Source organism: Colius striatus, chromosome 9 (assembly GCF_028858725.1).
Source record: "Colius striatus isolate bColStr4 chromosome 9, bColStr4.1.hap1, whole genome shotgun sequence".
Lineage (NCBI taxonomy): Eukaryota > Metazoa > Chordata > Aves > Coliiformes > Coliidae > Colius > Colius striatus.
The window spans coordinates 1601463-1886739 of NC_084767.1; the positions used below are offsets into that span (position 1 = coordinate 1601463).

Genomic DNA, 285277 nt, shown 5'->3' on the forward strand with positions numbered 1-285277 from the left:
TGTTTACACAGACTGTGCATTTTTTAGATATGTGCATTGCGTGAGGCAAACTGGTTTGTCAAAGAATTGGGAAATTTGGCCCAAGTTTTGATCCTAGTCTACAAAGAGATATGAAATCCCCTTTGGCAGCAGTGATGATTTTTCAGGAGGTCACAGACTGTTGTCATCTTTCTTGTTCAACCACAAGGGTTCCTTGGAACTCAGTCACTCTGCCAAGAAACGAAACGTAGCTTTGCTAGACTTGCACATGATGAATATTTTGATACAAGCTACATCTCCTCTTTCACAAGACCACCATACAGATATATATATGTATGTCTAGAGATAAACTGCACGACAGCTTCTGTTTGTTCTTGTTTCTGTTACATCATACTGTGTTGCCTTTAGCAAATTCTCTTACAGATCTGCACAGCAAGTGCTGTCTTTAAATTCTATTTTTCTGGCAAATGCAGGTTCTCAGTTAGCATTGAACAAAACTGGTAGGGAACATTTGATGATCCCTGGAATGTACTGCCTAGACAATATAACATAAGTCATCAAGGAAGGGATATGCCACCTCTTTTTTGGGGGAAAGGATAACCATTACATTCCAGTGAGAAATAGGCTTCCCAAGTCTGTCTAAGAACTATCATATAAAATCCAAGTCTTCATTTAAACAGTTTGCAGTCCTGATACTTGTTCAGATTGTTTTTTTCTCATGAACTGAATTTAAACAATGAAGTATCTTCTTGGGAGCTTGCAAACAGCTATAAAAATACAATGGTAATAGGGAGCTAACTCTTTATACCCTAATGCTTTGCTAAGCTAAAGCCCAAAGTCAGCAGTGGCAAATCATCCCCAGAACATCAGTACTGGAAGTACTTTCAGAAATACCAAAGTAATGAAAATATTTACCTTGCAGTTTCCCCACATTCCACCCAACACTATTTCTCCAATCCCCATTAGTATCAGCAACACAATTATAGATCACCGATTAAAAAATACACAAAATATTAAATATGAAAGAGCAGAGAAAAATGAATCGTGTTTGTTCTAAAATGTAGGAGTGCTGTTGTACTGGCTGAAGGAAGTTTTTTGGGGTGTTTTTTTCATAATTCTATATTTGGCCTGGTACTAACTGACCCAAATGGTGCCCTGAAGTCCCGAGGAAACCAGATGCACTTGGTCTGACAAATGTGCTCACTTCACTGTTGATTATGCTGGTCTTGATTGCATCCACAGAGGGCACGTTGCGCCTCTGCCTCCTCCAGCATTCAGCCACAGACTGATTAGACTGCACCTGAACCAGTCAGTAATCAGTACATAGTAACCAAAGATAATTAATTAGTTGTCAGTTACTGTAACCATTTGTTTTCAGTTTAAATATCTAATAGCTGCAAATATTCATGGTTCCTGCCTCTGCAGGGAGGTTGGACTAGATAATCTCTAAAGGTCCCTTCCAATCCTTCCATTCTATGATTCCTTTTAGAAGTATATCCTGAATATAATTTTCTTTGCTTATATAGTAGGAGCTTTCATGTTATGTGGAAAACTGCCTTGAAATAAGTTGTATGAAATCTCTGAGACACTCAGTCAACAGTTAAATTCTCTGAATGGGAAGGCACCATGCCTTAGAAAAAGAAGTATTGATGCATGACCTACTTCTAGTTGACAGGAGAGACATCCTATATATCCAAGTTCAGTGTGTGCATTTATAACTGTATTTACTAAATGGCTGAGTAGGAGACAGGTGCTTCATCGTGCCCCACCCCTTTTTAATTAATCCTTAATCATTGACTCACATCTACTGAATGTCCCTCAAGTGGAGGTTTTTTCCATAACATTTACCTTAGCATGTATTTCAACATGTGCTGTTCGTTTTATGACTTCAGGGAGGATGTGGTTACGGTTTGACAGAAAGCAAGCTTTGCTGTAGATGGGAAGATAAAGCTCAAAGCACCTACGCTGCCTTTTGAATGCTTTCTTTTTTTACTTAACTGTCTTCATTCTTGTTTCTGTTTCTTGGACGGGCCCTCAGAGCACAGGGCAGGCATCCCATGTCCTGGGAGAAGACTGTGTTTGGCTCAGCCATGAATAACTGTGTGCTCCTGGAGGAACTGCTGATCAAAAAATCCCAGCAGAAGAGAAGGACTTCACCCTCCAACTTTAAAGTGCGCTTCTTTGTCTTAACCAAATCCAAGTTGGCTTACTATGAACATCGCCATGGGGTATGTCAGCCATTTTCTTATTCATAATAGAGTAGTGGAGGGAGGGATTAAATTTGTTAAAGGAAGGGAAGGATGCTAATGCAGGGAATCTGAACTTTGTTAAATCTTATTAACACTCCTGGTCCTTACCACAGCACCACTCCCTGAAAATTGTGGAATCGTCAAATGGGTTGTTTAGAGCTTCAGGTCAGTGGGCATTTGGTGTGCACAGAGGAGCAAGACTACCTTGCTATTTTAGAGGAATGGTCTAGTTTTGTTGTAGGAATTTAGCATGGGCTGTTATAACCGGGGTGTGTAACAGCTGTGTGAGCGTGTGCCTGGCAGTTCACATGAGTCCAGGGATGGAGTGGTGTATTGCAAAGATCCCAAGTGTACCCTAACTACATCTGCAGAAAAACAAAAGGCATCCCCAGGTCTTCACTCTCTCAGTCTTTTCCTCAGGGCAGCAGACTAATGGCTGGTAGGAGACCAGTCTTGCATTTTAAGTAAATTCAGCTGCATTGTGTAAAAACTCTAGTCTGTGTAGGGGATGTAATGGTGAGACCTGTGCTCAGACTAGACATTGTTTCCCCAAACTTACATTTCCCTGATATGCTAAATATGAATAAAATTAGAAGACAATCTGTGCATCCCATTGTGCTAAGTGTTCTGGTGAAGTGAGAATTATTTCCCTCTTCTGTTTAGCTGGATGTTTGCTGAGCCTCATTACATTTGTAAATAATATTGCTTGTTTTACAACAGTTGCTGAACATGCTGTTAATCCATTATGTTTAGGCACTGTTACTGTATGCAGAGCAGAATTGGGGATTGTGCTGCCTTGCTATCCAGTAGTAGCAACTTCAGACCATCTGATCTTGCAGAAAATTAGGTTAAAACTGAACCCAACAAGAAACACAAAGTATGATGTGTGTTTTGTATTTTATGATCACCTAGTTGAGGTTGGATGCCAGCTTTAAGAGTTAACAGTCATTTTTACTTGCTAGTTATTTCTCTCAAATATGCTTTTGTTTCATAGTCCATGTTCATCTTACCTCCATATTTAAATAGGATCATATTTACTACTGAGTACTATATTTGAGACTCTCTGTCTGCTTTCCAAACTATATTTCAAATGCCATTATTTAAAGACTTTAAATTCCATTAAAACTATTCCACTTAATTTTTCTGGGTTACATTTTCAAAAGCATCTGAATGGTTCTTCTGTAGGTATCTAGAGAAATCTTCACAACTAGTTTTCTTTGTTGCTTTCAGAGTCTTGGTGGACTTGAGGTGAATTCAACATATACTTTGCCTAAATATTTTTGCAGAGTTTCAGTAGGGCTCTGTCAGCATCTTTAGACACCAAAATCGTTTGGAAAGTCTGACTCCGTGACTTTCAGTGGGGCATAGATTTCATACACTCTGTGAGTGTCTCTGGAAATTTTTGCCCCTAGTCTTTCTAAAGGTCAATGAGAGGATGAGAATTTGGTTTATTATCTGCTCTAAGTTCTACATGATGTATTTTAAAAGTGCACATATATGTGTAGTCATGGATATGTAAACAGAAACATAACTTTAGGTGCTTATGCACATTTGAGATACAGTGGGTGTATTTGTAAGTACATGGCTGATTTTCCATTAAATGCTGGGGTTTTTTTCCAACACAAACAGTCAAAATCAGGTTGTTACATGAGTAAAATAACTTGGTAAAAGATTGAGAGAAAAGGTACGGAGTGAAATAATCTCAGAACTGATCCTCATCCTCTTTGGTGATCTTCCCCAAAATAAGACCATCCCGATGAGACCTCTGTGTGGTCATGTCATTGCTCTTCTGGAGAGAAAAGCTTAGGGCAGCCATGACATGCAATTGAGTTTACAGTTAGTGAAGGCAAAATTATGGTACTGGCCCAACAGATGGGCTATACCCATCCCTATGACTGACCTGGGATCAAGGAGCATGAGCAGGCATTAAAATCTGGGATCTATAGTGTTCATTGTCTTAGTGCAGACTCTGGCACAGTTTTGTCTCTACCAAAACACAGCATAGGCTGTCATCATTGCCATCAGGCAGTTTGCATGTGGTTTTCCTGCTCTGGAGGTTTAGGGTAAGGTGATAAGGATATTGCTGTTCTCTGGCAGCTGGCTGCAGTGATGGGAAGTCTCCCTAGGCACGCACACTGCACTGCACAGATGGGGCCAGCAACTGTCTTTTGAATGCTATATTTTTCAAGAGAGATTTCTGTGAATGTTTGCTATAAGAGTTTTCAATTAATTTCTTTAGGAGCTCTTTACCAACCTGTCCAGTGGCTCACTCTGCAGAGAGGGACCAGGGAGTTCTGGTGGTCAGCAAATGAAACATGAGCCAGCAATGTGCCCTCATGGCCAAGAAGGCCAGTGACATCCTGAGGGGCACTAAAAATGTGGTCAGCAGATTGAGGGAAGTTTTCCTCCCTCTCTGCCCTGATAAAGCCACAGCTGGGGTACTGCATCCAGTTCTGGACTCCCTAGTTTGAGAGAGAGAGAGAACTTCTGGAGAAAGTCCAGCAGAGGGCTACCATGATGAGGACGGGACTGGTACATCTCTATTACGGGGAAAGGCTGCGGGACCTGGGACTGTTTAGCCTGGAGAATGAGACAGGACCTATCAATGCTTATAAATACCTAAAGGGTGGGTGTTGAGAGGATAGGATCTGGAGCTGTTTCTTTTGGTAGTGCCCTGTGACAGGACAAGGAGTAAGAGGAACAAGCTGGAACACAGGAAGTTCCACTCAAACACAAGGACAAACTTCTTTGCTGTGAGGGTGAGGGAGCCCAGGAGTCTTCTCTGGAGGTTTGCAAACCCTCTTGGACATGTTCCTGTGTGACCCATTGAGGGGAACCTGCTTTAGCAGGGAGGTTGGACTGGCTGATCTCTAGAGCTCCCTTCCAACCCCGACCATTCTGTGATTCCATGAGGCTGTTATGTTTCGCCTGTGTTTAACGGAGCTTGGCGCCCAGTCCCTTTCTCTGCCTTTTCACACTGTGGGTATAAAGAGATATTTAAAGGTTTATTGTAGCAGTCCAAAGCAAGGAAATAAAGCGGTCAAAGAGATATAGGGATAGTTCTGTAAATGATACCAAAAGTTGTCCAGATGACTGACATCATGAAGGCAAATTTTTGTAATAACTATGATAGCATTTTCAGCCTAATGGCCACAGCTAGACAGAGAGCACTGTTCTCCCCAGGGGCCAAGCACACAATCACGTTAATGTTAATGAATGATATTTACATGTCTCATTAGGAGAATGAGCCCCCAATAACTGAATACAATAAGAAGCTGTGTTTTCTGGAATTCATTACACACTGCACAATGCACAACTGTTTTAACATAAAGCAAAGCCCTGATAACAGACACGTGTATTCAGCCCCCATCTCTACTAAAATACATCAGAAGTACCTTTATTGTAACACTAAATCAATTCCGTGGGCAAAAATTCTTCATTTCCAGAGTCTGATTTTATAGTTACTGTACATGTGAGTAAATGAGTACATGGGAGCAATCGTTTGAACTATTTCAATTAGTTTGATCCTCGCTAGAATGATGGATAATGCCAACACTATGTGATACTCCCGGGGTACCAGTACACCTGCAGTACTGCAAAAAGCACAGACAAGTCAATCCCTTTGCTGAGATATCTAGGAGAGGGTTTCAAATGTCCACACTTAGACACAGCAAAACCACTTAAACTGCTGAGTTACCTATATCCCATTCACCTAACAGCTTCCAGTGTTTGGTAAATCCTTCAGCTTAGCAGATAGGAGAGTGAGGGGAGGTGCTTTAGTATTTCAGACACTAAGTAGAGGTTCTTGCATAGTTGTCGACGTGTCACATTCTTATCTGCTTTTCTGGGAAAGCCAGAAACAAACCTCTTTCTGTGGATTTCTAAAGTGGCACAGATGTCTGAGGCTGATGCCACACGTAGTGAATAGGCTTCTGTCTTCTGGGCTAGTACCGTGCCGATGTAGTACCATTACTATTGCATATTCTCTGTTCATCTTGACACGGCTCAGACCTGTAGTGAGTGTTTGCGTCTGTCTCTATCGACCACGGAGAAGTGCTCCATGTCCCTACACCACAGTTTTTTCTCTTCAAAATTAGATGTCTTGCCCTATACAGGCGTTCTGGGAAGTATTTCAAGTCCAGGAAAGTTGCACCAAACCCCTGGGAAGTTCAGGCACATAAATGCTTTTAAATTTTACATCTTCATGCACTCACGGGCTATTATTAGTCCAGCTTTTAGAGGCAGCAATGAAAAGCATATATGGAAAAGGACAGAGTTATCTTTTCATCTACGTCAGCACTATTCTTCCTACATTGGTCAGATGGTCAGGAGGTCACACAGCATGAGTCAGCCTTGTCCTGAACTCTTTCATTCATATGTTTGATACGCAGACATAAAGATGGAACCATAATGTGTTTTAAGATTGTTTTCAGACTCTTGTTCTAGGAGAAGAAAGGAAAAAAGATTGACTGAAAAGACTTTTATCAGCATCCTAAAAATTATTCAGCTGCTTCTGTTGTCTTACCTACACATTGAGCTACTCACAACAATCCAACTACCCATGGTAACAGTAGCAGCACTTTGTTCCTTGGCCCAGCAGTCCATTTTACTTGATTATTCTAAACAGAGTCTGACTTGTTCATCCTGCCCTGGAAAGGCTTGAGTTTTTCTCCCAAGACTCTAATGTAAACAGATTATTCTAAAGATCTCTGGTTTGTTGTGTCTGTTAATTAGAGTGACCATTTTTACCATTTCTCATTGCTTTGTGTATTATGAATAATTTTAATTATAGTTTTTAATTCTACCTTCCAGATAAATACATGTCTGGGTAGATATGTCATTCTTCATAACTTGTCATGTATTTATTAACAAGTTCTCTTTGCTTGCCAGAATTTGCAATACCATCTGTCTCCTGATGCATATCTCCAACTAGTTTATTAATAATACATGGATTACCCACAAAGAAGTTAGGCTTGACATCTGTGTAAATCATACGTGTTTCAATGAATGTTTATGTAATAAAATCAGTTCAAGCTTAAATAAGGAGACAAGCCTGTGCCTAATGTTAAATGAATCCTTTAGTAAATAAAAACCTCTGGAAATTTAAAATAGGGGTGTTTTAATTATCTGAATTGTACTATCAGAATTGAGGGAGTGTTAAGTTCATATTCTTTGCCAAAATTAGCCTAATTTCTAAGGCGAAATCACAGAATCATGGTAATGAAAAGTTCCACTTAAATATAAGACAAAACTCTTTCACTGTTGAGGTGAGGGAGCCCTGGCACAGGCTGCCCAGGGAGGGTGTGGAGTCTCCTTCCTTAGAGGGCTTCAAGACCCGCCTGGACATGTTCCTTTGTGACCTGATCTAGGTGACCCTGCTTGAGCAGGGGGGTTGGACTAGATGATCTCTAAGGGTCCCTTCCAACCCCTACCATTCTATGGTTCTATGAAGGGCACATCTAGTCAAACTTTGTACACAGGGCCAGCATTAGATCAAGCAGGACTATTAGTCAGAGCGGGACTATCGCCAACACTAGAGCAAGTTGGCCGTCGCATTGACTAGCCACTGCTTGAATGCCAAGGACTTTTCATGTCTTTGGGCAACCTGTTCCAATGCATCTTCACAAATGTTTTTTCTAGATATTTACCATTCCTATCTTGTTCCTGACATCCATGGCATGATTCAGGGTGGGGATACCATGTAGACGAGATTGTTTTAAGCAAAATGTGGTTTGTTCCATGTCTGGTGTCTATGGCCTTTCTATCTCTACAAATTTGTGGTAGCTCTGTTTTGCTGGAAAAAAATAATTTTATCTTCCAGAATTTCAAGATATTAATTTTCTTACTGCATTTTCTGTGCATGCTCATATTAGATTTTTGCTTAGTAATTATTGTTCTGGAATCTTTCAAGGATTCTTTAAAGCTACTTCTGAGCAATGTCCTCCCAGCAAATGTCACCTACTTCCATTTTCCTTAAAGCTCAAATCTTTCTTCCATTGGATGTGGCAACATCTTCAACCCATGTTTTCTTTTGTCTCTTTAAGAGGGAAAGAATTCCTCCTAATGTGAACTTACTACAATAAGTATGAGATTTATTAATAGTTACCTTTTATTAGACTTTTCGACTGTGGCCGGTTTTGCTTCCAGTGTGTGCATTTGCTTTGTATGGCAGTCAGCATTGTAACTGATATTGTCATTTGGTCAGTTTAATTCAGCTTGTCTTCTTTTGGTGAACACTCACTACAACCCACTCCTCCCAGTCTTGGCTAGATTCAAAAATAGCTTTGAAGAAATTAATATGGTATTCAGTAGCTGTTCCATATGCTTTTATGTAACATAAAAGACTTACTTCTGTCATATTAGAAAGCTCATTTCAAAGCTAGGAATCTTCCTTTTTTTCATCTAGTTCTTGAAGGTGACATTGGTTTTCTTGTCAAACCACTTGTGCTGATAATAGGGATCCACACCTTGATAATCACCTCAGACTGGACAATGTGAATAGTGGAATTAGCTTTGTCTGATTTAGGTTTCAAGTTTAATTTTTAAATTGTTTAAATTATTTCACATAAAACTTCAAACTGTCAGCATTCCTAATGAGAAAACTCCCAAAATACTGAACGACCCAGCTGGATGAGTTCCTGTGTGACCTACTCTAGGTGGTCCTGCTCTGGCAGGGGGTTTGGACTAGATGATCTTTTAAAGTCCCTTCCAACCCTTAAGATGCTGGGATTCTGGGACTGAGGCAAAGTTTCTATATAAACCCAGCAATTAACAGTTCTTGATATCCTACTCCTAATGATAAAACCAGCACATACCACGGTGTATAGGTACTCCTCAACACCATAGGCATAAGCAGAATTTCAGCAGCTCAGCAAAGCAAGAATTTCCTTTCCAAGTAACTTCAGAAGCTCAGCAAGGCCTGAAGAAAATCATACCTGGAAGGCAGCAACATGCCACTAATTTAAAATATGAAGTTCACCAAGCCCATTGAGCTCTCTGCCATTGGCAAGCGTTACACCTTGCACAACAGTTCTGCTTCCCACTGACATTCATCTGTCTGCAGAGAGACAGGTCTGCTGAAACAACCTGGTTTTTAATCCATCTATTTCCTACCAGTGGTCAGTCCTGTAATAGTGGGTCTTGCCCTTAAAGCCATACACTCATGTCATCCATAAAATGAGCTTTAACACCGTACAGCTGTGGTAAATATTCTCATACAGAGTCATATGGAGCAAAATCTGAGCCAGCAATCAATAGATGATCGTATAGTATTCCTAGAACCTAATCTAAGAGCACGAGAGTATAAAAGTTTCTGTCGGCAAAGTTCCATCTGCTGAGGATCTGCTGGGCCATGCACAGGCTGTGAGACACACCTCAATGTTGCACTGCAGCATGAGATTATGAGGAGCTTCCGTTGCTGACTTGTGTGATTAAAAGGAGCACAGTAGGTGATGAGAGGTGCAGGATGACTGCACAAAGCTCCTTAAGAAGGTTGGACCCTGTCTTTGAGCAGAGTCTAGAAAGGTATCAACAAAAACTTCAGTCTTCAGTGAAGAGCAGAGTGTATGACTGGCACAGCATTGCTTCCTAAAGCCTCAGAGGAGGAGTCCGTGTGGTTAAGCCCTGGGACTTCAAAGGAGTAAGATGAAGGAGAGTTCAATGCTAGCAAAATTGAAGCTTTTTATAGGGAATAAATGGCTTTGTGTCTCATCAAAAGGGTGGAAGTCCCAGGGGCACAACAAATGATAGAGGAGGTTATGGAGAAGAAACAGAGGAAGCCAAGTCTAGAAGAAGTAAGTGAATAGACAAGAATGAAAGAAAATAAATGATGAAAATGGAGTACAGTAAGACCTTCTAAGGCTTGGCAATACTCTTGGTAGTTAATTGCTATTTACATTTAGGGCTGCTTTACAGCCTTGGGTTTATTGATATTAAAAAATCCTACTGCACCTCACAGAGCTACATAAGCAGATGTTGTCTACAGGAGACAATCCTGGCAGTAAATCTGGAGGCACTGGTTAAACTGTGAGCAAATACAAAACCCAACCAAACACATCAGCAAAGTTCAACAAGAGCAATGTCAGACCAGACTGTAATAATTTCCACCTGTTTTCTCAAGTATATAAAGGCAAAATAGCCAGTTTTACAAGAATGGGGTTTGAGAAGCCTTAAGGTCTGTCTATTTTGAGGGTGTTTGACAGTACGTTGCAGCAAACCTCACCCCATCTCAGGTGATGTCAGCTGCTTCACCTGTTTGAGGATAAATTTAATTATGAAAGACAGCAACAGAGCAGCAGTGAGGGTTAGCCCAGTGGTGGGGACAGCCACAGGGTCATGGTGATGTAAGGAGCAAGGGGCAAGAGGGTGCTGGAGGGTGAAAGACACAAAGGGTTGTATTGGAGGTCTGAGGGAGGGTGAGAAGGTTGATGAAATCTTGTGGTGTCTGTGAGTGACAACCTGTGACAGGTACAATGCAGTCGCTGTAGTTCATGCTCTCTCCCATTGACAGTTGCCTGTGTTTGAAAAACAGAAGCTTTTGCAGTGTTTTTGGGGTTCTTCAATCTCACAGACTTCCGTCACACTGTCTAAAAGCTGAGCTGGGAGACAGCTATTGTTCAATCCCTACTGAAAACGAATCAAAACAGGAAGCCAGTTTGCTTCTGAAGAGCAAACATGTTTGTTGTGAATCCTTCAGAAGTGTGCACCAGACACCCAACCGTAGCTCAGCTCCCGCCTGCCCCGTGCCAGCATCTGCCTTGCCCTGCTCTTGCAAAAGCTGAGTGCCACTCACCCAGGAGCTATGGGGTGAGGAACCAGTAGGAAACAGAGTGTGCTGAGGTAGCTGGGATACTTGGGTGTCTGGTTTTGCTCACCCTTTACTAACCACCAATACTGTTATCTTGTTATCTGCTATATGATGAATATAACACAGCAGAGGCATCCAGAACAACAGCTTTGTTTGCAAGTTTTCAAGGATATTATTTCTTTCAAAATTTCCTGTTGTTTTTTGGTTTTTTTGCTTAGCCAAAAACCCAGACAGAACAAAACCAGAAAAGTGGTTTGTGTCTTGGAAAACAGACAGGGTAGAAATGTTACATTTTAGATAAAGTGCATTGATTTGAAATTCTCAGTACCCAAACATTTTTATACGATAATATTTATTGGTTTCTAGCTTTCCAGTATGAAACAATAGTGTTAGCAAGCTGAGCATTTCATGAGAATAGTTCTTTTTGGTTAAAAGAGCTTTTCATTTTATGGAAGGAAAAAAACCACCCTGAATTTCAACCAAAGGTTTTGACTAGTTCTTAAGAATCCATGTGCTGAGCTGAAATATAGGTATGTGTATGTGCCATCTATATAAGGGTACCATATACACTTCCCCTCTACTCTGCCCTCATGAGACATCTAGAATACCATGTCCAGTTTTGAGCCCCTCAATTCAAGGACAGGGAGCTGCTGGAGAGAGTTCAGCACAGGGCAACAAAGATGATTCAGGGAGTGGATGATTCATCTCCCTCATGATGAAAGGCTGAGAGAGCTGGGGCTCTTCAGCTTGGAGAAGAGGAGGCTGAGGGGTGATCTCATTAATGTTTACAAATATGCAAAGGATGGGTGTCAGGAGGATGGAGCCAGGCTGTTCTCAAGGGGCAACAGGTACAAGCTGGAGGTTTCAAAGAGGTTTCAAAGAAACACAAGGAAAAACTTCTTCACTGTGAGGGTGAGGAAGCACTGGAACAGGCTGCCCAGATGGGTTGTGGAGTCTCCTTCTCTAAGGACATTCAAAACCCACCTGGATGAGTTCCTGTGTGACCTGCTCTAGGTGGCCCTGCGCTGGCAGGGGGGTTGGACTGGATGATCTTTTGAGGTCCCTTCCAACCCTTAAGGGTCTGTGATTCTGTGATATATGAAAACAAATCTTTGTCCTTCTAAATATCTTGCATAATTAGTTAATTTGCTTCTGCTTCATTGAAATTAAATCTCCCGTGAACATGACAGCCTTGTCTAATTATTCACTTAACCCACAATCATCAGCATTAACCAAATGCTTTTCTGCGTCTTTCAGAAAAAAAGGACTTTGAAGGGTTCCGTGGAAGTTTCCAGGATTAAGTGTGTGGAAATTGTGAAAAGTGACATCATCATTCCCTGTCAGTATAAATATCCATTCCAGGTGAGTCTGTCTGCTGACTATGCTGGTAGAGATATCACTTCATTTTGTATTTCAATTAAATTCTCCCTCACTGTGCCGTCGTTAATGAACCCAAGACCAGGGAGAATAACAAAGGAAGAAAAAGCAGATTGAGGTTTGAAACAACCTGAGGAATCTGAGGTTGAGTATTATTACAAGATCCATAAACTCACACTCATTGGCCTTGAATTGGAAAGGATCATTAGATCATCTAATCCTATCCGATGTTTAACATAATATTCTGCTGTCCCACTAACTCATGCTCAGAGAAAGCCCAACTTTCACATGGGGACTCCACCCCGTGTTTTGGACAATTTACCTGTGTGATGCCAAAACAAAATGTATGAAGTGGCCTTTGCATCAGAAATTGATGAATGTCATGTGTTAGGGAGACTGCTCCAGACTGTTCTTATAGTGATCAGATGGCTTAATGACCAAGAGGCAGACAGTGTCAGCTCTAGGGTAAGGAACACATTGTCTAATGTTAACTAATATATACTGGATACATTTATAGTGCCATGTAAACAGAGATGCCACAGAATATGTACTCAATTATTGCAACACAAATTTCCAGCTTATTATGGTATCCCTTGTCCTGCCATTTCATGTCTACTGGTGACAGTATTTTTCTTCATAATGACTGTGTATGGGTTTCAGCAAACACAGGGCCACAGGTGGCTTTAAAAGGATGGGCTATCTGGACTCAGATTTTTAGATAGAAGATAATAGTTGTGACCCACATACACAATGAATGTCAAAAAAAAAAGGACACAACTTTATAAAAAGAAAAAAGGCAATCACAAAGCAAGATTATTTCTTCTTTTTTCCTTTTTTTTCCCATTCTTGTTAGCTCAGCATCAATTTGTAGGTTTGACTTGGTACTGCCATTCTAATAATATGGCAGTATTATTAGAATTAGCATGTAGAGTTTTTCTCTAAATCTTCTTTTGAAGAGTAAAAGTGCATATCCACCATGCTTTAGTCTGAGCTCTGGAGAAGGTTACCTTGCAGAGATATGGAAAGGGAGAGAAAATAATTTCTCAAACTGGGTTGGGTCAGGAAACTTTCCCTCCAGCTTGGGGTGGACCAGTAAAATGTTACTATGTGGGTGCATAATGAGCAGGGAAAAAAAACGTGATCAGTGTTACAGCCTTGTTTATGGGCCTTTGAGTGCAGCAGAAGATACTGTCACAGGCTGTGAACAGCTCTCGATGAGCAGCCTGACAGGAAAGCTCCTAACTGCGGCTGGGTAGGAGCTGCCTAGCTGCAGGAAAGCCTGATGGAGGAACCTCAACCTGAGTGAACGTGGACTAGAGAATGAACAAATGTTCATATCTGTTTGTTATCAATCTGAATTTGTAAATCAATGTCTCCAATGCTTGTAGGAACAGCAAAACAAAGCAAAGGTAGTGGACCAGTCATGGTGGACAATGCTCTGCTGAGGTCATGGTAATCACTCCTGCTTGTAGCACACCTGAACTTTGTCTCACAGGCAGTTTTGTGATAATTTGTAAATTTACATTGTCTGGATTTTTTAAAAAACATGTCAGCTGTACCCAGCTGTAAATCTTCTAAGGAAGCACCAATACCTTGTAAGTTTTGTGTGGCTTATCTGGCAAGGAAACTCCTTGCAGAGAGGCATGACATACATGATTCTGTGCAGTTGTGAAGGCTCATGGCTCTGTCTTTTGGAGATCTGCCTGCTGCACATTTTAAAATCTGCCTGAGATCATAAAAAAATCATACAGCCATAACAGTAGTATCAACAGGAATGACTTTAAATAAGTGGGAATTATTCCTCCCTTATTTCTGGTTTTTGTAAAAGATGTTGTAAACTATCCCTCCGTAGCATGCAAAGCAACTGAGTTACACAGCTTCAGGCCAAGAGATAGCAAATGTTTCCTGTTCTTTAAACAATAACCAACATTGCATCATCTACAGTCCCAGAGAAAAAAAATTAAAACTGCTACTGTCTTGTAGAAACCTCTGTTCAAAGACAATGGTTCAAGTTTTCCAAAGCATCTGTGTATCAAAGAGATCAAGACCCATCTGGAATTAAATTGTTGAGATAGATCTCGGATAAGAAATACAGATTCTGCATTACATCAAACTTTAGGGCAACATGTAGCTGTCTGATAAATGTCTGGGGCCTTTCAGTTTGTGTGAGGATTTTACTCTCTGGTCTGAAACTTCACAAAGAGTCTGTATTTCTATCCCTTCACTTGTTTGTCATTAAGGCCACATTGATGAAAACAGCATTTTGATTGCTCATTGTTCATCTGCTCCAGCGTCTTCTTTCCCCTCTGTAATCCTACTGAAAGCTACTAAAAACTTTGAAGAATAATAGTAATCCAAATAATCTCCAGGGAGCTGCTTGAGGTTTACACTGACACAAGAAAAGCTAAATCTGGCTCTTAGGTCTTAAATGAAGATGTCTTGCAAGAAACTGCTAAGAAGCAGCTGCCATTTCCCCAGAGATGCTTTAGAAGGATAAACTGCAGTCAGTGAGTAACAGGCTGAATCCTCTGCAGATTGAAGTTGCTATGTCTCCATTGATTTCACAGACACTACTTAACAGTATGAAATTGATCTGACACACTGCTTGTCTAGGATTCTTTCTTGATCAGTAGTTCTGCTCCATTTCAAAGAATCAAAAGTCAATGAGGTTGAGATGCTTCTGAACAGGCCCTGTTAGTCCACCTCCCCACGTCATCTTTTTGCATGTAACTCCTGGCATAAGGGCTGATGTCTCTTTCCTTCAGTGACTCCACTATGCCCAGAATATCCAGGAGTGCTTCTAATGGCTGGCTTCTTTACTCCCCTCTCCAGATCGTCCATGATAACTACATACTCTACGTGTTTGCACCCAATCGTGAAAGCCGTCAGAGATGGGTCTTTACACTGAAGGAAGGTAATAAAATCCCTGTGCCTACCTAAAGTTACTTATCCCAGACCAGATTTCTGACAAGCTGTAACACAGAGAAAACGTGCATGAGGAGTCAATGCCTTATATCTAAGCATGCCGAGCAGTAATGGAGAATGAGGTTCAAAATCAAACTGCTTGTAAATTTGGTAGGTGTGTTTTCAGCAGCAGTAGAAACTTTGGACGTGGAGTGGTTTATTTGCCTCTTTTTAGGATAAACTCTTAGAGTGTTACCACAACTTGAGGCTTCTTATTCAGGAAGAGATGAAGAGTTTTCTACAGCTAATTCTTATAATAAATTAATCTTTTCTGCAGAGATTTGTCAGCTCTTATTAACAGATGTTTTTGTTTAGATGGCAACCTTCTTAGAGAAGGTTTATGATGATTATTAAGAACATTTTTGCAGGTAGCTTTCATTTCCTGTTCCCCTCCTGGATTGTGCTGTGGTTCGCTGCAATGACTCTGAGGTGAGGGCACATGAACTAACCACTGCAGGCAGAAACCAAGCATAATACTTGACATAAGGAAGGTGCTACATAGTTACATTAAACTTGCACTTAGTTACATTAAAATTACACAAGGCTGACATCATAACTTTTTCCTGTTTGTAACACACCCTACTGTATTGCACACTCTGAAGATATTGTGACTGATGGAGATATTAGTAAGTTCAGGCATTTAGTCTTGCAACCAGTTACTCCTTTTCTGGAGTGCACCTGCTCCAAGCTTCTACTTTATCACTTCTTGTTCAGCATTTTGAGACTGTCCCCTCCCTTGGGCAAATTTGAATAGTCTCGTGAAACAGACCAACAGAAAATTGTTCTGTTAAAGAAAAGTGTTATTATTACAGATAGAGAATCTGAGCTTCAAAAAGAAGGATCTTTAATCACTCATGTAAACGTTCAAGACTGGTATTTACATGTGGAAAAATATTCTGTGCTGGCAAGTGCCAGTGTGTACAGCTCCTTCTGAACACCAAGCCAAGACAGCAAGTGTTCATGTCCTACATATATACACACTCCACAGTTGTAGTCTTTCATGGAAATCATCACTATAGGGTCTGCCAGGTTTTATTTCTTCCTTCCTTCTCTGGTTTTAGTATTTATCCATTTAAAGAGAGAGTCACTTTGTTAGGATGCTTCTGTCCCATAGCAGAGAGGTATGGTCTCCATCACCAGCAGGAAGCCTATTCCTCCACATCAATGCTGGCATTCACTCCTTTGGGGAGAAAGGAGAATGTTAACAAAGGAGGCTGATAACATTCACCAAAACTTGGTTTGACGAGAATAAGAAACTTCATTAAAGTACAGATTAGTCCCATTAAGTTCTAGATGTCTTTCAGAGCTGATGTGAATGCAAATAAACTCTTTTTCCCCCCTCCTTTTTCTTCCCTTAACATTTTCCAGAAACCATCAACAACAACAGCTTGGTTTCAAAGTGCCATCCAGACTTTTGGATAGATGGCAAGTGGAGATGCTGTGCTCAGACAGAGAAGATGGCAGCTGGCTGTGTGCAGTATGACCCCACCAAAAATGGTATGAGATTTGTTAACCCTGTCCTGACCTTGAAGATATTTACTCCTAGCAAAAGTAAGGGATCAAATTTGTCTTGTACAGAAGATATGAGGATATCACGTTACAGTTCCATCACAAGATGTGTTACTGGCTTCTTGAGATATTCTGGCTTATTTTTTTACTGTGTAGGGCATTCTTTATTTTGAATTAACATTTTCCTCTGTGTGATGCTTGGTGTTGTCTTTGGAATGAGATAGACAACTAAGAATTTGATCTGTTGTGGTCAATCAATAAGCCATAATAACATCTCTCTTAAAACATGCATTCAACCCCGTGTGTCCTGTTTTGTCTGTATTTCCTCTGTGATTCCAACGTCCAAGTGCAACCTTTTCTTTGTATCCTGAAAAAGCATAGAAGCAGACAATCATTTTTCACCTAAGACTCTTTTACTTTGTATCGGGGTGATTCCTTAAGTAATCTGTACACCAGTTTCAAGCCCATGCTGTGTGGCTAAGAGTCACTGTGTAGGTGCAGGCTATTGGCATGTCTTATCCTAAAAGACCAAGGCTTGCTATTCGCTGGGTTTGTATCACCTTTATCAATTCATTTCCTCAACAGTTTCTCCCCTGGTTTTGTGCAGATCTACTTCAAATTTTCCTTCTTGATTTCATTTCAGCCTCAAAGAAGCCTCTTCCTCCCACTCCTGAAGACAACTGGGTGAGTGTAGTGAGCTGTCCTTACCGTCCTGTGTGTTTAACTAGCAGTGCTGAATACACCCTCCTTAAAGTTTGCCATAGAATATCACCTGTGATAACATTCCCTGGGCTTTTCTCTTACCTTTTCTATACTTTCTCATAAGCTATAAATCAGCAGCATGCCACCAGAGTCAGGTTCAACACTGCAAAGACAGCTTGGTTTCACAAATAGCTTTTTAATGGTGAGCAAAGCTTCAACTGTATTTTTTTTCAAACCTATGGAAAGGGAAGCTGGGGAAGTAGAAGGGATGTGAGAAAAACTGCTGTGAAGAGGAACACAGAGGTGATTTTTTTCAAAGCCACTTGTGGATGGGACAAAATATCATTGGCTTTTTTAATAAGAAGGGAGAAGCAAGGTGGTCGTAAAGGCTGGGTGACTTACTGGAGAGCAGCAGGGCATTGGGAACGTCTCTCTGGGGATGCCATGGAGGTTTTATCACTGGCTTTTAAAAGGAATTAGGAAACATCTGTGAAGAACAGATCAGACAGAAGTAACCCTGCTCTAAGAAAGAGTAGATAACTCCTGTCAGAGGAACTGAAATTTCAATATGTAATTCATTGTTTGAAAGTGCTAAAAGTTCCCAGGCTGCCACCATACCCCTGGGTTCCCTTCCTAGCTTTGAGGCTTTTGAACCCAGAGGACACCAGTGCTGTCAGGGAAATATAACATTAGATAACGTGCCATTTGTGAATATGAATATGATGAGCCTTTCCCTACCTTCTTCAGCAGAAATTGTTGCTAGACCCAAAGGAAGCCTTAGTCATGGCCATATATGACTATGAAGCCCAGAATCCCCAAGAGCTGACGTTACAGTATAATGAGGAATACTACGTGATTGACAGCTCTGAGGAACATTGGTGGCTGATTCAAGATAAGAATGGGTAAGTCTCTTTTTAACAGCCAACATATAAAGCAATTCCAAATCCAGTTTGTTCTCCCATTAACATAAATGCAGGCCTCTTGTATAACTTTTTTGAAGCATCCTGATACACAGCAAACAAGTGATGGAAGGTTATTTGTGGTAGCTTTCTTCTGAAAGTTCTGAAAGGATCTGAAAGTTTATTAAAGAATCATAGAAGCATTTTAGTTGGAGAAGACCTTTAAGATCATCAAGTCCAACCACTGACCTCACACTGCCAAGCCCACCACTAACCCATGTCCCTCAGCACCTCAACTACACAGCTTTTCGATATCTCCAGGGATGGAGACTCCACCACCTCCCTGGGCAGCCTGGGACAGTGTTTAACAACTTTCATGGTGAAGAAGTTCTTCCCAGTGTCCAACCTAAACCTCCCGTGGTGCAACTTGAGCCCATTTCCTCCCGTCTTATTATTCATCACTTGGGAGAAGAAGCTCCAGTCTACTGGGACCTCCCCAGTTAGCAAAGACTGTTGGTAGATGATTAGTATATAGATGATAAATAAACAGTTCTTAGCTCAGGCTGATATTCACTATCATATACATGGCGGGGGGGGGGGGGGGGGATCGTGAAATTGCAAAACCCTCCAAGTTTAGAGGTGTTTCCTTCTCCAGTAACCCTACTAAATACATAACCAACATTTCAATCTTGTAAAGAGCAGGCAAATCTTTTGGGGCTGACCCTCACAGATGCAGAGAAAATCCTCTCTGACTAGCACACTCACATTGTGTTGTGTTCTAACAGGCACGAAGGCTACGTGCCAAGTAGCTACCTGGTGGAAAAATCACCCGAGAATCTGCAAGTATATGAGTAAGTTGTGCCTATGTTCTTCTTGTACCTCTAAGTACCCTGGATTTGTTTTAGAAGCTACAAGCCTCATATGTCCCTACCCCTCCCCATAACGTGTCATCATCAGTGCTGGGGACACTCAATTCAGCAGCTTTTAGTCAGAAATGCTGATTCAGAGTTTCTCGATGTTTTCAGGTGGTACAATAAGAACATCAGCAGAAGCAAAGCAGAAACACTCCTCAAGGATGAGGTAAACCAGTGTTATGTGTGGGATGCTTGGGCAATAATAATTAATTGATGGCAAATGAGGAGAAGCTTTTGAGGGCTGCTTCGTGTAAGACAGCTGAGCCCTGGGTTCCTGCTGTGTTGCTGTCCTTGGCTGCTCTTAGCATGCAACACAAGACAAAGGACCACTAACCCCCTCCTTACCTCCAGGGTAGCTGAAGGTGGGAAAAGAGCTGTGCCATCCTTCTTTGGTTAAACACACCCAACAACTGGGGGTGATGGAAAGCACTGTTTCAGAACACTGTGTCAACTGAAAACTATGATTTCAGCTCATCTATTCTATCCCTGCAGGGGGCCTGCAGATGCCAGTGGTTCTCTGAAAAATCTACCCAATCTCGTGGTGAAATGTTTTGGGTGAAAGCCAAAAGTAGGGCTTTGGGGTTTTTTTTAGTTTTGTGTGTGTGCGTATAAGCACACATCTTTAATTTTTCAGTTGAGCCAGAGTTTTCCAGTGAAGACTGTAGTGAAAATAAAAAGAATAAAGTTCTTGTTCAAATTTTCCACACAAACACAACCCTAGTTTGGAAATCAGCTCTTGCACTGACAGAAGATCTGAATGGAGTGTTGGTTTTTGGCAGGATAGTATTTTATGGAAATAAATGCATTTTTTGTACAGTTCTAAAAATTCTTGTAGTTCCTACCAACTCCTACAGGATGTGATCTTATTTTTCCTTTTGGTCCTACCAGTGCAAACGTTCTGCAGCAACTAACTCCGTGTGGTTGCAGAGCCTTTGGGCTCAAAACATCACAGTCCCCACAGCTACCCCCAGATATGTGGCCAAGCTCACAAGTGATCTTTGGGCAGGTTTGCTGTCAAGTGAGATGGAAGGGCAAGAACAGACCTCAAAGTAACTCAGGCAGAATGCTGTCTCCAATACTTGCCTACCTCTACCATACTGCCAGGGAAATGAGTTCTAAAGGCCACACTGTGCATGAAATAGATGCTTCTATGGCAGCATCTGGAGACTATTTGTAGAGCTTCCCTGTACTAGGTATTATAGATGTTGTGCAGACACACATTGAAGAGACAGCTCTGGAAGGTTTGTAGCTCAGTGGACTGGTCCTACCTGGGCAGAGCTGCACACTGAGGTCAGCAGCTTGTATGCAGGGTGTGCAGCAGCAGTCTCAGCCTCTGTGTTCACCAAGAGCTGAATCAGTCCATCAGGGGGGTGAGAAGGAGGCCGAGGCAGGGTGCACTTGCTGGATTAGGATTGCACCAAGTGCTGTGGGTGGACAGAAGACATGTAAAATGGAGTTGCCTCAGGCAGTTTGGATGCCTCATGAAAAGCATCTTTATCTACAAACAGAAGACAAATGTGGTTTTATTAACAATATGTAGGCCAGCACAGGTCCAAACTGTGTTAAATCTTTGCCTCCTGATCCATTAGTGTCTGGCTCTGCAGGATCATGGCCTATAATGCATTTCAGCATTCAGAGTAGAAAACATTTGTAGTGAAAAATTTAAAAGGAAAATTGGTTTGTGAGCTCCAGAGTGGAGGAAGTTTGCTCTCTTACATGTTTGTTGATATACTGGATGTCTGGGGTAGCTGTGAAAGGGCAAGATCTTGACCACGCTTTTCCCAGTTGTGGTACATCAGTAAATCTGCCATACACTCCAGTATGGAGTCTCTGGTCTTGAGTAAATTGTACTCTCGCTCTGTAGCTGCTCTTTCAACGGAGAACACTCAAAAGGGTTTGCCTTTCCAAAAGGGTTTGCCTTTCCAAAAGGGTTTGCCTTTCCAATTATCTGCCTGCTTCATTGAACTTATTGGAAATTCATATCACCCATATTCTGCCAGATAGGGTTGAGAGCGATCAGTGGGTTCAAAATTTCTAGAGGAGAGGCTTGGACAGACAAAGAGACACACACTCATGTGCCTACACCCACACGTAGTACAAGCACATAAGTCTCATTTCCTCAGGAAACTGAGCTAAAAATACGTAACACCCAAGAGAGAACAGCTGGGTGTACCTGCAGGCCTGGGGTGGCCATCAGAGCTGTACATGGAACAGACCACACTCTGTTAGTTGGATGATGGCTCTTTTTTTTTCCTACATGTTTAGCACATCTTCATCACAGAGCACAGAGGGGGCTGAAACAAGCAGAGCTTTGCCCCCAGCCTGCTTCTTTCTTCCATTATGTCTCTAACTCTTTTTCTCCTTTTCTCCTGTTACAGGGTAGGGAAGGTGCCTTCATGGTGAGAGACTCAAGGCAGCCTGGCATGTACACAGTCTCTGTTTTCACCAAAGCATTAAGGTACAGCTGAGCTCAGCAGCTTTTTGCATCAATTACATCAATGAAATGGCCTCTATGAGTGTGTAATCTCTGTCGTCGTTTTGGCATTGTAAAGTGACAGCAGAAGGCTCATGAAAATGACAGAGGAAAACACTTCCAAAAAAGGCAGAAGAGCTAGCTACCATTCTCAAATTGTATTAAAGGCTCCACTTCTCCCTGAATCTAAATATATCCCTATAAATAGGTCCTTAGACATCACGGGGGTTGTAATTTTCATGACATCTTCCCCCTGTCTGAGTGTCAGTAAGATCAACGTGGACTATACGCTGGACTCATCAGAAGTGGGTAGTACACAACTAGTGAAAGGGTTTCAATGAGGGGGCAGAGAGTTTTGTTTCAGAAAGAAGAGGCAGAGAAACAGTACTCAACTTGCCCTTATCAGGAAACCTCAGCCTTTCTAGAGATGAGACCACGTCTGAGTGAGAGGGAGAACATACAAGTACGCAGCTTCTGTTAGCAATTGCAGGTTACTCCTTCCTCCTCTCCCATTCATTTTGTGTAGGGAAGGTTCTCCCCTTTGCTCACTTGCTCCTCTTCCACTTATACTCCAAATTCCTGTCTTTCTGATGCAACCTAGCTTTCCTCAAAGAAAACCTCCTCTTTTTCAGCACAGACAACAATCCTGTTATAAAACATTATCACATCAATGAGACAACTGACTTTCCCAAGCGATATTACTTGGCAGAAAAACATGTGTTCAACTGCATCCCTGAACTCATCAACTACCACCAGCACAACGCAGGAGGTAAGTGAAAGCTGATGCTGAACAGGGAAGCTGCTGTGAATGAAGGAAAGCTCCCAAGCCTTTAACAATGAAATGTTAAAGGGCATCACCTCTTCTTCCACTTACCCTGGCACTTGGGTGACAGGAAGATGACCATCTCAGGCCAGCTTCCAGCATTACATCTCCATTCTGGTCATCCTTCTAAGGCTAAAACCAACACAGGTGTCTTAATGACCTACTATAGAAAGCCCTTTCATTCCTGGGAGCCTGTGGGGGTGAGTGCTGCCAGATCAAGCTACCTGTTTGAATTCTTGCCCAGGAAGTGATACATCTCTGGGCCTTCATTTGACACAAAGTTAGGGTCATGTGCAGGATCCAGAGCCAGACATGGGAGTCACCAAAGACTCCTATCCCTGCAGTCCAAGAGTGCCAAGGGAAATCTTGGGCTTCAAAAATATCGTACAAATGCAATGTGTAATTTGGAATTTCATCAGAGTTCATACAGACTCCCAGCTTACATTTGCTGACGGAGCAAGAATGGGAAACAAACTGAAAGTGCCCAGAATTGGCTTCCTTCTAGCAGGCAGGAAATGGCAGTCTGAGCAGAGGTTCAGCTGCCCTCAAGTGGAGCTGAGGACTCAGTGCAATAAATCTGCTTCCAGTGACCAGACTGCCTGCTGACGTAGTTGACAGCCACACTTCACATAATGATAACTTAAGGCCACTTTTTTCTCTGTTATTCAGGTCTTGTCACTCGTTTGAGGTATGCAGTCTCTTCTTGGAGAAAAAAGGCCCCCATCACTGCAGGGCTGAGCTACGGTATGGGACTTCCACAGCTACATGGGAATCACATTCCTCTCTGGTCAGCTAGGTGACACTGAATATCCTCAGGGATATTGATGAACATTCATGTGACTATTGCCACGATAAAATAGCTTTCTTCAGAACCTTCCACTGTACTGTTCACTAGATTATCACCTTTATCATTGCTGCTGCTAACTGAGCTGATCATGCAATGCCTTGAGGGAGGTGATGAGAACCCCAGAGTCTCAACAAAGTCAGTGTTAATTACTGAAATGAATGCTGAACAAAGGTGATGGTAGTAGGAACACAGCATAACTGATGAAAGCTATGTCTCCTGAAAAATGCCTCCATTTGTGTATTGTTGTGTACAGAACTTTGTTGATATCATCTTTGTTGTAACTTGGAGACATCAAAGAAAATCCAAACCAGGTTGTGCTCAGTAGTGTACATATGCATGGTAGAAACAATCCTCCCTGAAGAACTGGATAGACAAGACAAATGGGGAAAGAAAGGGGATGTTGTTGTCCCTACCCTTGAACATGACCTGCAGCATGCACTAGTCAAACGATCTACCAAAGGTCAGACAGATAATTCTAGGAAGAGCCAGAAATTCTCACTTTGAGTCCTGTCTCAGTGTTTAACCCACAAAATCTTTTTGTTTGACATTTTACTGCCAGATCCTTACCCTTTCTCCCTTTACAATCAACAGGACAACTGGTCATTAACCCCTCTGCGCTCACACGTGTACAGGAAATTGGCAGTGGGCAGTTTGGAGTGGTCTACCTTGGCTACTTGCTGGAGAAGACAAAAGTAGCCATAAAGACCATTCGTGAAGGAGCAATGTCTGAAGAGGATTTCATCGAGGAAGCCAAAGTCTTGATGTAAGTAGTAGATTCAAGAAGAAAGTCAGACCCAGTAAGGTTCATATGACTGACCCAAAGTGGTGTGATAATGTTCGGGATTATGAGTGGGGAATTAAACTTGATTTATCTACTGTGTATTTACCTGGTGCATACAGAGGCCAGTGAGCTCTGGGGGTTGCAAAAGAAGGCAATTTGAGGTGCAGATGAATTACTGTGCTTCTGTCAATACCCAGAATGGTTTTCCAGACGCCTGCTGTTCTTGTTCTTAACTGATGGTGTGTTTTGGAGAGCAAAGTACTTTTTATCAAAAAGAATTAGATGGAGAAGTCTCTTGGAAATGGAGTGAAATTTTGTTGACATCCTTACCTGCACAGTTCTTTCCTTTGCACAACTGAAAAGATTTCGTTTTGGTTTTGTCAGCACTGTATTTTTGACATGTTACTCCCTTCAAAGCAGACAGAAATTGACCCTGTTTTGTTTGTTTGGATGCTTCGCCACGCAGAAAAGTCTTTTGGTGACCATTACTATTAAAATGAGATGATACTTAGTGCTTGATGTTAGACTTGGTCTACACATTTTCTTCTTTCTGCTTTCATAGCTGGCCTTTGCAGAGAGAGGGGTGCAGAGAGCTGATGTAGGTGTCCATATATAACACACTTTCTGTAGGGACAGAAGGCATTGTGCCTATTTCAACCTCTTTTCCACCTTCCCTCCCTATCCCACAGGAAGCTGTCCCACCCCAAGCTAGTCCAGCTTTATGGTGTGTGCTTTGAGAACACTCCCATATGCCTGGTGTTTGAGTTCATGGAGAATGGCTGTTTGTCTGACTACCTCAGGAGCCAGCGAGGCAGTTTTTCAAAGGAAACCCTGCTGGGGATGTGCCAAGATGTGTGTGAAGGAATGGCTTACCTGGAACAGAACTCTGTCATCCACAGAGACCTGGTATGTAGGTCTCATATAGCCTCCATCTCTGCTCCAGCTGGGATTTTCCCTCTGCCTTTTTTCCTCCCCTGTTTTCAGCTTTCACACTCCTCCTGCCTATCTGTTGACAAGGAATCCAGTATCTCCCCTTCTTGCAGAAGCAACATCAACATTTTAGGGAAAAAACCCATCCCCTGGAAAGCTGATTCATCTATTTCCCTTAAACTGTGTTTGGGAGAGAAAAAGGAGGGCGTAAAGTTTGCCTCTCCTTCTGAGGCAACTCTTTTGCTTCCCAAGAGCCCCAGCTCCCACAGTCCCTGGGTATGACCACTCTTCATGTCTACAACCAGCCAAGATGCCAAAAAAATGTGTTCCAATGTGTATAAATATGCATTGCTGTTCTAACATGTATAAACATGCATTCCTGACAAAATGCTTTTAATGGCATGGTGTTCAACCAAGCTACATCAGTCACTGCTGCTGTTTTGGTGGGTTAGCAGGAACTGTGAGTAGCTGTGGATATTTTAGGGTCTTTCTCAGCCCTTTCTGGGCAACCAGGGCCTGCAAGTCAGACTGATGGCTGACTGGCTATTGTGGCATCAATAACATGATGGCCATAAAAAAAAGTTTCCACTCTCTTTCTGTGGCACAAGGTCACTTGGATTCTCCTTTATTTAAGCACTATCTGCTCTGCCAGGATAAAAGTGATTGAATGGCTGTGCATGGCTGTCTTTCAGCTGACTTTTTGCCTTTGCACCTTCTTTTCTTGCAGGCTGCTAGAAACTGCCTGGTGGGGGAATCCCACGTGGTCAAAGTGTCCGACTTCGGGATGTCAAGGTAACGCCGCGGAGGCTGCGCACGCTCCCCGCAGGGCTGCCACAGGTTGGAGGGTTACTCAGCACAATCTTTTCCTTCCCCAGGATTGTCCTTGATGATCAGTATACTAGCTCCACGGGTACCAAGTTTCCAGTCAAGTGGTCTGCTCCAGAGGTTTTCTCCTACAGCAACTATAGCACCAAATCTGACGTTTGGTCATTTGGTAAGAACCTCTTGTCAGAATGGAAAGAAGCCCAACAAATGCCAGCTCAGAAAACCCAGGGGCTCAGTCCTCAAGTAAAAACTCAAGTGAAAACTTCTGTTCTCCTACAAACAACATCCTCTGGGCTCCAAGGCTGTTTTGCCTGAATAATGGCTTAGGAAAGGAAGCCTAAATCATTTATATGTAAGAAAGGAAAGAATAGTAAACTGCTTATACTTGGGAACACTGCAGATACTGCTAATTTAAAGTATTATACCTGTGCAATGCTATGTAGTACCAAATAATGAACTCTGTTTCATGCTTACTTAGCAAGAGTATCCAAGAAAAGCTTGGAGAGTCACTGGCAAGATTATATAAGGGAAGGAAAAACATTTCAGTACTGTTTCTCTGCATGTCAGTCCCAAGCACTAGTGCTTCACTCAAACCCTCTGCCTTTCCAAGTTTGCTCTGCTGACTCCATTGGCTTTATGCTGCTCTGAAAATATTATTTCACTGCTCACATTTTCTCACCTCATTTCCTGCTCCCCAGTGCATTGTTTTATGATTTGCGTCTGTTCTTTGGTCTCCCTTCTGGACCCTCATAGATAAGAAAGTCATTGTGTATTTTTTTCCCCCAAGCCATCAGCACTGCAGATAACAAAGGCTATCCCCTGGCCTGTTGCTCTGGCACACTGAGGTATTGGCCTGTCTCCAGCCAGCATGCAAATCATGGCACTGCAGAGTGAATCAGAGCAGTGTGCTGTGCACAGTGCACAGCACGCAGTCAATGGGGTGCCACTCAGCTCCCAGCCTCAGCAGTAAATCATGCAGGATTATAACCTTTGCTGGGCTGCACTTGGGAATTCTGTGCTTGGCAATTCTGTGGTGGGTGACAAGCACAGTGGCAGCTGGGTGCTCAGACCCACGCATCCGCCTTCATTGAGACCAGCCCAGAGATGCCTCAGAGAGCACCATTCTCTTTCCATGACATGTCTTTCCTTTCCATGTCCCTTGGCATGTGGAGGAGGTTCTCAGCACCCACCACATCATAAAAAGGGACAACATTTGCCAGTGGAGCGCTCTCTGGTACCTCATAGCGAAGTGGCAGTGACATAGGGAGAGATGCTACTTTGGTAAGAATGTTCTTCTGCTTCGCAAATCAGACAGTGGCCTGTGCACTGAGACTCAGATGCTTCCAAAACAGGTGCTCAGTTTGATTTACAGTCAAGCCAAGCCTGGTGAGGTTGGCTCACTCCAGCTTCAGGGCTGAACAAAACACTGGTGAGCTTTGTTTGCACTGGTCAGTCCCTCTTTGTGACATGTGCAGACAGCAGTGTTGTATATCTGTCAAACTTGTTATCTCCCCATCCAGTGGGGTTTGCACAAGAGGATTCCTCTGTAGTGCCATGGTCTCATGACTGTGAGAGGCTTTCTGCTCCACCACTCTGCAGCCCATTGATCTCTTCTGCCAGGCCTGAAATCCTGCTGTGCCCAGGAGAACAAAATGGGTGTGAGAAATTCCCAGTTGAGGAACCTGCACACTGGGGGAGTACAACTGCTTCTCTTGTTCTTCAGTAGAGACGGTGCCATTGGTGAGGAGCTGCAGTCTCTATACATCTTCCTATTTGAAGAATTCAAAGCTGCAAAGCAGGCATTCCTTAGCAAAGTTTACTGGGAGTTACACAACTTTATTTCAGATCAATCCATGTGTCTGTTTCCCTTTTGTAATACAATGTGAGCATGGTTTACCCAGTCACATTACATGACCTAATAATAACACAGATGCCCTGTATTCACAGCATTTGCAGAGCCTCTCTGATCTGGTGGCCAACCACAATATATTCCACAATCTTTTTGCTTTTGCTTGTCTCTCTTCCACTAAACTAGAGAAGGATGAGTTTCTGTACTGCTCTGAGCAGTAATCACAGGAAAACATTTGGCTGTTTAGGAAAAGAGGAAAAACGGGCTGCAATCCTTTGAAATTCAACTGTCCTTGCATGTGGATTCATGCCAGTGAATCATACAACCCAGGACATTTCACAGGCAAGGAGTTCCCAGTACCAAGGCTAACCTGACTAACAGGAATGGTGCAGTCCATATTGCTTTCTTTCTCCCGAGTTTCACTAAAATACAAGCTGGTGTAGGATTACTGCAGCCAGGAGTATCAGTGACATGTCTCTTGTATGTAACTAACTGGAAGAAAAATAGATAAACCGAATCAGCGACAAAAAGTGAGTTCTCCTTCTGAGATTACACATATGGATGGAGTACACGCACAAGCACTCCCTCTTCGCAGGGCAGATACAACATTGCTCTGCTTTCTGACATGTAACACATTTAAACTCCACCTGATGGGGAAACACATCCTTTTTCTGCTAGACTGTCATGAAGTAGGATGCAGAAAAGTTAAACCTGCAGTGACCAAACTTGTACTTCCACACAGTCCAGTGCCTGGCACAGATCCTAGTTGGCATCTTCGAACTGTGCAGCTGTGTTAAGGACTGATTTGTCAGCTGTGTACTGAGAATCTCAGGGAAAATGCTTTTCCAAGTAACCAACATCAATGTTGAGCTGCAGAGAAGAGCAGGTGGAAGGTAGTCATGGGCCTCCTGAGGATTTTCTTTGCTGCTTTGTGATTTTTCTCGTTTGTTTGCTTTAGGAGTGCTGATGTGGGAGGTCTTCAGTGAGGGTAAAATCCCCTATGAGAATCGCACCAATGGAGAAGTGGTGGAAGAGATCAATGCAGGATTTCGGCTCTACAAACCCAAACTGGCCTCCAAGGCAATTTATGAGGTCATGAACCACTGCTGGAGGATGGTTAGTATTGTCATGGGAGAGAGCCCTAGTTCCCAAAGACAAGAGCTCTCTTCCCCATGGCTTTTAGGAAAGAGAGGCATACACTTCACATGCCTACAGAAGATAAAATCCTGGAGCCAAAGTGCTCTGGAGCTTTCATCTGTGCTAGCAGGCAAACTCTGGGCTCTTTGCCTTTCATTTAAGCTGCTGTTTCTATAGACTGTATTGACTTTGCTGCAAAGTCAATTAAGAAAGCTGAAGATCTGTAGGGCTGAGTTTTAACAGTGATAGTAAAAATGACAGCCAACAGGTATTTGATGTCCACTAGGCAAAATGCACTGCTAGTAGAAAAGAAACATTGCACAGAAGGAAGCTCATTCTTCTGTTGGCATTTTCTCCAAAACAATAGATTGCATTTTTGTTCATATTGAGTTTCTTCACAAAGTTTTCCTTCCTGACCTTGCCACTCCTCTCAAGCTGACAATGTTCTCCCTCTCTCTTCTCTCCCGTGCTCAGAGGAAAGATGACCGGCCATCCTTTTCTCTTCTACTGTATCAGCTGAGTGAAATCTCCGAGTTTGAGCTGTAATCGTGTCATCAGCCGCCAAGCAAAGCTAAGAGAGTCCTGAGAGGGCAGACGGTTGGATTTCCCCACACAAAGCATTAACAGGAATCTTCTCACCATAGACACTTGCCATATGCCTGGGGAGAAGGAGAGGGAAGAGGCTGGTACTTCCAGACAGACAAGATATCCCCAGGTCTTCCAAAGCCTAGACAGACACAGGCTTTGGTTTGGCCAAGAATGTGGTTTGCATCTTACAAGTGGAAGCAGCAATTGAGCAGAGGCCTGAAGCACACAATCTAACAAGTGTATTTTTCCAGAAGATACAGCCTCAAAACTGACATTGCTGTTCCAGTTCTGTGAACTCCCAAATGAAGGTCTTCCCTGGGGGGAAAAAAAAAACCCAAACAAAAACCAACTGAAGAGGACAGAGAAATGTTTAGACATTTCCATGGCTTTCAAATTCAGAGTGGGCTGGTTCTGAAAGCTCTGAAGAGGAATAAGCCTGGGACACAGAGGAACAGGCATGATTTAGTAACAGCATTTCTGATCCTGATATTTCAGTATGGTTTTGTTCTCCTTTTGCCTGATTTTCTCTGAAACTGTGGCATAACAGGAAGAGGATTCTGGCACCCAGTAAACTGAAGAGGTGTCTGCACGTGCCTGCAAGTTTGGAAGGAAGGAAGAGAAAAAGCAACATCTTGAAGAGTCTTGACATTGTCTCAAACTGTTGTAGAGTGAGTGGGAAAAAGGGACTCTGATATAAATGGAGACATTTGTAGAGGGGAGGAAGTCAAAGCTGAAAGTTTCCATTGTTTCTTTCCTTTAGTCTTTCTACAACAGAAGATAAATAAAAGATCCCCATCTGATTTCTCTGAATGGAGTAAGGAGGACTGAGCAGAGCAGAGTGCTGTGTGTTTCCAATCCAGGACACGACAGGATCCCAGGATCTGATTATCTGTGAAAGGTACAGGGACCTACCCCTGAACTAGTGCATTGGGAAGGAAGAAGACAGAGGGCACAGAAAGGTAGCCACGAGGAGAAAACGTGCGGAGTGTGTGCTCAGTGCACCAGTGATAATGCAAAAGAGGTTTCTCATACTTCAAAGAGCAACTGAAGAGCAACAAGTAATCTCTTCTGTGAACAAAGGGACTGATCAAAGAAAAAGTCCTTTGTGAATGGACTGCCTGGGTACCCAGTCCACAGGGAGTTCCACACTATGTGGTGACAGCAGAAGATATAAACAATAGCCATCTCCTTCTATTTCAATTCAGATCTGTATTTTCACCACAAGACGGTGACATTCTTTTGACGTAACAGACCTCAAAACCAAAAGTGTGGGTGTTGGTGTCCTGCAGGACTTGCAAATGAGATCAGGACTTTCTGCTAAGCATTAACAATAATTAGAGAAGTCAAGAGGACTCACAGGTGATATGTGCACAAATGCAGCATGTCTTTTTGATGCTTCTCTGTCTGGGCAGGTGAGAATGTGAGTAAACCTTGCGTGACGGGGGTTTACAAAAACTCCGAGGTGCAAACTTCTGGCAGCAATCTCTGCCATCATTACAGAAGTCAAGTTCAAATGTGTCTGCCAACAAAAATGGAACAAGGAAATAATGTAATCCCATGATCTCACATATCCTGTGTCAAACTATTTCTTCATAGAAGGAAGCCTAATTGTTGGTATTTCTCAGACCCATGGTTCTAGGTTAGCTTTTACGAGCCAAAATATCTTTTCAGGTATATGGATATGGGCAAGGGATTAGTTCCTGCTGAATATATCTTCCCACTTTGCTTCGATTCTGCATTATTGCCTTTGGTTTAGACCTACAAATACCATGCAGAACAACTCTCCCTGGCAAGAAGAATCCTGAGAATCCTAACATTCTGACCAGAGGTTGTCAATCCTAAATGCAGGATCACAGTGCTACCTTCAGATCAGGATTGCAGCCAAAATCTCCCGGTGGTCTGGACCAGTATGTGTGATATGAACACCTAGAAACAGATTTTGAACTTTTTTGCCTGAGATGAATTTAAGCAAAGTTTCTCTTTGTCCCCTTTGTCTTTACTCTGAGTTGGTCTGTTGTCATATTCTGGTGATGCTAAATTTAGCATTTAGCCAGTGAAGTTTTCAGTAGCCTTAACCACCTTAAACTGCACATCAGCTGCTTCATTTGTGGACAACTGGCCAGAGCCTTTTTTTTGTCCCCATCTTGACTGCACTTAGACAATCCATACAGCCACAAGTTACCCTGAAAGGATTCTTGCCTGAGCACAGGCACTCCGTGGCAGGGGTATCTGCAGGCTCACAAAGTTAAGCTTCTGGCTTGCTGCCCCCTCCATCCTTGGAGGAACCAGGGGTCTGTTGAGCTTGAAGAGGTTGCTATAAAGTAGCAGCAATCTTGCTCTGTTAGGCAATGTTTCCAAGATAATATTTATATTTGGATAAGTACAGTATTTATTAGCTAGAGAGTGTTGCACAAAATAACACTGTGATGTTTTATGTTCAGTTTTCTTTTGCAGTATTTCTATGTCCATGATACATATTTTTTTACCACCAATAAAATTGCTGAGTCCCAACTGTGGCTTTCCCCATATATTAGCAAAAATGCTAAAACCATCCCTATGTACTTACATTATAAAGCTTGGTCTTCCTCCAAACCCTCCCCACCCAGAAGCAAACAGGCTGCTTCTGGGTTTCTGAGATATCTCTGTTCCTCAGAACTATGTCTGTGTTCTGGGGTTAGGTATGTGCTGGGTTTACAGGAAGAGGAAGTATTCAGAACCCCTGCAGGTTTACTATATGGACACACAGATTTTTAAAGCTAAACATCTATTTTGGTGGCTTTTACATAAAATTAATACAGTAATAATTGAGTGCTCCCAAAAGGTGTTTCCCCACAGTTATTTACTAGGGACTTCCCCAGACTCAGAAGGCCAGTGCTGTACTGTAATAACCACATTATGGCACTAATACTCTGCAACACAGCATTCTCCCATCATAGCAATTTCTGGGGCAAGTTTAGGCCTGTGCCTTTCATGTAGCCTAACTTGACACGTTCCCCACAAAGCAGAGGGGAGAATATCAGTCTCGTGCCACAAAGGAAACAACCCTCCTCTGAATACTCCTTTCTTTTTTCCTTGGAAAGTATTTGCAATACGCTGAACATTTACACCATTGCCTCTTTGCCAGTCTGACCCTCTTTGCTATGTTTCAGAAAGACAGGAGGTTGTGCTTGTCCCTACTCCTGCCTGCTGCTTATCAGAGGCAGGGGTTGCACACTCTGCCTGCATTGAGCATTTGACAGGAGCAGAGGCCCAGAGCAGTGTCCCAGCATCGTCCCGACGTGACCCTGACCTGCTGCTGCCCTGGTCAGGCACTGACTCAGCCCAGCTGCTGCCCCAGCAAGGGAAAGGCAGTTAAGCACTAACCACATCTACAAACAGCAGCTGATGCTTCTCAGGAGAGACAGGGGCTGAAGTGCAGCAACATTAGCCATGAAAAGCTCTTTCCTGGGCTGGTTACCCCAGGGAAATGGGGGGTTTGGGTGCTTGTTCCAGTGGATAATTACCTTAAAATCAGGCCTGAACAAACAAATCTAGAATGTCCTGAAAGAAAATGTAATGAACATGTTTCTATCTGATGTTTGGCTTTGTCCTTTCTGAACGCTGCACCCATCAGCACGGCAGCATTCAGGTGGATGGCTCTGCTACATCTCACTTGGCAGCCACTTCAAATTCGGGTGTATTTTGTTTAGCTCAGCCCACCATCATGTTATCTCTCTCCTTCACACACAGCCAGATGATGCACACTCTCCTGTGTCTGGAGCTGCTAGGGGCCTGACCCTTGCTGCCATTCTTCCCAGCCTGCAGAGAGACATGCAGGACAGGTAGAGAGAAGCTCATTCTATTATCCTGTGATCTAAGACAACACAGAGTAGAAAATTAAAATAATACCACAGCATTCATTGAATTCCCACCCCCCTGAGCTGGATGATAATGGGAGCAGATTAAACTGTGCAAAGAAAAGAAAAGAAAACCAAACAGCAGTTTTTACTGCGAGTTTTCTTGAACTGACCTTGTTTTACCCACAGCCTCATAGCAATATCAGCTCTTACATCTTTTGGATCTGCAGTGAAAGTGCTCACTGAATGTTTCCGTCAAGTACTTAATAGCCAAAGGAGGAATGATGGCTACAAAATGTTCCAGTCAAAGAAGAAATGCTATGCAGGGGATGGAGTCTACTCCCAGAGATGCCATTAGTAGATTTTTTCAGGTGTGATCCTGTCCATTAAAACAAAGATGGTTCCTAAGACTATCTTGTTGCTTTTGCACCTTGCAGACCTCTGTGCCTTCAGCCCATGGTGTCCATTCTGTTTATTGTAGCAGAGCTACAGTGTAAACCTGGTATCCATGCTTCCCTGCAAAGCCAACACATACCCACGGGGAGCAAGCTCTGCCCCCCTTCAGCACAGACAACAGAGCAGCAGTCTCTAAGGAATCAGTGGTCTCTCTAACCCAGAAGGGACCAGATGGCAGTCCATTTTTAGTATAGCCTGATGCTCAGGAAAGGAACACTGCCAGGGGCAGCAAGGAAATATATGTAGAGCTATATCCAGACTTTCAACAGTCTTTGGGTGTCCACCAATTGTCTTTCAACAGAGACAGACAGATGCATCAGAAGCAGAGGGCTGCAGAAAAAGGAATGAAGGCCCCACACACAGTTTCTATCAATCACCATGAGATGTTTCTCTGGAAGATGTAGGAAGATCAGTTTGGACTTCGTGGTAGGTCTGAAGAGCTGTATTGGAGATTTAAAAACAAGCAGAAGGACTGGAAAGTTGCCCCTGAAGAAATGACAGATGCCAAAAATGCCAAGAGGAAGATCATTTGGGCATGGTGCTGTCTCAGAAGTGGCTTGGCGCTCTGAGCAAAGGCATTGGCTTTTGGTCCCTGACATGCTTAATGACCAAAGCTTTATATGTATTCCATAAATAGGGGTTTTGTTAAAAGGGTAGGTAAACCCTGAGGATGGTACAGGTCCCTTGAGAGACATTGTGGCCGAATACTTGAGACTCAGCAGGCTCAGCAGCGGGGAGCTGGGGAACCCCATCCGGATCCTGCTTTCCCAGCGACCCAAAGGCGCTCAGCCAGCGCCGGACCTCCGCGGGGCCGCGGCAGCCGCCCCCTGCCCTGCGCCCCCCGTGCACGGGGCGGGATGCGCTGAACCTTTCCCTTCCCCAACCTTCCCCAAGCTGCAGGAGGCCCCGCCGTGCCAGGGGGACGCTGCCCCCGGCCCCGCCGCGCATCCCCCGCGCATCCCCCGCGCATCCCCCGCGCTGCCCGGGGGAGGAGCCGCCTGCGCGGCTCCAGCCTCTTCCCGCGGCGGGGGCCGGGGCTCCCCCCGCTCGGTGCCGCGCCGTGCCGTGCCGTGCCGTGCGGAGGGGCCGGCGGAGAGCCGCGGAAGTGCACTTGCTGCAGCCATTTCCTCTCTTTGTGCGGGCGGCGCGGAGCATCCCGCAGCGCGCAGCATCCCGCGGCGCGGAGCATCGCACCCCGCGGAGCGTCAGGTGAGCGGGGCGCGGGGGCTGCGCGGCCTCACACCCTCCCTCCCCAGCTCCTTTCACCCACCCACCCTCCCTCCCCTCCGTCCCCCGGGCTGCGTGGGGCTGCGGCCGCTGCTGCCTGGCGCGCCCGGGCGCGGACGGCGGCGGGGCAGGTGCGGGGGCAGCGGGAGCGCAGGAGGCCCGGCCGGGCCGGGATGTGCGGGGATGTATCCCACAATGCTTAGAGCTACCTGCAGCACTCAGCCTCCCCGCAGCCGCAGCAAGCGCCGGGAGGGGGGATGGGGAAGAAAATACCGCAGATCCCCTTCTTTCCCCTTTCCATCTCGCATCCCGGCCCCGCACCTCCAGGACGGGGGAAGGGGCCGAGCCCCGGGCCGGCAGGCGTGGCGGCCCCACCGCGGGCAGCGGCTGCAGCGTTGAGCCGAGCCGGGGTCGCGGCGATGCGCGGCGCGGGGAGAAAGGGGGATGGAGGGGGATGGAGGGGGATGGGGGAGCGGCGGCGGGCAGCGCCGGGCTGGGGGCTGACGGTGGCCCCGGGGGCGCTCCCGACCAGCGCCCGGATCCCCCGTGGCGTGAAAATATGGTGTCGCTGGGGGAGGAGGGGGAGGGACGAAGCGTCGAGGTGTGAGCCAGGGTTGGGAGCGATGGGCCGGAGCTGCGGCCGCGGGTTCGTGCTTTGGCGTCGGTTGGAGCCGGCAGACCCTCTGCCGTGTAAACCCGCCGGGTGCCTGTGCGTGAGACCGCTCCGGAGCAAGGTGCGCCCCGGGCAGCGTTTCTTTGTACTGAATCCCCCAGCCGGGGCCGCTGGAAATGCGTGGTGCCAGCCGCATCCCACCTGGGGAGGAACGGCTGGATTCTGCCGTGGGGGTAGGACTGGGAAGGAATCGGGAGAAGAAAAAGGGACATACTAAAACCTCCTGCATGTTGAAGGTTGTTTTGGAGAAGGGGGGAGGGTGAGGTTGCGTGTGCTGTCCAGCGGACGCGGCCAGCAGCAGAGCTCGTCTCCCCCTTCACCATCTGCCACTTTCCACAGGGGGTTCCTGGCTGGGGGGGTTGGAATCACAAAGATCTCACAGAAGTAGGCTGAGTCGCTAAACCCTCTCCTCCCCTCCAGCCCTGCACGGGTATGGAAAGAAAAAGCACCCACATCTTTTGCATGATGACAGTTGTCTGGGGTTAGTCACCGAGGTGGGTGACTAGCCTGGTATTTTGGTGTCTGTCACAGCTGTGTAATTCCCTCCAAAGGATAATCCTTTTCTCTGTACAGTTAATTGTTAATAACAAAACCCAAGGAATATGGAAAAATCTTCCATGTTCTGACCAGGGTATTCTGGAGCAAAGCAGAGTGTGCTGTCATGATAATGATTTCATTAACGATTATCCTGTTTGCATGAAAACCAGAGAGATTGGTTTTGGAAGATCAACAATTGGCCAGCTATTAACAGTGCTGTCCTGTATGGTTTAATTCCCCAAGAAGCACTTTAACCGTCAGCAGCGGGGTTGCTGATAAACTTGCTCTACATTTCTCAACTGTATTGGAAATGCAGCTTCCTATACCTGCCTGCTTCCTTGACTGACTTGCTTTCACACTAGGAAGAAAAACACAACAAAGTTATTCTAATATAAATACATTCCAAAATCATTGTGTTGCTGAGAGGCAAGGGTGGCGTAAATGCCTGGAACTCAGCCCTAATGGAATGGCACAAAATGTAGAGTGGAGATACAGAGAAACTGTTTCAGTAGTTGTGCAGTTTGGCTTCCCTTTTTCATGGGAAGGGTAATTTCATGGTTATTAACATCTGTGTCTGTGTAGGGCAGGAGCCCTACACAGCTTCCCTTGTCCTGGCTGTGTTTATTTGCTTCTGCAAAGAACCTCCTGACCGTGGTGGTGGTTGCAATTACAAGTAATTTTTGCAGCATGAGAGAAGGGGTTGATGACATGGATGCTAAAGCACAGGGAACTTTAATCCCATGCGTTGTAGGCAGAGTCAAACTAAACTTTTGCACCCTGAAGTTGTTCTTCTTTGACTAAAAATATGTTTGTGGGCAGATGCCTCCTCTTAATATGAGGTGAGGGGTACCAGAAGCAGTCTGCTTTTATGCGCCTAAGACAACACTCTACTGAGGTACTTGTTGGGCCAGGATGGCTCCTGACAACTGGTTAGGTGCTATTTTGAGTAAGAGGGTAAAGCATTATCACAGGTGCAAAAGCAAAGTAAGGGACTTTCCCAGGTTACCCAGGGACTGTGTGTCAGAGCTGGAGAAGAATCCCAGATCCTCAGGAGATGACCACATGTTTGTCCTCCTCTGCACTGCCATCTTCCCAGCAAAAGTAATTTTGCTGCTTGTCTCACCCCAGGCTGTCAGGGTTTGGACTCCGTCTCACTGTCTGTCTCCTGGGTGATTCTCTGATTTTTTTCTTGCCTCCTTTCCTGCTCTTGGTATCTCCTGCAGCTCCAGCATGAATGTCTGCTGTAGGAGCAGGAGAGATGAATAAGCGAAACAGCCCATGCTACTTTCCCAGAGCTCTCAGCTGTGCAGCTTCGAAGCTGAACACATATGCATGCAACATATTCATTATGGCCCTGCTTTTAAAAGTCTTTCTTTGTTCCCCCAAGCTGCTCCAACAATAAAGTCACCTTTGTTCCTCTCACTGCAACGAAGATATTGCACCGATACTTCTGGGCAAGCATTTCGGTGGGGAAGGTAGGACCTGCCCTGAAAGCTCAGACATTTGGGATGTCCATCCACACTCCTTCTCAAAGCCTTCCTGTGCTGTCTGTTAAACCTGACCCCCAGGCTGCTGCCACAGAAGAGTCAATATGTCTGGAACTCTTAATTTCCATTTCAGGGTGGTGGGGCCATGGCTGGCTCCCCACACTCTCCAGACCTCCCAGTGCCTCAGCGTGGTCATTTGGCTTTAGAACGTGTCAGAGACAGCCACGGGGGTTGCAAATGAGATGTGGGATGGGGAGAGGAAGTTTCTGCACCAGAGGGACAGAAAGCATGGACAGCACTGCACTCATTAGCATCAATGCTCATTAGCAGAAGAGTTGGTGGCGGCGTCTCTCTCTGGGGTTTCACTGGGGTGAGGTTTGGCTTCTGACAGACCCAGGTTCAGTTTTGAGACTTTGATGTCTCTGGCCAGCAGTAGGATATGGAGAAGAAAGTAGTTTTGAGAGATGTCTCTCAGCAGCCTGTGTGGCTGTGTTTGAGTCCATGCAAGCAGGATATGCTTCCTGTGTGTGGGGGAAGGCTTCACCCCGTCATGCATGTGCTACAGCAGCAAAAACTCTCCTTGGCAGGCTGCTGTTCTGCTCCCTGGACAGCACGGCCCACAGCCCCATAGCCAAAGTGCCATCAGCAAAGCAGCAGCATGGGCTGACTCTCTTCCCAGCCTGGCCATCCTTGCCCTGAGGCCCAGAGAGTAGATGGTGGTTAAATCTTAATGAGGACTTTTTGATGAGTGCCACGGGGATCCCCGTCTCCCCTGGGCTGGAGCTGTTTGGTCACTGCTACGTTGCCTGACAGCTGCCCCCTCATTGCTGGACCGAGAGGATGATGCTGGATTCACCAAAGTGGTCCCAGCATGTTTGTGTTAGAAAGCTTTTGTCAGGAAGGTGAGGGAGGGCAGCACGGGTCTGAGGCACAGGGACTTCCTTGTGGCTTTCCCAGGCAGCCCCTGTGCTGGGGAGACTCCACACAGCACCCCATGGGCCAGGACAAGCAATTGCTGTTGCCTTCAGGACCTTTGTACCAGTGCACAAGCTCCCTGCTGCTAGATGGGCAGCGGACTCCAACCAAAAGCAGGGACCTCACCAGCCCTACAACCACCCCAAGGAGCAGGCGAGGGGCCGTGGCATGGGCAGAGGGGGAATCACTCGAGGCTGCTCCTCCATGGATGATCTGGGGTGAGGATCCAGGTCTGCCAGCCCCAGACCAGTGACCTCTCCATCACATGCTCCAGCTGCAAAGTTGATGTCTGTGGCACTGTGCTATGGGCATGAGACCCAGGGGAAGTCCTGACAGACCACACTTTTCCCCGTGGCCTCCATTGGGTTTGCTATTTGGCTTAAGAAAGCATAGAACTGAAATTGGGAGTTCCCATGAAGACTCATCTGTTAAAAACCACACAGTCTGTGTCGCTTTCCCATCGGCATCCAGATCCCTGCACCCCGCTCAGCTGTGGCAGAGCACAGGGTGGGCCAGTGGCTGGCGGCACTGCTCACTCTCTATGGCTTGACACTTCCTTTTGTGCTCGTGTGTTTCCACACACTGCCTCTCTTCCTCTGTTTGAGTGCAGGGACCGGCTTTGCCTTGCAGGTTTGTGCAGTGCCCAGCATAGCCAGACACTGATGCTGTATTTGGGACCATATGGTCTGGTGTGGCGCAAAGAACAGCGATAGTTTTGTCCCTTGAGCTGCTGAACTCTTTGTCACAGCATGACTGGGGAAGCCTCTTGCATTACAACAGCCTGCCAACACGTTGCACAAATGGCCACAGAGTTTGACAGAGTGTGGAAAAAATGAGCACAAATAAACAGCCATCATCCTCAGAGCTATAAAATGAAACGTTTTTGTCTTCCCAAGCCTGAAGTATGTAATGAAGTACCAGGGATGTTGTTCTGGGGGTCATGAGGTGCTGGAGGATGGTGGTGGAGAGCGGTGGGCAGCTGAAGAGGTCCATGGGCTGGGCGAGAGAAGCTGTTTGCCTGGGCACAGAGCAGCGCGGGTGCTCACGGGCAGGGAGGAAGCTGCTGCTGCCTGCAGCAAGCCAGGACCTAGTGTCTGGTTTTGACAGTTGCTTCAATTTGTAACAGGAAACCATTTTAGCAGAGAGAGGTGAAGAAGGAAACAGAAATTTGAGCATGTAGGGAAAGAGCTGCTTGAGATTGTTTTTTTCAGGCACTCATTTCGCTGCAGGTTTAACCAAGCTTGTTTCTCAGCTGCCTTGTACCTTTGGGAGGCATTTGTGGAGGTGGAATGGGTTTTACCAGGCTCATACATATTCTTGCAGCCCATGTATGCAGGCGGAAACCACGACAAGATGCTGAACAGCAGACTTGTCTCTCCCGTCTCTCAACACGAAGCCGCCCCAGGACTGCACATCCCCATGTACAGCACCCTCAGCCACGCTCCTCGCCGCGTGCATGTGTGTCTGTGGATGTCCTCAAGTCTTTGTCCTTCCATGCTCTGAGCTCTGGAAATGAAAAACCAACTTATATTCTTGGAAACAATGACTCAGTTGAAAAAAAATCGAGAAGGACCTAAAGGGGTTTGTAGCAGACAATTATGTGAATATGAGCACCTATAGAGATGTTGTGGGGGTGAAAGGAACTGATGTAAGCAAGGAGAGAGGTTACATTACTGTTGCATCTGGTGCTTGTGCAGGCACTGCCGGAGCCTTGGGTCCTGTTGCAGTGTCTGTACTTCAGAAAAAAAACAGTTGCAAGATTGGATCAAGCTTAGAGAAAAGCCAAAGAGATTATGAAAGGATTCAAATACACTCTGTAACAAGATAGGCAAAGAGCTCAGTCGCCCTTCCCGAGCCAAAGTGAAGGTTGCAGAGTGTTGTATTCAAATATGTGAGTATCTTGATGGGAAATTTGGTAACAGAGAGCTCTATTGTCTTGCAGATTACAGTGATAAAACACATTTGAAAGTGGACAGGATTTGAGCAGGGGGGGAAAAAAGCACTGGGAGGGGTGATCTGCTAATTGAACAACATGTCAATAAAGTGAAGTCTCCCTCTGCAAATGTTTAAATGCAGCGGGATGTTTTTCCAGGAGACACGTGCTTTGTAGGTCAGGCCAAAGCAGCTGCACATGGATTAGGCATTAACTGGGGAAGCCCTGTGGCTGTGATTATACGAGGCCTCAGCCTGGATGACAGCAGCCATGCCTCCATGCTTGTGCACTTACAGCAAGGGCAAATGGCAGAGGAGATAAGGGACATAGTCCTGAGCTCTCCCATTTGGGTAAGTGCCAGTGAGCTTTCAGAAAGGTTTCCTTTCTATTTCACATGCCACTGCACGGTTGGCAGCTGGGCAGGGGACACCACGTGTGTGGTAAAAACTGAGAGGGTTTTTTTAACAGCAACTTCTTTTTTTGGTGCTGCCTGCCTGCACAGCACTCCATCCTTTCTGGTTCACCTTCAAGAATGCAGTTTGTTGCTTACAGCTTCCAGCACCGTTCCTGTCTGTGAGGAGGAGAGCCTGTGAGTGTCAGCATCAGTCATTTCAGTCCTCGTTTTGCGATGGTGCCGCTTTGCATTTCGGAGCACCTGCTTTCACTTGGGGCTGCTGAAGCTGCACTGCAGCACCCAGCTGCTCTCCATCTTAAGCAGTTTTGCATAGAGTTAAGTAGAGAGGGGCATGAGTGAGTAGTTGTGTTCCTCTTACTCTGCATTCCTGCTCTGTTGTTGAATCAGAGAAGGAGAGATGACACAGAGATGTAGGTCAAATGCACGAGAAAAGGAAAACGAGACAAACCGGGATCGTGTCTCCTGCAGTTCCAGCCAGTCGTGCTTCCAGTTTTGTCTCTTGGTGCTTTCCCACTCAGTCTGTCTGTCTATCACCCTCTCTTTTCCTTTGGATTTAGCACGGAAACTGAACATCCAGAACCATGACCACTCACGTCACGCTAGAGGATGCCTTGTCCAACGTGGACTTACTGGAGGAGCTACCTCTTCCAGACCAGCAGCCATGCATCGAACCGCCTCCGTCCTCTATCATGTACCAGGTACCTTCAGCTCCCAGAGGTGGTGGGGCAGGGAGGGTTGTTCCAGTAGCTCATGCAAAGCCCGAGGGCGCATGATGTTGCTGAAAACATCCTGGGTTCACCATGTTTAAGGAGACGTTTAGAACAGATCTAGCCACAAATCTATTCTCAAAGGCTTTAAAAGGAGAGCTCTAGGGGTTGGTGAAAGGGATCTTTAGGCTGAGTAAGACATAGGGAAGCTAAAAAATGAGGACCAGAGTGCATGTAAGGGGTAGGAAGCAGGAGATAAGGTTTGTGATAACAGCAGAAAGTTCTCAGAGATGTTTAATTACTCACATATTTCTGTGTTGCCTTTTTATGGCAGTGCATGCGTCTAAGTAGGTCACAGTCAAAGTTCTGCCTGAATTTGGCTGGCCTGTGCTGCCAGCACAGCTGGAGCTGCCGGCCTGGGGAGCCGATGGCATGCAAGGGAGGGCAGGCACTGCAATCCCTTCTCTGCCTTCAACAGCCACAGATTTAGCTGCAGCTGCACTGGCTGAGCAAAGCTTGGCATGAGCCCAGGGCAAGGCTTTGGGATCCGCAGCAGGATGCCTCAGCTGCTTGGCCACCACACCACACCCTGCCCTACAGCACACGCCCAGGGTTAAATATAATATGGGGTTGCTTTCTTCATCCTGCCAGTCCTGAATTCATGGCTTGCCCAGGGCAGTGTATAAATACACCCATGCAGTGATTGCCGTGCCAAGTACGCGGGGGTCTGGAATGACAGTGCCTCTTTCAGCAGGTCAGGCTGCAGGCTTGTTCACTAGTATTACTATCTCTGCACTGTATCGGACCCAAAGGCAGCTCTGTGCTGCTCACATTTCAACTCTGGAAAATCCTCATAGCATTTTTGCTTATCTCAGGTCATTTTTACTGGCTCATGTCCTGCGAGAGGCTCAGAGTCCAGCCTTATGGCACAGCCTCCTTTCAGGGCCACAGGTGTGTGCATAGTGCTGGGCCTAAAAAAACCTCATCTCAGCTATATCTAGAGGTATTGGACAAGCCTGTTTCCTTGTCACACTGGGTTTGTAGGTAGCCCATTGCTAGCCAGAAGTGTTTATGCAGCCTCAGCTTTTCTTGTCACGTTATGTCCTGGAGGCACTAAGAGTAGCCCTGTTACCATGGGCCTCTTACTCAGGAAAACAGTTATAGAGGTGGACATGGTTGCTACACTGCCAGTGTCATTGCAAGGAGCAGATCTGGGTGCCTGAGACACAGCAAATACCATCAGTCATCCTTCATGGGGTAAATGACCCAAGCGCAGAGTGTGTGAGCAGGCACTCGGCACGGAGAGGCTGAGGGGCAGCTTTTTCATCCCCTGCCCCACTCTGCACTTTCTTGCTCCTCTGTCCTGACCCAAAGCAGTAGCTCAACTTCCAAAACAACTGTTCATCCCAAAGCATCTGCTTGGAAGAGCAATGCTAGCACTGATAATAGTGTCTGGATGAGTGCTGACTCTCATGTTTTCCAGGCATCTCATTCCTTGCCCTTTCTGTGTGTTTATTCTTTGACATTCCTGCTGACAGGATGTGGTCTTCCCGTAGCAGCCAGGGCACAAATAGAAATGAATGAGGCTGCATCTGTCCTTGAATTGCCAAGCTAAAAGCTTTAGAACTGCTGTAGGTTTGCTCTCTGGTGTGGCTGCAGTTTCATGTAGCTAGTCTTCACGTGGTTTGGCTTGATTTTACAAGGGTTTATCAGTCTTGAGTGCCATGTTTTTGCACATAGAATCTGCAGGGTTTCCTCTAAGAAACATGTGTGATTCAGACCTATTGCTGCAGCACCTCAGACTATTCCTAAGCCGCTCCCGTGCCCCTGATGCTCCCCAGGAGCCCTCTGATTCTGCTTTCTGACAACACGTCCCATACAGGACTGTATCAGGTGAGTAAACAACTTAGCTGTGTTTTAATCCCCATCTCTCCATTTTGCCCATAGGCTAATTTTGACACCAACTTTGAAGACAGAAATGCCTTTGTGACCGGCATTGCCAGGTACATCGAGCAGGCGACGGTGCACTCCAGCATGGTGAGTCCCCTGGGTGCTGTCCAAGCAGTGCTGAGCCTTTGGTGTGTGCCCTGCCTCAGCAACTCCTCTCTGTCTTTCAGAATGAAATGCTGGAAGAAGGCCATGAGTATGCAGTGATGCTGTACACATGGAGGAGCTGCTCACGAGCCATCCCCCAGGTACTCAAGCCCTTCCCAGTCAGGGCATGTTCCTGCTTGGTTTTGTGCTCAGCGTGGGTTGGTTTGGACTGGAGACAGAAGAACACAAGGCAGAAAAGGATGAAGTACATAGAGAGGTTGAAAATGGAGACCACTGATTCTTCAAATTGTCTTCTCCCCACCAAAGACTCAACCACTGATCTCAGCAGCTAGTAGCCATTTCAGAAGCAGATCTAGAGTGCTGCCCTAGTAAAGGGCACCTGCTGTGCACCCTCACGTGTATTAGCACCCCTCTTGCAGCATCTCTCAGCCCAGTCACATTCACTAGCAGCTGACTGCCTTATATACATTTCCTGGTTTCATGAGCCCCTCCACAGCTCCCCAGAACAGTCACAACCTGAAGTCATGTCATCCCCACAGGAGCAGCTTGTTTGTCCTACAGCTGGTAACAGGGCTCAGCTGAGCACAGCTCTGGTCCAGTACAGTACTTGGGATAGCATTGTTTTATGTCTTGGGTCTTTGCCCCTTTGCTATCTGGAGAATAGGTAGTCTTACTTAAAGTAGTGTGATTATTTCCTTCCCAATGCACCACTTGAATGATTTTCTCTCTCATGTTGTGAGAAGATGGAGTTTGCTTCAGGCAAAGGCAGTTTTTGGAAGGTGAGAGTAAAATTATCAGGTCTGTTTTATGTCACACTTTCTCTATACCATGGTATGGTATCACACCATTACGTGGTACCAGGAACTTCAGCTTCAGTTAAAAATTGCCCTAGTGCCAAGCTGTACTCCTGTATTGTGTGAAGAAGAGAGCCCAGGCAGCCTGGGATGAAAAGCTCTGGAGATTTGGACGACTCAGGCTTGCTCTGACTTCCACAGAGCAGATTAGGCAGCTGGGGCAGGTTTCAGTATCCCAGACTGCTGCCCAAACTCTGAGGTGCTCTCCCTGCCTCACAGGAGCCCCCAGAATTGTAGGTGTTGTGCAAGGGTGCATGAAGGAGCACTCTGATACGTCAGAAGCATTTCTCTGAATGCCCTGTCGTGCTGCTGATATACCTGAGCATCCTCATCTCCCCTCACATTTAATCATTCTCCTCCTCTGCTGCTAGTTCTGCTTCAACAGTTTTTAGTCTTTTCCTCTCCCCAGCCTGAATTTTGGTGGCTTCATCCTGCAAACACCTACAGACATGAGTAAGGTTGCTCACATGGCCCACTGATTATGATTCAGACTCCAGCTCAAAGCTTCAAAGTGAACACGTGCTGGATCCCTGCAAAACGCTGATGATGTCTTGGGACAGATGCAGTGCACTTCCATTAGCCCTACAGATAAAAGGGTTTGCAGTGCCTCCCAGGAGCCAGGGAAAAAATGTTTCCACATGGCTGGCAATGCCCATGTTGTTGATTCTCCAAAGGTCAAACCTCACTTTCCCTCAGGTTATTCTGTGCTGCTGGTCTCATGAGACCCGGCCATAGGGAGAGTTATGCAGCTGATGGGATATTTGCTCATCTCCCATTGATATTTGATGCTGTGCTGCTGTTGCCTCTCCTGGCTATGCTAATGGAAGGCAAGCTGTGGCTGAGCTGCTGGCAAGACAGTGATAAAAATGACCAACTTTGGCCTTTTGGTGTCCTCCCATCCCAGTCCACCCCCACAACGGTTGTGCCTCTCTGAGCACAGCCCTGCTCTCACCCTGTCCTTCCCTCAGGGGCTGCAGGCAGTGCTGCCTGTGACAGAGAAGCAGGTAATACCACATTAGAAACCTTTTATTTCTCTGAGTCAGGGTTGTGCCTGTTTAATTCATGGAGATAATTTCTCATGTGAGAAATATCGCCTTCTTCTGTCACCTATTGCCTTGAGGACAAGCTCCTCTCAGGTCCCTCAGATGGGAACAGGATTCACTGTGAAACAAGCAGAAGACGGTGGCTATTGCAGTCCACAGCTGTGTTACAAACTGATGCTGACACAGGTGATTTGTCTCTGCAATGCAGGTGAAATGTAATGAACAGCCAAACCGAGTGGAGATTTATGAGAAGACAGTGGAAGTCCTGGAGCCAGAAGTCACCAAGCTGATGAAGTTCATGTATTTTCAGGTAAATGATCAGAGAAAGGTAAAAATAGTTTCTTACTTTGGTGTTAACTTATCCTAAGCAGGGCTGTGCTATCCATTCCTGCCAAGCAAGCTCAGAGTGCTCCCCAATAGGTCTCTTCCTTGCAGCCACCGGCTGAGGTCTTGTCTGAAGCAAAATCTCTGTATCCCTCCCTTTGCCCCAAAGTCCTGTGTACAAGTTGGGAATAAGCACACCTCAGCCCTGAGGTTCATGGAGAGCCAGAGCCACGTGGAGCTAATGGACAGAACAGGCTCCTGTTTTTCTGGGGCATTGGCTGGCGATGCAAAGAGCTGTTTCTCCCCTGGCAGCGGCACAGCTCACTCTTTGCTCTCCTGAAGCAAAGCCAGGAAGAGCTGAAGGCTGGGGGTGCAGCTGGAGCCTGGGGATGGATGCAGCCATGCAGCTACAGACACTCTCCTGCTGTGCTAGCAGAAGCAGGGATGTGCTCAGATGAAGTCAGAGGTCAGCTGGCAACGAGCACCAAAGCTCAAATTTAGCAGTTGCTGCACTTGAGGCTCTTGACAAAATGATTCACTTGGGTCCCAACAGAGCAATGACCACATGTAAACACAGAGCTGCTGTGGGCTCCAAAGACCTCTCCCCATCACCACCTGTGTTTATAACTGGCTGCAGCTGGGTTTCACCATCATTTTTAGGTTTATGTCTTTATGCCCCACCTGAAAAACTGAAGCCTGATCTTGTGGAACACAACAAGTCTTCTGTGGAGTGGCTGAGGGAGCTGGGCTTGTTTAGCCTAGAGCAGAGGAGGCTGAGAGGAGATGTGATCACTCTCTACAACTGCCTGAAAGCAACTTGTAGTGAGGTGGAGGTTGATCTCTCTGGGACAAGAGATGATAGGACAAGAGGAAATGGGCTCATGTTGCATTAGGGACGGATTAGATTGGAGATTAGACTTTTTTTACCAAGAGGGTTACTCAGTGTTGGAACAGGCTGCCCAGGGAGGTGGTGGAGTCACCATCCCTAGAGGTATTTAAAAGATGCATAGATGTGCTGAGGGCTATGGTTTAGTTTAGTGATGGGCTTGGCAGTGTGAGTTTAGTGGGTGGACTCGATGATCTTAAAGGTCTTTTCCCACTGTTAGGATTCTATGAAATAGAGGGTCTGAGCCCCCTTCTCCCCTCAGCACTGAGGATGTTTGTCCTCAGTGGTTTTTAATGCTGCTTTGTTTCGTGGTGATAGTGGAGAGGGACCCTGGAGCCTCTATTCCCAGCAGTAAAATGCTTTTGTTAAAGGAAGGTGGGTAGCTGGAGGGGGACACTAACAACGGTGTGATGCCTGTGCATGAGGCACTGCTGGGGTGACTGTGTCCTGCTGCCTTCCAGCGCAAGGCTATCGAGCGGTTCTGCAGCGAGGTGAAGCGCTTGTGCCATGCTGAGCGCAGGAAGGACTTTGTCTCTGAGGCCTACCTCCTCACACTGGGCAAGTTCATTAACATGTTTGCTGTCCTGGATGAGCTGAAGAACATGAAGTGCAGCGTCAAAAATGACCATTCCGCCTACAAAAGGTGAGAGGGGGGGGGCGAAGCAGTGGGAGCGGGGACCAGACTGTGCCTGGTGTGCAAGGGAGTGCCTGGTCTGCCCAGCAGTGAGGTCAGGTGGGCTTCAGGAAGCTGGGGACTGGGTTTCTGTGCTGTCAGAGGCTCTCTGTGAGTTTAGGCAAATCTCTGAGCCCTGTTGTGTTTCAGTTCCCTCTTGGTAAGCTGCAGGGGAGTCCGAGGTGGCTGCATTGCAGCTGCAGGTCAGAGAAGATGGGTGGTGAGAGTCTCAGGCTGGGTGAGGGGTCCTTGGTGACGTTGGATTTGTCCCTTGCAGAGCTGCCCAGTTTCTGCGGAAGATGGCAGACCCCCAGTCCATCCAGGAGTCCCAGAACCTCTCCATGTTCCTGGCAAACCACAACCGCATCACACAGGCAGGTCCCTTTTCTCTGAACCACTTCACCTTGCTCTGAGTAGAAAGAGAGGCAATGATCTCACCAAGGCTGAGAGCACTTCAGGCCAGACTGTGGCAAGAGCTGATGCATCATTGCCACTAACTGATGGTCTTTTGGTCAGACTGTATCCTTCCAGCAATATCTCCTTCTTGTGGCTCATCCTGTGTGGCTTTGAAGGTCTCTGTGTCAAGACAAAGACCAAGGTCTAAAAGATGCAAGAAGAGCTCTTGGAAGGAGAGTTTCTGCCAGAACCTTTTTCCCCTGTTTTCCTCAGGAAATACACCTAGTCCATCTCTGCAACTGCATGGGGACTGTAGATCAGACCCCCTGACTCTCCACACTCCACAGGCTCTATAACTTCTGATAATTAGGTAATATATTGCTCAGGGACAGGAGAGAGTCAGAAAATCTGCTGCCAAGGTGCTTTTTTCACATCTCCCTGTCTGCTGCTTGGCTGTTGTGATGAATCCGAAGGGCAGAGCTGTCCTGCAGAGGGAAAGTTGTTACTTACAGGTGGTACCTCGAGGTTCTGCCAGTAACTTAAGAAAAGCACGTAGATGAGGTTTGAAGAAACCTCTTAGCACTCTACTCTTGATGTTTTAAATATGTTTCTCCCCTGGTTTCTACTGTTCCTCTGCCCATGTGGATCACGTGGCCGCTGTTGATGTTTCAGTGTCTGCACCAACAACTGGAAGTTATCCCTGGCTATGAGGAGCTCCTGGCAGATATTGTCAACATCTGTGTGGATTACTATGAAAACAAGATGTATCTCACTCCCAGTGAGAAACATATGCTCTTAAAGGTGAGATTCAGCCACACTTATGGGGTAGGGTGCTTGCCTAGTTTCACTTTTGTTCTGGTAAAATGAAGTTCCCTCCCAGGACAATGTTTCTCTTCATTTTTCTTTATATTTTGCTCCTTTGTCTTTTCCCCCAAGCCTTCCCAAGTTTGCCAGCAGCTCTGCCTGCCTGGGCTTAGGCACGTGCATGGTGGTGATCTCCAGCTGGTGACTGGGAGCACTGGTGGGTGCCCTGCACTCTCCAGAGCTGGAAGGGCCTTTTCTGTCATGCACGGATGTGTGAGATCACGGGCTTCACCTGGGTAACTCTATAGGACATGCTAAAATCACCACCGAGTTTTGCAACCCTGAATGAATTTTCTTCTCAATACCCATTCCCAGCAATAATCTCCTGAAGAAGGCAGACCTTCCCAAGTTTGGTTTCCTGACTCCAAACACCCCTCAAGATGAACGTGTGAAAGTATCTGCTTGTTTTGGATATTTGTCCTTACTGTCAGTGCATCATTACAGTGATTGTAATATTTCACTGTGAGGGTGCAATTTCACTGTTGAGGTGAGGGAGCCTTGGCACAGGCTGCCCAGGGGGGTTGTGGAGGCTCCTTCCTTGGAGGTCTTCAAGACCCACCTGGACATGTTCCTATGTGACCTGATCTAGGTGACCCTGCTTCTGCAGCGGGGTTGGACTGGATGATCTCTAAAAGTCCCTTCCAACCCCTACCATTCTATGATTGCAGTCACTATTACTGTGAGAACTTTGTTACCACACTATGAGCACTAGGAAGGTGCTTTGAAGGCTAGTGTGGGCAATTTGGATGTCTGTAATGATTCGTACTGAATTAAAGGGAGAAAATCAATCCAGGAGAAATGGGGGTGTTTTCAGTTCTCTGTGAGTAAATGTTTGCCTTTGGGTAGAGAAGACTTTTGGGTTGTTGTTACGTGGGAGAGAGGAGGAACAAATTGCCAAAGTGAACGTGGTGTTTTTGCTCAGAAAACAGAAGCGATCTGTCACGTGTCCTCTGTCTGCCGTGTACATCCTCGCAGGTGTGTACATCTTATACAGGCTTCTCGTGCACATCACATGGTACAGGAGCCTGAAATGGTCTTTCTTCAAGCTAAGTGACAGAGAGCTGTCTTTGAATTGTGCTGCTGACTTCACGTTAATGAAACCCAGCCTTTCCATCTTCTCCAGGTGATGGGGTTTGGCCTGTATCTCATGGATGGGAATGTCAGCAACATTTACAAGTTGGACGCCAAGAAGAGAATCAACCTCAGCAAAATAGACAAATTCTTCAAGGTCAGTGATGTGTTTGAATGAGGCTGGAGTTTATTGCAGACCAATGAATTAGCCACCTTACTATTGCACACGCTGCCAGCTAAAGGCAAATCATTTACAGGGTTGACAAATTGTCTGAGGGCCAAAGGATAAGGAATGGGGTTGCTGTGAATGTGCATGGGCACAGAGCTGCAGTGTGGGTGAGACAAGCCATGCTGGCCCTGGGCTTGTGGATGTGTGAGCAGTACCTGGGGCTACCTCTGCTCCCACGGTGGTGGAGCTGGTGGGAGCTGAGCACCCTGTGTGCCCTCGCTGGGCAGCTGGCTCTGCCTGCGTCCTTCTGAGGGGCAAAGGATGGGGACGGCACGTGAGATGTCTTGTGGACCAGGGAAGAGTGTGCCAGGCTGATGGCACTTCTATCTCTGCACATTTCTGAGGCAGACCTCCTTCTGAGGAGCACTGTGATTTCAGGCCCCTGTGAAACCTGGCTGGTTTGCTGAGGTCTGGACACAGAGGATGAGGATGGGCAGCCCAGGTGTGATCTGGCAGTGTCATTTTGTGTGTAAACTGTGCTCCCTGCAGGACAGAAAAAGCTTCTTGGGAGGGTTGTGTCAGCCAGGACTTGAAGGTGCCTGTTGAGTTCCTCAAAGGGCTCACCTGGTGGTTTGATGAACTATTTTTTGTCTCATGGATCCAGATTTTGGGGAAGGGCCTGTGAGAACTGGATACTCCCAGTGACAGGATGGGAAGCAACCATGCAGCCTCCCTCTGCCCATGCATATGGGAGCTGAGTCCAGCCACGGGTCCTTGGTCTGTGACTGGAGGCCAGGCTGCACTGCCCCGGGGCTACTCAGTAAGAAGAAGGTTTGGGATAGCCCTGCTGTGTCCTGAAAACCTGGTGTGTGTGTGTGTGAGCCACCAGTGGCAGGTGGAGAGGGGGATGAGAGCCAGCACAGCACCAGCTGCAGCATTCCCAGGGGGAAGTGGCAGCTCCTTTGCATTGCTGCCACACACAGGCTGGGTATAGGAGGCATTTCAAGTCTGGGGCAGGTCAGCTCAGGGTGTGAACACAAATGTGTTCACAGCAAGGAGTAACAGCAGAGCAGAAGGAAAGCAGAGTAATTTCCCAGATGGATGTTTTGTTTTAGACCTACTGAGCTTGAGCAGTCCTTCCAGAGTCCTTTTGCCTCCACTGTATTAATCTGTCTCCCAAGATGGGAAGATTGGTTTTTGTTACCAACATTTTCTCCACATAAGGGAAAATGAGGTGAGGATTTTGAGGTGGGCATAGAGCTCTTCTTCCTCATCAGTCTTTCAGCAGAGTGGATTCTCCCTGCTACTTTAGGGGGAGAGCTGCTGAGGAGCCTGAAAGAAGAGGTTGGTTGTGGTAACAGGGTATAGGAAGCCTCCCTGCCTACTGCCTCAGCTTGCAGTTGATAGATGGTGCTCTGGGTCTGTGCAAAGGCAGGGGATAGGTCAGCCCAGATAGCTGGTTTCATGAAAGGTTGGTTTACCAGCTGCTGCATTCTCACTCTGAGCAATTGAGACCCGTTTACCCCAGTTAGCATCATCTGGAGACAGCAGGGCTTAAATACCCACATACGAGACTATGGCCAGACATCAAAACCTCATGGAGGGGGCAATAATGAGGTGGCTGAATATCCTCCCATTACTGGGGAGACAGCTAAGGACTGCAGCTCTGCAAAAGTGATTTAGCATGCCATCCCTCTGAGTCTTCTGAGTGGTTCATCGTTGGTAATTCAACTGAATCTCAGTTTACATCAAGCCCTCAGTGTAATCTGTAGAGTCTGGTCATCTTGGTGCATTCAGACAGAATGTGGGCCATCAGAGAATCAGGTAAAATATCTTCCATTGCATGGAGTAACTTTCTCCTTTCCAGCTTTTTTTCCCATTCACACTTCAACATCTACTGTGGTCTGACCCAGTCAGTTAAGTACCACTCTAGACTATGAGATCTCAATAAGGAAAGGCCAGCTGCTCCTTTTACTACATCTGCTTATTGCCTTCTGATTAAATTTCTGGTGGGTTGACTGGGAATTTGAGTAGTGAAAATGAACTACCCCATCATTTAAACCCTTTATAAAGGCACTACAGGGAATCCCTGATGAGAGCTTTACACAGCCTCCACAGAAGTCAGATGGAGAAGCGTGTGATGATAGCGCGGGGAATTTACCACCATGTCCCCTGAATTTTGAGGCAAGATTACCTGGGTGAGGTAATCTTGAGGCTTTTTTACCTGGGTGAAGTTGAAGCTTGATGTTTTGTTGGAGAAACATTGATAGCTCTTGGTTGAATTTTGTTGAGCAGCTTAGTGAAGCAGGACCCTGTCTGAGCTCGAGGTACAGTCAGTGCACTTGAATTTATTTCCCATCCAAATCCTCCTGAGATGTGAAGGGCAAGCAAAGCCACGCCACATTGCTCACATCTTTCTCTTTGTGGAGAAGTTTTAAGACACATCACAAGCAGCTGCAGTGCCAGAGGACAGTCTGAGTCCCTGGGGAAAGATGGACATCCCTGAGAGTCCCAGCAGCAAAGCAGCCTACAGCTCCCCTCTGAAGGGAGCCACAGCAACCTGCTGCCAAAATACCAGTGCGCTGGCTTTTCATCTTTCTGTTCCCCTGGAGGATTGTGGTGGGAGGCAATAAGCCCTGCTCAGGAATACACTTCTGTTGTAAAAAGACCCTCTCCTCAGGCCAGTTGCGGCGCTGAGCCCTTCTGGCCATAACCAGCTCGGTATCGGTGAGTCTGGGGCCCCAGAGCACTTGCAGGGTTTGATTTTCCTTGCAAATAGAGCCTTGTGATCATTTTCAGTCACTCCCTAGGTGTGAAATAACCCTTGATCCAGGTTTGGACCTTGCTTTAAACAGCGTGCCACCTTTCCCTAGCTTCAGAGACACAGGATGCTGCTTTGCAGCCCGTGGTGTTGCGCTGAGGCCACAGGCTCGCTCTCTCCGCCGTGTTTCAACCATCTTTTGTTTTCTTTTCCAGCAGCTGCAGGTGGTCCCTTTATTCGGCGATATGCAGATAGAACTGGCCAGATACATTAAGACCAGTGCTCACTATGAGGAGAACAAATCCAAGTGAGTGCCTGCCATAATGTCTCTTGGCTTCTGTGTGTGTCCCGAAAACCGTGGGAGCCACAAACTCTCCGGCGTGCGTGAGGTCTGTGCACGGGTACCCGTGTGTGTCCCTGTGAGGCTGTGAGTCCCAACGTGCCAGCTCCGTGTGCACGTGTGTCCCTCCCTGTCCCTGCATGGGCAGACGTCCAGGGTGCTCCCTGAGCGCGTGTGTGTGCAGCCAGCTACGTGTGACCATACCCCTGTCTGTCTGCTGGGGATCGGGGCCGCCGCTGAGTGCCTGTGAGGTGTGCGAGTGCCAGCAGCGTGTCCCTGCTCTGGAGAGATTTTAATCCACGTTTTTCCTCTCAGGGACAAAATCCTCCAGAGTGGGAACACAGCAGTGGATCTCTTTGCAGTAGACAGGACATCTCTTTAGCTCAGGCAGTTTTTGTGGGCAGCGGGAACCAGAACTGAGCCAGAGACTCGGATGCCCCAGAAATGAATGAATATTGTGGGAGAAGGGCAGAAGTTGAGTCTTTATGAGAGAGCTCAGGAGTGGCATGGTGATGTAAAGCTTCCCAGCATGGGTTTGCAGGCAGTTTGCTTCTCTGTTCAGATGAGTTTGCAGATGTTTCAGATCATACTGGGCTGGTGCAAGACCTACTTGTCTTTGTAGTTTTGCATCAAACTCGGTTATTGCTAGAAAAATCAGTGTTAAGTTTGGATATCCTTGGAATGGCGTTTGCAACCACACATAAGCAAAGCCTCGAGTCTGAGCTGTGTCTGGATGTAGTGGCTGCTGGGAGCTGGCCTCTCACCAGTGATTATGGCCTTTCACCCGTGGGACCATACCATGTAGAGGTCAGATTTCTGCCTTGTCAGCAGGACAAGAGCTAACCTGCAGCCTCATCTCTCTGCTTCTGTTTGCTCGTGCCTTTTCACCCCGAGGGTCCAAGGGTCTCTGCTTTGCTGCCTACCACAGGGCTCACCCAGGAACAGCCCTTTCCTGCCCCCCCAAAGGCTGGTTGAAAAGTGCTGGAAAGTCTGTGAGAAATTATAAAATGTGGCAAAACTTCCCAAGCAAAAGGGTTTCAATTCAAGTTGCTCTTTAAAAAAGAAAAACAGAGACTACTGTTGGGAAAAAATGTCTGAAAAACTGTCTAAAAATCTGCACCTTTTTTATCCCAAATCGGAAAGCACATTTCAACAAGACACGTGTCAGCTGCATTCATTGTCTCATCTCAAAGCCGAGGTAGCTCACAGGCTGTTTACCTGTGCAGAAGTTTAATGTCTGTCCCGAAAGCTGTCTTCCCAGGTCTGTGTGCCGTACCTTACTAACCAACGTTTCTTCCTCACTCACTTGCTTTCCCAGCAAATTGCATGGGACTCCCAACACTTCACCTTGCCAAGGTGGTTCCATGTAATCCCCATTTCTTACTAATTACTGTTTTTGTCACTTTCTCTCCCTGTGTGTCTCCATGAAAGTGGAATTAATTGGTGTTTTTCCCGCATGGCGCTTTGTTTCTGCACTGTGGACTAGGTTGTGTGTGGCAGGGAGGGCTGGTGCAACCCTGGCCATTGCCACTCACCTGCCGATTGTCTGGTGGGGAGCACAGGACATTGGAACGGGTAAGAGGCGAGTGATGGGACTGTGGGAGGATGGATTTCGCAAGGGATGACGTGGTCCAGCGCTCCCGAGACCTTCTGCCACCACAAATACTGGCAACAGATACCTCATGGTTAACTGTAGGAGTGTCTTCATGTCTATGTCCGTGTCAGAGGCACATTTCTCACCTTCCTTTTGTACAGCCCATCTAGATGGGGGAATATGATTGTCTTTAAATGGACGTTTTTTGTAGGGGGAAAAAACCCAAGATCTGAACAGTTACATTGTGATGACAGAATAAGATCCCAGAGACTGACTTTTATTTGCACAAAGCATGTTTGTGGAGCTGTTCTGGTTCTGTGGCTGTGGCTAATAGAGAATGGGGACAAAGATATGAACTAGACCTAATTTGCACCATTTCTTCATATGACTGTGCCTTTGGAAAGGAAGTGCTGCCTTCTTTTAGGACGTGATTAAACTGTTACACAGTACATGTGACTCAGTGCAAATGAAAATCTGGTTCATTTAATCATATTCTACTGGTCATTTATACTCAAAGTTGTTCACTGAGCTGGTAGCAAGAGCCAGAACCAAAACCAAGAACTCTGCTGGCCTCTTGCAGAGTCTTTTTGCAGGAGAAGGCAGCATGACCCAGCTCTTTCATACCTGGAGGGATGACCTCTAAAGGGATGATTATCCTTAGATTTAGCAGAAAGGATGCAAATGATGCCAGGTGTTTGCAGCTCACCCTTCCCTGAAATCTTGTCCAACGATGAGCTGGGAAATAGCTGTCTCTGCCCGTGGGGGTAGGTGACCCCAATGTGGAGAGCAGCCTTCAGGGTGGATGTGACAGAGATGCTCAGGCTGAAAGGTGAGGCAAATGTCCCTGTCATGCTGTGTGAGACCACCTCTGGAAAATGCCCCACACCAGGGGACATGAGAGAGATGGTACAGGGTGACATTTGCCCTGAAGGTGGCATGTCTTGCACACACTGAAGAGAGGAGTTGAGCGCAAGGCCTTGAACCTGAGGTGTCTGAGTGGAGCCCTGTGTCCTATCTTTGAAACCCTTCCTTTTTTTGCCCAGGTGGACGTGCACTCAGAGCAGCATAAGCCCCCAGTACAACATCTGTGAGCAGATGGTCCAGATACGAGACGACCACATCCGCTTCATCTCGGAGCTCGCTCGCTACAGCAACAGCGAGGTAAGAGCAGCAGGGAACTGCCGTAATCAGGCTCCTCAGGTGGATGGGGCTGGCAGGGGACGAGTGTGGCAGGAAGATGGTCTGCCAACAACATACAGTGAGAGGGAAGAAGGACTGTGGTGGAACAAACCACTTCTCCATCCAGCAATGAAAACGCAGGTTATGAAAGGCCTCTGCAAGCACAAAATCATGTGCACCAGAAGACCTAGTGTAGCAGTTTCTGCTCTTGGGCCACAGCTTCATTGAAATAAGCAGCATAAAAAATTCTGCTCCTGAATATTATCAGCCAGGTGGCAGAACACCCATGACTTGCAGATGGGTCTTTACTCTTACACAGAGCCTCGAGGAGTGTTCCCGAGTTCATTTCTGTGCTTCGCATTACTGAGTGTCAGAGCCCTCGCTGATGCCATTGTGACTGCTTTTTGCAAGTGTGGGATCCTCATTCATCAGCGTTGGCTTGATGAATTGTCAGCATTCTCGGCCTCCTCAGCCCTTGTTGAGGGGCTTATTGGTGCTTATTTGATCTTTAAATCAGTAAAGGGCTCTAAAGGATTTTGGTAGTATTAGACCATCAGAAGGAAATGGGAAAGTGAAATGAAAACAGTTATTTGCTCTGAGGTGATAGGTCAGACTCGTTTTTTGGTAGGAAATAAATTGACTGACGGAGTAAAAACAGTCTTGCCAAGTTCTACCCCTTTTCCTGAGGGACAGTGTGTACACTGCTCAGTTTTAGCTCGATCGTAAGGCCGTGAGGAATTCGCTCCATCTGGGATTTCAGAGAGAGATCTGTGGCTGCTGTTTGGCTCAATGAAGCCTCTCCATCTATTTGATGAGTCTAGCCCTGACATGATGTGTTGTTCTGCAGGTGGTCACTGGCTCAGGACTAGACAGCCAGAAGTCAGATGAAGAGTACAGGGAGCTTTTTGATCTGGCTTTACGAGGACTGCAGCTGCTGTCCAAGTGGAGTGCCCACGTCATGGAAGTGGTAAGTGCATCCATGGAAGCAGTGGGTGCACAGTGATCTCCTCAGGTGGGCACGAACATTTTAACGTGGTATGTAACAAAGACTCTGGAAAGGTGAGCTTGCTTTCATGACACTTAACTTTAAGCCATTAATAAACACAGTAAGATGAGGCAGCTAATGGCCCTGAACACCCTCTGTACCAAATGGAGAAAGAGCTTCATTATCTCACCTTGGACTTAACCACACCTTCACAGCTGCTGGGGTGTCCCCACTGGTGTTAAAAGGGGAATGCATGGCTGTCCTCCTATCCTGAACACCTTAGTTAAGTACTGAAAGCTGTTTGGGTCTTGGACAACTAAAACTGTAGTTCAAATGGTGCTGGAAATTCTTAACTTGGAAAATTTCACCCACACCTCAACACAAGTCCACGTATGTCAGAAGTCCAATGTGACTGGCAACCTCCCAATTAAACAAAACCAACATTCAGTACAATGATAAAAAGCCAGGAAGAAGCACAAATTCTTCTCCCAAAGGAATGTCAGACAACTGTAGTAATGTCTAAAGAGCGTTTTCCTGGCATAAGACCCTCTTCCATCTTCCCAGACCAGTTTCTTACTCATTGCAATGTTGACAGTGTCTCTTTCTATCTTCTAGTACTCTTGGAAGCTGGTTCATCCCACAGATAAATTCTGTAACAAGGATTGCCCAGGAACAGCAGAAGAGTATGAGAGAGCCACCCGTTACAACTACACCAGTGAAGAGAAGTTTGCCTTTGTGGAGGTAAGTGCCAATTGCACAAGAGTAAGAACCAGCCAGGGCTGGTTTCCTGTCCATTTTCCTCAGGCCAGAGGAGCAGGGGAGAAAGGCATCTTGCCATACTCAATTCCTCATCCCAGTGGCCCACATTAAGGGATCAAGGGTTCCCTCATTCCCATAGCCCTTAATTTGCCCAGAACAAAGGGGTAAATTAAGTTCTCAGGAGCATCCTACTAGGATAGAAACACTTGCATGATGAGAGCAATTCTCTCTTTTCCTGATCCTGATCTTATGTTGTGTTTGTGTGCTGGAGAAAGACCAAAGTGAATGCCTGTGTTTCTTTAATATTTCTGTATTAAGCCTGAAAAGGAGGTTCAGGGCTCCTGAGGAAAAAAAAGGAGCAGCAAGATCAGGGGCTACATTCAGGTACTGTGCAAACACAGACATCCTCAGCCAGTCCCCGGGACTCATCAACTCTCGGTCTGGCTGGCTGTGGATGGTAGGAATAGTCCTTCGAACCTGGCTGTGGGAGGCCCTCACACCTTCATCTTGCTTTATACAATCCAAGATGGTTTGAATACTGCCTTAATTTGTGTGGTTCTCTCCCTCCTGGGGTTTGTCACTGTACTCTTGAATGAGGAAGGCTGTGTCCCAGTGCAGATGCAGGGCTGTGCAAGCCATGCAGCTGCACCCACACGTGCAGCACGTGCAGTTTCCTGAGATGATGTGTTGTCAAAGGTATTGAGAAATCAGGAGTGGAAACAGAGCCTGCAAAGGGACAAGGGCCACTTGCAATAAATGGCGGTGCAAATGCTTGCCTCAGCTCATTGTGGTCTGTAAAGCAGCTAACATCAAAAAATCAGCCACCTAATTACTGGACCTAAAGTTACTTGAGCAGAATTAACTTAGTCCCAAAATCTCTTAAGCTTGGATTGATGGACCTCTTCATACAGTGGAAAAAAAATACCAAATGCATCTGTTTTTCATTTTTGCTTCAGGTAATTGCCATGATCAAAGGCCTGCAAGTGCTGATGGGCCGCATGGAGAGTGTCTTTAACCAAGCCATCCGCAACACCATCTACGCCGCCCTGCAGGACTTTGCCCAGGTGACCCTGCGAGAGCCGCTCAGGCAGGCGGTCAGGAAGAAGAAGAACGTTCTCATCAGGTCAGAAGTAATGCAAAGTCACTGTATTTATTTGTGTAACATATTTGGACTATATGTGGCCCTGCATATACCCCTCAGGGTATACAACCAGCCATCACACCTTGGCCAGCAGCTCTTGCCAAAGTAACTTTTGGGCATGATTTCCCAAATAACAACAGTGTGTGTTCTCTCCATCAGATACTTTTCCTCCCATATGTGCACAGCAGTGCATATTTTCATCTTGAAGCAGAACGAAGCTTAAGCACTGCTTTCCCTCTCTCACCCACTCCAGTGTCCTCCAGGCAATCCGGAAGACAATCTGTGACTGGGAGGGAGGTCGAGAGCCTCCAAATGATCCTTGCCTGAGAGGTGAGAAGGATCCTAAAGGTGGATTTGATATTAAAGTCCCACGGCGAGCAGTAGGACCATCAAGTACACAGGTATGCAAATGTCCATCTCCTGTGTAGGGAATTAGTGGCCTTATAGCCGTGTAGGACTCTCCCACCCTGTGGATTAGCTGCTTTTTCTGTGGTTTATTCCACAAAGTCTTCACACCGTTTTGTTAAATGTTGCTTTGGTGCCTAATTTGTTGTATAGTTCCCAAAATCTCTTTTTCTAGGCCCGCAATTATTTCTGGCTCTGAAAGGTTGTGGCTTATGGATGTGTTGAGCAGTAGCCACCTGGGAGAAGTACTATTTTGTGTTGCAGAGGACCGTGACTGTGCATGGTGGTGTCTCATTGGAGAGTGCTGACTGCCTGTCAACTTTCTTCCAAAGCTTTACATGGTGAGGACCATGCTGGAGTCCCTCATAGCAGACAAGAGTGGATCAAAGAAGACTCTGAGGAGCAGCTTGGATGGGCCAATAGTCTTGGCCATTGAAGAGTTCCACAAGCAGTCCTTCTTCTTCACCCACCTGCTCAACATCAGTGGTGAGGTTATGGCAAGGGGAAGCTTGAAGCCAACTCTTGCATGCTTAGACTGGCAAAGGTAGATCAGCTTTGCTCCTGATTCACCTGTGCAGAAGATTTTCCTTGGTTTTTCCTAAATGTCCCGTTTCTGCCCGATTCAGGCATGTTTCTATGTAGTAATCATGAGTCAGCAAAAATGAGTCAGCAATAGCAACTGGCTCCGGGCAGGAGCTTTATTTTCTAGGACTGAAGTTCTCTTTCTGTCCCAGACAAACTTCTGAGCCACTGGGCACAGAAGAATCTTCCAGAGTAACCCTGAGCCATTGAAATGTCCTTCCTGGAGCTTTAGAGCGAAAAGAATGATCTCTTCTTTCTTCTCCCATTGCAAAGTGCACAGACAGCGTGGACATGCTCTTGGTTTAAAAAGAGAGGCATCCTAGAGTAATGTGCTGTGCCCAAAACCAGTCCAATACAAGGCTGCAGCAGCTGCCTCCTGCGCACTTCCCTCACTGTCATCCCCATGGGGGTAACGTGGGGATCTCCTCTGCCTTTCAGAAGCTCTGCAGCAGTGCTGTGACCTCTCTCAGCTCTGGTTCCGGGAGTTCTTCCTGGAGCTGACCATGGGCCGCCGCATCCAGTTCCCCATCGAAATGTCCATGCCCTGGATCCTCACAGACCATATTCTGGAAACCAAAGAACCCTCCATGATGGAGTAAGAGGCAGTGGGCTGTGTTGGGACTGTGCATGCACCGGGGCTTGGGATTTTGTTTTGCAGGAGGGCAGGCTGGTGGTGAATAGTGTTTTTGATGCAGGAGGGAAAACAGATGTTTCTTGACTCGCTGTCACAGGAATGTGTATTGTATGAGTACCCCGTTAGCAGATGCACACGGGTGGCTTACTGACACTGGTGTTTGTGCATCATAAACCAGCAGCTGGCAGCAGCTCTTTTCAGATGTGGGCACAACATGGGGGTACCATCATCTGCATCCAGCAATGAGGCAGCACGTGCAAGCAATGGGATGTAGGCCCTGGCTAAGGCACATGAATGCTTTTTTTTTCTTTAAATATATGTGATAAATGGTGGGAGGAACTGCTGATCTGCAGCTGTAATTATGTTCACAGTATCTTCTTCATTAGGAAAATTCAGTTTGCATTTTACAGCCAGTGTTAGAGCACTCTGTGGACACGGGGCAGGGTGAAAGCTTTTTTAAGGGCAAAAGGGCAAATGCTGATTGAACAAGTCACAGTTAGCTCAAATCCAGATCTGTTCTAGCTGCTTCCAGCAGAACACAAGGAGAGAGAGGGGATATTTGAGGGATTGGAGGGACTGGAAGTGATAGGAGTGAGGTCAGAGAAAAGCCATTTTTTGCACCAAGCAGGGCACATGTGTGGGCTGCTGTTCATGCTGGTGTGCTCTAAATTTAATTTAAGACATGATCTGTCTTCTTGCCCTCAGGTATGTACTGTACCCCTTGGACCTCTATAATGACAGCGCGTACTATGCCTTGACCAAGTTCAAAAAGCAGTTCCTATATGATGAAATTGAAGCTGAAGTAAGTTCTCTTCATCTTTATTGTGTGGGACAAGCTCGCTGGGGTCACATTGCCCTGTTAGACAGCCCCACACAGCAGTTCAGTGAATTCATTAGAGGCATCTCCTGAAAAAAATACCCCATCAGACTGAGAAGTTTTGTAAAGATCAGAATTTCCAGAGAGCTTACAGATTCTGCTGGTTAAGGGCTTCAGTTCAGCTGCAGCCGTGGGGAACCATGAAAGCCAAAGGCTGACAGACGCTGGGGGCATGGAAGAGTCTGTCTGATGGGCAGGGCACTGTGAGACACCAGAGCAAAATGAGAAACTGGAGGTCCTTGAGAAGGATAAATGGGGATGGGGGACCAGGCCCTGTAAGATCATGCAGAAACTAGAAGAGGGAAATGTAACTGCAATCCTCTGCATACTTCAGTGTGAGTGCTGCAGTGCAGGTTAGAGACAGCATGACATACATATCTTTATTAAATTAGAGCTCTGTATTGAGTTGTATTGATCTTGCTGGCGTAGGAAGGAGCTGCTCTGTGCTGGTGACACCCTCACAAAGTCTTGTTTTTTCTCCTCTAGGTGAATTTGTGCTTTGACCAATTTGTGTACAAGCTGGCAGATCAGATCTTTGCCTATTATAAAGCAATGGCTGGCAGGTAGGAGTGCTGCTGATGGCTGATGATACTACTGCATCCAAATTGCTGTTAACCAAAAGAATTCCCTCAGGGAACAGCCCCTGTTATTACACACAACAAAATAGATTGTTCCTGTCCCACAGAGCTGGCTGTCCATGTCACACCAGCGTAGATGGGGAAAAGGAATCTGTGGGGGCAAGGAGATGTGGTTAAAAATGAAAAAATAAGAATTGACATTGTAAGTAACTGTCTAGATACAGTTTGTGAGAGCAGCTGAAAAGCAAACAGAGCTCACTGAAGACATGTCCTTGTTTGGGTACCAGGCAGATGAGTGGAAGGCTCCCATCCCTACAGAACAGGAACGTGCATTTGTCCCTCACCCTAGTGAAACAGCAGGACTTGTAAAAGTGTTGTGGTTTAAGCCCATCCAGGGACAAAAGACCACAGTTAGACTTAAATACCACAGACCTTGGAACTCCCGAAGAACAGGGAGGGCTTAATTGCTGCTTATGGTCCCAGACAAAACAGACCAGGTTACTCAGCTTGGGAAAGAAAACCAAGTTTAATCCATCTCCAACTAAAACATAACAAACAGAAGTATCCAATGGAAAAATAATACAGAGTAGGGCAAATGATGGAGGTGCAACCAGCTCTTCCAGATCATCTTTCTCCCGCTCCTTCTGTCTTCTGAGCCCAGTATCATTACCTCTTTTCCCCCATGAGCAGTGCAGGGGGCAGGGAATGGGGGGTGCATTCAGTCCTTTCCTGATGTCTCTTGCTGCTTATGTCACTCCTGAGGAGAAGTGCTGCTTGCCAGCCCTCTCTTGCTCCAGCTTGGGGTCTCCCACACACTGGGCAGCCCTGCACAGGCTGCTCCCACGGGACACTGCAACCCTAGTTCATCTTATCTGGGTTGGGGTCTAAACTGCTCACTCCCTCTGACCTGGAGTCTCCAGCTCATCCCATCTTGTCATGGGGTCTCTGCTTCTCATCGTGGGCTGCAAGGCTGTCTCTGGTCCAGCGTGCTCCCCTTGTCTTTTCCTGGCTGCAGGCTCCACATGGTTGCCTCCATCTTGCCCTTCCCTTCCATCTTCTCCCACACACTTCAACTTCCCATCCTTAAACAGTGATGGCAGAGGCGTCAGATTGGCCCAGCCAGGCCAGAGTTGGCTCCGAACCTCAGAGCTGGGGGAAAGTCTCAGGACTCTTTACCAGGCCTGCACTGCAGCCTCCTCCCCCTCTTACCAAGGAAAAGCAGCTCCTCACAGAACCGTGACATTCCACTCCTTGCCTCTGTGAATCACTTATTCAAGAATACATCAAGGAAGCCTGAACCATCTTCACAAACCACCACACAGTAACTCGTGGCAAACAGAACCGAGCGCTTCCTCATGAAAACAAATAACATACATGGAATTCATAAACAGAATGCACATGCTCAGCATCAACTGGGCAACTCACAGAATCTACTTCTAGGCTCAACACAGCCCCAGTCGTCTGCTTTGCCATATATATCTGGGTTTGTCCAGCTGGGGACAAAGAGCCACAAAGGTGCTTGGTCACTCCTCCCTCTCGCAGTGGAATGGGGAGGGGAACTGGAGAAAAGGAAAAAAGCCCTGTAGGTTAAGATAAGAACAGTTAAGAAAAACCAGTTATAGCAATATATGAGGGGATATAGAAAGGGGATGGTGCACGATGCAGTTGTTCATCATCCAGGACCCAACACAAAAAAAATGGATGAACTCCAGTGAGAGTTCTCCTCTCGTGCCTCCAAAGGTGAACCAAGTGTTTGGTGTAACTGCAAGAAGTTTTGTCTCTAGGTGTCATTTGACCTTAGAGAAGGAGAGCAATCACCATCAGCAATCCAACAATCCCACTGCAGATCTTGAAGGAGGGAGCCCACGAGTGAGACCACCCGAGTTCCTGCCATTAGTGATGTCTTTCAGCACAGTCTTTTATTTGTTTTAATGTTTAGCCATAAAACCCAAGAAAGATGGTCAGAAGCATGGCAGCCACCAGATAGTAACTGCTGCCCTGTCAGTTAGTGGTGTAAGCAGTCGTTAGTGCGTGGAAATTTCTTGGCCTTCAGATAAAGATGAAAAGAAGGATGAGACCAGCTCTGGAAAAGATCCAGAGAGAAGCTGATAGTGTGTGTTTCTTTTTTTTCCTGTCACTGCTTCCTTTTCAGTGTTTTATTGGACAAACGTTTCCGGGCTGAATGTAAGAATTACGGCGTGATTATTCCGTACCCACCATCGAACCGCTACGAGACCCTGCTCAAGCAGAGGCACGTCCAGGTACAGTGCAAGCAGTAGGCTCTAGTACCCATAGCTCTTGGTCTGTTGTCCATTTGTTGCCTGGCATCCTCGTGCTGGGCTTAATCAGGGTCAGTGCTGGAATAAGAAGGTTTGAACTTGTGGGCTTGGGAGGAAAATGAGTGATGCTCCACATTTCCCTCCTTCACTCCCAAGCGATGGTGAACTCAACTAAGACGTTTGCGTCGCTTCTTTCACCTTAAGGCAGACTTGGATGTTTGATTTTAGTTTGAGTCTGTTAAAGATAGAATAAAGTACCTTTTCTCCACCTGTGTATAACATGCATGTATCTCCTCTCCTTTTCCCAGTTGCTGGGTCGATCCATCGACCTGAACAGGCTCATTACCCAGCGTATATCAGCAGCGATGTACAAATCATTAGATCAGGCCATTAGCCGCTTTGAGAGTGAGGACCTGACATCCATAGTGGTAAGAACTGTTATTGACTGCAAGTTATGAATAGAGAGAATAATACACTGATGTGGATACACAGCCAGCTGTCTTCTGCTTCAAGTCCCACCTACAGTAGGTTTCAGGCAGTCGTGTATTCTCCTTTATGCTGCTGAGCTCCACTATTTCTGTTTATGCAGCTTTAACTGCATTATTATTGGAGTGTTAAGAAACTGCATAAATCATGAGGTGACAGTCAGCAGTTAGATTTTGCAGAGTTCAGATAAGAGAGTTCTGTAACCTGGGAGGAGGAAATCTTGACTGTAATTTCCTCTCTCTCATGAAGGTGGCTGAGACATCATTTGAATGTGCACAGGATTTGCTGTCTTTGATATGTTACAGGAGCATCAGAGTCAAGTAGTGTAAAATTACCCATTTCCACCTTTGGAGGATTCTGAGCCAGTGCTCAGTGGGGAACAAATTAATTTTGCTTCCTGCAGGTTTCTGAGAGATACTGGACCAGTACTCCCTTGTGTGGAAGTGCAATTGGCCTTGGCTCCTGAGTTAAACTGATGTCTTTCGCATTTGCCACATCCTCGCCTGTAAAGTTCTGTGTGGGTGCGGATAAAACAAATTGTTCCCTTGGCAAACAGATCAACTGTTTTTATTGTCATCTTGGTAATATGTTGCATTTGCTGCTGCTTTATGTGCTGCAGGAGCTGGAGTGGCTGTTGGAAATAAATCGCCTGACTCACAGGTTGCTGTGCAAGCACATGACCCTGGACAGCTTTGATGCCATGTTCCGGGAGGCCAACCACAACGTCTCCGCACCCTATGGGCGCATCACCCTCCACGTCTTCTGGGAGCTCAACTTCGACTTTCTGCCCAACTACTGCTACAATGGATCCACCAACAGGTGAGAGGAAAAAGCAAGGCAAGAGGCACCTGGAGGTCTGCATTTCTTTCCAGAATGTCAGACCTGCCACATATCCTCACTGCAACACGGGTGGATGTTTTCGTTCCTTACAGACTACAACAGTTACAGTTAAAGTGAAGTTAGAGCCACAAAATCACAGAGTGGTAGGGACCACTAGAGATCATCCAGTCCAACCTTCTGCTAAAGCAGATTCACCTCAATCAGGCTGCACAGGAGGAGGGAGTCCAGGTTTGAAAACCTCCAGAGAAGGAGACTCCAAAACCTGCCTGGGCAGCCCATTCCAACGCTCCGTCATCCTCACAGTAAAGAAGTATCTCCTTATATATAAGTGGAACTTCCTGTACTGTCACTACTGAAAAAAGACTGGCCCCATCCTCTCAAAACCCACCCTTTAGGTATTTATAAGCATTGATAAGGTCCCATCTCAATCTTCTCTAGGCTCAGCCCCAGGTCTCGTAGCATTTCTTCTGAAGAGGAAAGAGTTCTACTCCCCGAATCATCTTGATAGCCACTCCACTGAACTCTTTTCCAAAGTTCCTTGTCTCTCTTGAGGTTGAGTGAAAATCTCATGAGGTATCATAAAAGCCCACCAGCTCCCCTTGGCCTTGAAAATGTTAGTAACACGTTCAGGCAACGAAGTTGGACAGTGATTGTAAGCCGCTGACCTAGTTTGGTTTAGAAGAGCTACTCGTATGGGTTTCTTGCCTAACCCAAATAAGAAGAAACCTCACCTTTGGTAGGTTAAACTGACATGGTTTACTTGGGGCAGGAGTTAGCTTTCCAGTTCATGTAGCTCAGGTGAAGAATTGCTAATTGGTCTGCAACTGCAGTTCGTGCCAGACTGTGCTGTGTCTGCACTCATGGACCAGGTTCTGACCACTTTCGTCCCCATCTCTGGGCTCTGACCACTTTCCTTCCCATCTCCCACACCTGCCACAGGTTTGTGAGGACAGCTATCCCCTTCACACAGGAACCCCAGCGGGACAAGCCAGCCAATGTTCAGCCGTATTACCTCTATGGATCCAAGGTCAGTAAATAAGCCACAACAGCCAGAAGGGGTGGATGCTGGAAGTATTTATTTAGGAGGAAAGAAATGCAAGAACTAGTTCATTAACAGAACAGCAGGTGCAAATGCATAGGGTCATGTTGCCATCTGAAACCAAAAAGCCATGCAAGGAGCAGACTGAGTGTGCTTTTTCTGTTGCTTTCCCATCTTTTCCTCCATAACATGCCTATGTGCGAGGGTGCTGAGACCAAGTTACATCTATGTAAATGCACAGACAAGAGAGCAGGTTGGAACTCCAGAGCAGTGCTCCTTCCCAAGGAAAGTACCGCTTCAGGAATCCCATCTGTAGTTCAAAATGGGAATTACTGAAATACTCGTATGTGCAAATACAAGCAACAATACGGACAAAAAGCTCTTTAGTCAGGCTGTGATGGCTGTTTATACAGGTGTTGTGAGGGCTTGGGTTGTGATGCTAGTGGAGGATCGTTCAAGTGTGAAACTACTTGGGTTGAGCTTATTTCTTGTGCACATTGATGGATGACTGAAGTGAACCTACAGCACTAATGCAGATTAGTTGATGACACTACAGTCAGCTGGGCTTAGTTGTTCCCAGAGAGCTGACTTGGTTTCTTCTTAAAAAACCCTCAGCAAATGAGAATGTTTTTGTCATCTGACAAAAATCTTTCTCACAATGACCAATGTTGCCACCTCGTGTCCAACCCTGTGACAAACAGCCCCCTTGGACAACAGTCCTGTTGGTGAGATCTGGGAAGGAGCAGCAGGAACCAAACCTCTAAGCAGGGTCTCCCTTTCTTCTGCCGTCATTGAAGGCCGTTCTGCGGCAAGATGGCCCTTTTATCATCGCTGGTTTTATAGGAGAAAAAGCAGTGAGGGGAACTATACGGACTGTCCTTTGTGAAACTGGAGCTCCTCATTAGCACAGTGGTCATGGGGACTTCCAGAAGCTCCTCTCTCAGTCCATCAGTCAGCGGCGCCTCTGGCGAGCTGCTCTCTTCTCGCGCTTCCTCAGGGCTGGCGTCGGAATGCTTCAGCCTCGCAGCCCCGTGGCACCCGGCAGACCAGAACTGCAGGCAGCCGTAGGCCAGGAGAGCAGCGAAGCAGAGGAGCAGCAGGCTGCTCACCATCCAGATGGAGGTGGCAGGTTCATGCTTAGAGCCATAAACCAGGGGGGTTTTGTCCAGAGTGTGGAAGGTGGTGCAGTGGTTGCTGGAGGGGTAAGAGTTCTTGCACGTGATGCAAAGGACATAGATGGTGGACGGCGTGAGGCGGTGGAGGACGAGGGAGCTGAGGGGGTGAGGAACTCGCTCCTCACGGTGGAAGTTCTGGCGTAAGTAGCCGGCGAAGACGCTGTTCCAGTTGGGGCGGTACATGACGTGGTAGTAGTTCTCTGGGCAGGGTCTGCTCATGGCCCAGGACACGGTGGCACTGGTGTAAGTGATATTGTGCACTTCGATGTTCATCGTCCCCCTGAAACCAGATGCGGGGAGAGAGGCTGAGTTTCCCAATTCGTGTACAGGCTCAAAGGCCATTGGCACTTTCTGCTGGCTTTATAGATCCTCAGATTGGACACAGGAGGATGCCTGGCTACCTAACATTAGGTGCTAAGTCTTACATGGCTAAGATGAATCCTGCTGGTGCCCAGACTATTGTACCACCCAGCTTCATAACCAAAAAAACCAGCTGGGACACAGGGCATGCTTTATGCTCTCATTTGATTTTATTTGAATGTCTTCTTTCTGACTAGTTGTCTATAGGAAGCTTTTTTAGCTTTTTGCTTTCCCGTGGAATAGAAAGGATACTGCAGGAGGGATTAACATAAATTGATCATTAAACTAGAGCCAACTTGCCTTGTGAAGCTGCCAACAGATATTTTGATTTTACACTTAAATGCTGTTTTAAAAGCTGCATGATGATTAATTCACGGGTTTAAGATGTTGCTGCATTTTCTTACTTGTTGAGTATAAACTCTTTCTGTTCCTGCAGCATCTCACACTGTAATATCAGGATCTTTAAAAGTGAGATCTGAAGGTTAGTGAAATATCAATGCCTTCAGGGAAATACAAATGTATGAACAACAAATCCAAAGCTGCGTCCCAGATAAAAGGCACTGACCACAAACAAATTACTGTTTAGCAACAGGCAGAAATCACTCTAGTGCACCGTGTCCCCAGAGTGCTCTCTGAGCCTCACTGCAGAGTTCTCTCCCAACCGGACAAGTGCTGTGAGCAAGAGCTGCAGGCAATAGAGACAGTTTCTTTCCCCCCCCCTGTTCTTCCTCTTTTGCCCTAACCAACTTTCCTTTAATTCACTCAAGAATCAGCTCAGCTCAACACCTGTTTTAACCGTTCTCAGATGAAGAGCAGAGCAGCACACATGCCCATCGCTGAGCCCTCCCAGAGCCACTTACCTCCCCTGCAGGTCTGTGGTGGCCCGGCGGTGCTGGCGAGCAGCGTGGCCACGGGGCAGCACCTTCCTCTCTTCCCACCTCTTGCCTCCCTCCTGCCTCTGCTAAATCCCTTCCCCGCACGCTGCCTCGTATTATACCCATCTGGGGCTCCGTCATCTCTCACCATAGCAACCAATAAGAAAGGATGGGCAGGCATCTTTGAGTGATTTGGGAATGTTATCCCTAAAAGCTTCTGCGTGGGAGAAGTGTGTCTCTCCAAGGCAGGAAAAAAGCAAGCTGGGTAGTTTTGTTTGCTTCTTTGTTTGGGTTAGCTGGGGTTTTCTTTCCCCCCCCACCCCCCCTATCCACAGTCCCTTGTCAAGACCATTGCTGCTGCCCAGCAGGATCTGGGCTGGGATGCATTATAGAATCTGGGATCCTGGCCTGAAGTACACAGTGATAGTTTAGCACTCAGAGGCCTTGCTTTTAATGCAATGATTTCTGGCATGCTTAGACTACTGATTTAAGCTAAAGCCATTGAACAGTAGATATTCATTCCTGATACTGTAGTAATGTCCATTAGCTTTTCAACGTTTTATAAGCTGTGTGTTGGGAGCAGGAGCTGAGTTTTGAAAGACCTTGGCCTCCTGCTGAATTCCTATGTGATTAAGACAGGCTGTTCTTTGAATGCCACTGCCTTATAGACAACTCAGGGATGTCTCCTGCCAGTCTGTTGAGAGGACAGGAGGGAGAGGCAAAGCCAGTGCCAGTGGTGTTCAGATGAGCAGCTCAAGTCTGTGGCCAGGAGGGAACAGATGTGGCACCGGTCCTGGTTAGGAGAGACTCTGAACAAGTGACTCTCTGCACTCTCAAGCCAAAATGTGTCCAAGAGAGAACTCTCTCAAAAGAAATATTGGGTCTGGGGTTGCTCATTCCATGTCATTCCTGGAAAGGTGCTTGCAGTATTTTAAAGATCTTCTAAATATCAACAGTGATGAAATGCTGCAAACTGCATCAGGAGGGGCTATTACAAGTCTAAGGAGTATGTGTGACCCTTGCTCCTGATTTAGGTTTTGCAGCTCTGGATGTTTTGATTTTCTCTTCCACAATCTGCATTCCTTTCTGTCTCTGTGAGTGTGCTGCAGCTGCCAGTGAGCTCAAAACTGGGAGCGGAGATGAAAGTAATTATGAGCAGGGGTGAAGATCAAAGTGCTGCCAGGTGGTTTCTTGCTTTTTACATGGATCAGCCCCGCTTACAAGAGCAGGGGGATAGAGAGCTCTTAGCTAGTCCCATGCTGTGAATAAACTACATCCTTGTCTGCAGGGAGAGCAAGGGTACAGATCCATGCTTCAGAAAAGTGGATTACTCAAAGTGGTGAGGTTTTCATGACAGAACTGCTTTCTTGTGACATTTGGGTTGTTGAGCTTTTCAGCATTCACAGTTGCTTCCAACTTAAATTTCAGTTGCTCACAAATAAGATGTGTTAGCAGGAAGAGAGGAGACCAAGGAAAATAGGAGTAGCTGGATTAGGCCAGCAAAGAGTCCTGCTGACCTTTCTGTGTGCAGTGATTCAATACCACCAGCTCATAGAAAACCCCAGCAAAGCTTGCAGAGATGTTGGTATTACTTGCCCCCAAAATCAAGCTTGCACCAGTTTACATTGGTGATGAGCTTGAAATTCTTATTTCCCAGGATGAGGAAATGCCAAAACCATGCCACTGCCAGGACTGCTGCAGCGCTGCTGTTCCCTGTATTGGCAGGTGGATCCATCTGTGGCCCTGCCTTGGGACCCCTTGCTCCTCATCACAGGATGCAAACCACAGGCATGCTCAAATATGGCCAGCACAAACAGAGCTATTTTCTGTCATTCATCCACTTATGAAACACAGCAGGTTGCCAAGGCTTCAACAAAGAAGCTGCAAAGTTGCCAGCAACCCACTACTTACTGCTTGTTAACTACTTCTTAGCTCTGTAAATGCTTCAGACTGGGCTTCATTCGTGTCCTTTCATGAATGTTTCTGTTTTTCCTGTCACTGCCAGACCCAGGGTCATGCCAGACTTGTTGAGAATCTATTTCCCTTCCCATGGTTAAATTCCTCCCCCTCTGTTTTAATGAGGATGCAGGCAGATGTGACCTGAAGGGCAGTGCATGCTGCTGGCACCTGTAAAAAGAGTTTCAGCGTGTGAATGGGATGGAGCCACTCTATTTTCTGCTGCCATGTCTGCAGCAACAGCACAAAGGTGTTGAGGAGCTGTGGTTGCTGCAGGAGGTGTTGGCAGTGGGGGCTGCTGATCCCCTCCACCCCACAGCATGGGCTGTGCTGCCTGGCCTGCCACAGCCCTCAGCCTGGCCTAAGGAGTGTGTACGGTCCCCAACTTAGCTTAGTGAGGCACAGACAGAGAATGTCCAGGCACAGAGTGTACACAGACTCAGTCTCAACACAGTATATAAACATGCCTGTTGCACTGGGCATGTTCATCCCAGCTAGGGAATATGGGCTGAGGTTTTCTTGCATGGGAATCTTAGCAGCCTTCTGATACAGCTGCACGTGGCAACAGCTTTATAGGCAGAGTGAAGGTTGCTTGTGGTAGGGGAAGGAACCAGGCCATATTCAGGCTGTTTGACTCTGGTCAGAATTGTTTTTCACTTTCTAAGACACCATCTCAGCTGTTGCACTGAAGTTACGTTGGCTAGGAGCCTGGACTAGTCTTGGGCTGTGTGCAAGTCCTTTTTTGTCTCTAAGTATATTCCTCTTCCATCAGCTTTCTGGCACAGGCAGTATTAGCTGTCTATTATATCTCCCTCTGATCTATTTTATCAGCTAAAACTCTCCCTGCCTTCCCTCAGGTGAGCTCAGACAGGTCTGGGTGATGGCCAATGACAAGCTCAAAGACATGGAAAATACAGCTGGGTTTTGTTTTCCTTCCACTTGCTGCTGAATCTGCTCTGGAGCATCCCTGGTAACCTTCTGAGCTCCCAAAGCAATGTGGGACCTTCCTCACATGCTTCCTAGTATGAGTGGCTGTGTCTGAGACCTGGGTGCATCTGGGCTCTGCAGGACACCAGGAACTCTGCTCTGTGCTGCAAATTCCAGCCTGCCTGCACTCCCAGCCTCAGGGCCCCAAAACCAACCTGTTTGTCCCCAAAACGTAGGTGGGGCAAACCTCCACAGTGTGTTTGTCAACTGCCGCTCCCAAGAGGTGGTGAGATTGGGGCTTTGCTCTGGCTCTCCCAGGGAGTGGAATTGGCTGCCCAGCACCCGGGAGTGAGCCGTGCCATGCAAGCAGCTTGTAGTTTCATCTGTTTTGTCTTAAAATACCTGCTGGTGTCATTTTTTACATCCTGCAGTCTTTACCCCAAGCTGTGGATCTCACCCTTAAATGGAGTTGTATTTTTAATTGCTGGCAGAGCATTATTATTAGACGCAAGCTGCTGCTAATGCAACCGTGTGGCTCTGCGCAGAGCTTCATGAATCCACCTCATCTTGCAGACAGGCAGGGATGAATCATCCTGCTCTTTTGCAGCCAGTGCACGTCCTAAAATGTATCTTCTTTCAGTCAGGCTTGTTGCCGAGACCCCCACTTGAGGGAGAAGCCCTTGAAAGCTGCTCTTCAGCCCCATTATCCCACTGAGAGGCCAGGGAGTGCTGCGGGGTGGGCACTTGTCAGCCCTCTTAGGGGGAGAATCTGACACAGCCACCAGAGTTAGCTGGGGAAAGAACAGGGTGAAGGAGCCTTCGGGGAGGCACGGAAGGAAGGTGTCAGGAGCCAGCTCAGGGCTGCCTGGATCACACCTTCGTCATGGTGCTTTCTGGGGATGTCTAGGGCTGGAATGCCAAAAGCCACAGCAACAAAACATCACAGCAGCATGGCTGGGCTGGGGCCCTGGCAGGTTACTGGCTTCTCTCTGGGGTGATTGTGCAAGCCATTTGGCAGATGTGCCAGGCTGGGCGTTACCAGGTGTTGCCACTTTTCAAGCCATGAAATATTGCTGCTTTTCACAATCATCAGTGTGCATATCTTGTGGCTGTGGACCAGTCTCGACCAAGTAGATATTGAAGGTTTTTCAAAACCTTGGTTATCTAAGGATGCAGATAGAGGTAGGATGCTCAAACATCATTCTCTTAACCCTTAGCTTTGAAAGTAAGCCTCTCTCTGCCTAAATCATTTTTAAACTCTGGTCTCTACTTACTTAGTGCCCTTTGTATAGTTCTGATGGGAGAGGAAGTTCATGCTCGTGAATGAAGGCACTACAGATCCTCCAAGATAGCTTTTCTGTGCATGTTTGTCTTAAAAGAGTTTTTTAACCTACCAGGACTGGGACATGAAATTGTATTTCACTGAAATACAGAGGTCTTTCTGTCTATGTCTTCTTTCTGTTAGCTCTTTCAGAGAGCACCTGGGGATTATAGTAGGCAATAAGCTGCTGGACCAGCGCAGGGGGGATGAAACAAAATGAGGGACAATTAATTACTTGATTAAAGTAACTGATAAGTCTATTAAAGCACAATCAGTACAGCAGTCAGATGAAATTCGGTATCTGAGAGCAGAATAAAATACTTCTCCAATTCCTAGCAAATGACTTCACTTTGTAACTCATTAGTAACTCAGATGAAGTGTTAAAGTGAATCTCGAGGAAGTGAGTCAGAAAGGGAGGACAACTGAAGCCTTCAGCTGGCTGTATTGCAGTTGCTGGGAGCAGCAGTGCTGGAGGATAGACCACATTTTGTCCTGTCCTACTGCTTCAGCACTTGCTCCCTTTCACCCTAGGCTCTTCAATGCATGGGTCCTTCACTCTCTTGGCACCATTTACTGGCAGGGAAGGGAATCCCTGTTAGAGTGGGATCTGCAGGGAAGCAAGTTCCCTGCTCTGGGAGGGTGCTCTGTGCCTCTGGTATGGAGCAGTCACACAAGAAGCAAAGTCAGCTTTGCACAGTGCCTTTAGGATGCAGTTTAATTTATTTTCTTGTACTTGCTTAAGAAAGATCCTTTGGTAACCATGATCAGCGTTTTGCTGGAAGGGGCAGTACCTGCCAGAATCTTTTCAATAACCTTCCTTTTTGCTGTTTACTGATACTGCAGTTAGAGATGTCATGGGGGAAGACTGCAGCCCTTCTCTGCTGGGCTGAACCATGATGCCAACACTTGTGTTGCAGAGCCCAAGCCAAGCATGCGGTGTCTCAGCTAAATCTGATTTGCAGTATATTTTTTTGCAGATCACACAAGTGATTTCATTCCCCCTACTGTTTCCCTCACACCAAATGGGTCCTGTAAACGTTCCAGTGATAAAACATTGCAGCAATTTCCCCATTTCCAAGATTACACTGATAGAGTACATTCCTGGAAATCACTTTGTTTTCTGCTGCCAAAAACTTTTGAGGGCCAGAGCCTTGGCTACTATCCTCCTTAGACCAGGGTTAGATTATTGCCCTTTCCACAGTCCTGTGGAGATGACTGTTAAGTGCAGAGGCTGATGAAGAGCTTTGCAGAAGGCAAAAAGGATCTTCTCTATGTGTCTTCCTGCTGCCTTTAAGCTCAGATGCTGCAGTTTCTGCTTTTCTTAATAAGCCTCATTTAAAGCAAGTGCTCACAGAAAAAAGAACTCTGCCCAGTTACCCATACATAAAGCTTTTAATTTTAGTAGGGAAGAATTTGGGTGTGAAGAGGCAAAAGGCCAGTGAACTGAAATGCTTGAGTGGGAATGCATGGGAGAGTAAATGATCTTGGGAATGAAAGTGATGTTGCTGCACAGCAGAGTAATAAACCTTGTGATGTGACAGTGTGTTGATGTTAGAATATGCCTGACTATGTAGGAAGAAAAGCAATCTCTTTGCCACAAGAAGCAGAAGAAATGAGAATTGTCTTGGGTATTATTTCCCCTTCTCTTCCTTAAAAATTATTTGAAATGATGGAATGTAATACTGTGACAGGAGAATTACTCTACAAGTTTGATAAATGCTCCTGTCTCACTGTTATTGTCTTTTTAACTTCTCAGCCACTCAACATTGCCTACAGCCACATCTACAGCTCCTACCGCAATTTTGTGGGGCCACCTCATTTCAAGACAATCTGCAGGCTTCTGGGCTATCAAGGCATTGCAGTGGTCATGGAGGAGCTGTTGAAGATCGTCAAGAGCCTGGTAATTCTGAGCCCAACCTCCTGCGACGGAGATGCCTCAGTGCCTTGAGAGGTGCAGGTTGGACAGTCACCCTGGGCTTTGAGTTCAGGGTGTTCCTATCTGAGCACCTTCATGTCCCTCAATCCGCACTGAAACACTTGTAGTAGTGGTGTGATTTTCACTGTTGGTGAGGAGTCCCACTGGTTCCTATGGGATGATGGAGTGTTTCCACCATCTTTAACCATGGTCAGCCACCTACATCTGGAGGTGGTGGAATTGGCATGCTGCTTGGCTAAAAACCGCTGGGAAGTGGTTGGGTGATCGCTCACAGTCCCTCAGCACTGCCTGAGGGTCTGGGAGATGTTCAAGACACATGCTCGTGCTCAGCAATAGCACAATAGCACCCGATCTCCCTGCCTTTTGGTACCTCTGGAGAGCTGGAGGAAGGTAGACAGCAGGCAGCAAAACTAATGGAACTGACTTTTTGAGTATAAGAATATTCCTGCTATAGGCGAGTCCTTATTCAAGCCATACCATTCAAGCCACTTCTCCATCAGCTGTTCTGAAGCCAAGCTGACAGTAGCCCAATCTGCTTTCTAGTTCTGTCTCTTTTTTCAGAAGAGAAATGTGATGTCTGCAGGGAAATGATCCCATGTGCTCCCTAGGGCCATTAACACTGTAGTTGAACTCTTACTGTTATTATTTGAGAGGAGGCTGTAAAAGCACTCTAACTTCAGACACTTGGGCTGAATTCTGTGTCTGAGCAAAATCCAAATTAAGCAAGTTCTTCTTGGTCCCCAGCTGAAGTGTCATCCTGTGCTGTCAGGTGTGGACTCATCCACAACCAACCTCTTTCAAAACCCACTCCAAGTGAAGCGTGTCATTCCAGTTTAACCTCCCTTTGTCTCTGGCAGCTACAAGGCACCATCCTGCAGTATGTGAAAACTTTGATCGAAGTAATGCCCAAGATATGCCGCTTGCCAAGACATGAATATGGCTCTCCAGGTGGGTGCCACAGATAGATGCTTGAGCAAGAGCTCACCCACATGTTGGTACAGCATTTAGTCGAGCACATACTAGTAATTAAGCAAGGTTTGGCTCCTGACATGCCAGTGCAACATGTGGCCAGGCTTGCAGAGACACACTTTGCTGTTGACACTGGAACACGTATAGGGAACTTTTCCAGGAAATCTCCTGTTGGAAACTTCCCTTTGAACACACAGATGGCTGATAAGGGAATGTCTCTGGTAGCTTCTGATTCGTGGATTTTGTAAGTTTGTGGTGGTGTGGATTCACTGTCTGATGCAAAGATATTTTTTGCAGCATGACTGCAGTCTGCCATTGAGCTGACTGGGGGAGCTCTGGCTGATACACATGAGCCTGTACCAAGACACCCATTACACTCCTGAATCTCTTTTCTTTTGATGAGGAAATGCTAGGACCGAATCCAAATATGAATTAGTCCCTATTTCCCAAGGGTTACTGAAAGCAGGATAAGACACTGCATGCTAGTTCTCCCCAGTGCCAGTCTCTATCTATTTAGCAGATACAGCTTGCAGTTTGTGATGAAGAAAATAGCAGGCAGTGATTGTCTTTTTATCCAAGTTACCAGAGGGTGATTCTGCTCTTGCTTTTCTGACTGCTTTTCCTTGTCTTTTAAGGAATCCTGGAGTTTTTCCACCATCAGCTGAAAGACATCATCGAGTATGCAGAGCTGAAGACCGATGTGTTCCAGAGCCTCAGAGAAGTGGGCAATGCCATTCTCTTCTGCCTCCTTATCGAGCAGGCTTTGGTAAGGCAAAACCCCCTGCACCAACAGACCGTACTTGAAACTGCCAGCTCCAGAGTATAAGTGCAAGTGGGTTCTCCAGCAGAAGAACTTGGGAAATGTTACTTTCCAGCTTCTCATATGCTCAGGGTCTCTCTTGAGCTGTGTTATGGGGTTCTGTGGGCACGCCCCCGGGGATGGTGTGCATTGGCACTTGGTCACTGACATCTGAGATTGCTGAAGGAGAATCTGAATACTGGAAGATCTAGAATTAATTCTTGGATCCAAAGCTACCCCTTTTTCATCCTTCTCAGAAGTAAAACCCCCTGGAGCTTATTTCTAGATTATAAGCTCTCGGAGGCAGAGATCAATTCTTATTGTATACACATGTATAATAAGAGGTAGATTTGACCCCTCTGCTCTTTTGGGGTGCCAGTGCAATGAAAAGACCTGATTGATTCTCATGGTGATAGGGATAAAGCAAAGAAGGAAATCTTGGAAGAGCTGATGATGTATTTCCTATGACTTACCTTCACTGAAAACTTAGCTGGAGTGATGACTTGGTATTGCCCTCTGCACGAGCGTTCTGCACGTCCACAAGTCTCTCAGCTCATGTGATGCCCTTTCTGATGTGGGGCAAAGGCTATGAATGCCTTGCATCTTCTTAGGTTCTGGTTTTTCACACAATGAATTTATTTCATAATGAATTTGTCTCCCAGTTTGGCCTAGAGCCAAACTGAAGAGTTGACATGAAAATGCAACACAGTTTGACACTAAAAACGCATATTTTATGTTGTAATGGTTTGAGCAGCGTCGTTTCAGTTTTTCCGGAGATATTTCATCAAGATTTCCCCAGCATAAGATGGAATTTCAAGTTGAAGCCAGAAAGTTTTGTTCAGAGCAAAACCAGAAGGAAGTTGAAAAGTTCCAAGTTTTACCCAACCATAGAGCGCAGGGAAAACTGAAAATCTCTGCACATCCTCAAAGATCGATATTTCTGCCCTTGCCTTTGCATTTTAACCCCAGATATAGACACTTTTAGTTCCTGATATGGTGTGTCAAACACATTCAGTGAGCAGTACTTGCATAGGATTAAGAAAACTAGAGCAGCTTGGCTTTATTTCATAGAATGACCGGAGTTGCCAACTGCATTGTGGCAGTTCCTGTTCCTTTTGTGGCTTTGTCACCGCTTTCTGCTCTTCTCGGTGTTGGATTTTATGCTGGATGTACTGCATTTGCCTTTTTTGTCCCATCTTTAAATGGATAGTTAAGGGACACACTGTGATTTCTTTTATAACTCCTTCATTTCAATGCAAAATTGTTCCTCCAGTCCCAGGAGCTGTACATCAGCAGTATACTGGCATTTTAGAACAGCAGAAAAGAAGATGGCAAGAGTTTGGGGGCTCCCTTTAGGAAGGCCACCCATCAGAGTCCAGGTCTGGCCATTTTCTGTGCCAGCCAAAGCCCATCCCTCTCTGATCCCCTGTTTTCCCACACAGAAATATGTTCAGAAGATAAAGCCATTTTGCATGCGGCGGGCACCGGTTCTCACTTGCTGGAAAATGTCAGATGTGTGGAGCCATCATGTAACGAGATTTTCCCTCTAATGGAGCTCCTATGCAGCAGGAGCAATTGCTTTTACAGTGCAGTTGTCTTCATAGCTGTCAGAATGATCTAGGGCTGGTGGTATTTGCTGGCAGAGACTGCTCTAGTGAAGATGTGCAGTCTGCTTCATTCTATGCCCTTTTTACTGTTTAAATTTGAGGAATTGAGGGGTTGCTTGGGACTAAATTTCTAAGCAGAATTCTTATTCTGAGGTAACAGGCCTTAGGGGGGAGATCTCTTAATAAGATGACTAATTTGGGGACAAATAGTAGGTGAATGCAGGCTGCAAATGGTGAAAATACTGTCTGTATCAGAGAGAAACAGCAGTGAAAGAGCATTCATCTAGGAACAAGTAGTGTTTTGCAAGCAAAACAAGTGACAGGCACACTCTGTTAGCATCAGCACTTCTTTGCCCATGGAGGGACCCCAGACTGTTCCTGTCCCTCCAGCACTGTGTCACAAACTGCACTCCCACAAACTTGCTCTCATCCCAGCATCCATGCGCCAGTACAGCCTCCTGCAGCTCCATGCTACACTGCCCTCTCCCTCTTGGCTGGAAGGTGCATCCCAGACAGACCCAGCCGAGTCATTCCATCTGGCCCCCAGATATCTTTTGCTGTGCTGTCATGACCCGCTTTCGAGTGTGTCTAAAGCCCTACAGTAAGCTCAGAACTGAAAGCATGTCTGAGAACTAGACTTTTGCAGGAGCAAACTAATGCCTTGTTGTGACGCAATGCCTCTGTGTTAAACAGCTTTGGTTTCTTGCTGCTGTTGCCCATTGCAGACTTGTATACAATGTATTGTCAGCCATCGCTCCTCAGTCTCCACCTGCCTATTTCTAGGTTTCTTCTCCTTGTGCATCTGTGTTTGGGGTTATTTTTTCTCCAGTGCATTGGCATGCATTCTCTTAGGTGGCATCTCATGATGTTATTCCTCTCTGGACTTCTCTGTTATTCTCCCTGGTGCCTACACTGCTGGGATTCTGGTCTGATAGCCCCGAGTGAGAACACCATGTGAACAACCAAATCATTTCAGACCAACGTATGATGCACCTATTTGCAACAGAGCCACGCAGCAGTGTATTTGACACGTGCACATCCTAAAATAACTAAGCCAAAGGGTAATTTCCACCTGGGCACTCTCTGTAAAAAAACAAACAGCAGGAAGTCATTAGGGTAAGATGAAATTGGAACCTTCATGTTCTTTATCCTCTCTTACTTGCAGTGCTAGTAAGTGGGGACAGAAAAGAAGTCTAATTGGCCTTGGGCAGGCAGAAAGTAACTTACTTGAGTTAAGGAAACTTCCTGGCTTAAGTTGTGAGGCATTTCTTCCAGTTTTAGTTCATTTCGATTCGAACCATTGGAGTTACTACTGAGCTGCGCTGGATTTGAGTAGGTGCCGTGGACGTGAATTAATGCAGTGTTGCCCAGACCCCTGAGCCATACACTCAAGCCCTGTAGGTGGTTTTTAACTTACTTTATCTTTCTTTCTTCCTGCCTCAGTCCCAGGAAGAAGTTTGTGATTTGCTGCATGCTGCTCCCTTCCAAAATATTTTGCCCAGGGTCTACATCAAAGGTAAGAAGCTGAGAGGGAAGCAGTGGACAGACTCAGAGGTCTCTGCCCAGAAGCTGTTTCTCTCCCCTTTCTGTTGAGGATTAGTTCTGGCCCTGCTTCCCCTTCGAGACAGATAAGTGGATATAGCTAAAAGTCAGGTGGAAACAAATGCCAAGGGTGCATTTTCTGTAGCCTAGTTACAGACTGGAACCTTAGTCAGTTTGGGGGTTCTTTTACAGTTTTAAAGCCATTTCACAGCCTCTTTGGAGAATGACAGCATGAAATGTCCATCTCAACAGGAGCGATCAGTAGCAGGGACATGCTTTTGGATATGTGCGATTAAGCTGCCGCTGAGACTGCAATTGCACATCCCTCTCTCTCTGCATCACTGGTTCCCTCATTTGCTGTTGGTTTGGCTCACTGATCCAAAGTCTCGCTGGATGGTTGCTGGGGGGCAGCTCTGAGCAAAGTCGGCGGAAATTGCGGGTCTCCACTTCCTCCTCTCATTTCACTGTTTGCTGCTCGCTTGACAGAAGGAGAACGCTTGGAGGTACGCATGAAGCGTCTCGAAGCCAAGTATGCCCCACTCCACCTGGTTCCCTTAATAGAGAGGCTGGGCACTCCGCAGGTAAGGATTTCATTGAAAGGGATGGCTGTTGAGAATTCTTAGCAGTCCCCAGTGGCCTACCTGGCCTTGGGAAAGGGATCCTTTATCTTTTTTTTGGTGTATTTTTTTTCTTTTTCAAAACATCAGTCAGACAAGAACATCAGGCTCCCTGCCCTGGAGATTTGTGACTGGGTCCAGAGATGGTGTGCTTGCTGCCTCCAGTCTAGAGAGCTGACAAACTGTAAAGGCAAACGTGCTACAAGCCGGCTCTCAGTAAGAACGACTCTGAAAAAGCCTTCTCCATTTTAAGAAGATGGAGATTTTCTGGGGCGGTTTCAGGGGAAACTTTGCAGGGCTGACCCTGATTTAATCAATTGCCATCACTTTTGGGGGTCCCATTTTAGGGCTGCATTTCTTGGTCCATTTTTAAGCTCATCCCCGTGAAGGAATACATCTGAGAATGGTTTCCTAGCACATGCTTAGAGCTTCAGCACATGCTTAAAATGATGGCTCCATTTAAGTGTTTTCTTGAGGTGGGTCTCTGCTTGGGAAAGACCTCTTGTGCAAAATTTGACTACTGTTACAAATACCTCTGTAGATGGATCAATGTAATGGGCAAAATTTGAGCTCCATTGGTACCAACAGCCAACTTCCACTACCTGCTTAGTGGGGCTGATGGGATAAAAACCATTCAAAGTACTAAATGAATCAATGCCCTTTTCCTGCAATGTACTGCTGAGGGAATGGAACAAGCACTCAGTTGTATGAGGTGATGGAGAGGCAGAAAGTTGTTGATTTTTTTTCCTTGTTTTTCTGATGGATCAAAGGTGTTTTGAACTTTGCTTCATTGGAAATGATATGAAACAAAGAAATGGGCTGGATAACTGAGGGCTTTGTCTTACTTTGTAGACACTTCTCTCGCTTCCCATTGACTTCCTTTCAAAGGAGACACTCGAGAAAAAGAATTCACCTCTGTGTTTCTGTGTCTTTGTGTTGGTGTTTCTATCTCTTCTTCTTTCCATGCAAAATCATCATTGAAATCTGCTATTAGAGTCCACTCGTTGCTTATCCCTGCCATAGTTATGATAATGATGAGAACACAAGATACTTCATGTCCTGCTAAAAATTCTTTTTTCTGTAACCTGTTCCCATATTCATCACCCAGGTACAGTTGAGTACCAGATCTTGTTTGAGCTCCAGTGCAAATGAACACAAAGAGTCACTGCCTATAGGTGCCTCCATAGCTTCTAAGCTTGCTCCTTATGCAGTTTTGGACATGCATTTTGGAAATGCAGTTTTGGACACAGGCCAATGCACAAATGCCTTTTAGAAACTGTCCAGAATCTGAGCAGTTGGCTGCCAGGTGCCTCTCCCAAAACGTGGCCCTACGCATTTCATGTAATTACGTGCTGTGAAGGGGCTGAGTCGGAGGCTGCTGTAGTTAGTGGGGATCCATCAGTCTTTGCAGGCTTTGGTTCTTGCAAGCTTACCAGTTAACAATCTGTAAGAGGTATGGCACAGCTGGACTTGTGCAATGACAGGAACAGTGGCAATAACTGTCATAAATAATTGTTTTGCATTGGGAATCTAGAAGCAGCTGTTTGATAGGTAATTAGTGAAGAACCAAGGGAGGAGGGTCAAACTGGTTCATTAAAGAAATCCTTTCCTTTGTAATGCTGATCATAGGGTTGTTTAGTAAAGGATTTTTGAAAGTGCTTGGTCAGTCTGATCTTTTCACTGTAAGTAATGGGAGTCTTTCCTTTTGAAGGCAGCATAGTTGAGCCAGCACAGTGACATCCTTTGACAATTTATCTCGAGAACATCTGTCCTCTCCTGATCTTAGAAATCAGTGGGACCCCAGACTGTGAGGCAGATCTGGCCACAAGACTTCACCATGTTAGATATCTAGCCAACGGTAGCAGTCCTGTGTCAAAGACTGGTCTTTTGGTGATGTATTTCAGAACCCAATTGTGTCTGTGAATGTGCATGACTGAGTGGCATGACATCCTTTGAAAGCCAGATACATCCCTTTCTAGATTAAGATCTCTTCAGAAACAATATACTGAGATCACTGGACTACTTTATTCTCAAAAGCACCTGTTCTGTCACCACATCTTAGCAAATAGTAATGCTAACACCTTATTTCTACTTGAAGTGGCTTTACTTCTACTGTGTCCCCATTTTGCCATCATAGACTAATGTGTGCAGGTAAATGAGCTTGGAGCAGGTGAGGAGAGAGAAAATCCACAGCCTTTAGTTGTAAAAATAAGCTGGATAAAATAAATGTTCACTTGCTAAGCAAACATACGGCAGTGCATGCCATGAAACCAGTGGTAGCATTCCTGAGTTTAGCAGATCTGGGGATCCCAGACTCCGTCTGGCCTCTGCACAGCAATACAGCTTTCCCTTGATATTTGCTATTAGTTGAACATTAATTGATCCAACATTCCCAGAATGTCCTTGGATTTGTGGCGCAAGCAGGAATTGTAGCGTTTCTCATTTCCATAGCCGCCAAACTGAAAATGCTTTAGGTTACTGCCTAAACAGAGAGTCAGGAAAGTGGATATGCAAGCACATTCGTGTTTTTTAGAGTGGAATAAAGACAACCTAAGTAAACTGAGCATAATTCGTGTTCTTCATGTCTGGCCAGGACACATGTGCCTGCCCCTTGTACCTGAAACGTCGAGCCCCCATCATGATTCTGATCAGGGTGACATTTTTATGTGGACATTACAGGGACAGCTGGAAATGGAGCAAATGCTTAAAAACCACTTAAAGCTCCAGGATAGGCAGGGAGTCGGTAAATGTCACACTGGCTCTGCATGCCTCTGCCAAAGGGGTGAGATGGGTAAGAGGCCCTGCCTGCAGGGCCAGGGCATCACGGCAGCCCCTCATCTGCTGGGGCAACAGGGCAGAGCCAGAGCCTCCCGCAGCCACAGGCACAACTCTAACAGCACTCAGCTCCCATTTGCTCTGTTATTTTTGGCAGTGCTGCAAAGAGAAGTAAAAAATGCCACTGGAATTGGCAAGAAGTGGGGCAGCTCAGAGGAGAGCAGGGCAGTGGGTAAACTCCAGGCTCACACCCTAGGCCCTCTCAGCGGGGTCAGTGCTCCCATGCTGGGGAGAGGCCCTGCTTGCTTATTTAAAATCCTCTTTTTTTTTCTCTTTTTCTCTGGGTGAGCAATGGGGCTGAAATAAAGTCAATTCTCTTTTCATTTTCCTCTAGTGTAAAAGGCAAATGACCTCCATGCAATGGAGCCATTCCAGATTTGTGTACGTAAATCTGAGTGAGGATGTCAGAGATGTCCTCCACACATGTAAAGCTTCCACATCTGGAAAAAAGTATTATTTGACTTTCTCATAAACCACAGGTTTTCCAGTATTAAGGTTCTGGTGGCTTCTTAATGTTCCTCAGAGCTTTTTAACCTTAACTACGAAAGTAATCAAGAAAGCCATAGGCTATCTACATTTTAAAGAGGTGATGGAAATGTCCTGGGAAGCAAAATATCCCTGTTCTCTCCTGTTTTATTTGCATTATCTACAGAAATCATGGAACTAAACCCAGCAATGCTGAGCAGCACTAATAGAGCAGTGTGCTAGCAGATTAAGGATCAGTGTTTCTGATCACAGCTTTGCCTTCAACTTCTGTTTTCTGACATACGTAGTTCCTTCAGAGGATACTTAGGTTGGTGAAATACAATTGAGCACAAGGTTAAGTCTTCTTCCATTTGAGGGATGAGTATTCTCTGGTGGAGAGTGCCATGGAAGCAGCCATCAGAGGTAAGGTTGGACCTTGCATGGGATGTTTGAAAGAGCCAGGGAGACTGGGAAGCATTGAGTCCAGCGCGAGGGTCCGTCTGTATTACATTGTCACTCTCGTTTCTTTGGTTGTCCTCCTCAGCAAATAGCCATCGCCCGGGAGGGTGACTTGCTGACCAAGGAGCGGTTGTGCTGCGGGCTGTCCATGTTTGAGGTGATCCTGACACGGATTAGGAGCTACCTGCAGGACCCCATCTGGCGCGGGCCTCCCCCGACCAACGGAGTCATGCACGTGGACGAGTGCGTGGAGTTCCACCGCCTGTGGAGTGCCATGCAGTTTGTGTACTGCATCCCCGTGGGCACCAACGAGTTCACTGCAGAGTGAGTGTCCATCTGCCAGCTCTGCTGGCGGTGCTGCCCCTGAGCTGGAAGGGTCGGCGAGGCCTTGGCCTGCCGTCAGCCACAGCAGCAGCCAAGGCCGCGGTAGAGGGGGAGCTTGGGTTCTTGATGAAAGGACTTGCATGGGCATAGAGAGAGATGCCCAGAGAGCTTTGTGTCTGAACAGCTGGGGAAAACAGCAGTGTAAAAGGACGTGCCCAAAGTGACATGCAGAAGAAAGGGGGTGGATGGTCCACCAACCCAAGTCAGATGATAGGTCCTCATCTGTCTTATCCCGAGATGTATCCTGCACAGCCTAACCCTGGTGTCATTCTGCATATCTACTTCTGAGTTCATTTTCTCTGGCTGTGTACCCATTTTCTAGGAGTAGAACTGAATCTGATTTCCCTAGGAGTTCACCAAGGAAAGTTCCTGGTGCCATGGTAGGACTTCTCTTACCTAACTCTCTCTTGTCATCTCTCCCCATCCCATCATCCTGTCCTCCTTCCAGGCAGTGCTTTGGAGATGGTCTGAACTGGGCAGGTTGCTCTATCATTGTTCTCCTTGGACAGCAACGGCGCTTCGACCTCTTTGACTTCTGCTACCATCTGTTGAAGGTGCAGAGGCAGGATGGGAAGGATGAAATCATAAAAAATGTGGTAAGTTGAAGGGTGAGGTCACAAAGGACTGAACCAGCACACTTCTCTCTCTGTTTTCTATCTTGCTTTGTCCAAACTCATAAATTACAGCTGTGCCTGGTGGACACACACTTGCTGTGAGATTTCCATCTGCAGTCTCAGCAGAGAAGACAAGGTTTTAATTGGCTTGACAATCGAACTTTTTTTCTCCGAAAGCTTTTCCCTTCGTCCTGGGGTTGGGAAACTGGAGCTGTGAAGCTGGTGTTTCCAGCAACCATCCTGTGATCTCGGTGGCTTTGTCAATAAGCAACTGGGAGCCTAGACTTTAGAATGGCTAACTTATTGGCCACTCACTGACCTTGTTAATGCTCTGTCTTGACTCATCAAACCTTATAATGAAGTGAGTCACCAGTCCCTGGGAGGTGTTAAGCAGAACCATGACACGTGTTATAGTTGCTTTGCTTTGGCAGAGGTTTCTAGCAGCAGGGCAGAGGTACTGGTACATTCTAGCTGGTCAGATGACAAAAGACTCTCTTCATGTGCTGTTTTTCTCCTTCACTGTCCCTCCAGCCCTTGAAGAAGATGGCTGACAGGATCAGGAAGTATCAGATCCTGAACAACGAGATTTTCGCCATCCTGAACAAGTACATGAAGTCGGTGGAAACAGACAGTTCCACGGTGGAGCACGTGCGCTGCTTCCAGCCCCCAATCCACCAGTCACTGGCCACCACCTGCTAGTGTGGGCACTGACCCTGCACGGCTTGAGAAAAGAGAAGGGACTGAACCCAGAACAGCTGGGAGGAGCAAACACGACGGCGTTGAGAGCTGGCAGCAAAGTAAGACTGGGTATGCCTACTACACAAGAGGACACATCTTCCCGTGGGGCCCTGTTTGAGTGCATGTTCCGTACCATCCCTGTGATTGGTTTTACTTGTAGCTTTCAGACTTGGGGGTGGGTGGGGGTGGGCGAGCGAAATGTGCTTTTCTTCCATGAAGTGCTCCGGTTTTTTCCCCTGTGGTTCATCCAGTCTAAGCCATCACTCTGAAGCCGCATCGCAGCCCCAAACGTGGGGGCCCTGGTGGAAGAGCTGCGTGTTTCCGCAGCGCCGGGCAAATCAACACCCCCAACGACACGTGCCACCAGCCATGGAGCAGGAGGGTCTGAAGACAAGCCCTTCTGGGAGGGGAGGAAGGGATGAAGGCAGGATGTCACCTGCAGCAGCACCCTGCGGATCACGTGCTGGGTGCAGAGGAGCCGTGCCAGAGCTGCGTGCCCCAGGCTGGGGCTAGCTTCATGCTCTCTGCCGTGTCACCGGCCTTTCAAGCACATGGGTTTCAGAATAGCAATGTTTCAGTCGCCAAATAACTCCTCAGCACTTCAGAGAGCTTGGGGAAGAGAAAATGCCCTGGCTTTTTCCCTGCTATGGGATGTAACTTATTTTAATGCAAAGGGTGCTCTCCCGAAGATACATCTTCCATGGACTAAACAAGACGGCTTACAGACTACAGAAGAGGCTGCATTCACATGAATGTGCTCTTGAATATATTCATTTGTGTGGAAATCATCACTGGTCCTGACAGGAGACAGGTGCACTTACCTCGAACCTACGTGATCGCTGATCTCTGGCCAAGGATGAGAGCTGGGGTGTGTCATTGTTGTGTAATTGTTCTGGGAAGCTGTTTTCCCTCGTTTTAAACAAATTCCTAGTGGCACAGTGACCTTTTCTCGGTGAGTGGTGACTATCAGCAGGACTTAGGAAACTTCTCAGTAATGATGTGGTTGTTTAGAAGGGTTGAAATATTGGATAAGCATTTAAAAATAGCCAGAATTTTCCAGGTTTAAAGGTATTCAGAGGGAACACTGGAATCTGTTTCCTTTTTCCACTCAGCTTATCTAAGATCCCTGAGTACCGAGAACAAATTCAGCAGAAACTTCAAGGAAGTTTTCGTAACTCATGCTCTTCCCTGCTTCCCCTCAGTAGTGTCATTGAAGAGATACAAAAGCTTGTGCTTGAAGTTAAAGGAGATCAAACCATATACCCCAAGAAAAAAATCACGATAGCTTCAGCACTGGCAATATCTTAATTTCCCAGCTTTAGCCAGGTCACAGCAGGTAGTTGCTGTTACACTACACAGATGTGATAGTGTAAATTCCTTTCATGCACTTCATCATGCCTTGTAAACTGCGTGCTAGTACAGATGTTAAAAAGGCAGAGCCTGGGCATTCATTCTCTCAGAAACAGCATATTAATTAGTAGAAATGTCCCAGCTGGAGTATTTTGTCTTAGGAAACAACAGCCAGCAAACTAGTGTTAGCAAGAAGAGAACTTGCTAGGTGGGATGAATTTGCTCTCCCAGACACTCACCCCCTGCTCCTTTGATAATCCATAATACCCCACACGAGAAAAGTGATGGACATTTTCACACCTTGAGTTCTCGTTAATTACCAAGACAGACAGTCAGACTGCAGGGAGGAAATTGTGCAGATAGTAATCTGAAAGTAAAATGAACTCTTGGGAAGTCTGGCTGAACTCTTTGAGCAGCAAGGAAGGACCCAGCCCAGGAAGGTGAGTTGTTTCCTCTCTGTCCTGAGGAAGAGCAGCAGAAGAGCGTCTGGGACTCGATGACACTGCAGGGCTCTCATTCTCTATTTAACTCTTCCACTGAGGACTGTCAGTTCAGGTTTTCCATCTCATTCCAGCACATCTACACTGCTGGATTGAGGGTATCTACAGATATATATTTTTAAAAGGAAGAGGAGAATCAAGCACTTTATTTTTTGTGGAAAACAAGATACAAGGAAGATAGATCCAACCGAGATCCTATTTTTCCTGACCTAAATAGTAAGTGCTTGTTATTTTGGTATGAAAGTGTTGCTGAAAAGGTGGCACAAGTCCTTGTCTGGCTCTCAGAGCCATCTCTGGGCACAGCACAAATTAAATGTCCTACTGTGTGTGTCATGTTATAGGATGCTGGAGTCTTCTCAGAAATCAGCATGAAGAAGTTACTGCAAAGGGGTGAACTGTACCACAGGGCCCAGTCTCAGCTACCTAGACAAAACAGGATACAGTAAGGTGAATTTAAATTCCTCTTTTCATCTGTTTAGGTCTGGAGTGAGTCATGAGACATTTTACCTAAAGGTATCCCTTTGCATTAATTTGCTGTCGTTTTGCCATAATCTGTGAAACCCCACAAAACACAGTTGCAAGTACTTGAAAGAACAGGTAGGTGAAATCTATTTGTTGCCCTCAGATTTGCTAACAGAAACATGGAATAAAATCCCTCCAGATTCCAAGGGATTTAATGTCTTGAGCAAAATGTCCGTAGTGCATGAACAAAAGGTGAAGTGGTTTTTGCATGTAGAGTGTATGCAGATGTTTTGCCTCGTTGCTCAAGTAGTGCGAGATATCAGCTAGGAATAATCTTGTGGTCTTGATTTCTGAGACTTGATGTTATTGTCCTTCTGTTATCTAAAGGATGCAAAGTCTTTAGCTTCAGTTCTCTAACCTTTGTTGACTGTTATGAGAGAGAGGCCCAGGCACAGATCTTTTCAAGAACTCCATGAAAAAGTGATTTTTTTTGTCCTCCTATCCTTTTAATTGCCCTTAATTAATGGAAATAGGAAGCAAATCTGTAACAGTAGGTCTAAATAATAACACATTGCCATGAGGTCAGACATATTCTCCACACTTGAAGACTTTCTGCCAAGTTTGGGTGTCTTCCTTGCAGATATTCTCTAATCCTATAGTTTTCAGCCATTTACAATCTGCAGGCCCCTATGTTTATTCTCCCCCTGTATGGATACAGTGCACTGACATTTTCCTGCTTACTCCAAAGCAGTCAGCAAGCTCCCTGGGATCTACTAGTTACCACTTGGAATGTCTACTTCAGTGACAAGTTGTTGGCTCAACACAGGGTTTACAGGGGGGCGTGTGTCATGAGGAAAGCCATACAAGGTTGTTTTAACGTTACTTCTGGCTTTGGCGTTACAAAATGTTGACTATTGGCAGTGTACATGCCTTTCTGGGATGATGCTACACTTTACTTTCAATGGTACAACAGAAAGGGGAAGCAAAGTAGTTCAGGCTCAGCACTTCACTGGTTTTCCTTTTAAACTCTGCCTAGCACTTACTAGCATTGAACAAGGTGAGTCTTTCTCTCCTGCGTTACTCCTGGCCGGTCGGTTCACGTGTGTTTGAGAACAAAAGAAAAAAAGAAAGTGTAAAAAAAAAACCAAACCCAAGAAAATATTCTCAAAAACTCTTGTCAAATGTACCATATTTGTATGAAAAGCTGCTTGAGTTATTTTGTACAATGGATTTTATTTATGGTGAGGTATATTTACGCTCGTGACCTGATAACGCTGTCAGACTTTTTGATCCATATTTGCTATGCAGCTGAAGATAATATTTTGGTTTTGTATTATTACTTTTTTGCTGTTGTTCTAAAATTTAGCTGACAGAAGCTTCCATCTCCATTAGAAACGCTTCTGTAAGAGTAAAGCATCTGGTACATGGTGATATGTCCCATAACACAGCAACCAACAGTGTGTACAACAAATGTCGGATGACTTTTGTGATGAAGAGAAATAAACATTGGGCTCATTCATGAGATGAGCAGGCTTTACCTTGTGGTGTCATCATTGCTGAGAGAGCCTCTGGTTGCATCTGGCACAAAGAAAAAGCTAGTAATGGCAGCATTTTCTTGATAAAAGGGTCAAACTTCTGTCAAAACCAAAGACAAGACAGTTGAAGCTTTGTGGCCCACACAAGAACAAATCTTCCTATCAAACAGTTAATTATTTTTGAGAACAACAACTTTCCACCACATTTTTTTTGTTTGAAAACTTGTTTTAGTCTAAGAATGCTGAGGGAGGGAAAATGATATCATTATTTTTCACAGAATTTGACAGGCTCAAAACAAAGCTAAACCAAGGAGCTAATGGCCTCTCATTACCAGAGCCTTGTCAACTGAACAGGGGCTGTTTTGTTCCAGGAGACTCTCCTTGCTTTTGGGTGGGTTTTTTTTCCCCAAATTTCCTTTTGAAACTGTTCTTAGGTTTTTGTTCAAAGCATCCAAGGAGCAGCTCGAGGAAAAGGCCTTCTGGGAGCTGAGGAATTAGGGTGAAACAACTGATGTAGATCTGTGGGAGTGGAAGCACCTATGCTTCATCAGCTCGACATGAAATACTGTGGCTGATGTTCCCTTTTCATAGCTTCTTCCCAGGGTTTCCTCAGGGCAACAGCTTCCTAGCTTGAGAGGAATGAAAATGTGGTGATTCTTCCCATAAAATGGGAAGTGAATTTCACACAGTGACCAGGCAGCTCTGTTGATCTTTCTGGTGTGCTTTAAGTCATGGATGCATGATGTGCCTGCAGCTTTGTGGGTGACACGCTGCTGTGAAGGACTGTTTGCCAGATGGTTCAAAGTTGCACAATGTTTACTGATTTCAACATGGTTCTGCAATGGGGAATGGCAGGGAGAAGAGCAGAACTTTCTTCCTGACCCAGACACTGATACTAGGCAGCTGGTTTGGTTTTCATCCTTTATCAGGATCTCTTTTTCTCATGGACACCCCAGTACTAACACCAACCCTAAGAAGGGCCAGGAGCCCACAGGCTGCACAGACTCACCTGGAGCCAGAAGCAATACTTGCTCTGAGTAGCAGGGTCCAAACCTGAATTTTGGACAATCAACAGGCCCACATCTTTCTTCTTCCTAAAGTTTCTAAATATGTTTACATCTCCAGATTAAAGGCACTTCACCAATACAAGGAGTTGTTCATTAATAATTGTTTTATTCTTTCAAAAGCATAACAAAATTACCCTTTCTGTGACCCCTTCTGCAAGCCTGGAGTGCCTTTCATATCTAGTTTTGCATGATTTAGAGTTCTGATGCACAAACCTGGCAGATAAGCAGTCTGCAAACAAACAATCTGCTGACTACATGCTACTTCACCTCGTGGCACCCACCGGTGTTCTGCTGCCTTAAGGCCTCCATTACCCCCTGAGCACCTATCCATCAGCAGCCCACCACTTCTGCCAACGTTCATGGTTTGTCAGGCCACAGGGACCTGGACCACTGAACTCATCTGGATAAAAAATATAACCACCCTGAGAGAAACGAGCCGGGGTGTGTTTTATGGGCTAATGACCCCGGATCACTCAGCAGCTCCACAGCACAGACCCACAGGAATGTGCACTGGCACAAGGAGGGTAGCACAGCAAGGCTGGGAATTCACTATGGGTGTGATGGGGTTGGATGGTGACGTTTGAACTCTTGTAGCATCAAATTACAGTCTCAGCCACTGCAGACACAGTTACCTTGAGACAGGCTGAATAAAAAGCTATCTGCTCAACAAAGTCCAGTCTTCCAAGCTTTGAGCACCCTTTCATGTAGTGCTGCAACTCCCTTAACCCCAACACAATCAAGTCATTGTCAGAAGGAAAGACTTACCCTCTCTTTGAAGCAGCAAACAGCTCCTTGGAGCCCTCAAACCATACAAAGCCACAGCAGAACATTTGCAACCCTGTTCTGAAAGTTCCCACAGGAACCATGCCTAGCAGACATCCAAGGGCAGGTTTCCACCACTTGTTAGCAGGATACTTTCACCATTATTTGTAACAACCAACAACCAATACCTACTGTTTTTCCATGGTTTTTTACCCCCCAACCAGAGGAGAAGAGCAGGGAAGTGCAGGTGAACAGAAAGCTTTGTGATGTTGCTGGAGTGGTTATTTGCATGTAAAGCTGTCGTGTTCTACCCCCTGGATTCCAGTCAAGTTTTTCCAGCCTGGAAACCAGTATTTCAGGAGGAACTGCATGGTTAGAAGATATGCTGCTAAGGAAGACTCCCTGATTTCTGATGACTTATTTTTAAGGAAACATGATGAGTAACAACCAGCGAGGTCATCACTTGGAGTTGAATTCTCTTAACTACAGCTTTACCATTAAAATGAGGATATGAAGCAATAAAAGAGGCATCAGCTGCATCCCTGCTTTATTGTTATCAGTCTCAACTTGCCCTTGACTGAGCGTAGTAGGCAATTCCATGCCTACCTGGCTTTTAACTCCTACATTGCCATACTTGGCCTTGCTAAATCCATCAAGTGCAACTTCTGTGACTTCATGATTTTATATAGCACAATCCCTGTACCAGAGAGAAAGAAATACGTGACACACTCATGTCCTGTGGTTGATTGCAATTACAAGATCTGACTGAAGTTTCTCCTATGGTGGTGACAACTAGGCATGCTCCCTCCCCTGTGTCTGACAGAGTCAGCTCACACTGATGTTCTGTTCTTTTGGGACTCCTCTCTTCCCAGAATTGAGAATAGCTCTCTTGGAGATCTCACTCCTTGTTGAAGCAGATAGAAGTGCCCCATGGGGTCTAATGTCTTTGGGGATGAAGCATAACCTGTAGAAACACAGGTGGTCACATTAGCCTTTTCCTTTTGGAAATTAAGCTGACAGGATGGTAAAGCTGTGTCCCAGAGTGTCTTTTGCTTTTGACTGCACCACCTCTCTGCTGTGGCAGTAACTTACAAGGTTGCACCATGATCAAAAGGATTATTTTAGCCCCTGATCCCTCCCTAACACCTTTTTGTGCACAGCAGGCAACTGCACTCTGCACAGACGTCAGCCACACTCACCGACAAAAGCGTGGAAATTACGTTGGTTGCAGTTTAACTGCCAATAACCACCATTAGGACTCACCAGCTGTGAGTGAGACCTCAAGGTGTTGGAGAATGTCCAGAGCAAAGGAGAGAGCTTCACAGTGCCCCTGAGCAGCAGAACCAGCAGGCAGAGCAGCCTACGAGGGGACAGAGGACACAAATTGCCCCACCAGCCGCAGGCAGCCAGCACTGCCAACACTCATCCCACTCTGCCATCACCTCGGCTTCTGCAGTCAGTCTCATTCACATGTTGCATAAATAGCTCTTAAACAGCATCAGCAAGTAAATTTACTAAATAAAGGCCAAATCCTGCCATCATTGTCTTGCCTGGGGTGCCTTTTGCCTGCATAATATATAACAGCAGCAGAAGCTGCTCCCAGATCACTGATAAATCAGCACACGTTTATTTTCCTACATCAAAACCTGTTGCCACACGATTTAGACAGATTGTCGACTGCTCCTGTGATAAAGAGGAGGACGTGGCACTTGGCTGGCACAATCTCTCCCAGCCAGTGACCTGCAGGTCTGTGACTGATGTACAGACCTGATTAAAGTCAAATAACTCACAAAACACTTGAACGTTACATTTGCTGAAGAATAGAGCTGTACAGAGGCAGGATCAGGGGCTGAGTGAAGGAGCCACGCAGGGCTCGCAATGCTGCAGCTTGATGGTCTAAGGGCAGTTTCTGCAGCAGCAGGTAAGATATTTTAGGAGGAAAAAAAACCCCAAACATCCAAATTTTCAGACGTGTTCAGATCCTGCAGATCTCACATCTTTCTGTTGTTACGTGGCAGATGCTGTTTCTACCTGTAAATGCAGGCTTGCTGAAGGAAAGCTGTTGGGTTTAATATTGGGTTTACCTATCTCTGCTGATCTACAGCGAGATCTGGCTAATGGCTCCTGCTGCAATGAAAGGGCTGTTGTACAGGCAGTAGGTTTCTGTGTACACACGGCCACCATGCACAAATACAGGAAGGGAGGATGTGGGCAGAAGAGGGTGGGAGTGAAGGCAAAACACACTGGTGTGCAAAAGGCTCTGAAACGTTCAGACACCAGCAAGCGAGGCTTCAGCTGCAATGGGATGGGGAATTGATGGGGGAGCCACAGCCCTCAATCTACAGAGTATGGGCTGAACCACACAGCCATGATGAGGGAGACCTGACAGCTAAAGGGTGTAAAATGCACTTAAGGGATGGAAGAGCCTACAGACTGGAGCTGACTTTCTCAGGGCTGGGATTCAGTACAGGAGGAGCAAAATCTTAAATCACAGATGTTGCTGCTGGTGGTTTTGCACAACACTTATGGCACAAGTCCGCCCTTGTCATTACAAACTCATCTCTTCTTGGTATTTCTTTTCCAAGTCCACTTTTTCCTGGAGCCCTGCACTTCCCACTACAACTTACAAGTGAGGAAGCTCCATTAGGGAAATCTGGCCTGCCTGTCAGCAGAGATGTCCTTCCCCGGTGAGTGCACAATGCAGAGAACCCTGCACCCACCGCAAGACTTCTGTTATGAGATATCCATCTTCCTCAGACCTCTACACGTTTCTCACCCCCCAGTCACATCCCTGGGTTCTACAACCTGCTGCACACAGCCTTAGTGCTAAGTGGAGGATAACAACCACCGACCCTTGAAGCAATAGGACACTTTATGAAATGCTTCCTTCTGCATTAACTGCAGTTAGGGTCTCTTTTAGTACGAAGAGTTATCTAAGAGTACAGGAATTGCTTTCTGACGTTTACTGTTAAGCTGTTTGCTGTTCCACCGCACCTTGCACGCGTGTGCAGCCCCGGCGTTGCAGCACGCACAGCCCGTTCAGCATTCACCCTGCGCCCGCAGCTCGGCGCCCGGCTCACACCGCGGCACAGCACGCTGCCTCCCGCTCCTCCGCACCCTCTGACACCGACTGCAGCGAAAACCCCGCACGCTGCAGATGAGGAACCCCTGTCTGAGGCAGGCGAGTCTCACCCCAGATCTGGGAAAAGGCTGGAGAACCCACCCGCTGCTGCCACCACAGCCTCGCCCTGTGCCCCGGGCGAGCAGGAGGCGCGGGGCCAGAGCCGTGCCGCTGCACCGGGGCTGCAGGGGAGGCGCACGGAGCTCCGGCCCGGCCCGGAGGAGGAGCCGGGCGGGCAGGTGCTGCCGGCGGCGCTGCCCGGCCCCGCTCCCGCCCTCGGCGCCGGGATGCTCTGAGCCGTCCAGAGGACGAAGGAGATGGAGGCGAACGGCAGCTGCAGCAACGGTGGGTGCCCGGCGGAGCCGGCCGGCGCCGGGGAGCGGCGGGAGGGTCCCGGGGAGGGGGCGGCAGAGTTCCCGCTGAACTCCGGCAGAGCCGCTGCACCCTCCCGCCTCGGCCGCTTTGGGGCTGCTCCCTCTCACTGCGCTGCTTTGCGGGCTCTGCGGTTTCTTTCCCTTTTCTTGAGCTCTGTAGAGCAGTGGGGACGTTTCCTTCCTCCGCAGGCCCCCCACGGCGCTTACAGAGCAACCAGGAAAGTTTTTTCCCTTTAAAGATTACCAAATCCTGTCGGTAATCACCCCTGCTTTAGGCTTGTGCCCCCTCTCTTCCCCAGGAAATATTTCCACAATCAGGGATGTTTTTCCATTAGAAAAGAAACCTATTAGGGAACCTTTAGAAACTCGTCAAGAAAATCACCGGAATTTCCACTCCCCCCCTCCCCTCCCCCGTAGAAAAAGTTTGGATCCAGTTTGGATCCAGATCCTCGGTTATATGTACAGGAGACACAGGGAACTGCTGCAGAAGACCTAAGCCAGTCTCTTGGTTCAGGAAAAGGATGAGACCCAAGCAGTTCAGCCATTGCATACCCCTGCCTGCAGTGATGCAAATACTTGCTCTGTAACTCCTACCGTGAGTTCAGGTAGAAAAGAAACGTCTTTTACTACAAGAGGACTTTTGTGACACTCTACCTGGCTTTTCAGTTCCCCGGTTGTCTTTACTATATTCGGGGTGAAGATTGCGATAGAAAGATGTGCTGGGTGTGGCAGGAGTGTGAGGGTAGAAGGAAACTCAGCAGTTTTCCCACCCACCCACAGCGTCACGCCTTGGCTAGAGACACGGGGGTTCAATGCCTGCTTTCCGTCCTCCCCCACCGGCAGGACTTGGCACGCTTTATGAGCACTCAGACACTCTGCAAATAAGTAGAATAAAACTATCAGGCAGTTAGAGGCAAAATACAGATGAAACTTTAGTCTGGGACAAGCCTGTTGTTTTACGAGCAATGCCGTGGCACTGCTCAGTACATAGAGCTGGAACCAATGCACTCTTGTAAAGTACTGGCATCCCTCCACATTAAACCCCAAGCTGTAAACTGCAAACAAGCTGGCAGATGCCAGGATTAGTTGGCTGCAAAGCACTGAAGCCTTTGTATCAACAAAGTTGAGTGTCGATAAGGCATAGTTCAAACTCTTAACATTGGAGTTTGGTAGAGACACTCTGGCATAGCTCTTTGGAAATTCAAATGATTTAATTATGGTCCTTGGGGCTTTCCAGTTCAGTGTGTAGACTGGCAGACACATGCAGTGTCAATGAGCTGCTTGAACTGCACTCCATAAACCTGTCACTCAACACCTTGCCATTTCCACGTGTGAGTAAAGATGTGAGTATCTGAGAGCTGATGGGTAGGTGCTGTTCAGGTGACAGCAGGGGTGGCTGTTCAGAGGGACATCTGAATGAGTCCAAAGAGCAACAGGGGCACTGTCAATAGTCCTATTAGTAATGTGGTGTTTTATCTCCACCGTGATTTCACAGGGTCTTTGGTCACCCTTTCATGCCTTTCCCACCGGGTTGTGTGCCGGGTGATTGGTGATGCTGACCCAGCTGATTCCATCCAGGACAATCGGACTGTGGATAACTCCTGGGTAACTCGACTGGAAAGCAATTATGGATTCTACATCGGGCTGGGCTTGGCTGTCTTCTCTAGCTTCCTCATCGGAAGCAGCGTCATCCTTAAGAAGAAGGGGCTGCTACGGCTGGTGGAGAAGGGAGGCACCAGGGCAGGTAAGGCTTTTGTATGGGACAGGAGGGAGGAGGAGGAGGAGGTCAACCTATTCCCAGAGCCACATTCATCATCCAAACTCCAGCAGCTGTGAGGCAAGGGAAGCCCTCTGGGTACACATCAGCCCTCCATCAGCAATGTAAGACAAACCTTTTCTTCATGTATGTTTGTGTGAGAGACTCAAAACAGTGTTGTGCTGGAGCAGAGGAGGTAATTTACAGAGCCTTGCATTGGAAGGGCTCAGCTAAAAGCAGCAGTCCCCTGCCTTGCACCGCAAATAGCAAGTCACAAGCAGTGTGTGATCAGATGTGTACCCACCAGAAGGCCAATACATGCCCAACACAGTTCTTGTATGAGAAAGTATGAGACCAGGAGGAAGCAGAGTGTTGAAAGCTCTTTGAAATGTGCCCCTTTCCACAGAGGTGCAAGTCATCCCTGTGTCACCAACTGGAGCAGAACAGAACAGCTCCACGACCCCAGTTGTAGTGATGCACTTGGCAGCTTTGCCACCAAGTGACTGAGCCGAGGATGTGGCCCCACGTACTTCAGTCACATTAGCAAGAGCCACTTGTTAATGCAGGGCTGCACGCCTGCGATCCGTGTGAACTCTGCCTGTGGTTTTCAGACAGGATACTTCTGAGGTATGTTGCTCAACAACATGTAGATAACTTTCCATTAGCACCAAGCTCTTGGGGCGAGGCGTTTGTTTGTGTGCACGTCTGTAGGGATGGGCAATGGTGGAGCTGCACTGCCTGCAGCGGGATTGTGCTGTGGAATCGGGCTCATCCCATCAGCACTACAAACATGCACTGCAGCAGCAGTGGAAGTTCTGCCTAGCAGCTGACCTACTTGCATAACTACAAACCAAAATAACAATTAAAATGCTACTGCTTCCCAGTTCTGGCCTAGGAACAAGCCTTAAATCTTATTTTACAAAGGAAGCGAGTATCACTATCCCCATTTTACTGTGCCCCCATATGAGGACACAGAAGCAAGGAACCATGAACTGACTGTCCAGAGTCTATATCAGCAGGCAAACAGCAGAGCTGCCAACAGCACGAGAGTCACAGTCCAGTCTCAAGTCTGTCTGATAGGGCAAGGGGTATAAGCTGGAACAGAAGAGGTTCCAAAGAAATACAAGGAAAAACTTCTTCTCTGTTGAGGTGATGGAGCACTGGAAGGGGCTGCCCAGATGGGTTGCAGAGTCTCCTTCTCTGGAGACATTCCAAACCCACCTGGACAAGTTCCTGTGTGACCTACTCTAGGTGGGCCTGCTCTGGCAGGGGGATTGAACTAGATGATCTCTCGAGGTCGCTTCCAACCCTTAAGACTCTGTGATTCTACCCCTTGCCATTAGGCTGGCTGCATGCAACTGCTGGGCTCACGTGGGTTTGCTTTTTGCCTTATATTTGCACAATGAAATATCAGTATTGGTTCAATTGTAGATGATGCATCTCTCCTCCTTCCCTCCATAAACTCTTCCCACAACAGAGACAAGCAAGTAAAGCAAGAGCAAAGCCCTCTGTATTTTTCAGGATGTTTAACCAGGAATTAAAGATTAAGGACAGAAAAATGCAGCTGACAAAAAGTTCTTGAGAAACAAAAACAAACCAAAACAATCCAACAATTTCTAAGGAACACAGAAGTGCAACATTTGAACTTGAGCATTTGTGAACTTAAGGAACCAGAAGAGGCTGAATTCTAGCAAATTCCTATCTGCCTCTTCACCCCTCCATCCCTGTCTCACCCTTTAATCTCTTCGTCTCAGTGCTCTCTGAGCACATCATTTTTCTCCAAGGCAGGTCAAGCACTGCTGTTACTGCCAGCTCTGGTCAAGTCAGACTTAGACAAACATGACCCAGTAAAATCAGAGTCCACATGTCAGCAGGCTCAGGCTCCTTATGTCTAACAGCTTGTGGGTTAAGATCAGAGCTGGATTAGTTCCCAAACCAGTATGTCCATTGTTCCTCATTTGTATGCATTTTTTCTTTCTTTGAGTTGTTCCAATGCCAGGAATCATTTTTTATCAGAAATGCTCAGTCACATAATGACTGTTCCACATAAAGTTACTATGAGGATTTCTGTCAGTTTGGCCTGAGGCCCTATAATAGAACCACCATACAAAGCAGTGTACAAAAGGAGCAGATAGCTTCTGGGACAGGATACAGAAAGTCTTCACCACGGCCATACAGCAACACAGACTCTAGCACCACACAGAGCAAATGACTGGTTTTTCACCCCTTCATCTTTCATGGCTAAAACCTCTCTTGGGCTGGGCTTGGAAAAATGAATTACCTTACCTTAGTGACCATGCATGAGAGTCCACAGCAAGCTGGTGTGATGTGAGGTGAAGCACAGGCTCCCCATGGGCAGGATGTGGGCTGGCACTGTCCTAGGGAGCAAGCCTTGAGGTGGGAGGCACACAGCAGCTCCTGCTATCCTTTATCCCTCTGCTCCAGGAATGCCCCATGATGAACAGCAAGTAGAATATGCAAGATGAAAAGTGACCAGTCCATGAGACCTCAGCTGGGGTGTTTATTCCTGGGTTTAGGGGCTGATGTGCCATGATGAACCAGCGATGATGGCCACAGCTGCCAGGGTTGAGGGCAGCCCCAAGCTCCATGCTGCAGACAGGCTGCACCCCACAGCAGTAGCAGTAACCTCTGTGGTTTTGGAGGAGTGGGTGCCATTTCCATTGCCATCCAGGGTTAAACAACGGCCTTTATTGCATTTGCATTGTCCAGCCCCACGTGGCAGCTCCTGCTAATCCTTTGGCTCAACATTATTTCCACATAGGGTAGCATGTCTGCATGTTTTGTCCTTCCAGGCTGTTTCCTTTGTCACAGTTTTTCTCTTGCAATTTATCCTTCTCCAAAGGGACATTTATCATCTCTTATTCCAGAGAACATGGTTGTTGACTCAGGCATACCTGTGTGCTTTGCTTCCCTAGGAGATGGAGGCCACGGCTACCTAAAGGACTGGCTCTGGTGGGCTGGCTTGTTAACCAGTAAGTAGCAGCTGTTTCCCTGGGTTTGCAGCTTTTCCAGGGTCCCTCCCAGTGAATCAGGTGGGGAATGAGCCCAGCACCAGGTGGTTTAAAGCCTTTTTTTCTGTCAAGTTCCCTCATAATCGTCAGAGGTATTTCAAGGAGAGTGGAGGCAGTGATCCAAGCAGGATCTCCCTTTGGCATCCTCTTGCAGGGCTGGTAGGACTTGCTAGCTCAGTTTTACCCAATTAAAAGCATGAGAAGCCAGGTTTTAACAAGGCACTGGGGTACTAAGCACAGGGCAAACAACCTCCTGTGTGTGCCTGGAGGCTCTGGGAAAGGTGACTGCTGCAGGACAAGGCAGATACCAAGGAGGTGTTGGTAGCAGCTCCTACCTTGAGCAAAGTTTGCTTTGCCTTAGAACAAGCCTTAAATCCTTCTTTTCATGCTGTAACATTACAGTAACCTCTCAAATTGGACTCAAGCCTGTGCAGAGGGCAGCAGAGGGTTTTTCAGAGCAGTCTTTTCTGGCTCTCACTGCTGCACCAGTAGCTCAAGGTGCCCCCAACCTTGCTCTGCCCTTGCAGCTCCTGCTGCACAGCACAACCCCCAAGCAAGCACACACTACTCACTGCTCAAGGGCAAAGACAGCTCAGCCAGAGAGTATACCAAAGAGATATTTTGTAGGTGAGGAGCAAGCTCACAACAACCTACCACCTCACCCAGACACGCTGCAGCTGCCTGGCTGGGCTGGAGGGATTTGATGGTTCATATGGGTCACCTGTGACATGGCCAAGCCCTGGCATCTCCTAGCCCCTCTTCACATGTGTGTAGGGCTCCAGAGATGCCTTTCCTGCTTGCATCAATTTGTAGCAGAGAGATTTTCACCCACTCTCCATCCTTCTTCAGCAGCAACATGAAACCCTCATAATAAAACCCACTCTCTTAACTGCCATCTTACTTGTCTGCAAGCCCACAAGAGAAAACACAAGAAGTATACTGTACCTCACTGGTATTTATTTTTCTTGTGTTTGTTTAGTGGGTGGAGGGGAAGCTGCCAACTTCGCTGCCTATGCCTTTGCTCCTGCAACTATCGTCACGCCTCTGGGGGCTCTGAGCGTGCTCATAAGGTGATTTATGTGTCTATGTGTCATTTGCCATTTTTGGTTGCCTGTTTGTCCTGTAAGACAGAAAGACTTGAAGTGATACTGATAAGATGTATTCTGCCAAAAGGAGGGAGAAAAAAAGTCTCAGTGTCTCCTAGAAATGCTCTAATAGTTGTTGACCTTTTAGGGGATTGTTTGGAAACGGCTGAATTTAGTCCCGTGCCTCTCTGGAATTGCTGCATGTGGACAGCAGCCACATACAGTTCAAGTTAAATGATTGCAAATCAGTGTTACATCCTTCCAAATTCCAGCTCTTCAGCCAATTCAAGGCTGGGGCTTTGGGGTTTGGTTTTTTTTTTGTGTGTGTGTGTGAACAATACTAAAAATCTAAAAGAGCCAAAAATATCAGTCCTGGTTTCAAACCTTCATTTGTCTTTTTTATTTCCCTAGGCTTTTAGGGTGCTCTGATCTTGTGGTTTTGTACTTTTGTCTGTTGCCAAAAGGGCTGAAACCATTTTTTGCTTAATTATTTTAAAAGGAGATTCATATCAAAGTACATTACTTGAGGTACTGAAGATTTTATAGCAGGACTGTGATTGTGAAATGCATAAGCAAACCGAGAGTTGGAACTGCTCTGGAGTCTTGCCCCAAACTTTTATGGACAACAACTAGGTGTTTTTGCAGATACATCTATAGCCTCAGTACCTTCAGAGTCTCCCTGAGGCTTAATGGTTCTGTTGCTTTAGTTAAAACTAATGTAACTCTTTTGCTGTTAGGTTGAGTTTTTTCCCTGTAACACCGGTCCTTGCAGTCATTTCCTTGGGCACAAAAAGCTTCATAATGCCCAACAGCTCAAGAGTGCATCTGGAGACCCTGAAAATATTTCTGAAGATGTGCTAACACATTCAGTGTCTCTTCACCTTGCTGATACCTGAGTTGTGATCTAGACCACAGCTGCACGTCTGCAGGTTCAGCTCTCAGTAGATGCAATGTGATTGCATATGAACACAAATTGGCTTCAACAAATCCGACACATTTACTCTGAATTTGTGTCCCTGTATCACACAAAAGGGGTTTTTTAACCTTATTTTAGCTGCTATTCCTTCTTTAAAGGATTTTAAAGCACCAGCTGATGTTTTTTTCTATCCTGTGCAGTGCCATCCTGTCTTCTTATTTACTTGGAGAAAGGCTCAACCTCTTGGGAAAGCTGGGCTGCATGCTGAGCCTCGTGGGCAGCACTGTGATGGTGATACATGCCCCAGAGGACGAGGAGGTCACCACTCTGGATGAAATGTCTTCTAAGCTGAAAGAGCCAGGTACACAGGAGATTTCTGTCTTGGGGCTGGGTAGCATGTACTGCTCTGTCCCCTGTCTCTGCCACTCAGATTTGAGTTATTTCTCTCCCCTTTCCAGGTTTCCTGGCTTATGCTGCGATCCTCTTGGCTCTTTGCTTCCTCCTGATCTTCTACCTGGGACCCCGCTATGGCCAGAGCAACATCCTCATCTACCTCTCCATCTGCTCCATTATCGGTGCCTTCTCCGTGTCCTCAGTCAAAGGCCTGGGAATTGCCATCAAGGGCTTTTTTGCTGACCGTCCTGTGCTGCAGCACCCCTTGACCTGGATCCTTCTCACCACGCTGGTGGCATCCATCACCACACAGATTAACTACCTCAATAAGTCTCTAGATATTTTCAACACCTCTTTGGTGTTCCCCATCTACTATGTGCTGTTCACGACCATCGTCATCACAACTTCCGTCATCCTCTTCAAGGAGTGGGTCACCATGACTGTAGTGGACATCATTGGGACGGTTTGTGGCTTCCTCACCATCATTTTGGGAGTGTTTTTACTCCATGCCTTCAAAGACATGGATGTCAGTTTAGGGAACCTACCACAAGTCCTCCAGAGTGGACAGCAGGCGCCAGCCACCCGAGACGACAAGAACATCCTGATAGAGGTGGACAACTCCAGCATCGCCCCAGAGGATAAACCCAAAGTATTCTACACCTAGAGTGTTATTTGTGAGGGTCTGGAGGTTGGGTGGATGGGTTGGTGTCAGTTAATCCAGTGAGAGATTCAAAAAAAGGAAAAGCAGAAAATAAACCCAAGAGTTGTCTTACCCAAAGTTTGGCAGAGTCAAGCCAAGTCTCCCCCTGGGCTTTTGCACTGGATCATTCTCATGGTGAACAGCAAGGGATGTGTTTAATCCTCACTGGGATTTGATACATGCAGCCACTGAAAACGAAAATCCTCTTGAAATGTGAGACTTCTGAGACAAAGCTCCTCTGTGAGGCCCCTTCCCATCTCTTATCCTTGGCAGGGCTAATTGTTTACTCTTGCACTCCTTCTTCCCCCCGCCCCCCCCAAGGTGGCCATTGATGTGTTTATTTCCAGGACCTTGATTGAGTCACTGATTAGTGTTTCTGTCTTCTTTCTTTCTAGGTGCTTGCATGAACACTGAAATACACAACAGTATCCCAAATGAAGGCCAGAGACAACGACTGAATGCTGTACACCTGCTATTCAGACTGCTCATCCATGTTAAACTACTTGCTTGGCAAATATAGGACAAGAATATTGGTGAATATGGGAAAAACATGGTGCTCAGGCTCAGTTTTTACAAGGCCATGGCAGAGAGATCTTTTTCAGCTATTTCTGTGAGGTGCAGCAGTTTCCCTGCAGCAAAGTATTAATTAGTTTGATGTGGGGTTTTTGTTTCTTAGGGTTTTTCCCCTTAGCAGCTATGGTGCCCAGGCCATGTTGGTGTGGTAGGTGAAGCTGCTATAGGCCTGATCCAGACCTCCCCCAGGTACAGGGCAGCCCCCACTCAGGCTGGGAAGCTCTGGCAGGGTAAACCCTGTGATAGGAGAAACACCACCACTGTCTTCCAAGGCTTTTTTGTGGTCTGTGAAAACCTTTTCAGCCTGAAAGAGTGAGTGGTCACGAATTTTTTGAGGTTTCTTTTCTTAGTAAATGCCTTGATCTTGGAGAGCCTCTCATTGCTTTGAGCCCCATGACCTATCCTGCTATCATTTAAGCCCAAAAGCTTTTCTGTTGTTTAGAGGAAGGTATGGGCTGTGTGTTAAAAGCCAAACTGGCGTAAGTAGGTGATGCTCTGCAGCGCTGTAGGGATGCAGTTGATCCTGTTCACCCCTCTCCATCCCTCTCAATACAGTACGGTGCTTACTCATGAGTCGCCTTAAAAACCCCATTGGACTTGTATCAGTGCTGGGCATGGAGGGGCAGGAGAAATGACATGTTGAGCTGGAAGGTGAAAAAGGAATGTATTGGCACAATTGAAAGTTTTGCCAAGTGTGGAGGCAGCTCTGGCTCGGTTAGCGCTGCACCAGGGCACACAGCGATGCTGGCTGAGATGTGGAACTGCTCATACCTGGGCATTGCTGAGCAACTTGGGGTTGGGGGGAAGAGGAATATGGCATCTCTTATTTTAATAACATTTCAGTAGGGTTTTTTTGGAATGTGGAAAGGGAAACAAAAGCTTTTTGTAAATAAAAACATACAACAAACCCTTGCAGGTGGATCTGAAAGTTTTTAATGATTTCTCTGATCTTCCTGGTGTAGCTCTGAAGGATAAACAGGCTGAAAGACAGCAGAAAGATGATCTGTGGGAGAGAATAAAACAGGAGTGCCCTCCTTTGACAGCAGAAAATAATCCACATAATGCACTAGCTTCAGGTTTGGCATCCTTTATTGTTGTGATGCTTTAAGCATTTTATTTTAGACTGTAAACAGGACCCGTATTTCCTCACTGCCTAGAACTGCATTTCATTAAAACCATTCAGCTCCAGCTACCCTGCTGTCTCTGGACAAATGCTACCTATAAAATGTAGATCTGAAGGGAGGTAACAAAATAGCACACACTGATGGAGTATTTGTCAATGACAACCGACAGATTTATTAAAACCAGGCAAAAAGGCACAATGAATTCAAGTATTTGCATAGATGCGCAGAGAGCAGTATTGTAAACCATTAATACGTGGACACAGGAGGAAATGAGATGTATTTTGGTATACATTCTCCCAAGCAACATTACCTTTCAGCAAAAATCAGGTTTATAATCTTTTAACTCCTCCCACAGTACTCCCCTGTTCTCATTTGCTCAACTTGCACACGTACGAAAGGATAAAGGACTTACTTAAAACTACCTTCTGGGGACTTTATGATATTTCAGCAATAAAGTTTCCCATTAAGAGTCTGGCCATGTCCAGTTGTTCTCTGAGCTTTGTGTATCCAGGGGCGTTTTTCAAGTGTTTGATCCCATGCTCACATCAAATGCAGAGGAGCTATTTTTAGAGATTGTTGGGGGCCATTTGATACAGATGAGGGCTTGCAGCAGAAGTATGCTGCTCTCTTGAAGTTTCTATTACTATACACCAACTGCAGAGAGAGACACAGAACCATTAGAAAGACAATGTCTTTCACTTGCCATCCCTCACTTCAGAGGGGAGTATTTTAGGTCGGTTTGGTTTCCAGGCATATAGAAGGTAAGAAAAGGTCCCAAATGATCAAAATGAGGAATAATCAACTAGAAATTCAAGACATGTACTGTTTCCTTGTGGAAAAAAAAAGAGGTAGTAAAGTTGTGAAAACTAGCATGGTTGAAGTCATCCTGCAGATATACTGCTACATATAACTACAAATGTAATGAGTGCTTAGGGTTTATCTGTTTGTTTTGCCAATCAGTACAGCCTAGGGACAGAACCATCAGACAACTGTTTTTCTTTATGCCAACAACAGAGTTTCTCACACATGCAGCAGCAATCACACGGTTTGAGGATTTGTCCATAATAAAGCAAGACACAACAGAAATGTTGTAACCATAGCTGCAGAATTCCCTGTGTTCTCCTAGGAAATCATTGCAAGAGGAAAGAAAGAAGAAAAAAAATTGGCATAACAAAAGGTCAGTTAAAAAAAAGTACAAAAGCCCAGACTATGAGGGGAAAACAAAACCAGAAGGGGGAGGCTTCAGGGTCAGAACCGTAAGCTGTTTAAAGTGCACAGAGACAGCTCTCTCCAGCCATGCCCTGGAGAAACAAACCTGGAGTAAACGAGCTGCCCTACAAAAGCACCATGTGTTGTATTCATATTTCTGCTATTTTACTACCTAGGCAATTTAAGACAGGTTGGTCTCTCACTGGTATGGGGAGCAGACAGCACACGCTGAGTTACTGCTCAGCCAGACTGAGGCATGAGGAGACACGTGCAAAAACTACCTACTGATCTACAGTACCGCATGCTGGAGAGGAGCTTTCAGCACTGGCTGTTGCTGAGCTTCTGCTGAGCTTCCCTCTGGCCATTTGCTTTGTCTTGGCCAGAAGGTTTCCCTGTCGTACCTTGGCTGTGTCCCAAGGACACGGATGAGAGGGAGGGCGCCACGCTGGGGATGCAGTCGGGTCTTGCAGCACTGAGGCAGGATGAGTGAGTGCTGGAGGACAAACAGGTTGTGATTCTCGTACTGAAGATGGTTTTATGAGGAAAACAATTCATCTGCTCTGTTAAAGCTAATCAAAATCCACAGTGCCTCACAAATGATTTTAACTGGGAATACTTTCATGCTTTGCTCCCCATTGTGGCCCGACTTACCACCCAATGTAAACTGAGAATAAGCTGAAGAAGGTTATCAAAAGGCTGCCTTCTGCTCTCCCAAGAGGCAGCAGTTTCTGTATAGCACCAATGTGTGCTCCTGCAGCTGCAGGGATGGGCTGAGGAAACCAACAGGTCTGGATCTTATATGAAAGCACATCAGGGCCAGCACCTGCACTCTCAGCTTGTTCTAGCTGGTAACACTTAACTAAACGATTAAAAACTTGTGAAACCCCCATCACCCCATCCCTGCACTGGATATTGCACAACAATATTTAAATACTGTATAACCAAGTCATCCCTATATGGAAAAGGCTATGAGCAGAGAGCATTGAGTTCAGCTTGGTGTGTGCCGGCACAGTGCCTGGGTGCAGTCCTGCCAAGCCTGACTGCAGCTTGCTGAGTCACAGAGGAAACAGAGGAGAGAAACCAAGATACTGAGGCTTGAATTATTCTTTTGGGTGATGAAGGCCATCCAGTCCCCTGTGAAGGTCAGAGCCAGCCAGGAACAGATTGCTTCAGGAGTGCCCGCGGGAGCCCGGCTGACCCACTTCCAAGGCATTTGCTCCTCCAGCTGTGTGGACACCACTCTGGGTGAGATGGAAAATGGAGAAAAGAGGGGTGAGCACTGATGACAGAGCAAATGCTGCCCTCTGCCTCTCCTGCAGCTGCTGTTACAGTGGGTGAGGGAAAGCCCATCTCCATTCACATGCTTCCACTCCCTAATGCATCATGTAGGAAACCCTCCCGCCAGGATCACAATGGGGTTCCTGCAGTTCGTCCACTTTTCACAGCAGCTCTCAATGTGTTGCTGGTTGGAGACAACACCTGTGGTGTGTGGTGTTCATTGTTAGGGGGTCCAGTCTGCAGGGAGATAAACTCAACAACTCAAAGTCCTTTATTCAGGACGACTTTGGGAAAAAGTCCCTGGAGAGAAAGCACGTCCTGAGCCGTGGCTAGCGAGGGTTTCTGCTCCTTACTGGGGTCCTCAAGCCTTGTGTGGACCTTCTTGTTTTGCTGATCTTTACTAACCGTTCTGGGTCACACTCCTCCCTGTTGCTCAGCCCCACTCTCACAAATGCTTTACCTGAGGAAGTGCTCAGCAGTGTGAAGGGCTGAAGTAACTGTTTTGCTAAACCCAGTAAGGAACAGATGCAAGCAGAGGCCCCTCCATTAAAGGCAACCAACTCACCAGCCTCTCTGTTTCCACCTGCCAAGGCTGGGCATGAAGGTGTTTTGCAGTGATAGCACGATTACTGCCTTCAGACTACTTCCCCAGTGGCGAGGGGACGCTGCTGTGCTTCTGTTATCATGCTCAGTGCCTACCTGTGCCCTGGGCTGGAGTTGTCCTGTGGTTCTGGGGGTTGCAGGAGGCAGTGAGATGGCAGAGCTGTTCCCTGGCCAGGCTCTGGCTCTGGATGGGATCGGATTAGCTGGCAAAGCTCTTTGGGGTGGTCGGGGCCTGGAAATGTCCTACACAAAAGAAACAGTTTTGAATTCTCAGTCTGGAAAGATGCCTGAAAACAGAGATAACATTGAAATTATTTTTGTAAGTCTGAGATAGCAGATTGGGGACGCAGCTGCACACCTTGATGTCCCTGGTTTGGAGTCAGGGATGTTATGGTCTAATGGCTGCATGATGAAAAGCATGAGAAACCTCACAGATTGGGCAGGAGTCCCCATCATAGTTCAGCATCCATCACCAAGACAAAGGACTGAAAGGATGCAAGTAAAACTGGGTCCTGCATCTGGGCCACAACAACCCCATGCAATGCTTCAGGCTTGGGGAGAGTGGCTGGAAAGCTGCCCAGATGAAAAGGACCAGGGGATGTCGATACCTCACCTAAACATGAGCCAGCAGTGTGCCCAGGCTGCCAAGAAGGCCAGTGGCATCCCAGCTTGTATCAGAAACAGTGTGACCAGCAGGACCAGGGCAGTGATCATTCCCCTGTACTCAGCACTGCTGAGGCTGCATCCCAAATATTGTGTTCAGTTTTGGGCCTCTCACTACAAGAAAGACACTGAGGTGCTGGAGCACACCCAGAGATGGGCAACGAAGCTGGGGAAGGGTCTGGAGTACGAGTGTGACGAGGAGTGGCTGAGCTGTTCAGTTTGGAGGAGGCTGGGGGAGACATGGTCACTCTCTACAACTCCCTGACAGGAGGTTGTACTGAGGTGAGGGTCAGTCTCTTCCCCCAAACGAGTGACAGAACAAGAGGAAATGACCTCAGGTTGTACCAGGGGAGGTTTAGACTGGAGATGAGGAGGAACTTTCTCACTGAGAGAGTTGTTAGACACTGGCACAGGGGGTCCCCATCCCTGAAGATATTTAAGAGCCATGTAGCAGAGGTGCTGAGAGACGTGGTTTAGTGGTGGGCTTGGCATTGTCAGTAAAGGCCTTTTCCAAACAAAACAGTTCTATGATTGCAACCACGCTTGCAGAGGCCTCTCCCTCTCTGAAGCAAGGAGAGAGTGCAGGTGGCTGCTGCTATTACTTACTGTATTATGCAAGTGCTTGGTGGTGTTCAACATGCAGAGTTTTTCACCTGTCAGGTTTCAGAAAGACTGGCTTTAGGCTGCTGGGCAGCTGGCTTCAAACCAAGACAACCAAACAGGGTAACAGGGCTACCTTCTTCTGCCCACTAAATGGAGCTGTGGGATGAAAGCACGTCATATTCTGGCTACTAAAGGACCTAGAAGCTTTGAGCCTTGCATTTTACAGGGAAGTTATATTCCAGGGCCTTTTAACTAGCCCCCTTATTGATGCACTTGAGGTTGAAAGCAAGTTTCACATGCATACACTTGCTTTAGGATTGCCCAGACAAAGCCTGCACACCCCATCTACATGTACATACGTGTGCCTATACACACACACACAGCCCTGCACCCGCCTACAACCAGTGATTACTTTGTTTGTGCACACAGCTGTCCCTAATAGGATACACAGAGCATTACATTTTCCATTTGTCTAATGAACTTCAGTGTAAAGCATGCCCCTGGGGAGAAGGTACCCCCAAGAGACCTAACTGCCTGCTGTTGCTCAGCCTCTGTGCTAAGTCGCTGGCCTACAGGTGTTGCCTTCATAAACACAGCTGCACTCACAACTTGGAGAGCACCCAAAAACCCTGCAGGCTCCTCACACTGTGCACAAATGGGATGATCAACAACTGCATCAGCCGATGCCTGGGGATCTATTGCTCCCCAAGGGCCTGTGGCTGCAGGAAAGACAAGGCAGACTAAATCCCACTGACCACCAAGTCCAAAGAGCTCCTATAGGAACAGCAAGAGAGCGAATCTGGCAGGTACTGCAGGCATCTAGGGAGGACACTCAGTCTAGCACATAGTGAAAATAATGCCTTCCCCCATACATTCTACATCTTGTTGCTCTCCTCCAACCCAGAAATAGCAAAGCTTCTTTTGAAATCCTAGGAGAAGTGTTCCACCTAGGAGGTGTCACCAAGATAATGAGACTGGACCCATCGGGAAGGGAACACAATGGAGATTGTAGGGAACTTGTCAGCAGCCAGCTGGGAAGGATACCTATTCCTTATTGACTACAGTCAGCTTCCTGCTTTTGTTTCAGTTCTCTTTCCTGCTGAAGTGCCTGTTCACAGGAACAACGGAGCTAGAAACAAATCCCATTCACTAAAAATACTTTGGGTTTGTTTTCCTCTGTGTCCTTCAGAGAGACTGCCTGAGAGCCAGCCTCCTGCTATCCCCTGTAACTGAGCCATTTGCTTCTTTGCTGGCCCTAACCTAAGAAAGCTAGTGGGGAAATATTTTGGTGAAGTGAGTTTTTAAGTCAGTGTGAGTGATTTGCTATCTTTTCCATAAGAATGTAGAGTCTGTACTAAGCTTAGAACAAAAGTGCCACTGAAAGTAGTAAGTAAATACCTTTTCCTTCTAACCCAAACAATATGCTTACATAAGATGGGGTCAGTCTTGGTTAAGTCTAATGTTTCCTATGCAACATGCTAAAGGTCCTATTTCTGCTCCACATCAACATTTGCTCGAGACTCCTGAGGTTTTAGACCAGGAGTGGTCAAATGCAATATACCTGGAAGAGTGGAGATCCTGTTCTCAGTATTGAACCTCAGACTTATCACTAATTGGTGATCTCAGAAGGGCCTGCTTCCAGGAGATAAAATACATGCAAACAATAAGAGGAGCTGTGCTAGGCTTGCTTAGGGAAAAATCTGTACAGCCCTTTTGCTCCTGTCAAACTACCTATGTGATCTGCAGCTAAAAAGTGTTTGGATGACCTTGGTAAAGTGAATGCTGCTTTGTGATCCAAGCTACCTGACTTTAGGTCCAGGTCAGAAGTATTGGGGGACATAAACTAAGAGTAATTACGTGCACTAGCATCCAGCACAGCCATTGTCAGCCACACTGCCAAGCAAGGAGGACCACTGGTAATTGTGGCAAGCTGGAGCACGCACTAGTGAGCATCGTGACTCCACCACTCCCACCAGAGTCAGAGAGGCTTCGCCAGCCTCACTCAGAGCAAACCTCTCATCAAACTGCATCTGCAGGACAGCTGTGTGACTCCATACCTGAGAGATCTGAGGGGGTTTGGGAGCAGGAGGTGCTGGCCTGCTCGGGGGTGTCCGCCGGGTGACGTCCTTGCCAGGCGCCGGCTGCACTGGCCCAGTGGGTTGCCCCAGGCTGCAGCTGTAGCCAGTGGAGAAGGTGGGTGGCTGCTGCGTGCTTATTTGGAGCCCTGGAGCTTGCTGGGGAGGAGGCTTTGATGGGATTTCAGGGAAGCCAATCACCTGTGCAGAAGACCCACAAATCCCCATAGTTAGGTATTTCCACTTCAACCCCCTTTTTTCCTCTCTGCTACACTTTAGAGGAACTGCGTGAGGTCTATGGGCCACAGAGCTGAAAATATTGCCTGCAACACCCACATGTGTTGTAAATGTCTTGTAGGTGTTGACTAGACAGACTGAGATGACTTCAGACCACGAGGCAGAAATGGGAATCGAGTAACTCAGGCACTAGTTTTCTAAGTGACACTTGCAAATAAACCCAGGGTTTGCAATTTCTACAGTTTTGAGAAGAGGATCTGACAGAAAAAGATCTAATAGGGGACAAGTGGTCACACAGACCTAGTCAAATCCCAGCTCTTGCCCTTAAGGAAATCAATAGAGATACACACTGCATTCAGCTCCCACTGACTTTCAGCCACGGGTGATGTCTCTCTGTTTTTCCCATCCTGTGATAAGCCTCTCCCTAATCACAGCATGGGAGGGAATCACATCTCATATCTTAAGGCAGCTGTATGTCTCCCCAGAGAGATGGAAGGTGACATTGCCCCTACCTTCCTCTGCTCCTGGGGGGTTTTCAGCTTGAAGGCAGGGTTTGCATGCCCATTTCCAGAGGTGTCACTGACGATGAGAGAAAGAATATAATAAGTGCTATTTCCTGGATACATTTTTTCCTTTTCTTTGCAGCATTTTCCATGACATTTTAACTGAAGTAAAGAACATAATTAGCAAGTATTGGATATACCATCACATATATTCTATATGTTTATATATATCCCTCACAGTCACTATTTCTCTTCTGACCTGACGCTGAAAGGAGGCCGATGAAAGCAGACAAGGCACTGCACTGACAGCTTACCTGAACTGTGGGGTCTTCTTTAGAGAACAGATGGCAAATTTATTCCAGCATTTCAGATAATAGAATAAAAACATGATTCCAATCAGAAGGAGAATGGGAGCCAGGATTGCGAGAGTTATCACAGCTGCTGAAGGGCCTGAGGGCAAGAAAGCAGAGTTAGTTACATAGGAAACTCTGCTCCCAGCCTAACTCAAGTCCTTCTGAACTGCCATCAGAGCAGAGTTGGTTCAACTCACCTTCAGGCATGGGAGGACCACTGTCCAAGCTTCCTCCCCTTCCCTCCTTGTTGCAGAACGGGGGGGCCCAGCCCTGGTTGCAGTGGCAGTTCCTGTTGTTGTTGCAGACCTGGAGTGGGAAGACTCAGAGACTTTAGTGCCAGATACTCAAGAATCTGCAAGCTGAAAAAAAATATATATTAAGCCCTTGCTGAACAAAACACTCCAGAAAAACACTCTTATTAGCATAAATAGGGAGTTAAGTGGCTGGAAACATTTTCTTTTGGGGGGATGAAAGTGCCTTTTATTTCCTCAGAAAGTCTCCCTTTCTCCAAAACACAAGGATTCTTCAGCTGGGCTGCTGTTAACCTGGACTCAGGAGAACTGCACCATTTAGACATGCTTCTCTTTTGTTCTCATCTCTAAACTGAAGGACACAAGCCTTTCCTTCCCTTCAGTTAAGATTTCTTACATTTTAGGCTTACTGCTTGGCCCATTGCTATTTGTTTTGGTGCTTAGGCAGCCCCTGGAAGGAGGGCTGACCCCTGTGATGAGGCATGTCCCGTGCTAATTGTAGTGTTTCATTTGATTCTGCAGAACTGCTGACCACTGATTCCTACAGCTGCCACGGATTCTAAGAAATGAAGCAGGCTGGGAATTAAGGAGCAGAGTGAGTCCCTTTCCTTGCCAGGGATATCATGGAGCTTCTCAAATTGCTCAGGGAGGCACATACTGCTGTATATTGTTCCTCTCCATTGGCTAACTAGACCATGGGGATGGAGAGATGATGATGTCTTGCGCCAGAAACATCAAAGGTATGAAAAATGCTCACTAACCCTTTCTTTCCATCCCCTGGGGGCAAAGCAGAGCACAGTTTGGGATAAGCTGCTCTGAATACGACTTTTTACTGGTCTTCCTTCAGTAAGTCTAGTGTGCTTTTTTTAATTCAATCTAAATTGAGACCAGATTTTTCTGTAAGATTACCCCTCCCTGCTTTTCACTGCAATCCATATCCCTCCTGCAGACCTCCTTAAATCCTATGTCAAAGGGACATGCACAGACCAGAAAATGCACCAAACGTGAAAGAAATGTGCAAACTGATAATCAAGAGCAGAAGCCTGGAGCAGACCTAAGCATGGTATCAGAAATGAGCTAAACAACCATCTACACATGAATAGCAGCCCATGCTGCTTCAGTCTGAAACAGATGAAAAGAAAGACACCTACTCCATGCCCATGGCACTTCTTGCTACAGCTTTCAGAATCAAAGATGATGGATGTGTTCTGGCAGTGTCCCTCAAAGCAAACCTGCAGAGAAAGGACCCATAAACTCAGTGTTAGCAACCTGGGTTATGTACCACATTACTTCCCTGTGTTATTTTGTGGCTTGGGGGGTCCCAGACAGCTCAGCAATGCAAGTAATGCCCTGAGCAAAACAGCAGGCCGTGAATTTAGCCTGGTTACCAGGAAAACAATTAATAACTACCCTAAATCTCAGACAATGTGCATCAGAAAGAGAAGTGGGAGCTCAGAAGTTGATAGCTTGGCCATGCCCATGTGGCAAATGTCTGGAGGAGCTCTCAGGTGTCTTGATTGAGTGCCTCACCTCTGAGCAAGACAACCTCAACCAACTAGCAGACCCCAAATTTAGCACCAGCCCTGGACTTCATCTGGCAAAAGATTTAAAGTATGGCCTTTAGTGTGCATTCTTCCATTGCCTCTCAAAAGCCTCTCAGAAATTCTTTTTCTAACAAGCACTAAAACCCTCTACAAAGGCATTAGACACAAGAAATTCATGGCTTGATAACAGCCAAGCACTTTCTAGATGGAAAGGTGATACCATGAACCTCCCCCAAGCCATTTCAGGCAAAACTGTACCTACATGATGGCTCCCACATTTTGTTCCTGTCAACACCAAGCCAGGATCCAGCATCTCCTTTTCTTCACTCTCAGATCTGTACACATGGGTGCCCCGACACCTCAGCTGCGTCCTCTGCGTGCGGATGGTTGTGTCTATGGCCACTGCGTTGGACTGCAGGGGTTTGGAAGCAGAGCTCTGGCACTGGATCTTCCCACATTTAGCATCTCTGATTTCAAAGGAAAGGCTGGAGTGATTATTTCTGGCTTGATGAATGTTTTGCAGGCATCAGCTCTGCAGGTAAATTAAAGCAGCGGTGTTGAGTCACTGTTCAATGGCAAGCACCTCCCCCAAGGGCTAGCCCAAGCAGCAGTGTCTGTGGGGTGCTGATGGTATCATTTCCCTGTCCCTAGCCTCAACAAAAATCACAGATAAGAAAAAGTCAACTGGATATTTCAAGCTCCAAAAGGCAAGAAAATTGGTGAACTTAAAGCTTAAAGGGCTCTAAGTCCAACAAGGATGCAGCTGGGTTCCCAGGGGATAGAGTGAAGGAGCGAAACCAAAGCATGGATCAGTTTCAACTACTGGCCCATACTTTTGTAATATATAAAACCACTTTCTCCAATAGTCAACTCTTGACTGACACTCTGCTTTCTACCTGATCTCACACTTCTTGTAGTTGCCGTAGATGTCCTTCCCACAGTTCCCGTAGATGTCTCCAGCGGCATTAACCTTCTCGAAGCAGGCATCTGGTGCTGGCCTTGCTCCTGCATGGAAGACATTCACTTGTCTCACACCTGTGGGGACTGGTAGCTCATCTCACTCCATGCCAACCACTTGGTTGTTCTTTTACTGGGATGGTTTAAGCATGGGGTGAGTTTTTTGCTGTCTCCTCCAAGCACGTGAGGCAGGAGAAAAACCTTGTCAGTTTGACACTGAGAGCAGGCATGGAAGGTACTATTGTCTCATAGCAGGATGAGACGCTTTTGAACACTGCCTGTTCAAAAGACAACTTATTGCACAGCAAGTGGTGTCCTTACCAGGCCCCCACAGCTGCAAGCACTGGTCTTGGTACGTGAGACACATGCCACTGTAGCAATAGGCACGTCCTCCATCACAGGAAGCCCCATCGATTTGGTAGGAGTTGGCGGGGCAGAAAGGTGACTCGCCAGTGCAGTATTCTGGAAGGTCACACAGTCCTGATCTTTCCCTGCAGAGAGTTCCTGGAGACATCAGCTAAAAAAATACAAAGGGAAAACACACGGGGTTGCTGCTTGGCTCCTTTGTGGGTTCATGTCTGCACAATGTCTCCCTGTAGATACGAAAAACTCTTGCATGCAGCTTTTTGTCCACCTTGTCTTAGGTTTCTCAAGGTCAGCAGGGATCCAAATGACTGTAACTTCATGAACTGGCTGATCTGTGTAGAATCAAATTAATGACTGGGTCCCTTCACTAGCTGCCAATGAGATCGTGCACAGAAAATAAGGCTGCTAGATATCAAGGGGACACAGACCCATCTCACTCTACCCTAGGATTTACCCAAACCATGTCTGACAGATGCTTGTGCAATCTAGTCTCAAAACTCTCCCTGTTTGTGAAGTTTGTCTCAGTGTTTGCCTGTCATTTCTGCTGGAGACATTTTCCTGATGCATAACTTCTGTCTCCCTTGCTTATGAGTTTATCCAGGTCATTCATGTCCTGCCCACCATGGACACGAAGAACTGAAGGGCATACACAATCACATCTAGGAAGTTTCTCCAAGTCTCTTGTGAAAGGAGTGAGCTGCAGTGGATTCCTGGAAAGTTATTTTCTGCATGCTCAGGATAGGTCAGTAAGAGCACACAGTCATTGTGCAACCACAAAAATGAGCTGAAGAGAAATGTTTGCCTACGTTTATTTTTGAGATAATTTGTTGTCAAAGCTTGAGATCTCTGGCAGAAAAGTCAGCAACACATTTTAACCAGCTTCTATGGGAAACATGACATTTAAAATGATAATGGTCACATGTATACAATCATCTTTGCTTGTGTTTCTTCAGCAATCATCTAGGCTAAAGGAATTCAACTGCATCCCAGAAAAGAGGGTTCAGAGCAAAGACAGCGTTCGCTCTAAGCCCCAGAGGTGTTTGCTCTAAGAGCTCTGTTTTCTTCTAGAGACAAAGGAGGGGAAATGCTAATCCCGATTCATTCCCTTCCTAAGTGTTTAAGACAGGCAGTGTGACTTCATTCCAGCAGCATCCAAAGCTCATTTTAAGTTACCACAGGAGTGACAGCGGTCAGCTAGAAGAAAGGATCCCCATTAGTTTGACTGCACTCATAGCTGTTGTACCTAAAAATCAGACCACGTTGCTTACAGGTGAGGAACGGGACCCTATGTTTGGCTGTTTGCTCACCTTTCCCCTCAATTTTTCAGCCTCTTACTTCCACCACTTTTATTCCCTTTCCTCTCTTATGAAAACCCAGACACCCTACCTTGCACTGGTGACAGCAGCTGCCGTGGGCACATTCGGCACCAGGCTTCAGGGAGCAGGTGCTGGCGTCACAGCAAGGGTTACTGCACTCCTGGAACAGAATGAGATACAGCAGAGTTCACAAGGCAGATGTTTGAGACAACGATGTGCCAGAGAATCAAAGTGTGAGGCTGACGCTAATCTGTTCTCCTACATGATGAGTTACATGCAAAAAGAAGTTAACACCCTTCCTTCCATAGTGTGTTTATGACATCCAACATGTGCTGCATTACAGTTCTGCATAACTCTATCCTCTCTGGACACCATAGGTTGTGCTCGCCACATCTGGTGAGCCTGGGCTGCTGGTTCCAGCTCCCTTTTGTCTTATTAGTCCAAGTATGCAATTGGAGAAGTGAGATGCAGTGTTCAGAGGTGCTCCATCCTTGTCAGGAACAGAGTCACACATAAAGTGAGTGCTCCATCCTTGTCAGGAACAGAGCCATACATAAAGTGAACATATCTATGAAACTGCACCATCTGACACCACTTTTTATTTTCTTTCTTAAAAGAAATTTTCATCACCTCTCCTCAGCCACAGATTACACCATCCCTGAGAACACCCTGTAAATTTAGTCAGATGTGATATTTTACAGCTTTGGCTTACGTTACCTGCATGATGACACACAGGGGGTGTGTGTGTATCTCCTGCAGGAAAGCTGTTTGCATATCACACAACTGTACTTGTAAAATAACAAAACTGTATTTGCAAAATAATAAAGTGCTTGTGTCCCACTAAACCCCAAATGGTTGGATCTGAACAATTGTTACCTCCACCTCTCCACAGTCACATTCCTCCCCCTCTTCCAAGTAGCCATTTCCACATTTCTTCCCACCATACATTTTTTTGGTATCTGGCATATTGGAGAGACACATCCCTCCACCAGACTGCAGATACTTCTCCAGCTCTTTCCTATTGCACTGGTTGAACACCTTGGGGAATGGGTGCCTGAATATGGACAGCATAGAAAAACATCAAGACAAATCTGGGCAACAGTTCAGACAACGAAAAATGAGCACATGCAAACCCTGACAGGTGCCAAAGGACACAGCTCTCTCTGAAGTCTGTGAATCACACTCAACTGGATCATGGTTTTGTGTGCCTGTTCAAAACCAGGTCCATCTGTATTCCATTTGAGGATGAGATTGCACTGCAACATCATCTAGTATTATAATGGCCTTAAAAAACAAACTTTATTGAAACAAAATGTGTTGAGATAGTTTTAGGTGATAGCTGACAAGCGTGGCTGCTCTTACCTGCTCAACACTGGAGCTGTGGCTTACTTCTAACTGCTTGAACATGCCTGAAAAGCCAGCACTCAGACTGAATAACTACTTATGCATCTAAATGCTAAACATACTACTTTATTTCTCCTATCTACTGCCTCATTGCAAATGATGTAAATATTATTTGCTACATGAACTACCAGTTTTGGTTGCTACAACACCATAGTCTATACACTCTATATAGCAAAGTGGGGGCTGGTCTCTTCTCTCCAGTAATGAATGATAGGGCAAGAGGAAATGGGCTCAAGCTGCACCAGGGGAGGTTGAGATTGCAGATTAGGAAGAACTTTTTCACCAAGAGGGTCATTTAGCATTGGAATGGGCTGCTCAGGGAGGTGGGGGAGTCACCATCCCTAGAGATATTCCAAAGACACACAGATGGGGTGCTGAGGGACATGGTTTAGCAATGGGCTTGGCAGTGTGAGGTTAGTGGTTGGACTTGATGATCTTAAAGGTCTTTTCCAACCAAAATGATTCTATGGTTCTAGATGTGACCATGCACGTGTGTGTTCGTGCTGCATGCTCTAGTTGCATGCCACTATGATTTTCACTTCTCTCCTAAACGTTTTTTCCTTATTTGGAGGAAATCGTGCATGTAAAAGAAGATATATATGGAGAAAAAACCAAACAGCCCTACTAAACACCAAGGAGGAGGGCTTGAGGAAACAGGGAATGTGGCTTTACGTGGATGTCATATTTACGTGACTGAAATATAGAAGCTGTTGTGGTTCCTCATCCAAAATGAGCTCTGGGATCCCTGTGGGTTTCTCCTGAGTCACTCTCACTTCCCCTTTCTCTCAGAGCCAGCTATTTCTCGTTTTAAACACAGGCTTTCTGTGGCTTCTTGAAACCAAGCAGTGTTCTTAAGACAACATGCAGTCAATCTGTTTCCAGGCCTTCTGACTTAGAAATACAGCCCTAATGCTGCTCCTTTTCATAAAAATGAGCTACTTCCTGAAGCAGTCCTTTTTCCTCTCATTACCACACTGTTTAGAAACCCCATAAACTAGGTATTTTGTATGCAACACAGAAATGAAGCCCACATAAACCTTTCCACGCCAGGAGCACACATTTTCTGGTCACCCCTCATTTTATTTCACTTGCTGGCAACAGGCAGCCCAGGTTCTGCAGAAGGATGTGGGCATATGCATGGAATTGGTTTGGGGTGACAGATCATTTGGTAGCATACAGTGTGAAGCACAAACTTCAAGGTGTCTCTAAGGACAGAAAATGGGAAAATGTTCCTTTTTACCACAGTTTAGACTTCCACTTCTAAATGCTGCCAGGTCCCTAAGGACAGTCTCAGGCAGAAGTAAGCTCACTGGGAATTGAGCAAATCGCTATTGATATATGAGCCAGGGTTTGCCCTGCAGTCTTTTCTCTATAAACACACTGGCTCCAACAGGCAGCAACAGACACACCTCCAGTCTGCTTTTCTAGCTCTTACTCCACAAAGCCCTTTGCATTTCTCCATGAGACCCTGCAAGAAACTCACCCAGTTGCAGAAGCCATGATGCAGCCTCCATCCTCTGCAGGGGTAGTACAGCAGCCAGCTGAATCATGATTCATGCCAAAATTGTGTCCCATCTCATGGGCAATGGTAGCAGCAACACCAATGGCATTATCAGAGTGATCCTGTGCAAGGTCAGAGGGGCAGATCAGCATCTTACCTGTGCACCTCTGAGTCAATAGGGTAAGTGGCACTTCTCATTGCTACATTTAGAAAACATCTACTGAAGGTATTCCCAGCTATGAGCAGGTGAGATAGAGGCCTGCACAAGAAGTATCTTCTTCCTGGGCTTTAGGAGGCATCTATCCCATGTATTCCCCGCTGGGAGGAACCATCATATTGGGTATTAGCAATTACTTACCATGTTTACTCCTCCTGACTGTAAGTCAGAACACATGGCCATCACAGGAGCCAAACCTACTGTGGTACCTTGGAAGGGCACACCCCTAAAATCAACCCAGAAAGACCGTGAAATGACACTGAGGCAGAGAAACACATCCAATGCACAACTTTATATTTATATCCAGAGTGTCAGGTGAATACATTTTCTTTAGCAGTGCCTTTAGGACTCGAAAGCAGAGGTACAAAGCCTTAACACCTACTTTTCTCAGACTGCTGCTTTGTTGTATGGGCCAGACAACCAATTCTAATTTTTATAATGTTCCAGTGGCAAAAAGTGGAGGCTTAATACAAGGTTTAATACAAGGCTTAATTTACCTTAAGCCTTGTATTTGCCAGCCTGGGATTCAGGGACTTGGCAGAGTACCAGATAACACTTTTGGGGTGCAGCCACGCTCGGCTCCTGCCTGGTGAGCTGGAATTCTGCACTGTCCCTGCTGGTATGTCTGAAATGGGGGCCCTGGAAATATTGCTTAGGACATCACCAGGTGAAGATGAAATATAGTAATGTTAAAGAGTAAAAACCTGAACCAACAAACATAAAGGAAGAGGCACTGTATCTCTGCATTTCAGTCCTACACGTTTCTCCTCTGACTCACCACTACTTACTAGTGGATGAATTACTATGGAATGAATGACTTCTGCAAAGGGCTTAGCTTCCCTTTACTGGTCTTGCTTACAGTTCATACTTCCTTGAGTTCATACATGTAGCTGTGACAGATCACATGCAGCTGCTTGTCATGCACACACACAATAAAGCTGGTGCACTTTGATGCACTCTGCTGCACAGCCTGGGACCTCCACTCCTCCTAACGTGGTTTGTGCTCTGGGTGCCACTGGCTAAGCAGCCTCTGTATAAATCTGCCACCCAATCTTAGAATGATATAATCTTACATACTGATTTCCTTCCCACCCACTCAAAGCACCTGCCAGAAACAGGTTATTTCAAGAGAAGTACACCTACGTGATTAGTTGGGCATTGTCATGTTTCCTGTGCACCCGCTCCTTGCTACTCCAGGCTAGAAAGGACTTCAGAGTGAAGTAGGGATTCTCAGATACATCACATTTATTCCAATTACTCCAGATATCCAACCCCACCAAGGCAATCCGGATATTCAGGGATCTGTAAAACTAAGATACAGGAAGGAAAAGACATGACCAAAGAAGCCCCACTAATTTATCTCACTGTGTTTCAAATCGTTCATATAATCCCTGCAAAATGCCACTACAGATACTCCTGTGTTTAGAGATGATGCCTCCTCTGGAAGCACACTGGAACTTAGCACTGTTGCTCTGCAGAGAGAAAAATGCACCACCCACAGACCTAAAACCAATTAGAGACACTGAACTTTCATTTTTGAAATGAACAACAAAGAGATAATATATAGAAGGGAAAAAAAGACTGAAGACTGACATCACATTCATCTTTAGATCTGGCAAAATTCCTGAAAAGAGGAAGGAAATCGTCTACAGCCCACATCAAGCACAAACAGGACAAGTCTCCGTGGGCAGCAGGGTCCAAGAAGCGATGGAAAGAGTTGGAGGGGAGAAGGGGAGTAGAAAGGGAGTAGATGTGAAAAGTAGTGAAATTTACTTCATCAGCACTGGGTACCACTGCAAGGATGGCCTCCTGCCAACTGTGCTTGCCAAGGATTCTACAATTTGAAGTGACTGTTTCAGTTCCTTGTTAAAAAGCATTATTTAGGTAACACACTTAATACAGAGACGTATTAAAACACAAAGGTGCTCACGCTGGCTCCCCACCCCCTCCCTGATGTCCAACAGCAGAATTGTTTGGCAGATGCTCTCCACTCCCCAGGTCACTGGGGACAACTGCTGAAACATTATTCTCTCTCCCAAGAAGGCTGCCCTTCTTTTACCACAATTAATTCCCACGATTCATGATGTGGGTTCTGCTTTCACGCACACCCGATCTCACCTTATCGACGTAATTAGCAGCCTCCACTAATTTAAGCCTTGTTGCTTCAATGTTGAAGTGATGCTTCTGAAACTGGACAAAACCAACATGTCAGCAGTACAAAAGCAACCAGGAAAAACTGAAATGTGTTAAAATAAGTCACATCACTCTGAGAGCAAGGTAACTATGAAGCAAAGCCCAAAAGCCTTCCTTCACTGTACATCATGACTATAAGCCCATCATATACGTGTACTCAGAATTCATCCCTGTTACCCCACTGCAGTGATGTTACTCACGTGGTGGTAGTAACACAGTGGAGCAACCCAAACTTATCAGAGCTCCCAGAGACAGGGGCTGACAAAGAACTGACAAATGTGCCAGGTAAAATATAGGGTAACATGACCTCATGTCTGAGGTCAAGGCTGCCACAGTGCTCATCACATCTCACTCATCATATCTCACTCATCCAACGAATAGGGATGCATCTCAGCCAAAGAATTTGTCTATTGAAACCCCTGGCAATTAAAAACATCATTTTAGCAAGCTGTCTCATTCAAGGAATTAAGCTGGGAAATGTTCAGATGTTTGTTCATCAGACAACAAAACCTGGGAGTTTTCTTCCAGTGAAGGAGACAGTAAAATAGGGGCAGCTGAGGGTGACACTGTGAGGGTGCCTACCCCAGTTTGTCTAGTCAAATGATGAACAACATATGTCAGTTCCTGGGTGGAATGTGTTTTCTCATAGTTTCCCTGGTATCCTGGTGCCTAACAGAGAAAACAGAATAGGTTCTGCTTCTTTAGCTTTGTTCAGAATAAATTACAGCCCAGAGCACTACGTGGCTCTCACCACTGGAGTTTCAAGCTGTAAATTATGAACAGGACCAGCTTGACTCCTTTCTGTGCTGGAGAGTAAATGATCAGCAAAACACTGTGAGGTTTGCACTGTCAGTAAGTATGTCTGGCGTGCCGTCCAGGCTGGGGATGGGGGAAGGATTGCTGACTTCACTGGATCTTTTCCAAATCTATTCTATAATCTGGGGCCTTAAAAATGTCTATTTAGAGATGTGCTACCAACACAGAGCAGAAGATAACCACAGTTATCTTCTCTAGAGACTAAGTGTACTGCAGAGTTAGAAGCACGTCGTTCCTGGAAACCCACAAGTCACCCTGGGCTGAAGGCAGTATCTCCCATCAATAACTAGGGCTGACCACTGCTACCTTGGGAGGTCAGAACTGACCTCCAGCCCTACTCCTTTATCCCAGACACAGCCTGCATCTCTCCTTTGGCCAACAGTGGCTGATGGTGGTAGCAGAGGGGTCATGGCTGTAGGACAAAAGCGACCGAGACACATCTCTCCCTGTCTGCTGGTAAGGGTAGGACTGTTGGGAAGGCAAGAGGAAACCTGATGAGCTCCAGCTGCCCTCCCATCCCCAGGAGATGCTGCAGGTGAAATGCTCACTCTAGGCCCAGTGCTCAGTTGGTCTGAACATGACCCCATTTCTTACCTCTGCATAATCAGCCACGAGCAGAAGCTCCACGTACTTTGTAGCCTGCAGAGTCTCCCGCTTCACCTGCAGCAGCAGCAACACAAGTTATTTGCCCAGTATCCCCCAAGAAATATTTCATAAAACATACGTGCAGGCCACGTTTCCCAGTTTGTTTTTCACTGGCCATTCCCCCCACCCCATCACACAGGGACCTTCAGATGTGATTGACTTACAGCAACCAAGTACCACAAGCCAGCTTAGCTACAGCAAGTGTCCACGTGTCTGTCCTCATCTCACCTGTTTGCTCATGCATTGGATGCTGTGCAGGAACAGCTACAGCCCAGTTTCCTCACATTACACAATGGTCCCCCATGGTCATTTATTTCTCTGAGGGAGCCAGTCTTTGGCAACTAGCTTGCTACAGTCCCTCATAAATATTCTCCGTTGTTTCACTTTCTGAGCTATGCTCCCAGAGAACAGCAGACCCCTCAGGCTTGGAACAGGTGGGAAATTTGAAGCATCATGCATGGGCCCAGTTTGAGCCCTGCTCACCCTCTGGAGAGGTGGTTTCATCCCAGTTGTGAAGTCCTTGAGCCAGTCTTTGGCTGTGTCTCCAGTGTCCTGGTAGCCACAGGCTCCACTCTGCAACCTCAGGTTGTCCAACCTGTAGATCAAGTGCTGGTTTGGGCTGTCAGGAACTGGCTCTAAGATATAGCTGGAATTGCTGCTCAATATGATCAGTCCTCTGTTGAGAAGTAAGAAGTTAATTACTGTCACAGCAACCACAGACAAATCTGCTGCTGCTGAGTTCTCATCTGACCCTGGTAAGGCACTTATCCTTACCAAAGCCATTCAGTGCATCAGTAAAAAGGATGGGAATATTTTGAGTTCAGAGCAAGGAATCCTTCAGTTTGCATACATTAAAACCTCCTCAGTAGGGCTTCAGACATTGAATTAAGGGGCTAGTGGAACATATGCTGCCACAGAGCTAACCTGAGGAGGACTGCTGTTTTTAAAAGGACAGCTTTTCCTTTAGGGGCAGTGGAAGCTTTGCAATCAATTGAAGACATTTATCTTTAACAGAAATGACCTAAAAAAAAAGGTGAAGATTTTGTTTGTCAACAGAAAAAAACCCCACAGCTCTCTCCAGGACTTGCACATAGCCATATGGTTCTGGTTTTGTCAACGAGCATGTTACAGCCAGGAGAGCTGGAAGATGCCCACTAGATGTGTGGCTCAACAGGCAGCACACCTCGCTGTGAAGGCTCAGAGTGGAAACAGCCACGTTTGCTGAGCTCCTGTGCCTCCTCATCAAATAGAAAACAGTGTTGAAGAGCAGCTAGGACATGCTGACAGCTCAGGGGTGCAGGAACCCTCCTGCATGTGCACACCCAGACATCTCTGTCTCCTCTGCAGCTGGGAGGCAGAGCCTAGGAAAATGCAGGCTGGCAAAAGCAAGACACACCTGTGACTACTTTTGCTTTTTGTTTATTTATTGCAAGCCACAGGTGGCTGCACTGTCCTGTTTATCTCACTGGGCTCTTTGGCCTGCCCTACATCCACTTAAGATGTCTTGGGTTTGCTTTGGCAGGGGCTGTTTCCTGGCTGGAGCTGGTCCCATCAGCACAGCTTCCAATCAGTGCCTGAGAGCAGATGACCATTAATATCAATAAAGCCCATGTGGTGTTTTGGAAACAAACTCTGAGCTGGTGTAAAAGGATGCAGGTCCTTGGTCATAACGAGCCACTTCATCTGCTCCTGCTGAGGACACAGACTGTCTTTCCTTGCCAAAGATTCCATTATTACCAAAGTGAAGGTTTTAAATGCAGAACACAACCCCAGCACCACCGAGAGAAAGCAGACAGTGGGGATGACAACCCAGGGGGGAAGCTGAGAATTCAAGGCAAAATGCATCCAAAAACCTGCCAGTTGTGAGAGGCTGGGAGAAGCACCTGGTTTCTGCACTAGTGTGTTAGGATGTTGTGCTGGGACTTGGGACGTCCTGCCCTTGTCTCTGTCAGGAATGTAGCCCTGGGTCAGTAATGAGAGTCTTTTGCTCCAGTGGACTCTTGAGCTAAACTCTCTCGTTGCATCACTCCACGTTGGCAGCACAAAGCGGGAAGGAGTCTCGGAGCTGGCCAAGGAGACCACGGTCACTAACGGCACCCAAACTGCTGCCTTTCTCCTCACACGCTCCCTTTCATGCCCAAGGCTCTCGTCCAGGGCAGCACTTGAGAACACATCTGTCTGCCCAGAGCCATATGGCAGCATCACGCTGCTGTGAGCAGAGCTGAGGTGGCAGCAGGCAGAGCTGCCGAGCAGAAGCCTTCCTGCAGCCGCCGGGCACTTACCGCAGCCCTCGGCACGTGCTGAGCGTGACGCTGGAGTGCTCCCAGCCCTGCACCACCCCGTGGTAAAAGCAGTGCTCCTGGAAGGAAGACAGGACTAGGGTTGGAGATGCAGTTTTGAGATGAACACGTGCTGAGTCCCACGAAAGCGCTGCCTTTGCTCCGGTAGTTGTTCTCTTTCCACTGCGTCTGGCACTTGACTGGCAAAACTAAATCCGTCAGTCTGCACTGAAACGTGGCCTTTCAGCTGCCATGCAAAGCCTGTGTGAGGGCACCACACAGCTCCTGGCTGATAGTGAAAAATGATGTGCTTTGAATCCCCAGGGAAGCAACTCAGATGGCTGCAGCATTAAGGCTGATGCCTTTCTGCCTGTAACAGGAGCTGCCTATCCATGGCAGCTGGCCCTGGGTCAGACCCCAAAGGACCTGCCTTCAGCTCCAGAGAGGATGATGCCACAGGCTAGAGGGGAAGTCCCTGCTGGGGGAGTGTTCCTGGCAAGACAAAGGCAGCCCTTTGGCAGAGACAAGGAGGCTTTGGGGCAGAAACACCAACATATTCATCACATCCCTTCCCCTCGCCCCGGGGCAGCATCAGTAAAGATGATCTCATGGGGTTTTTATCTCTGATTTGTTGCACCCCAACCAATGCACATCTTTGTGCCACTGCAATGGACAGCCTGTCAAGGCCTACATGAGATCAGTATGTTATGGGACTTTTACTGAACAGGAGCCAGCTTACATGGCTGGATTTCCTCACAGCTGAGAGCTGGTACTCCTCAGAATGGAGTACCCAGTGGCAAAACCAAAAGCAACAGGACAATCAGCAGGAGGAATAAATGATTCCCCAGCTCCCAGAGAGCGGGGAGCAAAGCTGGAGGCTGACCTGGGCTCTCATAGCAGAGCCCAGGCAAAACAGTAAGATGTTTTTACCATTTTGGCAGGATGGAGATGCTTTCTCACCAGAAGCTCCCAGGTTAGAGAGCCAGACTGCCCACCCCTTCAGCTTAAAGCTGTGGGGATCTGTAGCCTCAAAGAAAGGCTGCAGAAAAAGGAGCTCTCCCATTTCTCTGTCCCCCTACCCAGCCTCCCCTGCACACCATGGGAGGGAAAACCCTCTGCACTCACCGTGTGAGTCAGAGGGATGGTCTGAGTTTGTCCAGTCTGGCTGTAATGAGTCTCAGTGTAGCCTTGTGCAAAGAGGTTTCTGCAGACAAAGCAAAGAAGGTGAAAGAAAATAAAAGAGGTCAGCAAGACTTTTCTTTACACCTAGATTTCTGCTTTCTAGGTGTGCCAGGAAATCAGCCAAATCTGGCTTTTTCTGTGTAAATATTCCTGTTGCTGTGAAAACACTGCTGTAGACTTGTGGTGGTCAGTATCTGCTACCTTTAGTGCAAAACCAGCTGCAGCACACAGAGAGGGTGAGAGGGAGACAGGTATCTGGGAGACACCAGCTGTGCTGAGCGCTTCTCACGGGGCACATCCACTGCTGAAGGGGTGCAGCAAGCCATCTTCCCAAGTGCTCCTTCAAGCACTTTAACTTAATAGTTAATAAAGGAGAGTCTGTCCCTGAGTTCAGTCAGTTCCAACAGCTGCAAGTGAACAATTCCATGTTTCTGTGAGGGCTTTAAAGACAACCCAGAGACCCAAACCCATCATCGTCCCTCAACGGCTGCAAGTCTCTGCTCAGTTTCCTTTCCTACTGCCAAGTTATGCCCCAGATATACTGGGATTCAATTCAAAGTGCCAAGTTCAGCATAGCAAGCACACCACAAGCCACTTCAGGACACATCTAAGCACTGGTGCAAGTTCTCAGAGCAAATCCAGACTCTCTCCAGCACCCAAATCTGAATACCACTATAAATTAATCTGTATCTGCATTTCAACTGCTGCCCAGAAGCTGATTCACATCTTTGTCCCATGAAAATGCTGATTCCACCATTTATATTTGTTCATGTCATCCTCATATAGACAATATTCTCCCTGTCTTCAGCCCAGGATCAGACCAAAAGTCTATAAAAGGAGCTCCTGTGCACTGAAGAGTAAGTGTTTTGATTTTGTTCCAGAGGAAACAGCCTTTCCCTTCTTTTTAAACATCTGCATTTCCTAAACAGTCGTGTAAAAAAGTACAGCAAGTCAAAAATCTGGGCCAAACCAAGAAGGTCACATCCTGTGTCCATCTCAGCAGCCATAAAATGTAGGTTTCAAACAGTTTTTTTTTAAACAATGGCCTCATTTCCAAAGATTTGGAGAAGGATCACAGAACATACCCTGCCCATGAAACACACTTCTGCAGCAATCCCACTGTGCTGTCGGGCCACCAGAGCCACACTTGCCGTGCCACGAGGATGCCACGTGCATCCTGGGCAGTGCAATGCCAGCAACAACTGCAGCTGCAGCTCAGTCCCTCTGCATCCCTGTTTAATGCTGCAGCTGCAGCTCAGTCCCTCTGCATCCCTGTTTAATGCTGCAGCTGCAGCTCAGTCCCTCTGCATCCCTGTTTGTTTAATGCTGCAGCTGCAGCTCAGTCCCTCTGCATCCCTGTTTAATGCTGCAGCTCAGTCCCTCTGCATCCCCGTTTAATGCATTTCATGAACTTGATTTTTGAACTATGACCTGTAAGAAAGAAAAAGGTTTCTTCTTTCATTTCTTTAGGCTGGATGAAGAAAGCTGTAAAACCAAATATCCTCCCATCTGCCTTGGTTTTTTGTATGTGGCAGTCAGGTCTAAACTGCCTTGAAAGCCTCTCTGTTTAGATAAGAGATTGGGTGCTTGTGATATCTAAATAAATTAGGTCAGAACAACAGGAAACAAAACCTTTTATCGGTGTGTTTGAAAGTGCTTCCCCCACCCAGCATCTAAAGGCTCAGACACCTAAACAAGTACCAGTGGCTGTCAGACAAAACTCAGTGCTGCTGTTGTATTTGGCAGCATTTGATGCTGGGAATACAACAGCTTTTATCTCCACTTTCAAAGGTCCTCGTGGCCCAGTAAAACTCATTTTGTTTCTTTGTGATGTCTTAATTCATATCCCTAGATCCTGACAGTGATCAGGAGGCGAGACTGCTGCTTTCAGCTGTCTCAGGGACTGAGATAAGCACACAAGCACCATCCCACAGAAAATGACTCCCTTCATCTCCCTGACTGTAGTAGCTGGCTCAGCAGGAGGCTGCAAGAAACAAATGTTTAATCAACAGATTGCATTAACTCACAGGAAATTGCCTTGAGCAATGTGCTCTGGCAGGTATCTGGTCTGTGTTAGGAACTGTCATCTGGAGAGTAGACAGGACACCAAACCAGTACCAATCTGCCCAGTGCTACTAAAACCAGAATGAGATGCCAGCCCATGGGCTTCCAGCAGCTGAGGCTTGCACAGCCTATTTGTTTCTTTCCCAAACAAGCACGCTTATGTTTTCTTGCTGCTCCTTTATTCTTGGAAAACATTCACTATGAATAGCTGTTTTTATCTGTCCTCTAGCATCTACCATGAAACTCCTCAGTGCTTTGACCCCTGCCCAGTCTCACAGCACTGCTGTCCAGCCCCAGTGCAGAGATGGGTCATGCTGAGCACCAGAGCCCAGCACACCAAGTCTCAGGGCACAGGATGATGCCACACAACACACTGTTGTCTCTTTTTACCTGCAGACTCAGGCTCTAGCCCCTTCTAAGGTAGATTAAGGAGCTGAGAGAAATACTCATGCAGCTCCTGAGCTGAAAGCATGCATCATCTGGCTGAGTGGTGCCATGTTACGACCTCAAAGCCTTTCTCCACCAGTTGACTCCTATCCTTCACTGCAACCTCCCTGTGAATGGTCCAGCTTCTTCCTGTGAGCTGAAACAGTCCTTTCTCTGTGGACCCTTTCCTGGCTTAACACAGGAGAGCCCTGGGGCTCCTCTCTTGTAGAGAAGGGCTGTCACAGTGCATTGCATGGTGTGTGGTGGGGAGGGTGGTGAGGAAAGAGGAAAAGCCACAGGACATCTTGCAACACCCCTGGGGTGCGATCTCACTTCAGAGCCTGTGAAATCTCGTTCTTAGCCCAGCTTACTTCCTCAGCTTGCATCAAGCTTTACACCAAGCTGTAAGTAAACAGAAAAGAAACCTTTCCATCTCAGAGCACACCAAAATGATCAGCCAGTTCTGTCTCTCTTATTCACGTGTGCCAGTTGTTGGATAAACAGGTTATCAGATGAAACAGATGAATGACACACACATACCCCAAAACCTTAGCAGTGGCCTTTATCTGCCATCATCTCAGCCAGGCAGAATGGCCAACTCCAGGGGAGCTCAGCTCTGCAAAGCTCCAACAGACCTGACTCATTGTTTCCAGAGAAGCACAGAACTCACCTGAAGGAAAGCCTGGAAAAAAGCAGTACTATTTGATCCTTTCTTCTCTGTTACATTTTGTATCTCAGTGACTACCTCTCCAGCAGCTTGAGATGAAGCTGCAAGAGTCTGTATGCAAAATAACGTCATTTAAAGGCTTCTGAGATCGAGTCAGGCATCTGGCAGACTGCTGGCACGCATCATCGTCCTAAAAGGCAGCATGGAGCCCCTCATTAGAGGGGTTATCAGCATGAAGAATTGACAAAGTCAGAGAAAAGGCTGGGTTTGGACGGAAGCACTGTCTTTTGCCAACCCTCCATGGCAGCTGCAGCCACGTGGGGACGTTTGAGGCCTGGGTAAGCTACATGCGAGCGCTCAGGATGTGCTAGAGGAGCCCTCACACCTTTCCAACAGCACCCAGCTTTCAACAAGATCAGTTGTTCCTCAAGACCCATCTCAGCATCCAGCCTAGGGTGGAGCAGCCTGCTCTTGGCAGGATTTGCTCCCCAGAAAGCCTCGGGAGCCGGGTTAAATACAAGCAAGGAAGCCAAAGAGAGGAAGAGTGGCTCGGTGCCATAATGTACAGATGGCTTGAGACTGTGTCTGCTGATGACCCACATCGAGTGATCTTGGTCCCACTCCAGGCTGTCAATGATATCATTGTTTGAAACAAAACCCTCCTCCCCATGCTGCTGTGCTGCTCCCTGGCAGGGCTCTGCCATGCAGGGCTGACATTACAGGGCAGAGTGTCTCTGTTTTGCCACATCCAGATGCCAGGGAGGTCACATACTTTGCACATGAGCCAATGCTATTCAGTGGAAGAGGCAGGATGAGGGTATGGGGCAAAACCCAGCTTTCTTAGCAGGCAGCTGTCCTGGTGGCGCTTGGAGACAATGCAAGAGCACAGCCTCCAGCTCATCCAGCCACCACAGAGGAGCAGAGAAGCAGCTGGAGGGAAAGGGGCTGCAGAGCACACCCAAACGCTCCCAAAAACAGCAGGAGGAAAGCTGGGGCCTTTCTTGCATGACCACATTCGTTTGTGGGAGTGCACATTTCCCAGCTGTTCTGGAGAAACTCACCCCTATTTTCTGATAAATGGGAGCAGTTTTATCTCACCTGTGAAGTATCACTTGTTAGCACAAGACTCAGAGGGAGCCAGAGCCCTCCAGCTCAGGGCACCACTGTGAACATGCTCAGCTCCACCAGGCAGAGATCACCCAGGGGCGATGGGGGAGCTCCAGCACCATGCTGGTGCTCTTGGTAAGTGGAGCAAGAATATTGGTTTACATATTTTTTCCCCTTTTATAATGTGGCCCCTTGAGCAACTTTGGTTTTGTCTGCATGGACAGCTGCCAATTAAAAACCACCCATGAGTATCTATGAGAGACATTTTTATTTCCTCCCCAAAACTCCAAGCTAAATGGTCCACAAAGCTCTCGTGAGAAACATGAACAGTTTGTCAGTATGGGACAAAGAAAAGTGAAGCCTGCAATGCCTTACATCTCTTCCCTGTCCCTTGCCTCAAATCACAATAAATCTGTCCAGTCAGGCTGCCAGCATCTGGGGGTGGAGAGAATTGACTCTCCCAAGACAGTTCAGACATCAGATTTCCATCTATAACTTGTGGTCCCACTTTGTTGCCTCTTAACAGATTCCAAGTAGGGGAAGAAGGGGAATTTGACCCCTTACCTCCCAGGCACTTAAATGCTCCCTAAAGCCAGAATTTATCATCAAAATCTGAGGGGACCCCATCTTGAACACCACCAACACATGACCCATGAGAGCAGGAGGAGACAGCCCTGGATACGTTTTCCATATCCACCACCAGTGGGAAATCAGAGATTTCGTTTCTCTGGACTCCTCCAGCCAAAACCTGGCACTTCATAAAAATCAGTGACATCCAACATTTTGTTTTCTTGGTGAGTTTCATCCAGATGAAGCCTGGAGCCCTTAAGCTCCCTCCCTCAAGAGCTTTTGCTGATATATCTGAGTTGACTGTGTGAACAGCAGTAGTGTGGAAGGAAAAAGCAGCTTCCCAGGTATTGAGGTGGAACTAAACTAGCTATTTGTAGTGCCTGGGAAAACGTCACTGCTAAAGACTCTTCATCACCTTTTCCCATCCATAGCATCTGTGACAGTCACTGGGTAAATCATGTTCTTGGGCTCAACAAAAATATCGTCACACAGCCCCTAGACTTACCAACTGGAACCATAAAAAGTACCTGGAAAGGAAAAAGGAAATAAAATAAATGGGAAACTGGCTGATAATGAGTCCAGGAGCAAAAGATTTAAAGGGCTCCACTTCCTCCCTGCCCCACAGAGAAATCATTGAATATCCCAAGGGAATCAGGAGACTGATAAGCAGCTATGGCTTGCCAGGTTCCAACTCTGCTTTTCTGATGACTCCAGGAGACAGCAGAGCAAGATAAACTCAATTTCCCTCCTTTACATAACCTCTACCCCCTCTCCATGCAGGAAGCCCATTAGACACTGATGATGTGTAGCCCATCAGTGGAATAATCTCATATATCCTTCCTGCTCGGAATGGGCAACAACCTCCCTTCTTCCTCATTCAGCTGGTAGAAGAGGCCCTGGAAATGAGCAAAAGCAGGAAACAGTGAAGTACAAATGACTTACAGGTCCCTTACCAGACTGCAGAGAGCATCAGGAAGGGTTGGAGTGCTTGTCACCTACCTAGGTGGGGCCAGAGAGATTGGAAATGATACTGCTCTGTATCAGATCCAGCTATCTAAAAATAACCGTCTTGATTGTTCCCAAGATGAGCTTTAGACTTTCTTTGCAGTGTCCTCAGCCAGCTACTGTACAGACCCCATCCCTGGAGGTATTTTAAAGCCTTGTAGCTGTGGCACTGAGCAACATGGCTTTGTGGTGGATGTGTCAGTGCTGGGTTAATGGTTGGACTTGATGATCTTAAAGGTCTTCTCCAACCTAAAAGATTCTAAACCAGTCTATGAGTCCATCTCCACTGAGGCCCTGCCACCAAGTGTCCCAAGCCACCACAGCTGGCAGCCGAAACACACAGCCATGCCCCACATTGCCCATGGGATTCACCGTGGGCACTCAGCTGGGAAGACAAATCCCTTGCAGGTTTCTGCTGTGCAACACTGCCACACACATCCAGAGACTCCCAGCATCCCCTCTCTGCTTGGCTGGAAGCTGCTTTATGTTAACAAATGCAAATGCCTTTTAAAAAGTCACTTTTCATCCAAGGTTTGCAACTCTCATTCTTCCGTTCCTAAGCCTCAGCCAAATTTAAAGCTGCTTTATAGGCATCTCTCCATAGATTTGTTGTTTGTGCAGCTTTAAGCTTTCCAATCCTGCAGCTGCAGGACATGGGTTTGAGTCATTTAAAACAAGCACTGAGTCGTTTGGGGGATATACTTTTGTCATTATTTAGAAATGTTAACTGGTGGTGTGAACTCTGCTTGGAGCTACAGTGTGGTTCTGCCTTCTTATCAAACTCCTGAACAGGAAATAATGCAATATGATGTTAACTGCTAATGCAATAACTGTATTTGCAGATCTATGAAGCCCAAACTCAATGGTGTGCTGAGCTCATTATGAAACACGGAGCTGTGCACAGCTCTGAAGAAATACATGCAACAGTTTCTGTGGATGAACACAATGTCCTCATATGGAATATGAAATCACAGAGAACATCAACAACTGTTCTAAGGAACAGTCCCACTGGCTTGGCATAGCCCCTTTCTAGCATTGGGAACCACTGGGTAAATCACATCCCAGCCAGACCCAACTTATGCCAATCGTTTCACGCTTTCTTTGAGTGGTGGGAGTCTGAGATGTGGATAAGAGTAAAGGAAGAGCCAGGTGGAGGCATTCATACCCCTGTGATGAGCCTAGGGACAGAGGGGAAGCAGAGCACTAATCTCAGCAGAAAAACTGGTTTTCAGAGGCTCCTCTAATCTGGATCAACTAACTGATGCAGAACTCTGAAGCTTATTTTTAAGTTTAAAGGACCCAAGTTCATTCCTTAAAGTTGCAGCTTGTTACACCAAGTTTCATATGAACTCGAAACCAGGAGCAGACAGGTTTCAGAGAGCTGTAAAGGGACACTTGTCACTTGGGGGATTTCACCTTCTCTCTCACTGCCTGTGTCCAACAATCCTTTCAGAGAAGTCCCTGATGCTGCAACTACTCAGTACCCCAACCTCGTCTAGAGCGTCAGACTCTCCTACAAGATAAGCAACAGCAGTGGTGAGATCCTGGGTGCTGGGGACCTGAGGAGCCAGGCTGGACTCTGCCTGGCTGCATGCTTTGACAAAGAAAAGCTGTTTGCCTCCACTCAGAAGTGCTCTAGGGATGCTGATAATTGCAGCATCCACGGGACTCCCAGGGACTTCACGCTTTTGTTTGCTTCATCATTTCTCTTCTGAGTGTCTCTAAGCTACTTCTGCACCTTCACAAAACATGAAGCAGAAGCTCTCCAGAGCCTCCCATCTAATCAAGTTCAAACTTGCATTTTGGGATGACCTGTCTTGAACAAGGTCCTGAGGTGTGGACAGACTCTCATGTGAACCCCTGCTACCTGTGAATCACTTGCATTTTCCACAGACAATTAAAATGAAACACTCCAAACCACTTGCTGTATTTCATCAGCCCCAGCAAGGCAATTCATCCCACAGTGGAAGCAGGAGCACGCACTTCAGCCTGTGTTTATACATCTCAATGAATGGAAATCCATTTCAGGAAATAAACACAATAGAAACCTTCTATTATTATTATTATTTTGTTTAATAACACCAGCAATGAGTTTGTCTGCACTGGAAATAGCCCAGCACTGCTCCCCAAGGCACCTGGAGGTTACATCATCGTGCTCGGAGCTCAAATGGATTAATTCAGCAAGGATCCTTGCTCTTGCTGGCCTCTACTGTGCCAGAAATAAATACACCTTTGCATAGTGATTGCAGAATATGCAAGACCTGGCACCCCTTCCAGGAGGAAGGAGACCCCCAGCAGCTCTATTAGTCCAGGTTCAGTTCAGAGCCTGGCATTGCTGAACACTGTCATCAGCAATGGCTATTTTTTCCCTGCATTAGTCAGGGCTGAGTTATTTTCCCACCTGAGAGATGTCTAAACACACATAATTTGTAGATGTTTGTGGTTAGCTCTACACAGGTAAAAGTGTCCATCTTCTGCAGCACTGAAACTCCCAGTAGCTTATGTGATCTATGACAGAAACACCTCATAAGATGCATTTGCCTTTCTTCAGCCATCACATTTCAGTCGTCACTGCAGATGGTACCAAGAAAAAACTGGTTTTCCTCCAAAACACCCTGAATATCATTTAGGTTTATGCACTGCCATCAGAATTAACAAGATCTTCTGATACTTTGCTCTTTCAAGAGGAAAGCCGAGTTCCCAAACTCTGTGGCTGGAATGTCCATGAAACACGTTTAAATATAACCAGGGTCATTATCCCCACTGATCCCAGTAGACAAGCATTTGCTTGGATTTCCATAGATAAGTCTTCAGACTTGTTTAAAAATAAATAAAACACCAACAGCACAAGTGGACTGCCTAGCAGAGACAAGCCTCTTACAGCTAAATTTCCAGCTGCTGTATCACCACTGGAAACTAACACTCACAGGCCAGATAAAGCCCGTGGAGCAAAATCCTTCTACCTGCTTTCATCTATTGCAGCTTCAGCTTAATTCAGAACACATCACACCCCATGATATCACACAGCATTGCTGTACCATGCCTGAAAGGAGGCTGCCTTTCAGTTAATGCAAAAGCATTTTCTTCAGTTTCCTTTTGCATAAAGGGCACTAATGGAATTGAAACTGTCAGATGGTTTCTCCCAGTAAATGGAACAGGGCCTCTTTGGGTCACAGCAAATGAAACCCTTGTTAGAGTCACACTGACTTTACAGCATTAAGCTATTTGGTACATAGTGCACTTGATATCAGCAACATTCTTCTAGTTAATGTAGTAAGAACTATGATCCAAAAATAAGTTTATACACTGAGGGGCAGATGACAGGCTGCTTTTTGCTGACAAAGCTTTTTACAGGCAGCACTGCTCGGATGATTAACATCAGTGGGGACTCAGACCTGGAATAACCTTGAAATCCACAAAAGGACTTCCTCATCCTGTCTTTATCAAAACCCTGTTGAAGTCAGTGGAGGGTTTCCTGTTGACTTCACCACAATCCTTATTCATTATTTCAGTGATACCACAACGAAAGGCAGAAGCACACTTACTCATTTTTCTCCAACTCCAAGACGAGCTCCTGGCCTTCTACCTTTACCTTAACTTCAGCTCTGGATGGATGCTGCATGCAAAAGAAACAGTGCCTGTTACTCATAAATCACCATAATTATGAACTCATCCAGAAACACAAATTATTCCTCTGGAAATTGCAGCTGACCTTAAGCTACTCCTCATTTTCCTCCTACCTTCAGATTTGGAGTGGTTGGGCCACAGTGGCTCCCAGTTCCAGGCACTCTGCTGCATCCCCACAGCACAGTCATGCAAGAGCTGGGAAGCAGTACATGCAAGCTGCTGGGATGCTGCATCAGAAGTAGTGACCCTGGTGTCCCAGGAGGAACAATGGGCAATAAGCCATGGTGCTGGAATGCTTGGAGGTGCGACTGGGTGGGAGGCATGTGCTGCACCCCCTTCTCCCTGTGCCACCTCACGGGGACACCCCAACTTGCCCCAGAGGTTTACAAGTCAAATACAAAAGCTGTTTAACCAAAGCTTCCTTTGTTGTCACAACAGAAAAAGGCATTCTTCAGAGCCTATTTCAGGACAGGAGGAATCACGCCTCTTCCAGAGGTCTTCAAACGGTGCCTTTACTCACACAAAATGCCAATAAAAGGCAAGCAAGGGGCCCTTAGGTGTCTTTAGGCTATAGTAGTTTTTCAGTCTGCTCTTGCATTAGTCCCAGGCTGCCAAGGGACTAGAAACCATGACAGCAACTTTCTAGGGTGTGCAAGCATATGGGCACAGCTCAGGTTTGCAATTTGCCTTCTGCTCCAAACTCAGTCACGAGACAGCCCCTCACCAGGGACTGCTGGTTAACAGAAGGGACTCTCAGTGCAATGACAAATGCATACACCAAAATGAATATTTTATAAAAAAGACACTGAAAGTATAGAATGTGCCTTCTTGAAGCTCAACTAGGAGGGATTCTGGAAGCCTCCAGTTTTACCTCCCTCAAAGCAGCACTGCTAGCTAAGGTCTGCTGGGGATTTCTGAGTGCTTGCTTATAAAGGAAATGGATGAATAAACTCCCCCGATGAGAAATAACACATTTGATAAGGACAGACATCTCTATTCAGATGAAAAAAACCAAAAGAAATCATAAAAATGGGTGAGGTGATCAACCCATACTATTTCCTAATCCAGTGTTGGATGGGGTTTTGCAGCTCAGATCAACTGAAAGCAAAACAAAGCAAGGCTGACTGAATAGGATGTTCTGTTCAAAGATCTGTCAGCCTAGAGACACACGTGGGGGCTGCTCCATCGGTTCTGAGCTGTTAAAAATGTCTCATTTCATCAGCTCCCTGCTCATATTCCTGGTTTTGTTCATCTTTCCTTCAGTTTCCAGGACACTGCACCAGAGCCATGTAAGATGATGCAAACCAAGTCAATACATTTAGTATATACAATGAGGATTTAATTCCAAGGGGCTGAGTTTAGGTTACTGAATCACAGGTGCTCAGTACATCTCAGGGTAGGTCTCTTGTTTTGCTAACATGTAAGCAACGGGGGTAGTCTTGCCATAACTGGGGAGGTCTGAGAGTCTCCATCATCATAAAAGTCTCTTCACAAAGATTGTGCAAACATCATTATTATTAATAATGCTTTCTCTTCTCCTTCAATAATCTCACTACTTAAGAGCCCCTCAGTTGCTGTGTAACTGAAACATCCCAGCTGTATGTGAGCTTTGCTAATGCCGGGTTTAGAGCCAACAAGAACTTGCCTGAAACAAACCAAGTACGACCCCTGAGACTCAGGATACTTGTATAAGGGGAAATGCTGTCCAGATGTATTTATATCACCACCAATAACAGAGAACCAAAACTTCCAGGCAGTGCTGCAAAGACATTTTAAAGAGTCATTGCAGGTTTGGTGTGTGTGTGTGTGTTTTTTTTAATATGACACAATAAAAAGCTTTATAAATTCTCATCATATGGAGAGGACACAAACCCCCAAACAGCACCTCTCATGGAGAGATACCAAGAACTTTTCTTTAGTATAATGCTGTGGCTTCCCTTTTTCTGGTTCACAACATCAGTAATACCATCTGGGTTTTTCTCTTTCATTTGATTGTGCAACTGAGAACTTCTTGATTGTGGCAGTGGAAAAGCTGGGAAGATGAGCTGTGCTTTGTGGCTGATCTTCCTGTCTGACACCCCAGCGATTCTCAGAATGGCTGCAGATTACTGACACATCTGTCCACCTAAGAGAAGCGGGGGGCAAGAACTGTATCGATACAGCTGGTATCCAAGACACAGCTGGACACCCCTGAGCTGCTTGTTGCCTCTTCCTACTGAAGCACCCTCCCAACTGGGATTAATCTCTTCCTAAAGGAGACGCCTCTCTTCAGCTGCTCCCTCTATGCCATTGATTGTATTGCCTGGCTCCCCTTCCACAGACAGATCAGGTGGGTTTGGACCAGGCTTCAAGGCATGGCAGAGAGCAAGTGGCCAGGAGTATTCTCACGGTCGGTGCCTGAGATGTGCCAGCCACCTCTCGCAGCTTTGTTCGGCACTTGGAGGAACGGCAGCAGCTCCCGGTGTTGCAGAGGGGCTTTCTGGCTCATCCCTGTGGCGTGTCACACACCTCAGCTTAAAACAAACGCTCCCCGCGAGTTCCTGCGCTAACCGCGGCATCGTTCCTGCCCTGCAAACGACGGGGAGGCTTAAAAATGAAATACAAATAAAGCGCTGGGCGCGACCTACCTTGTGTGTGCTGGTGTGAGCCGCCCAGCGCGGGACCACCACCTCGGGCTGCGGCTCCTGGCCGGCGGACACCCCTCCCGCTGGGGAGACACAGAGCAGCGGCTCATCACCCCGACCCGGCATCCCTGCCCCGGGGCCACCGAGCGCGGGGCCGGCCGGGCGCGGCAGCTCCGCGCTGGTTGTAAGGGAGGCAGGAGGATGCCTCTCCCCAAGCCCCCGCCTCGCACCCTCCCTCCCCGGCGCTCGGTGCGGTGCGGCCGGCGCAGCCTCCCCCGTCCCGGGCACCCCGCACTCACGGGGCAGCGGCCGCAGGAGCAGCGAGAGGGCGATGCCGCAGAGCAGCCCCCGGCCCCGCATGGCTCCGCGCAGGGCGCAGCGCTCCGCCGCCGCCCCGCCGTATAAACCCGCCCGCCGCGGCTTTCCCCTCCCACCGCCTCCCCGAAACCCGCCCGCGCAGCCCCCTGCCCCTGCCGAAATCCCTCTGCTTCTGGGAAAGCCGAAAGGATATAGACTGACGTTTATTGCCCATATAAACGGCCAGAGGCAAAAAGATGTTCACTGCCTCACTTCAAGCAGATGAAGGGGCTGGGAAAGGGCTTGGGAGTATCCACAGCTCATATTCCCTATGCTGCCCTTCAGAGATGTCCACTCCCGTCAGGCTCCTGAAGGAGCATCCCTGTCTACTCCTGCATCCTTCAGGGCTGACCCACGTGTTGCCATCCACTCCTCACCTGTTTGCCAGTCCTTTGCCCTTCAGATGAGTAGCAGGACAGCCAGATGCAGTGCCTCACTGCTGGCTCAGCCAGTGGGGTCAGAGTCGCCTCAGAGTGGGCTCCCCCAGGTTAACTGGGGCACACTGAGGCCACCAGCTGAAAACACCTGAGCTCCACAGTGTTGTAGGTGCTTCTGGTGCATGCCGAGCCTGTGGAAAGCAACTGCCTTTCCTCACCTCTGTGTATTTCTGCTGTGACTCTCCGCCGGCTCAGCTGCGGCCGCGTGAGCAAGGCTGTGAGGGGAGACTGACCTGCATTTCTTTGGGTCAGTTCAGAGTGGCAGGATCTCTTAGTTATGGTCTCCAGATTGATGAACATTATTCATACAACCCTTTCCATTCATCTCTGTATTATGAGTGCCTGTGTAGGCGAACCACCAGGAAATCAGCTTAAGAAATGGGGAGCATTTGCACTTGGCTGCGTTTCAGAGTGTATTGGTAAGTCAGGGAATTGATACTCCACTTAGAATAAAGTTTTGATAGATAATAGTAATGATTTTGTCTCTCATCCAGAGGTTTATTTATGCTACCGAAACCACTGAGCTCTCTTTTACCGAGGGTCTCTGCCGCCATCATGCCCAAAGGAAATGTGACTGTTTTCATTTGCAGATGCCACTCTGGGTTATGATTTTCACATATGTTCTCTCTCTATCCCAGCACTTCACATGCTGAGTCTTTGTGATCTTGTGAAGATCAGTTTATTCCTGATACCACTCTGGCAGAAGTAAGCTAGGACATCTCGGGGACACCTAGAAGGAATCATCAGGGTGAGCAGGCTATAAATGGTGGTTTAGCTGGCCCACAGACAGGTCACATAGTTTCATCACAGAACTCAATTGTGTTATTTCCCAAAGCAAAAATCCAGGGACCAGATTTCATCTCTTTTCTAACCACGTGGCATGTCTTGAAGGGAAACCTTGATTTTTTTGTGAACTTTCCCAGTTATTTTTAGCTGCCTGTGACATAGATGAAAACAATGCCACTATTGATGCTTTTATTATAAATGAGTAAAAATGCAAGTCAATTTTAGACACAAATTCAGCAATTCTGCTTTCATCCCTGCATAAAATTTCTGTCTACCCAAAGGAAAAAGAAAACACCAAACCAGCTTCGATGAGGAACATATATATTTGCACTGTAAGACTACCACAAATCTTCCCAATGCAACAAATCTTCCCAGGGACAGCTCCATCTATTTCTCTAAAAGATCAGTTAAAAAAAAAAGGCATAAAATGGAATAAAAGGAGCCTTATTTTAAGATTGTTAAAATACCTGTTTGTGATTGTTATCAGCCTTCAAGTGTCATAAAAACAAAATACATGGAATATTTGCATTTGTTATATGGTGGTATTTTTATCTTTGGATCTTGGCAATATGAGGATTGGTATCTTAATGTACAATCGCCAGAAAATCCCTCAATACAAATATAACCACAGACTGTGCAGTTGCTATATATAGTTTAGTCTATATATATATATATATATGAACTATCACATTACTGAGACATTGTTGTATGGAAAGAGTCATGATATTTAAGCCTTATGAACAGTGCTCAGATGCTGTAAAGCTACCTGCCTCTGGCACAGGATGAGTCAGATCCTGCCTGTTCAAAAAGCTCTTACGGAAAAGCCAGTGGGACATTTGCCTGATTCACAGAGCAAGGCCAGGCTTTCAGTTATCTAGGAATTACACAGACTCAGACTCATTTCCGCCAAGACAGCAATCCAGCTGGGGTTTTGAAAGTCTGTGCTCTGTTCCCTTATCTATCACATCCCCTGTGATCAAGGGATGGACATACCTATTAGCAGCAGCCTCTATGAGGTCTGAAAATTAGGTGTTTCAATTTCCTCGGGGCAAAGCTGGTGAGAACTCTTTTGCAGTGGGGTTTCTGCACTTACTTGATAGTTTGCAAGATGATTTAACACTATTGTTGTTAGCTGGAAAGCAAAAGATTATGATTCTCCCAGTATATTCATTGTAAATTAGAAGTTACACACCTAGAAGGAAACAGACAGACCTACAAAGGAGAATGTCCACTCAAGAAACAGACATGCAAACTTGGCTGTGTATCAGACTAAAAGCTCAATATTATTTCATTGGAACTCTGTCTTCAGAAATAGTAAAAAATAGTTGAAAAAAACTGCTCTGAAAAGACTGCTGCTGACACTGGAGGAAACATTACCAAGAATCAAAATCAAAGTCTTAGCAGGAGAGAACCTTTTGCCTGCCTGACCTCTGCATTACTCAAACTGATGAAAGAAATGTTGTGGCTTTGGCTGACTGGAGTGGAATGTGAAATCTTCCGATTTTCAGAGCGTTTTTCTCCTTCAGATCCCTTGAAATGATCAAAGGAGAAAGGCTCTGAGTCCAGGAGGGGAACTGGTGATTTAAAAGTGAGCTTCTTTATTCTGAGACAGTTGAGAACAGCTTTGTCTGACCCAGAATATTCTATGTAGCTTTGGCTTTCCACCACCCATGTAGGGCAGCAGGAATACTTGGATGAGCCCTGGAGCAGCTGTCCTGCCAAAGAGGGAGAAGTGCTGTAAGATGATCAGGTACTAGACAAGGGCTTGTCCCCATGTGCTGTTAGTGAAGTAATACCAAAGTGCTCTCTATGGTTTTTCTAAAGGGTGGGTCACTGCTGCTACTTTTGCTTCATTCCTACAGGCAAGCAAATTTAGTGATAGAAGATCGTATATGCAGACATGTTTGATCTTTTTAGTAGTATTCGTACATGTGAAGCACTGTAGCCTTCTCCACCCTGGCTGCAAATTTCTCCAACATAATAGTGATTATACTGAAATACTTCATCCTCACAAGAGAAGGAGAACAGGCATAATGGCACAAGGGCTTTTAACAACATCCAGTACATTAAAATGTCCAGTAACTTAGGAGAAGTTGTGTCTGCAAATGGAAAGCCCCAGGCAGTGATGCACCAGGAAGCAGTCCAGAACATCTTCAGACTTCTACAGCAGCAAGAGGAAAAGAAACTTTGGAAGATATGCATCTGATTTGTTTTACAGGCTGAGAAGTATGCAAAGTGATGATAAACTGCAGAGCAAGAAGAAAATAATTGTAAGACAACAGAATATGCCTCTCTAGCTGAAAGAAGGGATCAGCCCTACATTTTGTTTCATGTAGATATATCCATGAAGTGTTAACCTCCAGTCTCCTGGCCTTTGTGGTATTAAGGCAGATTTGCACAGAAGCTATAGCACTGTGTTTTCCCCACTAAACAGCACAGCTCCCATTAGCAGACAGATGCTGCACAGCAAATACCAAATCCCTCAGCCCACTGAAGCTTACCCTGAAATTCACATCAAGCAGAGGGCAGAACCCAGCAGCTCTGAGGCACCTCTTTTCAAACAGTGCTGGACACCCTCAGGTAGGAGGAAACAAGTTTGTATTACCCATGGCAAGCAACCTTTCCAGACTCTGGTGCATTGCATATCCTATTCTATTGTGTCTAAGAATTAAAATGGGAGAAGAGGAAAGTTAGATCTAGACAATAATCCCACAAACAGCTGTTTTACACCCCGAAACAGACTTGTTTAGGAACTGGTACATTTGCTCACATGCATTCCTGTTGGCCTGATCAGCTTTCACTGAGAAGATAATTTAGAAACGAACAGACATTTTCTACTATTTATAAGACTTTCCTCTTCGTGATCCATCTGCACTGCAGAGGCAGTGGGAGCAGGGGGCTGTTTAAAACACAGCAGCAATCTCTAGGGTAGGCAGGATTTACTCATGCTTTTGTGTTGTTTAACCACAAAATGCAGTAGTTCTCAAAGGAGAGGTTTTGAACTTGGAAAATGGAGTTATGAGCCCACAGAAGCAGAAAAGCATAAAAATACTGTTATAGGACCGAAAACTTAAAATGCAAAGAACCCAGAGGAAATCTACTTTACACTCACTTCAGATTAGCTTTTGAGGCATATGGAAATTTCATTTGTACCTGCCTTTATTAGTAATGTGGTCTCAATGGATATGGAGGCCTAAGCCTCAGCTTCAACAGGATGCTCAGAGTCCAACAGATCCAGTGCAGTAACCCATAAAATATAGGCCATCCTGTATGAGATAGTTACCCTAGATTCCTTTGAATCATTCCTTAGCATCTTCTGGCAACCCAGCACAGATGGACTTTGCTATCCATGGCTTTAAGCTCTTCCCATATTTCTGTGGGAGCTGGATTTACACAATTAGGAATATACACAAACATACACATATCCATTACAATGAAGTACACAGGACACACTGTCCAGGTGAGTTTGTTCAAATGCAACAGCAGCAAAGGAAGAGGATTCCCAGGAGAAAAAATGTCCCTCTGGCCCACAAAATGGGGAAGAAAGAAAAAGTCAGTAAATATTTGAAAGAAACAGAATAAAAATGTGATTCCATTAGCAGTTGAGTTGAGCATGGATACTATATAAAAAGCCTTAGATACTCATCAGAGAATTTGTTATTCTCTGGAGACTTCTAATATTAAGTACGCTCAGGGATCAGGTCACTGCCCACAAGTCACAGACCCTATCCATTCTCCTCTCTCTGAGTGCTGCCACATGCTTCACCATCCCTTCTAGACAATCCCATTTTTATTAATAGAACTGGCTGCAGACCAAGATATTACTGAAACTGATGGAGGTTTCCAGAGCGTTACATAGCAGTGGTACCACAAATGCAGGCTGCACTTAAAAATTCATCAAATTCAACTTAAAACTGTCTCCTCAAAGGAAAAGAAGAAAAAAAGCTTTGTAGATTCATTCTTGCCTTCGCTCTCCAGGCCTTAGAATATTTCACTGCAGCAAGAATTATTTCACTTGCTAAAGCTCCTAAAGTAATAGCTACAAAATTGTGGCAAATGCCATATCTATTTTGGCATTGAAAGGATGTCTTTGAACACACCTCTCCACGGGAAAGCACATTGTCACATGCTTTTAGACCTGAATTCTTGTGTAAACGCTTTCCCAAGACAGAGTCCAGGAAATGTCCTGATCATAGAATCACAGAGTGGTGGGGGTTGGAAGGGACCTTTAGAGATCATCCAGTCCAACCCTCTGCAGAAGCGGGTTCACCTAGATAAGGTCACACAGGAACGTGTCCAGGTGGGTCTTGAAGACCTCCAGAAAGACCACGCTGACTGAAGGGATGGCATGGAAGAAAATGTTTATTCTGGATTACAATTTGTTTAAAAAGTTACTATTCTTGAAACAACTTTACTTCTTCTCTCTCATCTCTGTTAGTTTCATTGACTAAGTGAATGTTGGAAAGAGTGGATGAGGTGTCTGACAACATCTGCTCCAATGCTTCCATGTCCAGCTTTGGTAGTGGGCTTAAACACCACTTCTTGTTGCAGATGTTATTACGGGACACCATTTCAAGGCTCTCAAAGATGTGGTGCTCCTCACATACACTTTGTTCTGTGCATTGCTTGAAAGGATAGCCTCCATCCAGAGTTGACATCATCACCTCCTCTGTTTGGTACCCTTCTTCATAGAAGCTGTGGTATTCAAACACTGAACCAAACAGAGGCTGTCTGAATGGGTGTGTGCTGCAAGGAAAGAGATTGCAAGTTGTCTTTCAGAAATGCAGATTGCCTGGGCTTCCATTCAGCTGAGAAAAACAAAATGACACTAGCCTTCTATGTTAGTCAGCTTATCCTGCTGAAATATTCAAAACACATGTTTTAAAACTGTGCCTAGCTGACACACTGGGGCACAGATTGCATACCTGTCCATATGCACTTCTTCATGCTAGATACAGGCATGATGCTGCTTTGAAAACAAACATAAACCCCATATTTATCACTGAAATCATTATCATGGATAAATCAGCGTCTGAGATGCCTGCAGCATTGAGTATGGTTAACCACCACAGTCAGAGTAATAAAACAAAGCATTAGAAGGCAGTTTGTGACAGAGCTGGGCTAAAGCACTCATTTATTCTCTGAGTGAACCGCTGCATCCGTTATTTTGTTATTAAACAGGAGGACAGAAAGAGAATCCTTGTGCCCAATATGTGGTTGTCAGTGTTACTGCAGAAAGAATGTGCAGTAACGGATTTTGTAAAGGCAACCACACAGAAGACTGCAGGAAGTTACTGTGTCAAATGCAACTGTATCCCCCTGGCATCAGGAGTTGGGATTTTTATTCTGATGCAGAACACATTGACATTGAGTGTTACAGAGATTCACTACATTGCTAAGAAAACAAAGCATGTGAAGCAGTAACAGAGCTCTACAGTGCAGACATGAAGGCATTGATGAAATGATGAAGTTTCAAGGAGATTATTCATCTTCATGATCTAACATTGAACATTTTAGTGAATAAATCTGCATTTGTACATTTGCACTGTCAGTGCTACTGAGAATTTTATTTCTTATATGCAAGAATTGGCTTTGTAGGACTGCTAACTTAGAAATCATTTATTAGAAAGATCATGGCATTAGCAAAGCTTGCAGCATGAACTCAGAACAGCCTTTTATGGCACAAGAACACTCCTCTCCCTCAGAGGCATTATGAAACTACCTAATTTCAGAAACCAAAGGCTAAGCAAGGTTAGCAATTTGGGGAATTGATGTCCCATATTTCTTTAAAGCACCTAAAAAATAGAAATATCTTGTATTGCTCTTATCAACTCATAAAGTTCCAGGTAGTCTTTTTGCTGTAGGAATGAGCAGTGTTTACACTTATATCCAGAATATAAAGAATTCAAGCCTATTGCACAGTCATGAAAGAAAAATGATGCCTTACAAGGAACAAGCATCAGTAAGCCATCAGACTTCTTGCATTTGAGCAGCACACCTGCTGCTGGTAGGGCATTGCTGCATTCTATGCAGTGCTTAGCTTAGGGATGGCTTAGGAAATACCCACGGGATATTACCATGTGTGAGCTTGTAAATTCTTTGCTCAGCTGATCTCTGACTACACAGAAGCTGCAAAGATAAAACTAGGAATTACTACTTACATAAGAATTCTGAGGACACTTTCCCCCAGGCTGGATGTCAGAAAGACTTGTAGATATGATAGCTGCAAAAACAGTACCCAGGAGACTTCTCACACACCTACTTTAATTCTAGCTGATCATTTTCAAAATATATTTACACTATCTCTGCCTAATGCTTTTCTGTGGGAATTAAAAGCACTTACACACATAAAGTGAAGAGAAACTTTTATTACACTGTGTGCTTGGGGGTGCCAATAACTGGGCATGAGTTTACAAGCAGCCTCAGGCCAGCAGGTCCCACCACTCAGGACCTAGAGGAATGTAAGGGCACCTTTCTTCTGAATGCTCAGTTTGCTTTCTGTAAGTCAAAAGACTCTCTGCTTTTCAGCATTTGTTCTTACTGGTACTGAAATGAAGGATTTCATTACCTTGAGGGGAAATAGTGATGTCCGGATATAAAGTAAGATTGCTGAAATGAGGGTGGAGGAGGTACTCCAAACAGACTGACTGGCTGAACAATGGGAAGGGGCTGTAGTGGTGTAGCTACAGCATGCAAGACTGGAGCTGGAACAGTCATTGGTGCCGTGTTTACATTAGTAGCCTGGAAAACAGTAACTGGACCAACACATGGAATGGAAGAAGGCATCAGATGGATGGCAGAAGACGACTCACCTTTAGAAGAAAGAAAAGTTATTTATCAGACATGAATAGAAGAAGAAATTTCATAAAAAGCAGCATAGCAAATCACAGCCAGAGCCAGAACCATTTCCCCCAAAACACCTCCTAGCATTACTTCCCTACAACTCACAGTCTTACCCCACTGGGCCTGCATGCTTTCTGACATATGGGCTTGGAGCCCACAAATTCAAGCTTCCTTCTGCAGAAACCCAAGGGTGAAAGAAGAAGGAACTGATTAGTGAGTGTCGAGGCTGTGAGGCTGGTGAGGGATGTCTTGACCTGATATGGCCACAGGAGGCTGAGGAAATGGTAGAGACTAGGAGGCAGACTGATAGAAACAGCTGTATCAAGAAAGACTGAGAACTTGTTTTAACTATATGTACATTACCATATGTCTAACTTCTGCTAGGGTAGGTACATTTGTAGTTTTAAAAATCATTCACTACTCAAAACTCACAGACTGGATGACTTATAGTCTTCTCAACTTGAGGGATGACAACAGGGTAAGGAGACAACTGGCAGGGACAAATGCCAGCTGGACTTGTGGTGATGACAGTCTGAGAAGGGCTGGAAGCTACAGTAGAGACAGGCAGTGGAAGTGGCTTCTTTTTGCTTGGTTGTGGTTTATAAACCCAATCTGTTAAAGACAAAAAAAGACACAGACATCCAATACTTGGGATGGTCTCATTCTTTACATAAAGCTTTAATTCTGAACTATAAAAAAAGTCTGAGTTAAGAAATTGCTTCTCTAGCCAACGGCAATACCCCATTTGTTTCAGTGAGCTAGCAAACAGTGCACTTCACCAGAGGTGCAAATAAAATGGACCAGTTTGGGTATTGTCTTTATGTTACTAAATAGTAACTGTGAGACAAAGAATAAACAACAGTGGGGAGTGATGTGGCACATCTGAGGAAAGCACGTTAAGGCGAACACAACGCTGTACCATGGGCTTTCAGTGCAGAAGAAAACCATGGCTGTATTCAAAATGTGGCTCTTTCCTGTTTCTGTCACCCCTGAAGTCTCACATACACCTGCACGTTACAAAACACAATGGAAAATATGACCCACTAGGAATCCTGTCTAGATTTTAGAGGAGTATATTTGCCTTTGACTTAGAACATTAATCAAACACTAACAGTTGTATAAATTATGGATTTACACTGAGCATTTCGGTTTCATTCACAAGCTAACTCTCAATGCAACCACAAAGAGGGCCTTTCTTTTCTTTCTTCTTTCTATAATTGTTTTTTGTTGGTTCCTGGTTTTTTTTTTTTCAGAAGGGTGCAAGGAGAGAGGGAAAGTGCTGATGTTATCTTTTGCTTGTTTATGATAGATTACTCAGGTCATGTCTACCAGGAACAGCAATAACCATGAACTAACAGGATTATGACAACAGAAAGGATCACACCACCTGGTATCTCATCCAGCTTTTAAAAAGAGCATTCAAAGTACTGACACTCTGTTTTACTGAACTGCAGTGTCATGGGGAAACAAATTTGTTTTGGGTACAAAATTTTAACCCTTTTGACAAAAGGTTGAGAAACAGCATCTTTCACACCGTTCTTTGGGAATCTCGAGTCTATACATTAGAGAATCCTACAGACTACGATGCTGTTTGTGCTTCCTGTGGCACTTGCCTTTCCTGTGTTTAAGGAATGGATGTATGTGTCACCACAGGCCACCTGGGCAGCTCTTTCTGGAGCACATAAAATGGTGCAGCAGGCCATGTTCACAATAAACTCACTACTAAAGCATTCAGAAGAGCTACTGGAGCTGCGACGTTCCAAAACCAGAAGAAACATTGGAGGCTATGAAGGATGAAACGTCATTTTGGATGCTTTAAAAAATCAATATCCATTCAGGCACTAGAAAGCTGAAGTGCTGCATGCTTGAAATGTCTGCATTTTTTTTCTAGTACTTGCTCTAATGAAAAAGATCAATTTTTAAATAAAAAGTCTTGCACTCCTAAAGCATTCAAGTCAGTAAATACACATTTACCGGGAAATTCCTCTCTGTGCTTCATTTTCAGCTTGTGAGCTTCATCATAATAGGGTTGCTTCTGCTCATCAGTCAGTTTGCTCCACTCCAGCCCAAGCAGAGTGCTGATTTCTGTGTTGTTGGCACCTGGGTATGCTTTGGCTATGGTGGGCCGATGAATCCTGGCCCACACCATAAAGGCGTTCATTGGGCGCTTTACGCGGCCCTTCCTGTCCTTGCTAAACGGAGTGTCTGGTATTCCTGTGCAACAAACCCAGGACAGATTGTCATCTCACAGGCAACACATGCAATACAATCCTACATTCAGTTTGGCAAGAGTCAAATCTCTAGAGCTTTGGAACAGGTGACACTCAATGCACATTTGGAGAGTCGCTCCGGAAAGCAGCTCGGGCTAAAGGGGAGAATGCTCCACTAACCCTTGTGGACCACTGCATAAGGAATCATTTACCTGCCTTTCATTACACAGTATCTTTAAAAAGAAGAGAAATATATAGGAGTGCTGACACAGTGGTTTGGGTAGATTGTTTCCTTATGAATTTGCAAAGAAAACACTGTAGGGCATAGATGATATCATAGAATCACAGAATCATAGAATCACAGAATGGTAGGGGTTGGAAGGGACCTTTAGAGATCATCCAGTCCAACCCCCCTGCAGAAGCAGGGTCACCTAGATCAGGTCACATAGGAACATGTCCAGGTGGGTCTTGAAGCCCTCCAAGGAAGGAGCCTCCACACCCTCCCTGGGCAGCCTGTGCCAGGGCTCCCTCACCTCAACAGTGAAATAGTTTTTTCTTATATTTAAGTGGAAATTTTTGTGTTCCAGCTTCATCCCATATCACTGCAAATTTGCCATCACCACCAGAACTATGTATGCAAAGCCTTAACAATGCAGGGAGAGGGGCTATTGATGCAGTTTAGTCCCACACCTGTGCAGTCCTTGGCTTCTCAGCTGAGGTCATTACAGCTGTTCTGGGTTTCTGGTTGGTTGGTTGTTTTTTTCCCCTCTCTCACTCTTTTCTCAGATTTGGACAGTTGTTTTGCTGGAGGAACCTGTGTTACCAAATGACTGCTACGTGGCACCTGACTTTGGCTCTTTGTAAACACAGACTGCATTTAAATGGAGCTGGTGGCACAATAAACCCCCAGAGCCCTCGCAGCTCACTCCTGAGCAAGCATTTTCTTCTCTGAAAATAGCTTACAGGCGAACTCTTTCACATTATCAATACAGAGCAAAAGTCTTGCAGTCTTTAACCTCACTTAAAGTCACTAATTTTCACAGCCTAGATATCTTTCAGAAGATTCTAATCCAGACATTTCAAAACGTTCCTCATTCCACACGTCCGGATTTTCTGAGAGGTGTACAAACGCTGCACAGCTTTAACCATCAAAAGGGATTCCTGACCTTAAACTTGCAGCCACAACTCAGTGCGGCTCTGAACGCTGTTCCAAGGCGTTTCATGTAGTCAGGGAGCTGCACTGATTTTAACCAACCACTAGAGAACCCGGTGCTCACGTATGTTCGCTGAAGAAGAGTCGTACAAAAGTGCATCCAAAGGGATCACGATCTTTCTGCCCACGTTCTGATAACCCAACAGCTGTGCCGCCTACTGAACCCCTGCAAACTCTCTTAACGTAATACCTGATTCGGAAGGTAGTATTGTCAGGGAAACACTTTCAGTTTTAGTCTTTACGGCAGGCTTCGGTAAAGGCGGCATTTCGCTTGGCGCGGCAGCCTGCCACATCACCTCTGGCGGCAGAGGGGCTCGGACCTGCACGCAGGCCGCAGCAGGCCGCGGGTGAAGCACGGCTGGGGCGACCCCAAGCTCCTCATAGCTCTGCACCTTGCCGTCGCTGGTGCTGGCGTGAGCAGGCCCGCACTGCGAGACGGGCAAGGCTTTGCCCTGGCTCCCTCTCGCCCTGCGGCTGCCCATCGGCCCGCCCGCGGCCGTTACGCCAGCGCCCGCCGCGCCCCGGCCCCGCCTCACGACGCGGTCGCCATGGAGACCCCCGGGAACCATAGAGAGGTCCGCCCGCGCCTAGACAGGCTTCCGCTTCCGCTCGGGCCATGCTGGGGTGCTGGCGGGCCGCGGCGGCCATCGCTGTGCGCCGGGCGTGCGGCCGCCGCCTCTCCATGGCGAAGAGCAAGTTCGAGTACGTGCGGGACTTTGAGGCGGACGACACCTGTCTGCCCAACTGCTGGATCGTGGTGCGGCTGGACGGCCGCAACTTCCACCGGTGAGGGCCGGGCGGGCAGCCAGCGGCAGGGCCGCTTGGAGCGCCGTGGTCGCTATGGCGACGCCTCAGCCAGCGGGAGGACGGGGCTGCGGTGGGGAAGGGAGGTCCCTCAGCGCCTCTGTGCAGGCTTGGGTGCTGTGCCGAGAAGAGCGATGCTGGCCGGTGCCGTGCACTTGGCCCTGGCTGTTCCCTGCCCGAGGTGCGTGAGTTCTGCAGGTGCTGAGGCCGTAAATCCTCCTCTGCCCCTGATCCCCGTGAACTCTTCAGCCTCTGCAGGGCACGGAATTGTTACCTCGTGCTTTGTCTTCAAAGGCAGCTTCAGAACCGTGCCTTCGGCAGGGCGGTGGGGAGATGGTGGACTAGCGCTGTGGCTATGCGGGGTGGGAGGGGGGTGGCAGCTGCTGTCCAGGGATATTCATTTGTGTTCAGGGGCAGTGTCCGAGTGGTATTTGCCGTTTATTCGGGATAAACAGCACGGTTCTCTTGAGTGGTAGATGACCCATTGTCTGGTTGGGGACCCGATCTCTGGTCTGGTAAAGCTCTCGAGTCTTGACATGTTCATTCATAATGTTGCCTTTATTGGGCTGAGTATTGAAGGCACCCTAAGAGAAAGCGAGTTTACATAAAGTAATGTGTGTCATCCTTTCTTTAGTGAAAAATACAGAACCCAGTCATTCTGAAGGAGATGGGAAAGAAAAGGGGTTATCCAGAGTGTGTAAACCCAGGTTTTTTGTTACTGTTTTTTATATCTGGAGGCAATTCTCTGTTAGTATTGATAGGGTGCATGAAGTCAATATTCACTTGGAAAATGAACAGGTTAGCATTTTTAGTAGCCTTTTAAGAGATTCTTATTCAACCCCTTTTGCTTTGAAGGTTTTCTGAGCAGCATGAGTTCAAAAAGCCAAATGATGACCGTGCTCTTCAGCTGATGACTAAGTGTGCCCAGACAGTGATGCAAGAATTGGAGGATATTACTATTGCTTATGGACAGAGTGATGAATATAGTTTTGTTTTCAAAAAGAAGAGTAGATGGTTTAAAAGAAGAGCAAGGTAAAAGCTGCTTTGATACTGAAGGGAACTTGTTTTTAACACCTCTCTCTAAACCTTTAATTCTTCTTTAGATTAGCTTTTACACACGGGGGTGAGGAGTAAAGCTGTGTTTGAGTGCATTAGTCCAAGTTCTTCATGTGAACTCTTTGCACGCGATCCTTCAGGAAAACATGTTCAGTGATACAGAGGTGGGGTTTACAAAAATGTTTTGACAAAACAAACATTGGTAACAAAATGTTACCTCTTCCAATTCCTTTCCCTTGATTCTCAGTACTTCTTTCAAAAGACTCTAAGCCATTGCTGAATAGTTGGGCCGTGGTTTTAGAAACGCAGAAGTCCACCAGAATTATCACTACTGATACCTCAGATCATCACAGATATAGAATCACGTTAACGTATTTCTTTCCTCTTGTTTTCCTTTTGCTTTCTGTTTGCAAGTAAGTTCATGACTCACGTGGTCTCTCAGTTTTCCTCAAGTTACGTTTTCTACTGGAAGGATTACTTTAAGGACCAGCAACTTCTGTACCCTCCGGGATTTGACGGACGAATCGTATTGTATCCCAGCAACCAAAATCTAAAGGACTACCTCAGCTGGAGACAAGCAGATTGTAAGTGGCTGTAGAGAATGGAGACTTGTGCAGTTGAGTTATCTTCCTCTCTCAATGGAAATGCCTTTATTGCCAGCACATTTGTACATACAGGTATCGGGGAGAGAAGAATTGGCAGGGTCGTAGTTTTAAATAAACAGTAATCGAACGGTTTTGGGCTTTGTATGGATACAGAAGTACTGGCTGAAATTCCGAGTCTTGAGGCTAAAAACTGTATTGGTTGCATCCTAAGTGTGAGCTCAGTCCAGGAAATATTAAAACTATTAATAGAATTAACTTATTATTTGTTTAGCCAAGGTAATCCTCTTTAGTGAAGAGATGTGAATGTTTGGACTCACACCACGTAGCAATCACAAGTGCTATATATTCCATGCTAGGACAGACCATTGGATTTACTCTCTAGGCTTTCATTAGTACCTAGTCCCCATTGCTCAAATGAATAAGGTAATTTATGTTGCACACAAACACCCTTCACCCTCTGCACTCCCTTTTCAGAATGATGGTGAAATGTGTCTTGTAGTCACTCTTGCGATATGCAGTACCTTACAAAATCATCAGCAAGATCGTATCTTCTCTAGAAACTACTGTTATGAATTTCCCTTTATTCTTAGCTGTTTCTTGGACACAGCTCTGGAAATAAAGCTGGTTTTGTTCTGACCAGTCACTCAGATTTGGTAAACACACTTTCTCTCACTCTTCTCTTTTTCTAGGCCATATTAATAACCTTTATAATACAGTGTTTTGGATGCTTGTACAGCGGAGCGGTTTGACACCAGTGCAAGCACAAGATAGACTCCAGGTAAAAGTCTCTTGAGGTCACCTTTTTTTTTCCATCTACAAAGGAAATCACAAGATTGGCAAAGCTGTGTCTTGCCTACCCAGCAGCCCTGGCTGGCTTATCTGTTCTTATTGTAGTAATTGTGTGTGTGTAGGTTCAACAACTTCAGTGTTCAGATGTGAATGTGATTAGCAAATATTTTGGTCAAATATTAGTGGTATTTATTAATTATCAAGTTCAGAAATGTCATATAAACATCCACTGTCCGTACCCACAAAGTACAATGGCAGGATTCAGCTACTATTGATTCCAAGACCCTTCTGTAGTATTTTGCCTCATTGTGCAGGTTTCAGCAGGTTAATTCTGTTTTCTCCTGGAGTCTTTTGACTTTCTTCCATTTGTCTTCAAAATGTACTAAGAAACCTCTGGTTTAATATCCTCATTTGGCAGTTAGAAGTAATTCCTCTGTTGCGAGAGGGAATTAAACCTTGTAATTTAAAGGTGAAAAGCCTGTATAAATGTTTGTCTGGCTTCCAGTATTCACCCAGATTCTGCCCTAGAGGTCCAGTTTGTTTGTTGTCCAGCTTCAATAAGAGTACTTTTTAATTTCCAATTAGGGAACTTTGGCTGGAGATAAGAATGAAATCTTATTTTCCGAATTCAACATTAACTACAACAATGAACCTTTGATGTACAGAAAAGGAACCGTCTTGATATGGCAGAAGGTAAAAAACTAGGTTACCACTTGCTTCATGCTCCTGTTTTAAACAGCTACACTATGGCAGACACTGTAAGATCACCACATGTATCCCAAATGTATGAGAGAAATCTCCCTTGTTTAATGAATCATATGGTTGGTTTCTTGGTGGAACCAGCTTTGAAAATTGAAGTATTCTTGCTTCCTGAAAAATCAGATTTTAATGACTGCTGTCAGTTTGATGTGGTAATTGCTGGGGCCCCTGCCAGGCCCTTCACAGGATTAGATCCCAAGTATTTCCACTGCAAAGGAATTGTGAACTTTTGTTCAGCAAGGTAGCTCAGCTCATAGTGTGGTTAGTCCTAAGTGCAGCTGTTAATGAGGAGTAAGGAGTGCAGTTGTTAATGGGGAAACCCTTTTAATGATAACTTGGAAATGTTCATCATTCTCAGATAACATCAACTGATGCAGAATTAGTTTAAGGAATTCCTGTCCTGTGTTTTGTATGAGATGAGACTCCAGAAAATCAAAAATGTTCATGGCCTTGGTGTCCTGTAGTAAATCTTAACTTAGAAATACATGTGTTTGGTGTGATCTGGACCTGCTCAGCCTGTGCTAAGAGTTCTTCATAACTTCTTCAGCCTTTCAACCTCGATGTAAAAAGCTGATAATACCTTTTATTTTTTTCTATATATTGTTTTTTAAATTGAGTTTTGGCCCATGACTTCCATCATTTAATTTGAACTACTTAGAACAGGGAGAGGCTCCCACCTCGAAATAGATTCCACTTGTTTTTTATACACACTTTTTGTCTTGGTAACTGTAGACACTTGCCACGTTTGCCATTTGGTTTATATACCTCCAAATGAAATCATGTACTTTATTCAACAGTACTTGCAATTGGTTATGTGAATTTGCAGGTAATTTCATCCAGCCACGTGATGATGGCATTCCATTTCAACTGCTCATGTGTTAGTCTTTGAACTGAGAATAGACTCTTTCAAAACATGCAGTGTTCAAATTCCATAGTAAGCAGTAACGTTGCTAGTTGCTTTTGTTTCTTGCCCATTTGTGAATCCCCTCTGGCATCTGACATGTCTGCTAATGTCTCTACTGCATTTTCAGGTTAATGAAGTCACGACAAAGAAAATAAAACTGCCAAAAGAAGCAGAAGAAAAGGAAGTCGAAGTAACACGGATTAGGACTAAAGTTGTTCCCTTGCACTGTGACATTATTGGGGACCAGTTCTGGGAGGAATACCCTGAGATTCTGGCCGACGATAGTTGATCTCTCTGCTGAGTATAACTGTTTATGTTTTGCTCTGTTTGGGTTGTTGCAAGTGAGGAGTACAAAGGTAGCCCTCCTCGGTGGCTACACTGGTTTGAGTGTTGCTGTTGCCTGAAAAGACTGGTATGTTTGTCATATAAGGATATGACCATATGGCAAACCTAAAATCATATTTTGAATGTTAAAAACTGTTCCTTCCCTGTACATGCATATTTGTAGAATAAGTGTATATGAATGTCATGCATTTCTGTAGCATTTAAATCATGAGGTATTTTACTGAACTGCTGAACTATAAAAAAGCTTGCATATTTGAGCAGTCAAAAGCAGAGGAGAAAATAATTCTTTTGCTTTTTGTTTCAACTGAGGTGGACCAGAATACTTCAATTGGCACTTAGTACTATCACAGCCAGTGTGTTTAGTCAGATCAGTGACAAAGCTTTCAGCTGCTGAATGTCTCTGAGCCTCACAGAAAGGAAATGGAACAGCCAAGCAGTTTCCTAGGAGTGATTTTTTTTTTAAAGGTTTTGTCAAATGTGCAAGATTTTTATACTTTTTTAAAAAATAAACAAAAAAAGAGTAATTTCTTCCTTGCTGTGTTTATTACTTGGCCTTTCTCCTTCCTGGGACTTCCACTAGTAACTGGCAAAAGTTCTAAACAGGGAAGGTAATAATAAAGATACTGGACACACTTGAATTCTCTTAGGACCTGGATAGACACAGTGCTCTCATCTTCTGTGGCCTTGGAAGTCATTTGTCTCCTGCTGTGCAGTAGAGTGAAAGGTAGCGTCCCCAGGGAACATTCTGGTGCCTGGGAAGAGGGTGCTAACGAGAACCTGTACTGCTGCTCTCTGATTTTCCTGGGGATACCACAGAAGTAGCAGTCCTGACAATACATGTTGCTTACAGGGAAGCAGCGGGGGGAGGGTGTTGCCTGGTTTCTGCACAGTTTTGTTTTGGTTCCACTATCAGTTAAGACCCTTTCTCAAAACACTTAACTCATACAGCTTCTCAGAGCAGAAGTATTTCTGCTAATACAAAAGGTCTTGTCCCAGTGTAACTGGGATTTGAGGGAAATAACCTATTTTGGCATAGAAGTAAAACTATCATGATATAATAGGTATTTATAAGGACTTTATTACTGCTTTTAACAGTACTGGTTTCAAAACACTGGTGCTAGAACAGTAATCTGTCAAGTTATTGCTAAGGGACAGACAGTCAGCAGCTGGGACTGACCATGAAAATGGAAAGAAAGAATTAAATGTGACTGAAGAAGGTCAGTTCTGAGTTAGTTGCCCCAGAATTTGCATTGCACCCTGCTCTCTTTTTTTCCTGCAGGAAGAACTTAACTCACTTAAGGCAACATGCACTTTGTTGGGTGGTTGTTTTTCAAAACAGGCACTGATGTAAACTACTACTTTTTGTAGTTTCTTCCTAAGATTGAACAATGAATCTATGCATTTAGAACAGCAGAGGGCTTCCCCTCAACCATGATTCATGCTTGGAAATTATTATGTAGGGGTTTTTCCTATATGGCTACCTGATACGTTGTAGAACATATGTAAATCGTGTATGTCTCTAAAATGGGTCTGTATTGGGTCTTACCCTCAGAGTACTTTCTAATTAACTCATCCTTACATTACTATGTAACAAACAAACAGTCCTGCTCACAGATGGATGCAGACCTTGGAACCAAGACACAGATTGTCTGTACAGCCACGGCCTTGAATTTGTATTATTATAAATAAATGAGAAACTCCCTGGGGCCTCTTCATGCATAAAGTCATAAACATGATTTTGTAGCTTTAGCAGGAAAGAAATCTTTGCTAGATTCAGGAAGCAGACTGGCCGTAGTGGCACACACTGCTCAACCCATGTCCTCTGCCAGTGCTTACAGGTATTTCAGTAGCGGCTGAAGTCCCATACTGCAGCCCAGTGATGAAATAGGTGTTTCATCTACATTAGTCCACAGCCTCTGGCCGCTGCTGCTGCTGTGACGGAGCATTTTAGGTACCAGAGCCGGTACTGAAAGATCAGTGGTGGAATCCCTGACAGTAACACCCCTCTGCAGCAGCCACACGCCTTGCTGTGCTTTCCTTCAGAGACACGTTTCTGTATGGTATACCCTTTTACGGATTAGCACGCAAATGACAGCGTAACCCCCTTTTGCCCAGGTGCCCTTCCTCTGCCTGGGGCCCTGGAAGGTGACCTGTGGTCCTTGTTGCGTGCGGCACCCCCAGAACAGCCGGGGGCCTCCGGGTTGGGCTGCAGGAGGAGGCCGCGCTACAGAGACCAGCTGTGCAACCGCACCAGCGAGCTCAGTAATGCTCGAGGAGGGCAAGCGGGGCGCCCGCACCTCCCCGAGCGGAGCGGGGCAGCTCCGCCCCGCCGGGGCCCGCCCGGGCCGTGCTCCGCCCTCGCTCCGCGCCGCCCGGAACCCGCGCAGCTCCGGCGCCCGCGGGGCTCCGCCGGGCGGCGCGGCAGCGGCTCCTGGCGGCGGCGCGGGGCCGTGCGGCCGCCCGCAGCCCGGCATGGAGGAGGACGAGGGGGCCGCGGGAGGCGCGGAGCACCAGCGCGCCCGCCGCCGGCCCGGGGCCGAGCGCTCCCCCAGCCCCAGCCGCCTGGACGTCAGCTCCAGCCGCTTCGACCCGCTGCTGGCGCTGTACTCGGCCAACACGCCGCTGCCCTTCCCCTCCGCGCCCTGCTTCAACAACCTCGCCGAGTATGAGAGCTTCCAGCGCGGCCTGCTCCGCCCGCGCGGCCGCCGCCCCGCGCCCTCCCGCCGCGGCCCGCCCGCCGCCCGCCGCGGCCCGCCCGCCGCCGACCCCGAGCGCATCCAGCGCCTCCGCAGCCTCATGGTCAACGCGGGCCCCGAGCACGACACGGCCGAGGGCGGCGCGGCGGCCCGGCGCCGGCGAGCGCCGCGCAACGTCCTCACTCGGATGCCCCGTAAGGGCGCGAGCGGGCGCAGGGCGAGGCCGGGACCGGGGCGGGAGGCGCGGTGAAGCGGCAGGCTCAGGGGTCCCGCGGGGCGACGGGCAGCGAGGGCTGAGGCGGCAGCCGCGGGGCAGTGGATGGCGGAGGGGGTGAGGGCGTGGGCTGGGCCGTGGGGGCGCGGGACGCGGGTTGGGGCCCCGGGTGAGCGGCGGCGCGGAGCTGGGACGGAGTGCGGCGGTTTGAAGAGGGCGGCAGCTGAAGGAAGTGGTCGGATGACAGCGGCGCGTGGGTGCGTCGGTCGGAGGGGGAAATGATGGAGTTTGGGTGGAAAGTGATGCTGGTGCAGTAGGTGACAGGATGGGGAAATTCCGTGCAGAAATGAGGGAGGTACATTTCACAGAAGCAAAAGTTACACTGGCTTTGTTACGGTGACATCCTCTTCTGTTACTTGGTTAATTACATTCATCTTCTTGACTTCAAGGGAACAAAAAAGGATGAGATGCTGCTGTCTTTCAGAAATACTGTGTTTAAACCCCAAATCGGGTTTGAGCCCAGGCAGCCTGTAGTGAAGTCAGAGTTAAACTGCAGGACGAGTGTAACCCACTGCTGTATCTTGGGGGCATAAACAGGATTTTGAGTGCAAAACCAGCTGGGTAACTCTTTTCCTTATGAACTGAAAAATTATTACTACTAGTACTTAACAGCATCAAAAGCCACAGGTGAACCCAGCTGCATGCAGGTTTGATGCTTGCAGAGAGGGATGTTGCAAAAATAAACTCCTTGAGTTGCTGGTTTAGTTTTTTCCCCAAGAAGTGGATGTCGTATTGTTGAAAGGTTTTGGGGTGATGTGTTCTGCCATTTTGATCAGGTACATTTGGAGGTTTGCCTTGGTGAAGCCAGAGCCTTAAGCAGCAAGGAGAAGTGGGAAGAGCACTGTCTTGATACAGCAGAGCTGTGAAGTAGTGATTTCCACCCTGGCCTCATGGGGTGCCAGCAAATAAAGGCATAGTTGGAATTAAAGGTTGCACTTGAATTTTTATAAGAAGTTGTAAAGTTCCTGTGTAAAGGGAAAGCTGGAATCCAAAAAGAAACCTTTAATGATCCTGTAAATTCTCAGAGCTGGCTAGAAAAAGTACTGTCACCTGATTAAAGATATCAGTCGGATGGAGTGATGGTGTCATCTGTGGTTCTTGTGAATTCAGAAGATGTGTGTCATCGGTTTGGCTGCAGGAAGCACACAGACTGATGAGAAGACCCCTGTAAGCAAAGCTGGGAGGTACTGAGGCAGTTGGTGCTTTGTATGAAAGCAGTTTTCAACCACCCAGCTCAGTCATCTTGTAGCAGTAGCTGTCCAGCCGGAGAGGGCTGGCAAGAAGACAACGGGTCTCAACAAATAAATGTGATTAGATTAACTCAGAGGAAGCTGCTTTAGATTTCCCTGCTGTGGATAAGAATCACCGTGCAGCCAAGTCCTGTGCATCAGCTGTCAGCTGGTAACATTTCACACTCACAGAATGCATTTGCTAGAGTGCAAATGGAACTTTGAATACATAGTCCCTAGAGCACAGGGCGAGAGATCACCTCTGGCTCAGATATTTTATTAATACCAAGGCCTGTCTGACACTTCAGACCAATATTTTCCCCTGGCTCTCAGCAGGAATTGTACAGCAGTCCTGGGGCTGTTTGCACAAGCAAATGGGTAGCTGTAATCCATCACTGGAACGGCTTTGCCATGGTGTGGGTGGAAGTTGGGAAGTAAATAATACCCACCCCTTTAGATAATTCACACTTGCAGAGATGTCCAGTGTGCAGATAAGGCTTGTGTGTACCGGGCAGGCTGCTCTGTCTTACTCAATTCCTTTGGGTTTGCCCTGAAAAAAAAGCATTATCGTTCTGTGGTTTAGCATGGCTTCATTGGTGGCTGCAGCTTATAGTAATTTGATTTCTCTGCCAGAGACTTGTCCAGGTTGGAAGGATGTTCAGCTGGCTTCTGGAAGTTTCACTGAAACAGTATAGTTTCATCACTTTAATGCTTGGACTCGATCGATGATCTTAAAGGTCTTTTCCAATCGTGATGGTTCCATCATTCTACGATTCTAATCCAGTTTGGTTACTGAAGAACTTTTGAGTCATTCATTGCTTCAGAAATCTCCTTGTGAAGAAAAAGGAACACACCTGACACATCATTAACAGGTTGTGACTGATCTGAGCTGGCCTTAAGCAGGCATTTGTCTTCTCAGAGAAATTCTGCCTCCTTGAGCTTTCCGTTCCCTCTGAACCACTTCTATGGAAGATGAACGTTCATTAGTATGTTTCTTAAAAGTGTCAAGAAGATTTTCAGCAAAGGCTGATTTTGCTGTGGGTTATGTAAAACAAAACCTTCCTGTTTTCTAAGGGTTCTGCTGTTCCCACTGTAAGATGAGTTTTGGTGGTCTAGTAATTACAGCTACAGCGTGCTACAGTGCTCCAGGGCTTCTTGTTCTTTCTGCCATGGAGACAAGTGTTGTATCAAGATCTGCCTAGAGTAAATTTCTACATATTATATCTATGTGTTTAGTTGATGTTTTCTTTCTGTTTTAGTCCACGAAGGCAGCCCACTGGGGGAACTTCATCGCTGCGTCCGAGATGGTGTAAAAATCAATGTCCATATCCGCACTTTCAAAGGGCTCCGTGGAGTCTGCACAGGGTTTTTGGTTGCATTTGACAAGTTCTGGAATATGGTAATTGCTGTTCCAGCCCTTGATTTATAACTGCTGTATTGAAAACTTGAAACTTGGAACAGGTTGAAGCAAACTGCATTTTGAAAGGATTGATGTGGAGTTGTTCCTAAGGTGATATGCTCTGGCACCAAGCACTGAGTTTCAGATACAAGTGGTGCTTGGTGTTGGATTGGCACATCTGAGAGGTGCCCAGCCATCTTAGAAAAGGTTTAGATGAGAGAGAGCACTGAAGAGTTCCCAACATCTTCAAAGGTTTTATATAAGAATGCAGGAAGTTGGAATTTAAGGAGTATCAAAGCCTCCAAAGCCTTCTTTGCAGAACTCTCTCTTCGTATATATGGCAGCTACTTGTCTGTTAGCTTTCACTGACACATCACTGGGATGCTAGTAACAAAAGCTTTTCCCTGTGTTCTGCCTTATGAAGATCTTAAAGACAGGGGATAGAAAAGCAGCTGTTAATATTTGTGAGCCTGGAGCTGTGAAAAGTTCGGAAATGGGGGTGGAGTGGGAAGGATTTTGCAGGCAAAGCTCAGAAGGATTTTGCAAGTGAGACAGAATGGGTGCTAGGCTTTGCTGCTGCTTTTATGCCTCAGTACCAGTGAGATGATTAAGAAGCCAGCTTCACAGCACAGCTTGTTCCTAGGATGGATTTTCTCTCTGAACACAAAGCTGGTCCAAAGCTTCCTCAGGTTTTCTTTTAATTTTGCCCTTCCCATTTCTTTTCTTCTAGGCCCTGACAGACGTGGATGAGACATACAGGAAACCAGTAATGGGCAAAGCTTTCTACGCAGAACCTCAGCTCACACTAACCCGGGTAGGTGACCGTCGCCAGGGTCTGTTTTTTTAAGGACCTTCCTGTTCAAAGCAATAAAAGGGGAGCATTGACTGGAAAACTATATTTACATTTGAAGTATTTTACCAACTTTTATTGCAGATGGCTTTAAAATGACTTGAACTGAGAGAGGGGGAAAAAACAGTTTTCTGACCTTTTTGAAAGTACTTTGGCCAGGGTTCAGTGTTAGAGAAATGACACCTTAGAGTTGCTAATATCAGATCACAGTTGCTGCCACTGCTTAGTGCAGTAAGCTGACCTTCTCTGAGCTCACTCTGTGATTTTGGATTTGTTTGTTCTGTTCATTTTTTGCACCCTTGACTGACCCAGTCCACATTCGTCCCTGCCAGGTGACTTTGGCAGTGCATGACACTGATGTTAGTGTTCATGGAGCAGTAGTCTTTGTTTGCAGCCAACAGAACAGTTTGCCTGTTTGGTCACTTGAACTTCCAGTCTGGGTACTGTGAAGCCCAAGATTCTACATGTTGCTCCAAAGCAAGACACTCTAGGGTTCAGCTGCAAAAAGACGTGTTCACAAAGTTGAGAACTGACGACATGACAGATGAACTTCTGAACAATGAAGGCAAAAAAGATGTGACAGGGTCGTGCCTATTGAATGGCATAGCTCTGGGCCTTTTGAACATCAGAGGAGCATCACAAAAACTTTTAAACAGCTTCATTATGAGGAATTTGCTTTCAGATTCCTGCCGTTTAAATCTGGCTTGGGATAGATCCCACCCTTCCTTTTTTAAAGTTTAGTTAAAGATAATGTCTCACAGGGACTGGCTTTCCATCCTGTTGCTGGGAAGAGATGGGCTAACCAATAATCCTTTTCATTTGTCAGTATTTCATAAATGCAGTTTCTTTTCCATTTTCAGCACCATGTGTTCTTAGGTTAATGAGTTCATACAGTGCTCTGGAGCTGCTGCTCTAGCTTTTATTATTTTTTCTATTGTTTGTGGTCTGCTCACCTCCCAGAATACCCACAGAGCATATTTTAGTTGGTTTGGGGGAACACAAAAGGTCCATCATTTTTTTAGTATACACTCTTTGTTGATTGAGGCTGATTACCTTAGGGATTCATGTCCTGCCTGAGGACACAAGGATGGAAATCTCCCTAATACCATCTGACAGCATTACAAGAGCACTGGGGAAAGTGAGCTAATGGAGTAACTTGGTAGCTCTCTGTTGTTCCTGACCAAAGTTAAGTGCTGCTGCACATCAGTATTGCTCCCCAAATTAAATTCCTTGGTGCTCACACAACCCATTCACGTTGTGCCACTGTTTAGCAAGCAAGTGTAGGCCTTGTTGCTGGTAAAGATTCTTCACTGATTGTGTACTGTGAGCTCTGATTTGGGATTGTTTATGCAAACACTGTGTAGAAGTGCTGAGCAAGCAGCCTGTCCTGTGAATGTCATCACATACACAAGTATTCCTTTACAGCTGTTTGACAGACTCAAACTGCAGGAGTCCTCGGCAAAGAAGGCAGCTGACTCAAAGACTGTCTCAGAGGAGCTGGCCCTGACAAATGACTCTCAGACGCTGGGACTGAAAGGACGAGGGAGAGCAGAAGATGAGCGTGAGAGGCAGAAACGCTTGGGTAGAGCTGGAGAGAAGAAGATGCCAAGTGACAGAGGTGATGCTGATGTGGGTAGCGGGACTGCCCACACAGAGGGGGCCAGTGCTGGTGGTACCCGGGCAAGAAGCCAGTCACGGAGAAAAAGGCGTCCCAAAGTGGATTATCAACAGGTGTTCACACGGCACATAAACCAGATTTTCATTCGAGGAGAGAATGTCTTGCTTGTTCATTTGGCACATTGACTTGGCTGAGCCTTCCTCGGTGTATTTATTTGATAGCATGAATTGCTGCTGCAGCCATCGCTCTTTAGCGTTCTCATTAAGTCTGATGGTACTGTGACTGGTTTCCCATTGCCACAACAAGGTAGGGGAAGTAATTCTACCTGGAGCATCCTGAGCCTCATGCCAAAGTAGCCTCATGCCTACTTAGATCTCTGTTGGGAGCCTCAGGACAAGGTCAGCAAAGTAGTTATTCCTGTGAGATGAGGGAGGCAAGCGCAGATCCCTCTGCTCTTTAAAAAGAAGCTAAATGGAGAGGGTTAGAAGAGAATTTTGGTGTACTCTGTTACAGGAGCTAATTGTGGCACACATTAAGGAGCTTAAGATCAGATCTCCGCCTGAAATGGATCCCAAATGCTCTTTTCTGTGCTCAGAGTAACCTCGAGAGAAGACTGCTAATGAAACCAGCAATTTATCTGCTGGTGTTACCCAGCTGTCTTCTTTTCCAGACATATTTCTGACAATCATTTTGAAATAGTCTGTGAAAAAGTAGAGTGACTTACAACTGCTGGCTATCAGCCTCTTCTTCATAGTTAGCTCTATAATTCCCTGTGTGACAGAAAACCTCTTAATTGAAGACTGCTCTTCTCAGTGAATGGTGGCAGGATGTTGTTTTCGCTATCAAAGCTTAGGCTTTTATTTGTAATGCTGTGCTTTAGCTGCTTGCTGCTGCTAACAGGGCTAATGTAGCTGATCCAGGGACCTCCCTATTTGGAGTTTTATCTGTGAATGTCGTGGATGCAGATGGAAAATGGTACTTTTATGTTTAACCCATTTGCCACTTAGTGTAACAGTGACATTTGCAAAGGTGTAGGGGTTTTTTTCTCAGATTTAAAGTGTTTGTGCTGAGCACAGTTGTACTGTATCTAAGCGCCTTTCAAGCTCCTTCTGTTGAAACTAGAGGTGCTGTGTCTCCAGCAGTTCTCACGGAGCAGAAATCTTTATGGGTCTTTCCTATCTGTATGAATGATGCATCATCTAATTCCAGTTGAACTGAGCTTTGGAGGTGTGCCTAAAAATGTTTTGAAGTGTAAAAGTCAAACTTGACTCATTAGTGTTTTCATTTTAGCAAGGTGGTTAAACTGCTGTAGATCAGGCCAGGCTTCTGCAGGTATCACCTGCTTTCCAAGAGAGCTACATGCAGAAGTTTGAGGTAAATGAAGTTGTTATATTATCCTGCCTATTCCCTTAGTTGTTAAAGGCCACTAGATTTCACACTGCTCTTCTTGTACTCATCTCAGCTACCTTTTGCTTTGTAGCAGCTCTGTGTATTTAAGGTGAAGTTAGGAAATAGCTTTGTAGCAGATCTTGTATTGCATGTAGAGGTCTCTCAAACTCGGTGACTGTACTCTCAATGACATATGTTGCTGTTGCTATAAATGCAGCATACTGCTTGCTTGTTGTTAGGGGTATGTCTGTTGTTCAGATGATTTTGCAGGAGTTCTTGGACATACAAAGCAGCTGTATGCCTCTAGGGGAGCCTGAAACTTTGATGTCAACATTTCAGATGACTTTGGGCTTGGATGGCTGAGCAGCTCAGCCACTGAACTGCAAACTCAAGTTCAGCCTGGGACAGAAGTGCCTCAGAATTCAATGTGTTGAGGCAAAACAGTTTCATCAAGAGTGGGGAAAAAAAAAAAGACAAGGATAAAAATATCTACACTTTCCTATAGTTTTATTGCTGTAATTCCTTCTTCTCTTTGAGGTTCCTGTTTCCTCTCTTTTTGTGCTGTTCTTGTTTGTGTTCATATGGCCTGCAGTTCTTCCCTTTTTTCCCTTTCTTTCTCTTCTCCTGGCAGTACTTTGTCTCCTCAGGACATCCTAAACTACTGTTCAGGAGAGTTGTTCTTGTATTCGCCCCTACTTGTCCTGGCTTCCTGAACCTTTCCTGGTTGGCTTGCTGTGTGAATGTGATTCCCAACTAACCAGAACACTCACAAATTGTTAGAAATGTGTGAAGCTAGAAACAAGGGGCTTATTTCTGCTCCTGACTTCTCATCAGCTTTTATTGCAAGTGAGTACTTTTCTTCATTACATTTTTGTCTGTGAGTTGTTTTTTCCCCTCTGCTTTCTGAATGTTCTGGTTTTATTCCAGTTGTTGGGGATGAATTATCTGCCTTTTCCATTCATGCCAAAGGCTACTGGTTTTGACCTCTCCTCTTTCCTTCATACTTGACCAAATGGTGTCAAATCTCTGCTCAGGCCTGTGTACTATGACATCTAATTGGATTCTTGCTTTTTTTACCTCCTACTCTTAATTCTCGTTTGTACTGCCTTGTGCATTCAGTAAGGTACAACTACCATGAATGTTCTTGTGGCTATACTGCCCTCTTTCCTTGTCAGTTAGGACTTCACCAAGTTGTCAGTTGCTACTAGAAGTCTTAGTTTCCTTTCATCAGAAGTTTTTCTCTGAAGCCTTGCAGTTGTTTGACATCTACAAGTTTCTTTTTTGACATTTTATGAAAAATGCTGGTGCTTAGACTTGCATTTGTGCCTTGATTTTTATATCATCACTGACCTGTTCTTCCAAAGTCATCACCTCAGTCAACAGACCTGGTTAAGAGCTATACAGTTTGTCTACTTTTTTTGCTCTACCTCATTATTAAACAGTTCCTTATCTCCTGTCATTGCCTCATCTGTGGAGCCGGTTAAAATTCTCTCTTCCAATTTAGATTTAATGGCTTATTTGGTGATTCTTCATTTCCTTCCTCCCTACCCACCTCTCTCTCATTATTTCCAAGCTGCTTCCTAAATACAGCCACTTCTACAACTTCAGATCTACCAAAATGTCTTCCTTTTCCCTATTTCTGACATTGTATCTTCCCAAAGCCCATTGCCAAAATGCTGTTTTATGAGTTTTGTCTCTTTCAAGCATAGCATTTGTGATTTTGTCTCCTTCAGGCTTCATAATTGTGACTAAGCAAGTGATCCTGGATGTGTGTTGTCACTTGCATGTTTAATACTTCAGATAAAGCTGCTCTTCAAATAAAATGGAATGTGATGCTCTGAAATGAAGTCTTCTACCTCACTGGAGTATTCATGTAAATCTGTTTGTTTTTAAAAACAAAAGAAAACAACCCTTGGAAACAAACGAGCTTTGTTTGGTCTTATTGTTTCTGGTGATTTCTTTCCATGTTTTACCTTTTCCAAACTCGGCATAAAATCCAGATTCTTTAAGATCTGTTTGCTCTTATCCACTGCTATTGCTGCAGTGTCACAAAGATGATGTGACCGTGGGCACCTGAAGTCATGCTAAAGAATGAAGTGCAGGGGGAAGTCTTAAGAAACAGAGCTGTGTGAGAGGGATTCTGGAGGAGATCCACATTCTGTTTGCGACTTTTCCAGTATTTGTAAGACCCTGTTCAGCCTGGTGCTCAGCAGTGGTTCCTGCAGTGTTATCTCTGGGGAAGTACTAAATTACTGCAAGGAGCAGGTTTCTGAAGTACCCTTGAAGAAATGTTGTGATCACTTGAGATTTTTTTCGCATCATTTCTGAACGAGCAGACAAATATGAAACTTGTGCAGTGCTGTGGTGCCAACTGCAGGAATGATGTAACGCTGCAATGGTCTTGGAATGTGATGTGAGTGAGATCTCACGTGTCATCATGTATCTCTTCATTGCCAACAGAGTTCAGTAGGGAGCCAAATCTCATGATTACATTAAGAGGTGATTTATAATTCTAGGGACCTTTGCAGATATTCTGAGTAGGGTTTTCATGGTACCACAGCATAAAAACTTGCTGTGATGCAGGGAAACTGGTAGGGAGAATCTGTCTGAGAGCTGCAATGTTACCCTACATTTATGGGTATCATGGCTGGGATGATTGTTTGGGAAGCTCTCTTGCACAGATGCCTCATTTTTATTGAATACTTCTTAAACAGGGCAGTGGCAGTAGAATAGGTAAGGCCAAAGGAAAAAAAACAAGCTTTTAAAAAGTGTGGGTTTAGTTCCTTCTCTCAGCTGACTTGCCCAGCTTCTTAATTGCCTGGAAGGATTTTTTTTCTGATCTAGACACATGTCCTCACCAGGTGATGGCTGAAGTAGTCAGCAAGTACTGCTTTCCATCTGCTCCTTGTCCTTCAGATTCTGGATTAATTGTTTCTGATGCAGCTTTCCCTTCTGTATCTTTTGGAAGCAGAGCAAAGTCTCTCAGCAGGGGCAGGTTTGACTGCCCGCTGTTTTTTTTTCCCCTCCCTAAGGAATGTTACCCCATCTAGTTTTGCATCCAGATGGCCTTTGGTTATTGTTGATTTTGATACTATTCTCTGCAGACTTTTGGAATTTTTTGGTCAGATGTTTTAAATTATTTTCCTTCCCACAGTGCCAGGGTTTCTTACTTGGCTCCTGCAGTCACCCATTTGCACCTAGGAATCCTCATGGGTGAAGAAGTGCCCACGAAAAAAAAGCAGCAGATACAAAAACATGTCTAATTTTTGTTGAATTTGACATTTTGTCCAACATGCTGCCCACACTTACTCTTTCCCTTGCTTACTGGCACTGACCTACGTGAGACAGGTGGAAACAATGATTTCCTCCAGAATCTTGAAAGAAACCTGAAAGGCAGCAGGGACAGCAAACTGTGAAAACATTCTGAGTTTGTGAAGATGTGTATCTCCAGGTAAACTTCCTGTCTTTGATTAAACAGATCAGAATGACAACTACCATCTGAAACTGTAAGCCCTGCAACTGGGTGGAACTGGAAGGTACAGTACTACACCCTTTCAGCAGCAATGCAGCAGCAGCAGCAAAGTTGCTGTGATTCCTTCAACCAGGCAGGCTCTTTCCTGAGAAGCTGTTGAGTTGTATATTGGTGTCTGCTCCAAGCATAAGTGCAAAAACCAGCATATTAATATGAAGATGCTTTCTCTCCTGCCTGCATTGCAAAGTGTAAAACACAAATGCTGAAGCACACATCATGTGCAGCCCAGAACTATTTCAGTTCGTGCTTCTGCTTCTTGCCGTGGGTTTAAAAAGCTGAAGTTGATACTACAGCAATCCCTTGCTCTAACATTGTGAAAGGCTAACACTTAGTAGAAAAGGATACTGAAAAACTGAGGTATTACAGAATTTGTGGAATTTGTAGTGTAATTAAGGTATTGCAAACCAAACCCATCTGCTCCTCAGGATCCAGATGCACAAATGGAAATGAATGAAGCCACAAGTAGGAAAAAAAATAACTTCCCTTCTTCTAGTGAAGGAAGGTGGTCTTCCTAGAGCAGGCCAGTAAGTGCAAAGCTAATTCTCAGTTTGTACACGTGATGGTAGGTAGGCTGAAACTCAGAGTGAACAAAGTATGGACAAAAAAGAGCTGAAAGAGGCTCTGTTTGCAGACTTGAGTATCAACAGTCTAACTTCACAGTGAGAGTTTCTAGAGAAGCAACTCCAGTTTGCAGTACTAACAGCTGCAGCATTGGCTCCCCAAAATGTTTTCTTGGCATTATTGTCCTTGCCCATAAGAAGATGATAAATGCAAAGGTTGGTGGTATGCTGTCCTGTACTGTCTTTTTCAAAATGCTGCAGTGTATTTAGTGATGAGATCTGACTAAGTGGACAAAGGAAAGCACGGTGTAGGAAAAGAGGAGAGAGTCCAAGCTGAGCTTCATGTTTTAATTTACCAAAAATAACCTGGAAGGGTACACTTGGACCAAAAAACTAAGAATGCACTCAAGTCTTCATTTAGAAACTTTAACTTGGTCAGACTTTTTTCCAGCAGTGCCTATGTCTGTCCTTCAGATAAACATTACTGCAACATCTTTTAAAGGTACTGTGCTGTCCATGTAGCCAGTAATGTTCACTTCATATCTAAGAAGCGCTTTCAGAAGTCACTGTCATTAGAAGGAAACTCTCATTTTCAGGAGGTTACATGTCTTTTTCTCTCTTCTGACTTAGAACCTAAGATGAAATTGGGCAACAGCTGTATCTCAGTAAAGCAGTTAAAATTTGCTTGGGAAGAAAAACCAATTAAAAAAAAAAAAATCACAGCTTTTTGTGTCAGGTGTTGCCAATGTGTCAGCAGGAGAGAGCATCGACTCGTGGCAGAAAGGAGACGACCTTTACTATTTAACAGCACCTTTTGCTGCCAACTTTTTTACCCATTAACAACCTAGGCAGAAAAAAAAAAGATCAGGCCACTTGGGAAGAGAGAGGCAAGGCAGTCTGACAGTCCTCCTCTGGGTGGGCACTGCAGGATCACCACACTTCATGAAGGCTTTGTTTGAGGGGGGAAAAAAAATAGTGTGGAATCTACTGTTAAGCATAATATGCGCCTCTCTCTAGGTTTTCCCAACTTTGAGCTTTCATGGAATGCTGAAAGTGGGAAAGCAGGCAAAGAAAAAGGGAGTTCCTTTACTTGGTGACAAGTCCTTGAAATGGGAGGTTGCCTTCTTGCCTGGGTGCTTTGGCACAGTGCAGTGTTGTGCTCAGTCGATGAAGGAGGAGTGCACAGAGCCAGTTCTTCAGTGCAGCCTCCGTTACGTTGTGAGCATCCCCCTGCATCCTGCCTCTCACAGTTTGCAGAGGAAACCCAGTGGGAGAAAAAATAAGTAAGCAAATTTCTCCTTTTGAGGCAGGGATGGTAGGAAGCTTGGCTAGTTCTTGTTAGCTTCCTGGGGGTGCAGGAGAAAAGACTACTTTAGTGGAGGAAGATGGCTTGTCTCATGATGTTTACAAGTCCTTTAGATGTCACTGTAAGTGCTCTTGCTCTTAGCTGGTAGAAGTGAAGGCCTGTCAGGGAAGGAAAATGCCTTCTGATGTTCCCGGATAACTATTTTATTAGCTGCTAGCTTCATAGTGTACACTTGGATGACTTAGCTGGAGAAAATTAGTACACCTGAGACCTTCAGTCAGTCTTGTATTCGTTTAGAATGAAAAGGAGTTTGATCAGTTTGTGTAAAAACATATCCATCCTTTTTTCCTCTCAAAAGATCAGTGCTCTCCCTCAGGAAAGAAATGAAAGCTGCTCCTGCTCCTATAGCGATTGCTTCTGATTTCCACAGCTTCAGAGCAAAGTGCAGCTGTGTCATTGCATCTTCAGCACGACAGATCATTCCGAGATGAAAATGAGCGAAATGGGCCTCTTGAAAACAAAAATGGGCATTATGAGGGGAGCATTTGCATTCACCTCTTTTCAAATAGTGTATGCATCCACTGTAGTTGCATGGACTGGGTCTTGTTATCTAGAAATCTTCCTTAACAAACCACAGAGGAGCAGAGTTGGGACCCACCAGACTGACATGGGATTGGACGTCATGTGCTGACAAATTCTGATCTCTACTGCCACTTGCTCACTGAATGGCCTTGGCAAGCCACTTCCCTCCCTCTCCCTCACACTCCACAGCGGTGATACCTCTGAGAGCAATCCTTGCCTGGCTTGCAAGGATTTGGGGAAGCAGCAAGTGCTACACAAGTGCTAAGTATTGTTACTACAACTACCATGTGTCAGGTAAGCAGATAACATAGATCATCTGCCCTCTTCAGGCACTTGACTGTTAGCCTTATGTCTCAGCACACTGAAGATGTGCAGGGTATCAGGTACAATGATGCACTTCAGTCTTGAAACGACTTACATCTTCAAGGTCAGATTTGGTGACTTCAATATCTGTCTTGCAGCTGCAATACCATGTTTTGGTCAAATGGTGATAAATGAGAGTGTAACTCATTTGTAATTCCTTCTCTGTCTTCCTAAATATTTTGTTTCTTGGGAAGCTGATGCTGCTATGAACATATCAAATAATACTGAAGTTGCAATATTCTGCTTTCCAGTTGTAAATGTTTGTATTTAAAATTGCTAAGACTGCAATGCAATAAATATATCCATGTAGCAGTTTGCTTCAAAGCATGGGGTTTTTTTTGTGCTCTGTCAATATGCCTGTCTCAGTGGTGACTACTGCAGCCATGAGGACACCTGCCTGGATGTGGAGACCACCAGGTCAGAATGCCAGCACTGCCAGCTCAGCACATGATGTGGGGCAAACCTCATGTGTGGGTTCCAAGGTGTATTCATCTACAAAAGACGAATATCGTTCTACCCATCTTTCAGAGGTGCAGAAGGGAAGAAAACTTCATGTTGATAAATGTAAGAACCCTTTCCCTGGCCACTCAAAGGTCTCTTACCTTAGTGTGTGCTCTTCCACCATGCCATCAGCAGACATGAGTTTTCCAGAAACCAGGGAGATCCAGAGCCAGCACCCAAGCATCTGCTACAGTGTGTGCATGACCAGTGGGAATCTCACTTCCAGGAACATCCTTATTCCCGTGGTAAATGATGCTGATCTGTTTGGGTCAGAGATGCTAACTGTGTAGATGCAGCTTGCTGGAGACAGTGACACACCTGTTCTATGGAACTCAAGATTGCTTAAAGGAGTTATTCCCTTTGCAACTTGAGAACTGTTTAAAGAGAACAAAATCTGCAGTTTAAAGCCCTGCATGGCGATGTGACAGTGCATGTAATGAGAAGCATCAGACAGAGAATTCACACAAGAGGTCTGCAACCCATTGACTTTCATTTGCATTTTAAAGTGGTGTTTTACACTGAGAGTCTGCCCTGTCTTCCATGTGTCTGATGTTTCCCTGATGTCTTACAAGGTGATTTACAGTCAGCTGGCAGGGAGACTCTTGCTCTTTTAGATTGGAGTTCTCTCCATTTAATTTAGAAGTGCAAAAGGGCAGGACTTTTTCTTTGATATTCATGCAGGTGCTTAAGAGTAAACCTATGCTCAAATACCTTCCTATATTGGAGTCAAAGCTGTTGATTAAACTGCAGCAATTGTACTCCTAAGTTGTTGGGGAAACAAGTTCTGCACTGTCACAAAAGCAACCTCAGCTTTTCTCATTGTGTTTTACTGCTTATAAATATTAGAAGATAAACTCTCTAACCTTTCTAGTGTGGTAAGTCCCGTTAGAACTCACTGCCACCTGAGTCAGAAACTTCCTGTGTTGACAGAGCAGCTGGGAGCATCTGTGCCCTTTCAGTGCTGCCGAGGCAGAAGTCGGCTGCCCGGATCCTGACATGGGTGTGAGGAGCTCACCCAACCCTCTCCACCGCCAGCTGCAATCACGACTTACAGCTGCTCATAAAGCAAATGCCCCTGCTCTGTCAGTTGGCTTCCTGTGATTTGCAGTGTGGGGCTTTTTTGCATGCAGGTGACATACCTCTGAGAGTATTTAAGCAGACATTTTGCTCATATCCAATGACACTGTTGCTCAAATTAAGGAGAAATGATAGCTGGAGTGGTAAGGAAGACTCAAAAATTCCAGTTGTGATTTTTGTCTGCACTCCTGGAGCTCTATAAAGTTTTCACCTCCTCTTTCTGATGTTGCTTTGTCCTTGGTTTGAGAAGAGCTGAAAATTGTAAATGGGTAAGTTAGAGGGAGGAGACATCCCTCCTAGCTATGAGGTTATGCCTCTTGTAGCAATGCTGAGGCTGGTTTTTTTCCTGATCAAATCCTACCTGAATCCTCTGAACAATTCTTCTCAACTTCAAGCTATATCTTCTTGCTGTGAATGATTTATTATCCCAAACAACTATCTTATTCCCCAGTTTTTTACAAGCCTTGGAGATCTCTCTCATCTTGGCATTTATGAGCCTGTCAGTCATCTTTCATAACATGGCCAATTTCTTAGGTTAGATCATGAGCCTTCCACAGCCTTGCATTCCTCAGTTCCTTATATGACCTGAATGATGAAGGGTATGTGGAAAATTAAATCTTAATAATACAGATAAATGTGTTGTCTGATTCACAGGTTCAGTTTATGGGTCAGTCTGGGGGAAGCTCATAGCCTGCTTGAAATTTAAGCAGTATCTTAATATTTAAAATAGGTATCATTAGGTTTCTGAGTTAACAGACAGTGAATACAAACTGAAGAGTACATACCAGCACCAGGTGGGTTGGATATTCTGAGAATGCCCATCTGCCTTGACTCTGCTGAACGTAGGGGTAGTTTTTGTGAAGCTCTAGCAAGATAAGTGCATCTCACAAGATTTGTTCCTTCTCAACCCTGGGCTGTGGGTGCAACTTCAACAGGAGAAGGTAATTGTTTGGATCCTGATGGCTGCTTTGAGGATCCTGCTCCACACGTCCCTGTCAACATCTCAGCACTTCTCCCCTCCTTGCCTCTCCTTTTACCTTTTGCTGTACTTGACAAATTTTGAATCAGGTGTTTTTATTATAGCCCCTGAAGATCACTCCCAAGTCTCCTTTGTGTTCTATTCATCTATACTGGTCTCTGACCAGCTGAAGTGTTGATATTTCATATCACTTGCTTGCCTTGATTTTGCTGTTGCCCAGCTCTGTCATTCCTTCCCCTCCAGTTGCTGGTTGTGTCATTACAAGCTGCAGCCACTGCTGGGGTGATTTTGCTGGTGAGGTTGCCCACTCAGTGCAGCATGGCTGCCTTGTGCTTGGGAAAGGGGGGATACAGAGGTCAGGCTGGGCCTGGACGTGTCTCTTGTACAAGAAGTAGTAGGCAAAAGAAGCACACGGGGCAAGCTGTAAAGAATCACACTGGGATACTACTATTTATGCAGTGTCTTTTAAAAGGTAGTTAGGAGAATGAAGGGTTAGATCCCGTATATGTAACAAATAATCTGTGGCAATTGCCTAGAGGCTTTTATGACTTAATGTTGGTGGTCTGAACTCCTCTGGGACAGAGCTCCAGAGCTCCCCAGACCTTGTTCCTGCAACCACCAGTATGAATGGGCCAAAACAGAGAGAGAGAACCCAGCTGTGGTGCTCCCTTGGGAAACCCATCCCAGGTAGGAGAGGGATGGGCACGGCCAGGGCCGAGGTGCCTGTCCTGGGCACGGACCCTGCTCTCTGGAAAAAGATGAGAAATTTTCAGAGCCTCCGGATTTCTCTCACCTATGAGCACTAAATGCTTCAAAAAGATTGTTTGAAGAATCTCCTACCTGTTACAGCCCTTCACGTTGCTCTTTCATTCACCTGTGTGTGAATGATCCTCCCCTCAGGCTCAGGTGTTGGTGATGGTGAGGCCAGGCGGACTTCGACGAGCCCTGGGACAACTCTAACGAGCAGAAAATCCGCCGAGGCTCCCTCTACCGAAAAGGTGAGTTTAGTGGGGCGCGCTGGAGTGGGGGGAGCGGACCCCCTTGCCCTTCCCAGACACCCAGGTCCGAAGAACTCGAACCGCCGCTGCGGCCCTGGCCCGCTCCCCCGCTGCCCGCCAGGTGGCAGCGAAACCCCGCGGCGGGAAGGGCGGGACGGGCCCCGAGGGCGGCGGGAGCGCTCCCGCCTCAGAGCACAGCAGGGAGCGGGCGGGCCTCCGGCAGCAGTGGGTTTCCCTAACAGCTCCGTGCTGGGAAGCTGCTGGGCTGCCCATGGGATGGGCCTCTCCACCGTCTTTTCCCTGAGACACGCAGGCCGCCTGCCTCACTGTGTGTCCTCCAGGTCACAGCCGTGTCTGTAGGAATGGGTGGCGGTGAGAGCGGGGCAGCCACAAATGCCAAGTGGAACCGTGGGGTGTGTGTGGGATGTTACCTAGCCCCCGAGCTGGGATGTTCAGATGCTGCATCCCCTGCTTGGTTGTGTCAGGCCCCGAAGGCTGCAGCCCTCATGTGAACACGTTGGAATCACTTCCCACCTCAACAGGCCAAACCAAGTTCTCCTGTAGTTGTCCTGGAGTGGTCACACATCTGAAGTTGCTGAGAAAGAGATCTCACCTCCAGGGGCTGACAACAGGAAGCCATGGGCAGGAACTGGCCCCAGATTGTCACTGTGTTGGCTTAGGGGCATTCTCTGCTGATTGATCCCCGTGTCTTGCACCAGAGTGTGCAAAGGGAATGCCAGGGTTGGCACATCACTAGTTTTCTCACAGGGAATAGGTGAGCACAAATCTGAAGACTTTGCTGGGAGCCCTTGTCAGAGAAGAGTGACTGGGCCAAGCTTCAGGAGCGGCAGCACGGCTCTCAGGAAACAGTTATATGTGGCTTTAGGTACATGAGTAGCATTCCGATGTGAATGATGACTCTGCCTGGAGGAGATGATGGCTGTAGGAGAGCAGGAGTAACTGCTGTTTGGTGGTCAGTGTACTAGAACGTGACTCGAAGCAGTGACCACCAGCAGATGCTGCCCAGACTGTTAAAACAGGGCTCCTTGGGTATTCATATCTTGTTGTATATTTACAGACAGAAACCATTTATCATTTATGCACAATGATGCAGTGGACTAAATCCCATGAAACACTACGCTTTGAGAATAGAGATGCTGTGACAGAACTTTCTAAATGCACCAGCACAGCCTTAAAGAAGGAAACCAACCCCTTTCTGTCCTGCCCTTTGGAGGGATGAAGCTCAAGTCCATTAAGTTTTTCCCATCAGGAAAAGGATGTGGGAGTTTGAGTTTAAAAGCTGGTACTGACGTGCCCATGGCATAGAGCAGCAGGAAGGATGGCAAACAGGATACTGTGCTGCACTTGGCAGAAAGGGCGTGAAACGGTGCTGTGGCTGCAGAGGTTGGAGTCAGCGTGGTGAGAGCATGGGCAAAGCTGCAAGTTAGAAAGCAGAAAGTTACCAAGCTCATACTTCCCTGCTGCAAAGAAGGGCTTTTTGCTGATTGCTTTTGGGAAAGGCAAGCAAATGTTAGGCAACATCCCAAAGCTGTCAAAATGATGGGTGGAAGAACCAACTGGAGGAAAACTGATTTTTAGTTTCTTGAACAGTTTGAAATGAGAGCTATGTGGGAAGCTGAAAAGAAGGGAGGGGACTCTCAGCAGGACCTCCTTGCACCCAGGGCTCTGTTGGGAGGCAGTTTCAGACACAGAGATGAACAAGTTCATAACAACGCTCAAGGGAATACATTTAACCCTCTCCTGCTGCCTGCTCTAACGCCTTGTGAACGTGAGTAGGAACGTGCCTGGCTGTGGGTCGGGAGAGGCTTATCTCGTGAAAGCAGAGGTGATGTTTGCTTCTCAAATTGCATGTGTTTGCATTGTTTTGTAAACCAGATGTTGTAGTATCTGTAATTGTGCAGAATATGCAGGTCCAAGTGTCCACCTGCAGGCACCTCTGAGCAGGTGTCACCTGGCCATCGGTGTTGTGTGTGCTGGGGGTGTCAAGGTGCACTGACACTGTAACTTGCCCTAAAAATCAGCCCAACGGTGTGAATCGGTATCAACTCCAGTCTCTTGCAGCTCACCTTCTGCTCCCAGTGTGTCACTTGTATGGCAGTAACCTTTGCACAAGTGCACAACTTTCACACCTGCTTTGCATCTGCACCCTCCTGGCGTGCTGACAGTTTTATCCCCGTAAGATGGTTGGTATTAATGAATTTATTTTAAAAGCAGCCATGTGCTTGTCGTTCCTTGTTGGGTCAAAATGCTCTGAAGTCACCCATTCCTCAGCTGGCTGTTTTAATTAAAAACACAGACTCTTTTAAAAGAGGATTGTACCATTCCCAACTATTCAAGACAAGGAAAACGTTAGTGCAGCAGAGTGTGAATCGAGAGCCATCCTCTACCCTGGCCTTACATCTATTACCATGTGTAAACTAATGAACAAAGAGCTGGCGTTTGTCACAATATCCAATGTAAGGGCTTTCAAAAAGTGCTGCTGGCTGACAAGGAAAGATTGCAAGAGGCTGCAGCCCCTGACCTCAACAAAGGCTTCAAAGGAAGCTCCTGAAAAGTTCTTTTTTTCAGCACAAAAAAGAAATTCTCCTGGTACTGTAGCAGCCAGCACACTTTGGTAGTTGAAACTACTTCAGGGCTTCTGCTGACTGGGTGGAAACATCTTTGTTTTGCATATAAATGCTGTTCTGTGCTGTCTTGTTTTTTTTTCCTCCAGTTGAGACTGACAAGATACACATCTGCAGCAACCCATCCCAGCCACACAGGTGCCAGTCCCTGCACTGGGATGCTGAAGTCCCAGCTCCCAACGAAAGGGAAGACCCTGCCTCTCCCAAAGAAAAAGGTGAGGAACTCCCCAACTGCTGAGGCTTCTTTCTTTGCTGTGAGTCTGTCCCTGGAGTGGGAGCAAACAACCAAGTCTGGGGGTGGTAGAGGGAGCCCAGGGACTGTGCAGCACAGGAGGCAGCAATGCAACATGCAGCACAGCTCTGGGGGGGGCAGAAGCTGCTGAGCTCACACAAACTGCTGCGCACATGGCGGCTGAGCAGGTTGCTTGGCCATAGCTTCAGCTCTGTGCCCTCTCACCACGTTGGCTGCCCCAGCTGTTTCGCTGCCCAGGGTCGGGCTGCGCTCTGTTGCAGACGCCAGCTCATTCCCTCTTCCTGCAGCCCCGTTGTTGCTCTTGTCAGGCTGCACGTCCTACAGCCAGAGACTGACCTGTGCGCTGGACCGTACCTGCTGGACGGCGTTCCCGAGCCCTGCAACCATCACCCCATCACTGGAGGCCTGGCTGCTGCCCACAGGGGAGACCAGGGCAGCTCACCTGCCCAAAGCAGTTTGTCTCTAATTAAGTTGAAAACTGTCATCCTGTCTCGCCTCCTGCCTGTAGCCAGCCCAGGGCCACGAACACAGGCCGAGGGCAGCTGACCCTTAATGCCACAGCCACGCCGGCCAACAGGCTGTGCCCACTGGTGCGGGCAGAGCACAGAGCTCCCCTCAGGCTCACCTTTCCAACCCTGTTTTGTCTGCAGATACTTAAGAGGTTTCCTGTAAGCTACAAGCCCCCAGCACAGCAGTGAAAGCATCTGGTTTTGCCCTTTCCCACTGCTCAAAGACAATGTCCCTGGGACAGAGATCAGGTGCAAGTTCTGACCACCAGCAGCTTGCGCCCTGCTCGGTGCCCCCAGTGCTGTTACAAACCTGGAGCCCTGGGAAGGTGACACTGTGACAGCTGTATGGATGAGACAAAAATGGAGACTGTCCCAGCACTAGGCAGGGAGATACACACATCAAACCAGGCTGGAAAAGCACCTGGAGATCAGTTTAGGAAGCTCAAAGTGGAGGTAAAATTCCTCCTCTCCTTTTGACACCTTGGTGGGACTTGGGAGGATGTTGGTCCCTGGCTGGAAGGACGAGGGTCAAGGGGCAAACAGAGGTGAGAGTAGGCAGTGAAAGAGCAGCTGAATTTCCTGACTTTTAGGAATTTAACCCTTAGCATTCTCTCATCTTGGATTTTGTTTGCAAATCAAAAATGGTGAAAGATTTTGGTAACCTTATAGTATCACCAACAGTTTGTTAAAAGACTAATTGCCAAGTAGCTTATGCATGTGGGACCATTAGTAATTCTGTAGCTATGCAAATTAAAACAGTGATGTATGATTTATAGCTTTAATAATGTTCTGAAGGCTCTTAAATTTTAATCACTTGCAACATCCTTTTTAATATTCAATTACTTTATTAACTAATTAGGTCACTTGCTGAAAAAGCACATAAGGCTGGTGCTATTTTAATATCAGCTGAACATCACAAAATACCTTTGAAATGGTGTAAATGGTTTATTTATTTTAAATAGATCATTAAGATGCTATAATTAATAAATCAATTACAGCAAAAAGACAAGGAATTGATAGGTGCCAAACCACAACAGCAGCAGCTCCTCCACTTGCTTTAGAAAGGGGTCCTAGGGCTGCTGAAGGGTGACCGTGGCCACTGAAGCACCTTCCTAGGTAATTCGTATTCAGCTGAAGGGATAAGGTTTCAAGATAGGCTCGGTTCATTATAGATGCTTTTTGTATGAATTTAGCTTTCTGATTGATAAAAGCTCCACAAATGACCTTGAAAAGTTAAAACATTTAAAAAGACATCCCTCCTTTACAGCTTGCTCTTTTGTCTATCTCCAAGAGAAGATAAAACCTTATAACATCCTGGTCCTGCTAATGCAGGGATGAAAGGCAGAGCTGGAGGGGGGAAGGTGGGCTGCTCCTCCCTCACCTACTTGCTCTGCTAAAAAGGGATGTGCCCCTCTGAGCCCACACAGCTGCTGCTCTGTAGTGCAGAGCTTTGCATCTCCCAAGTTTACACCTTGGTGTGAAACCTGAAGCCTGAGAAGTTAAATTTGTTGCTGGTGTGGCTGCCAACTCTGAAATGGACTTTGAATAATCTATTTTAAAACTTAGTAATTAAGAGCAAGGCAAATACTACTCTAGGAACGAAATCAATCTTTTTAAACAGATCTTAGCATAAATTACAGCATTGTGATGCTACAAAGTGCAAAAGTTTTCTCTCTCCAGTTGCTTGAAAAGATCTGCAGTAAGTCAGATTCCGTTTCAACCGTTCTTGCTTCCATTTGCTTGTAACTAGACATCTGTAAATCAGGGGGCAGAAAGCTTAATGCTGCAGTGATCTTTTTGCTAAACGTGACTGCCCTTTACCACTCAGTTGCAAAGACAACAATTACTTTCAATTTACAGAGAGCTTCCTGAGGACTAAAATACGTCTGGTCTCATTCTGGCTCTAAAGCAGAGTCCACATGCGGTACAGGACTGCTGCTCCAGTGCCCAGAACCAGACAGAAAAGCCACCCCTACCTCTGTCCCAGGGCAGCCTCCAGACCCGGGAGTCGCCACTTGCCAAGTACCTTGTACCATAACTGAAGCTTCAGATGAAATCCTTTATTTTCTTAACAAAATTCTGCTTCATTAACTTTTCTCATCAAAATAATTATCGTTGCTTCCAGAGGCTGCTGTTCAGTGTGACTCTCCATGGAAAGGCAGAACATGCTGGGCTGACCTGAGCTGGACCAGACAGCCACGAGAAGGGACAAGGATGCCTGAATCCCCTTCACGTGATATGGGAGCTGCCACAGGAACTAACAGTGCAGAACAACACAAACATGAGATACCAAACGTTACTACAGGCTGGAACAAGAGATGCTGCCACACATCTCGGAACAAGTCAGATACAACTCTTTGGGGGTCAGAGATATTAATACAGTCAAATGAGGTCATCCTCACAGTTTTTAGGAGTGTTTATTTCACCCTACAACAATCCTGTTGTATGATGCAGCTCAGGGGTTGTTCTTGGCCTCTTTACAAAGCCCCAGGTCTCAGTCAAATCACAGTCACGTACCTTCTCCCCAGTCTTTTATTCACGTGACCGATTCCTGCGTCCCTCAAATCACTTGGGTAAGAAACCCTCATGTCCTCCTCTACCAAACAAAAAAACCCACAGATTAACTGGAGCTATGAACAAAAAGGCACCAGTGCCTCAAACACAACTGGTTCCAGGACAAATACCGAGGGAAAGTGGAACAGCAAAGCGGGGCGAGCGCGTCCCTCTGCCTGCACCCCGCAGCCACCACGGAGCCGCCGGTACCCAGAAGCGGCCGTTAACCTCCGCGGTGCGATTCAATGTGACAGTGACACTTCACAGCACATTGCACCCAATCTCATTTGAAGCTGACAAAGATTGTTTCTGTTTTATATCTATTGGTTTATTAATGGGCTACAGCCTCTTAAGCAGATGCATGTTCATTAGATAGCCAGCTGTTAAGGTTCCCAGATGTCGAAAGAAGCTCTGTCTTGGAATGCGTTCTTCCTCCCCCTCCCTGGCCTTATCATGAAACAAAGTAATTGTAGCTCTATTAAAGAACCAGTTAATTACTGAACCAGTACCTTCTGGCATGATTAAAAATAAAGAAAGCCTGCAAGTTTGCGAGGAGTAAAGACATTTTTGAACATGGGAGATGAGCTGGCAGGCACAGAGCTTACATAGCTGTACAGACCTGGATTACTCCGTGTGAAGAAGCCCCGGCTGCAGGGCTACACAAAGTTCTGCAAAGGCACCTTTCTTCATTTTCTGCGTCCTGCAGGATTTCCCCCTTGCCTCTTATCCTCCCTTAGATGAACAGTGGACGCAGAAGCACACAAAATTAAAAATGAGACACATCTAAATTTTTAAAGGTCATTGTTACGCAGAGAAGCAAACTTGCACAGCATCCCAGATAGATAAAACTGTAGCCAGCTCATTGAACAAGCTGCACAGATTGACTTACAAATTCCACAGGCTGTCCTTTTCAGTCTCGCCACATTAACCAGGCTCACCTGGTTGTCTTTGCAACTTACTATTTTTCCCTTTCTTTCTTTCCTTAAGGTATTAAAAGCAGCCCTTTGCAGCACAGCTACAACCACCACCGTCCTCCAGCCACCACCCCCACAAAGCCCTTCTCCCACGGAAAGGTTTAAAACGTCCAAGTTAGCTCCAAATCCAAGCGATTTGGGCAAAAAGGCTGACTGTGATGCTGTGGGGGCTGCTCTGTCCTCAAGGAGCTGCGCTGTCCCTACCAGTACGGGAAGAAGGAGGCAAGTCCTGTACCCTTGCTGCAGGCAGAGCTCCTACGGGCAGTACTTGGAAGCACAGTTATTAAGGATTTAGCTTCCAGTTCTCTCATTCACACTTTTGGTTTTTGCCAGCCAAGTCTGTCACTGAGCACCTGGGGCTGTGCAGGAAGCAATCTTTCACTGGGCTGACAGTTCTGAGTACTAACCAAAAAAAAAGAAGTTTTCTTTGCAGTCAAAATATTTCACTTGAAGAGTTTCAATGTGTGTGCAAGCGCCGGGGTTTGCCTCAAACAATTCTGAATTTGAGTCAGTGACGGACCGACTGTGCCACCTGATCTAGGTGGACCTGCTTGGGCAGGGGTGTTGGGACTAGTTGATCTTTAAAGGTCCCTCACAACCCAACCATTCTATGTCTTGGAATAAAACTTGGGGGAAAGGAAAAGAAAAATCATACCTCCATGAAAAGCTTTAATCAAAAAGCGAGTGATGATATTGTAAAGTGTCATGTGCTATAAAAGTGTTTACAGTCATGCACAGAGGAACGTGGAGGCAATTTTGTAGAGTGACTCCTGGAGCAAAGGCCTCTGAGAATAAAAAGTGTCTTTAGATATTTGTTACCCTGTTACAGCTGGTATCACCTTGAGTACACCATGCCTGCCTGCATTATGTAAACACGTCACTGATAAATCCCTCCCCCACCTCCCCTAAGCTGTGGCAGACAGTTCTGAGCTGACAGATGAAGCTGGAACAGATGCTGCTATAAATACTCTTGTTTAGCTGTTTTGAATAGAATTTCTTTGGTAAAACATAGTGGATACTCTAGTTTATCAATGAACTTGCACCTGTGCTGGAGTTTGTTACTCCTTTGGACACAGCGAGATGCAGTTTTTGAATGATTCCATTAAAAAACCACACACAAGGTTGGATTCTGGCGCCACTTTCTCCTCCCCTTAACATCCTCTACAAAGGATCTTACTGATTTTAACTGAACTCTCACTATGTTTAGAAGCTACAGAGTCCAGAGGTGGTTAAAGTTTACCTCTGGCAACCAGACAAACTGTGATTTCCTCCTTTTTACTCTCTGTAGGCTTCAAACTCCCGTGACAGTTGCTTTGTTTCAGCCTGGAGTGAAAAGATCCTGCAGCTACGCTGGCAGAGGTCACAAGGCTGACAGTCTGGCTTTTCAAACTCCTGCCCTTTGGACCCTACCATGATAACATGAGCACAATTTTTATCTTTTTCTAAGATGTACAGTACAACTTAGTCTGGGGAAAGAGCAAGGAAGTCTGAGTTTTGCCAAGGGGCAGCGAGGGAAAGCCAGATCTGTGCCAGGATGAAGGCAGGCTCTGCTGTCCCATGCCCACGCCACGCTGCCAGCCCAACCCAGGCCTCTGGGCAGCTCACAGTTACAGCTGGCAGGGGCTTTGCCAAAGAGACAGGAGTTGTACTTACTTAGCAGCATGATGGAGGTTACCTTCAAGTCACAGGAGGCAGCAGTTGATACAACACAGCAGCTCCTTTGCTTTTTCATAGAATGGAATTTTCACCTGGAAAGACAAGGTATTTTTAGCATATTCTTTTGCTTGTGCCTAGAATTCCAGAGGTGAAAGCATTTTTAGATATCCATCTTAAATTCAATATTGTTTTAAGCAACCACCACCCATGTTGTATTCAGTCTTACTAAAGGATGGAAACTGTGTTCTGGTACATGCCCCTACCGGTGATCCTTGTCCTGGGACAGAACTTCCACACCAGTGGTTCTCCTCATCACAGACTGTGGCTTCATGGCAGCCACCCAGCCCACCTCCTGAAGGAAACATTCTGGTTCAAAGGGCTTTGTTGTCATCCACCTGCAGACAACTTGGCTGGCTGAAAAATGCTTCTTTCCACGCTCCATACAACCTTCTTCATAATTAGGATATTGATCTGCAAGATGAACAGAGTAGGGGCAGGTGCATCAGTTCAGTACTATGACTACCCCATAAGCCTACACATCCTTCAGTTCCCCAGACACAGCCACAAAGATCCACTCTAAACTGACCAACTTTATTTTAAGCCCTGACAAATATGCTTTACTGCATTTCGCTTCTTGATTAGAGGCCAAATCACTGGTTCATAGAATCACAGAATGGTAGGGGTTGGAAGGGACCTTTAGGGATCATCCAGTCCAACCCCCTGCAGAAGCAGGTCCACCTAGATCAGGTTGCACAGGAGTGTGTCCAGGCAGGTCTTGAAGACCTCCAAGGAAGGAGCCTCCACATCCTCCCTGGGCAGCCTGTGCCAGGGCTCCCTCACTCTCACAGTAAAACAGTTTTCTCTTACGTTTAAGTGGAACTTTAAATGTTCCAGCTTCATCCCATTACCCCTTGTCCTGTTGCTAGATACCATAGAAAAAATGGATGTCCCAACCTCCTGTGAAGAGACGAGCACAGCTGAAACAAGGACACAATCTTTCCTCTCAAAGCCAACTATTTAACCAGCTAAGGAGGGCCAGTATCACCAACAGACTCATCAGAAGCCCTTCTGAAGCGCGAGCGACACTGGCGCCAGCTTTGCCTTTCCTCGCCCCTCATCCACCGCCCCAGGAACTCGCTTTGTCCCCACCACGATTCTGCACATCCCGAACCCGCCTGAGCCTTCCCCTCTGTTGGAAGGAGCGGGTTTGAAGATGATTATTCCCAATAAGTGCAAAGGTTTCAGCACAGGAAGCGGAGCGCTCTCTCCTACTCAGCCGTTAAAGCCTGCCTTGATTACTTTGATGTAACAACACTTGAAAGCTCCTATTCTTTGAAACTAATTTAAACACATTGAATTGTTGAAAGATTAAAAACCGCAGTCAGCTAATTACACTCACTCTCATCTCTTATTCAGCAAATGAATCACTTTTCATTACCACTTAGCTGAAGTACATGAATTTCTGCCTAATTAGAAATGTTGTAGATGGAGCATTAGCAAGGCTGGAGCGGGTCAGGATATCTTGCCTGCTTCATTTTTAATTCCTTACAGTAGAGCCAGATAGGAAAGGCTTCAGATAAGAAGTCATTAAACAATTTTAAATTATTTATAAAAATTACTTTGCCCAAATTATAATTATTTTTTTTCCCAAATGCTCTCATAAACGTCAAATGGAATGAAAGGAAAAGCAGCCCAACATTGATTTTAATGAACATTTTAATGTTATGTATAACAGAACATTATGAATACAATGGGAACAAAGTTTTATCAATTTAATAATAAAAAAGAAATCCAACATAAGAAAAGGGAGGCAATAAATTTCATACCTATAGGATAGTGCTTAGTCTTAATAATATTCCCAGCTTGTGAATGTAACAATGTCTTTGTATCCCAGGTTCTAGAACCATGATTCGTGTAACTTAAATGCAGGATTACAGGAAAAAGGAAAAACAAAGATCCCAAAACCCTCAGTTCATTCGTTTGCTTTCAGTAAATCAGTCAAATCTTTCGACTGCTACAGGTTTCCTTTATTAATATATATATATATTTGACTCCTCTATTGGATTCCACAGCTGCTACTGCCATATTTACACAAAAGAATCACCGAATGTTGTATAAAAGCTGAGATCCAATGCTGCTGCACGAGGCAGGGTTATGGATTTACATAACTTCAGTGTAATTCACCTTGTTAAGTCTCGTTTTGCCTTTTGACTGCTGCTGATGCCCCAAACCAGTGGCTCCCTCGGGATCCTGACAGCACAAAGGCCACCAAGTGCCACTGTAAGAGAACTGCAAGAAAGTGCATTTTCTGGGGTTTAGTCTTTTGAAAGGAAACCTTCCAGCAGTCCTTGATAAAGCTTCTCCAAGGCTTGCACTGGATATCAGTTATAACAACACAAACATGTTAAGACCCCAAAAACCTGTTGATCACCAAATTGCTGAGAGAGGATTTTTTTTTTATAATAAAAATTTGGGTAACACAGCAGTGTGGCTGGAACATTAGCAAAAGTATATATACATTCCAGGTCCCTTTGAATTAGCCATAATCACATATGTAAGCCATTTTTGGACAAAAATATATATTCTTATAAAAAACTGATCATAGTACTCGAGTGACTTCAACTGTGGACTCGGTGGTAGTAAAAGGAATGATCTGATTATGACAAAGTGATCAGGGAGAGGAAGGGGGAAAGAAAGTCAAGCTCCTCAAGAAAAAAAGAAAAGTATAAAATTAGATTCAAACATTTTTACCCAACCCCCATTCCAGACTTCCATCAAGTCTCAAAGTTAAAACTGGTTCTTCTACGTAGGAAAGGTGGGTTTTTTTTGATGGTCTCCATACAAATTATTCTGCAAAATCATCTAACATATTCCTTAGAAGAACCTTTCGCCTCGCCAGAATTTGACTACTAGTTATTTCATCACTTAGAAAATAGCTTTTGGTTCTTTATGTAGACGCTTTAACTGATAAAGAGGAAAAAAAAAAGTATTGATCAGTGTTTTCAATCCCTTCCCCAGCTCTATTTGTGCAGCTAAAAATCCTTCATTCAGTCTGCTCATTTATTTCATTTTTTAATTTCATTTTCTTTATTATTTTACAATCTTTATTTGCTAAAATTGGCAAAATTTGCAAAGGCATCTTGCTTGGGTTGTACAGTCCCAGGAATCAGAGAGGTCATCGCGATGTTGGGTATCCCCATTCCTATTGTGCTCGTCAGCCCCATTCCGGTGGCCGGCACTCCCATGTTCATGTTCATTCCCATCATTCCCTGGTTCATCATCGGGGTGGGCCCCAGGGAGGTCATTCCCATCATCCCAGACATCACGTTGGGCATTCCCATCCCCACGGGAATGGGCCCTCCCATCAACGGGCTCGTCTGGGCTCGAACGGGCATCATGTTGGGCTGAGAACTGATGGTCACGGCTGCAAAGTTTTGAGTCATGACATTCATGGGTTGTTGCATATCTGCAGAAAAGAGAGCAGGAGGCAAAAAAAAAAAATCATTCACGAGAACCTGCTGCTGAAGGTGCTCATGTGATTTAAGCAACTTTTGTGGTAACAGCTGCGAACAAAGACAAAATGGTCAAACCTAGAGCTATTTCACTTGTTTTCCTATTTTCTGTATGAAGACTAAGGAAACTTAAAGAGTATTTTATTTTATGCTACTATGCATATTCTAGAGAAGTTCTAGAGGTGATTTTTGGGCTTTCTCAAGATATAGCCACGGTGCAAACCCTATAGTCAAAACTTGGACTGACAGCAGCCTCCTCGCATGTCAGTCTCCATGTAGCAAACATCACCTGCCTCGTCTCCCTTGCAGGAGCTTAGGAAACAATTGGGAGTAAATGTAGTAAAACACTAACTGACAGAACTCTCCACCTCCAATAAAACCTCCTGAAGACATGCAGGGCTCAGTCTGCGTGCAAAGTAGCGCAATAACCACTCACTTTGTTGCTGCATCATGTTCAGCGATGGCTGCTGGGGTTTGGAAGGCTGCATCCCAGGTACTAAATTGTCCAAACTGATATTTACACTGGGATCTGACCAGGTTGAGGGTAGAGTTTTGCTTGCATTCTTCTGGACTATCTCTGTGCTTGCATTATAAAGAGGGTTAGGCTTCGGTATCATAGTGTTCACGTTCTGCAGAGGCTAAAAAAAACAAGAGAAAAGTTTGTTGGGAAACCATTTACCGACAGGAATCAGGACTGAACAAGTGCTAAGTTTTCTACAGAACACAATAAAAAGCCAATGAGCTTTTTAGCCAAGAACTTCAGCTCACTCAAGGCAGCATTGCCAGGTGCCGTGAGACCATTAGAATGGGCACAAGGAGTGTTTTGTAAGCTCCCAGATCACTATGTGGAACAACAGTGATCATCTGCAGTTCAGTTTTGAACTCAAAGATGCTAATGCTTTTCCTCCTAACACCAAGGTGACTCGTTACAGTTCCAAGAACACTCTCCACTGAAGGAGGCACCTCTGTGCTTTGAAGAGCAGACCAGTCCTCATCTCCATCTACTTGAGGCTGGAAACCTGTAACATTCTGCCGAGAATGGCTTTAAAACACCAACCTTGTCTTCCCCAGCAAAGCAGCTCCACTTCCTGAACAACAAGGACCAGCTGAGAGAGGACTGGCTTATAAAATGAGGCTTTTCAAGAACATTCAGTACCTTTTCTTTTTAGAAGGCCATTCAGACATCTTTGGACTAAAACTTCCTTACAAAATGCTGACCACAGCACCTGAACATAGACTCCAGGGGTGGGCTGGATTAACTTCCAGTGTTGTGGTTAAGGAGAAGGCAGAAGATTAATTGAGGACAGCCACTAGCAATCTGTACAAACAGCAGCCTACCTGTGACCTCGACATGGGTAAACTGACACCCACAGTGTTGGTGCTCATCATACAGAAATCCATACTTTGGGAATTGGTCATGGTTGTCTGGGAGGGGCCCATCAAATCAAAGAGATCAGTGGAATTTGTAGCAGCTGGAGGCTGGCCAGAAGGTGGCTGTGGGCTACCGAAGAGCTCTCCAGCTGGCTGCTGTGCCGTGCTGCTGAAGAGCTCTCCAGATGAAGCACTGGGACAAGGAGAAGCTTGGTTGAAGGCACTCCAGTCACCAAAGTCTCCATTTCCACTTGTTGCCGTACCTGAAAGACAGACAAGGGTGTGGGAGGAAGACGGAGAGAAGAGGGCGGGAGACTTAGAGAAAGACACTGAACGAATGCCATATTCTGTGAACTGAAACAAATGAGAGCTGATCTGTGTCCGTCCAGATTAGCATCTGCAGGTAGAACCTCCATCTGGACATCATTCCCTCTCATGAATATTCCAACAATTTTAACAAGGTAGCAAAGGAAACACGAAACACCCACCCTTAGAAAGGAGAAGGAGGTTTGATAACGCATCACCTGTGTGTGCAAGACAAGTAGGGATGGGTTTTCTTTAGCTGCAATACAACTGGAAGATAACTTAAGGAGGGACTGCAGGCTCTAGTCAAAACAACAGCTAGAACTTTGATAATATTTATCAACTTTTTATATCAGTGCTCTAGTACTTGCCCAGAGAGCAGCTGTGAGGAACGAGCCACTTGATAAAGCAAATTCCACGACGATAAAACACAACTACTTCAAAACTTGACTGCATACCATTAGCAGTTCTTTGTACAAAACAATGCCGAGGGAAGTAAAACCCAGAACTTTGAAAGCAGGTTGCCAGGGAATTCCTATTTGGGTTGATAAAGAGTAATTTCTCCCCACCCCGTGAAATGCTCATGTTTCCTAAATTTGATTCCTGAACTAAATGCCTTGGCTTGAAGGAAAAATTCAATCCTGTACCTAATAATTCTCTCAGCAGAAGCTCTGTTGAACTTAAATGCTGTTTCACTTCAATATACCAGGGTTTTTGTAGACAAACATTGAAATGAAAGCACAGCAACTTACAGCTCCCTCTGTATCTTACTGTGAAGAGCCAAACAGTGCAAGCTGTTTGTGTACAACTGCAGGGGCACCTATTCCAGCATCACAGATGTCCAGAGACACAAACCAGTGAACTGAGAATATGTCATAACCTTTGAGTCAAACAGGAGGAGATGTTATCTTCCCTAAAAACACATGTTTCTCTATTAACATGAAAAGGGTTACTTCACAGGAGTGATAGGGAAGGGAAGCTTACAGAAACATCTACTGGAGATGCTAAAGATGAAGCCATGCCATTTTAACAAGCTCTGATACACAGTACATCTTGCTCCCAGTCTGGGCAAGTACAGGTGAGCTGTTTGATTATTAGTCACTGATAGACTTTTCGTACTTCAGTCAAGCCTCAGGCAACGCCATTGCCACATGAAATGGACTCAGCAGTCAGTTAAATAAACCCCTTCAATTTGTTTAGGTAAGCAAATGAAGACTCAAACACACAAAGCTGAGGGGGGCAGATCCAGTGCCAGTTTCCACTTCCTAACCAATGCAATGGCTATTTTTATCATGGCCATCCATAGCAATTTTCCTACAAATGGGTCTTACCCACTCGAAAGGTAACAGCAGTAGTCTTTTGTACTCCATGTGAAAAACAATTGTCAACACACACCCTCAACCTTTAGTCATCTTTACCTTCATCAACACATTAGAATTAAAAGAACAGCGGAAGAGTAAATCTGTTCATAAAATCCAAGCATTGGCAACAACTTCAGTGCATGAAGTGGACTCATATTCATTAGCTTAGGGCTTTCCTAGGACATTTGCTTTGATCTCCCTCACAAAAAGGGGCTATATTAGAATGTTTCAATTAGTATCACATATTAAAAATTAAAACCTACTTTAAATATTCCTGATAGATAAGTAAATGCTGAGTGTGCTGCTTCTCTGTTCAGACCTGGGCACTGAGCACCAATAATGGAAGTGGGGGTAAAAGGGATAAGGTTTTGCCCCTTCAGTAGAACTTCAAAGATGATTAATCAAGAAGGAAAAGATTCCTAGAGGGGCTTACGCTGTTCAGGAATGATTAATCATTTCACAGGACTCCTTGTCCCTTGCATAATGGTGATTGGAATAGATTAATCATGTTAATGCAGATAAAGGATCGTATCAATTTAGACTGTATTAGCACACAAATTATTTGCATAGTAGGCGGCTTTGTGTTTGCAAAACAACTTGGTTTTGACTAAGAAGGCCTGTAAAATAACTAGAGCAGTTCTTTCCTACCAAACAAATTAAAGGTGCATTAGCCAATCCATGGCTAGTTTTCCCAACACAGCAAAACAAAGGAAGAGGTATAAACAATGCTGACTAAAAGCTGGCTGGCAGGTAGGTTTGCTAATCAACCTCTTTGCTACTCTTTGCTTATTCTGGACTTGACCCTACACCCTTACTATGAACCCCTGGTGACAAACACCACTGCTGCCCAAACGACCTCCACAAAAGACATCAGCCAGCTCCCTTCACTCTGTGTTTGTGTGCAGCACTGGTGTGTCTGGGTAGCACTGTAAGGCTCCCAAACATGCTCTGCCTGAAGAAGACAGATGACTTTAGGCAGCTTCCCAGTGTGTGTGTATGTGTATGTATATTTCAGCCCTATCTGAAGGGTGATGTTTGTCAGGCAGTGGCCATGTCTACCTAATGGCTCCTATACTGCATGCAGAATGACCACAGACACACTCCCCCCACAACCAGGGCAAAGCTGAGCGCTGGCCCACCAAGCCTCACTGAAATCTTGCTCTTGTGACTGACAGGATCTCATTTATGCCTGACTTTCGGTATCTTTTCTTTCATAGGCTTGAAAGAGACTGTAATAAATTGTTATTCAGCCAAACTAAAGTCTTGGTCAGCTTCACCCCACAAATGCACATCTGCAGCTCGGAAGGCATCGGTGAGGTTGCAGTGTGTATGAAAGACAGAACTTGACTAAACTCCTCTGCAGCAGATGAGGCCTTCCAGCGGGAACCCTGGCACCATGGAGAGCTCTGGTAACAGCCTGCCTTGGGCTCCCTGTGTCACATCATCTGACAAGGCCAACAGAGTAGTGTCAAAGCAATTACAAACATTTTATTAAAAATACCTTAGGAGCAGGTGGGAGGTGAGGATTTAGGGATTCCTATTTTATCACAAGTGGGCTGAGATTTTCCACTGAACATGATCTCTTTTGCTGTGATTCAGCTTCATTTAATTTACTGCCCTGCTCAATATCATTGAAGTTCTTCAGACCAATCTGAAGCCTCTGCACATGTCCAGAAGTTATAAACAGCAGCATGAAACCCTCCTAACAACTTTTTAGTTCACAGTATTATCACAAGCAAGCAAACCAGACTACTAAGCACCTCAAGCAAGTGTTTTTCACCTCTAGCCCACCACAGCAGCTTTTTTCTTTGACTTAACAATACCCACCTCTGTCTGAAAAGCTTGCAAACTGTTGAAGCTAGTAGAAAAATGACTGCTTTTTATTGCATATAAAATAGTTGAATAACCTTACATGAACCACTTGGAAGACTATGATGATTAATAATCTTAGTGGTTCTATCACTACAGCCAATTTTCCAATCACTTTGGAAACACAGACACTGTCACCGTGAAGCATCCATCACTGTTGAACTCCAATTAAAACAGCTCCTTGCTCACAGCTGCAAAGGACTCTTTTCTCAATCATCCATGAGCACCCTTCAGACAGCATTTAGACCCACACTTGTTTATTTCAGGTTTTTCTTTTCCACTCCAGGATTCACACCTTGTTTCAGCGCATTTCCAAATTAGATTTGGAGCTATGTTTTAGGTCTTATAGACCTATGGTATTAGGTGAACAGGGATGTATTTGTAACCCCTGCTAACCTGAAATAAAGTTGATGAAAAGCTCCAGGTCCAGTGAGACACGTGCTGTGCCAGACAGCAGGTATCTTCCTTAGTGCAGCACTTGTGGTCCGGTTACATCAGCACAGTTTGCTCTAGAACGGGAAGCGACTCTCAATAATGCCACGTGGCACCCCTTCCCCTCCTGCTGCCCGCAGAACAGCACCTCAATCTGTAAATTAATCCTACCTTGAGATGGTGGGAAACTCGCTGAAGCAGCAGCTGAACTAAAATCAGCAAATCCTCCAAATGGGTCACTCGATCCACCTAGAAACAAGGAAGCCAAATACTGTTACAGGACTGTTCAAAGAGCCACTGCAACAACTGCAGCGGGATTTACCAAGAATGGCTGCTACGCCGGATTTATTGATTCTGCTCCCTAAGTCAGCTCCGTTTGTCCTGCTCATCACCACGCTGGATTTATAGAAGCCTGAGCAACGATAAACTGGATGATTTCCAGCTGCCTTACAGATCTTGCAACTTTGTTTTCCTAGGGAAGAACTAAAAGATATCGGTTTTTGCTATGTCTAAAAGTAAATGTAGAGAGATGAAACAGGTTAACAAGTTTTTAACTAGTGAGAGATGCTACTAGTTTGGTAAAATAAAAGTTTGTAAAACTTAAAACTCTGGAAGCATGATATATAAAAGCCCAACATTCTTACTGTTAATTTCTTATGCTTACTATGAAAAATTACATGTCGCCTTGCATTTAGTTTTTGTGTTCCTTAAAGCATGAATGACTCTGCAATGATCCTGGAGTGGGAACTCAAGGACAGAGCTCACATTTGTGTTCATTTTTTTATAAGTTTGCTTCCTTTCTGCAGCAGAAACATTAGGTTTTCCAACCAGCAGTTTGGATACAGGGTATGAATTATTCACTTCTCAACACAGCACACTAACAGTTTTTTTCACACACGCACACAAAACAAAGCCAAAGGTATAAAAACAGAAGACAGATTTAAGAACCTGACTGGAAAGCTGCTTTTTTAAAAGAAAAAAAAGTTTCTTTAACTAAATCATGCAGTGATTGTTGATACTGCTTAAAGTAGGTATTCCAGTGGCCTGTGAAAGCCAAGGAGCTGACCTTATTTGTTTGTCCTCAAAGACTTCACCTCCAAGCAGTCCCGCCCTAAGAAGCAGCCGCGGCCGTTCAATTATTTTGCTTTTAGTGTTCTGCGTACATTATATAGGTTACATCACAGCTGCTTAGCCTGCAGTGCTTAGGAACCAGCCAGGTGGGACTGGAACATCTGTGCTGCACTCAAACACCACCAGGGACAGCTTCCAACATCTGGTGCCATTTTGGAATTGTCTTATCGCTGCAAGACACTCTGCCCCATCTGCTGCTCTCAACTGGGTTAATTAAGCTAGAACCATCTCCTTTTTAATAAATGGCTAGCAGTAATAAAAGGAACCATTCACTTTCTAATACATGTGTACTTGCATTTCTCTTTAGTGTTATTTTACTGTAGGCACTGCCAGGAAGGCGACTGTTCTTGCAAGCGGAAAGTCCTCTGCGTGCCGAACACACGGCATGTGATGCAACCCTCCAAGAAGGGGCCACGAGGGCGGCCTCTGACTTCTCCGAAACACAGCACTATTGAAATCCTTTTACCACCTTTTCAAGAGCGAGAAGACTTCACACCAAGTTAAGAAATGCCTTTCACACAAATTCCAAAGCGATTTAATAAGCATCTTACATCTGTTTACACGTGAGTTTTATACTGACCGCAGCCTGAGCTTGAAGAGGGGTCAGACAAGCCAGTGAAACACCCTTCTGATCATGTTTACTTTGCCTACTGCAATGAACAGTTTCAAATCTTTGCCCCCCACCCTGCCCCCATCACACGTGTCCTTACAGAGTTCAGAACAGGTTAATGGTTTGAGGGCTTATATCGCAACGAGCAACACTGATGACACTCTCAACCCCATCCTCCAGAAAAAAAAAGAAACCAAATCAATGCTCTCATGCTATGCCTGTTATCCCTGGGCCCTTTGACAAAGTATCTAGGGACTAATTTAATTTTAAAAACAGAGCTAGGTTCAAACTCAAAACCACCCCTTAACATTTTCAGTCAAGACAACTTTTCCTCCACCTCTATTGCCTGCTCAAATGAAACCGAGTTCCAGAGAGAGGTGGCAGACCTTCAGCTGAATGCAGTACCTCTCTAAAGAAAGGAATAATCACCAGCTAAGATTAAAGAACCTCATCTCCAGTAATACCAAAAAATTACTCCCAGCAGGTCTAACCACAGATTCTGTATCTTCTCAAACAGATTGCTGCTCCTTTATGGCAACCAACCACCCCCCTCACGTACAAATTGCGTGGCTTGAGTAATGTGTAAACCCCCCCTCCCCAAGCCTCACCAACCTCCTGCCACATCTCTGCACCTGAAAATACACAGATAAGCAAATTCCGAGTTCCCTGAATTCACATGACTTCCCTGCCAGTTCCTTCACAGGACAGATCAAAGGCTGCGTTTGACCCTTTCCCTGTGTCTTGCCTGACACTGGGAATGTTCCCACACCCTGTGCTGCAAGGAACAGTGGTCATAACAAGTGACCTGCACGTCAAGGACAGTGCTAATCTTCTCAACATGAGCTATCCTCAAAGATTCCCATGCGAGATCTGTCACTACAAATGAACCCTTTCCATCTGCCTTCCCAGGTCAGCAAAAAGGTTATTTAGCAGGACCAGCTGGTGATGTGCCTCCCCTCAACATCATTTCTAAATGCTGCTTTGGAAAAAGAAGAAAAAAGGCAAAAAGAAAAAAGGCTTGCTACAGCAAAGAACCAAACTGATGAAAGACTCCAATGAAGTGCAATATGGAGGCTGCTATCGTTCTGTTTGAAATAGAGGAAGGCTCAATTTGGAGTGGAATCATCTATTCTCAATGTTCTTTTATCTTTATACATAAATCTAAAAAAATACAGGTATAAAAATAAAAGTCTCTCATCTCTTTCCCCGTAAGAACTGGATAGGAGAAGTTTCAGTAGTGATTTGGGGTAGTGGTTCTGATTCAGAATCTTAACGCTCCACAGAAACATGACAAGTCCAACGTACAACGAATACCTTTGTACATGACATTAATAAAGGAGAACATAATACAAAGTAAGCCTCTCTTTGAATTTGGGAGCATTTGTGCATGAAAGAACAGATGTCTAAATTAATTTTATTCCTTAACCCTGAGGAATTAACACACATTTCAGAGCATATAAACTTTGTACTTATTTTTGGGAAAGTAGATAAAGTTTTAAGGATCTCCCAGAAATAAGAAAGAAAAGACCGAGATGGCTCTTACAATTTCCCTCTTCTCCAAGAGAGTTTTGGTCTATTTCACATTCTATTAATTACTTACAGAGGTATCATTTTGGTAACCTAGTGATGGGAGGAACCCTGTCATATAGAAAATACTCAGTGTGACATGAGTTCCTGCTGCCACACACCCAGAAGTGGCATAATGTCAGACATAAGCAAGAGTAGTGGCTACATACTCATGAATGCAGCCACCTTGCCACATGCGTGGGCCTCAGTCACCACACTGACATGTTCTGCTACAGTCTCTGTGATTCATATATTGTGTTTAAAACAAAGACTGGAGCCGAGTATCTGCTGTCTCCAAGACACATACACACACTTCCACAAATAATGGGACTACGATCCTCTATATAGTAAGAGAAGTTGCTTATTTGCAATGGAGAGTAGTTACATGGAAGGTTTCTATCTATTAAAATGCACATGCTTCTATTTGCTACTAAAAGTGATCTTTAAACACTCTGCCCACAGTACTCCCTCCTAACTGCACCATTAGACCTCAAGTGCACAGAAGTCCCTTTTCTAGTCCACGCTTGCCACAATCAAAACCATCCTTATTAAGAACCTGTAAGCATACTACCAAGTCTTTAAGGTTTTAAAAGCAAGCCACCAAGCCCCTGAACTCCTCTATTAATCCTCTATGCAATGCACTGAAATTTAACACACTCCTACAAAGAAACTGCAGTTAGTGAGGGTAAAGTCCATGTGAAGGTTAATGGACTTCAAATTGAACTGCACTTTTAGAGAGTGAAGGAACGTGTTTTACAATGAATAATTTTACTTTTAGGCAGCAATTCCCTTTTAGGATTAGGATCAACAAAGTGCCAAGATAAAATAAGAAATAAGTCTGCCATATGCTGTAGATGAAAGCTCATACAAAGATCATCTAGCTGCCTAGCCTTGGAATTGCACTACAAGAGAGATATTTGGATGGGAATGGATTGCACTTGCTTTTAGAGTTAATTATAAATAACTACATTACAAACACAGTTTCTGGAAGACTGATCTGGCAGTTAATCTTTGTGCTGCTAACATTTATTAGTCCCATGCAACAGCATATTCAGTACGATGCCACAAAGGGTTCCAGGCAGCTCTAAATGTTTTGCGTATTCATCACTCAATTCATCTACTACTCTTTATCTGTAGAGCATTAAACAAGCTTATCCTCAGAATTGATTCAAAATAGACATTAATAAAACCAAAACGTGCCTACCTGTTGAGGTTGGCTGGCTAGTTCCATCAAACAACAAATCAACCAGGTCATTAGACAACTTGTTGCCAGAGGATACAGAAGCCTGAAAAAAGAAATTACACAAGAGATCTCATCTCATCTTAAGAGCCTGGGGTTTTTTTTTTAAGGATCTTTTTGTGATTTTTTTTTGCTTTGGAGAGATGGCAGATTTCTCTTGGAAGCCAGCAATCACTGGAACTACGACCAAATGTGACATCAAATACTTGAAAGCTGGTGGCTCGGGATTTATGGTAACTGAAACATTCGATAACTTCTCAGTAAGTATGCAAGGTCAGAGAAGCCTTCACACTTTAGGCCAAGATTTTATCTTTGCTTTCCTGAAGGGAGTAAAACATTGTGATGGCTATATTAAAAATGAAAATCTACATCTTCAAGCAATCCCACAATCAGTTATCATTGAACTGCTCCCCAGCCTTTGAAAAGCACAATTAAATGTTTCTGATAAAATAGTTCACTTGAAGGCTACATAAAGAAAAATTCTACCCGAAACTAGAAACTGTCTCAGAGGTCAGAAGAAAAGTTTCCAAACCCATGTTTTATGTTCTGTCCTCCTGTCTCACCTTTGCTGTAGGCTGTGCATTATGAGCAGCAACATTCTGTTCAGGGCTTGCTTTATCTCCCGTATAATGTGCTGCTGCTCCCAAGTCAATGGTTTTTGAAGGATTTGCTGTGCGTTTGTGTCTGATGGTAGTTTCTGTAGCTTGTGTAATATGAATGTGTTTCGTTGTCACAGTCTCCTCTTCATCTTTAAACTCAGCTTTGGGAGATTTACCTCTTCGGGATTTTTCCTCATCACTGTCACTAGAAAAACAAAAGCAAGAGGAAACCATTTTGTGATGGACTTCTCAGACACTTTGGTGGACATCTGCCTTAAGCCATAAGAATTTTGGTTAGTTTGTTGTAGGTTTGCAATAAAAACAATGCTGCTTCTTCCTACATTTGAGAGAGGATATGTTTTACCCATACATAATGCATCTTCATAACACAGCACTGCACCTATTGTACAAAAGTCATGAAGAAAAGCAACTTATTTTGTTAAACATTAACTGCAAGTCCACAGCGAAGGAGAATAGGAAATCAGTGTTTAAATCCAGTACATTTAATTATCTTCTGACAGAAACTCCCCCACACCTTATGTAACACTCAAGCAACAAAAAGTGAAGTTGGCAGGTCTGCTCAGTAGCTCCAGCAAGAGACAGAAAGCAGTGAAGCAAATACAGGTACTATCTTTTAGGTTTCAAAAACTCCAGTCCTATTTCAATTCATTTCCCCTTTCAGAGAAACAAGCTTTTACATTCTTTAAAATGTTTGTGGAAAAAGAGCATTTACAGAATTATGCAATATAATGATATTTTGTTCTATCAGAGAATACACATTTTGGTTCTTTCATATTTGTCACCGTTGTAGGTGAAAACTTTTTAGATGTCACCATGTAATAGTTTAATCTGTTACATCTCCTACTTTTACATTTAGAGTCTTTCACAAACAAGCCAATTGCCCCCCACCAACAGTCATATTGCCTGTTACCATCAAGATTTGTACATAACAGTGAAAATTGCTGTAGAGAAAACTTAAATATATTGAACTATATTTTGAAATAGTAATTCCCTTAGCAACACAGATGAAAGTGGAAGGGTTTTATATTTTAATAATGCATTAGCATACTAAAACTGCAAAATTTAAGAAAGGCTGTCCCCTTGTCAATGGGAATATGACAGTAACTGCAATATACTCTGGAGGGTAGCCTTTGTTCTCTGGTAAGAATAGTGGGCTTTTTGGAATACATTGCACGTGTCATTTCCTCTATGTGTATTATCTGCTCAGCACTGGGGATGGCTCAATTCATGAACATCAATGACTATTAAATGCTCACTCCCTCCTTTAACTTTTTATTTTTGAAAGAAAAATATATCACAGCTGTATGTCAACCCAGAGCCTGCTGCATTTGCTTCAGCCAGCCTTACACAGACAAGGGAGCTCAGAGGGCAGCACCTAACCTTGGCCTTCCAAGGGACTTCAGCCCTGACTTGCAACAGGCTGACCCTTGCAGCCCTGGATTTCTGCAGGCAGCCCACCTACATGCACAAACACATCAGAGGGGACCACTAACCACATTTTCATTTCTGCCATCAGGATTTTAGCATGAGCCCCCAGAGAAGACTGATCTGCATGTTAGCATGGCATATACATGCTACATGCATCCTGAAGGCCTCGGAGGAGCGGGGTTGGATGATATGTGTTGAAAGTATCCAACACCAGGGCAATCACAACTGAGGCTCAGTCTCAAAAACTGCTGCAGTGTATTTCTTGCCATCACCACACAATCTGCCTAGTCCGTATACACATTCTGTTGGGTGACGAAGTGCTTGTAAACCATTAAAATGTGGTCAATGGAGATCTTGCTACAGAACGGGTAGAGATGAATCTTACCAATGTAATAACGAAAAAAACAGGGAGTCTTTGGTCATCTACAGCAAAACAAATGTCTAAAAGCTTCTGAGAAAAGAAATTAAACATATATGCCAGAAAGCAGGACCAATATTACAATACCCAATTTTCTATGACAACCTGTACTGCTTCCAAACTGTCTCAAGAGATGTTTTTTCTTTAATGGTCACATTAACAAAAAAAAAAGAAATACTACACATTAATGTTCCCTCTAAGTGTGTTTACTGTGCTCAGAACAGTAAAACTGAAGTGCTTTGTCTAAGAACTGCACTTAAAAATAGAACTGAACTTAAAAATTATTGCCAGCATTGTACAAAATAATTAAAAAAAGGCTTCTGCAAAGGAAGTACATGCTTGCACCTTCTAGAAATCACATATGGATACAAGCTCCTGTCTTTTGCCTTAAGATTTCTGTGGTGTGGAGTTGTTTGGATTTTTTTTGAACATTCTTTCAGGCAACAAAAATAGTTTACTTATATTAAAGCAATCTGATGTGATACAAAAGAGTAATCCTTTACATGGAAGCTTCCTTTAAACAGAACTGTTGCATCCTTTTGTAGGTGCATTGTAACTTTGGCTTTCTTCCTATTCTGTTACCTGCATCAACCTTTCTGAATACTGGAGAAACAAGGATTGGCAGTTTTCATAACTGTTATGAAAAAGGTGTACTGTATCAGAACAGTCTCTGTTATCTGCAAGTAATTTAGAACAGATAAACAGAGTTTCAGCATACAAGGCCAGACTCAGGGCAGTCACTGGTCTATTCGAATAAGACCTAACAAGCGCTAACAGGAGAGGAACGGAGGGTTTCCCACCCCACAGGGTACTGTTTCTGGTCTTCTCTACTTTCAAGGGGAAAAAAAAAAAGAATCCAGTTGCCCCACAGCAGTAGTAACATTTTTCTCCCAATAAATAAACACAGACTAGGTCTCTCCAGAATTAGCTGTGTGAACTGCAGCTTCACAGAAATCTACTGTGAACTCAAGACAGCTATGACACAGGATCAGTTCTTAGTTACTCCAAGCATTTATTTTTCCCCCTCTACACAAACAACCAGCTTTGCATGTACACTCAGAAATACAAACGTCTGGCCAAGTTCTGTGGGTGTGTATATTGGAAGTAAAGACTGTGTCATTCAAATTCCGTTCACCACTACGAAGATATGTAAGTCCCATTTATTATTTGTCCTTCAAAACCCTTCTTAGCCCTACAGTACTAAAGTAATGCTGACTTATAAAACTATTAAGATAGAAACAATAGAAAATACAATGGCAGATTTGCCAGTTGAGCAAATATCCCCATTTAGTCACTTCTCCAAGGGAAATGGCAACTTAATTCAATGTTGTTATACAGCAGCAGGCTACAAATAAACTACGAAATTTTTGGAGTCTTCTTTTGTGTTTTTAGGGAAAAAATTGCTGAAGTGTGAAAACACAGAAATGCATGGATGTCATAAAGCATTTACAAGAGAATGTTATGTTGTTGTGAGCTCAAGTCACATGATAATTAAAATTTCATGTTTCAGCTTCATTATTTAACTTCATGCAAGATACAGTATTCTGTTAATACAACATGAATTATGAGGTTTGTATTTACATTATCTTTAAGTGTAAATAGACAGACATCCTGTGACCTTGAGTTCAACCTTCTTAGATCCTTTGATGCCTCCTTTAGAGAGAAACCCCTTCATTTCAATGCTCTGATAAAAATACCTTCCATGTTGTCCCATCACTGCACCAAGAGAAGCCAAAAAGAAATTTCAAGCTGATAGCCAAAGCAATGTTAGAGAAGCCATACTGCTTGTCCCCCCAAAATACTCCTTTCATTTCAAGTTCTGAGTCTATTACTGTTACAAATTCCAAGACAAATACTGCACCTGACATTTACCAGAAAATGGAATAAAAAGAAAAAAGAAGGGACAAGGGTTACAAGGGAAAAACAAAAGTGAAAGCCAAAATATTAGGCAGAGAAAAAAAGATCAGTGTAACTTGGAGTAGAGATGTACACTGGAGAAGTTTTCAAAATAAGCTGCTTGTTATAAAGATCAGATTACAGAAAGGACTGTCTAAAACACTGAAAGGTGCAAGACACTATACCAGCACAAGTTAAGAGATCAGGAGCCATTCAGAAATAAAGCAAAGAAAATAAGATGAAATGTTTTGTGCACATGCTCTACATGGAGTGTGGATAGTGAGATTTACAGTCATCATGTGACAGGTTGCTTTTGAGAGGTAAGCACAGAAAAGCACACAGCACTACACCATTGTTAAATTTGAAATTGCTTACTTTTCTTCTGATCCCTTCTCTTTGTAGTCTATTGATAGTAAGTTCTAAGAGGGAACCCTGATGTGTGCAAAGAATACCAGTTTTATGATTTATTAATGCCTTAGCAAGACCACACTGTCTTTTTCCTCACAAATGCTACCATTATAATTAGTGTTGTTTCCATGCAAAATTGCTTGAGTTTTGTAATATATACACCTGCATTTTTAGACATATACAGACACAAAAATGTGTGACACTGTATGGAGATATTCCTGTAAAAAATATTAATCAAATCTCAGTGCAAATTTGAATTTTGTTTCCCAAAAGGGAATTATTTCAATGTACTTGAGCACTTTCTCTACAGCCATTTCAGAATCTGTTAAGTAGGAATTTGATCTCCTGATAATAAAATTCAGTGCACCTGTTGAAGTGTGATGTACACAAAGTTCTTTTGCTCTTCTTTGCCTGTATAGTTTTCTTCCTTACGGAAAATAAAAGATTTAATGGCCAGAAGTAAAATATAACAAGTTTTTTTTGAGAAGGTTCAACTGAAATTGACACAGACCTGCAGTCGGCTCTTCCTGAGATAAGCTCAGGGAAGAGGCACTGTGCCAAGGTAAGTCTAATCAATTTTACATCTCTCTCCTTTCACACTTCGGCATTAAACGGCAGTCTCCAGTATACAGGTACAAGACCACTGAGTTGCTGAGACACGGAAAAGCTTAGGAAATTTTAGCCAAATTCCCTGCTTTACCAGCACCTAAGGCAGGAGCACTAATGGAAGGGAGCCAAGAGCAGTTAACTACTGACAGAGCAACATTATCCCCCAAATAAAAGATGCATAAGAAGGCCAGGAAGCAGGTATTGAACCCAAACATGCTTCCACACAGACAAAAGTAATGACAGAGTATTGTACCTATAATCAGCAATGTCAAAGACCTTTATAATAGCAATTTCCCCCACTAAATTCATGTTAAAATAACTCTAGTACCTGCACCTTTCTGGAGAGTCTTCTCTATCTTTCCTTCGGAACTTGCTGATGGTATCGTCAATCGTGCTTCCAATTTTGTCGCTCAGCTCGCCTAACTTGTCACTGAATGGAAAAGCTGGCTTTTTGTCCCATTCTTCATCCCATTTTGACTTGGGCTCAGGATCGTATCTTTCACCTGTGTAGGGCATTAAGATAAGAAATACTAAAGATAACAGGAAAAAAAAAAGCCTGTGGTTTTTCTGGAATCACTTCCAAGACCCCCTTCCCTACATACATAAACCTTAGAAGTTTTCAAAGCAAACTGAAAGCTCCCACAGTGCTGGATCAACGCTATTACAGCAAGGCACAGCATGTCATGCCAATCATTAAGTGGCAGGAATGCAGATTCAAGGAGTGTTGTTTATGACAATGAACAACGACACAGCCTTAATGCACTACACAGCACTGTAGATCAGGATACTGCTGGGCTCTGCCCGAGGCACTATCAACTCTGGCTGCAAGTAGAATCAGAAATGAGATGGGCCGGTCACTCAATGCATACTCTACTCTTGACCAAGCTGTGTGCTCACAGGTAGATCAGTGGGGTTTTTTTATATATGGACATTCATGAACACAGAACCACCAAAACAGTACCAAAATACTGGAATTGTGTAATGGATGGTAACTTTGTGCCTTCTTTTCCACACTCACTGATTAAAAACAACTTTTACAGAAATGGAGATATTAAAGTAATTAATCTTCTCAGCAGCCACAGAGTACCCTCATCATCTTTACTGAACACTTATCAAGAAATCAACAGGTTTTTTTTCTACTCAAGTGTTCAAGACCCCCATACTGACACCTCAGCTTACAAACAGCTGACAGTTTAACTGGAAACAAATACATTTGCTGTATTATCTCGTGAAAAAGTTTAAAAAACTTAAGCCTGGGTTTATTTATACACACCCAGCCAATCTGAGTTCTAATTAAAGGAAAAAACATTTCTATTTCAACAAAGACTTCACTATCAGAATCACAGGACATTTTACTAACTTGTATAGTGATCTTATATCAGTCCTCCTGCTGAAAACATAGGTATGTAAAACAACCCAATGTATCTCAGTTTCTAGACAACACTTAGACAAATACTTTATCTTTTGATGCTATTACAAACATGAAACAAAGCCTTTTTTTTACTATTCAAAAATTTGAAACAAATTTTTTTACTTGAGGAAAACTAATTAGCAGAAAGGAAAAAGAGTGAATTACACTGTAGCTCAGACAATACTCAAATGTATTCAATTAAGCCACTTTCAATAAAAAGAAAATGACGATTCCAGTACTACAGGGTGCAAAATTTGTGTTACGTCTATCCAACAACATAATGAACCAGTGGGTGTGTTTTCTTATTGGAGAGATAAATGCAAGTCTCCTTTATGGATCTAGACAAATATCATTGGAGGGACAAACTTTTTCAGGGAAGAGAAGCTGTTATAAATCAGTGAGATACTTGGTGAGACCTTTATCTATTTAGAAATTGCTGAGAATTGTAATACTGTTAAGTTCTGCAAGAGAATAAAATGGCTTTATTTCAGGCTTTCAAGTATTTTAATGTAGATTCCACTAGGTTTCCTTGGGCAGTAGGAATTTTAAAACATCACCTTCCCCCATGCCACTCCCCCCAAACTCCGAGAGCCTGGTATTTTCAGGACAAAAAGAACTACAGAAAAACTCTGAAAACACAAGCATTTTATGTTTAAATAACTAGAATCTTTTAGGCTAGACATCTGACGTAAGAAAAAGTTTGGTTTGTGCTGCTAGAAAAACTTTATTTTAAACTTTACTCAACAAATGAAGGGATAATTAAAAATCCTTTACCATAAAAATTACATACAAGACAAATGAGACAGTCTGTTAAGGAAATCTGAATGATAACAAAAGAGCATATGTAGAAAGATTTCTACCCAGCATTCAGGGATAGATCACGACTCTGCACAGAGCAAGTCAAAAGACAAGCTCAGTGAAAGAGCAGGGGGATATGTACTTAAAGTACAAATGCAGTGACTCATAAGTACTTCCTAAAAAGAGAATCTCAAGCAGGTAGCAAAAGCCTAAACGGATATAATAAAACAAGACATATCCTGCCACAGAGAGACACATTTTCAACTGCTCTGCCTATGAGGAAAAGGAAGAAAAGAGGACTCTGGAGAAGTAACCTGTCACAACCAGAAGAGAGCAAACCTAAACAGACAGAGCACCAGAAAGGGACAGGTGAAGTTTACGTCCTGCACATTTACTACTTAGATCTTATACCAAACCTTTCTCTCAAAGAAGTCACTGACTCACTCCAGCAAACCAGAGCCTTGTGCCATTGTGACTTTGGGTGTCATCCCTTTCAATCCTTGGCTGCTTTTCTCAGGCTAAGGAAAACACAGATAAACATCGCAAGATTGACAGCTGGATCACGGGTGACATGCTGGGATACATCAGACATTAAAAGCCAGCTCAGCCTCAGATCCCTGCTATACCTTATGGCAGGGACTGGGGAGCAAGGAGGAAGCTGCACATTCGGACTTGAGAGGCAAAACACAGTACAGGTTCTGTGCTTTTATCTAACCAAGGCTGTCGAGTCCTCTCTAAACAAAGACAAGCTGATGGCATCACATCCTCTAAGGCCAAGATCTTACAAACAAATTGTGCTGAAGACAGAATTAGTCTGAAGGAACTCATTGCTCATACGAGGAACAGCAGTCACCTGAGCAAGACGGGCAAATTTATCTCCAGAAGCAAGGGTACATCACTACCTGTCAAGAGCATTCAGATGTCTCAGTTTTTGGTTTATTTTGTGGGGCCTTTTTTTTTGGTTTGTGTGTATGCTTTAAAATAAAGGACCTTAGTAACATAGGTCCTATTGAAAGTATCAGACCCAAGGTGGATATAAGACTGGCACCTTAAGTAGTAATAGCTGAGATTTGTAATAGCCCAATTCTTTAATTTTCAGAATGTTTAGTTTTGAAAATCTGATGGCAAGTTTTCTCATCTTTTTTTTATGAGGGAGCAAATGACCATTCACATATATCTCTCATTTACAGTATACATATTCTAAATATAACATTTTTATTTTCAACTGAAAGCTCAGAACTTCCTTTCTGGTGTTAACTATGACCTCTACCCTGGCAACTACAATCCCTTCGGCTTTAAAGATGATCACTGTCGCATCAAGATTCCAGCCAGCACACAGGTCTGCTGTGCTGTGCAACCAACAGCAAGCTGCAACCTTAGTATGTCTACACAAAGTAAATTTGGTATTACTTCTGGAAGCCCTCCTTCAAAAAGCACAGGGGACCTATAGTACTAGGCAAACAGGAACTTAAAAACACACAAACTGAGACATTAACAACTCTATTGGCAAACTTCCAAAATAAACTCTCTAACAAAGTACTTAACGCATACATTTAGTCAGATCTGACAAGACAGCAGAATCCACATCGATAATCCACAAATATCTTTCAGGTGTCCAAAAAGTATTACTTGGAAATCAAAAAGTCTAAAATGACATTTAACAAATACATTATTTCACCCAAAGAGTATTACTGCTCTAAAAGCCCAAACCCAGATTGGTTCTAAAGAAGGATGGCAGGAGTAGGTGAAGCCATTCTTGTGCCATGATGGGTAGAAAGTATCTTATTTTTAATGTAAAAACTAAGAAATTCTGACTTACAAGAGCATTAATCTATCTGCTTCTGCTACAGCAGCATTCACTTCACTATGAGACTGCCTATGGATAAGATAAACACAAGAGAGCTAAGTTTTGGCTAAACAAATGCACTGTTATTTGTAAAAGTTTCTCATTAGCTACTATCCAAAAAAATATGAACCTAAGAGACTTTTAAAGTGATTCATTTTAATTTGTATGTGGGGTAAAATGTGCAAGTTTTTCTTTTAATGATAGAACTGACAAAAATTAAAGAACTACAAAGGAAGAGCATCCTATAATTTATCTGTGTTATCTAAGCCAAGTTAGAAGCCAAGATGGTCGAGGATTGCCCAAGAACACCTAGTACTTACTGTATCTGAACCCTCCAACACTGTCCGAGGAAACTCCAATGTATTTATCTTTGTTCTTCTTTGCTTTCTTCCTCTCTTCCCGAAGTCGATCATCATCTTGAGCAAATTCAACCATTTCTTTTACCTTCTGGCGTATGTTTATACCTTGGTCTTTGCCATTTTCATCTGTACAGGTAATGCAGGATACAGACAGAAAATGGATGCAGGAGGGGAAAAAAAAAGGAAGAAATAGATCAGAAGCAGCAATACTGAGCATCAAATTGGTAAGAAACTTTTACTCATGAACACAGCAGTCAGAAAGATCTTATGGCTACTAAGGTCCACTGCATCTGTTTAAAAGGGACCAAATGTTTTGACTCAACATAAATTCACCCTTAGATAATCCATAGTTTTCACTGACTGGTGTATTTAGAAACATCTAACAGCTGCTGAAACATTGAAAAGATTGACAAAGACTGAGACAGAAATTATATTCTCCACTTGGAGAATTGTAACCCTTCAAAATACAACCCTTTTTCCTCAGTTTAACAACAGTGTTTGCAAGTTGAATTGCAAGAACTCAGTCTTATGGCAAAACTGAATTTCTCAAAAATTGTTTTCAGTTGGCATGTACTACAAGCTAAATGTGCTTCTTTCCCAGCCTTTTTCACATTCAAAACACACACTGGCCTTGCTGCCTTTGCACTGTAAATATTATTTGGTGGGAGGAAAAAACCCCAGCTTCAAACAGATGTGTGTGTTTTGGAGCTCTAACCTTTTCTTCCCATATGATTAAAGCTATTCCTTTACGGACACCACAGGGGACCAGTCTCTAGTGCATATTTTAATATAAACCCGAACACTCATGTTGTGTTGGTTCTGTTGTTATTAGCCAGTCTTTTCTGCAAGTTCTTGTCTTCACTAATTAATACTCTAGGGTCCCACGTCTTGGATTTTGCACTCTTCACACAACTGGCAACAGTCATATTCTAATTAGACTGGGGAAGCTTCTAAGCTGGTTCAGGTGACTGACAACTCCAACTACTGTTTTAATTTGCTTATAAGATTTTTCTATTGCTCACCTACAAAGTGGTAATTTTCCAGGGATCGCAAATCATAAATGTGTTCTCTGGCACTTGTAACAACACGCTCTGATCCATTCCTTATGAGGTAAGCTAGGAGCAGCAAAGACTATAAAAATACAAAGCACCGTATGATTGCATGAACAAAAGCTCTATCTTTTTTTTTTTGTGTGAAAAAAACAGAAAGCAACAGCAAACCAAACCTCCTCCTCTCTCCAAATTAGTTAAGCAATAAGACTTTCCCCCCTTTAAATAAATAGTTATTCTACGGGTTCACGCAGAAAACCCACAACATATTCCCCACATGCACCTTTTGCTCTTTAGAATATTAAGATTGCATTTGTCATTACTAAATCACAAGTAGTTACCTTCATCAGCTACTGCTCATTTGAAAAGGCAGCAGTAGCAGTTTAAGAAAAAAGGTAACCTTGCCAAATAAAAGATTTTCTTTTGTCTCTTTTGTTTACAGTTTTCCAATGGTTTCACTGAAAAGTAACTCCTACACAAATTTAAGAAGCCTTCTGCAGGATGCAGTGGATGTACAAAACTGCATTTCAGGACAATTTTAAGCAAGTGACAAAGCAAATGAAGTTTAACTAGAAGTGAATTGTATTTTTTTTAATGATGAGGATCTTTTTCTAGAGAAAAAAGGAAATGAACTTTTTCCAAAGTAGCGCCTTTACCAGCTAAAACTATCATTATATTCCAACCTATCTAAACCTGATAAGCAATTCCAGGCAGTCTTTATAACATTAAGTAGCTATGTGTGATAGCATTAAATATTAATTTATATTGTACTTCAGGGAAAACAATTACTATGAATACAAAACATCAAGCACCTGTAAGAAGCACAAACCATGCTTTAGAATTAATTCTGTCTTGTTATAATCCTGCTATCAAGAAAAACAAAATATAAGCTAGTCTAATACATCAATTTTAAAAATTAGGTTATATTTGCATAATTCAGTGAACACTGAACATCACTTTAAGTGCAGAATGATACAATCTTAAGGAAGAAGTTTCTGTACCCTGCTAATTAGTCAAAGACAAGAAAAATGCAAATGATGCAGCTCTTTTCCCAAAACTCAAGTAGGACATAAAAAGCTTCATATGACAAGATGTGCAAGAGAACTTAGTCCACTCAAAGCTTTACTACAATTTTTAGGGAATTATGAATTGGCAGAAAATTGATTAGTTTCCATTTTATTTCAGGTACTCTTGAATTCCTTCAAAAGCATTTTCCTGATTGCACAGTAACTTATCATCTTCTTCTCACAGAGCACCGTAACAACTCCTTTGGGTAGATTTAAGATGTGAACACTACTTCAATACCTGAATATCAGCACAACGTAATTGCTCTATTATGCTCGTTAAGTAGCATCCTAGGCACACTTCCAAATCCAGAAATTTTGTAGGTTTCATATACAGCATTTGAAACACATCTTTGACTCCAGAATTGTTAAGCATACAGTTAGGAAAGAAATAATGGGTTGCTAGTGTACTGTGTGATATAACAGTATCCAAACAAGACCTCACGTCAGAACATTATACTAGCAACACGCATCATGTCCTTTGTAGAGCAACAAAGTCTTGAATGCTTCCAGGTCATACATACACACCTTATAAACTCTTCTCCAGTTCTTTTTATTGTCTTTCAGCATTCGAGTCCAAAGCATGTTCATAAGTTCAGGAAACTGTTCATACATAAACGTAGCCCTAAAGATTAAACAACAGGAGTAAAGAGATGTTAAGTCTCCATGGTGTGCCACGCTAGCTTGTTAAGACTCAGGGCTGACAGTAGATGGCAGGCGTGATCTAAGCCCACTCGCATTTTATGACATTACAGGGGAAAAAGCTATCCCCGGATCTTTCATCATTTAAACTGCTTTACATTCCAGGACTACAAAAGCAAAAAAAAAGTAATTCTAAAAATCTCAGGCAGTAAAAGAACCTTCACTAATTCATAACAAAAATAATGTTTAACATGAGTGCCCTAATAACCACTGCAACTAGTCAAGCACACAACTTTCACATTCATTTTAACAGAAAAAAAGTTGAAGGAAAATTTAACGTGTTTTGCTCCGTTTGGAAAAAAGTCACAAGAAAGCAGTTTGAAAATAAACACTTTGAAAGTCAGACACATTGAAAGAATTATGAAGCTACATAAATAAAAATCAAGAATTAAAACACTGATTTTTTGGTCAGCTTTCAGTCCATTCTAAGATTGTGCATTACAAAAATAAGACTTGATTTACACCAACTTCTCAACATTATCAGTCAGCATACTACAGACTTGATTTAGCAGCAAATTTCTCATTCCTGTATAAAATGTATCTTTCTTTTCTTCATCACTGAGCCAAATTATCACTTACTTGGCAATCTCTCCCATGAGTTGCCCTGAAGGTCCCCATGGATCATCATTGGTTGCTTCTCGAACCTTAGATTCTATTTCTGAATAATTCATAACCACATTGGTGCTGCAAAGGAAAAAAAAATTAACACACATGAAGATTAGAATCAAAACTGAGAAGCACATGAAAACTTAATAATGACACTAGTGCGCATCTCAATAAGATACCTCTACAGGGTGGGAAAGAAAACATCTTTAGTGCAGAAGTTACCCTGAGGACACTATACAACACATTTAAGTTATCTTTAAGAAGGTTTTACTATCCTGTTAGTCTTCAAGAATATAGACGAGAAACTAGGGATTACATTACAGTTGGATTCAGCCCAGTAAAAATGGCTTTTGTTCACACTGAAATCCAAACCGAACTGCTAGAGTAAAAGCTGAGAGCTTTCCCAACTAGAAACGGTTTGCCTACAGGTTTGTATGGTCTACAAGTATTTGTAAGAGGCTTTTTAACTCAATCAGAAGCAGATTGTTTGAGTGCTAGAAAAACTCAAGAATACCAATAGCAGGTGTTCATAAAAATAAAAGAAGTTTTAAAAAACCCCATTAAAAAACACAGAGACTGAAGGGAGATAAGATTCACTAGAAAGTGTGTTTCCTAGCACGAATTTATTTAATTAGGGGAAAACAGCAAAAGAAGAAAAGCCACAGAACATTTTGTATTAAGGTTAAAGCAATGCTGTCTCTACAAGACTTCATGGAAAACCATAACTTGAAAAAGGAAGCAATTTTTCCTTATCTTAAAATAGTCAACATGTGCTGTTTGGTTTTGTTTTTTTTTTTTTCAAACTAACCTCTCAGACTAGTAACCTTCAACTACATGCCCAGCAACCTCCTTTGTGCCCCTAAAAGCATCCAGATATATTTGATAACACAATGATTTTCTTAATGTTTTAAGGTGAGTGAGCAGGCCCAGAACATCGTTCGTCCAGAGAATGCTTGAAAAGCGGCTCTCCGGTTATGGAGCAACATAGCACACAACAGTAATGAAAACATCACTAAAAGAAAACCTATTGGCCTCTGCTTTCCCTGCACACATTGCAGTGTGTTTAAAATAGCTTGGAAATGATTGTATCAGAAGTTTGAAAGTTTACTTAACTGTTAAAAGTGCATCATACAACTGGTTTCAGAAGGTAAAGGAAACCCGTAAGAAGACGGCATTCAACACAAACCATCCATTACAGTGAAACTGATTAAACTGTAAGAAAGATTTAATGATCTCATGATACAACGTGGAGAAGGCATTTGCTGCTTAAAAACTTCCTCTGAACCCGAAGGGATGAGAAGGGATCTAAATAAATAAATAAAGATCAAGACGCTTAATAGTCATCCCTCTGCCGTGTAGGAGCTGGCACAAAGCAGCACTCTAGCAATACCCCTTCAATTTTATGTGGCGTAAGGATAGCAAACGTCTTGGAACTGGGAATTAGAAACAGCAGAAACGAGAATGAGATCCCCTCAAGTCTGAAAGGGGACACAGAAGGTAATTGTTAAAGCAGAATAAAATTCCTGGACTTAATCTTGGATTCTCAGCATGAGAATTCCTGCTGTCAGATTCCAAAGTATGATATTATTCAACTTGGTGTCTACAGAGAGCATAAGCTACATGACTGAAAAAATAATCAGCACACTAAGCAAACCTATCTACATTAAAAACAAAAAGCATGTAGGAACACAGCAGTAGTTATGAATAGCAACAATTAAGGCATTACAAACTCATTTATGCTAAATGCACCTCAAGCTTCTGTTTCTGACATTTTCTTTACCATACATACAAACTTAAACTAACACCATCTTCACATCCCATATGCATGGAACACTAAAAAAAACCCCACTACCCCAAAGCTCCAGCCTTCAGTGCTTGGTAGCTTTCAGCACACTGGCTCCCTTGTCTGAAGCAAGGAAAGGCAGGGAGCTGAATGGAAAGGTTCTGTTTATTTTTATAACCCCTCCTTACGCACTTGTTTGAGAGACTTGATGGAGAGTTGAGGGGAAAGCATAAAATGAAGCATTTCCTTAATTTCTTAGAGCAAATAATTTAAGAATGGAAAATGCATTAAAAAAATGCAGTTACTGTAAAACAAAAGAAAAGAGCTTTAGCTATGGAAGTGAACGGCTAGAGCAGCATCAAGGGGGAAAGACTGAAAGAGAGAAACGGAAGGAAAACAAGGGAAATTGAGTAACACCAAAAAAAAGAGAAGGTGCGCTTAAATCCCTCTAAGTACAGAAACATGCTCTAAAACCCTCCTGAAGTAAAGTTATTGTTCTCAGCAGCTAGGAGAAAGCTCTTTTGTAAATGCCAAGATGAGATCTAATGGCACAAAGCGTTCCAAAGCAAAGTATCTTTAAGCTGCATTTAATTCAGCAACAAATGTAAACTTGAAGGACAAAACAAACCCAACTGTTGTATAGTTTGGCATCATTCCAGGTCACTTAAAAATAACCATTTCTAAAAAGGTGGAAATACAGTTTTACTCTTCCTTTCCCATGTTTTCTATGGCCCTCATTCCATGCCCTACCCATGATTCCTATGACCTCCGCAGTAACAACAATAACAAAAAAATAACTGACGTCCAGATGTGAAGGGAAGAAGTGACTGTGCTGGCGGCGGAGGCGCTTTCCCGGCGCCAGGGGGAGCGCTCCGCCCGGTGTGCCCTGCGGACGGGCGGGCGCTCGGTGCCGCCGCGGGCGGCGCCTGGAACCCCACGCTTGGAACCCCACGCTTGGAACCCCACGCTTGGAACCCCACGCTTGGAACCCCACGCTTGGAACCGCGGCCCGGCCGGAGCGCCGCGCCCGGGACCCCAAACCCGCGGAGAGACCTCACACGGCTGCGATCTGGTGACAGGCATCTTTGACGGGAGCTTCTGGATAATGCCGTGGTGTACAAGAAGCGTTGAAAGTTCCATGGCAAATCATAGAATCACAGAATGGTAGGGGTTGGAAGGAACCTTTAGAGATCATGTAAACCTACGTCTCTGCCAAAGCAGGTCCACCCACATCAAGTCACACACGAACACATCGCAGAGGGCTTAGAAGACCTCCAGAGTAGGAGACTCCACGCCCTCCCTGGGCAGCCTGTGCCAGGGCTCCCTCGTCCTCACAGTAAAATAGTTTTTTGTTATGTTTAAATGGAACTATTTGTGTTCCAGCTTCATCTCGTCACCCCTTGTCCTGTTGCTAGATAAAATAGAAACAAGGGATGTCCCAACCTCCTCACATCCACCATTTAGATATTTGTAAATATTAATAAGGTCCCACCTCAGTCTCCTCCAGACTAAACAGCCCCAGTTCCTGCAGCCTTTCCTCGTAAGGAAGATGCTCCAGTCCTCTGATCATCTTGGTAAATAAAGGGATTGACATTAAGGCTACAAACTGTCACATTCTTTCCCATTTGTGACTTTACACTTAAGGTCTGTTAAATCAGACTAGTGTCAACAAATGATTTTTACTCTTTACTGTACTCTAAAAAGTATTTAATGTTGTTTCTTTTACCAAAGAAACCCAAAATCGCTCAGAGAAGAGAGGGCACTGCCATAGCTCCACAAAACGGCAACCACGGTGACAGCGAGCAAAATATTACCTTTTCATTTCTTGCATGAGAACACACAACTTTAAATGTTTGCATGGACAACTTTTAGTGACACTAACCAGGTAGCTCAAGCTTAAGACTAAATCCTTCCACGTGAGGGAGGGATTTAGTAAATAATTGAACATTACTAGTGAAAAGTCAGTGGGTAAGAGTTGAAACTACCCAACTATCTCCAACTGCACCAGACAAAAAGGTACACTTCCTCTCTAAAAAAAACAAGCTTTACGTGTATTTCATAAACTACATTTTAATATTTTCTGAAATGCAATAGATGTATCATAGGTGAAATATGCCCAAAATATTCCCTTGTCCAAAATTTTGTCTGCATTTTTCAATTAAAAAAAAATAAAATCACAGAATGGTTCAGGTTGGAAGAGATACCTCAGATCATCTCGTTCCAATCCCCACTTCCTCTAGACATGGTTACTCAAAGTCCCATCCATCGTGGCATTACAACATTGCCAGAGATGGGGCATCCACAATCTCTCTGGGCAATCTGTTCTAGTGCCTCAGCATCCTCACAGAGAAGAACTTTTCCCTTACATCTAATGTGAAACCCCTCTCTCTCAGTTTGAAGCCATTAGCTCTTGTCTTCTTAGGGATAGAAGTTCCATAGTCTACAATGTGCTTAAAAAACACCTGAGAAAATAACCAAGAGGGGAAGAGGTGAAAGATGTGAAAAGTGAGAGGAGTATGGGACATCTCAAATGGATAATTTGAGGTAAAATTAACGTTTAGTTGGTGTTAGGGAAGGCATGTAGACAAGCAAGAAAGGACAAAGACTTTGGTACCTACCCATATAAAACTAAGGGGATCAGAAAAGCTACCAAAGCAAGTCAAAAGATTCACCAAGTATCTGCCACTTCAACCTGTATAGTTCCAACAGTCTGAAAAGCACTTTAGCTTTTTAAGCGTAAGAGAATATAAATCCTACAGGTCTGAAATTGTCCTCAGAGCACTACTCTTTGAAACATAGAAATGAAAGATAGCTTGTGGATGGCTTGTTTGAAAACAAAGCCTTATAGTCTGAAAGAACACAAGATAACATACAGAACAGGCACACATAAGAGGGGTCCTGCTTTCCCGTTTCCTTATCAGCAGCTACTGAATGTGTATTTATGTCCACATTGTGGATTACATGAACACTAGTGAGTGCTAACTATATCTCCAGAAAACTTCTATTTGTGTTTGACTTCAACATACTCCAGTATATGGCTCTGACAGATGTACTTTGGCTATTCTGCTTGGGCTTCTGACCGTACATAGTAATACATGAATCAAGCTACTAATGCTCAGAAGGACAATATTAGTGAGATAAGCTGCACTCTGCTCTCAGTAACCTATCAGTGCTGCTTCAGGGGGTTTTTGTGTTTGTTTGTGGTTTTTTTTGCATAAAAGGACCACAAACTAAACACTGAAAAAGAAAGCTTTCTTTTTCCAGACTAGGGAAACAAAAAAGGGGGGGGAAAAAAAAAAAAATCACTTTCATGCCAAGAAAGTAAAATCACTGCATAAAAAAATTAAATACCACAACATGATGAACAGAAATGTTTGTTTCAGAGTGAAGATTTTTCATTGTTCAGGACCACAAGATGTTCTCCACAGATTTATATGCTGTAACTGAAGTCAGCTCAATTATCTGTTAGGAGATTATCATCACTTATAAAATACTGCACAACTGAACTGTACTGCTTCTAGTAATAGCTTCCAATTGGTAACATCACAACCAGCTTTGTTGTGCCTGAACTCATTATCTCCCATCAATCACTGCTGGTTCCATACTAAAAAACCCACCCTACATCTCTTTTTATTATGCCCCTTGAACCAGGAACACTTTGGAAACATGGCTGTGGAAACACCAGGCTCTGAACATAGCCAGCAACAGAAATGGAAGGAGTCTTATTTTCTCAGCTAATATCTACTCTAAAATTAACCATCAAACTCGAAGGTTAACCCTCAAACAATGTTTCATAACAATGATTTACATACACTACCAGCAAACCTGGTAATGTGTGGTAGTGCTAAAGAAAAACGTGCAACAGTTTTTATCTTTGTTCACTTGATTCAACACTTTGGTTAGAACCTTGGATGCAGCATATAGCACCAGTAGGGGTAAATAATTCAGTGTCTGTGGTCTTCCCAAAAGAATGCAACACAGATACTGACCCTTTACGCTCTCCAGCATCTCCAACATCTAGCATATTTTTTCCATGGTCAGTAGTGTGCTGTTCCCTCATCACCTTGATAAGACATTGAGGTACATAAAATCACAACCCATAAAGGAAGCTTACAGTTCACTGCTAGATTTTGGGAGCAATGTTCTCTTGAATGAAGTAATCATAAGATAAATATTAAATCAGGAAAGGAGTAGAGAGCTCTATCTCATAAAGTTTCAGATCTTTAAAAGACATGTAAATTTAGCATTTCTTATTAATATTTAAATAGCAACAGTCTTAAATATGCAGAAATCTCTAAATAGCATGTGCAGAGAAAACCTGCAATAGAGAAAATAAGTGCCATAAGAAAAGAAGGTATTTCTACACTAAAGGTAATGAAAGAATAATAAATATCTATCCATTCATCTATTCAGAATGGAACTTACTTTAAAACATATTAAGAAATCAGAAAGTCTAAGAGATCTTAGTCAATGTCTCTGCACAAACTTAAAAGCCTTGAACATGCCCTAGGGCAAGAGTCACACCATTCCATTAAGAGCACTATTAGGATTAGAGTTGCTATTGATGTGGGTGGTGTCACTGAGGACACAAGAACAATTCTGGACAGTAGATCCACAGAAGATTTGTGAAATGCCATGTTTAATCTTGCAAAAACTAAAATAAACAGAAGTCACAGAAAGGGCACATTACAACAGTTTCTTTATAGTGATGATAAAGGTATTGGATCGGACAGGATAAACCTAATTAGAAACACTTCTCAAACCTCTGGGAAGCTGCCCACTGTGCTGAGGGACTGAGCAGCAGGCACAAGAAACCTGGTTACACAGTAAAAAAATTTTTTAAATGTATATTTCAAACCAATTACAATATCATGTATACATGGGGCTCCTATGTGCATAATATTACGCCTTCAACTATTACTCCAAGGACATCACTGGATTATGCACCTTCTGTTTTCCTTTTTTTAATTTTACAACTGGGAACACTAAAATACTAAAAGCTGAGATGAGAAACTTTCTATATTTTACCACTATTAAGAGTTTCCAATGAGACATCGTTCTGCAAATATCTGTTTAAAGACTAGGTACGGAGAAAAACCCAAGCATTACATATTTATGCCTATCCTACATATAGTTTGAACATTAATGCTACACAAATAGCAACACTAAATAAACTCTGTTAAAGAAAAAAAATTAGCCTGTTGAGGAGGGATCTGGATGAACAGAGGACAACAGAAGCTCTGTTACTGTATAGCACTATGTAGTGTGGTACCAAAGTCTTGCAAGAAACAAGTATTTTAACCTTTTGTTATTCAAGATGCCAGAACAGACACATCATAATTTAATCTTTAAAATAACTATGTGTTTAGTATTATGCTTTCAATAGGCAGTCTCATAGACTAATAGTTTAACATCCATCTTTCTGTAATTTTGTTAATAGCTTCTTTATTTTTAGAAACTCTTCTCCATGTTTCCTACAACTTCACACTGAATAAAAAGCAAACCAAACTTTAAATTTGGTCCATGGCAGACATTACCGACTCAGGATAAAATCTCACCATCTCACCTGGTGCCTCTGAAAAGGAGTTCATTAAGGTAACAGTCTCTAAAGTCCACATAGTCAAAACCCAGTAAGAAGATACTCACACAGCTCTGTGCTGTGCTTCTTGGATTTAAAAATAAAGAGATTGCACTGTCCAGTCAGAAAGGACAATAAGCAGCATTTGAAAAACAAATAGTTAAGAAACAATTAAAATACAGCAGTTGCTTTAATTTTAACTGAATAAGGTAGAACATGTGCAGCTGGTTCATTTATCCATCTTGCATATCTCCATCTAAATGCTGCTACAATTTTAATGGAAAGGCATACAGATAAGGAGTGCTTTCTCATGGATGGTTTCTTACTATCACAGTGGTAGCTTCTGAACAAAGGCAGCAGTAACATACATCTGGAGGCTGAGCTAATGCTCTGCTCCTACAGTTAAAGTGCTGTCTTTGTCTTCCAGCAGCTTATTTTCTCCTAAGAGTTGGGCTGTCTGCTCCCTTTAAGCTGAGAAGCCTAGACACCTTCCATTATATGACAAGACAGAGACCCACTAGCTATTGTTCATCTGATTCATGGTGTGTGTTTTAGGAATATTATGAAAACAGAACAGCTGCAATTTATTTTCAGATGTCCCCCCAAAAATCAGTACAGGGGATGGCAACTTAAGGGAAAAAAAAATGTATAATGTAGTTTTGCTTTTAAACTTCTGACACTACATCTATATTTGTTGTGGTTTGTTTTTTTTTAAGAATGAATGAATGCATTGTAAAATAGTATGAGCAAAGTGGACGTTCCACACTGAAGAAGAGATAAAGCAGACCTCAGTAACATTTTCACAATACACAGTTACCTAAAAGATCCCCACCCACAGACAGACATGCATTTAAGATGAAGCCTTTGGAGGGAACACACCATCTTATCCTCACCATTCATCTTTTAGGAGTCACGCAACTAAACTATTTTTAGTATCTCAATTAAAAGGTTCCTGGAAAAAAAAAACAGGACTGAAAAAAGATGGAAAGGTTTCTGAGAAAGCTAAAAAGGTATTTTAAAATTAAATGACTCATCTTTACACCATGTGCAGAAGTTAGCTTCAGCTACTGAGAGTACCACGTAAATAAAGAAGCTAAACAACTCATCTGAGTACAGGATACGTCTTTCCCCACTCCCAGGTGCAGGTATCTTGGCATCTATTAAATTGTTAATTAGTTTCCAGCAACATTTTTGCCAATTAAAAAAAAAATCATTTAATACTTCTCCATCTGGGCATGAAATACTTTCAATGGAACATTTAAGTTTGTGAGCTACAGAAGAATCGCTCCTGATGCACACGGCACCATGTCCCAAACCCCCAGTGGCCATCGCACCCTGATAGAAGCACGTCGCCAAAAGGGGCATCATCTATTAATGCCACTTCTTTTAGCATCGCTTCCTTCAGGCTCCCAGAGATTACAGCTGATTATTGGTCCAAACTTGTGTTTCAAGAAACTGAAAGGATTTAAAGTCAAACCAAAAGATGCATTTCAGCACTAGATTTCACTGCCCTGTGACAGTCTGTCAGTACCTTAGAAAGCTCAACACCCAGATAGCTTCACAGACAGAGGATAGAAAGATATCATTTATTTACTTGTTTTCCCAAACAATATCATGGAAATTTGGGAACTTATATACCTAATGTTACTAAGAATTACTCATAGAAGCAGGTATTAAATGCCTTCAATATAAAGATGGTGCTGCTCTCCCTCTCAATGAGTTCATATATTCAATCCCAGCCAGCATATCTCTCCTTGCTTGGTGGAGACTTAAAAAACATGTAACAAACATAATGCATTTTCATTTTGTTCCTGTCAGTAATGTCACTTTTGTTATAAAACATGCAGCTTAGACTTAGAGCCTTACAGATGAAACATATGGATACCAAATATGAAGCCAGCAGTCCACATTCCACGAAGAAACAGATGGGCACCCATCTGCCAAAATGCCTGGTGAAATACCTCAGGTTACTGAGAGGTAACAGTACAACATTAGCTGATACTTGACCATTTGAAGTTACTTATTTTTAAGTCACTCCTCAGAAGCATTACAAATATGACACTAGTCAATTCAGTACATGAATACCGGGCACTGCTACAGACCTTGTATGCAAGTCACGAGTGCGTTCTTTCTGACCAACAATACCATCTTCATTAGGACATGGTAGGATCTGAAATACATTTTCAGCTTTTCAAGTTAACAGCTTCGTAATTTACGTGGCAGATGTGCAAGGCAAACTGCACAGAAATAGATAAGCCAAGGAAAACATCCTGATGGCTGCAAATGAATTACGACTTGTGGGAGGAAGGAACTATAAAGCTATTTCCTGTGCCTTACAACTTCTAATCACAAAAGACTACTAAGTAAACAAGATAACCCAAAATCCACCACACACACACAATTTCAAAAAGAACAGTGACTTTAAGAATTAAACTGAACCCTGATAAAGAACTCAGAAGATGTCTCACTTACTGAAACCACTACTGCACTTGGCTGAAGTCTACCCTTTCAAAGTTTCTCCTCCTCTCAAAAGTCACCCTATTGCAGCTCTGCTATGCTAGAGTTGAAGTAGTTTTCACAGATGTTGGGAATGTGAGACAACTAAATACATGGTAGTTTTAAAACATATTTGTGTAAGAATTAACATTTCCCTCCCAAGTTAACAATGATTTCATCTCTCCTACAGCTGATCTCCTGCAGTACATGAGTCTTAATGCTTTTATAGTCTTACATAAAGACACCTCTTGTGGCTTACTCGAGCAGATATATGGCTGCTTTAAATATCTTAATTTGTCAACGATTGTGGAGTGGCAATAAGTAAATAACTTCAGACTCACTGAGGATTTTGCCATGGTAGTACTATCAATGGTGGGTTTTTACCACCTCTATATAAAGTATTTCATCTAAATCCCAGGACCATGTCTTTACTTCCCCATTCTTTATAGGTTGCTTTGGTTCCAAAAACCCACCCTAACATTCTTCAGTTAGCATCCTCTAATCTTAAATTAGATGATCTTCACTTCAAATACACATTTCAACAGTTCCATTTTTAAAGGCTTACTAAGTATTGTCATTTTACTTATAATTCATTCAAAAAAACTTCTTTAAAAGGTGACTCACTAAGATAAATGTTAGACTGCAGCAACTAGAATGAATCAAAAACACTTCCTTTTACCTTATGCTGGTAAGAACACTACAATAGCATTTCCTTTGTTTTTCAGCATTAGCTTTTAAGTCAAATTTGTTTAGTTCCAATTTTAGCTGAAATTGAAGTACAATTACACCTAAACCATTCTTGTGACAAATCTGATTAGTCTTAAGCATGAAAACCAATTTCACAAACAAGTGTAAAAAAGATGCCTTTCAGGCAGCATTTGACACTTTGTTGAGATGATAACATGCTGAAACAGCAGCTGTGGTTTTGATTCAGACAGAAAGGTGACACTGTTACTGCCCTTTGAAAATTTTTGGTCTCACTGCACTCATGCAAGCATATATCTGGCATATCACATTGAAGTCAGTGCTTCATAGCCTCTATTCCTGTGGATTTAATTGATTTCAAAGTTCAAAATGGTATGTTTAAGCAACAGCACTCTTATAGTCAAAAAAAGTAGAATCACAGAACTTGGATAATCTTTTGTAACTGCAGAATTAGAGAATTCCATAGGTATGTTGCAATCACATGATTTATTTTGCTCAGTCCTCAGATTTACTTTGGTACTCTGCTCCTTACACTTCAGTTGTTTTCTTCTGCAACAAACTGCAGCAATTGTAAAATATTTTTTTTAGAGTTAACTACCTTTCTTTACAGATTTCAGTCAGTCAGATTGCACTTCCTTCTCCAAGACTCAGAAAGAGCCACCACGTATTTTTCATCAAGTGCCACATCTTTGGTTTTTTTTCCATATTTGTGATCCAATCAGATTACAGGACTTATATTGAAAACAAACATTTGACCAAGAAGGACAAAAAGCAAGAGAAATTTAACTTAAAACATGCTTTCTGTAGAGTGCTTTGAATAAAACTCATGCACTCTGTAGAGTGAATGAATAAAACACCAGGACAAAAGTAAATCTTATTAAAAAACTGTTAGGCAATTATAGCATAAAACGATGCTGTAAAGAGACTGAAACACTCTTCACCATAGCTTACACCCTCCAAATCAACAGTGTTTCTTTGTACTTTGGTACACTTAAATAACTTCGGGTGTAACTTTTCCTGAAAATAAAGCTCATTTCAGGTGTTCAGTTGGTTGCGTAAACCAACTTCAGAATAACGTATCCAGTGCTACTTGCTTCTTTGTGTGCACAAACTATTAAGATACAATATTCAAGGCCACAGTTTAAGTATTTTAAGTGTGTACAGAAACCGTAACAGGTAAGAGATCACAAGTACTCCCAGTCAGCGAGTTTCCAGGATTGGGGCACATTTTGAGAGAATTATTTACAATAAGAATGACGTCTTATCCTTTCCAAACAAGAAATAAAAAGGGTAAATTTTTCAGAGGACAAGTGAGTTGAAGTGACACTCAAAATGAGGCAACAGCAAGCTCTGAAGCTGTGTAACCTCAATCCACTTGTGTACCTCATACTTCCTATTTTTGACAATAAAAATCGTTTTTGACAGTGACCTTGGATAGGAGATAATAAATCAACCTTGCACTTAGAAGAATATGAGTAGCTATGATGCTCCAAACCCTCCAGAATATTGCATAATAGCCTCTGTACTCAAGACAGCCCATCTCCTACTTCCAAAACAAACTTGAAGTTCTCAGTATCAAAACAGCTGTGTCATTACTGCTTTAACACTATCCCTAAAACCTACCACTGTTTTGATAAGCAGCTCCCTCACCTCTAAAGCTTCCACAACTCTGCATTCTTTGTAACAGATCATTCACTGTTCATACAAAATCTGTCCACCTAAAAACTTCATCCTAGGGTTTTCTGACACCATTAACAGTTGTAAGTTTTCACTGACATAACAGGTCAAGGAAATCCCCTGATGCTATATATGCTTGAAATATATTAGTTGAATAGTTACAGGTAAAAGATTTTATTCTGAAAAGCAAGAATGTTGCCTAGTAGTTATTGCACCTATGTACAGCACAGGCTCATCCACTCATACCAATCACACTGAATTCTAAATAATCCAAACTTTCCTTACTCAAAGAATTGATTCAAGTATTTATCAACTGTATATGATGTGGAAAGAGGAATGCACATGCAGTAATATAGAGTTTAGTACTGCCAAAACCCACATACCCTGAACATTAATGGCCTGTAGTTAATTATCTTTTTAGTTTCATCTATCCCTTCATTGCAAGCTGAGTATCATTGCCTTAATTCCAGATTTATTACAAATTAAGTATCACTCTAAACACATGCTAGCTGTTCCACTAGGAAGGGCTGATTCAAGTTGAAACAGTCCAGGTGCTAAAGCTTTCAACACACAAACTGCTCATTCTCTGCTGCTACATAATCAGCAGAAGCTCAGTCTTCTGCAACCATTTTGAGAGGAATAACCCTTAGTTCAGATAACTTCTCTAAGGCAACAGCAAGCACCTGCTACAAGCTCTTCTCTCATCAGTTTCACAGGCAAAGTACAGGTAAGGTTATCAGATCTGTCTTAAGTCCCACTCTAGAAGTGCTACCCTTGATGCCTCCAGTCTGGTCCAAGGGCTCTAATTCTGGTCAGGTCCTCTCCCTGGCCCCTTCAGGCTAAATGCAACCAGTCAGACAACAGCCTCCCAACGGCACGTAAACCATGCTTGTCAAACACAGCCAACTTGTACAACACAAGTTGCACTCTATCCCTAACACAGTCTAGCTGTGAAGGGCTTGTGGTTTCCTTTTACCTTTAACTACAGAGCTATGACTGTACAGCTTCACATGTCATCTGTGATGTAGCAAAGTATTAACATCATACTACCCATGAAAGCATGAGTTGTGTATCTCAATGGAATGTATAAGTATGGTCCAAGTATGAGGGGACGTACAAGAAAACTGCTGTTTAAACACAACCTCTTGTCCTGGAAAATGTCTTAAGACTGAGGCAGAAGCTGCACTGCACTTTTCAGAGTAGAAGGGAAAAAGAGTAATAGTTTACAGAAAATTATCAAATTGCAGACTCATAACCAGTTGTTTTCCTTCATTTATTCAAGTGTCTTTCAGTGAAATTGCTATGCAGGAGGCATTCAGCAGGAGAGAGGCACTTGAGATTACTATCCCAGTCTTTGTTTTTCTGAAGTGAAACATATTACCATTTACTGATTTTATTTCTAAGACACACTGGAATTAATTCTATAGTTGCTGTTTGGAAAAACCCACCACCTCAACATTAGATTTCAGGCCTCTTACTTCCTGAAAATAATTTAAATCACAGCTCATCAGCTTTCTTAAAATTGTTTCCTTACAGTCTGCTTGCTTACTATCTGAAGTTCAAAGCAAGAACTGTCCCACTGTTCTATGCAGTGCTACAATACCTGCTACAGTCAATAGCTCTGATCCACCTGCAATGTTTCCTTTCATATGCAATACTGAAATCCAATCCAGAAAAGACCATTACATGTCAGATGAGTCAAGGAAGATACATGGAGTGTGTAAGTATGTACTACATAGAATATGTCTGGAAGCAAGAACCTTATTTCTTGACTCTACTACACACAGCTGTAAGACGAACACAATCAAGACCCTTTAAGTTTGTGTTTTGGTGTCTCCAGGACCATCTCCCTTCTCCTAGGGAGAAAGCTATTAAAAAAACTAAGCCTTTTCCTGCACCTCACCTTGCTAACAAGAACATGAAATGTTGCCTCTTAAAGCACAATTAAGATTTTGCAGTCTCTCAGTGAGTACTTTCTGCTGCTTTAGTATAAGGAGGGCTGTTCAAGGGGAAATCTGTTCAGTGTCATAATCTCTGACAATGTCAAAAGATGCCTATTATAGCTTATAAAAAAAATAAAGGCAAGTGTGCAGTGATAATTCTGCAGAATAAGCTGTGAGCATCCAACAGTTTACAGTTGGGGGCAAAGAATCCCAGGGGATTTCCTACTACACCTTCACCTTTTGCCAGTGCTCCTTCAGCATCTAGTGGCCTCAAAGGTGCTCTCAGATTTCTTGACTCCAACTCGTTTTAAACTAGGCCGTATGCCTTTCAGTGTTCTTCAGGCTTCCTTACCTGTCTTGGTTTTGTTTTCACATGAGAACAACCAGCAACTCTAAATTCTGCATTTTTTCCAATGGACATTTCAGCTCTCAAATACATGAGTCTGCTTTGAATTATTTCCTTAACCCTCCTCTTCAACAATGATGGATTTTTTTCGTTGCTGTCTTAAGAAGTTGCAACAGTTTTGTTATGAGGACTTGCTTTTTCTCTGTATCACCTGCAAGAACTCCACTCTTCAGCATGCTTTAAAAAAAAAAAAAAATCTAACTTTTATATAAGCAACTTATTTAAAAACACACTCCCAAAATACTACTTTTTTTTTTTCCTGTATGCTTCTGTAGCTCACAAAAAAGACTCTGAAAGTAATATCCTGAATCAGAATCAATGCACAGCTCAGGGTCACGTCAAGGCTTGCCATTTACTTTTTTGCTAGCTCTTTGGTGCACCAATGACTGATCTTCCAAATGTGTACCATTCTCAGAAGATGCTGATGCAATGTGTATCTAACCTATATAGGACACATGAAGTCACCCACTGCTATCGCGTTTCCTGCTCACATCCCCTCTCTGACATCCACATGGGGTGGGAGGATATCAAGCAAAAGCTGTCTTCCTCTTCTTGCTCTGACCTCATGCATTTAGTCTTGAGTTTTCAGTTCATTGGGACTAAAGTGGTTGACAGTTTGTTAATGTGGTCTGATAAAGTTTTTTCAGTGCGTTGCTCACTCATTTGGCCATGCCTCTGCCTACTGTTCTTGGCCTATAAGGGAGTCCTGCTAACCACACTTTTAAAATGAGACACTGACAGAATACGTTTACCCAAATTCCAGGCTTCACCTTATTCTTCAGTCTTCTAAAATCTGTCTTTATATATCAAGACAGATATGTCTGTTACAAAGAGTATTTCATACAATAGACCTATAGGAACGATTTTTCTCTTCACCAACTGGAGGTCTTCCTCCTGTTAAATTAGTTGTCACCTCCTGATAAATTTGAGTACCATCAAAACAAAGTTACGCTGATAAACAGTTCTGACAATCGTTTCCTCATTATTTCTTCTGTAATATCTTATTAAATCAATACACCATATATAATCAAAAGCACACCAAAACAGTTGAATTGATGCAAGAATTATAGATGAGGCTCATGGCACATGAAACAGTAACAAAATATCACAGAAAGGCTGCACACTGCACTTTGTGTCACTCACAGTATTTCTGCTGGCAGAAAGAGTAAAGTGTTCTCCCAACTCAAACTGAATGTTAGGAAACACAGGACTCACTACACTTTTGCTTGATATATTCTAGCCAATCTTCATTTTAACATTCTGTAATGAGCTCTTATGGTTCTAGAAAGCTTAGTCAGAACCAGAGAACAGCCAAGGCAGGGAGGGAGTTCTTGTGATCCTCTCACCCACTCACTCCCCTCAAGGGGGGTCAGTAGCAGCAGGTTGCCCAGAATGGCATCTAGACAGGTTTTGAGTACCACCAGAGATGGAGCTCCCATAGTATTTCTGGTGTTTGACCACAGGGACAGTAAAGAAAGTGTTTCCTTCTGTCCAGATGAAATCTGATGTGTTCTAATTTGTCCTGTCAAGTTTTATTAGTTTACTGGGTCTTCCAGGACTACTACTGGGACAAGTTGTTTTAGTCTGCCATAAACAAGCCTTTGATACCAGGTGGTTCTTCAGAAAGACAAAACGGCACCTTCTCACTGAACCATACCAGAATAATTACTACAAGGAAAAGGAAAAAAGTGCATGAAGAAAGCAACATCACTGTTCCATGAACAATGTTCTGTGAACACAGTGGGGGAAAAAAACCCACATGCACAGAATTTAAGTCAACTCAAATGTAGTTCCTGTAATTGGTACAATTACTTAGTTTTCAGCTTCTTATAGTGCAGCCAGTAAATTTAAAAATGCCTAATCTTTTCCTATTTCACACTGTTCATAGTTTAATAAACCTGAATTACTATGTTTGTGTGCTGCTACAAGTGTATCTAAGAATAAAAAGCAGTCACTGTAATCCTAAACAGACTAAATTAGCTTAATACCCATTTTGTTTTGTTTTTAAATTTCTTTTGAAGACAGGTCATAACCTATAAATCCTTCTACTATGTATTAAGCAGTGGGACAAAGTAACTTTGCCTAACAGGGCAGTGACCTTCTACAGCTATTCCCAGCAAAGTGTCCAAAAATGGGCACAGGCAGTGCCCATCCAAAAAAAGACACACCATCCAGAATAAGTATTATGAGATGCTGTATTAACACTTGTCTGATTGAAACTTTCAGACTGGTATCTCACATTCAATAGGAAGAGTAGCTTGGCAAACTAAAATCCCCCAAGTTAACAAGCAAGCATTCTTGGTCAAAGCAAGTGTTCTTGTGTGGAAGGAGTCTGGTAAATCACATATAAATTATCTTTCAAAATGCCAAGCTATGTCTATTTGTGAAGTATAATGATGTTCCCTCTCCTTTCATAGGTATCGTTTGTTAAACTGGTTCCTCCAGGAGATCAAGTAACTCTTATATCCTAAAAAGGTAACAAGAGCCGTTTCAATAGCTTCAGAGACCCAGTTTCAAGTTCCTGTCCACATACAGATGATAATTTCAAATTACACTGTGCACTTACAGCAAGCCAATTTCATTGTGATTCAATACAAGAACTATTTATTTATTTACTCACTATTGGTAAGATTACTGTATTTTTATGATCTAATGTCTGCAACTACAGAAGTTTCTGTTACTGTGTAATCAACAAAATCCTGACACTGGCAGTTTAAAGGCAAAGACAGACTCCACTTTCCAATTAGAAATTTATTAGCACTAACTTTTCAAGATGTCTCAAACAATGCAATCATCTGTTTGGTAGCAAGGAGATGTAAACCCCGGTGGCAGAAGTTAACTCATTTGAACAAGAAACACCTTTTCCCCCGCCTGTTTGCACAGTTAAAATTATTATGTCATCATAAAGCCAAACAATAAAATTAAGTGACAAGAATCATTAAGATATCAGCTCTATTTGCAGATGTAAGTTACAAAGAATATTTTTTCAGAAGATGCATCCCACCACTGCAACCGCAATTAAATTATTTAAGGTCATCAAAAGACTTTTTCTTCTTTTTAACACTCAAAACTGACTTAGAGAAACCTTCAACTGAACGGTGTCATGTAACATAAAACACACACCTCCCAAGAATCACAGAGAGATATATTTGTTTACTACAGTTATCTTGAGAGAAATACTGAACAGTCTGTAATGTACAGTCAGATGCTTCTAAACAGTTTGATAGGACAGGGAGAGCCACCAAGAAGAAAAATCATGTATTGTTATGACTCAGAATGACGCAGAGAAGAAAACCCTACTCCCTAACTCCCAATAGGTCTCATTATTATTATTACAATAGATTAAAAAAAAAAGTGGGTTGGTGTCATTAAACAAGCTGAATAGACACTAATATTTCTAACTGTATCCCAAATGAACCAGTTAATATCTATTAAGGGTGCAGTCAATATTTAACTGGTTAGGACGGGACATGCCATTTGGATGACAGGAGGGAAGAGTACAATAGCTTTGAGGTAATTTCCTTAAAACAAATAAATATACACTAATGATACTGATGGTGTCACATTAGTTTCATTTTTAGTGGCAAACCGAACACATCCAAAAAGATCTATTAAAAGTAACAGTCTACACAGAATACCACTCTCACTACTCTGCAATAACTGAAATGCATACCACTGGTATGCACTTTAATTAGCTGCACTTTAAAATTGAATTCAAAGCATTTCATATGAAGAATCTGTCTGAATCATTTAAAACAGCAACATATAAGACACACAAGTGTATTTCAATGGATATCACAGAATCACAGAATCTTAAGGGTTGGAAGGGATCTTGAAAGATCATCTAGTCCAACCCCCCCTGCCAGAGCAGGACTGCTTACAGTAGGTCACACGGGAACTCGTCCCTTTCTGCCAAATTTGGGACCCGAGAGTGGAACCAGAAACACTGATGCATATCCCCCGACACAACAGTGGTACAAACACAGAAAGGTTAGCTCAGGAACCTGGAGTAATGATTTGCAAAACAGAAGAGGAATCTGAAGAAACCTAAACTTAGAATTTTAATTGGTGATCTTTCAGAGCACTTTTGCAGCAAAAAAACCACTAACTGTGCAGTTTCCAATAATAGTTACATACAAATGTATTGTCACTGAAGAAGGGCCACAGCCTATCTCCCTGTCCTTTCCCCTATCAGCACATGTACTTGTGTTGCCATAAGCAGCTGCTTATGCAGCACACTGACAAATCGGTTGAGAACCCTAAATGCTTGGGGGTTTATCAGCAAGATAATGCTAGTAAATTCTGAACTACACAACAGCAGCATAAGGAAGGCAAAGACACAAGTGGCCAGGTATAGAAGTGGGACATTCCCTTTTAGAGGAAGAACCACACGCTAAGGGTGTACTTCTAGCACTAAACCTGTACCTTGCCCTCCTTCGTCCCTATTTATTCTTACCTAAATATCATTCCTTTCTTTATGCCAGCACAATTATTTGTGTGACCACGTAGTTAATGATACCAGGGAAAGGAGTCAGTGGAGAATTAAATTGGCAAAAACAACTGGTTAGTCTGAGAGATCCACCCATCAAGAAGAAGAAAGGCTCATGCCAGCAAAAGGAAGAGAAGCGTGCAGTCTGTGGCAGACGGAAGGGTGTGAAACCTCTCTTACCATCAGCCTACGCTTACACTGACTGTGAAACTACAACATAAGATTTTGTGGCTTGGGCTACGTTTTCATATTTGTGATAGTGCTGATGGCGCTTGAAATTTCAGGGCAACTAAAAGGCAGCACTCAGTCACATGTTCCTGTGTCCTCTGCCTATGCTAGCTTTGATGGTCCCTCTCCTCTGCCCTTCCCTCCCATCTCAACACCACTTCCTCAGCTGAGCAACACAAACACTTGTGCAGTTGTACTGTGAATAAGTCGAGAGAACTAATCTGACTTAAAAACAAATACGGAGTCCTTTTGGGAGAGAGACAAAAGAAGACAGATTCCAGCTGGATCTGTTCCTCTGCTTTACTGCACAGCATCCAAACCACCATACTTACACAGCACACGAGACAAGGATAAATAAGAAATGACTATTTTTTCTAAGACTGTTACTGAAAAAAAACACACTTAGAGAACCACACCCCACACAGCATTCTGAAAAGAAGTGAACTACCAAGTTTTAACAATTTCTCATGTCCTAACCTTTACAGACACTTATATCCTAAAAAATAAAAGGGCACCCCAGTTAGAATCAGATCTTATTTTTCAGAAGCAGAATAGAGGGATTGTTTTGTCATGAAGAGTTATGCTCTCTTACACAATTGCTCTAAAGGGACTACTAAGCACCCTTAAAAGAAAGCTTTAGCTACACTACAGCTGTTTATTCCAAATGCGACAGGTAAATAAAGCTGTCAATCTTCGTCTATAACCGGGCATATATTTCAATCTATGTCAATAAGATCCAGCACACTATAAGGAGATGGAAAAAGACCGCCTGCAAAACTCCGTATTTTATTTACTTGGTACATTTGCCACTGACCTAGTTTTTCACTTTCTTGCCTTGTATTAGTAATTAAAAAAAATTATAAGCATTTATGCTATTGTCCATCTTTGTTTCAGTAAAAGAGCCATTAAAGGGAGTAGCTATCCTATTTTTTCCACATCCAAGTCTACTGTCTATGTATTAGTTCAGCACTCTCGATGGTTATTTGGAAGTTGAAGTTTCATATCAAGCACATGTCAGTAAAGTATTTGGAACATAGCTGAAGCAACAAGTTCTGCATGTTGGAGATTAGTTTCTCGGTTTCAAATGTGGCTTTAATGGGGAAGGGTCTAGTTGGAGGCCTGTATCTAGTGGAGTCCCTAAGGGGTCAATGCTGGGACCAGTAATGTTCAATATATTCATTAATGACCTTGATGAGGGAACAGAGGGTACTGTCAGCAAGTTTGCTGACAATACTAAACTGGGGGGAGTGGCTGACACCAGATGGCTGTGCTACCATTTAACAAGACCTGGATAGGCTGGAGAGAAATCTAATGAAATTGAACACAGGCAAGTGTAGAGACTTGCATCTGGGAAAGAACAACCCCATGTACCAGTACAGGCTGCGGAATGAACTGTTAAGCGCAGGGGAAAGGGATCTGGAGATCCTGGTGGGCAGTAAGATGAGCATGAGCCAGCAATGTGCCCGCGTGGCCAAAAAGGCCAATGGCACCCTGGGGTGTATTAGAAAACGGTGTGGTGAGTAGGTCAAGAGAAGTCCTCCTCCCCCTCTACTCTGCCTTCCTGAGACCACATCTGGAATATTGTGTCCAGTTCTGGGCCCCTCAGTTCAAGAAGGACAGGGAGCTGCTGGAGAGAGTTCAGCACAGGGCAACAAAGATGATTCAGGGAGTGGAGCATCTCCCTTTACAATGAAAGGGTGAGGGAGCTGGGGCTCTTTAGCTTGGAGGAGAGTGAGGGGTGATCTCAATGTTTACAAATATGTAGAGGGTGGATGTTAGGAGGACGGAACCAGGCTGTTCTCAGTGATGTTCAATAATAGGACAAGGGGCAACGGGTACAAACTGGAACATAAGAGGTTCCAAAGAAACACAAGGAAAAACTTTACTGTGAGTGTGACGGAGCACTGGAACAGACTGTCCAGATGGGTTGTAGAGTCTCCTTCCCTGGAGACATTCAAAATCCACCTGGAGGAATTCCTCTATGACCCACTCTAGGTAGTCCTCCTCTGGCAGGGGGGTTGGACTAGATCTTTCAAGGTCCCTTCCAACCCTTAAGATCCTGTGATTCTGTGAAATGGGACATCCCGTATGACAACTTGTAGAAAGCTGTATCCCAAACTTCAGAATAAACCAAAGGGAGAAATTCCAAAAGCTCTAAAGTGAAGCATAGGTCCCTTCCCTTGAAATTCTGTGATTCTATGATACAATTCTTAAGACAAACACATCTGTGTTCTAAACTTATCATCCTGTGATAAAATACTTTTCATTTGCCAACATCTCATCTTTCCATTTTTAAAAAAGCTTCTGATTTTCACATAAATACAAAAGTTAATTAAAAATTTGAAATGAATGGAGATGACCTACAAGAATCAGATTAGAATTTCACAACTGCATTTTAGGATGACTGCAATGCTTAGAGTCCCACCTTGAAATAGGCAAGTCTGAGAAGAGGAAGCAGTACTATGTGCCACATGTGCACAATGCTTTGAAAGTAATTATACCTTGTACGTGACATAATTATGCAAATAAGCTAATATTTTATAATACACTAGCTGGCAACACAACCAAGAGGAATTAGCACAGAACTGAGTTAAGCACCTTGATCCTTTTCACTGCAGTTGCACACAGCAATGTAGGTAAAGCTCCTACCTTTGAACAGCTTCATTTACCTCCCAAGCAGAAGCGTAGTCTTATTTCCATCCAGGCAACACGAAGTTACATTTTAAAAAATACCTCAATGAGGTAAAGTTGTCACACATATACACATCATTTAGATTCCCTGAAAATACAAACCACCAACACCTAGCTAGCCTTATGCAATACAATACAAACTGTTGTTTGCTTCCATAGGGTGTACAATAGCAATAACACATTTGAAAGAATGCTAACAAAAGCACCACTTGAAGGAGTGTTTTGATGAAACTTGCATGTTTGGTCATAATGACCTCAAGCTAACTCTTAATGTATACCTCAGCTTGTGGTATTTGCTTACTTTTGAATGCTCCACCAGTTGAATATTCAAACAGGAGAATGACCTATCTATGTACCTGAGATAACAGGGCATAATACATTCAGAGATGCTTATCACAAATACTAAACTACATGGCCCAAAGAGTATAACCATTTTTACTCCTTATAAAAACCAGCAACTTTTTGGAAGTTTTTTTAACGGAAGAAGGGAAGCCCTAAGAAATAAATGCTGTGACAAGTGCTTGATAGACACAGCCATGCACTGCTGCAGAGCCAAATTATATGTTTGAATACAGTCTTCCTTTGCATTTCCAACACTCTTTCTTGTCTCAAACACTCTCTGGTAACCAGGCAGAGGACAAGTCCTTACAGAGCTGGAGATAATAATCATCACCTTCTTGTAATAATGATATAAAGTGCTGTTCTTAAAGCAGTTATCAGCAGGACATCTCTTAAGCAGCAATAGGAGGATAACTCATGCAGTGAGGGTTAACTGTCCCTTACATGAAACGATTGAAATGTTCACTGCTCTGAAGATCTTGCTTATGCAAACCAAAATAAATCTTAAATCTAAAGAAAACTAAATGATCCTGGAACTGGAGCAAGGGAGTTTATGGGAAGGTCAGATAGCAATGGAGTAGTATTAGATAGTTATTTACCCTTTTGCTGGATATATCATATGATGGATCATTTACCATAATACCTGCTATTACTAAGCCAGCAAACAGAACTTCAATTCAGAAGAGCTCAATAGTCTGGGTGGACAAATCCATGAATCATAAGAAAATCGCCCGTAAACAGGAACAATTACAGGCACATTAAAAAGAAAGAAGAAATTAGGCAGGCAAAAGGATTTAAAACCCCCAGCTGAGTACACGTAGGATCCTGCTTATATGTTAGTCAAACGTGAGCATAGTAGAGGCAACAAGCAAATGAAAGTTAACTGTAAGCCATGTAATTGTAGGGTAAATTACCGGCATGCATTTCCCATGCTAATAAGTACAATGCAGATATAGCATGAGCTAGCAGACAACATGAGACTGGGAATCAACAAATACAGAGTTTTAACTACATTAACTCACTGTGACTTGGTTTACTTGACACAATTATCCTTTTACTTTTTCTCATCCCTGAGGTGATGGCAGTCCAGAAACCTTTACTCCCCAGCTGACAATTTACACACTGTGCTTTAGGCTACAACAGCTAAGAATTGCAATGACAACCAAAGCAGTAATTCACTCTGCTTTGAATTTGACCTTCTCTTTACAGCTTGTACAATTAGAAGTTCTAAATAAAACACGTTCTTTAGTAACTCAGAGGACTTCTTCCCTACCTAGCTGTACTGCAGCTGACGACAGCAGCTCCTTTAACCCTGCCTTTACATCCAAAATCCACATCTGAACAAGTAGCACAGTGCCTAACTCTTAAAAAAAAAAAAAAAAAACCACCAAAGCCTCAAGTGTTATGGTTCCAGCATTTAGCATCCATAGAAACATTACAATCAGTTCTAAACAAGACAATTTAGTCTCCACTTAACATCAGCTTAAAATATTACACATACTTAAGCAATTCAAGCTTGCAAAATGTATGAAAGCGTAGCTCTAACACTACAGCTCCAACTCTGCATCATGATGGAGTGCACATACCTTCCTGTTGGGTCACTAGAAAGGTGTGGCTAAGAGAAGTACTAGCAAAGCAGTTACGAGTCAGCTAGGCTGATAATCAACTGAACTGGAAGGGGCATGGAAAAAACAGGACCGTGGCTGTCATACTCCTAATACTGACAAGAAATTCACAGGTTCTCTCCTTTTCTTTTTAAGTAGACATCCAAGAAGCTCAAAAACTCAGTTTTGGTGAGATAGTTGACACTAATTCAATTAACATCTTTACAACATGCAGAGCTGTCCACTTCATCAAATTTTTAATTAGGCTGTTTCTTACCCTTTGATGTGTAGAAGGTGTTTAAAATGTGCTCTCCTACTTTCTTGTCATGCATGTAGAAGACACAAAAGCTAAGAATGGCAATGAAGTCTCATCCTATCGTGATACAGGCAGCAATCTAATTTCAATGGGTCCAAAAGTTTTACCATCCTGGTTACTGCATGTCTGTGAAACTAGTTAGCAAAATCATTAAGTTAAAATGACATATTAAGAGAGAAATTATAGCTATGAGGAGTTCAACTAGCCTTGCTAAATGTGTATGTACAAACACTGTCTTCTGCTTTCAGCAGAACCACCTTGTGCCTGGTAACATAAGTTAACATTTCAGGAAACTAAGAATCAGCAGATTCTGCTTCAAGAAGAAAAAGAAAAAAAAAAAAAAAAAAAAAAAAAAAGAGTTCAACAGAACTAGAGAGATATGATGGCCTGACTTTTGAACTTGGCCACAAGGCCATGCTAATATCATCCTGTTTCTGCCACGCTAAAAAACTGTTTCAATAAGGTTTCTTAGTTTCTTGGTTGATTTTGAAAAGGCCACAGGTTTGTCTTCATAAAACTCCCCTAGAAATTTCACAAGTAACGCAAAGCACAACATAAACTTGTCTAGTAAGTCTGGAAGAGGAAGTTACCAAGTTGCATAATACTCTAGATTTTCATAGCCAGGACTCCAGAACTGTATCTCAAGGACTTCAAATACCTTTTGCCAGTTCTGTTATCACACAGTAGGTAGATATTTTGTTGGGGTCTTTGATTATCAAAACACAGATGCACCCATACCAATAAAAATATGGCATTTCTCCTATAAACTGCTTCTACACAATACTACTCAGCCTGCAGATTTTTAATCTCATACAGCTCACAAGCAGTTCAAAGCAAATGCTTACCCTCAACTTTCATCAGATCTACAAGGCTGTTTCAGAGCGGGCATGGGGCAACCTGTACACCCCACTATGGAAGCCACGGAATTTGTGGCACCAGAGTCATCAGTGCATTCAGATACTGCTGCAAAACCCGTCATGCAGCTGAGCAGTAGGATAGCTGGTGACCATCACACTTCTCACCTGTCAAATGTTCTTCAAGCTCACTCTTCCACCAGCTATCTAAAGCACATGATGTGCAACTCTGCACTCTGTCACATTAAGATGTTGGTATGCAGCTTATTAGGTCAGAAAAAATGGCCACCTCTTGCATATAATGCTAAGGTTACGTGTTTCTACCACAGACCTCACCTAAGCCTTTGACATTACTTTCAGACTGACTCAGAACCGACACCTGACTCACTAACTGCACCAAGCACCACCCTGGACTTGAGCCATCAGAAACCTCTGCTGTTTAGATTAAGTTTACTGTTAAAGAGCAAACACTGTTGAGCACAGAGGGCTGCACTTATTTTTCCAATTGTTTTGTTTACTTTACAACTCAGTTTTGACCTTTCTTTGGGGAAAAGAACTTATACAAGTGAACATGTAAAAAAAGTTAAATTAACTTCAGAAGACAACTTTTATTCACATAATAATGTGAAACACAATTTATTCCAGGAGAAATAAGAAAATGTAGGCCTATGCCTTTAAAACTGCAAGTTAACCAGAAACTTAACAGAAACTCAACATAAATCCACACATTGGAGGAACTCTTGCACACCTTGTAGTACATGGGAAAAAATTGTAAAGTGGAAGAAATTCAACATGTATTTGGAAACTGCATAAATAAAGCTTAGGGCAAGCAAATTTTAAAGGATACAGACAGGCCCACCATGCCCAGTTAGAAACAAGGTATTACTGTTCAATTATAACTAATCAAGGTACTTAAGAGTGGTGGTTTATATTAGCAATTAAGAACAATGAGGTTATAAAAAGGGAGAATAAGATACAAAGTATCTTGACACATTTTACAACAATCTAAATATAATGGTCAATCACATAGTCTTCCTAGATTTTATATATAATAGGGCCACCTTCAGTATCGAAAATAACTCTCATGTCCAAAAGCATGCAGTTCTATAGCTACAAGTTACCAGAAAATGCTATAATACAAATGATAAAGGTGATTCTAGTGTGAAGAAAACTACAAAGCAGAATAGACCTAATGAACTTGATTGCTCCATTTTTATTACATTGAAGAAAATATAAATACCAACTACTTCAATACTACTAAATACAACCTTGAGTTTTCCTGTGTATTTTGAAATTGTTAACACTTCAGGCTTTATAACTGAACAATTTCAATAGGTTACCATTTTTACTTTGTTTTTTTTCTGTTAAAGTAGTCCACAGACATTGAAAAAAATAATTGAAACTAGCTTGACTATGTATTGCCACTTAACTTTCACATACTGAAAAAAGCTGGAGTTAGTTTAACAGAAGTCCTGCACCTTGAAGTATCTCTGACCTCACCAAACTCTCAGCCACCTGAAGTCCAAATAAAGATAAAAAACCATAGATAAGTTGTAACTGTAAGATAAGTCAGCTGAATATAGAATCCAGATGCAGAGCTAACATCCAATGCAAAGCTAGCAAAATTTGAGCTAGTGCAAAAGCTTGTAATTTTGCTATTTCAAAATCACTACGTATTCTTACTGATTTTTTTTAAGGAAAGGGAGCTTCTTATTAAAGTTCAGTATGTTCCTGCCACAGCATCAGTGGTTATTTATGAGGCAGATAATATCGCTTAGCTTCTTCTGCAGAGGATTTTGTAAGTCATGGCCTTAAGACAGAAGACATTATGACAAATCTGCACCACACACAATGGGACTATTGATTACAATGTCTTTAAATACTATTTATTCTGCAGGCTCCACTTCCCCCCTCCTCCTCCCATTCTTTCTCTTTTCTTTTTAAACACAATCTGCTTTATTTGGATAATGTTATTCCCAGAAACCCAAGCTTATTCAAAAAAACACTTTTTATTATTTGAAATATTCTCTTCTTGCATCTTTTGGAAATTGAAATGTCTTTTCCAAACCAGATTTTCATGTACTGTTTAGCTTAATAACTTACAAAATATCCTTAAACAACTTTAAAAGAGCGTCTATTAATAGTGATCACTAATCCTATGCAAATAAAAGTACAGAAGCAAAACCTAGAAAAACTTTATTTCCCTGAAAGTGTCCTGGAACACAAGACACACCTACTTGGGTTGTCCAAATATGTACCTCATTTATCACATTATAAAGTTATTTTAGCAAGAGCTGACTTTGCATGCAAGAAGTTGTTAAAAGCAAACAACCTCCTCAGGACAAGTCTTACTCGCAGTGGTTTTTAAATGTCATCTTATTCTTGGCCAAGAAAAGTCTCAGCCATACATCATCATAGCAAAATACTTGACTATCATGGAGAAGCTGGCATTTCTTTTCCGTCTGCTGTCTTTAAGCCTATATTTAAAGCAGTCCAGTTTAAGAATTGTTCCATCTTCAATTTTGAAAGACTTGCCCTTTGACTTCTAAGGCTTGGTTCAACTATTAGTTCATGTAATCTCATTTGGTATATGCTAATCTACAGACCTTCTGCTAGATATTCGTCTAAGTAGCCCACAACTCATGGAAAAGTCCTACAAGTTTGTCCCTAAAGATTTATTAATAAAGGAGGCAAACCATAATGTTTGTTGAGTTCCCCATCATATCAAATTTTTCTCTTGCCAAAAATAAAGGAGTGGCTGAGAAACACAACAATAAACGTCATGCTCTCGAGCTGCAACGTGGTGACTACGATAACCAAGCCTGCAGCCCAGTTTGTAGTGGTAGGAGGTTCCAGTCAAGGAAATAAACTTGCAAATATCTGAGACATTTAAATGTCTGAAGGGTGGGATAGAGCATTTCATTCCTCTACCACGCTCCACCTCTGAAAGGGCCAAGGGTGCCAAGTCAATGGCAAATGCTATAGAGATCTGTCCTTGAGGAGGAGAAGAACACTTAACAGAGCATGTGGGGACTTTGGAAGCACTCTGAAAATGTACCACTGTACAGGTGGTTGTTTATTCCCCTTCTTAGAGTGACTTGTCTGTTTCTTCCTAAGGGGCCCAGGAGCCACGGCAGCAGCCAAGCCAGCACAGGTAGATTTTAAATCCTCATGTACCAAAACGGGCACACACTCCCTAGAACCCTGGCAAAGAAGGGGGGACCCTGAGAAGAAATGCAGCTCGCCAAGAGCTGGAAGGGCCCTGATAAGCCCAAGAGGGGAGAAAAAGCCGCCAGCCATAATGGAAAGGCCACAGACTACCTGAAAAGCAGTTCCTGCCTGTCGGAGGGACTAAAGTCGAGCCGGGAAAACGAGGAGGGGGCTACACCGGGCAGTCACCCGGGCACCAGAGACGGAGGCGCGGTGGGCAAGGGGGTCACTGGGCACGTAGTGGGTGTGAGGCAGCCACCTCAGCAGGGGGAGGGGCAGCGGCCATGTTGTGAGGAGGGCGGGGGGAGCACGGGCCAGACTGAGGGGCCACGACCGAGCCGCCCCCAGCCCCCCGCCCCGCCCGCCCGCCCGCGCCCCGCTGTACTCACGCCTTGTCCACCAGCTCCCGCACTTTCCACATATTCAGCATGGCGCCGACCGCCTGGAGACCTCTTCGGCCCCGCTGCCCTCCTCCGCCACCGGCCCCAGGAGGCCCCACTCGCCGCGCTCCAGGCAGCCGCCGCCGCGCCGAGCCAGGCCCGCTCCGGCCCGCCGCCGCCTCCGCCGAGCGAGGGACGCGGCACCGCTCCCGGAAATGGAGGGGCTCGTGGCCGTGCGGCCTGCTGGGAGATGTAGTCTTCCCCACCGGCAAGGCGGGCAGGAGAGGCCGGGCCGCGCCGCGAAGCCTGCTGGGAGCCGTGCTCCAGCCGGCCGCGGAGCCTGGTGGGAAGTTTAGTCTCCGCTGAAGCGCTGCCTCTGCGCGCAATGCATGTCGGGCGTTGTAGTGCTGCGGCGTTCCCTGAGGGTGAGGGCGGGCGGTGGAACGGGCCTCGCCTCCCCTCGAGTCGTCTGGCTTCCCCTCAGCTTGGCCTGGCCGCGTAGGCTATGGGCTCCCTGGCCGTAGCCACAAAACACGTTCACACAACCGTAGAACTGAGGCTTTGTGCCTATCTCAGTTTGGGATGCAGGAGCTGCCCAGCTCACACCCACCCTCACGCCGCCCTCACACGACTGCAGCATCTCTCCTGTGGTGAACTTCTTGACCCACAGGCATCTGAGGCACAGGAGGGACACAGGTCTATGCGAAAGCCTCGTTAAAGCACAAAACACAGGTGTAAAACTCATGTCTGGCTAGCATATGCTCTTACACCCTGCTTTTATCGTGAGGAACTCCTGTATGACTGTGTGCTTACCATGGTGTATGAACTGCATTGAATTTTAGGTGGACTTTCTGGATTCCTCCTGCAGGCTGACGCCACAGTTATGAAATTGTTATTATTACCACACACAAAAGTGGATGAAGGCCTGCTGCAGATACACAAGGGTAGCACAGTGCATTGGGGCACAGCACATGCAGGAACCTTATCTCTGCTTCTCAAGAAAGACGAAGTCAATTAACAGAAAGCCAAGGAACAATCACATGATCCTTGGGAGAACATTAACTGTTTTTACATACTTGTCAACAAGCATTGCAAGACCATCTTCAAATATTGCCTGTGCAAGGACGTGGAACAGCAATCACTGCTCCCTGGGTATAATAAGAACAGTGAAGTCAGTGATTTTATAGTCAGGATTATCCGACAGTTTCATTACAGACATTTACTTTTGTTCTCTAATGACTTGTTTTTACTGTGAGTTTTGAATGACCAGTGATGATGGGGGGGATTTTCTTCTCAAGAGAAGTGAAAGTCTGTTGACTATTCCTTTGCATGATGTGACATAACATAGTGCCTGAGTTTTATAGTTAGTCCATATCATAATCCTGATTTATATTTTTTGTGTCCTTCTGTCCCGAATGAACATATTTTGTCTAAAGAGGATATACATCTGCAAACATTTACCCAAAGGTATCATATATTTGTAAACTTTTCGCCTTTTGTTTGTTTAGTCAGAGCAAGCAAAAGAAAGGTATGAGAAAGACAAGTTGCACTTACTGCTCAAATAACAGTCACCTCTTTTAAAAGTTGGTGGTTCTCTGAACTTTTCAGGAAAGCTAAACAGCTGATCACCTGCCCATTTTCTGACATCTCATGATATCTTTTTACATAGGCACTTGCGTGGCTTCTGTTTCCTGAACATCTCAGTGAGATATATTTGAATATAAGAACACTCTGGAGGAAGTGTTAGATGTTCATGTAAGGAATATAAGAACTGGTGAAAGTGAATGAATCTATCACGAGGTACATGTTTCCCATTTTCAGTTCTCTGTGACCTAGGGACTTGATTCTGGTGTATTGATGGCAAAGTGTTCTGTTTAGGAGCATTGGATGGACTTTTATGAATTTAACTGCTTTTTTAATCGTTTTAGGTTAGCTTACACAACGCCTTGTGGCAGCGAAGTCTAAATTATACCTGTTGTGTGAAAAGACAGTTCCTTTCGTATGTGTTGGCTGCCTAATTCCCTATTGCTCCTGTCCAAATTGAGAAATCTTGTAGATTTCTTACTACATTGTTTTCCTCACTGTGCTGGAGGCTTGCAGGATGCTTAGTTTCTCCCTCTTCAGAAGCTGTGCTATACCTTTTCAATTCTACTGTCTCGGTTTTGAAACTGAAGAGGAAGAATCAGTGTTGTATGCAGTAGTGAAGACACTGAACAACCTAGTAATGTTTTATGGATTTTTTTTTCCCCTCAGTTCCTTTCATAAGACTTCTTAACACAGTTTGCCTTTTTGAATGCTATTGAACACTGAGATATTTTAATCTGCAACACAACATCTGTGGTGTCTGTGGTTGGTGCTTTAACTGAACTAAGTACCAGTTTTTCTGCTTCCACAAATGTGGAGCACATTCCCACACACCTCTCCATTGTGGACTGAGAGGAGAAAGACCCTTCATTTCCTATTCTAACACCTGGCAAATCAAGCTGGGTGGGGACTCCTGCTTTTTTATATCTGCCCTTCATTTCTGGTTTTTTTTCTGTGAAAAAATGATGACATTGGTCTTCAGGAGTAGAAAACAACATTTGTAGTCTCTGTTTAAAGAATAAGTAATACAAACTATTATAATAGGAGCTTGCAGAAATGCAACTTTTCTTATTTGCTAGAAATGTTGTTATTTTTAAATTTGGCTTCAGTCCATATTGGATTGAAATCAAATTTCTAAATATGTTTCTGGTAAACTGCAAATTCCACAGATTTTGCTGTGATGCAATAAAATTGATGTTCTTGTTAGTGCTGGTTTCCTTGAGCAGCTGCAAGCAGCTCCCAGAGCTTTTGAGTGCTGGAACAGACCTGCCAACTCATGATGAGCTGCAAGAGGCTGTTTCCAGGGTCCAAAATCTAACTGTTCCTCAAAGTCAAATCCACCAAGGTCAGATCTCCCTGTTTTCCCATTAAGGGTGACATTAGAACTGAAACAGTTAGGAGTCAATACCGTATCATGATTTGGTTGATTTTTTTGTTTGGGTTGTTTAATATCATTGTTTCCATGTGAAAATAAATTACAACTCACTGTAATCATATACTTCAGAGAGTAGTAAAGAGAATATTTCAGATGAAGGCGAAGGAGAATAGCAGTATACGCAGAAGAAAGAGAATGAAGTTGGAATTTAAAAGCAGTTAAGATGAAGGTGCAGATCTTTTAAGTATTACTAGCTATGTCTGGATGCAGTAATGGGGCAAGGAGAGACGACTGGCATTTATTGTCAATTTTAAGGTATAGTAAAAAGCAGGTCTTTATGTGAGATTGAATGCAACATGACTGACAGTAATTTTGCCATCCCCATTCTGTCAGCTACTGATAAAGTGCATGAGCATATGTATAATTTCTGAATGATTTGAAGACACTTTCTGGTTCATAAGTAGTTCCTTTAAAAGAAGGATCTGATCTGTGTAGGTAGAGGGTAATGCAGTTTCAAAGCAATGCAATATTCAGCATAACAGGTAATAGTTGTAACATATATCATGTAGAGGAACTGTACTTTATTATAATTTGAGCCATCAATTACATGAGAGGCAGTTAGAGAAATTGAACTAATTTGAACACTGCAATAGAGTGTGCACCTGGCTATTCCAGAAGTTAATATGGGCCATTTGGTGCACAAAAAGTCTTGCACATTCCAAATGCCTGGAGAGCAATATTGTTGTTAATATCAGCCGTATTAATGCACAACAGAGAGATGTCCAAGTCAGTGATTAATTTACAATTTAAATGTAGGGGGGAAAAAAAGAGGAATATTAAGGAAAACCACATTGTGGCAGGAGTGGGAGGCACTGGCACAGACTGAGACAAACTATTCATTTAAAGCAGTGTTCGTTTTCATGATTTCATAAAACTCCACTTTTTACCCACTTGCACAGCGGAGGTCTGAATTTCGTAAAGTCTGTTTGTTCTAAGAATTAGTCAATAGGGCAGAAGTACCACTGAAATAATGTTCTCTGCAGGCTGGTTAGCATCCCAGGCTTTTCTGAACAATTGCAGCTTCTCCAAATCCAAATCTATCTTTCTGTAACACATCTCATATATACAACCATAGCATGTAATAAACGGAAGGTCACTAGGTGGGCTGTTTCAGAAACTCTCTGACACAGAATGGTTCTGCCTCTGATAAAAATGGCAAAATGGAAAATATTTAAGGTCAAGTTTCTCTTCTCAGGGTTCTCCACGTCCTGTAAGCAGAAAATTCTGGCTTTTCCTATGCCTAGAGCGTTCACAGTGTTGCTCTTTGTTGTGGATTCCCTGATGTCTAGAAGGGGGTTCCTACTGCCAAAAGATTACTATTTAATTATCAAACCAATCAACTATGAGACAAATATCCCCAGGGAAGCTCTCTTCATTAGTTCCACTTTTTACAGAGCTACTTGGGGTTTTCTTGGTTTCTCATTTCCTCCTACATTAGCAGTTGACTGTGTGCACATGGCTCCAAATTAGGATGAAAATGTGGGGTTTGAGGATTGCAAACTGTTGAATTAAAGAATTCTTTTCTTTTTAGTTCTTTTTAAAGAATTAAAGAATCACTTTCCTTCAGGCTAATGATGTGGCATTATCTGACATTTCTCTTGAGGTAGCTTTGGAGCCATAGTTTTTTAAAAGTTCCCACTGTTAGAAGTGTAAAATGTGGGGAAAACTCCTATGAATTATGTCCTGATGTCTCACGATCTCTGTCTTGCACTTAGACACCTCCTTTAAGTGTCTCTGGTACTTTCCAAAGGAAATTTAGGACCTTGTATTTGAGATCTGATCCTCAGAGTGGAATTCTCTCAGACGAATCATTCATGATCTTTATTCTTCTCATGGCAACTCATATTCATATTTCTCAGTCCTTTGTTTCATCTCCAATTTATTATAAGAATCTAAAGCCAGGATTGCTGCTGGTATTTGCTATTATTCAGCTGTTCTATAAGTTATTTTGTCCACTGACAACAATCTATCTCTCTCTAGAATTCAAACTATACAGGAGAAAGAGAAAAGGACAGGCCACTGTCTGCTTTTTGTAACAGCCAGCCCTTGACAGGTTTGTCTTGGTTAGCAGTCTGGGTTTCAAGTTCCAAAATTCCTGTGACAGTGGCCAGAGTTAGAAAACTGGTAGCAGAACAGGGCTGAACCAGAAGCACATGCCAGACTAGTGAGGTCAGAATTCCTGGGCATGGCTGCAGCCCATAAGTGTTCCCATTTGTTACATTGTCAGTTTGACTGTAGTCCAAGTCACTCAGCTTTGTGCCTGATCCCAAGCCAGAAAGGTCTTGTTTGCCTGATTTCCTAAGGGTACAAAGCCTTTGAGATCTTGCCGTGTGTATATTTGTATCTCTCAGTCCCCCTGCAATTACTTTTGGGCCAGTTTCAAACAAATTAGATACAGGAGTAGCAGGCTTAAGGATATGAGGTTACGTTTTGTGAAAATGCACAACTGTATGGAGAGAAATACCCAATGAATGCCCCTGGAAGCGTAGAGTAGGAATTAGCTAGGATAGCTAGGAATCCCCTTGGAGAACACTATTACCAGCTTTCTTTCTTCTGAGGAAGTTTGGTTGTTCTTGCAGGAGAACTCACCCATGAGACACAAACCTGTAGGGAAACATATCTCCAAGACCTTGTTTCTCGTTGGTCTGGCTATTCTCGTATGTATTAACTAGTGTCAAATATCTTACATATCCCATCAGATAAAGCTCTACTGTGCCTTTCCATCAGCTCTGAGCAAAGAGAGGACAGAGTTGTAGTCATGCGTTGCTCTTGACACTAATCAGTAGCCCCCTGAACAGGTGAAAGAAATGCAAATCCAAATAATCTTCAAGCTATGGTCCAGGGCAACTGCTGTTTGGTAAGCCAGTAAAATACAATCAATGAAATCACTGCCAACTTTTTCTCCTACAGACCATGAATGCATACTTCCATGGATGAAAGCTGACAAACAAAAACTGGGGAGCTACAAAAGCAGTGTTTGAAAAGTGAAAAAATAGTCTATTTTTTATTTGGCTGGATATAAAAACTGCCATGGCAATACTTCATAAGATGGTCTTCAAATTAATTTTTTAAAATATTTAGTTGGACTTGGATCAAAACACAGTAGATGGAGACATTTTCATAGACTGGCAGGCTGGGACTCTCCAGCCTGGAATTATCCAGCCAGTTTTAGTCAGAGAAACTGGCTTTCTATCTCAAAGTGGGAAACAATACTTTAACATGTTTTTATTGGTTTTTTTTTTTTCTCCACCACAATTTTTTAATTAGATTGTGTTCCAAATAAAAGAATGGAAGAAAGTGCTGCTGATTTTTCTATGTTCAAATAATAAGAAGCTGTTCAATGTGCTTCTTTTCTCCCTATCAGTACATGTAGTAATTTATACGCATCAATAGGAAAACAGTGCCAAGTCCTGTAATGAAGAATTCCCACCCAAGTAACTCCTGTTAGGGGGAGGAAATGATGCTTTAGTGACTTTTACTCCCATGCTTCCCTCATCCTTCTTTTCTATTTCGGTTGCTTGCATGAGATGTGGTTGGTTTGGTTCATGTTGTTTTACAAAAATAATGCTTTAAAAGCTGCAGTTGTCTACTAGTATTTTACAAAAGCAAACTGCAAGCACCGTCACCAGCATAAAAGCTACTGAGGTTGTAAGGAATTAAAAGGAAAGTTTTCATTAAAACTTCAATGAAAAGAGCAAAATCAGTCTCAAAGGTGAAACCGGTGAGGTTTGTGGTCAATTTGAGCAGAATATCAGAAAAAAAATACCATAAATGAGGAGCATGTATGGAAAAAGAAGTCTTCTAAGTAACATTTGTTTGGGGATTTTTTACCATATTGGTGAGATGACATTTTGAAAAATTTTAAGACATTCCTCTGTGGTAAATTCTGAAATAGTGAGGGAGAAATACTATTTGTTGACAGGGAATCATTATGGTTTTGAGGCGAGTCTCCAAGATCTAGCTTTCCCTCTTATTTAGTGCTTTTAATCTTAAATTAACGGATACTGATATAAAGTTTAAGTATATAATTTTAGCTTAATCCAGTTACTGTGTAATATTGTTTCACAAAGATCAGGCCGCTGTCTCTGTATTGCTGCTGACTTCTTTGCATTGGCACTTGAGATTATGTGTCTTCACAGAGTCTCATCACCAAACCAATACAACTGAAAAATAGCACCCCACACACACACCTTCCCCTACCAGTTAGTTTCAGGGTAATCCAGCACAAGAGATGAGGAGAAATGTGCATAAGGGTGGTGGAGGCAGAAGTGTGTGGCTACTGGCTATAGCAGTGAGAAAACCAGGACCATCTCCCGGCAGCAAAAAGAGTTTCAGACAGCTTAAAATGTGAAACTGTAGTACAAAACATAAGGACAAGGGGTGATGGGATGAAGCTGGAACACAGAAAGTTCCATTTAAACATATGAGAAAATTCTTTTACTGTGAGGGTGAGGGAGCCCTGGCACAGGCTGCCCAGGGAGGATGTGGAGCCTCATCCCTTAGAGGTCTTCAAGACCTGCCTGGACATGTTCTTGTGTGACCTGATCTAGGTGACCCTGCTTCTCCAGAGGGGTTGGACTAGATGACCTCTAAAGGTCCTTTCCAACCCCTACCATTCTATGGTTCTGATTCTATTCTTATGCTGTCTACAGGAAGCAGATTTGATCCACTGGGATTTAAGTGGACATTTTCTTGCAGCATTGTGTAACCTTATGCACAGTCATTTACTACAGCTTCTTTCTCAGGATTGTTTGGTGCTGGTCACCATCAGGTAAAAGACCGTGAATTAAGCAGATTGATATCTCCAGCTCTTGAGGACAGCTCATTTCCAACTGCTTGCCTTCTCCTTCTTGAGTCTATGCCAGACAGATTTAAAATTTTGCCTTGCACGCAGTACCACCCAGTAAAACAAGTATGTTGCACAAGACCATAATGCTGTGGCCTGGTTAATTTTGTACCAATTGTTTTACTGCTTTCTTCATTTGCAATAGTTTCAATTCCTCTCTTGTTCCCATCGATGTCGCCTTTATTTACTGTCTCCCCCTGTGTCATGAACTTAATGCTTACCTTTGAATGAAGGCTGAGTTGAGAGAGAAGATATTGGCAGCCCTTAAGCTTCAAGGTGGTTGTTCATTAGAGTTCATCAGTTTGGCACCTGCTTGCTGTTTTGGAAGACAGAAACAGAAAAAGGGAATATAAATGTTGCTAGCCCGAATAAAAGGTTCTGTTATTGGGGAAACAAAACCCCCAAAACAACAAACCTCCAAACCACCAGAAAAACAAACAGGTAAGAGCTCTGGAGAGTCAGGAGTTGTCAAAAAGCCTTCCTCATCAAACAGACTTCAGAGAACCATAGCAGACGGATTTTCAGTACCAGTCAAATATAAGAGTGTAGGAAGTTGACATGCTGTCCCTTGGAGAGCTGAGGTATTGACAAAAGACATGCAAACTTGGAAAATGTACATTTGTGGAAAAATCCATCTTGACAAGTGACTGCACTTAAGTCGCCAAATGGACTTCACCCACGGGATGAAACTCAATTATTGTTGCACATCCAATGAATCCATCCATGGAGAAAGCACATGGCCAATAAAAGGGAACTGTTCAGTAATCAGATCTTTCAAAAACTATTTAGCTTTTTGCCACTGAGTACCTGCTCTAAGTGACGTGTGCTTCCCTGCAAACCTGCTTGACTCCTTGACTAGCGGCTTAGAAGTGCTGAGCGGTTGTGAAGCACAAGCACACTCTGCACACGCCATTCGAGAGAATTTTCAAACCCTTCTGAGGAGATGTCTGACATAATATCTTTTTCAGCTGCAGTTTGTAGTTAGTACATCTGAAAGATGCTTTTCTGTTTATGTTTTATGATACTGGCAGTAGGAGCTATTTAATGCTCAAATGATTGTGTTAAATGGTTTAGCCCAGAGAGTCCCAGTCAAGGCTCCATTAAGTAAGAAGCCTGGAAACTGTAAGTCATTAAGACAGTCTTCCATTTTGAGTGAGGAAGTGTCTAGTGTGCAGCTGCTGCTGAGTTTATCTTTCCACACTAATATCTACTAGGTGCCATCTCTCTTCTTCTGAGATTATATTATCCTTTGCACAATCTGTGTACTTTTTATTTGCCATCTTCTTGATTTCAGCATGGCCACACTTATGATCAATAATAAATCCTTCTTAGTGAAAGATCTATTTTGGTTCATTTTTATTTTCTGCTTCATAAATGAAAGCCAGCCCCACTAATGGCATCTAAGCCATTCGTTTTAGGATGCACCTGCACACATCTTTGTTTCATAGCAAAAACATTGTGAAACTGAAACACTGCAACTATTGTTTGCAAAAAAACCAGGCAAGAGTGGCTGGCAACAGATGCTTTTAAGAATATGGATATTAGATGTAAGTGTTTCCTCAGTCCACTTAGTTGCTGTTGCCAAATTTGAAGCCTTTGCTTCTTTTACCAGCCATCTAGTTCTGTTCTCTGTTTGTTTGATAGATCTATCATGGTGTTTTTTAGATGTCATTCTCTAGAATAAATTAAATATCCAGATTTTTCTCCTTCCAATATGTGAAATCCCAGTTCCAGCACTGTGTACACACCCATGTGTGGACATGCACACACACATTTGCCCTTCTGCTCATCAGTAAAACGAAAGATGTCATGGGGACTAAGCTGTACTTTGGGATTTTATTTTGTTTATTTTTTACTCCCATTGTTTCAATCAAGATTTTTTCATCCCCTGTCTGCCTTTCTCTTTCTCTTTACAAGCAGGCAATTTGGTCTCGGAACATTCTCTGGGCTGCCAAGCAACAAGCTTCTCCTTATTCAGATTTTCTGGGAAAATTGTAGCACATCTGTTTACACTGTCACCCCAGTATAAGTTTGAGCCCACTCTTGAGGTGACAGCTATCAGCCACTATCAAGCCAAGTGAACAAGATGAAGGATTAGGCATCAACCATCAGGTCTGCATCATCCCAGCCTCAGAACTGAGAGCTGGAGAAAACTGTATCACAATTTCATTCATATGGTTTGACTCGCTATGAATAGGGTACTAGATTTAACTCTCGTTTCAGCAGTAGGTGTCCAAAACTTGGTTGTTCTGAGGCATTACATGGGTACTTTGATCTTAATCCATAGCCAGCAATGCAAATGGAAACATGGGGCGACACATGGCCTAGCAAGCTTAAGTCCACGCTCAAGCCTACTCCTTGATATAATCAGAGCAAAAGACTGTTTAACGTTTCTAGTGATTAAATTCTAGCAATTTTGTCTTGAAGTAAAAGTTCCACATTCTATGAAGAATCTCCTTGGGGCACTGAAAAGACTGCCTTTGAACCCACCAACATTTTCATAATAACATTCCATATTTGCTTCATATTTGTGACAAACCTACATCACACTTAAGGTCTATCAACAAAGCTCTTTATCTAACATTCTTTCCAGCATTTGTCTTCATAGATACACAGTGACTCAGCACAACATAGTATGCAAGTCTACCATTAAGCAAGTATTTCTCATTGTTTGCAGAATCCCTAGAATTCAGCAGAGGAATAGACTGGTATTTGAGCCAAGAAACATCTGAATGTCATGTAAAGTTCAGTTAATTATTTTCTAAATAGTCACCAGCACTGCTCTAGCTTAGAGTAGGGTTCAACTGGTATTGTTGTGATCACACTGGAACCTTTCAGAGGAGGGAAATGTTTGCTTTCACTTTGGCCTGCTCAGTTTCACATTGTGACAAAGCCATTTCAGTAGAAGATGCATTTGTAAAGACTTGGAAAACCTATGGCTGTGATCTTTTACGAATATCACCATTGTGCTTCCAGGGAATCAGCTTAGCCTGATTAATACTCTGCACAGAGTTCCACGTGCCCTTCAGCCAGAAGCACACAAATCAGCTGTGGCCAGAGCAAAACTCAAGTGAACTGTATCTTCATTGTAATCTCCTGTATCTATGTTTATGGCAGCATAAAATAAAGAGCAAGTGCTTTCAAGTGTTTGAGTTCAACACCACAAGGTTTGAGCTCTCTGGCTCTGCTCTGGGCTCTACAACCTGTTCTAGCAGTACTGAGGGGATGGACAACTGGTTATAAAAGACTTGCTCTAGCAGCAATGAGTCAAAACTAGTGAGCAACTTCTGAACACACCTCAGCAGATCTACTGCTCTAACATCAGAGGTTCCAAAAGTAGCAAAGGAGCACGGGATTTGTAGTTCATACTCCAAATCTTGAGATCTGCAAGATAAGCTGGAAGGTGGAACTTTATTCTATTACCAAAACCCTGAAAAGCAACCTAGGGAACATGGGAGAACACCCTTGTCCAGGTTTACAAAGGTATTTAAGCATATTGAGATGCAGACGGACAACTAATAGGATTCATAAAAGAGCCTAAGGGAGCTTGGGAACTCATTCCCATTGGTTGTCAATGGGAATTAGACACGTAATCTACTTAGGCAATTTGAAAATCTCACTGGCTGCATCTTTTCATTAGTCTTAATGGATAGAATTATTATTATACTGGGGTTTCCTTTCCTAACACTCTGATCTTGGTCTGAAGACTCAGGGAAAAAGTGCTTGGATCCATGCACAGATGGGTCCTGCGGATATGAAGTGCTGGGAAGGGATAAGTGAGCTGCTGCAACAGTCTTCACAGAATCATAGAATCATAGAATGGTAGGTGTTGGAAGGGACTTTTAGAGATCATCTAGATCATTCATATCACCATTGTGTCTGCAAACAGCCCAGAGCTACAGCCAGCTCCTGTGGATTTGGCATGTTGATCAGCTTGGCTTTCATGTGTGTCATGTAAAAATTGCAAGTGACTTGGTAAAGGAAAATTCTGCTCACTCACAGCAAAGTAATAAAGAAAACAAAATCCTAAGTGCCCAGAGGCTATGACTAGCCAGTTGAAAGGGTTTCATTTTTCCTGCAAAGAATCTTCTCACCACTCCATGGACTGAATTAAGTCCCATCTGTGCTGGAGACAATTCACAGCTTTGGGCAGCAGAAGGACTCTCTGGTTACCCTCTTTTGCTCAGCCAAACCCAGTGCAGGCTGCAGTGCAGAGTTTAGTTTATCAACACTCTATTCCTTTCCCTTTTTCTTGTCAGACTTAGATTCAAACAATAACCAAAATTTCCCTGTCTATACTTTTCAAAAGCTGTTAAAAGCTTGATTTCCTGAGATTTCCACATGATGGAGTTTTCATTAAACTCAACTTGAATCTCTTGTAATTCTGCACTTAACTTGCTTAGAATTATGTTGTGAGAGTCAGTTCAGCACACAAAAGGATTTGAATGAGTAATTGGAGTAGGAAAAAGCTGGGATGGGTTTCTACATTTTCTGGAGTTGCAAGAAGGTACTAATTAGTTATAGGGTTTTCCACAAATGTGTATGGCCAAAACAGGGTGGTCAGAATGCTTTTTGAGCTTGGTGAAATTTGAAAATGCTATAAGAATATTTTGACACTGACAATTATAACAACCAAACACTCTTTTAAAATGTTATGTATTTTTCCTGGATGAGAACCTTGCTTGGAGCCTGTGGAGTCCTTGACCAGGCAGCATGCTGTACGTAGCTTGTGGCAATTGCATCCAGGGACTTAAATTGGCTGAAAATCTGGCCAAAGTCTTTAAGCACATGGTTAGGAACTTTTTGTCATGTGTGTAGAGAGGGTAGAGAGGAAACCTGATGACTGCTAGAAAAGATAATAAGTTCCCATATAGGAAAGTAGGTCAGCACTTCAGAGTCTTTGCTATAATTTTGCAAATGCTGTTTTTAACTATGTCACTGTTTGCACTTCATATAGAGAGTAGCTATAACAAGACAGTATATGACTGTATGCCAGCCTGACACTTGTTTTTTCAGTGTATCGTACTGGAGAACATAGAATCATAGAATGGTAGGGTTGGAAGGGACCTTTAGAGATCATCTAGTCCAATCCCCATGCAGAAGCAGGTTCACCTAGATCAGGTTGCATAGGAATGTGTCCAGGCGGGTCTTGACTTCCAAAGAAGGAGACTCCACACCCGCCCTGGGCAGCCTGTGCCAGGGCTCCCTCACCTCACAGTGAAATAGTTTTTTCTGATGTTTAAATGGAACTTTTTCTGTTCCAGCTTCATCCCATTACCCCTTGTCCTGTTGCTAGCTACTGTAGAAAAAAGGGATGTCCTGACCATCCTGACATGTCCAATAGCAGAATTTCTTGATATCCTGGCCAGAACTCTTACCATTTCAGTATTTGCATTCCCACAGAGCTCAACACAGCCAATCTGCTGTACAGGATAGTGTCACTTGAGGTTCAGTGTAGTTTTTTGAACTGAAAAGAGTACATACTGAATGTGTCTGTAATGCCCACTGACAGATCTCAAGGCAAAGAAAGAGCTGAATGTCCTGGAAAATATGCAACTGCTTAGGTGCAGTCAGCACTTGGGACTATGATTGTCTGAACAGTCACCAAGAACCCACAGAAGGCTTGGCTGTAGCCAAGTGAATTCAGTTTTACTGCAGACTGCAACTGCCTGCTGAAATCTTGCCACAGCTAGAATTTCTTCCCAGCACACCCATTGCTGAGCAACAATGTGTGTCCTTTTCCAGAGAATGGGATCAGCCCAGTCTGGCTCTTGAGAAACACACCAGCTGCACTTGAGAGGATGATGGGATGAATGCTAAAGGAGCTCTGCAGGCCCAGTAGAATGCTAGGTTTCCATAGCTCAAGGCAATTAGGCAGTGTAATCCCTCATGTGAAAGAGACACCCTTGCCAGGGGCAATGGCATTTATGTGCAAGGGGGATACATCATTACAGTGAGAAGAGGCGATATGTATCTGTGTTTCTACAGAAACCAGTCGATCTGCACGAATAAGGACAGCCAGCTTCTTGTTTTGTTTTGTTTTGTTTGTTTGTTTAAAAATTGTTATTTTCTTGTAAGTCTATTTGATGCTAATGAACTGGAGGGGTATTAGTACCAACGCTTCCTGGCAGGGACTACACAGACATTGTGCAAGATTCCTTTCAGCTCAGCTTTGCTGACATGCTTGGTTCTGACCTCAAATATCTCAAGTTTTTCCAGTTCTGAGTTTTTCTACAAGTGAAAAGGCCCGTGTCAGTGAAATTGTGCCAAAATACCTGGGGAGCTAGGGCAGACTGGAATGACTGGGCTGTTCTCCCTCTGATCTCAGGCAGGGAGTTGAGTTGCACTGCGACTCTGGGAGGCCAGTGTCCAGTGGAGGGGGAGAGGCATCAGGTAGGATGTGGAAGTCTAGTTCTAGTGGGATGAGTGGACACACTGACTGCCAGCAGGCAAATAGCTCAGTTCCATTATTTCTAATGGAAAAATATTTCAATTACAATTTCTCCCCGCCCCCCCCCCCCCCCTTCATCTACATTTTTTCATCTTCTGAATAAAAGAAAATCATCCTTGGCATAATAAAGAGTGAATATTGCCATGAAAAAGCCAGTTCCACTAAATGCCCCCTGCTCTTTCAGTAGACATTTTGCAACAAAAGGCTCTGGAATTTCAGCTGGCACTGTGCTGGCTCTAGATGAGCTTTACTTGGGGTGGTTCATGTTCCTTCCAGTCTCTGCATTTTTTTATGTCTTTTTTTTTTCACTATTAGTCTGATTCGGCATCCCTTAAAAAGAATGGACATCTTGCTGGTGGCTCCATCAAGACTGACTGAGCTGTATTCACAAGACAGAGGAGGCATAAGTTCTCTCTTCTCCTCCTGATAATGATTGCAGCAGTAATTTTACTCTACCTGTCTTTTATCAGTCTTGATTAGCAAGCCACAGAACTAACTCCTGCCTCACAGAGCTTTATAACCCTCTCTCTGAAAATACCTCACAGTCTTCAGATTTGGGATATTTCCCACATTGTCTTATTTTCTTCCCTTTTCATCCCCTTCCTCCCTTAATTAGTGAGAAGAAGTTAGCTGGCACTTGGGGAAACCTGCCCATACAGTTTTATCTCCCTGTGTTTTCTCTGGTCTGAGTTTTTCCTCATCATTTTATTTGGAAAATGTCCTTAAAAAAGGTGTTTATTTGCCTATCTAGTCCTAGGGCAGGATCTGCACCTGCGTGTGAATATGGACACATACATGTATGTGTGGCTAGTGGTATCTCTGTGAAACATTTTATCTTGGCTCTACAGTTTGAATTGCACATCACAGCACATTGACTGACAAGTGCAAAGACATTAGTTACTGTATATGATGGGAAAATCTGGCATTCAGTTGATATGATCATTATCATCATTAAACTTGGTTACCTGTAGCTGTAAAGTGTACTTTACTTATCCAGAAGTCTTAAAGGAGCCACTGCTGGAGAGGCTGAGGGAGAGTTTCATTACATTACTTATTTATGCTGTTTGATAATTCTGCTTTGTCTTTGATCTCTGTGTGGGCATCTGTATTTATCAACTTTACTCGCCATTTCTTGATCATGTTAATGCTCCTAAAGCACTGCAGTGGTTTGTAGCTTTTTATTTAAATTGCTCAGAGAGAGGTGTTAGCTCTGTTTGGAGAAGGGAACACTGTGACTGGAAGCTTTACAACGCCTGATACCCCCTCCTTCTGTTGCATAGTCAGTAGCTTTTAACTGCTGGAGCTCCTCCCAGCAGCTGAAGAGCTGTGTGACATCGAGGAGACTTCACTCAACTGGAGCTCAAGGAGGCTGGGATTAATTTTAAAGTTTATTTTTGACTATCTGGATTTAGCTAGTCAAAGTTTACACAGCTGTGGGCAAATCCAGCTGTGCTGGTAGGAGATGTTGCAGATCCCAGGAGACCATCATCATCTACCTCGCCAGAGGTTACTGCCCCAGTCATTCTGCCAATGAAATATCCCTTGAGTGATTCCGTATTCAAGCAATACCAGGTGGAGAGATGGATGGACTGATCCAAACGATTTTGCAGGAAGCAGACAATAGCACTCACGCATAAGCCTGTCCCATCAGCGTTTCTAAAGAAGGAAAGGTGGTATACTGTGGCAGGAAGGTCAGTGTCTCATAGCTGGGGACAGTGTCTTACACCAGCACAACCACATGAAGAAGAGGACGTGACTTCTTGGCTTAAGTCATAACATAGCCTTCCAGTTTCATACATAACATTAAGTCATAACCTTACCATGCTATCAGTTTCTGTTTCACTCTCTTTGCTGGGTCACCAAGTCTGGTTAGAGTACAATGTATGAAAGTGTTTATATATGCACACTGTGTAAACCAGGTGTTTAGTGCTCATTGCACCCAACAGAGTACTATGGAAGTACAAATCCTAGAGATAAGAAAAATGTTCATCTTTTGAGAATGAGTGAAAGTGGCAGGGTGTGACCAAGGTCAGTGTGACACAGCAACCAGCCAGATTTAGAGTTCCGTTTTGCAGGCAGATCCATTCTCAAACATCGCTCTGTCTGGCTTGCTGTATCCTTGGAGATCCTCCTAAATGCATACGATGAGGTTGCTCTTCAAAGAATGAGGGTGGAAAAGGATTAATCAGTGCTCTCCACAAGCACAGCACGGTGCAGAAGAGAGGAAAGATTTGTCAGGCTTTAAAGTAGCCAGAAATTGGCAGCAGTAACAAAAAAGCCTTAAACTGATGGGCAAATATGGAAAGCAAACATACTTGCTCTGCTGAGCAGGGACAAATATATCTAGATAAACTAAGAGAAAGATTTCTCTTTTGCCTAATCCTCATGGCATTTCCAACCCACAGATTTCTGGGAATCTGGTGGAGGCCAAATCACATGACATTTCCAGCCAGATTTGCTGACCAAGGACTTGGGGATCAGCCCTGAACTTTGGACAATTAGTCAAAATGAAATGCTTTAGGCTTAGCTATTAACAGAGTGTCTGGAGCTCTGTGTTGCGACAGTTGAGCACCAATGAGCTCAGTGCAAAGCCAGGAAGCCTGATTGATTTGTAACAGCCTTGCCCTTGTCTCTAGTAGACTTAACCTAGACTACCAGGCCCAACCCTAGATGTCTGCTTTGTTTTTGCCTAGCTGTGGGTGAATGGGGTTAGTGGAAGAAGCTACCAAATATATGGTACCCTGAAATAGTGCGGCAGAAGTACCTGTGTCATCTGTTTCTCACCCTTGGATTTACCAGCTTCTGCCACTTCTTTCTTCAAGATTCTTCCTTCCCTTCTTTCCTTCTTCCCAGCCCTAAGGAGGAAAGCCTGTGGCTTTATATTGTCGTCTTCAAAATTTGGGATTGCAGCTCTTCTCTCTAGTTCCAGGACTACCACTGAGTCTGGGCATGGTCTGGCCTGTTGCTATCCAATGCTGCTCCACTGTGTTAGGCTTTCCAGCACCACAAGCTCTAGTCATGCAGCACAAGACACCCTGCTCCGACCTGTGGGAGCTGGCTCATGCCTGGCAGGACTTCTGCATCCAGGCTCCATGTTGGGCAAATGCATCTCCAGCACTGGAGCCTGGCTGTCCTTAGAAGTGCAGTAGCCAAATGCAAACAGCACTGCCTTTTAGCAAATATCTATGGCTCAGGTAACGTGCAGTAATCTTCCTCTCACCATCATGGAGTCACCTGCACTCGTCTGGGCACCTGTCACAAAAACACAGAACGGATCTTGAAGGGAGTTGCCAGACTAAGTATGATTCAGGCAAGCAACCTTCAGCAGGCTTGAGTGTACTTGACATGGGGTCAAGACTCTTACAACAGCTGTGCCCCTTTGCTAATGATTTGACAAATATGAGGGTTTTTGCATTTGTCACAAAATCCTCAGGCCTGTTGCTTTCATGTTTCCCAAGGCTTTAATTCCATGCCAGGATATTGGGCTAGGGATAGAGAGAGAGAGCAATACTCCACAGATGGCCGAGCCTGGAATATCCTGGGAAGCATTAATCCTCTGAAGACAAATATTCCTTGAAGAGAGAGCTCTGACATATGTGCTGCATTTCTACAAACACTTTAAGCTGGCATAAGCCAGCCCTGCAACAACCTCTTTCAGAGGGAGGTCCATCATTCCTGTTCTTCTCTCTCCTGCCTCCTGGCCCAGAGCTGCTCCTTTCCCCATGCTGGCACCAGCACACACATGGTTGTGCAGTGAACTAGGCCAGGGAACTCTGCCAGGTTAAAACTAAACAATTTCCTTTTCCCCAGGTTAGTTTCAACCTGGATGAGTTCCCTGATCTGGTTCATTGCGGGGCCACAAGAACACTTGTGTTGGCGCAAAGCAGGGAGTAGCAGAGGGAGTGAGGAGGAATGTGGGTTTGGGGTGAGAGGAAGGAAGGGCCATTTCCTTTAGCTGGTTTATGCTGGCTTAGAGACTCGATGTATCCGTGGTGTTAATTGCTGAAAATAATGTGCTCCAAACTGTGTGTCACAGCTGAGAGATTTTCAGGAATAAAAGCCTCTCTGCCTTTTCAAATGGTGCCTTATTTCTTTGGTTCTTATTAGATTAGAGTTTGGCAGGTCAGAGTCAAAATTGAGTCCGTAATGTTATTAAGTCAAATAACTGACAGCCTACCTGGGCATGATAAAAGGGGAGATGGAGGCACAGGGAAGAGAAAAACTGCTTCTAAAATCATATAGCAGATCAGGAGCAAAGCCACAGTGACCTGGCATATCTCCTTGCAGGCTGGTCCCACCAGTGCCTTCCTCATGTCTCTGTATGGAAAGAAGACTGAACCAGTTGTCTACCACACTGCACTCAGTTCCCATGAGTGTTGATAGTGCACACTTATTATGTGTTTATTTAAATAACAAGGAGAATAAATCTTCTGAGCGGTGCCTTAGTGACTGATTTGTCAGAAGTTGGCTCGTTGACCCTAATAAAATGGGAACTAATTCTGTGTATCTGAGTGGAACTTTCTCTGGATTTATAGTGATGTAACTGAAAGCAGGATCAGCCCCACTTACTCTATAGCGGTATTAGCAAGTATTCTGCTGCCCAAATCATACTCGTGGTGTTCTACTAAGTTCATCTGAGGTGTCCAGTAAATTCTAGGGCACAAACACTGCCTTTCATTTACAGCTGTAGCAAACAGGAAGGTAGCAGAATCTGACCCATTAATGGAAAAATGAACATCAGCAAAAGTTTCCAGTATTTGCTCCTCTGCAGTCCCACTGTGCAAGAGACTTATTTCTGTCATGCTGGGCAGTCCTGAGGTCAGCGCAGCTGCTCTGGCTTTACATGCTTTTCTCTAGCAGGAAGATATGACACATTCGTTATGCTTGTTTTGTGTGTAATTCACACAGAATCAGCCCTAGTCTGTTGCATTCTGAAGGTGAGGTTCTTGTGCAGACACTGACTAAATGCATAAGAAATGCCACTTTTTAAGGAAAAAAGAGTTAATTTTAGTTACTGACTTTCCCTTTTCTCTAGTTCCTTAGTGTTACTGTTTTCCATTGAGAAGATAATTTAAAGTGATACTTGACCATATTTCCATACCTTTTCCCACCTGAGGAGAGATGTACTTGAACTGATTTGCATATTTATTGAAGATATGTTCCTAGGATGACCACACTGCGATGTTGTATCTCATTTACAGCAGGATCCTGCTGGCTCTGTATCTTGTTAAAGAGAAACACCAAAGTACTGCGTTATATGTGGACTACAAACAGAAAAGTGACTGAAGTATGGAGGGAAAGGGGTAGATTGGCAGCCTGGAGATATAATAAGCCATTAAACCATTTAAGGGAGACCTGCTGAGTTTGTTGTTCAATTACTGTTACTGATGAAGAATGTCAACAATTATGATTTTCAACCCTGTATGACATTTACATTTGTAAAAGTTTAAGAGATCGGCTTTACTAAAACCTAGTGAGGCTACTATTAAGGAGCTAAAATGAGGCTCACAGTGCTTCTTTTTACAAAGAGATTTTATTATGTGTCTGTACTTAGCTTATTTGAGGCCCGTAGCCTTTAGTCAACTCTGTCAAGCCTGGGCCAGTCGAAGCGATAGGATGGTCTATTCTCACACGTACATCGGAGTCTGAGATGGACAGAAGAAATGAGAATATTTACTCTTCACTGAGTACTTCTGTGTAATATAATTCCATCAAAACTTTGCCTAGGAGTGATAGAAAAGCGCTGGTTTCATCTGTCCATCACCATCACCGTGACCATAACTCGAATCCTTTGAATAGAACCGTACGCATCTTTTCTATTTTATGGAAGTGAGTGATAGCTGACACAACTAGATGCAACCCTTTATCTTTGATAATAGACAGGAGTGGTAGTTTTGCTTATAATAAAATGTCTGCATAGAGCTTGTGCTAGTGGCTAAATTTCAGCCTCTGAGGGTTGGATCAAGTCTATTCTGTATTCGCCAGTTACTAGCAATATGGCACTATTTCCTATGCTTCTGCCCCACATTCTTATTTATTTCTTTATCTTCTATATTTAGAAAGTTGATGTGTTAAACAAAATTTAGATTAACCCTTCAAGTAGTGGTTATGTGAGAGTGCCCTTGGCATCTCTTGCTTTACAGTATACCACTAATGAGAATTAAAGTGATTCTAGATATTTGCGGTGTTAGTGATAAGAAAAGGTTAAAGGATTCATAAACTCTGGGTTTCTAGAGGTTCTCTGGGACAAGTTAATGTAACCCCACAAACTAAGTTTTCTATAGCTCTTTTTACCCAATGGAAATGACAAAACTATTAAGATGAAAAAAATAAAGAGGAATGAAGACAATTTTAAAATGCCACGTGGTAATTCATCTGAAGAGTCTCATCATTCCAGGTTCATTTCCTATGTGCTGTAATAGTGTTGGTCCTTAGAATTGTCTTTGGTATTCAGATGGATATCACAGCTGAAATCTGTAAGTACTGTGTTGAATTTTAGCATAAGTTATTGGAAACTATAAATAATATGTCACTCTGATTATAATCCTTCAGTGATACATAAAATAATAATCCCAAATCACAGCTTGATTGTAATATCAAATACGATTAATTTGTAACAAGAACCTGATCCTAAATTCTGAAAGGCTTACTGTACCTATCATATAGTATAAAAATATTTTAAGAAAAGAAATATAATATTTGAAAAAAATAATTTGAAAGAACTTGAAAAGAATTTTTTGTTTCTTGCACATCTCTACAAATATTATTTTTCACATTTTTAACCAGAATGCTGGTGAGGATATTATCCTTATTTTGTTTCCTCGACACCCACAGAGTAAGTTCTGCTGGAGACACAGGGAGGCATTTTTATTTCTGTTTTTTTTTTACAAAAAATGTTTAACAATATTTTAAAGGCATAAGATGTTTAGTGTTAAATATTGCCAATGCTGAAAGATACTGACCGTTTCATCTGAACAGTTTGGTGCAAGGTTGCCTCTTTCAACAAGTCTGTGTCTCAAACCCTGTTGTGTAATAACTCTAGCTGCCAACTATTTTGAAAAATAAACTGCCTAAGTTGGATTCCTGTTAAGCAATCATCTTTAATCCTCTGGAGAAAGGGTGAGTAGCTTTGTTCCTCATTGTTGAAGGCTGTGTTAACCTTCATTTCTTTGTCTATAATAATTTTGGTTCATACAGAAGGCCTTCCTTGATTGTAAAAGCTTTACTTGGACTCAGGGCGCTTCCCAGCTCCCAGTGCAGTTGGTTTGTGTGTTTGTTATATCTTTTTAACCATCCAACCCTGATCTTTATGAAGGATTCTGAATATCACAGAAAAGTAGATATGTTTGGAGATGGATTTCACAGTTACTTTGAACTACTCTAGATCAGCACAACGCCCAGAGGGCTGGTCTCTGTCTGGAGACAGGTCTTTTGGAAAAGTAAGGATTGCTTGGTGGATGGTTTCACAGTAGCCTAAGCTGATCTATGCTGGGACTGGTACAGCTTCTAGTTGTGCATACCCTCCACAGTCACTATCAGTCAGAGTTCAGACTTATCAGAAACTGTCACCTTGTCTGTTTGTAGTGTTAGTTTTCTGCCACATTAGTGAGCAGAACCAGGTCATGCAGGAGGAAGTCCAAAAAGCACCTTTTCTCATGCCAAGAAAGAAATGCAATGTGCAGGGAGTTCAATGTCTTCTAGGGTAGACCTTAACAAAGACAGTATGAGATCATCAGCACAAGAAATAAGTCTAATTCCGTCAATCACTCTAAAGCTTTGCTGGTTTTGTTGCCAGCAGTAACAAAACTGTTTGTTACCAGTACATTTACAAATACACTCGCATTTGGTTTTCTTTATTTTAAACACCTGCCTTTCTCATCTGAGACACTTCTGCACCCTGGTCTAGCAGCTGACAGTGTATTTTCTTCTGCTGAGAGTCATCCCAGACTCCCCAGGGTTTCCAGTAAACAGAGAAGAAAGTTGCTAGAGGTGCTTTCACACTTACTAATGGATGGATCATCAAAACTGGTCACTGGAGTCAGTTATTTTCTCTTGGAAGTGAAAAAAGTTAAATCATGTGTGCTTCCTGTCATGAAATGCAACCCATGAGAAGAGACTGCTGCAGAGGAGAGGGCATCTCTTTTTAGGAGGATACTCACCTTCTAAGCACTGTATCACTGCTTACTTCTGTCTTACAAAAAACATGCAAAAGATGACAAATAACAGGATGTGTAGAGGAAAGTAATACAGCTTCTCTGTTTCCCCTCCAAAACCAGGATCGTGAGACTATTGCTGTAGCAAAAGATTAAGGCCCTTGATAAAAGAGAAAAACTCCCTTGCATGGGAGTTAGAGGCAGGACTTGGGTAAAGGGCTAATAACCATCAACATGTTTTTGATGTCACTGTGCTGTTCCCCTCTATTTGAGCTGACAGCTAATGCCAGGACTTGGCTACATCTCCCCTACATTGAGAGGAGCTTGGATGTCAGATGCAGGGAGACTGAGCAAGCTTGGGCAGCCAGCCGTGAGCAGAGCAAAACAGTGAGGAATGACTCTTTGCTTCAGGGAGTGAGGTGCCATTGCTAGTCTGACCTTTTGAATACAAAGCATTTGTCAGAAAACCAGAGAAAAGCAACTCTAACCAGTCAGGGTGGCTCTGCCTTTCTTTTAAAGAGAAGCTCATGTATCCAAGCAGACACACCTACCCCCAGGCCTGACCCAGACATTGCAGGCAAGTGTCTGATGAAACTGGCAGCCCCATGTTCCCTCTTGTTAGCAGGAGAAACGAACCCCCCACCCTTGTATGGGCTCTTCAGTCAGTCCAACGGAGAGTCCAGTGATTCCCAGTCCAGCCAGGGGAAGTTGTAAAGGGCTAGCATGACGTTAAACACACCATGAGATGGCTGCAGGCAGCTCTAGTGAGAGATGTATGAATCTTTCTTGAGGTTCATTCTCGAGATACCCTGTCCTGCACCTTGGATCTTCTGTGCCCAGAGTCTGACACACAGCCAGCCTATCTTCACGGGGTGTCTCCCAACACCTGTTTGTCTCCATGAGCCACCATTCTCCAATGCAGGTCTCCCAAAGTCATATGCCGTGAGCTGAATTCACATGACCCAATCCCCTGTCATGTTGTCCCACAGGCAGGCCAGTGCACTGCTGTCACATCATGTAAGTTCTCAGCCTCACATCCTGGTGGTCATTCAAGGAAGCTGAGGATGGGAATGGCAGCTCAGGATCAGGAGAGGGGAGATGAAGTTTATGCACTCTAAATTCCCTGTCAGTTGTACTTTTCTACACCACAGCTGAGAGCTCTGTCCATTCCCCATTTGGAAATCTGATACACAACACATATCTTCCCCCATGTGACAGACCACAGGCTGCTCTTTATGGCAAAGTAAGTAGGATGAACCATCCTTAAGTTTCCCAGTTTCTCCTCCCTCCTCCATTGGATCTGTTTAAGCTGCTGCAGAGCTGCATCCCCAGTAACCTCCCAGGAACCCTTGGAAAGATTCTAAGGTTACACACCACCAAGTAATACATCAGCACATTCCAGTCTCACTTTTAACTTGCTTTCCTCCACTAAGCCAATCAAGCATGCAAATCTCCTCTAAAGATTAAGGAAGGCAGGACACCAACTGGGAAGGGGCCCCTCCTGCTTCCTACGCCTTTATTCAGCAGCATGCTGAACAACTTGCCTTCCAAGATGACCTTTAGGGCCCCACAGAGCTGCCTGTAAGTGATGTGGTGATGAAGACTAGAAGTTTTATGAGACCAGATGAACTGGGAGCGGGCTCTTGTCTTGTCGCTCCGTGCTCTGCCCTGACATCTAGTGGAACAATTGTACTAAAGCTTTTAAGAAGCTGAGCAGAAAAGATCAGGGTTTACTTCACTGCGAGGCTCAGTGGAGCAATCATTTCCTCTGCGTGTTGGTTTATTTTATTGCACTTAATACTGCCAAAGGATTTGCTGTGGGAGGAGGGAGGAGGCCCCAACATGAACAAAGGGCAAACCCTTTGGGTAGTAATTTTTTCCCTTTTCCTTCAAATATGAACTTCTTTTTGCTGCCAGGTGAATGGTCTTCTAGCTGCAACAATGACAAACATCAGTTTCACAGTTACTTCTTGGTTAACACCATTAAATGAAAACCAACTGTGACACAATCCCATGAGACCATAGGGTAAAACTGTCAGAGAGCTCATAATAAACCCTGTGAAAAATGCAAAATTGCTACGGGCTAAATTTTCCAGCCGGCTTCTCAGAACACAGCTGTGCCACTTGTAAGTACAACTGTTTGCACATGCGACCCATACTCTGTTTGCACAGGTGAGAAAGGAGCTCTCAGCACATGGAGATATTTTAGATATAAAAAGCAGATTTTTCAACTGCTTGGCTGGAAGTGATGCACATAATTGTCTGTCATAAGGACATGCATAAATACCTCGTCTCAGCTGAGAGGACAAACACGCAGGTTTGTGCTCTTGGAAGATTGTTGAATATTTGTAATGCCTTTTGTGTAGGAGCTGAAAGCATTATGTTGACAGTCATGATAAAGATGACCAGTTGTTGCTGAGGTACAATAGGAATATTTATCTGTGACTTCTGGAGACTGTGTGTATATGGTTCTCGATCCTCAGCACCGACAAACTCAGTTTCCCGTGGCCAGACAGCCCTGTGAGGGATTGGGTCTGAGGGGATTCATGCCTGCTCAGACACCGTCTGGCAGTGGCCCTCCCACACGCAAGTCAGATCTTTACAAAGGCTAAAACTCAGTCTTTTAGATCTTGCTTGGGGGCAGGGGCTTCCAACAGGGGCACAGAGCAAGGGATAGGAATGCCTTAACTGGCCCCAGGAACTCCCAGCCCAGGGCTGGAGTACTCCTCAGAGACACACTTCAAAGTTCCTGGTCAAGTAACTGACTAACAGTGGTAACAAGTTACTGCCTATCAGCTGACTCTGCTTGTGAGGCACATCTTACTTCATCTCTGATGCCAGCAGTGGCTGTGTTGATTGTTGGCAACTTACTAAACTGCTTTTGGCTGTGTGTCTAGACTCTACAAGTCTGATCTGAGACAGCTTAAGTAGAATCAGAGCCAAACCTTTTGTAGCCTTTGAGGCTGCTACTTGATTCCCCATCAAATGGGGCAGTGACATTCAGTGCCAGGGGACAGGCGGAGTGCTCATTGTATAGGGGGAGAGGCAGTGTCAGAGAGCTCCCCGCAGAAAGGTGGCATCTCTGCTGCTAATGTGTTGGGCAGTGCTGCTGTCTCAGGGCCATGGCTTCCCCTGGTGGGTTTATTTAGGATTTGCACAGTTTGATCACTGCACAAGTCTTAAACATGAAATTAATTGAGATTTTAATAAATGGTCACTGCATGCTAATTGAATACCCACTTGATTATTTGAAAATATTATGTGAAGTTTGTGTAATTTGTTACATTGGTATTAAATTAGCATATAAAATCTCCTGCAACTCTCGTATGATTTAATGAGGCTGTTATCGCGCGTGAATAAAACGGTGATTGATGAGTGAAAACCTCATTTCCGAGCACAGAGATTCTTTAATAAGGTCAGGAATATTTCTGACACGTGCTGAGTTACTCATGTTATGCAGGTCACTTTTTGACGACAGAATGACCCGTGTGTATAATGAGGACTTTGAGATCGAAATGGATGCCTAACTAACCCAGCATGTGACTGCATTTGGACCTGCGGTCGCACAAGCAGCTTGTGAAAAAAAGAGAGGTCACTACTCTGTCCTGGATAAACTCCTCTCTTTTTAATTGTTGAGCACTGAAGTGGACCCAGCTATAATTCAGGTTGCAAAAGAATACCAAAGGCAAATCAGTAATCTGCAAAAGGAGGATTTGAAGCTTCTTCTCACGTTACTCTAATACTGATGCCACTTCCATCTGGCAGGTCGGAGCTGCCTTGTGTGTGGTCTGTCTTGGTTGTGCTGAAAAGCCAACATCAGCCCAGGCACAGCCCAGCCAAACCTCCTTTCCTCCAGCTATGACTCCCATCTCCTACTGTTCTGGCAGGAGAGAGGCGAAGTGTCCTAAGAGACTCTTTGGTGGCCATTACAGGAATTGGCCTTGTGGTTGTGTTTAACTGATTTGGGGCCAGAGTGTGTGAATGAAATGCAGCAAGTAGATGCACTAGGCCACAGCCACTCCAGCAGTGTAAGAGGGAGGGAGAAGGGACATTACCCTGCAACAGACCTCCTTGCTAAAATGCATTAGGATTTACTGGCAGTTGTGTGTTAGGAAGAACAGCCACATGGGCAGGAATCGAAGGATGTTTGCAGGGGGTGTGAAGTTACTTATCCTCCAGTCTTCCTAAGCTGTGCTGATGGCAGTGTAGTCAGCCTCATAAGATTAAAATATGGATGCTAGGATTTGATGTAACTGAGCTCTACTCTCCCTGTGTGGAAAGCAGATGTTCTCAGGTTTCCAGGTGCTAAGAAATGCTGTGTCAAGCTCATGGAAGAGATTGCCAGGTAGTTTGAAGATAGCCAGCTTTCTCATCTCCTGGGCACACTCCCAAGCCAGTATTCAGTGCCTGATACAAGGCAGACAAACATCTGTCAAGATTGATGTAGGCAGAGCTGCTTCTGCCTTGGGGCAGGCAGATAGTCTAGGTCATCTCTCGAGGTCCTTTCCAGCTCTCATCTGAGACTGATTTCCTGGGGAAATGGTGCTTGTACAGCCATTCTGCTTGTCTGTCCTCCTCTCCCAAACAGTTTTGGAGCCAGTTGGCTGATTTCAAGCACGTTTGAACTCAAGAGATACTAAATCCCTAGAGCTTTGTGAAAATAATCAACTGGGTAGAGAAAAAAGACCCAAATTAGAGGTCCCACTGAGAAATGCAGTTATAGCTCATTCATTCAGAAAGGCAGCAGCCAGCTGGCCAGTCATTGTATGTAATGGACAACCTCTGGACACAAATGGAGCCATGAAACACTCACAGCTCATGCTGCCCTGTGCTCAGATAATAGGGAAAGAAGGTGGCAACTGTGGATGTTACTGTGTGGGACAGGAGGGGGAGGATCATAGAAAAGGCTTAGGGGATGTAGGACACAAAGCTGGAAGGCACTGAGCTCTATTAGCTGCTTTGCCTCTAACAAGTCATTTATGAAGCCGTGGTTGTCTTGCCCACTCTCTACACTGTTAATGATTCTGTTCTTCAGTTGCTTGGCAGGAGATGTAGCAGCAGCAGCTCATTGTCCAGACTTCATCTGGTGATTTCTGCTCTAACCCTATACTCATTGTGAATTAGGAAACTTTGTGGGGGTGTTCAGGAGTGCAGGGATACTTGCTATGTGGGAGAATAAAAGTGAAATAATATAGACATGAGGTTATACATGTGGGCATGATTCCTGAGAATCATACTACCTGTTCTCAGTGTGGGAAGGAAGCAGAAAATGTACCTATGTTGCTATTTGTTGTTGCCACATATCTCTGTTCCTCAGGTCTGCGCTCTGCAGTAAAACGAGTGTGCAGGTTCCTGGTGCCTGTGTGACAGACTGCCCATACCTCCCACTGGTCTGTAGATACAGGGACAAATTTTGAAAACACTGCATTCCTTCTAGAGGTCTGATTCCTTATCTCTTTCCCTCCTGCCCACTGGCTTGATTTTGCATGCTTATCTGTTACATCCTTTTCCTGCCCAATAAAAACCTCATTTTTGGAGCCGGATGTGCATTTGTGCCTGACTGCTGACCTCTACAAAGCTATTTAAATATCCCTAACTGTAAGCACACATTTAACTGACTGTTGTTTGAGTTAGTAACTTATTTATTTGCACTTAGGACAGAACCCTGCCTAAGAAGTTGGATATCACAAGTAATAGCGTGCCTAATTCGCTTCTGATTGTGGTCTGAGTGTGGGGTGTAGCCAGATCATACTTGTCTGCACCACAGAGCCTTCAGATAGGTTCTTGCATCTCCATGTCTACTCAAACCTGTTAGGGTCAAAACACAAGCTGTGCTTTTGATCATGCCAGAGCTCATTTCAGGAAGGAACAAAGTCACTTGTGTTTTGATTCTTCCTCAAAGTCTCTTCCTCTGTTTGCTGCCACAGCTCTCCTGCCAGCATCAGAGAAGTAATCCCAAGGTGTCTCAGCCCAGAAAAACACAGGGAATCCCAGGCAGCAGTGGCTACAGAAAGTGAGAACCCAAAGCACCGTGAGAGAGGATCAGATTTCCCTGGGTGCAAATGCAGGGCCTGCAAACAGGGCAGTATGTGTCTCTGAGTGCGAACAGCGACCCACAGTCTGTCTGCTAGGCCATCATGTGCAGGGGAAACAGACAGGCGACCTGGAAACCACATTGTGCTAGGCAAAACTGAGGGAGAAGCTAAGATGGACACTAAGACCAAAGTCTAAGTGTGCATTGAAAACATGCTCCAGACAGGAGCTCATTCTTGCTGCAAAGCATGGAAACAAAGAAAGGAAGAAATAAGGTAGAAAGCCTCAAAGTGATGAAGTGTCTTGCTTAGGGTTGCACAACAGGATAGTGACAGAAGTTGAACTGAGCTTTCTTGATGCCTGATGTAGTGTTATTTCAGCTCAGCTGCCTGGCTTACAGAATGTTGTGACTGCAGAGCCTACAGTCACTTACACTTATTATTATTTTACTTCTGTTGAAGTAGGTTTCTGGATTTCACCCATGCTGGTCTATCCTCTTGGGAAGTCAAATGGAAATGCTAGTCTATAACGATCTCATTCCCCTGGCAATGCACTGGAATCACAAGCGTTTACGTTAGCTAAATATAGCAAAGAGGGACCTGTGGTTGATCAGTATTTCTCCCATTAGTGCTGTAGGTGGAACTGCACTTAATAGGAATTACACTAAATGGATATAGGAGACATGGGGATAATTGACCAAACTTGTCTTAAATGTGTTTGTGGAGAGAAAGAAGCCGCAAAATGACAGGCATTTTCCCCATTAGCCTCTATAGAGAAGTTAGCAGGCACTGTAGGTCAGATTCTCAGCTAGAGGGACTTGCTGTTGCCTTTTTGTCTTCACTGGAATGCAGCTGAATTACCCCAGATGCAAACAGCGCATTGGTGTTGCCTGAATGATTAAAGGTCTTAGGCTCCTGGAAAAGTGAGGCAAAGACCTAACTACTACAACCACAGGTTTATTGTCTTGAGTTTGAGCTTTTAAAATAGGAATTATCCAGCTTGCTGAACAGTAGAACTAAAGCCAATGTGCCCAGTGGTGTAAATGGTCATGCAGCTGTATGGACAGCAATAGAATTCCACATAATATGCCAGTAAGTAATTTAACACTGAATATATTATCTCCTTAATACACAATGTACGCAAGCTGACAGGCTCATTTCCCACAAGGTATTTTTTAGTACCGGTATACCTGAAACTGCAAAATAGATGTGTCTTTTCAGTCTTTCCTCTTTACAAACACAAAGCTGTTCATTTAAATGAAAGGGAACTTAATGCACCATTTATAGCTGTGCATTTTGCACTGGTATTTGCATTCAACATCGATTCCCTTTTATTTCAAAGGAGGTAGTGACAGGATTTGTAAATTATTCTCAGCTACTATCCACATCAGTCTAAACATGAGAGGTTGTGCTTTTTTCACTATCACCACTGGGGATTGTGCTAGACAGTAACCTCCATGTAATGGTTCTGGTCTCTGACCCCACCTCCAGTGAAGTCTTCTACAAACATCTCTTTATGCTATGGCATTCATCTTTTGATGACATGTATATTTCTCAGGTCTCAGAAAGATCTTCCTTTGAGGGGAACCTATAGTGCAATGCATTGACATAGTGCTTCATATCTCTAATTCAGAGAAAAAATACCTTGAAGTTAAGCATGCTGTTAAAATTGAAGGAAGAAGCTTTATATTTAAGAAACATTCTAGCCACCATAGTGACAGGGAAAAATAACATCTAGGTATGGTTTTTTTCCCCCGGTGTCATGCCAGTGTAATGATTCTAGGACCTGAGTCATGATTTTGGAATGCTCCATTGACTCCATTGGAAATTAAGCACTTCAGGTTGAAGTGCTTGTATAAGTCTTGTCTTGAGTAAGATGAGATTTATACTTGTGCTTAAGTGCTTTGCTGAACAAGGGCCCAATTAAGTTAAATATGATTATTTTGTTTCCAGAGACAATCCCTTTTCACAAGTCTGCAGCAACCAGCTCCTGCAAATGCATTCATCCTTAGGAATGGACACATGCCTTTACCAAGACTCAGCTAAAAATAGACCAGTTAAAGAGAAGCTGGATTTTAATCTTTTTTAATAAAAAAGGGAAACCTGATTAAACTCTTTACACTTATAAGTGCCCTACTTTCAAATCAGACCTGACACTAAGTAGGTTAGTGGGAGGGATTCTTTAACAAATTTCCTTTAACAGAACCTGATGTGATCATCTGACCTGAATTTTCAGACTTAATCTGCTTTAAAGAACATGCTTGAACCTAAACTGATGGTCAAATTCACAAAAGAGGTAAACTGTTATTTTACAGTAACAACACCACAACAATACACTCCCACCAAACACAACCCCCCAGCCTAGGACTACACACAGGCTGCTATGGCATCACTTGTGCCCGTGTCTGTATGGGTGTGCTTGTGTGTAATGCTTTTTTCCCCCTCATTTTTTTAAAAGGAAGAAAAGTTGCTATTGAAAGTGTTAAAGAAGCAAACCTGGTACTAAGCCCAATGCTACTGAAAGGGGCTTTTGATGATACATCCCCTGAAAAACTACAGTCCTCCCATAAGTCATCAGATATGGTATTGCAAAGGCATTTAAATGTGAGGTCCTGTCAAGTTATGCGAAAGCCTCATGATATATGGCCCAAAGGAGTTTATCTTGCTCTGGGAAAAAAAGGCCTTGGAACTGACACTTTATATTCCGAAGCCAATAAAAACATCTTAAAATAACGCCCCCTCCCTTCCTCAAAGAGTAACTGACAGTGAGAGAGAGAGCAGGGGTGGGAGAGCAGTGATCAGCAATGATTCAGTTTCTGGGTCTGAGAACTTTGTTGTGGGCAGTGCAACTCCAATGATTTATAATTAACTGCAACATGAAGAAGAAAATGCCAGGCTTTCATAACAGCACTACAAAAATAACCACATTCTCAGTGTTTGCAAAATTAGAAACAAATGTCCCAAGGAAAACAAGAGGTCTTTACAGCCCTATCCATGCTTTAGAGCAAGGAAAATACTGGAATTCAATCATGACCACAGATGATGAGCCAATATCATTTGTCATGGGAAATTCATCTGGGTAAAACAGGATTGCTCCATTACCCTTCCATCACTCTAACAAATAACTGGATTGAAATGTCTTAAATTAAAAGCAGTTAAGACCTTTTCTTCTTTTTGGCAGGGAAATGTTGTCATCTTCTGTACCCCAAGGACCTGAAAGTGAAAAGCAATAGACCTAATATACACATTTCTTGCATGCAGCTAGTGATACAAGATTCCTGGGTTTTGGCTCATCGTATGAGTGATCTTAGATAGTAGTTATGCAAAGACACCTGATGGTTTTGGGGTCTGGGCCCTGTAGATTCTGGTTTATGTGATTTTAAGTAGGGCATGTTATTTCAATTTGGCAAGATATTACTTTTAAACATGGGAGTAATCCCAGTACAGCTAGTGGGGCTACTCGGCAGAGATGTAAGTATCTTGCTGACTCAGGACCTGAATTAGACAAGCAGCAGTGGCATAAAGGTCCCCGGAGAATAACAGTGAAAATCCTGAACTGGGTCAGGAGGAAGTAGTAAAGATGAAAAGTTTCTCTAAGGAGGTTTCATAAGGGAAGCCCTGAACAGATTGTTGCTGGCTTCCATTATGTTGGTAGGCAGTCTTGTGCTAATAGATCTTTCTTTCCTTAAAAATGAATCTCCAGGGTCCTAGGATTTTAGAAACCTTTCTGTTTCTGCATCTCTGTATTTTAAAAACTTTCTTAGAGTTGAAGTTTAAAAAAAAAAGCTGATACAGTCTTGTAGGGCCTGACTCCTTTTTCCCCAAACACCAATGCCTGTGCACGCTGCACAGGGGAGCAGACACAATCAGAAAGGAACATGCAGCAAAATGTTTTTGAAAGCCTTTGTGAGTCCTTATTTTGTGGATCCAGAGGTGAGATGTGTCAGGGACATGCTCAGCACTCCACAGCTGTATCCTCTGGGGGCTTCACCATTTTTGTTGATATATTTCATGCTAAGTACTATACAGAATGTAGTCGTGCCAAGCAATGATGACAGCCCCTGACCAGGAGCATTTACAGTGTAAAAAACACAAATCAATACAAGTCATGGCTGCTGCAAAACAGAGCAAATGCAACACTAACCTGACAAAGGAAGACAAAAGCAAATGTATAATGGTAACATCCTCTCAATGTGTTTTTTATACTCCAGTGACCCTATAGCTGGCATTTATAACTACAGCCACCTATATAGCTGTCATTCCATTCCTGATAAGATGTATCCGTGTTTAAGATGACAGTTTCTTTGGAGATACTTGAAAGTGCTGTGATTCTCACTCATTATTATTTTGGTCCAGACCTAACATTTTTCTTTTTTTTCTTTTCCTTCTCTGCTCCAGTTGAACTCCTGTCAAATGCACCCATTGGAAACAATAAGATAAACCACCTCTGTCATTTACTTCCAACGCAGGAAGTCTTAACTGTGCTCTCTGTTCATTAGCACCCCTGGCTTTCTGAGCAGCCATCCGCAGAGCTGCTGCAGGATTCAGTGACTACAAGCCTGTGAAACCTAATTTTGATTCATGAGCTGAAATCTCTCTAGCACAGCCCTTGCGGAGCTTGAAATCTAGCTGGTGTTTTACCTGGTCTTGTGTGTGCAGAGTCAATATTTAGCTATATTTGGCAGATTTTGCAGAAGTCATCTAGAAATCTCGTGCTGAAGGGTACCCTATTTAAGGTGACTTTGCAGTAAGGGAGTAAGAGGATTTTTGCATGGCTGTTGTTTGGAGATTGCTGTTTCACTTCTGCAAAAACTCACTAATTTTCTGGTTTGCTGTCTAGTATAAATTTTGTTGTCTTGCTGAATATAATGAGATGTATCTCAAATTCAAAATTGTCAGTGTAACTGGCTATTTTTTACTCTTATAAAAACAGAACTTTAATTTTATGTCTGTTTTACCCAGAAAGGTATTTCTTTGTAGAAAGTACACGAGAATTATTCCACTGGAAAACATCCATTTAACAAGATACAGACGATCACAACTTTACATCTTCACAAATGTAACTTCATCAACATTTTCATGGGGAGCCACTTCAAAATTCACACAGATAAGACTGAAATGCTTCACTTTGACAGAAAAAAAACTTTAATTCCAAGAGGGTTCAAATGTTTCATTTGGATTTCAATGTAATTTCTTTATAACATCTGTATGAAATGAAAAGGAAATAGTGTGAAAACATTTGGACCTTTCTAACGTAAAACATTTTTCTGCAGCATAAGAACATTTCATGAGAAAGTTTGAAAGTTTTTAGTTTTCTTCCAAATTCAGAATGAAACACGTCTTCAAAATCCCGATTTTCCTTTTCATGTGTTTATGTTTTGAACAATTTAAATTTTTTCCAAGAGCTGCAAATTTTTATGAAATTGACATCTAAGTGGGGTTGGAAGGGACCTTTAGAGATCCTCTAGTCCAACCCCGCTGCAGAAGCAGGTTCACCTTGATCAGATCAGATAGGAACATGTCCAGGTGGGTCTTGAAGACCTCCAAGGAAGGAGACTCCACAACCCCTCTGGAAATACTCAAGAAAGCTCCATTTTAGCAAATAGATTAAAACATTGATCTAGGATTGTGAAGATGCCCATAAACATTGGCTGACAGTCATAACATGCCTGAGGAAGGTAAGTATTATATTAATTTAATGGATAATCTGTTGTACAAAAAGGTCTTGTGTCAATCCAGTATCTGTGCCTGTGTTATAAGTCCTGACTAGGTGAAATTGGAGTTGATATGTTGCAGTGAAGGAACCAGTGGTGGAATCTATCTATCCAGCCATCTTGTCCTTCACCATTTCCTGAGAATTTATACATCAGCACTTGGCAAATTCTTGTATCTTTCCCAAATTTTTCCCAGGTTCAGTGGTGCACAACACACTGACAACTTCCAGTCCTTCTGCAACTACACATCGATGGGAGAATTTTTCCCTAGGAGGAATTTGCTAGGTTGAAGGAAACATTAAGCAGATTATGTCTCCTCTTCCTTAGGATCTCATAGTGCATGAGATATTTTGGTTTGTGGGATGGAGGATAGTCCATATAGCTGCATAGTCCTCTCATGCACATGACTTCCAGTCTTGCTCCCTGTGGTGTCACTAATTTATCTCTGCGTTCTTCTAAGCTGGTTAGAGAAGCATCCTCCTGCCCCTTATCTTTCTGCTGAGCTCTGCTAAGGATGCCAGTCCGAAGGTGGGGCTTCATGGTGGAGAAACATACCTCCTGGCATTTGTGGGATTGGACTAGCTACATGCCCTAGACAATGAGATATTTTAGGCCATAAAGTGCTAACATCAACTGTTGCTGTAAAGAAATGCAACCTCTTGTATGTGTTTTCTGTGATTTTTTACCTGTTTTTCCTAGATGAGAATTGGCCCGTTTTTATTTCCCTGTGCAAAATAAGTTATTCTATTTTAGAGCTCAGAGATGCTTATATTGAAACAACTAAGGAGGAGCTTGGCAGTGAACGACAATCCCAAATAGGCCAAATAAAATTGGCCTTTGTTTTGTGCCATTTCCGGACTCTGCAACATTATAATAACAAATCCTGAAACCATATGACAGTAACACAGAGCATCTTTTTATGATAAACATAAGTAATGATCCTTGTCAAAGAGACACAGGAATGAGTAATATACAGCAATCTCCATTCAAAGGAAAAGAAAGAACAACTGTTGGGCAAGAGAAAAAAAAAGTGACATTTTCCTAAATCTCTGCGTATCGATGACCATAAAGCAGTAAAATTCCAGGACACTGTGAGCTTAGACACACAGAGAAGTAAATGGGAAAAAATGTTTGGGAAGACAATGTAACATTGTCTCATAATTTACAAACCCCTAATGACTTCCAAAACTGGTATGTGAGATTTACCCTCCTTTTTTGGCATTCAAATCGACGCAGGGGCTTTTTCTTGCCAACTAGAACATTCTTTAGGTGTTTTTTTTCTTCACATGAAGCTCGTTGTGATCCCATGCTTGCTATTATTCATAAATTAATTTCTGGCATCGCAATAAGTTTGCGATTGGAAAACCAATAAACCACAAACGTACAGCTAATTCTTTGTCATTTTTCTTTCTTTCTTACTTACTTTTTTTTTTAACATGCTGTGGGAAAGGAGGGGGAAAAAAAAAAGCAGCAGTAAGTGTTTGCCGAGGTGCTGGATCCACAGCATGAATTTATGTTTCCAATTGTTCTTCCTAACTTGTCAAAGAAGTTTTATTACAGTCGACAATCTTTATTGGGTTTGTTGGGCAGGGCCAGCTTCAGAACATATCATAGAGCGAGCCTGTGTAATACATGAAAACACATTTCCAATGACTGAGGCACATCTCAAAACTCTGACTCAGTTTCTGCTCAGTTCTTACTAAGAGATCAATAGGTTTTTCATGTGAAAAAAAACCCCCACTTCTGAGAAAATCATGGGCTCCTTAACTATTCAGTGAAGTAAATGCTCACATCTGCATTTCGTTCAAATTGCAGCCCACCAGACATTTTCATTTCAGAAGTAGAAGGTGTTGGTCACCTGTAGGCACAAATGTGGCTTGGACCAACCAGCCTGAATAAAGATGGTAGGGACAAGTTAATGCAGCTGATGAGCTACTGCTAATTATCAGAAACAGGTGCTGCTAGTTAATCAATTGGGCCCTGGGTGATCACATGGGCAGAAGCAGCATATAAGAAAGTAGCTAGCAAAGGAAGGCTGGCTTTGAGTCAACTCTGCTGGTTGTGCTGTGTTGCCTGTCTGCATGTGCATTACTTAGATTCTGTACATCTTTGAATGAGTATTGCTTGCACCACTACAACATTTGGTGACCACGATGTGATTGGTGGAACGCAGGACGGCCATGGCACAGTTGGAACAAGTGATTAAGGTACTTAAGGTGATGGTGCCTGATGTGGGTGTGTGGGTTCAACACACAGCCACGGCTGTGTGCATCCTATGGATCTGTGCAGGTGGCCTGGTAGCAGCAACAGTCACCAAGGTGTGAATTTGTGCATGAGTATTGCACAGCACATGCACTAAGGTGTGCACAAACTGCTTTGGGGGATAAAGTGGTACTTCCTATAGCAACAGTACCTAGCAGGCTGTTATGGGCCAGGCAATAGAAGAAAGCATCATTAACAACCAGGGGAGAGCCTGTCACTTACAGCTCATTCCCCAAGACAAAGGAAAATGTGTGTCTAGTCCATTAGGTAACTGAGATGTGAAAATAGCTCCATTTTTCTTGGTGCGATAATACAGATTTAGAGCCTCATTTCCATTAAAATTACTGGGTTGAAATGTCCACACCAGATCCTTATTATGATTAATCTATCTACAGGCAGGTATGTACATATAGTAGCTCTAGCTCATCTATCTGTCTCTTTTGGCAGAGCTGGGTTCAGATTTGAATTTGCTTTGGGAAACAACAGGCAGGGATTGCAATGCCCTTCTCTGCTTGGCTATTTTTCTCCAGAACTCTATGATATTTAAGTAGCAAACTCCCACTGAAATATTAGATTGAGAGTATCTAAGTGTGCTGAGGAGCTGGGCATTTCAGTTTCAGTTCTAATGAAGCTTCAAGTAGTTTAGCTACTTAAAGAGTGCTACTTGACTAGATATCATAGAGATCATAGGAGTTTTCCTGACCATCTGGAAGCTGAGCTCATTCTCCTGCAATGTTTTCTCTTTGAGGCTTTCATGCTACAGCTTGGGAAAGCTTGCATGAACTGCCATGTCCTGCCCTTGAAAACATGGAGACTCCTTCAGGCTTGATGGGCATTGTTGGCAGAAATAACAGATTTACTGACAGAAGGGACGAATGAACTTTCAGCATCTTTCTTAATGAGGAATAGCCCTGCCTGAAGTTTTCTTATGTGAGCTGACAAGTTTCAGTACAAACATTACAGCAATTAGGAAAATCCTGCATTTTGCCAAAAGGGAAGGTTTAACAGAAAAATGTGTTTTGTTTGGTTGGGTTTTTATAAAATGCTCTTCTTTCTGAGGGAATCTTGTCCAGACTCAACCAGGCCTGCAACAGCACTTTTAGAATTACCAGTGTGCCAGGCAGTAACACTAATCCAGAGGTAAAACTCCTGCAAAGTGTGTTTCTTGGAATTCCTCACTTTGCTCACAAGAGTCAAGTGCATACAGGTTTAGTGGATTATCCCCAGGCAGGACGTTTGCACAGGCCTGTAGATTCCTTTCAGCTGATGACAAGCAGAGTAAATAATATGTCCTATATGTACATATGTCACCCACAGTCCTCTGGGATGAAATGGGGGAGGGTACTGCTGGCAGGAGCTGCAATATAGATCAGGTAGAAGCTGCAGGTTTTTTCAGCCTTCTAGCCCTGAGTTGCTTGTGGGTGTGCTCAGGCTTTGCTCTGATCTGATTAGCTTTGTGATAGCTACTGCCTTCAGTTGCAGAATCTGTGCATTCAGTGATGTGCTGGAGTTACAGTTACTTAACGAGATATAACCCATCAGCTGGGCTCTAGTAACATCCACGCATGCACTTCTAGCACGCTCCAGCAGCAAAGTAGTGCAGTTTAGTGTCAATGCCTTTCTCTAAGGTCAAGTGGGATCAAATTATGTCACAGATGATGTTGGCTGTGAGCTTGTGTGTGCTAAGCTCAGTTCAACAGAAGGCAGTAATTTGTGACATGAATGGTTGTCTGAGCTGCTTATTTGTCTTGTGTTCTGGGGATAACTGAAAGCTTTCAGAAGGAAACCTCCCATCTATGTATGGATCTTGGGGTAAAGTGGAAGAAATGTATGTGAATATAATACCAAGGAGACTATAAACCCCATAAATTGTGGAGACTGAGCAGCCACATCTCTCATTGCCAAGATGACAGATACACGCCCTACTCTGGAAAAGATTCCTTCCTTTCCCCCGCTCTCTCCAGTCCATTTCTTGTGCTGCTCAGTCTAAACAGAACAAAACATGATGGTATGCAGTTCACCACAGGACTGAGAGCAGTGGACAGTCAGCTGTGGGTTAGCAAGAAATGATTAATTTTTCCAGAACACTGCACTGCTCTTTTATAAAACATATTAGTGTTGTTATAAATCAATGAACATGGTTTATAATAGCAATGATGCCCTTGAAATCTGTTAATACTGCAGTCAGTAGTGGTTTGCCAGAGCATTTAGTGCCCTTGGTTTCACCTTGGGCTATTAACTAACAAATCGGTTATTAGCCAGTGGTAATGACCAATTTTCTAGGGATGATTGCTTAAATATTGCCCACCTTGAAAAGAGAATTATTGCTCAACTGAAAACCGAACCCTTATTTTCAACTCGACAGAGCTAATGATCTTAGCTGATTTCTTTATCTTCCTCCACCTACTCGAAGGTGGTCCGAGATCGTATTACTAGAGAACAGCTTTGCCTTCTGTGACTTGAATCCAGGAAAAGTTCCATATTTAATATTTATTCCCTAAGCATTGGTGGATGAAGACAGATGGTAATGAAACCAGCGTTGCTGAAAGTGACCACAATGATAATAGATTCTTTATGATGTCCAGGAATTCTGGACTCTCAGTCTCGGCTTAAATGTAGCATGGCGCCAAACCCGTCACCTTAAGCTTAGTATTCCTGTCATCTCCCTGACCCGTCTTCAGACCTGATGAGTGCAGGCTGCACTAAAGGCATCAATCTGTCTTTCTCCTCCTATAAATGTTTTAAATACCCAAAGCTGGTCACAAATGACACATTCTGCAAGAAAACCTTTGTGGGGTGAGGGCTGGGAGGCAAAATATCTAGGGTGAAAGAAAAAGAGAATATTTACACTGGAGCTCATTGGATGTATGCGTTTGTTAACATGTTATATGTTGGAGGCAGATGCCTGTGCTCTGTGCTCTCTGTTTCTTACCATATTCTCCCAAAAGCAGCAAGTTTTAAAATGTTTTTGGAATCATGAACCTCTTTTTTTTTTTCCAGGAGAAGTGCAAACAACTAAATTTTGAATTTGGTATATGAACAATGGAACTTTAGTTGTTAACGTTTCAGGATCCCTTAGGACCTACCCAGGTCTGAGTGCCACAGTAAATGAAAAGGTTTTGACTAGAAGCTGAAGCACCCTCTCAGGATAACTCTCCTGCTAAATGAAAACCTGTAGTTGTAGCTATCACAAGTTAGAACATTCTGTGGGCTGGGAATAAAGAGATGGAGGAAGAATTTGGGTAGCACATTTGGGTCCTTGAGCTTCAGTGGCCATTAATGCTCTATTGCTGACACATGTGCTGTCCTGCAGGGTGTGGTTTCTGCACTCTGGTTTCCTGTCTAGCTGCAGGGCAAGGCTTACCCATATTGTGGTTAATAAAGGAGCCCATGATATTTGCAGATGTGGAGAGTATCGTAACTCTTCCTTCACCAGGGATGTGTAAATGAGAGTTTAAACCTGTGTTGTTGCACCAAATGGGGTCAGGTGGTCCCTCCCCAAAAGCCTCTTGCCTGCAGACACAGCAGTAGATTGGGGGAAAAAACCCAACAACCTAGAAAACAAACAACAGTGTTCAACTTTTTTTTCTTTAATACCATATTCTACTTTAATTTTGATTTCTCTTTTCCTGGAAGGCTGTGCAGTTTGTGCTATGGCAATGGAAGCTGAATATGCAAGTGAACTCGGTAAAATCAGTGGCAAAAGTCCCCTCAGTCCTTGCCAGTTGAGATGTATATGTTAGATACTGGAGGAGAGGTGGTGATGACTTCTTAATTAAAAGTGGAAAAGCTCATATACCCATGCAGGAATTTGATGTCTTTGTTCTGTGTGACTTTCACACTGCTGCTTTTTTTACAGTTGGACTTGATGATCTTAAAGGTCTTTTCCAATCTTAATGATTTTGTGATTCTATTTCATAAAACAGCAGCATTTAAATCACTACAAAAGAACTACAACAAGGGTGTAAGGAACCATATCTTACAAGGCAGCAATGGAAAATCAGGCCCACTGAGCAGGGACTAAATCTTCTAAGATGCTGTTGGATAAATAAATAATTAGACTTTGTTTTTTCTTACTTTCCTAACAAGAGCAACATGCAGTGCTCTTCATCTGGCTGAGACAGCAGGAACAGCCTGCTGGGGACATTGGGGAGCATCTTTCTTGCCTCCACTCTATGCTGCCAGTGTCAGGTCACTGATGCTGGATCTTGTTGAGATTCCCAGTCCAACAGGAGTAAATAATGGATGTTTCACCAGCTGGCTGCTTGGCCTGTTAAATTCTGTTTCAAAACATGGGATAAAAGGAGAGAAAAAAAAGCTGTCCTGTCCATACTCCCAATACTGCTTCATTCTCAAGTATATAATGTACATTTTACCTAGTGGTGTTTTTAAAAGATTTTCATAGTGCATTAGGCCAAAGTGGAGTCATTGTGTAAGGTTGGGCCATGCAATTATCTGTTTTCTGTAGTTAAGTGAGGTATGCCACTGTTTTATGCAAGCTAAAACTCTTGCAGCCTGGTAACCGGTACTAACAAACTTGAAGACTTTGCTGGGCTGGGCACAGACAGAACATGAAGGGGAAAGCGGTCGTACAGTTTATCACAAGAGCTAACACACGTGTTCAGCTTGTGCACCTTTTCAAAATCAAACTGCCTTTATTCTGCTCTCACAGAAAGCTCAAAACAATTCCCACAGAGGGTAGCTTTATGCAAATACCAACTGAATTGAAACCACCCCTTCCTAAATGAAATACTTTGAGGACAGACACTTTGGGACGGGCATCCAAAGTGATTTCCTTGTCCAACTGCAAATACTTGAAAAACACCTCTATTTCAGAAAGTGGATCCTGGGCTCTGCCTGAAAACTCACTGAGTGGTTTGAGCCCTCAGAATAGAATCCCTCATAGGCATTTTGGAAAGCCTGTTACCTTGCCTTGTTACCCTGCCAAACGTTGGAGTAACTATATGAAGCAAGTAAAGCTCAATGATGATTAGGCCCTTGCTCTCAAGGTAGAACATTAAGTCTCAAGAGAGGCATAAAAAGTCAGCATGACGAAGAGCAAAACAAATTAAACGATGGTCATGGAGCTGAAGTTCCCTCCTTTCAGTAATGCACAGCCCACACAAATGCACCTTAACATGCAAAATTTATTGCCACCAGCAGCATAGCCTGAAAAAAATGTTTTTCTTCCTGCTTTCAGCTGACTTCTTGCAAGTCTTTATGGCACTTTCTATGAGCCACAAACCCAAAAGAATAAATTAGCCCAATCGGTCAGTAGAGAAAAGGTTAACATTGGTCTTTTGGGTAGACAATCTGCTCACAGCTGAGTGAAGGGATGGGGCAGCTGTAGGGCATTATCTGCCCAATCCAAATGAGACCTTCTGTGGTCAAAACAGCTTAAAAAAGAAAAATGTCAGAGGCTTTGTCAGAACTCTTTTTCCATGGTGAGGCTTTTCATTCTCTTTCTGGTTTTACCTGTGTTTCCTCAAGGTGTCTCTGAGATGCTTTTGACAGGTAGAATAATTTCCTTTTAGAAGCACTGGGGGCTATGATTAGGTTGCTGTGTATCTCTGTTCTCCCTGGTTCTGAAGATCCTCTGCAGAGCACAGAAAGGGAAGTCACCCTAATTCTTTTCAATCTGAGGGTTTGCTGCTTTTGTTTAGGGCTTCTAGGTTGGTGGGAGCTCTCATCCACAGGGAGGTTGACCTTTTAAGAGGCATGGGCTACAGTAACTTGTGCATGGGAACAAAAAGTTTCTGACTTGCTGTGTGAGGTGTAAAGAGCACACATGCAGTGAGGTTGTCCAAGAAATACTGGATACCTATTTTGTGATGTGGTATAGTCTTCATTACTGGAAACTTTTCTATTGCTATTGGATGCAATTTCTAAAGGATACCTCAATTCAGCTGCTGCTATTGGGACTTGATGTGGAATTTAATCTAGAGAAGCCCTATGGCCTATGTTGTGTAGGAGACTGGATCAGGTGATTGGCGATACCTTTGACCTAAAATCACAACTGCTTGAATCTACAACTTCTCTAGTTCAACCTGATTTTGGTTTTACAATGGCCAGGTTGTCCCCAACAGTGAGATTTTTCTAAACTTTACCCTAGAAAAGACTGCCAAAAACATCTGCTGCAAGGAGCACAGGCAAACATGCAGCATGCTGTATGTCTGCTCTGTATATTTGTGGTGAGCAAAACAGAAATCCTTCCAAGAAAAGAATGCAGAAGAAATCTGTTTGCCAAGTTGCTTTCCTCCTTGGCTGAGAGTTTAAGGGAACTTTTTCTTTTTGACATTTAAGTGAGAAAACAATTGAATAGATTTGCTAGTTCTGACCCCTCTTCTCCAAGGCACATGCTCCTACCACCCCGGGTTGCACAGCTTCACAAGGAAAATCAGGAGCAAAAAAGTTCAACTCTTAGAGCTTATCTGAGCAGGAAGCTAGTACAGAATGAGTTTGGGGGTATGTTTTAAGCGTTGTAACTGTTGTGTGTTAATTCTCAGAGCGGATGTTCTTCTGTACTAAAATGTCTTTGTGGAACTTGAGTTGATCAGCTTTACAAGTGGAGCAATTTAAACTGCAGAAAAAGTACTTGTGGTTCAGGAGTTTGCTAAATGGCTACTGTGATTTAAACTTTCATTTCCCTTTATTTTGTGCTCCTTTACTATATCGTCCAGTCCTTACTGGAGCACTATTGACACTTGCTAAGAGCAGGTACAGAGAACTATATTGCATTTTTTTTTCTTTCAAAAGGCCAGAATAAAGTCAATAGATCATTCCTTTTTAGTAAAACAGACGTTTCAGACTGCCCTGGTCCAAAAAACCCTGCCTCATGGACAGTGTCTACAGCAAACCTGTTGCCAGAGTAGTTTGACAAAATCTTGAAAGTAGGAAAGGTGAAGACACTAAATGGCTGCTGAGCAAAGCAAGCCTTTTGGGGGCTTGATGGCAACATGCACCTGCATGACACTTGCAGAAGTGAGGACATAAATTTGAAATCATTCTGGTTTTTCAAGGGTAATTATAGCCATGCCAGGACTAGGGTCTGTTTTGGAGAAGCTCTGGCTTAAGCAGTGCAAGCACGAACTCAGGGAAAATCCTCATAATACCATTTTGTAGAATAACTTTCCTGATTACAGCATGGAATTTGTAAGTGCAAATGATCTATTAGATGAAAATTTCTCCAATGAATTGATAAAGCTCTTCCTTCTGGTGTATCATGTGTTGATTTAGCTACATTTATTGGAAAACTGTTCCAAGCAATGGTAGTCCCAGTAGTCATAACTGAGTTGTGCATTGAAAGTTGACCAGTGTTAAAAGACTGTCAGGAAACGGTGTAATACACCTCATAGGTACTTTAGCCCATCTGTGAGAGAGTTCTACTTGCACAAACACGAGTAATGAAGGCTCAGTTATGCCTACCTGCTGCATGCTTCTATCCAGGTAAGATTCTTGTGCTTTCTGCTGTGGAGTGTGGAAATTTGATGTGTTTGCAATGCCATGGTAGAGACAGGAGATCAGAACTGAAGAGCAGATCCAGAATGACACAAACACCAGAATGACACAAACATCTGGTAACTCCATTAGCAGTGTGGATTTGCAGATGGTGTTGGGGGGGGGTGGGGGGGTGGAATTGGGCTGCAGACACCAGACAGTCTCACCTTGCTTTGGCGGCTTGGAGAGAAAGGAGGTGGGGAGGTCAGTAGCAGCAGAAAACAATGAGGAAGGGAGATCTACTGAAGCTTGTCTCCATTCTCTCATCTCTTTCCACCACCTTCTGCTGCCTTGGCCAAGTTGCTTGATGAATTTTCCTACTCTCAACTCTTGGCTTTTTTCTTTGAAGTCGTACTGTGCTCTGCTCCCAGATGTCTTCTCCTATGCCTCTGTGCTTCCCCTCTGTCAAGCACATCATTAAAACTCATTCCTTCCAAAAGGTAATTTATACATTCATACCACTCCAAATTAAATATCTGGGGATTTTCAAAGGAAAACAGTAGAAGTAATTTCCAAACATGCTAACTTGGCTATAATTTCTAGTTCTACCTTTCAGCCTCTCCCCTTCTCCCATGTTTCTATTGGTTTTACTCAGATTCCACCATACCAGCTCCAAGGTGACACTGATTCCTTAAGAGCCTGGGAGACTGAAAAATATTATTTTCAAGTAAATATGATACATTGCTCATTTAAACCAGCTAATGAACAGATGAAACCTCCAGGTAGAGGTTTGTCTTAACAACCTGACTTCAGAACAGATTTTGATCTCCTACTTCAATGCTGAAGGTTATTTTTTCTCTTAGTAACCGTGCTAGTACATCGTGCAAAAGGCAGCATATCCTATCCTTTCTGTTAATGGGGAACCCACTGTTTCTGTAAAGAAGAGGTAAATGGTGAACTTGGTTTAATTTGGCATTACTTTCTTCTCCACCTGTCTTTATAGAATCTAACCTACTTTTATTACGTAGGTCATGACTAATAAAGTACTTTGGCTGGAACTAACATAAGCAACAAGTAGGAGGGTTAAGTTTGCTGTTTCCTTTGCAGGATAGACAGTTGCATTCTTTTCACAAAAGAGATGACCAACAAAAACATCAATACTGTTTCATGGCACGTGGTGTGCCAAAGGTCTTACAGTTTGTTTGCTACATGGCTATGCTGTTAGGATAAAATTTTCAGTGACATCAGATGAAAAATACTCCACGTGGAAGATGGTGGTCGTTATCTTCTATCATGAACTTGGTGGTGATCTGCACCTTTGCCCACTGCTTGAACTGACAGTAGGACTTCAGTCTAGGAAATCTCTGCTAGTTGACTTAATAGTTTTCCCTCTACTGTCCTTTTATGGTGATTTCAGCAAGGCCTTCAAGGTGAAGGTGAAATACATTAAAAACTATACTCTTGCAGCAGTGCTGGTTCAACCAGGGAGAGAGCAGTAGTGAAAATAGCATGAAAACACCTTACAGTGTTTCCAGCTCTGTTTGGCAGGTCAAAAGACTTTGGAGGAAACTCAAAGGGACACCAAATACTGTACTGAAGTTTGAGCTGAATAATAGTAAGAGTATTCATTAGTTGTTAAAAGTGATTAATACTTTTAACCATAGCAAGAAATGACAAA

The 285277-nt window shown here is 44.2% G+C and overlaps 9 protein-coding genes across 16 annotated transcripts; 5 read left to right on the forward strand and 4 right to left on the reverse strand.

The window, feature by feature from the left end:
- The first annotated feature begins 2021 nt into the window (after nt 1-2021).
- ITK (IL2 inducible T cell kinase) lies at nt 2022-30334 on the forward strand. Its single transcript, XM_062002236.1, has 17 exons — nt 2022-2207; nt 12292-12396; nt 15244-15325; nt 16744-16872; nt 17528-17568; nt 18337-18488; nt 19271-19336; nt 19511-19565; nt 21778-21857; nt 22505-22641; nt 23365-23439; nt 24134-24305; nt 25013-25229; nt 25981-26045; nt 26129-26247; nt 28886-29043; nt 29539-30334. The coding sequence occupies exons 1-17, from the start codon at nt 2037-2039 to the stop codon at nt 29608-29610; spliced, it is 1896 nt and encodes a 631-aa protein (XP_061858220.1). The 5' UTR covers nt 2022-2036; the 3' UTR covers nt 29611-30334.
- A 4748-nt stretch (nt 30335-35082) lies between these two features.
- On the forward strand, nt 35083-86503 carry CYFIP2 (cytoplasmic FMR1 interacting protein 2). The gene is made up of 31 exons (XM_062002519.1): nt 35083-35153; nt 41749-41889; nt 43846-43935; nt 44016-44093; nt 46059-46160; nt 47522-47703; nt 48011-48107; nt 48802-48930; nt 50117-50221; nt 53210-53301; nt 55972-56089; nt 56955-57074; nt 57708-57833; nt 58808-58974; nt 59246-59393; nt 59730-59883; nt 60418-60574; nt 61319-61415; nt 61977-62053; nt 64221-64329; nt 64656-64775; nt 65453-65652; nt 66613-66700; nt 75083-75226; nt 76120-76210; nt 76867-76997; nt 80081-80153; nt 80666-80760; nt 84641-84879; nt 85388-85535; nt 86085-86503. Exons 2-31 carry the CDS (start codon nt 41773-41775, stop codon nt 86250-86252), a joined length of 3762 nt encoding a protein of 1253 aa, XP_061858503.1. The 5' UTR covers nt 35083-35153; nt 41749-41772; the 3' UTR covers nt 86253-86503.
- Nucleotides 67501-69263, reverse strand: FNDC9 (fibronectin type III domain containing 9). The gene is made up of 2 exons (XM_062003051.1): nt 69108-69263; nt 67501-68167 (listed from the first exon to the last, which is right to left on the reverse strand). The coding sequence occupies exon 2, from the start codon at nt 68158-68160 to the stop codon at nt 67501-67503; it is 660 nt and encodes a 219-aa protein (XP_061859035.1). The 5' UTR covers nt 68161-68167; nt 69108-69263.
- Nucleotides 86504-95374: 8871 nt separating the features above from the next.
- NIPAL4 (NIPA like domain containing 4) lies at nt 95375-103858 on the forward strand. 2 transcript variants are annotated; one of them, XM_062002613.1, is made up of 7 exons: nt 95375-95433; nt 96958-97206; nt 100155-100211; nt 101230-101320; nt 102452-102612; nt 102710-103293; nt 103740-103858. In XM_062002613.1, the coding sequence occupies exons 1-7, from the start codon at nt 95406-95408 to the stop codon at nt 103749-103751; spliced, it is 1182 nt and encodes a 393-aa protein (XP_061858597.1). In that variant the 5' UTR covers nt 95375-95405; the 3' UTR covers nt 103752-103858. The 2 variants fall into 2 exon arrangements, with proteins under 2 accessions (XP_061858597.1, XP_061858596.1); XM_062002612.1 differs by lacking the exon at nt 103740-103858 and having other exon boundaries at nt 102710-103308.
- Nucleotides 103859-105209: 1351 nt separating this feature from the next.
- ADAM19 (ADAM metallopeptidase domain 19) lies at nt 105210-139687 on the reverse strand. Its single transcript, XM_062002201.1, has 23 exons — nt 139626-139687; nt 139330-139409; nt 136621-136691; nt 127180-127258; nt 126058-126134; nt 124259-124451; nt 123725-123790; nt 122240-122311; nt 121265-121431; nt 120263-120347; nt 119887-120026; nt 117876-118053; nt 117070-117159; nt 115639-115834; nt 115257-115365; nt 114623-114827; nt 113968-114048; nt 112763-112871; nt 112527-112662; nt 112222-112288; nt 111455-111673; nt 108228-108374; nt 105210-107491 (listed from the first exon to the last, which is right to left on the reverse strand). Exons 1-23 carry the CDS (start codon nt 139684-139686, stop codon nt 107420-107422), a joined length of 2700 nt encoding a protein of 899 aa, XP_061858185.1. The 5' UTR covers nt 139687; the 3' UTR covers nt 105210-107419.
- Nucleotides 139688-147308: 7621 nt separating this feature from the next.
- Nucleotides 147309-151645, reverse strand: SOX30 (SRY-box transcription factor 30). The gene is made up of 4 exons (XM_010196720.2): nt 151363-151645; nt 149724-149963; nt 148182-148361; nt 147309-147718 (listed from the first exon to the last, which is right to left on the reverse strand). Exons 1-4 carry the CDS (start codon nt 151463-151465, stop codon nt 147471-147473), a joined length of 771 nt encoding a protein of 256 aa, XP_010195022.2. The 5' UTR covers nt 151466-151645; the 3' UTR covers nt 147309-147470.
- Nucleotides 151646-151788: 143 nt separating this feature from the next.
- On the forward strand, nt 151789-156958 carry THG1L (tRNA-histidine guanylyltransferase 1 like). 5 transcript variants are annotated; one of them, XM_062002471.1, is made up of 6 exons: nt 151789-151958; nt 152832-153008; nt 153447-153616; nt 154327-154415; nt 155012-155119; nt 156217-156958. In XM_062002471.1, exons 1-6 carry the CDS (start codon nt 151789-151791, stop codon nt 156376-156378), a joined length of 876 nt encoding a protein of 291 aa, XP_061858455.1. In that variant the 3' UTR covers nt 156379-156958. The 5 variants fall into 5 exon arrangements, with proteins under 5 accessions (XP_061858455.1, XP_061858457.1, XP_061858456.1 ...); XM_062002472.1 differs by having other exon boundaries at nt 151884-152157; XM_062002473.1 differs by lacking the exon at nt 155012-155119 and having other exon boundaries at nt 151796-151958.
- Nucleotides 156959-158906: 1948 nt separating this feature from the next.
- LSM11 (LSM11, U7 small nuclear RNA associated) lies at nt 158907-172460 on the forward strand. The gene is made up of 4 exons (XM_062002843.1): nt 158907-159324; nt 161893-162032; nt 162763-162846; nt 164308-172460. Exons 1-4 carry the CDS (start codon nt 158907-158909, stop codon nt 164683-164685), a joined length of 1020 nt encoding a protein of 339 aa, XP_061858827.1. The 3' UTR covers nt 164686-172460.
- A 13615-nt stretch (nt 172461-186075) lies between these two features.
- CLINT1 (clathrin interactor 1) lies at nt 186076-239894 on the reverse strand. Of its 3 annotated transcripts, none has more exons than XM_062002508.1 (12): nt 239695-239894; nt 210960-211064; nt 210207-210303; nt 208588-208696; nt 207527-207691; nt 203480-203654; nt 198336-198576; nt 197737-197818; nt 193397-193474; nt 189228-189523; nt 188326-188527; nt 186076-187843 (listed from the first exon to the last, which is right to left on the reverse strand). In XM_062002508.1, exons 1-12 carry the CDS (start codon nt 239733-239735, stop codon nt 187482-187484), a joined length of 1953 nt encoding a protein of 650 aa, XP_061858492.1. In that variant the 5' UTR covers nt 239736-239894; the 3' UTR covers nt 186076-187481. The 3 variants fall into 3 exon arrangements, with proteins under 3 accessions (XP_061858492.1, XP_061858490.1, XP_061858491.1); XM_062002506.1 differs by having other exon boundaries at nt 203486-203654; nt 239695-239890; XM_062002507.1 differs by lacking the exon at nt 239695-239894 and adding an exon at nt 234344-234361.
- Between the last annotated feature and the right edge of the window lie 45383 nt (nt 239895-285277).

What these genes read in the sequence shown, in the direction of transcription:
- ITK (XM_062002236.1), top strand. Translation starts at nt 2,037, where the DNA reads ATGTCCTGGGAGAAGACTGTGTTTGGCTCAGCCATGAATAACTGTGTG. An exon ending in CCACTCCTGAAGACAACTGG is followed by an intron (nt 17,569 to 18,336) that starts GTGAGTGTAGTG and finishes CTTCTTCAGCAG; the next exon opens with AAATTGTTGCTAGACCCAAA. An exon ending in CTGATTCAAGATAAGAATGG is followed by an intron (nt 18,489 to 19,270) that starts GTAAGTCTCTTT and finishes GTGTTCTAACAG; the next exon opens with GCACGAAGGCTACGTGCCAA.
- CYFIP2 (XM_062002519.1), top strand. Translation starts at nt 41,773, where the DNA reads ATGACCACTCACGTCACGCTAGAGGATGCCTTGTCCAACGTGGACTTA. An exon ending in GCTCACGAGCCATCCCCCAG is followed by an intron (nt 44,094 to 46,058) that starts GTACTCAAGCCC and finishes TCTGCAATGCAG; the next exon opens with GTGAAATGTAATGAACAGCC. An exon ending in AGAAGTTTGCCTTTGTGGAG is followed by an intron (nt 57,834 to 58,807) that starts GTAAGTGCCAAT and finishes TTTTTGCTTCAG; the next exon opens with GTAATTGCCATGATCAAAGG.
- FNDC9 (XM_062003051.1), bottom strand. Translation starts at nt 68,160, where the DNA reads ATGAACATCGAAGTGCACAATATCACTTACACCAGTGCCACCGTGTCC.
- NIPAL4 (XM_062002612.1), top strand. Translation starts at nt 95,406, where the DNA reads ATGGAGGCGAACGGCAGCTGCAGCAACG. An exon ending in GAACGGCAGCTGCAGCAACG is followed by an intron (nt 95,434 to 96,957) that starts GTGGGTGCCCGG and finishes GTGATTTCACAG; the next exon opens with GGTCTTTGGTCACCCTTTCA. An exon ending in GTGGGCTGGCTTGTTAACCA is followed by an intron (nt 100,212 to 101,229) that starts GTAAGTAGCAGC and finishes GTGTTTGTTTAG; the next exon opens with TGGGTGGAGGGGAAGCTGCC.
- ADAM19 (XM_062002201.1), bottom strand. Translation starts at nt 139,686, where the DNA reads ATGCGGGGCCGGGGGCTGCTCTGCGGCATCGCCCTCTCGCTGCTCCTG. An exon ending in CAAAATGTGGGAGCCATCAT is followed by an intron (nt 114,049 to 114,622) that starts GTAGGTACAGTT and finishes CTTTCTCTGCAG; the next exon opens with GTTTGCTTTGAGGGACACTG. An exon ending in AACTCCAGCCCAGGGCACAG is followed by an intron (nt 107,492 to 108,227) that starts GTAGGCACTGAG and finishes CATCTCACCCAG; the next exon opens with AGTGGTGTCCACACAGCTGG.
- SOX30 (XM_010196720.2), bottom strand. Translation starts at nt 151,465, where the DNA reads ATGTGGCAGGCTGCCGCGCCAAGCGAAATGCCGCCTTTACCGAAGCCT. An exon ending in AATACTACCTTCCGAATCAG is followed by an intron (nt 149,964 to 151,362) that starts GTATTACGTTAA and finishes TTTGTTGCACAG; the next exon opens with GAATACCAGACACTCCGTTT. An exon ending in GACTATAAGTCATCCAGTCT is followed by an intron (nt 147,719 to 148,181) that starts GTGAGTTTTGAG and finishes TTTCTTCTAAAG; the next exon opens with GTGAGTCGTCTTCTGCCATC.
- THG1L (XM_062002471.1), top strand. Translation starts at nt 151,789, where the DNA reads ATGCTGGGGTGCTGGCGGGCCGCGGCGGCCATCGCTGTGCGCCGGGCG. An exon ending in GACGGCCGCAACTTCCACCG is followed by an intron (nt 151,959 to 152,831) that starts GTGAGGGCCGGG and finishes TTTGCTTTGAAG; the next exon opens with GTTTTCTGAGCAGCATGAGT. An exon ending in CCGTCTTGATATGGCAGAAG is followed by an intron (nt 155,120 to 156,216) that starts GTAAAAAACTAG and finishes CTGCATTTTCAG; the next exon opens with GTTAATGAAGTCACGACAAA.
- LSM11 (XM_062002843.1), top strand. Translation starts at nt 158,907, where the DNA reads ATGGAGGAGGACGAGGGGGCCGCGGGAGGCGCGGAGCACCAGCGCGCC. An exon ending in CGTCCTCACTCGGATGCCCC is followed by an intron (nt 159,325 to 161,892) that starts GTAAGGGCGCGA and finishes TTTCTGTTTTAG; the next exon opens with TCCACGAAGGCAGCCCACTG. An exon ending in TTGACAAGTTCTGGAATATG is followed by an intron (nt 162,033 to 162,762) that starts GTAATTGCTGTT and finishes CTTTTCTTCTAG; the next exon opens with GCCCTGACAGACGTGGATGA.
- CLINT1 (XM_062002508.1), bottom strand. Translation starts at nt 239,735, where the DNA reads ATGCTGAATATGTGGAAAGTGCGGGAGCTGGTGGACAAGGC. An exon ending in CGGGAGCTGGTGGACAAGGC is followed by an intron (nt 211,065 to 239,694) that starts GTGAGTACAGCG and finishes TTTCCTTTGCAG; the next exon opens with CACCAATGTGGTTATGAATT. An exon ending in GAACATGATGCAGCAACAAA is followed by an intron (nt 187,844 to 188,325) that starts GTGAGTGGTTAT and finishes TCTTTTCTGCAG; the next exon opens with ATATGCAACAACCCATGAAT.